General features: G+C 44.8%; 9 protein-coding genes across 16 annotated transcripts in view; 5 read left to right on the top strand and 4 right to left on the bottom strand.

Moving 5' to 3' along the window:
• Positions 1–236: 236 nt before the first annotated feature.
• Positions 237–159103, bottom strand: NEURL1 (neuralized E3 ubiquitin protein ligase 1). 2 transcript variants are annotated; one of them, XM_050899309.1, is made up of 7 exons: positions 113050–113074; positions 105603–105668; positions 64848–65089; positions 59858–60179; positions 17148–17828; positions 1822–1968; positions 237–478 (listed from the first exon to the last, which is right to left on the bottom strand). In XM_050899309.1, exons 1-7 carry the CDS (start codon positions 113072–113074, stop codon positions 237–239), a joined length of 1725 nt encoding a protein of 574 aa, XP_050755266.1. The 2 variants fall into 2 exon arrangements, with proteins under 2 accessions (XP_050755266.1, XP_050755265.1); XM_050899308.1 differs by lacking the exons at positions 105603–105668; positions 113050–113074 and adding an exon at positions 159019–159103.
• Positions 159104–179789: 20686 nt separating this feature from the next.
• CALHM3 (calcium homeostasis modulator 3) lies at positions 179790–182683 on the top strand. Its single transcript, XM_050899122.1, has 3 exons — positions 179790–180076; positions 180999–181254; positions 182228–182683. Exons 1-3 carry the CDS (start codon positions 179790–179792, stop codon positions 182681–182683), a joined length of 999 nt encoding a protein of 332 aa, XP_050755079.1.
• Positions 182684–188522: 5839 nt separating this feature from the next.
• CALHM1 (calcium homeostasis modulator 1) lies at positions 188523–190953 on the top strand. The gene is made up of 2 exons (XM_050899421.1): positions 188523–189071; positions 190486–190953. Exons 1-2 carry the CDS (start codon positions 188523–188525, stop codon positions 190951–190953), a joined length of 1017 nt encoding a protein of 338 aa, XP_050755378.1.
• A 5752-nt stretch (positions 190954–196705) lies between these two features.
• CALHM2 (calcium homeostasis modulator family member 2) lies at positions 196706–198045 on the top strand. Its single transcript, XM_050899320.1, has 2 exons — positions 196706–197248; positions 197332–198045. Exons 1-2 carry the CDS (start codon positions 196706–196708, stop codon positions 197746–197748), a joined length of 960 nt encoding a protein of 319 aa, XP_050755277.1. The 3' UTR covers positions 197749–198045.
• A 3898-nt stretch (positions 198046–201943) lies between these two features.
• PDCD11 (programmed cell death 11) lies at positions 201944–228764 on the bottom strand. The gene is made up of 36 exons (XM_050899032.1): positions 228709–228764; positions 227754–227865; positions 227049–227180; positions 226701–226868; positions 225629–225790; positions 224870–224993; positions 224320–224501; positions 223676–223783; positions 222994–223200; positions 222620–222744; positions 221919–221979; positions 221074–221220; positions 220699–220950; positions 219666–219809; positions 218764–218964; positions 218028–218198; positions 217406–217625; positions 214942–215094; positions 213771–213886; positions 213086–213606; positions 212532–212594; positions 211948–212056; positions 211343–211432; positions 210912–211014; positions 210207–210384; positions 209481–209537; positions 208553–208675; positions 208143–208265; positions 207751–207946; positions 207220–207339; positions 206744–206887; positions 205402–205652; positions 204617–204785; positions 204191–204344; positions 203452–203617; positions 201944–202761 (listed from the first exon to the last, which is right to left on the bottom strand). The coding sequence occupies exons 2-36, from the start codon at positions 227853–227855 to the stop codon at positions 202590–202592; spliced, it is 5514 nt and encodes a 1837-aa protein (XP_050754989.1). The 5' UTR covers positions 227856–227865; positions 228709–228764; the 3' UTR covers positions 201944–202589.
• Positions 228765–229017: 253 nt separating this feature from the next.
• ATP5MK (ATP synthase membrane subunit k) lies at positions 229018–233239 on the top strand. The gene is made up of 4 exons (XM_050898564.1): positions 229018–229061; positions 230966–231063; positions 231156–231251; positions 232132–233239. The coding sequence occupies exons 2-3, from the start codon at positions 230977–230979 to the stop codon at positions 231246–231248; spliced, it is 180 nt and encodes a 59-aa protein (XP_050754521.1). The 5' UTR covers positions 229018–229061; positions 230966–230976; the 3' UTR covers positions 231249–231251; positions 232132–233239.
• A 258-nt stretch (positions 233240–233497) lies between these two features.
• Positions 233498–245752, bottom strand: TAF5 (TATA-box binding protein associated factor 5). 5 transcript variants are annotated; one of them, XR_007766604.1, is made up of 12 exons: positions 245236–245752; positions 243708–243948; positions 242222–242537; positions 241358–241521; positions 240757–240892; positions 240121–240241; positions 238980–239109; positions 237726–237890; positions 237106–237283; positions 236774–236951; positions 235123–235423; positions 233498–235029 (listed from the first exon to the last, which is right to left on the bottom strand). XR_007766604.1 is itself a non-coding variant. In XM_050898559.1 (12 exons), the coding sequence occupies exons 1-12, from the start codon at positions 245750–245752 to the stop codon at positions 235025–235027; spliced, it is 2277 nt and encodes a 758-aa protein (XP_050754516.1). In that variant the 3' UTR covers positions 233498–235024. The 5 variants fall into 5 exon arrangements, 4 of the variants coding, with proteins under 4 accessions (XP_050754516.1, XP_050754515.1, XP_050754514.1 ...); XM_050898559.1 differs by having other exon boundaries at positions 235298–235423; XM_050898558.1 differs by having other exon boundaries at positions 233498–235423; positions 243708–243942.
• Positions 245753–246570: 818 nt separating this feature from the next.
• Positions 246571–273636, top strand: PCGF6 (polycomb group ring finger 6). 3 transcript variants are annotated; one of them, XR_007766605.1, is made up of 11 exons: positions 246571–246903; positions 248240–248339; positions 249787–249883; positions 250472–250527; positions 251311–251370; positions 251986–252094; positions 256012–256039; positions 259324–259422; positions 264941–265027; positions 271656–271865; positions 271986–272016. XR_007766605.1 is itself a non-coding variant. In XM_050898562.1 (10 exons), exons 1-10 carry the CDS (start codon positions 246625–246627, stop codon positions 272040–272042), a joined length of 972 nt encoding a protein of 323 aa, XP_050754519.1. In that variant the 5' UTR covers positions 246571–246624; the 3' UTR covers positions 272043–273636. The 3 variants fall into 3 exon arrangements, 2 of the variants coding, with proteins under 2 accessions (XP_050754519.1, XP_050754520.1); XM_050898562.1 differs by lacking the exon at positions 271656–271865 and having other exon boundaries at positions 271986–273636; XM_050898563.1 differs by lacking the exons at positions 264941–265027; positions 271656–271865 and having other exon boundaries at positions 271986–273636.
• Positions 273637–283182: 9546 nt separating this feature from the next.
• INA (internexin neuronal intermediate filament protein alpha) overlaps positions 283183–287166 on the bottom strand; it is a 5614-nt gene continuing 1630 nt past the window's right edge. The window contains exons 2-3 of the mRNA XM_050899287.1: positions 284046–284170; positions 283183–283456 (exon numbers count right to left, since the gene is read on the bottom strand). Coding sequence (XP_050755244.1) covers positions 283183–283456; positions 284046–284170 — 399 coding nt within the window. The remainder of the gene's footprint in view (positions 283457–284045; positions 284171–287166) is intronic.

Here is a 287166-nt window from a genome sequence, read left to right on the forward strand (position 1 = left end):
GAGTAGTCCATCGCAACTTCCCTGACACACTGGAGTTCAGCCCCAGGGCTTGCTTGGAGGGTAGAAGAAGAGCAGCGTCTAAGCTTGTCTCATCTGTTGTCCATGGAAGAGGGGATCAGGGTGGTGGTGGGTGATGGTTTTTGAATCTCCTGAATGATGAATAGAGACCAAGACCTGTGTTGTTTCACAGCCTCCTCCCCACCCGCCCAGTCCCCACCACAGCATCTGCTGCTGCTCTAAGTGCTGCGGTATGTTTTGATGATATCTTTGATGGCCCGTCTGCAAATGGGGCAGCAAGCGTTGGCCATCTTCTTGAGCTTCAGCCCACACGAATAGCAGAGACACATGTGTCCACAGGAGTAAATGACCGTGTCTACCATGTTCTCATAGCAGATGGTGCATTCATCTCCCCAGGGCCCTGAGACAGACGGGGAGATGGGTGACTCGGGCAAGCTGATTGGAGAGTTGGGAGCTGTGCCTGAAACACAAAGAACAAGGTCACTCATGCTGCTTAAAAGGCTTCCTGACATCCCAGGGTAATTTCTGCCCTGAAGCTAGCTACAGAGGGAGGAACCATGCCCTAGCAGAAATGGATGCTCCAGGACCAGGGGTCCTTCCTGTGACCTACTGTCCCACTCGCTGAGTCCTGGTTCACACGCAAAGGCTCAGGGCAGCAGAAAGGCAGCATCTGCTGGGATCTGCTGCCCATGTAGAGCAAACCAAGAGACAGCTGTTCCCACGCAGCAGGGGCAAAGAGCAGATTCACGTTTTCAAACCACTGTCCAAACATTAACAAAGGAGGAAAAATCAGGAAGGGCGGATCAAGCCATCTGCTTTGAAAAGGGAGAGGCCAGGTGGCACATGGTGGCAGCAGCTCCCAAGACAAGCAGTACTTCATCTCTAGGGCTGATCCAGGGATGTGGGACCACAATGCCTGGCTACAAATCACCCCGTATGGATCCTTCAGGACAGGGGTGGGGTGGTACCCGCATGGACAGCATCTAGCTCATAGTGGGTCATTGCTTTGAGAGCTATGAGGGACTGCAGTAATTATGCTTGTGGCACACCCGTAATGAGGCCTCACCAATGAAGCCAGATGAGGTAGCAAGATAATGAGAAAATTTCTATTTTTTTCCCCCAAAACCCATTAAAAATCTGAATGTTTGCTGTCACCAGTTATTAGACTTGAGACTGGTAGGTACCTTCAGTGAAAAACACTCCTGGTTTGGACAACAGTGACAACGATTTGGTAAGTTATATAACCCACCATCAATGCCTTGGGATCATGCAGGTGCCTGGGGTTTTAAAAATGCTGCACAACAGCCTATCATTTTCTACTGCATGTACATTTATCTAAACTCACTGGAATTCATCGGCATATTAGAAGTATCAATACTGCCTTTTTCTGAAGAGGGTACTGAAGGTGTGTGGAGAGGGAAAGGGGGGCTGTAGGCATACCCGTAGCTCCAGTCTAAGCTAGCGTGCAACACGTCGCTGCCACACAGCTCTCCAGAAGGAGCTGTGCGTCACAGGGCCACGCGGATAACAGAAACTCTGCTACCTCCCTTGGGACCTTTCATAATGAAAAGGGTTGGAGAAATATTGCTGTCTAGGCATCTAAGCGGCTTCCATGTAAAACAGACTGAAAATAGCCTTTGCAGAGGCTCTCCCTTCCTCCGTGAGGGAGCTGACAGGAGACTGTTGATCACTGTGGTTTTAGAGTCCTTCTGGGAGACAAGTGTGACACCGTGAAGGGAGGCAGTGCAGGAGCGGGCAAGGGGGAGGCAAAGGAAAGGCAGCAGGGGATCCCACCACACTTACCACTGATAGAACTGCAGAGGGGGCCAGAGCCACATGTAGACAATAAGGAGTCAGAGACGCCGCTGCAGAGGACGGTGGGGGAATTGGGTGTCGATGTGGGCGAGCTTGGTGTGGACAATCCCAGCCGCTCGGCTAATATGGTGGAACCTGCACCACGAGAAAAGAAACCTACAGTTACTTTTAAAATTGGGGCTGATGAGGCACTGGGGATATGTGGCAGGGTGTGCAGCTCTCAGTGCTTGTCAGGATTTGTGTCTCAGCAGCATGAAATCTAGGGAAGATCTAAAGGAAAAAAACCCTCATATGCCTTTTTAAATGCTAGCAGCTGGCCCTGAAGAGACATCGAGCTTCCACGGCCCCTGAAATTTGCGGGAGCTCCTTTAGCCATCATAACCCTTTGTTTCTGCCCTTAAATGTGTCTCAAGTCATTAAGTGCAGTTACTTTCCGTATGGTTTCATGCTCATATGCGCCCTCAGCACTATATCCAGCGATGGGCTTGTAGTCAGTAGAGGACACAGCCTGCAGTAGGGTGGGCTGGACTCCAGCACAAGAACATATCACCTTGTCAAAGCACTCTTCGCTAACCCAGTGCAAAACTGCATCATTCCAGGCTCCAACAAATTCATGCAAAGTCACTCAAGGACTTCCCAGAGACAAACATGAGGGATTGGCAATCGGGAAAACTTAACTCTGCTCACTGCTCTGCCTCTTTTGTATGGTGACTTCTGTCAGAGGCGGGGATAAGTCACCAAAATGCATTTGGCTCTGGGATGAACAAGGACACCTCTCCCCCCGTTCAGGAACATTTTCTCCACTCCCTGCATGTCTGGATGTGATGGCTCAAGAGTGCAGAGCCCCTTCAAGTCACTTCTAGGTGTTCCCAGCTCCATTACCTCCTGCTCTCGCTGCCCACCATCACCTCTGTGTTAGTGTGCTGTCTGCCTGGAAAAGCCAGCTCTGCGCCACAGCCTGCTGGGCACCCTCCCTCTGTCTCAGCCTCTTTCTTCTGCTGTTATAACAAGTATCTTAAAGCTCCTTCCAGAAGAGAAAAAAATGGGAATGCTTAAAACTCTAGCTGCTGCAAAGGTTTTGTAGGGGAATTTCATTGTTAACAATGCAGCTTGGTCTTCAGTAAGACAGTGGTGAGACAGCGGCATACACATGCATGAACCAAGGTATGGTTTCTTGGTGGTAAGAACTAGTTTGCCTACGGTTTTAACGTTTCTAGTTCCCCAGCTGAGAAGACAACCAGAGTAATTCCAAATCAGAACTAAAATGCTAAGACTTCTTCATGTTACCATATAAGGAGCCGAGAGACACAGAGGGTTTGGATCCGCAGTGTCCTCGATGAGTCGGAGGCTACTCTCCAGAGAAAAAGCAGCAGTAGGAGGCCAGGAAAACCCCATGGGCCAGAAAGGTCCTTCAGTTCCTATTTGCAGGGAGGCTACCGAGACAAGGAGGACCAAACCTGGGAAGCAGGGATTCCAAATGCCAGCTGTGGATTGTGCAAAAAAAACAAAAGCACAGCAGCAGCCAATGCCAGGTTCTTCTGCCCTTTTTAGCAGAACAAGACTGAGCAGTTTAAGTGTAGCACAGGGACTGAGGGGGGGTCATGTTTGGGTCGAAATCTGTTCTGAGGACTGCCTATGGGAGAAGAAGCAATTTAGCTTCAGCCTTCAGTCCCTCAGTTTTACCCCTCTTCAACTAAGGCGTGCTTTGCTCACAGGCACAATCTGAAGTTGAATTAGCCTCTGTAATGGGCTTTGGGGCTCTCACACTTGAGATGCTGTAGAGAGGCACCTCCTTTATCACATAGAGGGGAGCTGAGGCTGGAGTTTAACTCAGTAAATATGCAAAGAGAATGATGCAGCCTCTAATGACAGCCACTAGCAATAGCCCTTCCCTTCCAATCTGACAGATGACCGTAGCAGAAAACTTACCCTTTGGGTAACACACTGTAAACAGGCCCAGCAGGGGCACAGATTTCAGCTCGTTCACTGCACACAGAGCAAATATGAACACTGAGCAGCTGAACAAGTTTTTCAAGCCTTCCCTCTCCTCCCTGCAGCCTGGAGACATTTCTTCCATTCGGCTGACACACAGCACATTGCATTTCTAACACCAACCTGGTCATTTCATTAAATGCAAAATAAAGACCATTAGGAGCATTTTTCTTCCTGGACTAATAGGAGAATTTGGAGGTGCCCCAAGTGTTACAGAGTATGAGCTGATGAAGCATGCTGACAGCAGTGCAAATGGCCTTTCCACAGTGCAAGGAGAGCTCATCAGTGCAGGAACCGCAATCTTCTCTGGTTGTAGCTGGTCTGAGTCCCAAAACGGCCTTACCCAAGACCCAAGGGCCGGTACACACCTTTCCAATTCTTTCTCCTAACACAAGGCACAGCTCTTGACTTTTCTCCAGCATAAGTATAGAGCTTTGTTTAAAACAATCTGAGTTCCCTACCAGACAAGACACACTTCTCCCCTGGTGACAGAATAATCAACATAAGACACGTTACTCATGCTGTTAATATATTGCTGGATGGTGTGCAGATACCATGACAAGGAGCATAGAATGAGAACATGTGCAGGGTGGAATGAGTGTGGCCAGCCTGGCTTAACTAAAACCAGATACATGTGCTCAAGGCCAAACACGCTTATTGTGTGCACAGAGCTCCCACCAAGAGCTAGCTTTCAAACCATGATTTTAAAAAATTAAATAATTCTAAATACATCAATTTAAATGTTATTCCTCTCTCTAAAGCCCCCAGATAAATTGTCTCTGCTGCTAACTTGTCTCATGCTTGATCTCAAACATGCTGAACACACTGGAATCACCTTTAAATGGATTTTGAATCAATTCCATTTGCTGTTTTATCTTTGCAAGGTCCAATTATTAGCAAAATCCAATGCAGATTGACTTTTTCTCTGCACTTCTGTCATCACTCTGGGAGAGGTGCAAATAAATGAACCTATATGTCCACCCACAAAAGGAAAGAGAGTATTATATTTTCAGTAGAAGAGAGCATTACCATGGAATGTACAGACAACATCATGCCAGGAAAGGCTGCTAGTACGCTAAAGGTTTGTAATTCAAAATGGTCTTGCCAAACTGGAAATAGGATCAGAAATAAATGGGATGGTATTCAATACGATCAAATGCAAAATACAGCACTTCAGCAGAGATAATCAGCTACTCAAATACAGGACAGGGAATTAGTCCATTCAATTACAAATTCAGCTGTCCTACAGAAAAAGGCCTGAGGATTGCTGGAGGTCACCAGATGATCATAAATCAACAATGCCGTCCTGTTATGAAAAGGTTGTGCCAATCCAGGGTCATATGAGGCTGGTTAAGGACCGGAGCAGGAGCCTGGAGGCACTGTGGTATCTCTGTCCCTGGAAATACTCAAAACTCAACTGGACAATAACTTGGAAGTTAGCCCTGCTTTGAGCAGGAGGTTGGATTAGATAATTCCCAGGGGTCCCTTCTGACCTAAAATGTTGTATGATTCTATGATTTTTAGATGGCAACGTTTTTCACAGGCTGCTAAAAGGAGAGAAGAAACAATCTGTTCTTTGTGAAAGTTCTGGATAAGACAAGAAATCATGGGCTCAGACTCCTAAGGTATTCAGGTTAGACATTATGTAGATAGTGAAGCACTGCAAAGCAATCAGACTTCCTAGAGAGACTATGGCACCTCCATCATTAGAGCTCTTTAAGAACAAGAAGGTGAAGTACGTAGTCTCTTGGGATCCCATCCAGCAATTGTGATTTTTATGAGAGTCGTTATCTGTATCCATAATTGCCCTTTTATAGAACGTCCTAACTGTGACCAAAATACAGCAGCTGTGGCCGTCAGAGATGCTTTTGGCTCTCTGTGTCTATTGTGGTGAACAGGGTGGTTTCCCAGAACATTGCAATCCATTCTCAGAGGATATCTCCTGAGGCTGTCCCAACTTTTAAGCATCTCTCTTAATAGCAGTTGTCTGGGGAGAGCTGTACCGCTGAAGGATTTACGTTGGTAAGAAGGCCAGGTATAAAGTCAATACTTCCTAAAAATACAGCAAATTTTCAATTAATGCTCCCCCTTTATTAATTTACAAAAATATTATTTCTACATTTCTTTCTCATATCAAAATGTTTATGTTGACCTGCTTATTACTGCATAGGCCCCAGAGAGAGAATCAGAAAACAACCACAACAACAAAACCAGGTGGGAAGAGCAATGTGCTGTCTACATTCTCCTTCTGAATACGCTTAGGGGCATTTGCTATGATGCAAGTAAATCCCCAGGGCATCTCTGTGTCCTAGAGCAGGGAGTAACTGCCACGAATCTGTTCTGCAGCTATTCCCAACCTATTGCTAGCAAGCAGTATATTAATACTTCCAGATTCAAACTACAGCTGAGATGGAGAGAAAAGGAGAGTAATGCCAAAGGGCATGTTTCTTCCTTATTACTGTTGACTTTGGATCACTGAAGGTTGGGAAACTGCCAGTTTAAGGTGTTCATAACACATTTCTTAATCTGGTATCTATTCCTGAGAGAGGGGGTAGAGGGACAGGGCCATTCCTGGGACTCAAATAATGACAACAGGCTGAACTCCATCAGATTATGAAACACATCCATCAGCCAGTGAAAGGTACCCAGTAACTTCTTGGGATTTGACCAGGGCATTCCTCATACTGTCCCAGTGTGGGGAGGAGTGTTCATGTTCATAAGGAGACAAAAGCAAGACTCAACCCATTTTACTAAATCTCTGTCTCCCTCTCTTACCCCTTTCCTCCTCATAATAAAATTCAACATTATATAGTCCCATTGCATTTTTTCAGATCTTAACCAAAAAAGCTTGCAAGCACAATGTTTCTGTAAGAGCACTGGGACTGTGCTTGTGGAAGTCTTGCAGAAACCAGGCTCCACAGGCTGAAAATGTCTGCTGCTTTGAAGTGGAAATGCAGTATTGCATAGTCTGGAGACTTTGCTTTCAAGGTAGAAAAGAAACAAATGAGCAACACCCAGCATTTGCCGGCTGCAAAGAGGAATGAATATCATGATTTCTGCCCCCAGAATGCTTTCTGGCAATGCCAAACACCATCTCAGGTGTTTCACTCACCTTCTGCTATTTGCATTACCTGTCTAGGCTCTTAATGACTATTTAATAAGCATTATAAAAATAACGCATAACCACTCGGTCTGCACTCCAGAGCTATCCTTTTTTTCCCCTTTAAACCCATCCAACTTAAACTTCGTTTTTCCTGGCTTACAGGATGCTGTCAGTAAATGACCACTACTGTCCAGCTCGCAGTTCACATAGTTTGATCATCTTCACCTTTTTAAGGGGCTTTCCTTACCCATACCCATCTTAAGGACCATGCCAGGATCTTAACTAAACATTGTACCTAAAAGACAAAATATGGGAGCCTCCTGCCATAGTTTCTAAGGAAGATAAAGTCTTATGCAACATACTGACTTGCCTATATGCTGAGTATCATGTGGAGCACATTGACAGCCCCTTCTCTTTTTATAACACATTTGCTGCATAAATAGGACAGCTAATAAAGATCAGGTAATTACCGATAGTAATCACAGATTTTCAATGTTGTTCCATCCATCCACACATCCCAGAGCTTCCAGCACACAGTGGAAAAGATTAGAACAGCTGCTGAAATCTGGCTGCAGCGTTCAACTGGCATATTTAAGGGTGCTCAAGAGAGCTGTGCACTTCTCATACATTTTAGTCCAGTGAGCACTGGGCACCTGACAGCCATAGTCATTTAGATGCCTTTCAAAACTCTCAACTTGATTTCCCTTTCTTAGGAGCCAGATTTTTAAGCCTGTCAGCTAAAATAATTCCTCTATCTCAAAAACTGTTCAATATCCATTCTCGCATTTAACACTCTCAATGTATCAGGGCCATTGATTTTGTTATCTAAATAGGATCAAGGTTCTTTCAAAAATCGGGCACAATTGTGGGTACTGAGCTCATGTGAACATCTGCCTAAGGAGGTCTGTCCCATAACACGTGAACTCCTGAAGTGTGAGTGGGCCGTGATGTTACTGAGACTGGATACTAGAGCAACTTAACCCTCTAAGAGTCATATCTTTGCTTAATCTAATCTACTACAGATCTTTGGCTTTATAGTGACCACTAGTATGTGAACACCCTTGATAAATAACCATGTGCAAGACTGGTAGGACGGGGACCTCAATTTTGGTCCTTACTATTTTTTTACTGAAAATTTTTCTATATAAGTCAGTGGGGTTTTTTTCTGCTCATGGATGTAGCTTGTGTAGAACTTTCCCACTTTATTTTTTCCTCTATTCATCCACCAATTTCAGAAGAAGGTAGAGATATACTTTTAACTATTAGAGAATGTAGACTGGTGGAATTACACAGCTCTTTCGCAGATTACAAGAGCAAAAGCCCATATTGAAGATGCAGTGGGGAACCTGGAACAGTACACTAAATGTGTATTCTCTTGACCTTGCAATCTAGTGGCAAGACACAGTGTACTGAGATCTCCTGGGCTCTTTCCTCTGTCTTCTCCCAGAAAGATGAAGTTTCTGTCTTTGGATGTTCCCCAGGCAGATGTCAGGCTAAGACCTCTCCCTTGACACTGATACTAGAAACCTTGGTATTCCATCAGTGGCACATCCTCTAAAAGGTGGGTCTTATCAAGACAAGCTTTGCAAGAGCTAAATCCTTCCACATTTTATTTCAGTAACTGGTTTTCACTAATGCAAATGTTCCACCAGATGTAGAGAGAGCTGCAAATACCAAACATGGTTTCAGCAAGATAGTCACAATGCTAAAATGACAGCCCTCCCCACAGCATGCTCTCTGTTTCAAAGAACAGCCATATACATTTCTGCACATTACCACATTTTCTTGCCTCCAGCCAAGGCTGCAGGAGAGCTATTCTCTCCCCCAAGGCCACTCAGCTCTTGCCCAACAAGGACTTCTGAATCCATCGTGCTAAAACAAAGGAACAAAGCACCTGTTGCTGCCTAAGCACACGGTAGTTAAAGATCAACAATAATGTTAGGGAAGGATGTAAGCATATCCATCACTTCTGAATGCTATAAAATAGATGTATTTACACAGCCATTTGTTGTGTTCCCACGGTGATGGGAACAATACTGCATTGACCAGAAACCAGAGCTTCCTTCCCCCTGCGCTCAATGGGTTTTTGCCAACCATGCTCTCAGAGCCCAGCCTCTGTGCTGCAGCTCATCTCTGCCTCTCAGGTGACCAACATCAGTTGGTGATCCATGGGGTTTTTTGCATTCAAGTATTTCCTGGAGGATTTAAAAACTGTTCTGAATAGAACAATATTACATTTTGTTCTTTACAAGCCCATAAAAACATAAGGGATTTTGCCTTATGCTACAGAAATGTCCGGAAATAGGTCAAAAAGCAGCCTGGCAGATTTTGCATGTAAAACCATAAGGTCTGTGTTTGCAGATGGGTGTCAGACAACCACTGTTCGGGGAAGTAAAAGTTAGATCCAAACCACATGGAGAACAACAGTTCCGACTTTCATGTGGATCAGAAAAGGACTGTACTTTATGGCTTCACTGGAGCATTGCTGTCTGCTGTGTCCAGAAGGGCAGCAGGGCACCAGCACATCTATTACCCTTCGGCAGTCATATGCACAGTCCAGCTAAGCAGGAGAAGCATGAAAGCTCCAGACACCATGGAAGTTTTTGATTCAGCAACAATCACAGCCCAAGCCCCATGTGCTGTCTGAAAGCAAAGAGCACACAGCAAACTTACAGGGTATCTTTCCTGACCTGACAGGTGAAGTTCAGCGGTTACTCAGCACTTCATCCTGCAAAATCCTGAGGGCATGGACACCATGCAATGAACACCTAGCTGAACTGAAGTGAAAGAGCCTCTAATGGGGCTCCATCTCTCAATCTGAGAAATACTAGACCAACAAAGTACCCAAACAGATGCTTAGATCAAAAAGAGGTTAAAAAAGAAGCCTGGATTAAGTGGCTGAACCACATGAAAAATGAGAGTTGGAGCTTTCATCTTGTTTAAGAAAAACAAAACAAAAAGCCCTCTAAAAGATCACAAGTATTAATTACTCTGACCAAAAATGTTTCTGTTCATAAACAGCACCTTTTCCAGGTCCATCTCAAAAAGGCCATTTGGTTCAGAGTATTTAGGAGACCACAGCAAAAGTAGCTCTGTGAGCAAAAGGAAAATCGCTGCCTAACCCAGCACCTCCAAGCTCTGTGCTTCTCCAGGAGGGACATGTATAAATAGGGTGGTAGATGCATACAGGAAACAAAAAGTTTCACTTTTCTTGGCCAGCATTGCTCTGAGTTTCTATGGAACACTCTGCTGGATGAAAAGGCATCTGACAAAGAAGGAAAAGAAAGAGTTTAGTCTGCTGTGTCACTCTCACAGTAGCCAGAATAACTAACTCATGCCAGTGTTAGTTCAAAGAATAGGCAGATTTTATCTGTCCTGACAGACAAGTTGCAATTCAAAGAGGCTGGTATATGATCCCATATCCTGTATATTCACTGTAGGCAGGCAAAGGCGTTATGAGATAAGGGAGATCTATACATCACTTACTATGAACATCTCACTGCAGCCAGGGATAGTTTATTATCCTAGTGATGATAATCATTTCCGCTCTTGTGGAGGAAAGCGTGCAGAGGACGAGACATTTGCAAGCCCTGTGGCTGTCGCTTAGAGGAGGTCCACTTGCTTTACCCAGCCTTTACCCAGACGCTGGCTGACACCTCAGTACACAGGCTAATGCTCATTGACTTACCCGTGGCAAGTGTGGATTAATTATGTCACATGTGATGAGATCTTTAGTGAGATGGTACAGAGGTGCCATGAGCAGGTATTAACTCTGACATTGCTGACACTGACCACAAGGGACAAGCATTTGACTGCATCCAACTCTCTGTGACCATGCAGTTTTCCAAGGCACAAGTTATAAAGCAACTTGTCCTCTCTAACACAACAGCTTCTCTTTGTGCTAATTCTCCTTTAAAACAATGAATACAAAACAGGATGTGAATGGAGAGCCCTGTGCAGTGCTAGCATCAAGCCCAGAAGTTACAGACGCTGTAATGCTCTTGTGCAGCTCTTACAACTTAACATCAGTAATGTGTACTTCACTTGCAATGAAAGGTAAAACCATAAATGATAGGAGGGTTTATGAAGACGCATCAATTAATACAAGTGGATTTCTTTCCAAGAGGCACTGAATATTATCTCTTTTCCTCCCCGCCTAGTCTCTAACACCATAAAATACCATGTACCCTGCAGTGCATAGGAACTCCAGGCAGTTAAGTGCCACACAGCGCCGGCCTGTCAGATCCCAATCAGCTTAATGAGGCCATTTTCCATACAAGTGGGAAATGTTTCCAAAATAAATAAAAAAAACCATGGATGATAAAACTCTGGGGCACTTCTAATTGAACACGTGTTAAAGGAAGAGATTCATTATATGCATTACTGTGCAACAATGTTATGCATTTATCAGGCTTCACTTGTGCTGTGTTTAATTCAGCAATTTCCACATCACTGGAATGAACCAAGGTGGAGAAGGATCAAGTTCCCAAATGGGTAATGTACTGGCCACCTCTGAGATCAGAGATGACGGTGTGTAATTTACTACTGCAAAGAACTATCTTCTCTCAAACAGGAGAAACTTATAGATTCAGAGCTGGAGAACCAAGATCCCGGATTCTCCTTGCCTGTGTAAGATACTTTTCTACAAACTGTACCTACTGTCTGCACCATGGGCAGTGTGTATAACAACTGTACATACCAATTAGCATTTAAATATTTTGTATGCTTGCTGCAGTAATTGCATGTGCAAAGTAAGCATATAACTGCACCCAGAGTGGAGAAGTTTTTTGGAAGGGACAGATATTCTGCCATGGGATGCTGGAGTCCTGGGACAGTCAAGGAGCAACCACAGGCTAAGAAAATTGTTTACATAGGAATGGACAAAAGCCTTGGAAGAGAGGGGGTAAGATGGGATCAGCTCCCAAAAAGCCCTACAGATTCTTAGGAGGATCAGGCCAGACAAGTGCCGCAGCAGAGACCAGAGAAAAGAGGAGAAAGTCTCCCTTGGAGATAATCTGGAGACAGTAGTTGCAGGAACTGTATCAGCAAGGTAAGTGAGGAATCCTGGGATGCAGAGGAATAATCCTGGTTAGAAAGGAGAGGGCGGTCTTTAAGGCTTAGATATGGCCTGTGAATCACTAGTGGTCCGTGGAGAGCTGGTCACTCACCTGGGATAGAGCTAAAGTAAAAAAAAAACAAAGAGGGCAATGCGATGAATGTCACAGAAGGAAGCAATTTCCCCTGGTAAACCATTGCTCTGTGTCACCTAAGCAAGACACTACTCTGTTCACCCATGAAACCGCAACCCTTTCCAGTTGGTTCCTCAGGATAAGGGCTCTATTGCAACACGGACAGCATCACCAGGGCTGCTAAGCTTGGCCACCAGTAAGAGTCCTAATGGGCACAGCTTTGAGTAAGCCTGCCTGTAATGGGATTGACTGCAGTTTGCCTCTACACACTGGCACTGAGGCCACTTCAGATCAAATTTCACTGTTGACTTAAAGAGCCCTTTGCCAGCACCTTTTGTCCCATAGGATGCTGCTGAACTAACTCCCAGTTTGGTCCTTGGCCGACTGTTGTTGTCAGAAATCCCAAGGAACCAAGGATTCATAGTTGTTCTGTCTGCAAGTCCCTGGTCAGCTCTTTCTTCCTCGCCCCCCCAGTCTTGAGTCCATTGACCAATTTCAAGAAAGTCTGAAAGAAGGATGGAAACCTCAGCAACAACTGATTTCTAAATATTTTGCAATGGGCAGCTAAGTAGAAGCCCCAACTCGTGTCCATGGTAAAGGAGGCAGGAGAGCTTAGCCCGCACACTCTGCATTTATCCAGCATGGATGTGAATACAGACTTACCCACATCAAATGCTGGCTCTTGGGTTGTTTCTTTCAGGCCTAATGCTGGCTCTTGGCCAGCGTCAGGATACATCCAGAGAGCTGCAATATTGTGCAGCTGTTCTGGTGGGGCTGGAGTTATTGAAGTGCATGGACAGAAAGGACACAGATAAGTTGGCAACTCAGCTTCATTAGCATGACTGTTGATGGAACATGTTATTTCATTGCTCAAAAGAAAACTTCAATATTACTGGAAAGGATGAAATTCACAAGGGAAACCACACCAAAAAAAAACAAAATAAAGGAGACGAAGGAAGATGTTTTACATGATGGTGATTCACTCTGAGACAAAAGAAAATGAAAGAATATTCCCAACCATTTGGATCCCCAGATACTAAAAATATAAACTTATTGCTGTGATAGCTCCTCCAGACATGAGTCATACATTTTAAAACCTTATAGGGTCAATCAATTTCACTTCATAAATCAATTACACCACCAAAACCAGACCAAAACCAGACCAATGTATCGAGACTGGCTCATTTCAACCTTTCAGAGCTGTCGATAAAACTGCGTGTGAGCTGAAATGCTTACCAGCAAAAGCTGAAAGCAGTAAATCAAATTTAATAGGCTGGTTTTGTTGACTGTACAGGAATGATGCCTGAAAAAAAACCAACCCAAGCCTGAACTAATGGAATTCCTAAAGGATATGCAAAGACTGTTTCATTTCTACATGCCTAATGATCTGGGTTTCAGTTTGGTTGTCTTTATGTGTATAACCCACAGATTTTCTGAATTAAGACCAGCACTTTACATATAAAATATTTAGAAGGGCTTCCAGTCCTGACAAAAAGATCTATTGCCTCCCTCAATAGCTGGTTCCTGTAGTTAATTACCCTCACTTATGTTTAATTCAAATTTGTGTCCCTTCATTTTCCAGCAGCTTGATACTTTTTATGCCATTATCTGCTACATTAAAGTGCTCTCCTCTTTCATTTATCTTCCCTCCATGTTGGTCAAGTTGCCTTTTAACCTTTTCTTTGCAACAACTTGACATCCTTCCACCTCCCACTACAGATGACTGTGGCCTCTCACCGTGCTATAGTGGTGCTTGGGTTTAATTTATCTTCCCTTTGCTGGGGTGACATAAAGAAAAACAGTGTTTCCAACATTGTCTTTATTTTCTGCTTTTTTATTTCTCCTACAGCAAATATATTGCCAGTATATGATGTCAGATTGATAAGATGGAAACAGAAGTCAGAATTCTTTATGATCAAACCAACTCCACACTGCCCTCCTCGCTTACAGAGTTCTGTAAGACCATCAGCCTGGGTAGAGATGGTCTCCCCTGATATTTAGATTAGGAAATAAATGTTGTATCCCCAACACTGTGGAATAACTGCAGTCGGCAAATGTCAGCTTCTATGGTAAAGCCACAAGCCAGGAGAGATCTAAGCTTGGTCCTGCTCTGGGTCAGGACCAAATAACTAATCTCAAGGGGTGAAATGTAGTATCCAGTGATCAATATCCTGAGCCATCTTGGTCTCTGAGTCAAAAATAAACCTTCTCTATGTGCAAGAGTGGCATTGCTGCTCTCCACCTTCTCCATCCTCCAAATGAAACAGAAAAGCTGGAGAAGAAGCAAAACCAGCAACTTTAATTTCATTTTATAGTTGGCTGTAGTGCTGATGTTCCCTTAACACTGCATAACATTGCTTTGATTAACCTGATAATGGTATGCCCCCAGAAATAGAATGACATCTGCTATTTAAGATAGGTTTGGTACAATTACGCCTCTTGCAGTATTTGTGTCTCATTTCTTTCAGGGTTATGGAACTTCACTTTTCTATTAAAACTAGAAAAAGATGACTACAAACATGTCTTCTCCTGTGATATAAAGCTCAAACTACAAAAGACAGATCACACAAAATTACTCTTGTTTGCATTCTGAAGATGGAGCTTGTCATTAGAAAGATGAACACTTTATATTCTTCTTACATTTTCTAATATTATAATGACAGATATTATGGCAAGCACCATAATCTGTTCCACTGCAGTGCAAACAGTGCACATCACCTCCCTAATAACATTGCAAATGCTAGAGATGGGAGTTCATTATTTTCTTTGCCTTCTGTCGGGATATTACTGATCCATATAATTACTGCAGTTGGAGAGATATGCAGTGTTGGTACAGCGTCAGTGCTCTTCTCTGGGCAGTTGCACTGTACTGATATTGCACTGATACTGGGACTGTACTGCTCCCAGCATTGTTACACTGGAAACATGGGTCTGAAAAGCTCTATTTGTATTTTAGTACCTGTTAAAGATTATAGGCAAGCTCCAATTTCCTAGCTTTTAACTGGAAGATAGCAGCTTGCTGCCCAAGCTGACGTGGATAAAGCTGTACACTAAGCAGGGTCCTACCCTCTCCTTGAGAGAGGCAAGGTCAGCAAGTCCGGTTCTTTTCACTTCTATGTCACTTAAGAACATTAAGTGCCAGCCCATTTTTAGCTTCTCTTCCAGTGACCGAGGCCAGAAAAGTCTGTTATGTGGTCACAAATACAGGTAGTGAGGAGTTTTCCAACTCAGCAGATTTCATTTCATGGATCCAAACACAGATTTATCTAAAACATGCACTGGGAGTGTACTGGTTTGGGCTGAACTTGTGAGCAGGTAGGGAGGACATACAGAGGGTATGTGCAGCAGGAGGTTTGCCCAGGACGCAGGAGGCCTGCATTCAGGTCTGGGCTCCGTTGAATTCTGTATGAGGATGTGATTCTGTCCCTCTGGTGAGACACATCCTTGCTGCCCTGTTTCAGGACCCATTGCAAGCAGGCTATTCGCTCTGTGCAAAACTGCCAGAATTAGTGATCTCATATGAAAGGAAGCACTGGTCGATGACTTTTAGTTTTACCAGCAGCTCCATGACCAAAGGATGTTTTCCTTCTAACGTATACAGGAGCATTTAATCTCCTACTTTACTGGGATCTGTTTGACTTCACCTACCATTATCACAATGACGTGTTGGTGGAGAGCAGAGCTAGCCATGGATAATGTACAGTACCGACAACAAATGTAATCAGGCTGAATTATCAGGGATTGAGTCTTGGGCTCCTGGAAATAAATTGCAGTATTACATGTGTCATCTGGGAGCCTTTAACAGCCACAAAGCACTCACAACATAGGCCTATGGTCAACTTTAAGCAAATTATATAGGGCACTTCATACTGTGATTAAGGTGAACTGGACCCTGCAGACAGATGTGTGTGTTCACCACAATTTATCTTCAAAGACTGTCTATAAATCCTAAAAAAGGAGGTCTTGGTTGGCTTTTGGCTTTGGGTTTTTTTTCCTGTTGGGTAAGAAAGAGGGGCATTTTAATAGTGAGCATTTGAAGCAAAAAGGCATATAAGTCTATTTAAAGTTATATGAATATAACAGTATAAACAAGAAAGGAGCATTTTTAAATCATCTCCAGTTAGAGGAATACCAGGAATTACATCATGTTCTCAGAATCCGTCATTTACTTTCTGACACTGACACCAGCAGAACCATGATATGGTCCAAATTCATGGCCAAACACATCCTACACTTGCGTCCAATATACACATACACAAAAAAAAGTAAATTTGATCCTGAGCAAATGCTATTTCAAGGCTTTTCCCTCCACACCTTCAAAACATGACTTTCAGCATTTAAATGAAGTAATTCAGTTAACAGATCCTAAAAACAGAGCAAAAACATCAAGAGAAAGAGGCCAGCTCTTCAGAGGTCCATCAACCTGTATGAGCTACACTGCCTTAAACAGGGCTGGAGGACAAGGAAACCCCTCTCCTGTTGAGCTGGTCAGTGCCACACTCTGTGCACTGCCGGGATGGTGAGGCACAGGGCTCCCTCTCTGCTTGCTAGCCTGCTTCTCACATATGAGCCTGGGGAAAGCAAGGGGACCACTCTTTTTGGGAATCGGTCATGCCAGATAGCTAACACATAGAAAAAGGCATCAGATCTCATTTTTCCGGCTGGCTATGCCCTACATTAGCTCAGCCCAAAGCACCTCTCCTCCTCCTTCCTGGCTTCTCCTAGGTCAGTGGTGACTCATCTGTACTTTAATGGAGGTCTCTGAGGCTTCGTTCATTATCTGAAAAGAGCTTTGAGACCATCAAGTGAAGGATGCTAGAGAAGTGCGAAGAAGAGGTAAGTCTTGTAACTCATATCCATGTGCTACGATGTGCCTTTGTTTTTTTTTTTCTTTTCCTTTTATAAAAACAAAATTTGTACCTGGTCCTAGAGCAGGGAGGGAGCCATTCATTCCCTCCACCCTTCCCCCATGATGTATCCTCCCCTTGCTTTCTTGTGCGTGAGGTTTGGAAAAAGGAGGTCCAACATACCCAATAATCGAATTTGCATGACCGCGCCGTGTAAAACGAAGAACATCCAGAGGGGCTGGGAACAGTCCACGCAGACCTGCATGCCAGTGCTGGCACCGTTGTGACTCAAGTGCAGCTCACCATCTGAATTCACCATAAATCCCAGGATGTCTCCGCTCTGGAGGGGCACCACGACTCGGCAAATGGCCCAGAACTCCTTTCGGTCAACCAAGGACTCGGGGTTATAGGGGAGGTCGCTGGGGCGCAAGGTGCTGGGGTCGCAGGACGTCACCCCGTAGGACAGTGTCCCCGTGCGCACGGCATTGGACTTGTTGATTTTGACGAAAATGGTTTCGTTGATCCGAAGGGGTCTGCTGGTGAAAACCAAAGTCCTCTCCTCCCGGGCGTGCTCCAGACGGGCCACAGTTTGGTCGTCGAGGATTTTGATGTGGGGTCCCCGGAGGTGGTGGAAGCGGAGGTCGCTCTCCAGCTGGGAGGGGAGGAGGTGGGAGTGCTGGGAGTTGAGGGAGTTCTGCGGGATGGGACACGTGGTGGCCGTCACGTGGAAGGTCTCCTCCTGCAGGTTGAGGTCGCACAGGCTGACCGAGAGGCGCGTGTCCTCCGTCTCCCGCCGCAGCGAGGGCCGGCGGATGGCGGTGAAGGAGCGGGGCCGCAGGCAGTCGGGAGGAATGATTTCACTGTCTGTGGGGAGAGAGAAAACAAAAAAGGGGTCACTTCAGAGAAAATGAAAATGTCCAGGAGTTTGCAAATCGCTGCTGGTTTGATTGATATGTTTAAAAGGGAAAATCGGAGACCTGCTGCCATTAATAAATTTTCCCCTTTAAAATATGGAAGCAGAGTATCATAAAATGTATTCGCCATCGATTGCTGTTCTTGTACTTCCCCCACAAGCATCAACATTTTCAGCTTCTGAGCAGCCAGACTCAAAATCAATGGAAAGAATTGACCAGGGGAGGGTCTCCTTGGAGAGGGGAAGCAGAGGGTAAATATCTGAAATATACCCTGAACGTACCAATCAATATCTATACAGGCTCCAAGTTTTCATGCCCTCTTTATTGTCTACAGTAATTCTCATAGATCTAGGAAATAAATATCTAACTACACATTTTTTTATTTTAAAACAAATGCTATGTTCAGTTCTAATTCATTTATCATCATATGAAATGTAATTAATATTTCTGTATATAATTAATCATTAGTGTTCTGGTGCTCACTGCAAACCAGTACAGATACGGATTTCACAGTGCAGAACCTGGGAATATGCAGTTTTCTATAAATAACATACAATCATTTATTATCTCCAAGCCGAATAATTAAAAATAAAATCCACAGATATATAACAAAGAAAGATGATGCTTACACATTCAAATCCACCAGTGGAAACAGAATTGTACCTTATCTTCTTTGTTAGTCTCACCTGCTGTTTCAAGAGCTAATCATCAATTTATTTGATTCTTTTTCTAAGGAATATAATCACCTGCCTTTAATGCCTAAATTACTTTTATTTAAGATATCCTTAGCTACGTTGTTGCCATAGAAATTTTAAAGAGCAATATACTGAGAAAAAAAATATTATTTAAACAGATCATAAAAGTCAGCTGAGATAATGCAAAGATTTATACTTATGCCTGACTGTCTGAACTCTGAGAAGCCCGTAGCATCAAGAGACTATTCACTGTGAGAAAACTGAGCATGTGGGTAATTCTCTGCAAACGTTGTAATAAGCTATGACCCATACTGACTGTTCCTCTGCGGGAACTATGCCTGCAGACTGTTGTGGCTTCAAGCCCAGGTCCCATCGGTATGAGGTGGGACCACCCCATACCACACAATCTCCCGCAGGTGGCACGAAGCAACACCACCAGACCCCAGCCTCGGACCTGCCACAAACACAACACAAGGTGGAACGACAAGAAAAGGCAGAGGAGCGGAGACTCGTTCCTAACGCACCTGCTAGGCCCTTGCAGTGGGCACCTCTTCCAGCCACGTATCCTTGGGATTTTCTTTTACGACAACAAAAGAGCAGGCCCTCAGGTTATCTGAGGATTTTCCCAATGGGATGCACCCTCTCCCAGTACACCAGAGTAGTGGCTCTGTACTGGTATGCCAAGGAAAAACGCCAGCTACTGAATAACCAACATCTGCAATATCTGAGGTCTAACTAACAGCCTTTCCTGCCCTCCTCTTCTGGGAGCCCTGACAAGAGCACACCCACACACAGTTTGGCTTCAGTAGAGCTCTTTTGCTTTGCTTAAACTGGATTATTCCAGGCTCCTCTTTAAATAAACTGCTATTACAAGGGAAGCACAGTCTCAAAATAAAAATGGGCTTTGTTTCTCATATTTGATTTTCCCCATACTGATATTTCAGCTTCTCTTCCCAGAAATTAATTAAAGAAAAGGAGGAATAAATAAAATCAGAAATTACCCCAAGTAATCTAGAAGTGGGTCACATTAATGCTTTGTAATATATGGGCTAGCATTTGCATTGCAAGTGCTCCTGCCGGATAGCATTAGACTTCTTTTACCCTCCTTTGGCTGGAAACCTACATAGGAGAACAAATTAATACTGGCAGCTGACGAGGATCCTTCGGTGTAGGTGAATGGGTAGAGACCTTTCTGAACAGGAACAGAAGGTCCTCTCTATTTTATTCCCTGTAACTATGCATGTGCAGCCTGGCTGACAACTGTGATGTGTGGGTAGCTTGCAGCCAGGGTTTTGAAACAGCTTGTTTTCCACCAGGATGCTTGCATTTCCCTTTGGCTGCTGGACAAAATATCTTTTTCCATCTGAAAAGAGGTTAAGAGAGATGGAGTTCTTCTGCAGACAAGACACATGGCAGTGATAGCAAACCAGGGTTAGACATCCAACTGTTTTACTTAAATCCATCGGTAGCTCAGATGCCTAGCCGCTTAAGTGATAAGATGTCTCAAGCATATGGGGTTGACTGTGAGACCTAGTTCATTAATGTTTGCAAACACCCATGGAAGAAAGGATTGCAGTTTACTGGTATCTGAAGTAGGTTTGTGAAAATTTAGAGAGATGAATCTCTAACAGATGCTGGCCTGCTCCAGGGCTCTATGTTTTTACAAACCACAAAATATCCAGCCAAAGAAGAAAAAAAAATCCCATTGAATATAAAGTAAAACAGAAGTGGGATTCATCTTTTGGGGTGGTAGGTAAGTTAGAAGAGATGTGGAATGCCATTTACCCAGAATAACTGATAACAGCCAAGGGCTATGAAAGAACAATTCTGGTGAAATGTGAAACAAATGAGGTGACTTTGAGCAGTTTCTTTCACTAGAAGATGTCCAGGAATGAGTTGTTTTCTTCCACTAAAGTTTCAGGTGTCACTTTTTAAACACCGACCAACCTGTTCATGTTGGAGTGGCCTGTAACGCAGCCTTACTCCTGCAGAACATTTCCAACTGACCTTTAATGCCTACAAAGGAGGAACTCTCTGTGTAAGAGTGTTCAGGCACATTTATATTTGCAGAGACAAACCCGGAGCACACATCAAAAAGATGGAATGACTTTATGTGACAAGACTGTAAAACACAAAACTGGTCCAACAGCCCATTACTGAGGAGATCACCTGGCTTCAGCCTGAAGAATTTAGAAATCATCCCTTCTTATTAAGTATTCGAGGTTATAAAATTTCCTGTATAAGGCAGTTGGCAGTGTTTCTTTGGGAAAAGTCAACTGGTGAGATACCTCCTTGGATGAGAATAGATGGACTTGTGAGTGAGGACCACAGCAGAGCAAGCTTCAACCCAGCTGGCTGGGGTACCACCAGCAAGCTGGCCGTGACCACAGCAGCTTGATCCAGGCTGGCTGCCCAGGTAGCTTTCCAGAGAGGTTTTGCTGAGCTCTGTGTCAGTGCAGTTATGATGTTAATGCTGCATTTAGAGACTTAAAGTTTCTGGTAGCAATATAGACATAGCCAAAGCAGAAAGGATTTCTACTAAATACAAATTTTCTGCTCCTCAGCTGGAGAATCTGAGACACTGAATTTTTGTAAAGGATGTCTAACTTCACAAATCCCTCTGTATCTTTTTCTGGCTTTGTTTAAGAAAAAAAGTAAGCAGGAGTAATTCATGTAGCAAAGTAGAAATGAAGGGCACTTGAGCAGTTCAGCCATCTTCTGTTTTCTCCTCCTCTTTAGTGGGGTTTATCTGCAAAATTTAGATTCTCAGCAGCTGATTCCTTACACAGAAAATTAACTTGAAGTATATTCCTCTGACCAGAGGCTTCAAAGCTCTCCGTTTTCCTGCTCAGAGGGCATGGAAGAGCCTCCTGCTTCATGCAGGCTCAATGCGACTGCAGTAACACTTTAAAACAGCACTTACAAGGAGCTGGTGAGCAGCCAGATACAGCTGTAATCACTGCATCCAGATCAGAAGTATTTCACTACCACCGTTTTTTTGAATCACTGCCAAATGTTGTCTTCTTAAAATCATCTATTTCCGTAAACATGTATAATAGATATAATACATATTTATTATATACATCACATACATGCACATTTAATAGAGCTACATGCACATCCAAACACAAAGGCATTTCTAACCACCAGCATGCACAGATCATCTCAGCCCCACACAAACCCGAAGGGGATGTGTCGCTGTCAGACTGTCAAATCATCATTTCCTTCCTCTTTTTCTTTTTCAGTACTGTCTGTTACTGCCTGAAGGCTTGACTTTCCAAGGTCATGAGCAGCCAGTATTCACACACCTGTAAAGAATCTGAGAAAGCAGACCAAACTCAGCATGCGCACACTCATACTGGAAATTTTCAGAGTCCGGTATTTAACTGCAAGCTCTAGGGACACAGATCTCCTCCTCTTGATGAGTTTTCTGAGATGGGTGCAATCCTATGGCCTCACATGAACTGTATTTCTTCAGAGTATGAGGCCTGCAACCACTCTCCAGAATGAGCTATGGAAGACCTAGTATAAATAAACCAATCTTGAGACTTACTACTACAAAAAATAACTTAAAATTTGGGGAATCAGACTGATAACCTAAGAACCTATCCCATTCCTACTGATCCTCCCTCGCAGGAGAGAGAAATGCTGAGAAGTCAAGGAACAACGTAGTGATTCCTTGCATCTGGAGAACATTTCTGTCCTCAGCAACTAAGCAAAGAGTAAAAGATTGGTAAGGTCAGAACTTTGCTGGCATACTCCCTCCCTTGCTGTGCAAAGCCCCATGTTTTTCCTTCCTTCTGTTCTTTGCTTTACTTCCTCACAAGTGCATTTTTCTTCTCTTAATCCCACACTTCACTGGGTAATAGTACTTTTAGTGAGTACTGGTGCTTATTGTATAATTTCCGTGACCAAGGAACCTCAGAGGTGCTAAGCTACCAAAAGACATATTGAAGTCAGCGGCCCCTACAAGAATATTCTATGTAAACATACAACTGCAAAAGGATGTATACTTTATTATTCCCACCACACTAGAGGGGCTCCATTCCCACTCAGGAATGCAGATGAAGGCTCCTTTCCCCACTATCAGTGCTACCTGCCACAAGGGGTTCTGCAGGGAGGACAGCTGGCCTTCCAACACCTGGAATCTTGCACTATCTATCTCCTCCATGGTTTACAGCAGACTTATGCAGCTAACAGTCCATTTGGCAAGACTTTGACATTGCAGGGAGACATGTTTGAAATATGAGGCAGATGTACCACGCCGTAAAACAACATTGCACTCAAAGGCAATTGGGAAAAGCAACCAGTCATAAGACAAGAAATAAACCCGTGCTTCTGGAAACCTTCTGTCACTCACAGCCTCGTACTCCCCAGCATGGGAGTGCAAGTATTAATCCCAGCTCAGCTGCCTGCCTTGCGAACTCTGCCCATGTCATGCTGTGGCAATCTTTGCTCCCTTGCTGACTCAGTCCTAGAGAGCTGATGTATACTGCTGGGGAACTGCCACACTTCAGAGCAGACGTAGCCAGAACAATTTCTGTATGTTGTTTATAGCTCAATTGATTATGTACTTTAAGGTGACTGAGGACTGAAAATTCGGTAAAATGGAAACAACTTATATTCTCATTTATCCCTCCTAAAATAAGGATGAAGATCACTGTGACTAGGGGCAAGGAGCAATACCTGTTCCCAAACTCCTTTGGTTACCAGCTTCCCCAATATGTGTATGGCACCCAGTCCACAGCATCACCTCCACTGGAAAGAAGAAGAGCAGCTGTGACTGGGTCTGGGAAGAGAAGGACTACTATGTGGCCCGGGGTTCAAAAGCCGCCCAAATTACAGGGTGACTGGAAGCAGATCTTCATGCAGCCTGCTGTACTAATGGTGTTAAAGATGTCCTCACCACCGTGGGATGCTCTGCTCTAGGCTCTCTCGGTCTCTGCCACGTGTATCTTAACTGTTTTATTGTACCAGGAGGAGCTAAGCAAACAGGAGAGTGAAAATCGCCCTTACTTAAAATAAACACAGGAGAAAAATTGAGAAGTGAAGAAAGCCGAGGCCATGCTCACAGTCATTAAGAGGCAAAGCTCCACTCACAGAGCATATCCAAAGTGCTCTTGCCTGCTGGCAATGTGTCTGAGCAGACACTAGTAAAACTATTTGTTTTTCTGCAAACTTGTACTCTCCATGTGAGGTCTGGAGAGGAGGCTGGGCTCTGCTGCACTCAGCGTAACGCTACAGAGACCCACGCTCCCAGGCGGATGCTTCTGCACTGATGCTGCGCACAGGTTTCCCCCTCCCTGCTTGTTACTGTTAAATCTTGAATTTATATGATCCGAGACCACTCCATTGTGTTTATTTCTCATAAACCATCAGGCGCCAGAATGCAGCTTCTCGGATCATACAATGAAGCCACTTTCAGAGCGTTATTGGAGCATGTGGGAGGCAAATGTTTAAAATCCCTCAAAGGAATGATTCAGACTAAAAACGTCCTTTGCCATATACTTAGGAATTCACTTCTACAAAGTACATTCCCTTTATGAACAACTGAGAAATCAAACTGCCTGAGTTATTGCCTCAGATCAATCATTCCTTCTCCTTGAAAACACCCACATCAAATCAAGGACATCAGTTAAGTAAATACCTACTTATACAATACCTGCATATGTGCATGTCTCTATTTCATTGACAGTATAAATATCCCATTTCAAATAAAGCTGCTTCCTTCTGCTCTTGCTGCTCTGGCTCCCCTCTTTTTGCACACGCTTACAGGAATACGTGCAAAACTACAGCCAACAGACAATGTCACTTGTACGAGCTATATATGTAAGATGCCCAGGCTGCTCTTTAAGAGACAGTAAAATCTGCTCTGGGGCAAACGGCATCTGAGATCAGGACTCAGCTGCTGGGCTCTGCAGCAGAAGACACTCCTCACCACGTAAACAGAAAGGATATATAAATGGTGAGTGGGAGGCAGGAAGAATTAATGTTCTTATTTCATAGACTGGAAACCGTGGGATGGAGTAAGCTGTCCAAGGGGACAGGACTCCTCTGGCAGAGCTCTTAAGTGAAACCTCTTGGGGTTTAGCGCAGTGCACAACAAAACCACCCCGTTTTCCACGGTGCACCCTCTCATTTCCTAACTCTCCATTCAATGCCTTATTCTCTACCTGCTGCTCCTCTGCCTCCATGTGCAGATTGCTCCTCTCACCTCAAAACTCAACCTACTTGGGACTCCTCATCCATTATGGGATCCCAATGGCCAGTATGGAAAACACTGTTCAAGAATTCCTCCTTCACCAACACACCGGCTTGGTATCACCGCACGGTCAATGGAGGGCAAACATACGTTTTGTGTGCATTCACATGGTTAAAGCAGGAGTTAATGGCTACATGCAAATTTTGGCTTCCTGCTCATTGCAGTCTGGAAGGCAAGCTAACTGATATTTCATAACAGCCATTTTCATTGCAGGAATGGCAGATATTTAAATCAACTGAGTGCATTTGTTTGCCTGTGACCAACACAGTCCAAATTAGCTTTCTGACAAGATACTCAAGTGTTCTTCCAATATTGTTGAAAGCATTTGAGAGAATTTCTGCTATAACCAGGGGGCAGAAGTCAAAGTCCAAGCCAAGGGTTACAGAGAGCCCAAAGCTGGAGTTCGTCTGTGGGAGAAATCATTCACACTTACACTAAAAATTGTCACCAGATTTTAAAGCTGGGTTACAAAAGAAGGCAGACCATTGACTCTGTGGAACCAATTGCAAGGCTACAAACATCTGCCACTTTAACAGAAATGAGTGGAAATCAACAGTGCATAACGAGCATCTCACTGGACTCGTCTTTGCTTTGTGTTTGCATTTGCTTGGATAAAAATCAGCATTTCTTTCCAGGCATTTTGGGAGAGATTGAGCACTAAAGCTATTTGGTTTGCATGATTCAGTTTTGGAGAGGTGATAAAAAATGGGATGGAAGAGAATAAACTTAGCCTTTTAGTTGTTATCAACTGCTAGGTGTTTGATAAATTTATTGTGCAAATCTGGTGGCTTCCTGTGGCCACTTAGCACCAAATCCTGCTTTGAGGGAATGGTGCCTTTGTACCATTAGGCACAGAGCAGCTGGTGTCCTGCCAGGTGAACCTCAGGAAACCATTGGGATCTGTTCAGAATACTTTTCTAAGGACATAAATATCCTCCCTTGGCTTACTGGGATTATCACGGATTTTTTGTCATGGGTTGTCAATGCTGTACCAATAGTACAGATAAAATATCACAGCAAAACAAAACAGAAACAAACAAACAAACAAACTAAAAAAATCCAGATTCTAAAAGAATGTGAGCTCATGTACTGCCAGCCTCCAAGTTGAAATACTCAGAAAGAAAAAATACAAACCCCTGAGCTTTAGGGAATTGCAGCTGTTTTTAAGCCAGGGTGAACAATTGCGGTTTCCAGGCCATCTTAGTAATTGAATTGATCATCTGCATACTCTTCAATAAAATGTAAGGAATGAAAGCATACAGGCTCATACATGAGTAAGACTATAGTTGAAGGTACAAAGGTTGAGTATTGACTGATAAATTGTAACAGTTTTGGGACATGTGCTGTCTAATAAAGTGCTCTGAACCAGTCTGGTTCATAGCAAACGTTCATAGAATTCTGCCTAACATCTGTAAGCATGTCAAATTGATTTGCACATATGAAACAGCACAACGAGCATAACTAGCCTCATAAAATTGAAATAAATTACTGTTTTCCTTAGCAAATATGAATGTTCTGAAAGAGTCTGACAGTAGATTATGAAGAACAAACTTCCATATGCGTGTTACAGTTGTGGATTTGTTTTCTTTTCCACAAAAGCTGATGCTCAGAGAGAGTCTGCAGGGTGCTGGCAACATCTGTGTTACAAACAACACATTTTGGGTTTTGTTCAGGAAGGCTCTTCATTCCAGGTAAACTCATCCTCCCCAGCCAGCAGTCCTGAAGACTGACAAATGTCCTTCAGGTTGAAGATGTGCTTAACCACTGCCACCTCTGGATGTCGGCACCTCCTTGTCTGATTCCCTTTATTGTGTTCATGGGTTTTCCATTTGACGTTTTCTAGCTCCCCACGAAGTCAGAGAAATATGGTTTGAGCAGAAATCATGTGCCTTGGGTTTTGTGGAGATCACCTAATCCCTGTTATTCACTCCTTAATCTATCTCCCACTCACACACATGAAGTCTCTGAACTTTACTCCCACCCCGATGCAATGATTTCCAGCTCCAATGCCCCAGGCCTCCTAGACTCCATGATCAGCTGTTATTATCCCTCTTGAAAACCACAGCAAAACAATCATCACTTTTAGGACCATACCGACATTATTTTAATCTCAGTCCTGCCTCTCTCTGTAGAGTGCCTCACCTTTTCTTTCCATTTCCTCTTACTCTTTCTGCAGCTGGCAAGTCTTTTATTACTTGTTTTAATTACCTGTGCAAGACCTAATTCCCCCTGAAGACTGTCAGTTGTCACTTTATCTGATGCTTCCTGATCTTTAAGATGTAAATTTCTCTGAAGAAAAGTTCTTTTTTTTTTCTTCTTCATGGGAAATTAAGGCAATAATTGCAATTCCTGATTGTCTAATAGCTTTATAGAGCCCTCTTCTCATACCCAGTGACTCCATTGCTTACTCCTGGCACTATCATCCCTTTTATGCTCCTTTCCTCCTACAAATTTCAACCCTCTTATCTCACCTATTCAGGTAAAACAGTAGTTCACCATTGCATACAGTGCTAACCCCACAACTTTACCTTCATGTAATGTGTTGCAGATGATTGCTATGGGCCCTCCAACAACTCTATTTCCAATCCTCCTCACGTTACTGAGTGAATGTTTCCATAGCATCTTAGTGCTCACAGCCAATTCCCAAGCTACATCAGACACATCCCTTCATCCCCTGAATCATCTGACAGCAATTTTCTTCAAAACAAGTACTTTCTTCCTCCTTCCCATCCATCATCCTCCCTCCCATGGTATTTATGTATCCTGCATTTATCCTTTTTCACTCACTTTCATTTACCCCTGTGTCTTCATGCAGGGGTGGAGATGATGACTCCTTCTCCAACTTCTCCCCACATTTCCCAGTGAAAGGCTCCTGCCATCGCTGACAGTTTTACAGCCAGCTGCTCAGGGAGAATTCAACCCACCAACAACCACCTCGTCCCTGCCAAGGTCTCCCCAAGGTCCAGCATCTTACCCAGGACCATTGCTTATTGACCTGAATTAATGCCATTGGGTCTTCCCCCTTTTCTTTAGGAAACCCAGAAACGCTGCTGGCGATCACCTTCCTGGGCTCGCTGCAGTCCTGTTTGGTTTGGCAGAGCTGCCCAAAGGCACTGCTAAATAATAAATTGCCTGGACATCACAAGGATTTTGCTGCCCCACAGCTACCTCACTAACTAAAGCTAAGAGCACAACATTTTCTAGTGAAGACGCAACCTGTGAAGGGCAGTGATAATATGTAATATTTCAGTCAACTGCCTGAAGAAAAAATAAAATAAATTGGGAAGATACAGTATTTCAGGCTAACCTGAAACAAAGTGCTCAGTTTATCTTACTTCCTTTTATAAAAGCAAACGAATACTGGACCGAGAGCTTCTCCAGTTGATTTCTGGGGCTTGTTTATAAATCACTGTTGCCATTTTCAAGATTAAAATGTTATTTCAAGACTCAAAATTGAAATATACCATTTTGAAAACAGTGAAAGAAACCAGCTAGAGTTTGCCAAAAGTGTTTCAGTTTTTCAGCCATGACTAATTAAGTTTACAGATCATATCTCCTTCTCCAAGCTGGTTCCTCACCTAAAGATCCAACAACTATATTTCTGAAAGAATGCACATAATGCTATTTATCCAGAATATTGTCTTTGTTTTAATTCCTTTTATTATCTCTTTCTTGGAGAATTTCCACCCCAGAATCCAGCATGAAGAAGCTCTCAAAAAGATTCTGACTTATTTTCCACATGTACAAAATGATAGTGCAGCCATTACACCCCATCCACCCCACTCCTATTCCAGAGCTGGTGCGGTCTACAAGATGCGCTCTCCCAGTTATGCATGGAAATACTACGTCAAGGCTTTGTTTGATGAGCTTGTTTTAAAATAGCACAATTATTGCAATCTGCACCAATTCAGAAAAGTTCAGCATGTGTTTCGGTCTGTTCCATTTCATGACAGCACTTAAACATCCGCTTTATCTAAACAAGTATTTATATCCCACTGAAGGCAATGGGACGTACACACGAGCACATCAGTAGTCCCAAATCAGGGGCACAGGGTAAGGTTTAAAAACTACATTCCACGTCAAAAAACAAAAGTTCTTATGCTAAACTCCACTTTCCATTGCTGTCCCATTGCATTGTGCCAGTGGAGTGAACAGCAAAGGAGATTTCCTGAAATAGTAACTCTAAATCAGTCACTCTAGCTGTCACGGCTGGACAAAATTAGGGGAGAATCAAAGAGAGAGTCAATGCCCACTTCTGCCAAGGTATGTAATTGAAAAGTTCATCTCTTCAATAAATTCTTCATATATTCTGTCATGGCGAATGCCCATTAGGCTTGTGATTTCTTTATGAATTATTTTGATACCCTGAACTGAAGGAACTAAAGAGCTGAATCTTGTTACCAGAGCTTCAGCTAACTCCTTAACAAGCAAAAAGACAAATTCCGCTCTCACTTACCCCAAGGGAAAGCTTCAACACCTTGGCTACCAGTAAAGCTAATTTAAAGGCACAGATCATAGAATGTGGCCCCAAAGGGCCCCAAAGGTTTACACAGAAAGACAGGAGGCTTTTCTGAAGCTGCAAATGAAACTATAAACAAGAATCAGCCAGAGGGTCACAGTCTCGCTGCCAGTCAGGGCAGTGTAACCTTGCTGAAGCCACAGGATTCACATGGAGAACAAGGTCCAGCGTACGCTGCCAGATGCTAAATGCAGCTGCAGCCCCAGTAGCCGAACCTTCCTCAGCCCCCCAAGGAAGGGTTCCCAAAGGTTCCTGCTCTCCCCACATCTCATCTTCCCACAGGACTGCTTTTCTTCCTCTTCCTCCCCTTCTTTCTCCCTTCTCCACCTGACACTCGAAGCATGAACAAGCTTGGTCCTGCTGGGATCCTGGAGATGAGATGGAGAGTGGTCTTTCAGGGAAACTAGAACCTAAAACTGGGACACAGACCCTGTGGTGGACAAAGCTGGGCTGTCTGATGGGAGCCAGGCACTGACCTAGGCACTGCCCATCTCACAGCTTCCCCAGCAAAAACACTGCACCAGTGAAGCACCAGCTATAAGCATGGCACTGGAGAGAAGCCTGACTTTGCAACTGGTTTGTGTTATCACTGGTCCCTGAGACCTTTCAAGGAGGAGTCAGGATGTGGGTAAGACACAGGCACTTAAAAATGCAGTGAGTTTTTTGGCTCTCTTCACTTTATGCAGGGTGATTTTCCTTTTCTTCTTTGGCCTGTCGTTAAACTCCCATGACAGACGTCTGCCATTTCTCAGCAGCCTCCTTTTGCCACATGATGCCCTGTTGTACTGTCAATGCATTTTCACTGGGATTTAACATTTCAGCTTATGCTGAAGGTTGCTCTCTCTGACTGACACATGCTCTAAACCTCTTCCTCACCTGCTGGTAATGTCTTGGTTTTGCACCAATTTGGCTAGGAACAGGTACCAGTGTTCATTCATCCACTTGTCCAGTTTCAATCTGTTAAACTCCCATGCCTTTATTTTTACCCTCTATTTCCCTGAGCCCTTGATGCTATACTTCTCTGATTTGGGAAACAGCTAATTGACCCTCTACTCTTTGATTGTTTGTAAAAGGTAAAGTTTAGCTCCAGAATGTCATGAACAAGCTTAGTTTTGGAGATTAGACTGAACTGGGTACAATCAGCAACAAAAAGAGCCAATACAGCAACGTTATAGGCAAGAACCTTGCTGAGATCCATATGGGCTAGAAAGATGGTAACCAATATAGGGGTGACTCTCCCAAACTCAAGGATTTCTCATCCCATTAATAGACTCGTTCCTCTTCAGCTACTGCCTCCTTCAGCATCAAAGTTTAAAGCAATATTTGGTGAGAATGTTATTGTGAACCTTTCTGCACATACTCTGAACTGTTGTAGGGAACTATCAAACCCTTGCTACATAATAATAAAAATTGTTGGGCTTACATCAACTGAAATGTCATCACCAGCACCAGTGATGTCTTGCTCAGTCTAAGGAATCTGGGACCGATCCCAGGCCTGTCCGGGACCTGATTATCAGAGAAAAATGGTCCCTCTCTCCACTGTGCTCAGTATGGTCCCACTGTTCCTGGTACTATAACAGCTTTGACTTTAAAAATGTATACTTTATTTTTTCATTTACAACTGGGCAAATAATCTTTGTTTCCAAGCACAGATATAGTCCACTGATCAGAGCAAAAGCCTGGATAATTCACATCATTAGCATTCATTCTTGCCCACCACAGGATGGTACTGGGAAGGCGCATAGCTAAAAACCCATGCATTTCTGAAAGCTAGACGAGAATAAAAAGCAGATGATGTGCTCAAATTATCCTAATATCTAAAACAGAGAAGAAAGGGTTACTACTGGCTGCATTTCTGTTCTGTAACTCTTTTTCATATCAAAGTAAGCAAGGGAAAAAAAAAAAGAAAAAATTCCAAAGAGGAATGTAGATGACTTATGCTCAGGAGGAAGCCGGTGGATACGTGCAGAAAGGGCCCCACGAAGCTGTACACGCTCTGCTCGAGGCCAGGCTGAAGCCGTGTTACCAGCCCCTTTCACTCTGTGTCCATAGGAGACACAGAGCACCCGGACAGCTGTTGCCATAGCCACCCCTTTACGTCCCAGGGTCAAGTTTCCCTCTGCATAGAAATATTATTTGTAAGGTGGCTTACGTGTGCCTTGTGCCTGGCAGTTAAAAATGGCAAGTCCAATCCCAGGGGAGCTTAAGGCCCAAATTAGACATAACACAGCAAGAGGGTACGATAAACACAGGGAAGAGAGGGTCAGGGCGAGATGGTGAGATGCTGCATATACGCCCTGTCAGCTCTTTCATTCTTCCTAGTAAACACTGCAAGGGCTCTGCATCCCTGCGCATTTTTGCAAGAGTCCTGCTGCTCGGTGATGCTGCAGCCACTCGGTGCTGACAGCCTCGGCTGGGACGGGCTCCACGGCCTCTCCAGGCAAAGCCGAACCCTCAACACTGGAGCTAAACAGCCCTTGTGAGGAGCTGCCAGGCCCATGAAATCCCCCCTGGCCAAGCGTCGTTCCCTCCACTAGGTCGCAGTGGTGCACAGGCACCGGCCCGCTCCCGCGCTGCCATACTGCAGGCAGGGAAAATGGGCTGCTGTCGGCACACCTACCATTTCCAACAGGGCCTGGCATCTAGGGGGAAACGAGGGCAGCATTTAGTCCCTGAATTGGCATGGAGAAACCATGGGGCTCATAAGGACTGCTGGAGCAGGCAGGAACTTGTCCTGAGAGCAACAGGACTTAACGGCGAAGAGAAACCTGAGTTATGCAGACTCCAAGTTACTACAGCCTTCTCCCTGCTCCCAACACACCACACAAACTTTACTAGCAGGGGGGCCAGACTGACAGCACTGAGAACAGAAATTGTCTCCGTCTGCTGTCTTGTCAGCAGCCAGTGGGGCGCATCCCGAGCCCCTGCATCCCACCGGGGAGAGGTGAGGTTCACCCAACCTGCGCTGCTGGCTCTGCCCTGCCGGCTCTGCTGCGTCGGCTACCTCGCAGCTGGGAGAGCTGCCCGCAGCAGAAAAACTGCCCTGTCTGCAGAGAAATGAACAGAGATTGCCACTGTGGCACAAATCTGCAGGAATGGTGATAAATGACAACTTTGCTATCCACTGCATTTCACTGCTTCATCCTGCCAGAAGCGTTTCACTCAGGTCTGTTAAAGCCGCTGCAGTCACCCATGCTCTCCGAGGCTCAGGCGATGCAAATTCCTTCCCGACTGAGGTTTGCAGCACTTTGAAAATTCATATTTATGGGCAACATGAAGCAAACAATTTAATAAGGAAACAAGTAACAGGATGGCTGCTGGGTTCACTTTTACATCTACTACAGTCAAAACATCTATGGGGTTAGCAGGTTTTTTAACCATAGGTGAAGCTGCTGCAGAGCTGAGGGTGCCAGTTCATTGCTACACAGCGGCTTTGCCTGGGGCCCAGCCGGCTGCAGCACCTATGGGTGCAAGTCAGAAGGGACAGTGTGGGTCATGTGCCTGCTTCGTGCTGTCCACTGCTACATTAACACTGAGAGAAGCTCCCCAAAGGCTGCTGATTAGAAAGCATCATCCTCCAGCTCTGTCCCCAGGAGGACACAGTCACCTCTACACTCATGTCCTCCTGCCAATTGCTGCCCATGCCCCAGCGCCCCGTTTTGGGAGGTGAGTCCCAGCTCAGGGTGTCAGGGTGGCCCTTTCCAGAGGCACCAGTGCTATGACAGGGTTCATGGTCCGTTTGAAATTAGCCATCCCAAGTAACCTCCGGAGTCTACTTTCTCCATCTCTCAGCCCTCCGGGAAACCCTCTTCTCCCCAGAAATTTGACATTTCTTAATCTTGGCTTGTTTTACAGGTCAGCAGTCTTGTTCCACAGCACTCCCAGTCATTCAGTAAAGGCGTGTTGAATGCTGTCACTGTCTCCGTGCCTTTGCCATCCTGCCGAGCGTGCCTGCTCCACAGGCAGCTGGAGGCAGAGCCGCAGGAGCTGGCTCCTTCGACAGTGGCTATACCCTCACTCAGAGGATGCTCTGCCGCTGCAGTACCTGCCAAACCACCTCAAAGCCATCACCAGCACACATATCACTGGTCCCAGAAATTGGCAGGAGGGGAATGATTCAAGGGACAGACACAAGCAAGCCAGGCATGGCCAGGATTAGCCACTGAGCCCTGCAGGCTCCTTCCCTTTACCTCCCTGGCCATCTCAGTGCCATGCCTGTGGCCATGCATTGCCTGCCTGTCTGCGCTGCAGAGCCACCTCTGCTTCACTGGAGCTTGCAGCCCCTGCAGCTAAATTCAAGGCCGGGCAATCCAGCACCATCAAGGAAAAGGATCAGGATGGCACCGGACAACACTCGCTGCAAAAAATGACACTGCTGCAATGAGAGTACCCAAATCTCAGCCTGCCGGATCTGGGGCAGGGTCGCACCAGGATTACTGCTATCTCAAAACTGCAAAAAAAGTTATTTTGCTCTAAATTAATTGTAGTTAGCACTGGCACCATTAGCCTGGGCAAACCTTGTTGTGTCAATCCATCTAACTCCAGCCTGCTGTAGACCTGGGGCAGTCTCCTGCCCCCAAAACAAGGTGCTTCTTGCTGGACTTCTTGGGTAACAAAAAAAGGGTCACTTTTTCCCAAAAAAGAACAAGGCACCTGTGACTGCATGCATCTAAGCACCCCCCATCATCAAACTGCATTTCAACTCCAGACCGAAAGCTCAGCTTAGGCTGCAGTTTAAAGCAAGGACCATTTCTGCCTCGCAGCAGCTCAGCATCATTATCATTTTTCCCCCGTGCACATGAGAGTGTAAACGCTCATAACTATTCAGCTGGTTCTGTGGTTTTACATTGAAAATATGTTGCTATGGAGAGTGCAGCACGGGAACGTGCAGCCACCACAATGCACTACGGCAGAAGCAGACCACAGCTTCTGCTGATATTTGCAGGCCCTCCGCTGCCATCCACACAAAGGCTGAAAATAGACCTAAAGCTCAAATGAAGCATCTGTAATACTTCATTTCTGCCCGTCCCTCCCCAAGGCACTGAGACTTTTCACAAAAATCATACCAAGCATCCCACATATGCTCTGACGTCACCTCACCGATTTCTAATTCCTCGCGGCACACATGCCTTGAAAAGGAAATTCCTTCCAGCCCCATTTTCATTCTATGTCCTATTTTTGTCTGGGAAGCAGGTTTCCCTCCGGAGCCACCCTTCTGCTGGTACCCGCAGGTGCTGCTCCATTCTTATTACCTTTTAGCCACAACATAAAGCAAATCCCTTGTGCTGCTCCACCTTGCTGCCCTGCTGACTGTGAAGAATCTGATTTCTGTCATTTAAAGCTGACCTTGGCAAAGGTCATTCAGCAGCAGCAAAGTGATCTGCAAATACGTATTCAGTGCAGGGGAAACCTGTCTGTACCATTAAAGCCCCAGCCTTCACAGTCTCCAAAACGCATGGGCTGGGTCCTGAATGATGCTGAGCGTTTTCTGATCTCACTGACTTGATGAAACTTGGGAGAGCTGAGCCAAAGCAATGCAGGCTTGTGCCCAGAGCACCATGAATTGAACACCTTTGGGATTTTTCTTTCCTATGAATTTTAAAAATACCTGAAATACTGTTTGTTTTCTTTTTCATATTCTGAAGGAATTGATAAATCCTCAACTGCACCATAAATATGCAGCCATCAGCCCTTGATTTCTAAAAATGTATTTGTATTAAGCTATGAAATTATTTACAGTGGCCATAAAGATCCTCCCAGCATCTGGCAGCTGGGAGAGGGCCTTGAACTCACTAATTTACTTACATTGTAAATCACTTTCTAATAAATAAATAAGCTCTTAATATCTCACCCACAAAAAGAGGCACATTGTGTACAATACTATATTTAGGGGTCCTTTGGAGGTCAAGGATTCAGCAGCTGAATTTCTCTGAGGATCTTTCTTTGCTGAGTGTATGTTTATGCCCAAATGAATTGTCAGCTGAACGTCTTTATTTTGAAATCAGTTTAAAATTCTCTCATTGCTTTGGATGCTAAAGAAGTGGCTGCTTGTTTCTTGTTTTGCCTGAACCAGGGTCAAATTCTGATCTAAGGGGCAGAAAGGGGCACTTAAAAAGCCAAGTAAATGCTTGCTGATCCTTTAGTAGTGACCTTCCTGGGAGGGACTGCTGAGCCTCCGGGCCAGCTCCGGGGGTGGAGATGCTCTCCAGGCCAGGAGGATGCCCAGTGCCAGAGCCCATGAAGAAAGAAGGTCGTGCAGCATTGCAAAGAGGTGCAAAACGCCACGCTGCGCTAGTGCTGCCTTCGAGTTTTACTGCAGAGGGGCGGTCAGGACATCCTCCCTCCTGGCTCAGCATCCACAGCCCAGCCACTGCCTGCCAGGTGATACAGAGAGGGGAGAAGGGAAAACAAGTATCCCACGCGTGCCGTCGCCTGCTGTGCACGGGATGAGCTGTGTTAGGGTCCCTAATGGATGCTGAGAGTATTTAAACTGATGGAAACGCGACTTTCAACTTCTGTGAAATCCACCACGGTGCCCTTGAGGACAAAGGAGGATGAGTGGCTGGTTCAAAGCAATCCTGGATTGAAAACAATATTGTCAGATCAAACTTGGTCCAAAATTTGTGTTTTGTAAACAACAATAATAGCCTTTTACAAAACCTAAGGTAAGCAAGCACTGTTTTCACATACTGCTTCACTTACATAAAAATAAAAATCAAACTCTCCCCTAATTTCAACCAGTGCTGGTTAAATAAAAAGGTTAACTAGCAAACAGGAGAAAAAAAATATTTCATTCACTTCCCTGCCCCAGACATGGAAGAGAGGGAAGAATGAATCAATTATTAAAATCAGTTTTGTTTTAATCATGTGAGGTTATACTCACAGACAGCTAGAGATCTGAATGAAGAATTTTAAAATAGTCGCCCCAATGTAACCAGGTCCTACTATACCACCAGTACTCTGCGGATGAGCTCCGTGTGAGGGTCTATTTACCCCATTTATCTACAATTGCAAATGGCTTCAGAGATCTCTGACTAACTGCAGAGCAAAAAAGCTCCCTCTCCTCTCCCCTGCAGTCCCCATCTGCTCCATTGGGAAAGATGAAGCTGCACCAAGATGAACCTGGACCGTGCAGAGTTCCCCACCGGGCATGGCATGGGCGCTTGGCACCCTTCCTTTTTGGTGGCACAGCCAACTCCCCTGGGTGCCCTGAAGAAGCTGTCCCTGTAGCACAGCTGTGATGGTCTCTGATGTCTTCCCAGGCATCCAGGGGAGAAGGGAGTGGGTTGCGAGGATGCTGGTAGCAACCCCAGTTGGCCATAAAAACATAACCAGAGTGCAAAATAGCTTCTCCAGATGCCCCTTGGTTCCTGTGAGTTGTCTCCCCGACGTGTCCCCCTGTTCGGTCAGTGCAGAAGCTCTGCAGAAACCTTTCTCAAACACAGTGAACTATGTCTTCCTACATTTTTTTTTGTATAGCTAGTAATTTCCAGCCAGCAAGGGACTATTCCAGTAAAACTAGGCAGAATCTGCTGTTTTCTTAAGAAAGATAAACAAAAGGCAAATGCAATGGGATTGCTGCTGGCTTTCAACAGAAAACCATGTGATTTTGCATGTCGTTATTGCAATATTTGAAGCAGCGCAGACTGCTTGCTGTTGATCGGACAGATCTGGGGGGAGGTTGAATGAAAGAGCTGCTCTGTGCCTTCAGGAGCAATGGTCTAAGTTCACCCCTGTTGTAACACTGCTCCACTCACAGCAAACAGGAACTGAGCCCTACAGTTTTGAAACTATGCATGGACAGCATGAATAAATCTCATCAACGAGGGTTTCCTGCCATTCCTGCTGAACGTCCAGTCCTATTAGTCAATGTCAGGCCCTGGGCAACATGAAAAATTGCAGAAATCCATCCTGGCTGTCACTGGAAATCAAAGGTCAATCTCAAAAACTGAGAGACTCCTTCCAGCCTTGGAAGGCATTCACATTTCAAGACTACAAAGTGCAATTGTCAAAGCTCTGCACATTCATGTGAAACAGGAAGGAAAAATAAGACCCCGGACAATGGGACCCTGGAGGAGTGGTAGAGAAATTGGGCTTTTCCCGGGAAGCCGTTTGCCAAAATGTTAAAATAGAATCTATTTACACAATAGATTGAAAAATGTTAACAGCCAAAAACGTGTTAGACAACAGGATTTCAGATTATAAACACTGGGCGGGTTGTCCCGTGAGCGTGCTCTAAAATAATTTATGGATTCTCCAAACTGAGCAAAATGAGTATTTTCTGTAATGACCCTTTTGGTGCGGTTTCTACCTCTGCTTTCACCGTTAAGGTTCCCTCCTCTCCATACCCACAACCATCTGCCTCTGTCTAATCCCATTCTCCTGTCTCTCACTCCTCCTGATCCCACCCCTGCCCAAAGCTTCCCTCCCACTGCTCTCCCACCACATCTGTAGTCACCAACTGCACCATGTGAACAGGCTGTGCTTTCATTGTGCTTGAGAATAAGAGGTGGAAAGTCAGGCTCCCCGGTTTCTATTCCTGTCCCTTGTCCTCCCCGCAGAGCCTTCAGGAGGTCATTTCATCTCCGTGATCTGTGACTCGAGTTCTCCTCCTGCAAGCAGCTTGCGATGCTCTGAATGTCTCCCAGGTGTTGGAGGGGAGCAAGGTCCCAGAGCCCTCTGTGACAGATCCCACGCTCGCCTTGTTAAATGTTGAAACGTTTTAGGTGTTAAAAGGGAGAAAGGGCCCTTTTAAGCATTTCTCTGGGGAGCAGATGGCCAGCAGCTGAACTTCTCCTGGAAATCTGTGCAGTTTTAAGTGGGAAACACGGCCTATAAAACTTCAAATAAATCTATTGTAGACTGCATAGTAACCAGTGACAGTCGCTTACAATCCACCCCATCCTTGCTGTTTCAGCTGCCTTCTTGTGGCTGAGCATGAAGTGCTTTCAACATACCTGTGAGCCTTCCCAGGGCTGCAGGGGACTCTTACTCCCTACTTTTGGAGGAAATCCTGGGATCAACTCTCCCTCCCCAGCCAGCTCTCTGCTTTGAAGTTTCCACAATGGCCAAATTTGTCGTCACCATCCAGTATCTAAGTAAAATCATCAGAGACTTCATGTCTGATGACTCAAACGCTCAGACCTGAGTCTCTGCTTTTAGCAGGTACACGCAGAGGTATGTCCTGGCTCCCCAAAGAGAAACACAAAGCACTGGCTTAAATACATCGCTGCTCAGTTAAGATGATACTGACAGACAGAGAGGAGACACTTGGCATAGCTTTTAAGTGCTTCTTCATTGAGGGCATCTACTATCCCACACTGCAATGCTGCAAATATGCTTCCCAACATGAGGGTCTACCCTGGTCATACTAGAATGTTCTCCTCGTAGATCATTTTGCAATAGGTGATGGACTTTGTGCTGATAGGCAGAGTTATGGTGCTGAATCTTCTGCCCACATTAAAAACAAACAGTAGCTATGATCTACAAAACTCTAGGATGCCTAAAATTCAAATACAGCACATCCTGATTTTTACTCCCTGCATTGCATGTGTTCAACTGAAAAGGTTTCATCCCATGCCTGAAGGTGAGCAAGGTGAAGAGAGGACATAGTCTGTAAGAAGACGTTTGTCTTCACGCTGCTCCTGCTGTAAGAGCCACCCAGGTGGGAAAGCCTGAATATTTCTGCATGGCTCCAGCTCTGTCCAGGCTCTCCTGGCAGTGCTGGGTGTCTCCCTGCCGGGGGAGGCAGGGGAAGAGGATGGAAAGAACAACAAGAGCATGCTGCTGCTCATCCAACAGGAGGAATCAAGAGGCATTTAAGTGTTTAAGGGAATTGCCACGCTTCCCCCTACACAGAAGTTGCATCTTGTTCTTGTTGTGCAACTCAGGGAAGCACAGGGCCAGGAGAACAGTCCCATGACAACTGAAGCAACAACAAATTCACTCTTCTCCTTTTTTCAGATCCTTAAAGTATTGTGAATACATAACTTATAAGAGCTAAACTCCTTCCTTAGCAGTTTTACTTTACTTTCAACACGGGTAGTTCTCTATTTTTCAGAGAAGCAGAGACGAGGCCCATTCTCCTGCATCATTTGTATTTTCTGGATGTGCTGAAGGTCCCAGCTAAACTCCTCCTCCCTCCCATGGACGTGGTGCCAAGGATGGCACCGAGCGGTAGGGACAGCTGACAGCCACTTTCAGCTGCAGCACCTCTTCTGAGACGTAATGCCCAGGTGGACAGGGGACAGCTTGCTCTCATCATTCTCCGAAGCTTTTCAACAATTCCTCCTTGCTGTCTGCATGGGATCCACAGTCCTAAGTGAATTCCCTTTTCAGCTAGACACACTGTGTTACTTCAGTATAGCACTGTCTAGACATCTGAAAAAAGTGTGAACAATTTAATGTATTACTTTCCCCTTGCTTTTCATGAAAATGGTGAAAGTCTGGAAGGTTTCTTGTCTCTGTGCTGTGTTTGTTTGGGGGTTTTTTTGTTTGTTTTTATACATACATACATACATACATACAGAGAGAGAGAGCTGTAAATATTTATATAGAGAGCTTCAAAAAGCCATTATTATTTTCAGTTAGGGAGAGAACTTTGTCTCACCATCAAGATTTCTACAAGATTCAGTAATTTATCTTTATTCAGACCATTCTGTGAATAAAATGGTCGCTGTCCTACCAGATAGAAAGCAGATACTATTCTGCCTCCCCTTGTAAAGCAACCGACTTGCCTCAGAAACAAGCAGCAGCAGTTATTAAATGCAAGAGAGTCGTCCCTTTCACCCCGCTGAACTCCATCCAGCCTCAACGTTTCCTAAAACTGAAAAAAAAAGATGACACTGCAAAATGTCTTACATAAATTTTGCTGTCCCAGGAGCCTCCACAGCCAATCCAAAGGGTCAAAGTACTTAAAAAAACCAGATTCTTATGGGATTTCCAGCTCCCACTTCCAGATCTCAGCAATTACACAGAAGGCAGCCAGTATCACCCTTGACAAGTCCCCACCACTGCAGCAATTAAACGTCCAAATTTGTTTGGGTGCCTGAGCCTCCTGCAGGAATCCTCCAATGTTTTCCAGTGAAGTCTGGGTAGGGAAAAGGTAGCCAGCAGCAACAGCATGAAAACAACCATAATCTATTCAACTTCTATTAATTCCTTTTTTTTCTAAAAGAACATTTTCTAGCATTTTCCCACTAAATACTGGAGATTAAGTAAGCAAAACTTCTTGATGTCTGCATGAAGATATGTGGACAAGAGAGGAAACCCATGTGCATCCCCAAGTCTTGAAGCCACCAGCAAACCAGCGTCTTCAGCACCAACATTAAACCTTGCTCAGTACTGGCTGGCCGGGGACTTTCAGTTCAGCATGGGCCACTCCAAGAAACATATAAGGTGGAACAAGGAATTTTTCCCTCAACACTTGGCAGAGCAGTATACTAGCTATCTAAACTTAGACAACAAATACAGAACAAATTAACTTCTCCCACTCCCCTGGAATCCCAGAGGTGCTTTTGGGAGGCCGCTGTGCTCCATGCTGCAACGCCGGGGCACGCGGGGATGCACACAGTGAGCAATGGGCAGAGGTGCTGCTGCCATGGGAGGCAGCTGGGTAAGCGCTCAAGTATGCAGATGCTTTTCTCCTCTGCATCCACGTTGACTTGGGGGTGGAAGCTCCAAAAGTGCATGCTTCCTGCTGATATTTTTGCTTCTCCCTGTTTCCATCGGGGCCAGGAATAACAGGAGAGCGGGCTCTCCTCCAGCCCCTCCTCTCCTGGTACTGGACGTGGCCAGCGGCATGAAGAGCGAGAGCTGAAGAACGCGCTTGAGTTACTGAAGCAAATGGGTTTTGGTGCCTCTGGATGTTCCAAGTTAAGCTCAGACCATGCTGCACTTAGCTTGCATGTTATCCAAACTAGTCCAGCAGGGTCTAATCCTGATGAATAGCTGGGTAGCTATTAAAATTGTTTTCCTTGAACAGCTAAATGGAAATGTGAGGGCTTGACGCTTGAGCTAGCATTTAAAATGGGCTCAGGTAATCAAAACACCAGATCGGAGAGCGCTAGGGGTTTTGGAGGAGCTGAGATTCAATTCAGCTTTGAACCTTTAGTTTATTATAGCAAACAATTCCCACTCCCAAGAAATGAAACTAGCCCCGGCTCCTTACAGAGACTGGCTGGACCTGATCACACAGGTTCACACTAGCTGCTTATACCTTTTTGGCCAGCAGTGCTTCTTGTGCAACCTAACACCATCTGTCTGTCATTCTGTCATGTCACTTTGGGATGCCACTTGGGAAGAAACACGTCACTGGTCATCTCTCGCTGAAGACATCTGAGATGCCAGCATCCGGGATCGCAGCCTTCTCTCTGTCTAGGCAGCAAACACCCAGTACAAATTTAGAGCAACAAACAGCATGAAGACAACTCCAGTATCTGCACATTATTTTCCTGCATACATGGCCAAGCTGCAAACCATTATCAGAGAACGCCTGGTAAATATGATATTCTGTGTAAGTGATATAGGTAGCTTTTAACTGTCATGCACAAGCAGTGCAGATACACAGCAGAGCGATGGATAAACAGGTTAAATGTATGAAATTTTTCTGCTGTGCTAACTTGGTCCAGGCCCTCTGGCATGGGTGATGGTGGGAAAGTCAGTGAAGAGCTGCTGACGAGGTGACAAGATGCTGATAAAGTAACTGGTGTAAGAGTCAGCATGCAGAAGGAGCCAGCTTGAGGACGGAAAGCCCATGGGTCCTGCATGCTGCTCTCGTTCCCATCCCCAATCACTCTGATACTGGCATATGTGAGGACAGGCCCATAAAGACGGAGCCCCTGACCATATGAAGTGGGAGGATGAACGGAGGGAAGGTGGCCTCAGAGCAGCTCATTTCCTGAGCGTGGCAGAGCCGTGTGGCTCCCCAGGCAGAGCTGCTCCCTGAGCACCACCATGTTGGACCAGTAGGTGGGACAGGCAGCTCCAGCAAGCTGAGCGGGCAACAGAACCACATGCCTGTGCATGCTTCTGTCCAGAAACACCACCACCAGAAAAACCTGGCTTACTACATCCAAGCAGATGAATATTTCATGAAGAACAGAAACACAATTCGGGCATTTCAAGCAAGTAAACTGGACTGTATATTCATGTGCGCAGAGGCAGGCATGCTGCATGAAGAAAGCCATCAGATACTGAGCCTCACTGATCTGGTTTCCTGAGCAGGCTGAGAGCAAGCTATAAAGGACTCCTCTCCAAGCAACATCCCTACAAGGAAGCCTACATTAAAAACAGAAAAAGGGAGAAGAAACCATGTTCTGAACTCAGCCAATGCTACGCATACTTCGCTAATTGCAGCTATTCTGAAAAACACTATCGTGGGCTCAACCTGGCCGCAGAGGCAGCAGATCAGCAGTGTTCCTTTGTGGCAGCCCTGGGTGGCTGCGGAGGGGACACGCATGTTAAATGCTGTCCAAACTGAACAAGGGGGAAGGCTTGCTTCCATAACCATAGCCACATAAAACAATTTGGTACCAAGTCTGGCCCCTGCTAACAGTCTAACTTTCACGCTTCCTATAAAAACTAATAAAATAACAGCAATTTTCAATGCCCAGAACACATACATTTCAGACAACCTGCTGTTGTGTGATACGAGGAGAGCAGCAGCACTGCAGGGGCTGGACAACAGGTAATCCAGGAGTTAACTGAGAGCAAAGGGATAAGAGCCCAAGGAAGAATGTCGATAACATTTGCATAGATCTGATATACCGAATAAGAGCTGTGACTCAGACTTCACCTAGGGACCAGAGATGATGCAAAGATGCGTTAAATGCTTCTCATTTCTCCTTATTTATCCTTTGCTGGCTGCATCAGGACAGTGCACACCAGCTAAGAGTGTTCTGTGTGCCCTGGGGAAGCAAAGCCCAAGCATTGTGTGGGGCTCCCCGGGATGCATTAGCAAATTTGGAGGCTACGTAGCATAGCCCATTAGGTTGCAGAGCATTGTGCAGAGGCCTTTGGTACCCAATGCCAGCTATGGGGATGGAGCTCCTCTCTTTCCAGGTTTGGGTGGTATGAGACACTCCATGCCTTTGGGAGAGCTCCCAAAAGTCACAGGGCCTCCCCCACGATAAGCCACAGGTCAGCTGTAGCAAGGCGAGGAGGGTTTTTTCAGCTCTCCCTGCTCTGATTACTCATGGATGAGCTGCAGGGGCAGCCCCACACCACAGCCCATCACCCCTGCAGCCCCTTGAGGGACATGCTGAGTGTCTGCATCCAGCACAGCAGCTCCTCGGGGGGCCGCGGAGCCATCCAGCTGCGCGGCACACGGCTTCGGCATGCCGTAGCTGGGGGGAAGCATACGGCGCAAGCCAATTGCGGAGCCTGACATTCAATGAGACTTGACAGGTCCCCACTGACGTCTGCATGCTGAGAGAGAGCCCGGGGCCCCCAAGCCGGCGACAGCCCCTCAACTCTGCCCAGCCTCAGCGCACCCAGGGCATGTGGGATTCAGCATTTGGATTATCTCACAGCAGGCTGGCAGGGACCCAACGGCGCAAGCATCATCCCGTCTGCAAGAGCGCAGGGCTGGCTTGCAATGCACTTTTACCCTTGGCGTGGGGGCGGGAGGGGGCAGGGACATTCTTCACTTGTCACCCCGGGCTTAAGCTGTTTCTTTCTTTGCAATCACCTAAAGGTGAGGAGGAGTTGAAAAACATTACACTGACAGTGCTGTCGGAGCTGCGGATATAGGGCCTTCCGCTCCACGCCAAGCAAACCCTCTGGAATGATTTGGACACGATAGGTAAACAGTGTCGGGCTGCTTGCTCAGCGGGGAGACATTTGTATTTAGATGTTATAGATAAGTGGTGCATATTTGAGACATCTGAAAGTTATTATTCCAGGCAGTTTCTAAACAGAGAATCGCAGTTGCATAGTCCCTTAACTCCAAGCTGACAGGCAGGATAATGATTTAAATTATTGTTAAACATAGGCTCTGTTTTAAGTGGATGGAATTCAACATCATGGTAGGTTTGGGGGAATGGGGGTGTATTGCAAAACACATTTCCAATTGCTGGAGCTCTGATCCACGGGAGCTTCTCCGCCAACACCAAGCATCACTATTCACGCTATGAAAATGGCAGCTGTAGAGATCCTCAAAAGGCAACATCACTCAGCTATCTTCTGGATCATTACCACTCCCTCTAATTGCAACAACTTTGATTAAGAGAAATGCCTTTTTGAAAGCAAAACATAAAAAGTCTTCACAGACTGTAAAACAGAGTTCAGCAGTGAATCATAATTATTTTTTATAATGCTTTTGAATTACAAGTGATTTATGCTTCCTTGAGTTCAATAAGGTTATGTTTATTATGCTATCACTCTGTTTTTAACGAAGATTATACTGATTTGTTCTTCATTATAAGTCATTTGAAGCACAACTATTAGGTTGTATTAAATCAGAGTACTACATTTGCTTCATCTGTGAGGAGTTTGTTTTCCAATGTTTTAATGTACGGCTGGTACCCCTGCACTCGGCTCCCCCCAGGCCCCCTCCACACTGCAGGCACGCTCAGCAGATACCACCATCAGAGAAGGCTTTTTGCTCCCGCCATAAGCTGCTTTCTGACATGCCAAAGGTTAAGTGTGACAGCACACACTGGCTCCATACTGCAGCCTTTACGCAGGCTCCAGCAAAAATGAACCCGTCTCTTATGTGGAAAGGAGAAAGGGAAGGAAGAATTAATTTCTTGCTTATTCAGCATCTGATTGTCCCTCTGTGTCACGAGCGAGCTCCCAGGCAGTATCTCCAACACACAGCATCCTCATTTCCCAAATGGGTAATTCACAATAATGCAGGCGAGAGGATCTCATCTCTGCTCATAGCATGAAGATGCAATTGGGCCTAAAAAAAAAGCAATCGCACCTTGTCACTTAAGGGAAATTACATGGCTGATTAATAATGGATGAGCCTCACAAAGGCCACCCATTCTGCTCAGTGTACTAGCATCTTATCCTAATTATCCTTACCAATAATGCCTAGAATTCTTTGGAAATTTTAGGGGAAATTGAGTTCACTCACCTAAGCTTTAATAACGGTTGTGTCTAGCAGGGTAGGAGCACCACAGTGCAGCCTTTGGCATATGCAACACAATAGAAAATCGAATCATGAAACAGTAACTCATGTCTCTGCCAGAAACACACATGCAAGGCGCACAAATCAAACAAAGACAAGGCACTTCTGTTGGACTGGTAGCTTGGCTTGCCCACTTTAGCATATGAGGAGTCCAATAACTCAGAGGAGTTGAAACCCACAGTTCCCTGTCAGGAAGAAAAGCGGTATCTCCATCCTGCAGAAAGCAGGCACTTGTGTGATTTGTCTCAGGAAGATGAGAAATCTGAGCCTGAATCGGGAGCTGAATCCTTTACCACTAAAATTAAGGATGGCTTTTTGTCCCTTCCTCTTAACCATTACTTATTGATCTGATGTACTCACACCAGTGTGTAAAGGCTTTTCCCTGCAGGCAGTGCTTGGTTGCTTTTCCTGCACAATTAAATCCTAATAAATATTCTTCCCTCATAAAAATAATGGCCCAATCTCTGTCTAGGCATTTTTTTTCTCTTTTCATGTGAAAAAAAAATATTCCTAGAGCTTGGTAGGAAACAAACAAGCAAGCAAAAAACCCAACTGGGTATTAAAGCTACTACTGCCCTATTTGAAGAACCCAAGAGAACCACAAAAGGAAACTGCAGCAATCAATAGAAAACATGGAAACGGTTCCTTAGTCCTCAAGCTGGACATTGAATTTGTGCAGTGACAAACCCCCTGGGGCAGGCTCAGGGATCTCACCTGCCTCCTCTGACCTGCGAGCAGCAATGCCTGCTCCTTCCTGCAGCCCTTTCAGCTGCTGCTCAGCCGACAGCACATCCTTCAGAACAAGGAGAGGTACAATGGCGAGTGGAAGCAGGATTTCCTCCTGTATTTGCTTCCAGAGCCAGAGGCTCTGTGTAAGGAAAGGGAAGCCTCCTCATGCCTCCAAACCGCTCCTGGCCACAGCACAGCCGAATGCAGAAGAACAGACTGATGGCACTCCACTCTTTCAATGGGCAGCCAACATGGTTCTGGCCTCCAGACATAAAATTTGAGAGAGAAACATGCATTGGAGAGAATAAATGAATGATAAGGGCCCCAATGAGAGTATTTCCCACTTATTTTTCACTCTGGTCTACTTTTAGTAACTCCAGATAAGCTACTCATTTAACCAGTTGAACCCAAAAGGATTCAAAACCTATCTATCCGAAACATTTCAGGACAGCCCATTTTGGCAGAAGACCTCAGCACAATACAGCCAGTTTGAAAACCCGTTGTTACTGAATTCTTATGTCCTGGTACAAGCTGATAAAGCCACTGTGTTCCCTCCCCACCTGTGAACCAAGATTTCTTAGTTTCCAGAGAAATAAATCCTGCTAGTTTCTGTAGTCATCTTTATGCTGTAAAGCTAGTGTGGACTCAACTACCTGATGATGGGAAACTGCAACACTAGAACTGGTCTGGGATATTCTTTGGTACCACCTTTTCCACCTGTGGCATCAAATGCCAGAACAACAGACAGGTCTCCAGACAAAATCACTGCAGCCTCGACTGCTCGGCTCCACCGCAGTCAGAAAAAGGATATTAAATATGGAGACAGGGTTGCAATCAGCCTTTCTGAGGAAATAACAACCTGGGAAATTCTGACTCATGCTGATTTGTGATCAAGGACTGTGACTGATATACCAAAAAAAGGAATTGAATCAGTTTTTCATGGCTGTGTCAGAATGAATTAATTCTAATCATATAACTGGAAAAGATTTAACATCACAGAAGCATTTTTAGAATGACAGCAGGATATGGAGGCTGTGGTAAAGAAGAAAACATGATTATTGGGCTGGAGAGACTGACAGTGAGGAAAGATTAAAAAAACTAAATATACCATAAAATAATAGCTTGGTCAAATAGCTGCCAATAGGAACATCCTGAGGAGGGGACAGCAGTTGTAAGCATCTAGGATTGCTGGCTCCGAATATGCCCTGGACAACACTTATGCCAGAATAACCAACAGTGACACATCTCCAGGAGTCATGGTGAAGTTATCTTTAGGTCTATCCAGAACAGTTTGAGAAGCTCCTATCATTCACTGCTGGTTTTCACCCTTCTGCTAAAGCCAGGAAGAGATGGCTGCCTGGGTTTCTCCAGTGGCCGCCATTTACCCCTGTGCCTGTCTCAGAGAGAGGCTAAGATTTTTTTTCTCACTTTTGTGGTTGCCAGCAAAACTCTTAAAGTGAATCAAATGTCAGCTGAGCTCACTCTGAATCTAGCTAAACCAAAGTCAGTCTATTTCAATTCTAAATGCTTGCTCATAGAAATTATTCAGGCTAGCATAACTAGTCCTTTTTAAAAGCCATGTTTGCAATTAATTTGCATTATTTTTCTACATTGTCCATTGTAACTAAACCCTCTGCAGGAAAATACTGCACTCAGTACATATTCTAAAGAGTTCGGGTTTTTTTCTCAGCCAAATAAGCTAGAGATGCTACTAAGTGGAAGATTAGACTCTAAAGTGCAACTCAATAGACAGGAGTTTATCTGGCAGCAAATTCCACAGACACAGACTGAGGAGTGTGAAATCCCCACCACAAAGCACTGACAAACAAAAGAGTATCTCCTCTCTCCTCACACAGCCTGCTCACCTTCATCCAAAACACCTCTTTGATAGATCTGTCAATGTTTGTTATTAGCAGAAGACTTCTACAATAAATTAACTATATGATGAAAAGAGCCATTGCACAAAGAGGAACAGGTGTTATCAAGAGCAGAACAAAAAGCCACCAATCTAATTTGGGACATAAGAAACACATCTGACTCAGATGTGTCGTTTTTCTCCTGTATCTTCGTGATCCCTTTGATAGAGAGAGTGTCAGTAGTATGTACTTGACCTGATAAAAGAGCTCACTTATCTTCAAGGAACATGCCAGGCATCCACAGTGACCCATGCAAAACAGTTCACACACACCTAACACCCTGTGCTGTCCAGATAAAGGGGGAATAAAAAAAAAAGGAAACCAAAGCCTTTGGGTTATGAATTATCAACACAAAGTCAAAATGAGCCAGTGATTTACAAGTGCAAATTCACCCTTACGTGAATGAAGAAACCAGGCAAGAAAGGGATGGTATCTTGGTCGCTGGGTTGTTCTTGCCTTCCCCATCAATATAACCTGATCTCTCTTTGCCAAACCTGTCCTTCTTCCATTGCTTTCAGACAGCAGTTCACCCTGTTTCCATGCTTTCGTCTCCCTGCTCCCCTCACGCTTCTGGACCCCTTCTTAAAACTTCCTGCACAGAAACTAGCCATGTTTTCCAAGAAAAGCAAGCATTGCTGGGAGGCAACCTCTCTACCTCCCCTCCAACTTCAGCAGTGCATTCCAGCCTCCCCTGCTCATGCTCATCTCTCTCCTCCTCCTTCTCCTAAAAGAGTCTTTGCTTCTCAGAAAAACCATTAAGCACAGAGCCTAATCCCTGCATAACCATTGATTACTGAGTAACCACAGACCACTGGTTTTGACCCAGCAAGCCCTGCACAGAAGCCAGTTACAAGCAGATGGCAAAGAAAAAGATCCAGCTAAGCACTTAAGCACATGGCTATCTTTAGGAATGTGAATTAACATACTTACTCAAGCATATACCTGATTTCTCGCATACCACATACAACTACATATGCATAAGAGGTGGGTAAGTAGTTAACCATCCTGTTGAACTCAGGCCCTGCAGCCTATGCAGTCTTCTTTTCTGAGCAACTGAGAACGGATAATCTGTCCAGTTGGAAACTACACACCTTTAAAACAGTATTTTACTTCCCACTTGAATTTTTCCTCCACCAGCTTTCATCCCTTAGCCTGCCAATGTAGAGCACCCTCTGCCTCAGCATTAGATCGTTAGTTTGACTCTTTGGAGCTTATCTGTTTTTTATGGAGCATTGGTCTTTTAGGTCTCACATCCAAAACTGAAGCACTAGAAATTATCATACAAATAGTCATAACAGTGATTATGGCCTAAGACCAAATTATTTATGTATTTCTCTTGAGTGAGCCAATTAGGCTGAGTTGAAATTGCCAGTCCCTGCAGCTCCGCAGTGAAATTCTCCATCAGTTCAGTTTTCTTTCCAACTGTTTCTAGCACTGACCTTCAGCATGAGACCAATTTCCTTCCACCTGGGCAAGCAGCGTTACAGTCAAGATCTGCAGACTCTACCATGTGAGGAACGAAGCAATAAAAAAGTGTTTTGACAAATGCAGGCAACATCAAGGCTCACCTCAGACATGAGCATACTCCAGCGTATGGAGTCATTAAATCAGATCCAGCTAGAACGAACCAGGCCTAGAAACAGGGGCAGAAACCAACAGGACCGGTGTTTTTGTCAAAAAGATCCTTTCACACAAGCCATGCTGGGATAACAGAGCTGTCTGCTGATGCCTGTAAAAGTCTCAGGAGAGTGATCGCTGCTGCCTACAGACACCAAAGAGGGCAAAGAAAATCAACCAGGGAAACACCACTGCAGAATGAGGAGGAAATGCAAATGTCTATGGAAACACATTGAACAAATTGCCATCGATCTCCCTGTTCAAGTAAACACTTATATGGCTCTGAGGTGCTGGGGTCCTCCGGACTCAGGCGTGCAGAGAAAGAGGGAACACTCTGCATTAAAGATTTCGGAGGCTTCAGATCTTTCCGTGCAAGTGGTGCAGTATTTATTGGCATGGTACCAGCGCAGGAATAGGATTATTGGATTCTAAAGGCTTTTTCCCTGGAGTGGTCTTTATCCTCTTAAAAGAAGATAGAGCAATTAAACATTTTTTTTTTCCTGAAGAGAAGTAATTGTCCGTGAAGGGTCACACCGGTGGCCAGATGCAGCACAAGAGATTTTCATCTCCTTAAGCACACCAGCCATAGCCAGTGGCACAAGATTTGATTCAGTGGCCAGCAATCTGATGTATTAATCTTTTATCCCTAGCTACAGACTAAAAATTTACCCATCCTAAATAAGTTTAATTTCAAAATCTAATAGGAGCAGATGGAATGGAAATTTCTTTTAAAATATTTCTGTAAAGGCCTTTGACATCAAAATGATACTAAAGCATGAGAATCAAAACTTGTAAGTGGCTAGACATACTGTTCTAGCCTATATACATGGAAATGCTTTTTATAAATTTCGCAAAGTTCTGCCAACAGTAACCTGCTATAATTCCCATGTTAATAGGAAGAAGCACTTACCTAGTGCATGTCAGTACAAGGGACGATATGTTCACCAAATGCCACAACATAGGGGAAACATGTAATACTGTCAGAAGAACATATAAATGAAAATGTGATTAAGAGAGTGTGATAGAAGAATGCAAGATCCAGATTTTCCTAAATGCCTGAGCAGGAGAGAGGAGCCCAGTGTCTCACTGAGCACAGCACCTTGCAGGATCAGCTGCATCGTAAACAGAGCTGATGTAAAGTCTGCATCAAAATTGGGAGTTGATTCAACACAGATAGTATGTCTTGGAGAACAGAAGTAGTAGCTCAGCATAACTAAAGATGAAAGGCAGGAGAAAATAACACCTGCACTTGCAGAAAGTTTTTCCGAGGACCTAGAGATGTTGGTCGTTGTCAGAGATAAGACACTGGATTCAGTGGAGCTTCAGTGACCCAGTGTGCGTGTCCCAAGCTAAGGCCAGGACTAGGGACAAGACTGCAGCAAGCTGAGGACAAAAGAAGAGTGGTGCAAGACCAAGGGCCCACTCAGCCTCAGGCTCTGCCTCCAGCACGGGGTGAAGCAGATTTGCAGGGAAGAGCACACACACACGTGGGGCAGCACAGGGATCCCTCCTCCATGCACGCTCCCATTCTCCCCAAACCCTTCCCCAGAGCACCAGCGATGCCTTTGCATTTGCCTGCCCTGGAAGCACCACTGAAAATTTTACTTTTTAAGAAATTCTTTCATTTGATTCAATATATCCTCTATCTGGACAACCCCAAAGTTGCACTGTATTGTTTGTACAGACACACAGTCATATGAATTGCATTTCGTACACATCAGAAAAGTCACGTACAGCTGATGAGCAAAGAGGCTCTTTCTGCCTATGAAATCCCAACTAATTAATATCTTTGGCATAAATGAACCAATGGGTCATTCTAGCCCATGCATTAGCATCGTGATTTCGTGTGAAACTTGGTGTCTAAGGCCAGTTACTGGTAGCAGGTATCAGGCACACTTTTATGCATCACACATGGACAATAACTTTGTGATGCAAGAATGCACCATAATTTAGCAACAGTTATATTGATAGCACCGTTTGGTGAGAGTTTAACACTGTGGCAGGTGGCACTGCATACTTGACTGGGCTGGGCATTGCTGCACCAGTCCATCAGTGCTGGGAGAGCAGCTTTCAGTGAGTGCAGACCTGAGTCACTAATGAAAGATCATCTGAGTCTGCACAGGCAGATGATACCACCTGCATTTTTACCATCTTTCAGCCACTTGTGAATAGCTACAGTTACAAAGACCCCAAGAGGCTCATTTCTGCTGGCTTGGACAAGGGTACATGGAAGGAGAGGTCCTGGCTTGAATCAGCACAGGTTCCCTGAGGCAAAATGTTTCGTTTTCTTCAGGACAAGCCAGGCAAAGTCTGGAGGAGCTTCTGCTGCTCAGTGTTTGGCCAAAGAGAAGTGATAAATGAGAAAAAACCCGGGGCTAGATTCTGCTCACAGTGTAAAACCAGAGCGACTCCACAGGTGGCTGCAAATTTAGGCTGGTAAAACTGAGAGTAGAGTTGGGCTATAGGTAAGGATTTCCAGACTGAGCCCAAAAACAACAGTTCTGCTTATACACCTTGGAAAAAAAAATGGAGACTTTGGAGTACAAAGCAATCTCATTTTTAGCTCTGTTGCTGATACAGATGGAAAAGCCAATTTAATTTTATTAAAGGTGTCAAACTTTTTCAATAACCCAGACACCTACAGGGATAACAAAATCATATCCTCTGCACGGTAAATTGCATATTCAGCAGCTGTGATGCCAATTAGATGTTGAAATGACAAAGTGCTATCTCATGCCAGCAGAGACATACTGTACAGAGCTGGTGTTTAGTTTTATCATATAAGCAACGTTTAGCTGTCATCTGTCATACAGGCTTAGGGGAAAGAGCCTCCACAGCTGGAACAGCTGGAATCGCAAGATTAGGACAATAAATCGTTAAACTTTTATCAGATCATCTACTCAATTCACATCTAGAACTTACCTCCAGCTCCAACTGTCTTACACCAGAGTAAATGCACTCTTTCTGTCAAGCTATACCTTTATGAATGAAGAGGAATTAGCTTTCAGCATTACAGCCCAAGGTTTGTACAGTTTAAACTATTTTGCTGAATATTTTGGAGAAAGGTATTAAGAAAGCTGCAAAGATTAATTCTCTGTACCAACATATTCTCTCCACGTTTCTTTTTAAAGACACTTATTTCTTACAGAATTACAATAGGAACCACATTAGACAAACTAAAGAAAATACAATTATATGCAGCATTAACTATCAGTTAAGAGAATGTATTTTTTTAAAAAACAGCATAGATATCTTATCCTAATGGTTTAAATCAAAATGCCAAGATCTTTGCTAACATAAGGAACTCTCTGAAATGTTTCTCAAAAGAATACACTGCTCCATTAGTGGTGTGTATTATTCTTTAAGGCCCTGTCTATACTAGAAACTTCTGTAACTAACTATAGCTGTGTAATAAATTCAGTATATATTCAATTATTCCAGTAGTTTATACCTTTAGTAGAAGTAAAAGAAGGTCAAAGCCCTTTTAATTGGCATCACTGTTTCCAGACTACAGGTTCCACACTTCTGCTAAAAAATAACAACACTTAGCAAAGCAAAGGCAAGATAAACTTCTTAGCGTAAACCAGCAACATCTACCTCCTTAAAGCAACAGCCAAATCAATCATCACAACAGATATTTAATGCGAAGACATCACTTTTTTTAACACAGGGCCCTACCTTTGCAGTGTCAGCTTCTGAACTACAGTGTACACATACCCATAATGTAAACACCACTTAATATTGTCAGAGTTTTTGTATTTCCTTGGGCTTTTATGGGTAACATGGAAAATATTATTATACAGCCCTTCTTGCCTGTGTTAGGAACAATATTTCAGCTTACCAGAACTAAAGAAACTTTATAAATCACAGAATTTATTTTTCCACTGGTCATTCTGTCTTGTTACAGTCTTCATTTTTCTCAGTCTGGGCAATAATAGCCAGACTAATCCCTCTTAAATTTATTCCTACCTAGGTTCACTTGCAGGCTCTCCTGATGCCAATGTGGATATTTTGTGGATATAATGTGCCCAATAGCACATTATGTGCCAGATTTTGTCCTTTGTGTTCACCTGTAGCCATGCCTTAGCTCCACGAGCAGTCCTGCTAAGGCAAGAGTGGTTCAGGTGAAAGCAACAGGTACACCAACGAGCAACACTGATAAAATATATGTAATGCACACAGCCTCTGTGCAATTGCGTAATTCAACACCTCATCGAGACCCGGTGAAGCCTGAAATGCTGATACCTCAGAGACCTTATTTTACTTGGCATCTGGCTGTTCTGACTTACTTGGTATTTGCCATTCAACCGCACAGCCTGAACCCCGCAGCGCTGCCTGCGCAGGCAGCGGGAGGGCAGGGCAGGGCAGGGCAGGGTCGGGGAGATGCTGCCTTCCCCCGCGGGCCAGCCCAGGCTCATGGGCATAAATTCTCTGCTGTTTACAACCAAATGCAAAGAGAAGAAAAAAAAGCCACTGCGTTCACGTGGCCAAGATGAGCTCTGGCTTGCTTGAAAGTGCTGTGTCCGGCAGCCTTATCATCATAAGCAAGACAGACAGACAGACCTGCAGGACAGACAGACCTTCAAGCATAAGGAGCTGCCTTTGGGCTGTGGGCCAACTTTCGGGTACCCATTGCATCTGGAAAAATACGTCCCTCCAGAGGTGCTACAGCAAAGCAGGGATTAATTAAAATGGCAAGAGATGAGTTATTTATTAAACTGTTTTCACATTTTCAGCCGTGTTAGAGAGCTTCCTGCAGCTGCCATAGAGACAACAGCTACAGACAATAAAACCTTATGAGCAATTTAAATTCCCTCTCCCCTTAGGAGATGCGGAAAAACAATGACAACTGACTGTTTGCAGGTCGTGTATATCTTGCCTTCATTAAGTAGGACTCTGTTTAAACACATATTATTCTTTTCCATCAGATAGTCACAGACTTCCACAGAGAGGGTAAATAGTTTATAGCTTCCACTTTCAACAATACACTATAAAAATACACTGCAGTCATATTTGATTATCCAATTTTGTTTAGTGCAAAGCACTCTCGGCAGATCAGTCTGCGTATTTGCATGTGTCAGAATAGCAACAGAAATGGATTCCCGTGGGCAATGGAAAATAAGTTTTCCACTTGGAAAATAAAATAGTAATAACCACATGGTAAAACTGCAGATGCATGCGATAAATTAGATTTATCATCAGTCTTATACCATTCACACCTGAAATTTGCCCATAAATCCACCTCACTTGAGGCTTATTTAATGTTTCTTCTAAAGGTGCCCTGGAGCTAGAGATTCAATTTACCTAAGTACTGACAAGAGTGAAGAAAGAAAACCATGTTTCCTTCTTTCCCAACAAAATGTGCAACTTCCTTGTCAAATATACACTAGCTTGAGTCCCGAGATGGGTACATTTCCATCCATGATCAGTTCGCATTTTGACTTTTGATACTTTGCAAACATGAAGCAATAAGAAGCTAGGAAGGGAATCTGGAGAAAGAAAAGATTTCCCAAATATCTAATATAATATACAGCACTGCCAGTTAATTCTACTAGGATCTGTATACGTATTTATGACTGAAGTATATATACTGTTTCTACTTCAGGTAAATCTAATACATGCACATTTAATACATATGCATTTAAAATTTTCCCAGTTTGCAAGGTCTTACTATTTTTTCACATATTTTATATTTACAAGAGGTGGTGAAGCTTTGCTTTCAACAGGTGCCTCTCAGTGTGCCAATCTAAATAAAATTATCCTTGGTTTTCCAAGTCTGTGCTGGTAAAAGACCAAGACTACTTTGAAATACTGCACGAATGAAAACACAGATGGATGGGAGAAGAGGTGAACATAGTAATAAATAGTAAAGGGGTTTGGTTGCTGACCATACTAGTAATGAATAGGACTAAGGAAAATGAACATTACCCCACTGGAAATACAGGGTGGGTAGAGGGGTATGCTGAAATCATAATTTCTTTGCAGTCCCATTTTTCCATACTTTTAGAGCATGTGTTGTGCTTTGAAAGGAAAGACACTAGATGGTAGGACTAGATGATCTTCATAGGTCCTTTCCAATCTTAACCATTCTGCAATCTTGTGCTACAATGTCACTGCCAATAAAAATGGTGCAATTTTCAAAAAGGCACCATACAACAGGTGAACCTGGAATTCCCCACCAAAAGGTACAGGAAAATGCTGAAAACACACATTATGCTTTAACGTACACATCACTGAGGAAAGCTGTCACCCTTGCTGTCCTGCAGTGAGTCCATAGAAAGCGTACATGAACATTTCTTAGTCTATGCCAGGCTCAGTAGCCAAGTGCTTGAAAGAAGCAGGCTAATGTGAGACAACATCATTTCATTCCCATGAGCTGCCATCCTTCCTCCAGGGCTCTGAAGACCCCAGGATTTAAACAGCTGGTCCTTTCCTTTTCTTTTTTAATGCTTTATTATAGCAGCAAGGCAGCAGATTGCTTATATTCCATTTTTCTCGGACTCTTTTTAAAGTGTGAATGAGCATGTGTGTATGTTGAAGTGATAACATAAGGCTAAGCCACATTTCTAGTAAATATTGCTTTAAATTATCCTGGAATGTAAAAGTGCACTTGTGCAAACTAGCTGCCCAAAAAGGGAAGCAGAGCTGTAAACCATCCTGCCTGCAAGTTGAGCATGTTGGCAGGAGAGTCACTGTATAAGGGCATGTTTACAGGTCACATAAGCCTGCATCTACACTGAAACTCATGCCCTAAAACACAGAACATGCATGCACTTCATTGCAACAACCTCCCCTATGCGGGCCTTTACATTGTGGCAGGAAACCAGCTGAGACCTTGTGGTCAGAGGAGACCAGATTCCTGGGTGAATTTAAGCTTTTTCATCTCTATAATGTGGGTAGAGGCAAGGAGAGCAAGGAGGAGCCTCTCACCTGTGACCGAGCGTGTGAGCACTGTGAACCTCATCACTGAAGCCACCTTCAAGGTGGATTTAAGCCAGTCTCTCATTTTGACTCACTCCAGCAGTGAGTCAGGCTGGAGTCAGCAGTGACGGGCAAGACGTGGTCCAAACTCCATTCCTGACCTCCCCTCGGCTGAGATGCAGTGGACCATGCAAGCCTTTTTTACCTGTTTCAGAACAAAATCAAGCAGGCAAAGAAGCTGCTTAAAGGGCTCTGCTTCTGAACATACAGCAAGGGCAGTCGGACCCAGGAACATCTGCGACAGCCACATCAGCCTGTGCATTGACAGCAGTAATGACATGTGGGTAATTATCAGTAAGGCTGATGCTATAGGTAAAGCCATAAGCAGAAGGAAATGAAAAATTAAGGTACAAACCAGCTGTTTCTCTTTCATCCACAGGCGCAATTTAGTGATGCCAGAGTGTTGTGCAATGCCTGTGATGCTGATAGAGAGAGAGGCAGGACTGAGCTGGGCAACAAGGCTGATGGCACCCCTGAGTCGGGTGACATTGCTGTATAATCTCTGGCAAATGATTTAACTCTCCCAGGGTTTGGGCCTCCTTTTGTTCAAGTCTCTCTTTATTAAATCTGTAAGACAGGAACAGTGTCACTAGACTTGGTCATTGCCCTGCTTTACTGGGTCCCTTATTTTGGCTGGAACTACTACTGTAATGCAGATAACTGAAACAAAAATGTAAAGTTTTGGAAGCTGTGACTTTTGGGGACATAAATGCACACTGTGCATTCCCCTGCAGAGCTGGGATCTTGCAGTGACACAAGACTTACTGCTGCACGTCTTTCCTTCAGGCAAGTCTGATTTTGGAAGTGAAGTTACATTATTGGGAGTGGGGAGGGAATAATTCCGTGATAAACAGAAAGACAGCCACCAGAAATGGTAAAGCTTTTGGTCAGATTCTTGGGTGAAATACACATAAAAGCATATGGAGGCAGAGCAGAGGTGCAGTATGACCCTGCAACGCTACAGTCATTGGGAAAATAGTGAGGCTCAAGAACAAGGAACATGTTTAGAGTTGGAGGGGGAATAAATCACTGAACTGGAATCTGAAATGCTAGGCTCTTCTGTTCAACATACCACTCCAGCATCCCCAGTCTCCATCAGATGCCCTGCATGCCATACCACGCTGAATTCGACCATATGTTTGTAGCTAAGCTATGAAATTCATTTGTCAAGTCCCAGGAGTTTTTGGCAAGTTGTCCTGTACTATATGTGTGGTCTGCTACACTAAAACAGGCGTGCAGAGCATTGCAGTGGGTATGTCTATAGGATCCAGAGGCAACACAGCCGACGATTTCCCTGCTCTGACTTTTAGTCCTGTGTAATAATGAATCGAGATAGGACTCAAGTCGAAGACGTTTCGGCACAGTTGCTAGGCTTAAAGCCTGCTGAAGGCTGCTGGAATGAGCTATAAATACATATCTGAGCTCCACGCCAACTGTGTAAACTCAGAAGCTGCCTGCTTCATTCAGGGACTTTATACCCACCAGAGAGTCCGGAGCCTGTTAGACTAGAGGCAAGTTAGTGGCTGGCAAGAGTCACATTTTCCTTGTGAAAGGGGATGTGGAAGATGCTAGGACAACGCAGGGGCGGATGACGGATAGGAAATTATTTCTCAGGTGTTTTGAAAGGAAACACATAATCCAGAGTTATGGGCCCTTATTAATCAGGTGGAGGAGTCCTGAGGTGCCAAATCTCGCAAGAACAGCCAGAGGACTTGGAGTCATTCAAAAGCTCTTTCTAACTGAATCCTTGGCGTGACATTTGCCCAAATTCTAGATCCCAGTTCAAATATCACCACCTTGGCCTAAATATCACCACCTTGGCCTATGAACAGTGAAGCTGATTCACAACAAAAGATAAATCTTTCTGCTCCTAAAAGAAAGCAAAAAGCTACCGAGAAATTCTTTGATTCCTCTGCCTTGTGCAATCTTGGGCTGGCAGTTTTTGCAGCAAGAAGAGGTCAGTCCCATTTCTTCACCTCCTGAACCCACATCCCTCTTCCCTGACATCTAGGTTGCTATGGGCATATTTTTTGGGCATCCTGCCACCATATTTTTTAATACAGCAAGCAGTGCAGAAAGGAGGCAGAACCATCAGAAAGAAGCTTCATTAAAGTTTTTGACATATAGCATGAAAATGTCATTTTGACAGAGATTATCAGGCTGCACAACAGGAAAAAGCCAGGATGTCTCTCAGCCTAGCAAGATTATCTCATCTTCAGAAGGAACTTCAGCTCATGAAGGTCAGCAGGTACCATCTAACCTTTTCCATGGTGAAAACAAGACCCATGAAATTACTGTTACATGGAGAAGTGCTGTGATTTGCCCCCCAGTGACAATGCAAAGCCAACTCTAAGGCTGCACGCAGACACCTCTGGTCCCCCAGCAACCTAGCTGCCCCTTAAGTTGGGTCCTTGGAGACTCTTTTCAGTTCTTCTAAGATGTATAAACTCAAATAGCCCAAACCTTGACAGCCTGCACATTTGGGGCTAGATGGAGTCCTCATGAATGCCAAACTATCTCCATTTCAGCTGAGGATGGCAGAAGACATCCTCGTCCTCCAACCCCAACTGTATATCCAACCTTCAGGCTCCAGAGGACGAATCAAACTCCTCTGTGAAAGCAACATCCTGGCAAAACCAGCCACAGCTTCTCACGGGTAATTTGGAAAATATCCATGTTTCAAATCCGCCCATTAAACCAGCCAGAAAATCATAATAGTGCCATCGAGGAAGGATTTATCCATAACATGTAAAATGCATTTCCCCACTTCGGCATGGGGAAAGCAACAGATGAGACAAAAAGAAAGTTTTACAAGGTATATGCCACACTCCAGACTATGCTCTGATAGAGCCACACCTCTGAGCAGAAATCCACTTACTTACAGACGGCTTCTAGTGCTATACTGTAACAGTTGTTTCCCACCTCCCACTCATGTTATATTTAGGTGCTAAGTTTCAAACACCCACTGATCCAGGCTGAGGATGTGAGATGCTCTGGGGAGGAAGGAACAACAGCTGTTTCCCTGCGCCTGTCCCAGCACAGCGAGGGAGACAGGCAGCGTCAGGCTGGCCCTTCGCCAGGGACAGCTCAGCATCATCCCTGCGCGTTTGGACCCAGGTACTCACCCAAGAGCTGCACTCCGCGGGTGAGTCCGTAGACGTCGATCAAAGCCCAGAGGGGCTCTGCCGTCCTCACTCCGCTGAAGAAGAGCATCGCAGCAGAGTCGTTCACCCGATAGAAAACCCGTCCCTTCTTGTCCACCCAGAAGGCTATGATGTTTCCCTCGTTCGCAAACTCTTCTGGCAGAGCCTTGGCCCAAAAACCGCTTTGGGAAACCAAGTCAGGGCACGCGTACTTCGGCAGAGTGTCAGGGTTAATCCTCGATGGATCCTTGGAAGTAAACCCAAGTCGAAGAGCCCCACTCCAGCAACACTGCTTTTTAGTGATCTGCAAAGATAACAGCAGCAATAACAGTGTTTGGCACTTGAACATCTACTTACACACTACAGGCTCTATGCCATCGAGCACTGATGGCCACCGCACAGATGAGCCTACTAGATTTAGGAAACATTTTACCCACCAAACACTGCTGTAGCTTTTTTAGCTGCAAGCAGCAATGCTGCACACTTAGGATACAATGCACATATTAAAAAAAAAAAAAAAATCAAATTAAATCTATGCGGAGAGGTGAAATGTAATTACAGCTGCATGATGACTCACTTCTATTTCTAGGGTAACTCCTTTTGGCCTAAGAATCATCCTCTTTCAAAATGTGCCAAAAATGGCCATAAGAGCTTTTATCTCAGCACCTGCAGCAGCAGAGCGCTTCCCCCGTGATGCTCAGATGATGGGGTCTCTCATGACCTGAGGGAAAAGCACTGGCTCCAGAATCACAGTCACCACCACAGGGTTTTCTGGGTTTCCCAGCCAAGTAAAAGACAGTCTTACCCCTGTTTAGCTTGTCAGATTGGACGAAATCACAGCCTTGCAGCAGAGAACTTGTGTGTGGGAAAGCACAATTTGAAGTATTTAACTACATTAAATACGCAATTAGCAGGCAATGACAGATGTTGTCTTATGATTGGGGAAAACCTATTTATTTCAGCTGTGAGTGGTGTTTTTCAAGATATGTTGTGCACATCTACACCCCACCTGTCAGTATGCGGTTATTCAGTGTGTCGGGGGTCAGGAACATCTGCTATAGTTTCTGGGATGGTGCATGTGTCATATCCACCCTTCTGCATCTGAGACACAGCAGGACAAAGGATCACAGATGCCTCCAGAGTCTTTGGTGGCTTCTCACACGAACTGAGCCCTGGACTGAAGGGGATCTGAGGGGAGCAGGCAGCAGGTCCTGAACACATGCAGCACATACAAAACACCACCCAGTTACAAGGTCTCTTTCTTCCCATGGAAGCAGGGAGTCTTCCAGGGTTAGTATGGTCCCCACATGGAGATGAAGCCTTTGGAGAATTTTTTCTCTCATTTTGTTGTTTGAGTGTGAACCTGCTGGGAATTGTTCCTCTCAAAGGGATTCAGCCTGTCAGCATCCAGACTATGAAATGAAAGACCTAAGGATGCTGGATCCAAGCCTGATGTGAGGCCAGGACAGTTTCTGCATGCCAGTTGACACATAATTGGCGTTTCTGTTCATGCACTGAACCTGCAGCAAACATGAGAGCACTTGAGACAGCCCTCTTCCATCAAAGCCTTGGCAGCCTCAAGCAATTTCACTCTTGGCTGCAGGACAAGAGCAGAAACATGGACAGGTACCACCTACCAGATGTCACACAAAACTTGCTGCCGTACTGTAATTTCTTGCTCTGCCAAAGTGCTGATGGCTCAGATGAGTGGCAGTGCCAGAGACCGAACTGTCCAGGACTGCAGGACTTTGTCCTCAAAAGCCTGGCAGCAGCCCCTTGTGTCCCAGCTTGGAAGCACAGGATTTTCACCAAGGGATTCTCCAAGACATTTTCTTTGGACTTCTGAATTCTCTTCTAAACACATTTGTAAATATTGCATTTTTCTTTCACATGTTCCTCTCCAAGGCAAATCTGGAACGTGTGCCCTTGAGCGCACAAGAATCTCACAACAAAGACATTGTTCAAAGCGTAGAGATTTCTGCTTTATAATTAAAGTATCAGAGAAAATAACTCAGAGCTTCAGAAAAAAGTTATCAACAGACAGGTCCTCAGTTAAGCGAGTGCTGCTTTGTATCCCTACTCAGTCCAGCCAAGCACCTAAACTGTTTACATGAAACACTTGAGCACTGACCTCAGTCCCAGGAACCATGGGAAGCTCCTGCTTGCGAGATGGACACGGGGGTGGCACTAAAAAGGACTGAAGCAGAATTGCTATTTTATACGCCTGGCCAGGATGGGATGGGATCATGCATGTCCCCAGTGGAAGGGGGGTCGATGGGGCGTGCACGTGACAAAACAGGGAATATACGCACACTTCAAGAAGAAGCCTGGATTATTTATTGCAGCAAATTTACTGCAAGCCCTAAAAGCTTTTTGGTCTGAGATAAATACGGCCTCATTGTTATTTGTACAATTTACTCTTTCACAGTCTCTTGTCAATACATCACAGCAATCACAGGCCACATGAAGCAAATATTCATATGGTAATCGAGGCTGCACATGTTCCATGTATTAATCAGCACCTATAAACAGTTCTCAATACAGTCTGACCACAGGCAAACTAATATCCAAATTACAATCTAGTATAAAGCCTGCCAAGAATTAGACACAGCTGGACAAAGAGTACACAGTTTTGCTAAAAAAGGCAATGGTTAATGATGGACCAAATTCTCTCTTCAGCAGCCACTGCTAGCAGAAAAGCTTGGGAGGTCCACTGGGAAAAGATACAATCTGCATCCCAACTGCTAAGCCATGGCTGCTTCCACAGATTCAGGCTCCTGCTCTGTACTGCCTTGTGCCTTGTGTCACCTTTGACAACCTCACTCCACTCCCTGAATTACATGGAAGAAACCATCTTCGGAGGCAAAGAAAGAGGAAATCTGGCTGCCTGATGGCATTCCCAAACCTGCAAAGAAAACTCAGCATAAAACCCGAGATACAATACCTAATAAACAGAATGAAATCTCCTGACTTCTTTCCTCTAGTTTTCCAAAGGGAGTTTAGACTTTATAGGACCTGAATGATTGGGTTCATGGTAGTCTTTAGCTGGTAAGAAGGTTTAAGATGCCATTTTCCACAGCACACACAATAACAAGGCAATTGCAGGATTGACTTATCAGAAAAGCAAAGATCTTTTCACATTTCCATCCATCCCTAGAGTACAAGTTCTGCTGAAGCCTGTTGATTACTCCCATGAGACCTTCCCATTGGACTCAGCAGGAGCTCTGCTCGTAAATCCCTTGTGCAGATCTGCATGTGTATTCTCCACATATGTTATACAAGCTAAAATCCTAAAATATACAGTGATAAACAAGTGTGAATTTCCAGAGATAGCTACATTGTTTCAGAATGAGGAAGAAATAACCCAGGACCTTTGCCTAAACCACTAAACCCACTCAAATCTGTGATGGTGTTTTCAAAAACGAAATGCTGCTTTCATCTCCTCCCAAATAATTTTTCACAGTTGTTTGTCCAGACTGCTGGCCAACATGGAAAAAAATCCCATTAGGCAACTTGAGTGAGTCCTGCTGGGTTTCTAGCCTGAATGGAAGCAGTAAGAGCTCCACAGGAAACACAGCAAACCTGTAGGAGGGATTTTCTACCTGTGGGCCTGAGCCTGAAATCACTGAAATCTCTCTGTATTTTCAAAAGGAGGCATCCTCCTCATTTCTTGCTCCTTTGCTGGCTGTAAGGGAGAAGGGAGGGAAGGCTGATATGCTGCTGTAGGTCCCAGCACTCTGGGACCTCTAGCAATGGGCAACAGCAGGATCATTCAGACTTAGTAGCTATATGCAGATAAACCTCCTGGAAAACTCCTTGTGCGTAAATGAAGGATTTGCAGGCAGATCTTTCATGTGTGCCGTGAACTGAAGTTGCCAAAGAAGATGACCTACTTTGTGCCAATGAAAGGTATGAAAACAGATAAGAACGGAAAAATGCAGTCCGACAAACTAGAGGACATAAAGACTGGAAAATATCTGTGGATGAAGTTTAAAGGGCCCCGAGCTCCTTCAAGGTGCTGAGAGCCTAAAAAGTGCTTCAGTTCCTAAGGGGACTGATGAATTTCTTCATCGGGAAGCAGCTCCTGGTGCACATGGAGGCATACTGTCTTAGAGGAGCTGAACTTCCCACGCCAGCTGCAGCACAAGGGGTACCAACTCCATCCTCCTGGCTACCACAGACACAAAGGAAGTGAAATCAGCCTCTGCCAGCGAGAAAAATGTGATGCCTGCAATGTTCTCTCCTCTGACCTTAATGCTATCGGGTGACTGATTCAACAAAGCAGTCAGCAGACCCCCAGAAAGATCCTTTTCTTAGACGGCAACTGTGACCGCACTGACCACTCCTTTCATCCTTTCCGCCAAACCCTTTTATCTTCCCTGCCAAGCACACAAGCAAGCACCTTCACTTCCAGGTCCTTTTCACCTCTTACCTGTTGTCTGTGGAGAGGCTGACTTCGACCTCCATGAGACCAGCCCTCATTGCTGCCTTGTTCACAGGAAGGAAAGTGCTCATTGTGGAACTGAATGTGTTAACTACCTCCTCACCCTCCCTCAGCCCACCTAGTAAAACTCCTTTGCAGGATGCATGCAAAGCCTACAGGACACGTTGGCAAGAGAGATACTGAAGCTGCTGCCTTTTGGACTGACCAATACAGCCCTTTTTTCTTGCTGTTTTCCCAGCAATCTCAACTTAATCTGTTGTTCCTTGTCTAACATCAAGATAAGCTCTTTCAGAGCGTGGATTTCCCTTTTGTTCCCATTTTCTACAGAGGTCTGTACCAATGGCTCCAAGAACTACAGTGACAAAAGCAGAAGTACCAACAAAGATCACAGATCTTTAAGGCCAAGATCTGACTACCGTGCTTTTCAAGGAAGGGCTAAAGATCTGGTGCAAGCACCAAAGCCTGGTACACCCCAACATTCATTCACAGCAGCTCCCATGGCAATAAGGGAAGGTATCATTTACTCACCTTAAGCCTGACTTGTTCATAAATAACGATGGGCCTGTTGCTGAAGGTAATGGCATTGCAGAAGCTAGCCTGGCGCTTCACCGCCTTCTGCGTCGTGTCCATGATGATCTGGGATCCCTTTGTGTGAGGATGGAAAAGCAGAGGGCTGATGGACAGAGCTCCACACTGTGGGATGGGGAGACAGTGCTTCTGCTTGTGGTGGCATCGGTGGGAGGAAGCCGAAAATGACCCACCTATGGAATCTGAAAGCAGAACGGGGAAAAAAGGGTTTCAAATCTGCTGTGAGTAATAAGTAAAAAACTTTCAATGCAAAAAAAAGCAGAGATACTTCAGAGGGGAACTATAGATCAAAATAAAAGTTAGTCAAATCCCCACTCTGTAAATCACTAAGGGTTTCTAGAGCATCTTTAACAATAAAAGGCTACAAGGATACTGAAGGCTCCCGTCTGGACAGTCTGGTAGCACAGAGCACGACATGGAGATTGCAGCTTAGCACTGAAATCACGGGCCATCTTGAGGCCACACATCAGAAGAGAAGGCAAGAATTGGTTCCAAAACTGGAGCAAAGCACATGTGAAGTTGCTGTATCAAAGCTGTCACACTTCAGGAAAAATCTTCCACTTCCAGAGGACTCCCACACAACTTGATCGTTTCTCTAACTCCTCCTTTGCAACAGCAACTCCATCGATCCTTGCCTCCATGTGTCTTTGGATGCTGTCCTATCCACCCGTGCTAAGTGCCAGCTCAGACACATACATTGCTATTTTATAATCAAGCACCACTCAGCAATAACCCACGTGGATTCCTCCACCAACCACCATCCACTCTCCTCTCACCTCCACTGATGGGAACCTCAGCTGAGATCCAACTTGTCGTGAAGGCATTGATCAACATGCTATGATTACGGTGAGGAAAGCGAAGAGGGAGAAAGGCTATGAAGCAGGGAGGAGATTACATCTTTCTCTAACCAAGGCCCTACACAAAGAGTCAATGCATGATCAACACAGTCATGACAGCAGCTTTGTTCATGAATGAATGGATGCATGAGTTTCTTTTCAACAGGGAGCCTGCAGCAGTTCAAGCACAAAACAATCATTATACTGAACACAAGTCATCTGCTTCCTTTTCCTTGTGTGCACATACACACTACATTATGCACATATGTTTGGGAGGAGACACTCATAGATTCGGAAACAGAGTATCAACAGAATAAAGGATTATTCCGTGATAGACTCAGGGATGCAACAAAAGCAAATATGACCTTAACAATGTGCCAGTTTGCACTGTAAAGATGCATGACTAAACAGTATGGTTAAAAACTTTATTCCTCAAACATGCAAACTATAGAAACTAATTATATACATTCTTCAGGCAGATTAATTGTTGACAGATATGTCTTTATATAGCTACTATAAAATAATGCTTACACCTCTAATGTAACTCCTGGCTTTGTAATAAAAAGCCTGGACCTTATTCCTCCCAGTCTTTGGGGTAGTTTTAGCTTGTAGCTACATGAAGTTGTAACAGCACATCATCAGGGTGAGCTTGAATAACTACCAACAGAACTTAAAATCCTGGTTTCTGATGAGAATATTTTAATTCAACTTCAGCATCAATCACTCTGGCCTTCTCCTCCCATCTCCTAGCTGGTTTTTTCTCCCATTTTCAGCAACAGTGCTATCCCTTCAGAACAGAGCAGGGAGGCTAGACAAACAGGACTGCTACCTTTAAACACTTTCATTAACGCTTTAAGGGAGAGATGAACCAACTGGGAGTTATTTGATGCTAAAAATTATGTGGAATGTAAGTCATCTTCCTTCTCCTGTCCCTCACATATGAAGGAGGAGAAATAAGGTGCAGAGTACCAAGAAAAAGTAGAGGTTCACCTGGCAGGTGAGAGGGAAACCTCTCAGAGGGAAACAGAGGCAGGTCAGAGAGGGAAACCTTCAGGAGGAACAGACTGCATGGAAGGAGGAGCTTGACACAGCGAAGGTCAGGATGCAGCGGCTCACATGAGCCTGACCTTTTCCCTTTGGGCACACTACTGGCCCGGGGCGGTGCACCCTGCCTCTCCCCACAGCCCAGACTGGGTGGTCAGAAGACAACACAAGCTGCAGCAGCCCTGCAGAGAGAACCTTGAGGTTAACTCCTAAGATCTGTTTAATTAGAGGCTGTCTTATGCCCCAAAGAACAGGAGGTTCAATCCCTTCCAGTATCACTAGCTTTTTTCCAAACCAGGTATGTTCTTTACTACCACCCCTCTGGAACACTGTTAAGCCCTCAGCTTTAGTGATACCTTGCTGATGAGTTCCTCAGGCTTAATGGTATTTTGCAAAGAAGTATTTCCTTTATCACTGCAAACATGATGCTGTTCACCATCACAAATGGTTATGAGCCAGAGACAGCAAAAGTGGCCGACTTAACCTTGCTCCACTCCACCTCCCCAGGTCTGTAGGGACAAGACTGTTGACACATGGTCAAAGCAAACCATCCCAGCCTCTCTTTTGGCAGAAAATTTTCAGGCCGCTGGACCTCCTCACTGCTCATCTCTTAGCTGCCTCTCTGTTTCTGCTATATCCTTTTTTTTATAGGTAGACTAATTAAAAATAAACATCTAGTGTAAAAATTTCCATTCCTAAATTTTTCAGCTTCTCTAAAATATATATGAAGTCACAGTCATTTCTGAAACAAGACACATATTGAGGGATATAATCAATTGTTTGATTTAAAGTCAAGGGATCCATAGAAAAATATGAAAAACTCTTTTTCTGGTCATTTCCAGTCTTATTTTTTTCAACACCTCTTTGAAAGTTTCTAGGGGTGCATATATGTGAAAGCGAATAAGCTACCAGTGAATATATATTCAATTCATGTCATCTTTGCATCCAGATCTGAATTTTGTAGCTCAAACTTTTTGCTAGCAGTCACTCACCAAAACAAACTTGTGCAGCACAAAGGCACACACATTTTAACATGCTTGCATATCTCAGTGCTCTAATTTGACCAGGTAACTTGGCTGTGATAATAGCTGCCACACCTCGCCATAGGACATCGTGCCCTTTTAAAATGCAGTAACGGAGTCACCAAAACTGCCCACAGCTTTCAAAACAGGCTCTGATAACATCTGTCCAGAGCATCTGCTGAAGCAGCATTACAGAGCCATAGGGTCCTGCCTGACCCCATGGGAAGGATGTTAGAGGAATGCTTATTTGCTGTGACGATCCGGCACCGCTACGTGAGAATGGGTCAAACCCATGTCAGGCCAACGCCTGCAGGGTGAGTGCCGCCCATGCAGACAGCTGAAATGCAGGGCAACCATGCCCTATGGGAATGGAAAAAATCACCCCAGGATCAACTTCCACAGGCAGGTAATGCAAATGGGGAGGAGACCTCATTCTTTCTCCCAAATGCTCTTACACAGCAATGACTCCTGCATGATGAACACACTCGGTTAAGGACCAGAAAAGGTCTTAATTTTTAAAAAGTGCAACTATTTAATAACGGGGGTTTGCACCTTACAAATACTTGGAGAAGTTACAAAGCAATGGGTCAAATACAAAGGCCTTTGCTCAACTTCTTCAGGGCAGCATGTCCACTCCAAAAGGAGGAGACAGCACGCAACTTCAGATGGCAACACAAACACCTAAGACTGCTGTATTGGGTTTGCGTGGCAAGGTTTTGGTAGCGGGGGGGCTACAGGGGTGGCTTCTGTGAGAAGCTGCTAGAAGCTTCCCCCATGTCCAATAAAGCCAATGCCAGCCTGCTCCAAGATGGACCTGTTGCTGGCCAAGGCCAAGCCCATCAGCAACGGTGGTAGTGCCTCTCTGATAACATATTTAAGAAGGAGGAAAAAGTTGCTGTGCAACGGCAATTACAGCCAGAGAGAGGAGTGAGAATATGTGAGAGAAACAACTCCGCAGACACCAAGGTCAGTGAAGAAGGAGGGGGAGGAGGTGCTCCAGGCGCCGGAGCAGAGATTCCCCTGCAGCCTGTGGTGAAGACCATGGTGAGGCAGGCTGTCCCCCTGCAGCCCATGGAGGTCCACGGTGGAGCAGATATCCACCTGCAGCCTGTGGAGGACCCCATGCCGGAGCAGGTGGATGCCCAAAGGAGGCTGTGGCCCCATGGGAAGCCCACGCTGGAGCAGGCTCCTGGCAGGACCTGCGGACCCGTGGAGAGAGGAGCCCAGGCTGGAGCAGGTTTGCTGGCAGGGCTTGTGACCTCATGGGGGACCCACGCTGGAGCAGTCTGTTCCTGAAGGACTGCACCCCATGGAAAGGACCCATGCTGGAGCAGTTCGTGAAGAACTGCAGCCCGTGGGAAGGACTCGCGTTGGAGAAGTTCATGAAGGACTGTCTCCCATGGGAGGGACCCCACACTGGAGCAGGGGAAGAGTGTGAGGAGTCCTCCCCCTGAGGAGGAAGGAGCGGCAGAAACAACGTGTGATGAACTGACCCAAACCCCCATTCCCCATCCCCCTGCGCTGCTCAGGGGAAAGAGGTAGAGAAAATCGGGAGTGAAGTTGAGCCCAGGAAGAAGGGAGGGGTGGGGGGAAAGTGTTTTAAGATTTAGTTTTTATTTCTCATTATCCTACTCTGATTTGATTGGTAATAAATTAAATTAATTTTCCCCAAGTCGAGTTTGTTTTGCCTGTGACAGTAATTGGTGAGTGATCTCCCTGTCCTTATCTCGACCCATAAGCCTGTCATTGTATTTCCTCTCCCCTGTCCGGCTGAGGAGGGGAGTGATAGAGCGGCTTTGGTGGGCACCTGGCATCCAGCCAGGGTCAACCCACCACAACTGAACTTAGACAAGGAAAGGGACACTTTAGCAACACAAGCTGGTGAGATACATTGCTGTCCTTACTTGGCCAGCTAAAATAAATCATCTGCTTAAAGTTTTTGTTCTCACTGGGCTGGACCTGGACTCCAGCCTTCTCCCATCCCCTTGTTTAAACTACTACAGATTTTGACATCCTCAGCCTTTGCTACCTGCAATACTGGTACAATACAGCTGGGGCCCTTGCAGTAGGTTTCAAATTTTTTTTCTTTATGTAAAAGAATTGAGTGAAACTCACAAACCCAGAGTTTCAGCTGGCAAAACAGGCAAAAGTCTTCCTGATTTCACAGCAACCATGCAAGACTCCATTAACTGAGAGTCTGTCCCAGACTCCTCCTCTGCCACAACCTGACTTATCAGTCACCTAACAAAGGCGAAGTGAAGTAATTGCTTGAAATAAAAATTGCAAACAAATAAGTATTTGAAAGAAGGCTGAAATACGAGACCATGTTCAAGGGCACCGCAAGTTTCCCATTCCACAACACAACACAACTTCCCCCTGACAAACAGGAGTTGTAACAACATGCCAGGACTATGCAAACTAGTATCTTGTGACAAAAGTCACAAGAACAAAATCATGCCTGTCTGAAAACAGCCTCTGTGTCAAAGGGCCACAAATCTAGAGACACACCATGGACCCCTGTACAGCTTTCCAGGTTTCACATTGGGGGTCACAAAGAACAGCATCTGCTCACTTTTACGGTTTTAAAGATTGGATAGACTTCAGTTTTCAATTCATGCCCAATAATAGATGCTGTTTGAACCACTTCATTCAGTACTGGGTTTGAACCCTGAACACAACCTGCCCCTAATACCATGAGCCCCGCCAAGAGAGCAGCAAAAGTGGTAACGTACCACTTGCTCCCCTGAGCCACAAGCACGTGGGCTGGATCTTCTGAAACCTTTAGTAAGCCAAGGTGAAGGAGACGTTAACATGAACCGCAATGTGATGCAGTCTGAACTGCTCTGCCTTCAGTATCCCACCCCTAAGAGCATCATTTTTGGAGCCCTGTTTGAGAAAGCAGAATATTGCCCCAAAGGTGACACGCTTCTCCCTCCATGTGCATTAGATGTCCCTGGTCTCCTGGATCTCAAGGCCTGAGCAACATCCCCACGCTATATAAAAGGCAGCACTGGATGTTCTTGGCTTAGCAAAATGTATCCCAAAGCCTGTTAGGAGTTTTCACCAGCAGCGTTCATGCTCTGCAAACATTAGGCATAATCTTAAAGGCTTGGGATTTCTTAAATGCTGCAAGAAACGACTGGATTTAATTTTTTTTAAATACATTTTTTCCAGTTGAAAAAATCTCGATAGGCACCTATCAGAATACTGTCAAAACTCATTTCAGACTGAAAACCAACTGCAAGGTATTTAAGATAAACTTCTTAGAGTATGTGAAATAAGTGGCATTCAGAATTGAAAGAAACAGAAAAGAAGACTTCAAAACAGAGCCCAAGGACTGACATGCAGTAGCAAGTGGGAATGACAAATCCCTGTCCACCTGGGGAGGAGGAGAGGAGAGGTCTGGGGGTGGTGACAGAGGTACCTGTCCTGCAGGCTAGTGACAGTGAAAAGAGTGGACAGGGCAAAACGCCACACTATGAAAGGAGAAAAGGGTTTCAAAATTATTACATTATCGAAAGAGGCTGACAGACAGTGCTTTATCTGGCAGGTGGCTTTACTGTATAAGCATTTAAAAGGAAAGACTGTTGAGAAGGAAGAAAAGGAAACCATGTGCAGGTGTGGGGAATGCAAGGGAAGCCCTGCCCCAGGGACGCACACACGGTGCAGCAGAAAAGCCCTAGCCCTGAAAGAGTACCTGCACAGCCTTTCCAAAGCTGGATGGTTACTAGCAGTACAGGGAGAAAAAAATCAGCTATAAGATGAATGCTTCTAAGCCTTACCGCTTTCTGAGGTGGTCCCATACTTTCAAGAATTAGTGAATTTCAAGAATCAGTGAAATACAGTGTAACTAGTTACACTGATCCTTTACATTTGTTAATAGAGTTCAAAAGGAGAAAACCATAATGAACTTGTTGTGCTAGGCTTTGCAAACGGATTCTTAAAAGCACACTTTGAGACACAGTTTACTAAAAATAAATATTAGCTTAACACCAGTGGAAACTGAAAAGGGGTGGCAAACCTTATTTTCTCACATGCAGCCTGACCCAGCATGTGTGCACAGAAGAGAACCATAAATTAATACAAATTAAAAACAAGGGTTTCTTCATTGCCTTTAAAAACATGTTTCCTGTTCTTGAAGGAATAAGTAATCATGTATCTCCAGCCTATATCCAACTCTCCCTGTGCTTGTTACAATGATAATGACCCTATCAGTTTGCTATCACCACGGTCAACTACTCATTTTGGCATTACAAGATGACCAGGAAGCAAAAGCAAAGATTTGCTCTTCCACAAAGACAGACTATAGCTTTGCAGGTGTTGGGGCATTCAATGACAGAAATGCACAGGGTTAATTCTGGAGCACTAAATCCAGAACACCTGAAATTATGGAGCATCTTGAGTTAAACTTTAGTGAATTAGGGACATATCTACAAGGTGGATCTCAGCCAGCAGGTCAGATCTAGCACTCCCATCCAAGACTCCAAAACAAGTCAAAGCCAAAATGTAACTTACTTTCATCTGTGCTATTTTAGCAGTGACAACATGTATCAAGAGAGTAGGTTCGCACATAGTGTAAGATTTTCCATTTAAATTGCAAACTACAAGACAAGAGGCAGGTGCAGACAGACCACATGCACATGAAAGGAGATAATACCAGTCAGGGTGGGGCTTGGAGTTGTGTGGTTTTTGTTTTTTTTTTTTAGACCAAAAAGCAAAGCTGTGTTTAAAGTAACAGATCTGAAAGATCTGTAACAAGGGTGGTTTTACAGACATCTATGAGAAGTCCCCCCCAGTATAAAAAGTGGGCAATAGAAGCTGGTGTTGATTGCAGGATGATCCACAATGGATCCATCTTTCAAATCTGACTGATGGGTGGTAGGGAGTGGTTAGTTTGTGAGGAGCCTTCAAAGTGAAGAAGCTGATTTTTGATTTCATAGAGAAAAATAAAATTAGTGAAAGAGACACAAAAAGTGACAGTAAGGACAGAAGGCAGGAAAACCGGTACAACAGCAGAAATTTGGAATACATACAAGTGTGGCAAGACTTTGTTTGTCAATGGCAGAAGAGAGAAGACTTTGAGGGTTGCAGAAAGGAAAGGAAAGGGGAAAGGCTGTGACCTGAACATGGGACAGATGCAGGCGGAATCTGCAAGACTCAGGACACTGATGTGTTTGAGCGGATTTAGGAGGATGGGCTGAAACAGAGACTGCCATTTCCTCTGCCTCTCTGCTCAGCTGCGATGTGCATTTGCCCTCCCTCATGTGCAGTGCAGTAGCTGAGGAGCAGAGATGTGTCCTGTTCAACAGTCACTCCTCATGCAGAGACAATAACCTCTGCAGGAGTGCCAGGCAATTACATGGGCACCGGGCTTCTTTAGCAACATCAGCTGAACCCATCGACTTACAAGTCCCTGGTTACAACTCGGATGTGAGGCTTTATGAAGGCTTGCTTGAAGACAATGCTGAGGATATGAGTATTAGTAAGAGTCAGGAGGGTGGCAATTTTTATAAGTCTTGAAAAAAGAGGGTAAAAGAGCTGAGGAGTGACAGGAGAATAAGAGCTCTGCTTCAGTTATATTTAGCCTGAGTTGTTTGTAATATTTTATTAAAAAAGAAAAAAAACCTAGAGCAAAAATTTAGGTTGGCCAAAGGAGATTTAAGTGCTACAGAGGAGAGGTGAATCTGTTAATTGAGTGTAAAAGAAGGATACGGCTGAACTAATGTTTGTGGTTGAAATTACCCAGAGAGAGATGAGAAGATGCCACTGGGCAGAGCCTAGAGGAGACTTTGCCAGATGTGGGAAGGAAGGTGAGGAAGACCCTCGAAATGCAGGAGAGGACAGCAAGGCAGGACTGAGCTGGGGAGGCAAACCCTCACACACACCATGTCCAGGAGGAGCAATCCAGCTGACAGCACCGCAAGCACTTAAAAATACCAAGCACCACGAAGGTGGCTGATCATGCCCTTTTTTTTGTGAAGAAAAGATGGTATCAGAAGAGAGGTTTGTGAATATATAAGTATTCCTACATGCACACAAGGCTGTCGAGAAGAAACTCCTTCCCCTTATAAATTAATTTTTAAACTTCGCATCTTCAGTAATGATGCCATGTAATCATTAACCATCTCCTGGTCCCTAATTAGGCAATGTTTACTCAGCATCTCAGTCATTCGCAGCGAGGCACTGAGGTGGCACACGATGGAGGACGGCCGTGAGACCTCCAGCACCGCTCTGCTTCCCATGGGTGCAGCCCACCCTTTGCAGGCTCCCTCCTCGCCCTCTCCCCATGCAAATCCCCCTCAGCCCCTGCAGACCATAAGTCCGCTAAGCACATAAGAACAGCAAGAGCATAAGTAAGCAGCCATATGCTCCCGTCTGCCAGTTAAGGAAAGAAGGGGTGAACAGCCCACCAGAAAGATGCTGGGCAGCAGCAGGATGAATTGCCTTGGAAGCCGCATCCCCCGGGGTCCAGCCAGGTCCGTGGAAAGGAGACTGAGACCCCTCCATTAGCAGCAGCCACTTCTCCCCACACTATCTTCTAGCAGCTCCTCTGATCCACAGGCAGGAGCAACTTGCATGTGCCATATAATTATTTAGTTTTGAGAGCAGCAAGGCACTTCTGACCTTTTTCTCTTTGCATCTTGGTGATTTTGCATCTCTAATATTATTACTAAGGCATCGTAAGTTAGATGTTGTGAGTAGGAAATGAGAAGATCAAAGTAAAAAATGGTGCTCTAGAAGCATCCAAGATTTCTTTCTTGATTTAGAGCATTTTTGCTCTGCTGTGATCAGGTCGGGTCTGTCAGCAGTCTAACGAGAAACGTAAAAACATATTTATGTCTTCTAACAAAAGAAAGCAAGATTAAGTCCAGTTCAGTTTAAGATTTAGGGATGTTTTAAAAATTCTGTTTATCCTTCTCTTGTGAATGTGCAGTTTGGGAATCATCCCCTTTGCTAATATCTGAAGCTTCAGGAGGAAGAGGAACAGCTTGCCCAGGGTGATGGCTTATCTGTCCATGCTGCAGATGGTGGGACTGAAGGAAGAAAAAAAGCCCAAAACTTTCTGTGCTACCTCCTCTTGATAATCCTTATCTTCTCAAAGAGAAGCAGACACACTGTTGGCCATAAAATTATGTATACTTTATAAAATAAGTTATGTTTGCTTCTCTGACCCACTGTGTTAATGAACCAGTTCCCTGCCATAGCTCCTTTTCCAGAAACTGTCCACTTGGGACAAGCCAGTGAACTCTCCCACCTACCGTAATTCCAGTTACTCATTTTTCTTAGTATAGATCAGAACTATGCACAGAACATTTTACACCTGTATTAACATTACAGAGTTCCTCCTAATTTATAATAATGTAAACTAAGCCTAACTAGTTATTGTAGACATTTAACTAAGAGCAGTGCTGCTGACATTAGGGCCGACAGCACCTCCGCCCCTCTAATCCCATACGAGTACACAGAGAGGGCAAGTTCAGTTCAGCTTCTGCTCTCCCCATGTCCTCCTGCAGGTCTGCCAGGAAGCCAAGCAGCAGCTCCGCATGTGCTCTCCCCAAAGAGCACATCCCCTCGCCCCTGCCAGAGGCAGGCACCTGGGCTAGACAGGTCCCAGGGTACAGTACAAGTACAAACCTTGCATCGGTTTTGATCCAAAGCCTCATCCTCACAAGTCTGGTGTTTCCACTGTAGTGCTAACCGCCCGCTGCTTTTTCCCTTCCCCTCCTGCAACACCGGGCACAAGCTGTGATGACCAGCTAGACTGCTGCCCCAGAGGTAGCCGTGTTTCACTGCCCAGCCCACAGTCAGCAGAGCAGCCACTCTCAGAGGGTTCATGACAGTTCACACTGCAAAAAAGTAGCTACATAAAAGCAGAGCCTGACTGCAAATATTTTATGGCCACGTAGTATTTCCATGCACTACAAATCAATATAAAAGATGTTTTCTTCAAGGGGCCTCATATAGACTGTGTTTTTAAAATGCATTCCCTCTGCTAAATATAAATCAGTAAGAGTTTTTGTTCTTCCAAAAGATTAACTAGCCTCAGTATTTTGGGATCTAATTCTGGAATACTTGTAGAGGTGCCAGCATTCTCTTCCAATTTAAATACAGTTTAATGGAAAGTCTATCCTGGGCACATTTTCCATGTACAGTGTAATAGCTTGGAAGTCCGAATATTGAGAGTTCACCAGAAACAGAAGTAACCTGTCAAGGTTAAACTTTAGATATTTGTCAGGACGAGAAGGAAGGTGGGAGCAATGGAGAGTAGGAAAAAAGCAAACGTAAGAGTGGTAGAGACAAGCAAAAGGACCTGTAGAACCAAAATTCAAGAGATGGTAGAAAACAGTGTAGCCATGCAAAGAAAATGCAAGTTAGAGAAGCTGTGGTTCTGAACTCAAGCCCTTGAGTATTTACAATATAACAAGCTAAATTAGGATGCTGTTCTTCATACTCCCTCTATCACCAGTGGAAAGAGATAGGCTCTTAAGAGGGTAATGATGAGCATCTCTGAATTATGCTTCTCATCTGGATCATCAACTGGAGGACGCTCTCCCACTGCTCTACCATTCATCCCAGTGCATGAGACTATGCATTAGGGATGTAGAACACAGTGGTCAAAAATCTCCTGTTGTTTCTGACCTCCCATATCCTAAGTATCTTGTTAGCACAGCTCCCTAATCAGAGACCACCTTTCATCAAGAAAGACAAAAGTCCCTGGCTGGAGACACCATCCTACCTTGCTCTCTCCAAATATTTTGGCTCTGCCAAGTGTCCTTGGAATAAGGCAAGTGAACAGTAAGACCTTGGAATAGCGCAGGCTCCCCAACATAGAACAGAAAGCAGGAACATCTCTGCAGAGACAGCATTTGCAAGAAGATGGTATGGGTGCTGGGCTCATATTCATAGCCCTGGGGCAGAGAACAAAGACTGCTGGAGGGATGCCTCTAGAAAGAGCCTGGAAAACACTCCAAGACAGGGACAGCACCATTCATCTCACAGCAAACTCTACAGTTGCACTAACTGAAACATCCCTGAGATTATAGCGATTTAACTCTCAAATACCATCAGTTCCTCAAAGCCACGAAAGGTTTAGAGTCCAACATGCTAGGTGAGCTTAGATCGCAGCAAACAGCAAAGAGCTCCATCCTCAAGAGCTCATGGGTTCAGCCACGCTGGAGATTTAGCATCCGCACATGCTTTGTGCCTTCCCAAATACCTATCTCTGTGCACAGCACAGGTACGCCCAGCACAGCCCTGATGTGCTCCCACCTTACAGCAGAGCATGTTAGTAAGGCATAAATATTCCTTTCAGTTCAGAAACATTGTTGACAACTTTGGACTGCAGTTGTAAAATCTCCAGTGGCTTCGTTGCCTCTTCTGCATTTTGCTGCTTGAATTTACTGCGAATGTCATGTGTATAAGCCCTCACTTTAATTTAGCATCTGGATGGGTCAGGGTATACATCCCAGAGCCTGTTGTTCTACTTCTCCTCTTACCCAGCTGGACAGTGTAGATTATGTTTATCAATCAGTACCACATACCATGAAGTTCTATGCCATAATGCCATTTCTAAATAATCTCAGGAAGCATTTTTTCTTCTATCATACATGACATTTACACTTGGAGTGTGCCTTTTTTCCTAATATAAACCATCCATTTAGAGTCACTTTGAGTTACTGTAAAGTTGGGTCATTTTGTGTGTAGTCTGGTTTAAAAATGCAGTGCTCAAGTCATACTTGTTTCACACTCTTCCTCCTGAAGTCCCCTGCTATTGCTCCTTGCAGGGTCTCTTGAGAGCGTGCCTGCCAGAAGCGGCTCCTTACCCCATCCGTATTTAAAACTTAACGAGCACTTCTGAGATGTAGTGATTATTTTTCTGGAGCCCAGGCGGTGCTTTGCCCAAAGGCTCCCATTCCCTCCTTTCAGTGGTTTAAACGCGCCTCCTCCGCTGACATCTGCCCGCAAGCGCATGTGAAACAGCTTGCCTCCAAACCCTAGAGCCAGCGCTCCCCTTCCCGCGGAGCTGCCAGGGGACACCCCCAGGCGATGGCATGGCCAAAGGACAATGTCCAGCTACAGATGCTCCTGTGATGGAGATCTTCCACCCCTCAACGGAGACACCAAGAATTTCCAGACCACCGTGGTGTCCGTTCTGCAGCTGCATTGCTCTCGTCAATCAGGGCTGAGGGTTAGCCCATGTTACCCCAGGAGCCGGCTGAGCGAGCACTTAGTCCTGTCTCTCTAAGAACAACGTTGCTGAGCTGTGTGAGCAGGCCTCTGAATCCTTTGCAAAAACCTTTTGGTGTTGATGTCCTCATACTCAGGTCACTGCTTTTTCCTTTCTGCAGATTGGTGGCTGTAGATATACTGTCACCTAGTACGTCTTCTCTATGTCTTTTTTTGTCAGTTTTCATTCCTTTCTGATCAACTGAAAATTCCCTTTTTCACCATGAGAAAATTGCGCTGCTCGCTTTGTTGTTAGTCGGTACTGTCTCCAAACTATTTCCATCCATACCAGTTACCCAAATGTCAAAGATTTCCATTCAATATGAAGTCCAAAAGCAATCCTAAAGGGAAGCCCTTTAAACATACATCTGCTGAGGATCTCCTGGCTCCAGGGTTTATGCCATTGTGAAATGGAATATGAAATTTCTTTGCTCACAAAGGAAAATGTACCTGAAATTCTAGTCTTGCTACACACTGACTAGACCCAAAAGATATTGATTCCAGTGGCTTTTTTCCTGACTATGTTTGACAGCAAGTAAGTCCTTATAGTATGGGGTTATTAGAGCTAGCAACTTATCAGGCAGGTGAAAATTTACTATTGCCTTTACTACTTGGCCATATTTAACATCCTCTTAAATGTTTCAGGATTATAGGAGCCATGTACTTCCTTGAATTCCTCCTCCACCATTTCTCTATGCAAATCCTCCTTTCCTCTCTCTCATCTCTCCCTCTGCCTATTTCTCCTTGAAGAAAACTCACAGAATACACGACCTTCCCCTCTGCTTGCTTTGTGATCCCTTCCTCTCCAAAACATCTTCCTCCTCCTCCTCCCTTGTCACAAGTATTGAAGTTTCTCAGCCACTTCCCTCTTTCAAGTCTTCCACTTCCTTCACTGGCCTCACCTTATCCAGCACATCTCTCTCTCACTTAGGTTTACTCCTTTTTTTTTTTTTAAATCTCTTGCACTCTCCTGATTTGTTCTCCTCAAGACAGACATGCTTTTTATCTTCTCATTTAAAAAAAAAACCAAACCACCACCCCTCTCCTGAAACATAACAAGTCCTAGTGATTAACCGAGGCTCCCCAATCTTACAAAGTTATAATCAGATGGGCTTATTTTGGTAGCACCCCCTAGTTAATCTGTAATGTATTCCTGCAGAGTAACATGCACTGGGTACTAAGTGAGGTTACAGAGTTTGTCATCAAAATGGCATTATTTCAGGTGCATTGCTGGGATTAAAGCACTGGAGCTCCACGCCTGACTCCCACCATCGAGCTGTTAAACTTCCAGCCTACCTGGCAGAGCTGGCACCAGGGCACAGAAGTAAAGCTGCCAACCCAGCACAGGACACCAGCCCTGCTCTCCAGCAACTTCTCGCTGCACAAATAGAAATTATAACAAAGAACTTTTGCCCAGACCAGAGAGGTCTCCAGTAGCACTAGAAGTGTTAAGCACTACATGATTAAAATATTATTATTTTTTTCCAGGCAAATAATTTAAGTACTGCTGAGGCAAAACCAGGAGAAAGGGCAACATTTCTCCCTTTACACAAGAATTCGGCCATCCACGCGCGCATTCCTTCATTACTCTGCACTTTCTGTACCACAGTCATAAGTGGAATCTAAATTACTGACTTTCCCGCTCTCGTCTGGCTCTGCAGCACACTGCTTGCACCAGTTTAAACACCCTCTACCAGTAATTAACCCTGTTTCTTTAGCAGACCAGCATCTGAACCTGGACCATTGAATTAAAACATGAAACTTCAACAGCCAGTCAGGGCATAAAGTTACAGTTTGTTTTAACAAAGATAAACAGCATCCCTGGCGCTTATTCCAAAGAAAAAGCATGAATACTATTCCATCATCCTTCCTAACAATTCCCATGCCAGACCCATGAAGTTATTACTTAACGTTTTGCTATAAATAGCTGCTGGAGTAGTCCATACAGGAACTTGTTTTCCTTAGCATCTGCTGCAACAGGTCAGCCAGTACAAGACCAAGGGTGTTGAATCCTTATTGCTGAATGGCTTTAGCACTTTCAAATCTATTTGTAGAACATTTGAAGGATATTTCTCTGCATTTTATCCTTTCTACCATGGGAACAGATAGCCTGAGTGTTTCATCCTTTGTATGATAAATGCCATTGCACATCTGCCTAGGAAGGATACAGGGAGCTGTAATCACTGCATCTCCATTTCAGGAATTAATTTCTAACATGATGCAAGGTCTTCTACTGCATCCCAAAGACAGCCTTGCCTGCTTTCCCACTAGAAGCCATGCACAGAATAGCATAGGCCAAGGAGAGTAAGATCATTTTACAGTCAGTAATCATCCAAAATCCAAGGAATGAGATACAGAGACATGATATCTAGATATTGAATCACCCACCCTTGCTCAAGCAATAGAGCCTTGGGCTGGACAGAAAGGAGACAAGTTGTCCAGGAACCTTGTCACAGGCATGCCACTTGATCAAGGTCTCTTCAGCCAATTTTGCAAAGCCACTGACGGACAGAGTGATTAGAGTAGAAGGACAGCAACTCCTACCGTGCTACCATGCTGCAGCTCCAGCTGCATGTGAGGTGGACCACCACCCATCAGGACTCCCAAACTTGCATTCCTTCTAAATACATAGCTTCGCTCAGAGTCAGAAGACAAGAAGGCAGGACAAATGATGGTCTCTTTCCCTTTGGAGATGAAATATCAGATGCTGGCACTGAACTAGTTTAGGATAACCAAAAAATTGAGCAATTTTCCTTTTCCAAGTTGCATGAAATTCACAGCATCAATAATGCCTTTGTAAAAGGAATTAGATCCTTAAGGCTCTATTTTATATTTGATAATCTGATTCTATTTGGTGTGCAAATACAGAAGTCATTTTGATCTGGGATGCTTCAGCACATTATAGGCACCCATATATTTCTATCTTCCAGAGAGACTTTTTTCTTTAAACTTTTTTTTTAATCTCAGTCTCTTTGTAAGCTGCTATTTTTTAACCTTTGAAAAATACTAATTCTTAACAATCCTTACGTCTCCAGTCAGTCTCCCAACAGCCCTACAGAAAAGTAAAGGTTTTATTTAAAGTACTTTTAGTTGAGTCAGTGAATATTAGACAGATCAGAGCTGAAGTTGTAGCTTCCAAAACTCTCCCCCCAAAAGCCCTTTCCCTTCTTTCTCCTCCTCCCAAAAGCTAAAGCCAATGAAACATTTCTGTCTGTCTGTCTGCTGACTGAAAGCCTGATCTGTGCAACAAAAAACTAAAATCCAGGATTTATTTCATTCCAAAACCGTATCCCCAACGCCCTTGCCACCAAGTTGCCATTTGTCCAGTTTTCTAACATGTAGCTTTTCCAAGCAAGAAAAAGTAAAATCATGGAGACATTTTCCTTAAGCAAAAGATGTTTACCAGAAATCTTCTTTACTTTAAAGCACCAACCAACCCACAGCGCATATCGCATTTACGCCAGAGCTGTGACGAATGCCTGTTGAGCTGCAGCACTTAAACCACTTGCATTTTAAACAGCAGTTTGTCAAGTGATGTTAATTATTTGGGAGGTCTCTGCTCCTAGAAACATAAACATTTCTTTTTATACTGATCACATTTTCTTTTCCATGTGGTGCTTCCAGCAGAGACTGAAATTAAAATGGCTTCTGTGTGCCATGGTGTGGTTTATGGCTCAATTTCCCCTCTATGCTTGCAAGCAGGGGGTAGCATCACACCGGGGCTCTGCACAGCACCTTCCCCATCCTTGCTTTGCAGGTGGAAATCTCCTCTCCGCAGGTGGGAGAGCTCTCCCAGGCTCAAACCCATCTACCCTCCTTGAGGCTGCACAGCCTACCTCTGGCTGATAACACAGGTCTGGGACTTGCAGTAGCCTGAGGATCACTTGAACTTTGTAAAGCAAGCAAAGGGCTCGGTTGCTAGGAAGCACCGCAGGGAACAGAAGAAGAATAGGCTCTTGCAGGAGTCCGAGTCAAAAAAAAAAATCCGACCTCCAGACCTGCCAAGGTGCAACTCAAACACAGGCACACGCTTCCTTCAAACCGCCTCCCGGTTCAATGGGCACTGCTTTTGAGGTTGCAGACTTGATGCCTGAGCTCTGCTTAAGCCAGGCCACAAGCCTCACAGTTCCTTGAAAAACACATTTTCAGTCCCGCCATGGTATCTCACAGCAGATCCTGCTTTCGCTGACAAGTCTATTGGCCAAAAACTTCCAACGTTGTATCCACGTGGTGCCACGTGGCTGCACAGCAAGGTCTATCACAGACAAAATATGGCAGCGTCAGCCAGAGAAAGTTTCATGAAATCGCAGCAAGCAACCCAAAGACGTTAGCTGCAGCGAGACTAAAACAGCTTTTTCAGAGCCACACCGAGCCATCTCCAAGTCAGTTGTGGGCACTTTCTCATTAGGGCTCTGTGTGCTTCAATGCATAAGGATTTCTCTCCAAAAGTAGTCAAAGACGGGAACAGCCTCTGCTATCCAGGCAAATTTTACAGAGAGGTCACTGCACATCCATCTTGCTTGGGACAAGTGTTGGGTCCTTTTCTGTTCTCCAGACTTCATCGACAAAGCCTGCTGTGAGCAACTTCTTGAGCCCCGGGGGCTAAACCAGCACGTCTGGGTACGTCACCTCGCGTGGACCGGCCTCACACAGCCCCTGTGCAGAACTGCCGTATGAGGTACAATGTGACGGAGCAAATTCAGACCATGGGTACTTAGTGTTACTTGACCCCCATGCGTCCCCTCTGTATTAGGATGTGTTTACTAGTATAGGCAGAAAAGGATGTAAACTGAACCACAAAAAGGAGACGACTTTCATAGCAAGGGGCCTTAGTTTATCGCAAAGGCTTCTCATAAAAAAAGTGATTTTAACATGATGGAGAGGGCGAGAACTCCAGATTTCTGCTGACGCTGGCTGTTGGCGGGGAGGCAACCAGAAGCACACAGTTTACATTCTGTATCATGTTCATTAATGTACATGGCTTTTATTATATCCCCTTTTTACTATTTTCCCTTTTTCTTTAAAACAGAAGTGCTATCAACGTTTCTAATGGGAAAAATATGTTCATGCATTCAATCAATTATCACAGCTCTCTCTGAGCCCACCCTCTTTGCTGTGCTGTCAGACCCATGGTAAATCTCAGATAAACCAAAGGACTCCTCTCCCCAGCCCCATCAACTGCAGTCATATTGAATGTTATTTTTAATGCCAATGAATTACAGTGTCCCCTCAAGAGACAATCAAGGACAGAGTCAAGGAACAGAAACACCAGTGAGACTAACTCGACAAGAGCTACAGAGAAGGTGGCTCTGACTCATTTTGGACCAGCTTCACTCAGATAAATACGTTTTCAAAACAAAACACTGATTTCGAGGGGGATAGATGGGGAGAAAAATGAACAGACAACAACGCTAATAGGGATCAACCCTAGAGCAAAGCACAGCAATACGCAGGGCTGCAGCCTATGCTCTGACCACAGGCACTCGTACGATGCGGCTTGCAGCAGGCAGCCATGCTCTTATTTAGCCTGTGGGAGGCAAGATCTCTCCTGACCTCCAGCTCGGTACCCTGCTGTGCCATCAGTAATCCCTGCCGATTCCCAAGGGCAATCGATTGGGATCAATTCTTTGCTTTGCTTTCACTTTCCAAGAAACTCCCTTTCCTTTAGGATTAATCCTTTTTTAGATCGATCTCAATGCAACCCTCTGCATGTATGGATATCATTAATGTAAAATTCTTTAATAAAAAGAAAGCAGCCCTATCAGTTTTGAGTTTATATGGTTAGAGGCTGCCTCTTCTTAATTCCTGCTCGATGTCAGCAATGGTAATTGTATTTGTTTAGCAAATTTATTTTACACTATTAACAATACGCATCTTCTGGCTGTGGGAGTACTTGTTTTGATTAAGCATGCAAATGATTCCCTAGGACATGTCAGGGGATCCTACAAACCTTCCTGAAGAGACACCTGCTACCTCTAAATTAATTGAATGATAGCTAAACATATCACCCATAATTCTTAAGAAAACAGGAGTTAGGTAAGGAAGAGGTGAAGAAGGATCAGAGGTAAGAATGCTTCCACGTCAAGGAAGGAGAGGATCAGTCGAAGAGGAGATAAATATGACAACAAAATCCGACAAACAACATTCAGTCCCTGGGTCCCACCAGAACAGAGCATAAAGTTGACACAGAAAAGTTAACAGGAAAATGCCATGAAAGCAAAGGACAAAATGAGAACGGGGATGCTCTTTGCTCTCACTACTTGTAGCAAGACCCCTACAGTCAAATACTGCCACGACTAATGAAAAACTCACTTGCATTTCACAATAAATAGAACAGTTTTCAAGTATAAACATGGTTACCCATAAAATCTCTATATACAGAGGTACTACACACTTCATTTTCAGAAGTGTTGTCAGCAGTCAATACGCTTTACTATCAGCCACCTTCGGACACTGGCAAGTGACCCACAGGTCAGAGGCATGAACCGAAATAATCTCTGGGAGACCCACTTCTAGCAAATGCCAACACTGCTTTGGCACCCTGCCCAGGGTCTTCTGCACCAGTTAATCCAACCCTGAGCAGGATTAATTTCTCATACACATACACACACTCATTTGCTTTCAGGGCTATATACCAATTGTGCTGAAAGCAGAGTGAGTTTAGAAAGAGCCTTTTCTCCCCAGTCCCATATTAGTTCCCAACAAGCAACTGTCTGCAGAATATGGGAGATGTTAACCCCCTACTGAGGCTGATCCCATCACCAGTCACTCCATCAAATGAAGTTACCCCAAAATCTAGGCAATAACTTAGAGATGATAAGAATACAAAGTAATACTAATTTGCAAAGAAGTCTCCCTAACGATTGTTGTTTCTTATTTCTTCTGGGATATTTGCAGTTTTAATTAGGTATAAGAAGATGGAAATTATTAAATTCAAAGGTGTGTACAGCAGTGTGCACTGGAGTACAATGCTGTTTAGTGATACTAACTGCAAGGGTGAAACGTGGTATTTGGAATGGTTATTGCAGTACAGGCAATGAATATACAGAGTGAGAAACAAAGTGTGGGGCTGATTTCAGCACTTGCATATAGATATACCATTCACTACGCTACAAGGAATTAAGAGAAAGCTAAAAATAGAGCTCTATTGTGCAAAGTAAGAATAAACAAAGTTGCATACAGTAGCTATTTTACACTAGGGAAACGGCCTCCACCCTCCGCTGTTCCCCAAAGCCCTACAGCAGCAGCTCAGCAGCTCTCGCTAGGGCTGAGGGCTTCCACACAGCACTCGAATATCCTGTACCTCCCGCCAACACGTGTGAGCAAGACCCAGAAATTGTTCTCCGGGAGAACAAAACATGGAGGAAGGACAATGCCAGTGCTTCACACCTCTTTTGCACAGGAATAAATGACCAGCCAGGTGGAGGAAAGTCTATGGAAAATAAGATCCCGATGACATGGGAAATTAATCCAGACAGCCACCCGAAAGCCTATTGCTGTGCAGCGTGGATGGAGTCCTGCTACATAATAACTCCTGCTTCCTTCTCCCTTTTTGCAGCACAAACACACAACCATGGCTGCATTGCTCACCAGGCATATATACATGTGGTAAGGGGAAAATCTGGCCATGCGTAATACTTACATGGGCCTCTACACACACCACACAAAGACACACGAGCTGTTATTTATATTGTATCCACAACTTAAGGAGCAGCATCCGCAAGCAGCTTAAAAACTCAGTCGTTCAAACTGAAAATCACATCTGTCAATCAGTACCGCTTCCCAGGCTAAAAAGCCAACGCACTCTCACTAGGGACTTCATTGCAATTATATCGATGCCATACAATTACAGTTTGGAAAATGTGGCACAAGATAGCTTTTTCCCTGCTCCTTGTAAAAATTATTCCACCACAAAACACTGATGAATGCCTGTGACATGTGAGTAATTAAAGCAAAAATAAAACAAAGCCCTGCAATGAGGGACTTATTAGTGATTATGACTTGTAGGAGGGAAGGTTATTGAGCAAATGTGCAGGTACGCACAGACTCACATATCCTCTGCACATGAATTAATCCACTGTGTACACTCTAGCTAGTCAAAAGCCCTCTGAAGAGATGTGTACATGTTAATCACTAACCTCTGCACGTCTACATACACTGAATCCCTCTCCCAGCACAGTGCAGCAGCTAAACCATCACTTCGTGTTAGTTTGGTTCTGAGTGAGAGAGAAATAAAGAATACTCAGGTGGGTTTTTTTCTCAGACAGAAACTGCTGGATTTGGCCCCCTAAAATTAAGAATAGGATCTTCCGCAAATAGCACCTCACTCATAGCCATAAGAAGGAATTAAAAACTACTGCAGCAGGTGACAGTTGAATGAAACGCATAACAAGAACATACGTATTATGACATATGCATCTATTAGAGATATGTTTCAAGCATGATTAGCTAGCAAGTAGTTCAATATAAATATTTAATAAACTCTGCCTATGTTATAGGAATACCATAGTATACAGTCATTCTTGAAGAAACCAGCCTCAGATGAACCACAAGCAACCATATTAACGTTTCCTGTTTAAAATATTGTTCAATTAAGCACCGCATGTATAGATACTTTTTAAATAGCAAGTAAACGTCCTGTCCATCAAGGTTGTGTTACCTTTCAACTTCCTATTTCAACTTTTCTTCTCTTTGCATAGAGCACTCTGGAAAGCACCCCAAGGACTTCTGTGGATGGCAGTGGGAAAGGGAGAGGGAATGGGGAAGAGGAGCAGAGATCGTCATGGTGCCAAGTGCAGGGACATAGATGGAGACCGCATGAGTGCACTTCAGCACTGCACATCATTTCAGAGAGAAGAGTGACCAGCTCTCATGTCCCAACATGTCAAGCCATCAGATGTCTCCTTTCAAAAACAAAGGTGCTGCCTTTCATGGCACAAGCCCATTGGGGTTTGTTTGCTAGCGAGGAATGAAGTTCGGAGGTGGGTCTCTCCTGGGAAGCTCAGGCAACTGATGCTTCAGTGACCCTAGTTCAAAGCTTATTTTTCCTCCCAGTCCCATTGGGTGGGAAACTTTCCTTCAGATGACTCAGGGCCCATTCAGCACCCACCAACTTCATCATTAGGACAGACTAGCATGGCTCTCCTGCACTGCCACCGTATCAATGGGAAAGCAGCATTTTCACTCAAGGAGATGCCTGCCCATGTGAGCGTGCATGTACCTCACCGTATGGCTCAAAGAGGTTCGGCACAGCACCAGCTTGCAGGGCTTCACACAGTAGACCCGAGCAGCAGTGCAGGTCCAGGGACATCCAGCGTCACCACCACCAACCACGCATCCCCAAGCATGACGCGTCACCCACCCATGGCTTTCCTTGTGCCAAAGGATGCTGAGACTCCTCTGCCCAGCAGGAATGCTGTGTGGCTTCACTTTGCTGCTTGAAAGCAGATTTGTGGGTGAAAGAGGGTAAAATGATGCCAAGTGTTCCTCATCATGACAGTCTGTGTATGGTTGCACTTGACTACTATAAACCTCTGTCCTTACGTCAGGGCACCCACAGCTTTTAAAAATCACCACCCTGGTTTTATGCTTTTTTGAAAGGGTGCCTCCCTCGTGATCCACTTCAGGAGCTTTTATCTCAATTTACTTTTCCAACCCCGCCAAGATCAGGGTGGGCCCTGGAGGAGGCAGGGACCCGGTGCACCACTCTGGGCACACATCTCAGGGAAACTGGCTGCCTCCCCAGGACCAGCTCAGCAGAGCCACAAGCAGCCAGCCTGTGCAATATCTCCCCATCTGAGCCAATTTTCAGCGAGGTTAAATTACTTAGGTGCTTGTGAAAATCCCAGCCCATCCTTGCAACACAGAGAGGTCACCAGAAATGTCTGGAGGACATGAATTTACGCTTTACCTGTGCTTTCTAAAAGCAAAGAATGTCAGTCCCCAGGGCTGTCAATACAACTCCTTTCAGTATCATTACACTCATTTTCAACTATCCTTCAGAGAAATGGATAAGGTTTCTGTTCTCTTTCCCCAGCTATTTTGAGACACATCTGAAACAGAAAGAACTGGAGGAACAGTAGCCACAGACAAACCACAAATGCAGATGCAGTCTATTTTTATTAAGTGTGTTTTGTTGCATGACTTCTTATTATTTCTTTTTTTTAAATATAATGCATGTCCATTTTTTTTTTTAAAGCGTTGCTGGGCTAAACACAGCAGTGCATCACCTCTGAATATAACACAGCCTGTAGCCCCTCTGTACAAAGAGGGAAATTTGAGTTAATTACCCGCATCTCCTCATTAGCCTCCCTCTCCCAACAAAATAAAAATTAAAGAGAAGCACGCTCGCTGGAGTAGAATCGCTGAAAGGCAGAAGTTGCAGGATTACCAGCTGCAGGCAGGAGAAAGCCCCAGCAGGAATGCCAAGTCCCTGGCACACACAGGAAACATATATAGCTATTATTCTTTCCCAGCCAGTTTTTTTCAAATTCATTCAAATAATGCTTCAAATGGGAAAAGCCACTTACAATCACAAGACAACAGCCAGAGCTCTTTTTTTATGTTGACCCGACAGTACTGTTATTCTGCATATTGCATGTATATCACGAGATCAGAGAAGAAATAAGGTCAGGCCACAGAAACTTCAGAACACAAATGACGAACAAATAAAAATCTCTATTGAGACATGCTTGCTAAATATCTTTAGGGAGAAAGTAATCTACTTCCTAACCATGTCCATTTGTTCCTTAAACTATAAGGTTTGGACTTGGTGGAAAATATGAGAAGAATCAGGACTGTAGCGTGAATATTCACAGCCTAAGCGTATATACCTCCTGCATCTCTATTCAAAGAAAGGATATGAGATATTCCAAGTCCACGCAAGGCTTTACCTGCATCTTTCATACCCATATTTACTATTGTAACAAGGAAGTGTCTCTGAAAATACATTCATACCGCACCGAACATGCAGCACATTTACTACGTCCAAAGTTAAACAGAACATTTTAGAGCAATAGGCAAGTTTAATATTAAGGAGAGCAATATTCTCACAGAAGTATTTATGGAATGAGATTTGTGCAGACAAGGACATGGCTAGTACCTCATGTTGTCTATAGATTCAAATTCTGGTTTAACGTTGGCCTGTGCAGGATATTCCAGTCCCTTTTCAGCTCCCCCCTCTCCCCGGCTTTACATTACCCAGCAAACGCAGACAGCATGCTGCACTTAACAGCTTTAGCTTCGTCTAAAATCAGTCAATTCAAACCAACGTTCATTCCAAACTATATCAATTTAAAACGAAATAAACCAGAATTTATGTTAAGAAGAAACTGCTGGTGGAAAGGAAAAATAAAGTGACTGTTTTGAGAGCCTGCTAAGCTGCCTTGCAGTAACCGTTACCATGGCTTAGCTGATTTTTCCCTGGTGGGAGCTGTCAGACAGCGCACACACGGGCACAGTTACTTTCTTTTCGCCCCTGACACCTCTCAGCACGCCCGTCAGCGCTGCACGGGCAGATATTTGTCCCTTATCCCCAGCAATACAGCGAGACGAGCACACCCCCAGCCCGGCCTTCCTCTTCGGCCAGCCCCTCTCCGGCAGCGGGATGCTCCGGGAGGCCAAGCCGGGCAGAGCCCGCATCCATCCCCCCGCTGCACCCGCCTCACCTTTCCCGGCCGCCTCCCGCTCCCCCCCCCCGGCAGCGGAGGGGTGGCAGCGGGTCGGTCCTTACCGTAGAGCAGGCTCCTCGTCACCTGCCCCCCCATGGCCGCGCAGCCCGGCGGGGGCACGGCCGGCTCCCGCTCCGCGCCAGCAGCCCCCGGCCCACGCGGGAGCCGGCTGCCCCGCGCCGGCAGCCTCCACCTACTCCCGCGCCTCCTGCCGCGGCACCGGCGCTAGGAGCTGTCATGTTTATTTACATAAGAAGGAGGAGACTTCGCGGCTTCCTGAAATAGCTGCTGGCGTTTCATCGATGCAGCGTGTCCCTCCGTCCCCGTCCCCGTCCCCCCCCCCCCACGCACACACACGCATACAGTCCCACAGTGCAGGACGCAGCGGGCAAAGGCATCCACGCGCGATGCTACCGTCGCTGTGTGCTGCTGGAGGGGGCTGCCGGCCGGGCTGAAAACCCGGCGGTAACCGGCTCCCCGGCAACGCTAAGAACAAAGCAGGAGGCACTGCCAACTCCGCTGAAAAAATTTAAGAACTCATGTATAAAATCAAAAGACTTTGGCCATTTGAAACTTTCACTACCCAGCGGTTTGGTATCCAAGCGCAAAACCCTGGAATAAATTAGAATGGCAAAAAAAAAAAGAGTTAAAAATTATTACCAGACATCACCGCACCAGAGTCTTCAAACGGCCTCTGCTGGTTAATTATTAATTATTTAATAGCAAAGAAGTGCTTGAAATGCAGAATGGTTCGCCACAGACTGTAATAATAAAAACATTACCCCCCATAAACTCTTTTGTGCGAGGCGTGCATGCTCAGCCCAGATACAATGCTTCCTGCTCTCCAGCTCATTACCTCTGCTGATGGATAATGGCCAGCGTTATTAAAAGCAGGGGGATGCCGAGGGTGGTGCAGGGAGGTGCGCAGGGTACCGCAGCCAGGGTTGGTCCCTCGGTTGCTCTCTGCACCCCGCGGTTCATGCAGGAGCTTGCTCGTTCCCTCCTCTCCATCTCCAGCAATGCATGCCCACACGCAAGTCTCCCTGCATCTCTCCTGTCCACTGCTCTAGGGGTAAATTAACACAGCAGGCACCGAGCTGCCGCAGCCGGCCATGGTATATCCCAGTTGGCTCATTTAAAACTAGCTCATGCATCTTTATGTTACGCCATAGTTGCCCTTCACTCTGTAAAGGAGCGGGAGTCAAACTTATCAGCCGTGAGTGCAGCTCTGCCTCCCAACTCTTACCATGGTGCTGGGCAAATCCTGCCATCCCACTGCCTCGACTCTGCCACTGGAAAAATGGGAAATAAGATTTTCTCTTGCCTGTGTTGTAAGGATTATTGCTTAGGATGGCTGGGTGCTGAGGTCTCAGCACTTCTGGAAAAAAAAAGCAGTGCAAAAAAAGCTCAAGCCAAAAAACACAGTCAGGGTGTTTGCACTAACGTGCGTGAGGAAAGCCGTGCCCAGTATTTCCAACCTGCGAGAGGAGACTCTCCCAAGCCCCCCAGCAGCAGCCAGGCACCACCGCCGGCTTACCCACTGGCTCCCGCCTGCCCAGCCGAGGAGACTCGCGCCCGGACCCCACAGCCAAGCAGCAGCTCTTCCCTAGCTGAGTAGCACGCAGGCAGCGCTCCACTCCTCCCTGCCCAAAGTCACACTCTGCAGAGCTTACGGCAGCTTCTTGGCAGAAGACTCTTCCTTTTTTTTTTTTCCCTTCTATTTTTTTTTTCCCCTCCCCTCCCAGACGATGCTGCATTTACAGCAGCAGTGGTGTGGGGTGAGGACGTGTCCCCAGGAGCACCGCAGCACGGCCCCCGCACCCCGACAGGTGCAGGACATCTCTTGGGTCACACCAAGCCATCACAGCACCCCACTCTGCTCCCACGCCGCTGGGGACCCACGGATGCCACAAGGACATTGCTGGTTTCGTCTCCTGGTGGGCAGCCCACCCGCTCGGGCTGACGGCAAAGGGTCCGGGCGCTTACGCCATCAACTACCATGTTTCACTCAGAGGAATGAAGATTGACTTGGACATTCAACCCCAAATTTTCTCTTTCAGTTTCTCATTTCAGCTCTGCTTTCCATCCTTACCTTAATCTTGCTACAGCTCTGTGAATAATTGACTTCTTGGTTCACTGCCTCAACCAAGAGATCACTAGGAAAAAAAAAAATCATTTCATGTTGGCCCAAAACCGAATGCTTTGTGCGTCTCGCTGAACAAAATGTTTCTTTAACTCAAAATGAAGCATTTTATTTTTGTAGTTATTTTTACCTCATTTTTTCAAGTTATGGTCATTGAATCCAGCTCTGAAACGATGTCTTAAAAAAACCCATTAAGCCCTTTGTTTTGAATATACCAAAAGGAAAATTTTGAATTGTTATCTTTTCAGATTATTTTTTGCAACTTATTGGCTTTGTTTGTTTGTTTGAGGGGGAGGGTGGAGAGGGCAGACTGCCAGAATGAGTCATCCCATTTGGCAGAAAATGATAAACAATTTCAATTGATTTAAAAATTGCATTTTTTCAGAAAAAATCCACCACCACCCCTCCTGAACTTCCCCCACTGCTGTGGAGCAGCTCCTAGGGACACAGCCCCACAGAGCCATCCATGGCAGTCAAACGGCCTGTCTGTCCTGTTCCATGATAATTCCTCGAGGATTATTTGCCATATGGCAAATCTTTCCTTCACAGCCATGTCACGCTGGAACTTATACCTGATTTGTTTTTGTCACCTCCAAGTCCATTTCAGACCTTGCCCTTTTCCAAATTCCTCTTCAGTCTTTCGTGTTTCTGATTTTTCTCTAGACATAGAGAAAACTTATCTACAACCCTGTTCCTATTTTACAATTCTCTCTGCCAATACCCTCTAGGTCCCCTTGGGGTATTTCTTTGCCCTTGCCAATATGGGCAAGGCCGCCCATTTTGGCATCAAGTATAAAAATCAATACCATCACCGTTTGTGCTCCCTTCTAAATCACTGACAAAGGTATTAGGGCTGGACTCAACAGAAACCCAGCCCCTAAATCCATTCCCATTTGTGAACAGCGTTCAGCAAACTCCAGCCAAGAAGCAGTGCTGCTGTCCAAGCCGGGAGGAATCTGCTGCAGGAGTATTTTGAGGCAGTGTCTGATCTTGCTAAATATACTTATTAACCACAAGAGTAGGATGCTGAGGCTGCAGAGGACTTCTGTAGATTCACAGTCATCAGGCTGTGTATTAGACTAAAACCTTGGACCTTTCCAAGTGGCCTTGAGCAGACAACAGGGCACCTCTCCTGCCCCTCCTGGGATAAAACCCCAGCCCTGGGCATTGGGCAGCAGGTTTGGGTATGAAGTTGAGGGGTCATGAGCATCTGCATTGCTTCCCTGGTGTCCTGGTCAGAAGGCTAGCAGTCAGCAAGGAGGAAGCCAGAGACCCACCATGGTCTGGGAAAAGACATCCCAACATGGCCAAACAGCCCATTCCACCCCAACTGATGGAAAGCAGCAGAGAGACCTGCAGGGAACCACGGCGGGGAAAGCCAGCTCTGCAGAGACCTGCCTTGCACAGGAGGAGACACAGAAAAAGGTACAAAGAGACAGGGAAGAAGGAGAGGATGAAAAATCCATGTCATGGATAAGATTATACATATGCACAGCCCAGGACAGGAAAATGAAATTCTGGTTCATGCGAGCCTCATGCAGCTAAAACTCTTTTGGGACTGGATTTGGCTCTATGGAGAACTGGAGTTTACTCTTCATAAGCAAGACAAAACAAGCAATAAAACCCCTCTTTATAGGGGTTTCACCCACTTCAACGGTGCTGCAAGTAGAGACATCCTGCCAAGAAACAGTCCAAAAAGTTTCCTTGAATATCAGTATGGAAGAAAGGAGGGAACTGTGGAAATCCATCTGATATTTGCCAGGGACAGGGAATCCTCTCTTAATGATTTTTATGTTTAAAAAGGTGCCATCAATTTCTCTATTACCACTTGCACTTGACTTTATGGTAACAAACAGATTGACTAGAAATTGTCCTTTTTCACGCAATACAGTAGCTCTCAGCAAACAGCTGGAGATCATCTAGGAAGATGGGAGAATTTAGGGGAACACATTTTCAGGTCTTTTTTCAGCACAAGTCTCTGACTGCTATTAGGGGGAAAACTTCACCTGTACAGAAAACAGATTTCCTCCAGGAACCTCTGCCACTGTAACTCCAGAGGAAAAACAATGTTCTCAACAGGAAAGCATCCAAGAGAAAACATCTCACCAGTGTGTGCTAGTGCACAAGAAACAGGGACCAGAGCTAAGAAATCTTGCATTCTGTGCATCCTTTTAACATTAATTTATTGCCATTAATGGAGGGGGCTTAGACAAAAGACGTGTCTCTGCTTTCAACTCTTTATCTGTAATGCAAAGATACAGATACTGCCCTAGCAAAAGGTATGCTGATTAGTTGACATTTATGCAGCCATTTGAGAACACAATGAGTTATGTCATTATTAACCATTATTAGAAAGCTGCAGCTCTGGATGAAAGACAAATCTCAATGTGTAAGTCAAAGGAAATTCAAAATTCTGGCTGAAATTCTTAAAATCAAAATCACCACTCATACCTACAAACTACAGCACCATGACTGCTAACCCAGGTGCTCAATTATCCCGGTACAATTCGCTGCAGGCCCAGCAGGAAAGGGAATTTAAGGACAGGGAAAATCTTTAGGCTGAATATCCACCTCACATTTGCACTCAGCGTAAATGAGACATCAGTTGTGTTTGCTTTGGTGACAGGAGCTGCAGCAGCGCAGTGGTAGAGGCTGCCTCTCGGTAGGGCAATGAAGACATCAGCAAGGTGTTGTAATGGATGTCCAGGATGTGAATTGATTCGGTGAAGGTGACACGGCAGCGATTGGAGAGCCCGAGGTCTCACGTCACTGCTCGGGGGCTGTGACCCCTGCCCACGCAAAGCCAAAGCTGCCACAGATATCCCAGGCTTAACTGTGACCCTGCCAGTGCTCGGTGTTTTATCATAACCTCTCTGTGCGACCGTCTGCAGGAGTGGAAGAGGGCAACAGCAGTGCTGGAGAGGGGCAGGAGGCTGAGCAATGAGAAGGATTTCCAAGGCAAGGAACTGAACTGACTTCAGGCCAAGTTGCATAACGTTTTTCCATCGGCATGCAAACACTCGCAAGCCCCCACTTGATGCTTGGTTTATCTTCAAAGACAGTGACTCAGTGCATGAAGGTGTCAGGAAAGAAATTAATGCCCCAAAAGCCAAGAGTGCCCCCTCCTCCTTCAATACTTTTGGAATAATATATTGAGAAAACCCTGTGGGACAGTACAAGGTAGCAGAGACTGGAAATGACAGAATTCAACTGAGATGTGCCTTGCAATAAAGCATTGCATTGGGCTAACCAGTGTTTCTGAAAAGCAGCTTTTAGATGATACAGAAAACCTGTGCCTGCTTTGGGGCAATATCCCCTGGAATCTGCCAAAAGCCCATTCCCTAGGGAAAGCATCACGCTGTGCATGACACTGACTAGGCCTTCGAATGCCTCCAGTCCCCACCTTCATTTATATGCTAAATTAACATTAATGGCTTAGCCTCTCACTGCCATTTCAGACTAACTCTTCAAGCACACCAAGATTCAAAAGAATCTTAGTCCTATCCAAATGTAATGGAAAATGAAGATAAAAGCATCTCACTAGAAGAAACATTGTAATTTAAAAAAAAAAAAAGAAATGTTGATTTATAACACTCACCTAATGAAGCTGACTTTCGCTTTCAGAACAAGCATAAGAACCAGAAATAAACCTAAAGTTTCTATTTTCAAACAAAGGTTTTCTTTAGTCTCATGTGAATATCTTTATTTTCACTCTGACTGGAGGCACATCATGACGACAGCATGGCAGGACCAAGAAATCTGTTATTTCAAGCCCAGTTCTGTGGCTATTAAATGATAAGGCACCACGACAGCCTTTAGTGACAAAAACACAGTATTTTTCCACACAGAGCTACAGGGAATACTGGTACAATATATATACTCTCTTTATAATATAGGTAGCTCGTTCACACTTTATCATAGGCAACATCCAAACTCTGCACTGAAAAATGAAATTACCAGCTGGAATCATCAGCATTTTTATGGCATTTTCCCTTCAACATGTGACTGTTGAGCAAACACCACATTTGCTTTCACAATATTCCTGTAGGAAGAGGTGATGCCTCTCTGCCTGAGCTGGAGAAACATATTTTGAGTTTTTGCAAAAAGTTAAACTAGGATCTTATGAGCAACAGATTAATTTGCTCTAACAATCTTCATTCAATGCCCTCTGGAAAGAGCACAGGCAGGAGCTCTGTGAAACCAGAGAGGTAAATAAGGTAATCAGAGAGCACCGGCACCAGGGTACAAATGAAGGTTAGATAGACAACTTCCACTCCAGCATGTGCGAGCTTTTGAGAGCTTGACTTTGTAATCTTAATAATGTTCCCTTGGCATAGATATGTAATTTCTAAACATTTTTCTTAGCAAATACAGTGACAGGAGAGAATAACCTCTGTGTTTCCTGTCCCACCCTTTCTGAGAAAAGCCTCTCACTTGCATGCACTGACGTTTGTAACCAAGCAAAGGCACCATATGTTTGTGATGTAAATATTAGCTGAGCAGAGAAACACCTTTTTATTACCCTGTTGAAAGTCCTTCAGAGAGGGCGGCAAAGGGCAGTGGGATCCAAAAGAAACCTTCTGGGCTGGCAAGATGGGCAGGCAGGACCACGCCACACATCCACGAGACAACATCCCCCACCACGTGTGCCCGCACAAAGTTTCAGCCTGGGCTTGGAAAGGTTCCTGGGGTCACAGAGGAAAGTCCCTGATCCTCTCCCAGGATTGGCTCCCGGAGCACCCCTTCTCACCCCAAAACTTCCCTGCCTCCTGCTACAGCGCCATCCTATAGGAAATGAGACTTATTTACAAAACTTGCCCTTACAGGGCTGCTTTTGCAAGCTCTTTTACATTAGACTTCAAGGAACCAAAGGAGCTGGAGGTCAAATATTGCAAGGGCAAAGTGCACAGCGAGGGTGAATTTTCCAGCCCAGGCGAGATGAATCTTGCAGGTGTAAATACAAAACAAATCATGTAATGCCTGTTACATGCGTTGCCCTTTCCCACTCCCTCTGTTCATCTGTTGCTCACCCTTCTCTGGTCTCCTGCTCCCCCTCACCAGATACTGCTGTCTTGTACCTCCCCATCCTAGACTCTTTGTGGCTTTTCAAGTTTTATCTGAAATTTACCCTTCCTCCTTTGTTCTATCTTTTAACTCCTTTCTTCTATCACTCAAATTAAAAGCCATTTTGCATGTAACTCAGTCTCACAAATGTATCATGAAAGATCACGAGCCAGATGCAGTAGACTGGGGGCAGCTCTTATTGGAATGAGAAATGAGTTTTGGTTCTTCAGCTCAGGAAAACAGGATTTAATCAGTACAAAAATCAGAGCTTTACCTTCACAAAATGCCACTTGTTTTGGACCTACTTTATCAAAGCACAAAGCAGATGAACATAAAATGCAAATACCGTACTGAGTAGAGCAATGGTCATGTTCCCCCCCATCCACCCCTCCGTCTGACATCCCCATTTTCAGGAGGAGGGATCAGAGATCAGTAGGACATGAGCTTCATAAAATTACCAAACGCAGAAAAATGTCTGTACGCCTAGGATCTGAACCATGCTAATATATTCATCACTACAGCATCTAGACTGAGTGTCTCTGACCTACCACAGCTTCTTCTGATCCGCTGCAAACTTTCGCAAACCAAAACAACGCTGCCTCTGCCGTTGAGTTCTCTTCCTCCCATACACCATGCCTCCAATCCAAAGGTCTTTTTCACTTCTCTTTCCTCCCCCCCAATTCTTTGTCTCAGCATCCTCTTCTGTGCCGCCCACACACTTGGAGAGCAGAGAGCAGACCAATCTGGCAGGCTCAAATAACAACAAAAAAAGGAAAGAAAAAAGAAGTTGTTTTCTGGCCTAGAAGACTCCTCTGTATTTTTATCTGGAGGGAGCAATCAAATCTCTTTCCTTTCACCAGGAACCAAAGGGAATGGTGATGGCTCCCAAGGTCTCACATTCTCACAAATCAGCCCCAACAAAAACAAGGGGGAAAGGCTGGCATTTCTTCCTGACACACAGGCACCTTTGAACAGGAACATTAAGCTTATTTTTAACCGTGCCTTCATCCAGCACCAACCACCAGTTAAAAATATCCATTTTTACAAGGTGGGGTTTGATTAGCCAGTTTTCTTGTTTGCTTTTCTTAAAAAGGGCTGAGGACAAACTCTGCTGCCTGGAGGCTAGTTAACCAGCCAGGCGGTTATCGGCACTTGAGGGACTGCTGGGCTGGCTGGGCGTGCGCCCACACAAGCAGCAGAAGAAGGGGGTTTGGAAGGGTGCAGACCTCTACGTGCAGCATGCACCCCCATGGTGCCAACACGGCCCTGGCAGCGTTTACCCATCAAGGTCCCAATCCTGCAATCTCATCAGCATATGCAAAAAATCCACTCTGGCATAAAGCATCTAATGACATTAATGGCACACAGCACAGCGATACAGTCCAGGCATGTGGAAATAATCACAGGCCCAGAACCCAGGATGACTGATTTTTTTCCTATTCAACATATGTTTTACTTAGATGTCTGCATCTTCCCACCCTTCTTTCTCTCGGCCTCCCAAGCTACTATTTGGTTTTGGCGGAACACAGGAAAACGTCTTTAATACAGGAACATTATAGGTTAAATCACACCTATCTGAGAAACAAAAAAATGGTTAACTTAGATATAAACAAGAGATTTTATTAAATTCACATATTCCTAATAATAGGCAGAATCTGACCCCAGCACAACTGGCCACTGAGCAGATAAAATACATCTGAACTCTGTTCAGCACGAGGGTCTAAAAATAATGCTTGTAATTCCTACACAGAATTAGAACCAAAGAAGTTGAGTTTCAATGAGGTATAAACACTGTTTATTAGGATCAAAGTGTATGTTCCACAGGATGACTCAAAAACTCTAAGCTATTCTGTGCAGCTATTTGCTTTCTTAAGATGACCTGTGAGCCATACCCCAGGCTGGTAAAAATCAGCAATGACATCATTTACAACATCAGCCCGAACAGAGTGTCCCTCCCTCCCTATCAGGTCATCTTAACTCAGCTATTCGTATGTCCTGAAGATGTTTTATCTGCACAAAAGCATTTTTACCTGTGCAGCTATGTGTCAACTACGATGACTTTTGTCATTTTAGCTTTTTGTAGCCACATAAACAAAATGCCCATCTTCAACAGCTTTATCAACAGAGTTGTAGCGATAGAGACTTTATAATGCAGATACAGTCTTTAACCAGGCTTACACCAAGTATCCAGCTAGACTGCTCTGTTGAAAGCAAATTTTCATGTGTCTCTCTGGAAGTCGATCAGCCACCACACTCTTTGCCAATGTTTCTGACCTGTCAGGGCAGAAGTGGACATTTTCACACATCTCCTCCTGCCTTGTAACTTCAGGAGCCAATATCAAAGCTTCGCCCATTAGAGACGGTTGCTCTTCCCAGCGGAATCCCCACTTGACTCTCACCCAGCCTTCACCTCCAAGGAGAAAACACAGACAGTTGATGCTCAGTGCTCCCCAACTTCAACCAGATCTTCATCAAATTCTACTGTGACTCACTACTAATTCACATACAGTGTACTCAGTTCACTGACATTTCCAAGACTTCACTCAAGGTCTGATTGTGGTCTCACTCCCACTTCAGAGACTATTTCCCCTGCAGCTGCAGAGTGTGTTTGGAAGACAGGAGAGAAGAATGTTTTTCATTAATATAGAGTAGCTTAGAAGTATAAATCTCTTTCCGTCTGTTTAGGTTAAGATAGGAACATTAGACATGGGCATGAAAAAATTAATACCTCTGCATGCTCAGTGTTAGCAGGACAGGTCTGTAAGTTACATGGACGTGATGTTATTTCAGATGACGGTCCTTTTAACAATTAGAAGTCTATTCAAGATCCATGTCTTAGGAGTTTGTGATCTTCCCAGACATAAGTTTTTGCTTCAAGACAAACCTGGTACCACCTGTCAAGGCAGAGGTTTATTTAAGAGAATACGTATGAGATGTGGGCAACCCATACCATAGTGACCCTAGCAACTATGCTACGCATCAGCTGCTCTTGTTGAGGAGGGCAGGGAGCTGTCTGTCCCTGGGTGCTCAGAGACCAGCGTTTCCTTGCTGGTCATTCCTTCTGGATATTGTTCAGGCAAACCTAAAGATCAGTAGCTTGTATTTCTTTCCCCACAACTGTATATTGCTGATACCATTTAGCTATCCGCTGCTTTGCAAGTCTGTGAAACTCCTAACAGTCTGACCTCAAAACTCAGGCGACACAGAAAAGCATCTTTATTGAATACCTTACTTCACCTTCTAGCAAACAGAAGCAGTGTCTATCACACAGCTGGGATGGACAGTTAGCTGGGTAAGACCACAGTCTGAGCCAATACTTGTCAGAATTTAGACAACTTGAGCTGAGGAAGGAGACTTGGAAGACGTTGAAATTTGAGTGGGAGAGTAGTGTAAAGACGCACAGAAATATTTAAAGGAGACGGACACAATAAAGAGGAAAGACATTTTTGCTGGCTCATGAAAATGAGACATATGCAGGGCTTAATCTGCCACCACTGAAATCAATAAAAATTTTGCCAGTGAAGCAAAACAAAAGCACAAATGGAAACAACATCTGACACTTGCTATGTTAGACTCATACAAATTGCTGTAGTTAATAGCCTATGAGATGGATAAATAATATACCATAGGGCAGTGGATGATTTTAAACTTCAATTTTCACAGTATGAGGGTGTCATAATCTGGAGAGTTTTGAAGCTTGTAAAGGCTGCTTATGCTGAGTCACATTTAGAAAGAGATTTTCCATTTGGATAGTCATGCTAAATCTATAAAGACACCAAACAAAAGAACATGTGAGAGGAAAAAAGATAAAAATACAACACAGAGATTAAGATGTATGCTCAAGAATAGAAAAGAATTCAGATAAAATGTTGTAAATAATTTATTGTTGAAGTAGCCCTCATAAACTTAAGTTTTTGGAATCTAAAAGGCAAAATATTTCTGTAAATTATTAATGTTTGGGAACTGATCATATAAGCCTCAGAGGCCAACTCCTTATCAAGTTTAAATGAAAGCATCTGGCCTTGTATCTTTAAGATCATAATGAGATGGCTGCTGAGCAGTCACTATGGAAAGCATGGTATTCAGAAATTAATATCTCTCTAGGCACAGAACATATAATGAAGATAACAAGGCAGAACAGAGAAACAGGACTTGGACTGTCAAATCAAAACCCAGGGATACTCAGTGGATGAGTCATGCAGGCAGCAGACCCGCACTGGGAGACAGCAGAGGAACAGCGTGAGGAACTCAAGAGCAACCTACACAGCAGCCCAAAAGCAAGAAGAGGAACGAGAAATAAAAGAAATAAAGGGGGTGGGAGGGATGCCACGTTTCAGAAAGCTCTCAGCTCCCATCAAGTTGGCAAACAAGGGGGTCAGATTTTATAAAGAGCTCAGCAAGAAGGGCACCAATCTTTTTCCCAGCCAGACTTGCAAATATTAAACCCTTGATAGCATGGCAGATGCTTGGAAACATGGCCCTCCATGTCCCACTCCCACCACTTTAAAAAGCAAAGATTTTGCTCAATGTATTTTAGGCACACAGAATCCTACTGAGCAAAGCTTTGCACATTTTTATGGTGAAACCACCTGAGTGTGAGCTAGTCTGTACCTCATGTGGGTTTTTCCAGCCTTTCACATCTCATGGCTGGCAGCCATGGTGGTCTGTCTGGCACATGCACAGACCAAGTGCCAGGACACAGAAAGCATCAGATGCATCACTCCAAGGGCTGCAGTTTTGCAGATGCATTGGAAACACCTAATGACTGCAGAAGGAAAGCACCTGTAGAAATCCACATCTCTCTCACCATCAGGTATTTTAGCAGCCCCCAGAGACAGAGACAAGAAGATACTCAGCAGTGTGCTAGTCATTAAACATACCTATATTTTCAGTATTCATAGTTTGATTTAGAAGCATTTCAAAACTGAGAATGGCAAGGCCGTACATTGGTTGACATCCTTAAAAATTATCTGCTATATCTTTGCTGATATTTCACTTACCAGGGGGTTTAGCTGAAGCTAGAGGCCAGACAGGCACCACTTGCACTTAGCATGGAGGCTGACCCAAACATTACCATGTAGTGGTAACCTCATGGCAAAAGGCCACACTGCTGAGATGTGAAGAAATCATCCTGTGCCTAGCACAAACTCAGCATATCACCATCAGTAATGAACATTGGTAAATGAAGCTCCAGTCTCAGCCAGGAGCACAGAGTCTGCCCTGCGGCTCCTCTCAGCCACCCCAGTTGCCCAGTGTGCTGGGCATCTGCAGGAGGGAGGCAGCTGCCGACCGGTCTCTGCTGATAGCAGGGACAACCAATCCACCAGCCAAGAGGAGGAAGACAAGCTTCAAAACAAACAAAATATTTTCCAAGATTCCCATAGTAAAGACAAACATTGACAGATCAGGATAGTAGGAAAGATGTGTCACCTTTCCCCCCAAAAGTCACTTGTTCAGATGCTGCCAGTAAAATGCCACCGAAGGGCCTTTATCCACATGGCGGTTACACCATCACAGCTCCATCACAGCAGAGTCCCTACAGAGTCATCAAGATTGAATGGACCACGAAAACCAAATTACATAATTACACTGCTAATTTGTCCGCAACTGAACAATTAAAATTCCTGTTTGACAGACCCATACTGCTACTCACACACTGTCCTTGTAGGTGCCCCTAACGTATAGATTGGCCAAGGTCTTCAAGGCTGCAAGTTCTTCAGCTGGATCATCTCCCACTAACTGCAAACAATTAACCTTTAGGTAAGCAGCAGAGCATTATCAAGCCACCACAACTAGATCCAGGTCTAGCATTTCAGGGCAGTCAAATCTGGAGTTAGGTCCCATTCTGGGAACTGTGTTTGTTAAGAGACATTTCCACAATTTACAGCCCTCGGAATGCAACAGGCTCCGATATCATAATTTTCTAAATACTATCTGCATAGCAGATGTTTTGCATGTGTGCACTATCCCTCAAGCTTCTGCCATCTGTTTTTTACCTAATAAGTCAGGTGTTCATGTTTTTTAGTCAAAAGAAGAAAATATGGGGGTTCTTCAGTTATTCTCTACACTCTTGCAAACCCTGTCAGAAATTTCTGAAAAATATTTTGGAGCAGTAAGTGGAATGATTCCCCTTTAGTCACATACGAAAGGTTACAGAGTAGGGCTGTAAGAGGGTGAATTGGCAGCATGCACAATGGAGTCTGACACCACCTGGCTTTCTTCCCCCTTTTTAAATAAGCAAAGAGTAATACAAAGAGGCACCGTGGAGACAGAGAGCTCTGACACCAGGCAAGGTGTGAAGGAGGAAGAGTAATGCTGGATGAATGCTGACATCTAAACATGGCCATCAAGAGCCAAGGATGTCACAGATCCTTGGGTCAGATCCTGAGTCCTTTGAGGACCTCAGACTGCCATCCCTGACCAACAGTGGGTCAGACCCTAGATGAGATGGGAGAGGCAACCAGCGCCAGATGCACAGAACCGGGACCACAGTGCTCAAGAGCTGCCCACTCCTCTGCCCCTCTTCCCGCAAGGGACGCAAGCCAAGCAGCAAACAACATTTTAATGGATCATTGCTGGTGCTGGACCAGCTGTGACACTTGGCAAGTTCCTCATTACCAGCCCCAGAGAAATGGCAATCATTCCAAATCTCATGTGGTTTAAGTTCAGCATCTTTTCTGATTACTGTTTGTGTACAGGAAGCTTCCCTGCTGGAGCAAGTTCTTTTGCTATTTCTTCATATTCAAATAGTATTTATAGCATTAAATTTTAAAAAAATTGGTTTAAACCTACTTTAAAGTTAAAAGATGTAAACATCAAACAGTATGAATGCCTCTTCTCGTTGCCCAAGCCTTACAACATGGCCATGGTATCACAGTTCTCCCTCAACCGGACCTTATACATTTGCAATGCTCTGAAACACTAATGGCAAATATAAACCCACCATAAATGGAAATAAGTTGTATTCGCCACTGCTAAATGCACAGACAAGCAAAACTGTGCTAATAGGAACGTTTGGAGAAAGTATATTTCCCATCCCAAACCAGACAGCTACAATCACCCAACCAATAAGTAGAGGTACTATCATGAAGAGATCTGTCACATGCCAGGGAGGTGAGCAGTGAATGAGAACTCATTATTAACAAGTCAGAAGCAATTAATTGTTCAACCAGGAGCAGACAAACTTTAGACAACAAACACACACATAAACATCCCATATTTACCAAAGGCAATTAAAGAACAGGGAATGGGACAACTCAAACTGTTCACTGTACACAGTGCACCCAGTCTGAGGTGCCATTGCAGCCCACAGGGACCCTTCCTGCAGTTCCCAGGCCACCTTCTATGGGTAACCTTCCGTGCAGCCACCACCATCCCAGGCTTCTCTGCTCATGCTCTCAGCAAAGTGGCAATTTCAAGGGTGATTTTTCTCGCCTGTGATGTGAAAATGGAACTGGATCAAAAGCAAAACCTCTTTCCCCAGAGGTCACCCACACCACAACTTTAGTCAGCACATGCTATCTTCAGCATCCGGAGGGACTCTGGAGGATGACTGACTGTCAACAGCAATGAAATCTTGAAAAAAAACACAGCTGTAACCCTTGGTAAGAGTTACAGGGTTTGCTCCATGCCCAGTCCGCAGAGGATAACATGTCCACAGCACCCTCTTAAACTGCAGCTCACTCATTTCACTGTGTTCACACCATCAGCTGTTGGCAAAACATGACTAATGCACTTTCTTGCTTTGAGGCTTAAGAACAAAATGTCTTTTACAGGACAGAGCCTGCTCTGGTGGTTGCCAGCCAGACCAAGGCTGTGGATGGAGACCAGCATCTCACCAGTCATTCATCGTTCCTCTCTCCATGTGGAGCAGAGGCCCCTCACATGCCCACCTTCCTCCCGTTCCCAAACCAGCCTTTGCTCACCCCTCTGTGGCTCTGAGGGTGGGACAGGGATGAACAAGGTCATCCCTACCACTGCTCTATCCAAATGGGAGCCAAGGCAGAGCCATGGAGGGAAGGGCTTTCTCCTCCAGACATGAGGATGGGTGGCAGTGGGACAGCAACCGCCACCACAGCACTTGCTGCTCCTTCTTCTCTCTGAGTCGACTACCTTTTCCCATTTGTGGAGCAGAGCACTGTTTGCTGAGTCATACAAAAAAAGAGACAAGGAAACTAAACGCACCTCTAACTTATTGTATCATCCAGGGTGGGTGTGAGTTGCATTACTCAATGCCACAGTCCGCTCTGTGCCCGTAGGCAGCACGCTGCCACAGCTCGATAAATAAGTAATAGCAAAACAGATCCCTCTTTCAGCTGCCCATCAATAGAGGGAGATTGCTGTAAACTGCACCAGAGCATCTCCCAAGGGCCCATGCCTGTCAGAGACGCTTGGAAGGACAAAGATAAAACATAGATAAAAGTTTTCCTGCCTCAAAATGGTGAGAAGAGCAAGTTATTCTGCTCAGATCACAAGCAATCGCTTTGCTCTCTTTGAGCACAACAACTTTGCAAAACCCCACTGGATCCCTTGCAAAATGCAAGGAAGTCTTCCAGGCACCACAAGGCCGAAAGCTATCAATTTGGGAGGGGATCATTAGGGAAAAGAAAAAAATCAGAAGGAAAAAAAAGGGGCAACACAGACGTTTGCATCCAACTTGCAGATGCTACAGCTGGTGCTTCTGTAATTACATGCAGATGAAATGAACAGGTAGTGGTGGCCAAGACAACTCTTCATCTCACTTCTGTCCCCCATCCCTAGAAAGTTTATAGGAAAATCACAAGTTACATGACTTCTCCCACAGAGAGAGAAAAAGGGCCACCTGTGCGAAATGGCACATGGGATACGCAGAGCCCTGAGCAAGGAGAGGAAGGGAAATGTTGTTCAGAAGTCCCCATAATCATTATGTTAAGGCAGGGATGCAGGGAGCTTCCAAAATACAGGATGAAAGGGTGGGATCTTTATGGGAAGAATATAGAGACATAAATTACTGCTGTATATGCAATGCAATTGGTCTACAGAGGCAAAATGTGCAACTCTGGTATGTAAGCATAAAGATCGAGTAGGTATTAGCATGATTAACACCCTTCCTTTCACTGTTAGTATTGCTGCAATCTGACACCTCAGACATTTGGAAGGAGCCGAGCGACAGCAAGCTTTCACCCTGCAGCCTGCCAAGCGGAGGGGAGCGTTTGCAAGCGAAGACCACAGGAAATAGCCAGTTGCCTAAGTGGAGGATGCAGGAAGTCCAGCACGATGATGTCTCCCTACCCTCAGCGCTGCCCAGCCCAGCGATATTCTATATCTAGCTTGAACATCTCTCACATGGTCTAGTTCAGGTTTCCTAAATATACACTAGCATAAAACCACGAGTAATTCTTGTTTTGAACAGCCCCTGGATGACACTGTAAGACAGCAACACACCACTCTGAGCCTGCTTCCAGACACACACCCCAGGCTTGGGTCCTTTCTCCCTGCAAACAGGGTAGGGAGTTTAGTGATCTTATTCACAGACAGATCTGCCCAGAGGTGATAAAAATACATACGCTGGGCCTAACCTTTCCTTCCTTCTATTGCCTGTAAGAGGTGGTCATGCTGTCAGCATGTCACCACTAAGTGACTGCAGAAATAGCATGGGAAGACTTGGGATTGAGGGGAGGCTGTAGGCTGATACCCTGGTGTGTCCAGGAGACCAGCCTCTCCTTGTGCATCAAATCCTGTGGGTGCCGAATCCTACCAGCAGTGCATTTTGATGAGAGGTTTAAAAGCTCATTGCGGGGGGGGGGGGGGGACGACGGACGGACGACCCACAAACACAAAGACCATTTTTACTTTACTTTTAAGGTGAGTGAGTTTAGTGGCTGATCTCAAGGATGTTACTCCCTATACCTCTGCAGTGGGTACCTCCATCACAGATAGCCCCAGAGCCTCTAGTCCAGGAGGTTCTTTGGGGAAATGAGTAGTGAGAAGTTAGAGGGGCAGAACAGAGAGATACGGCACCGATGGAAAACACCTGCCCTATTTCTACAACTGGAATAGACCTAGGCCATCCTCTGAACCATGAGCTATTTCTCACACTTTCATACAACTCAGAAGAACATGTGCCAGAGAGAAAAACAGCCATGTGTTTTGTTAAATCCCACAGGTGCTAAATGTTTTACAGCTTAAGAGACCAAGGTACTCAGTACCTTACAAATATATACATGCTTCCGCAACTGGAAGTAATTAAGACAAAAATCTACAGTTATGGCACCAAACATACAGCTTCGGTTTAGCTTTGTCCTAAATTTGTTCACTATTGCTTACAGCATCTACCTCGAGACAAGCAGGGCTGCAGAAGAAAAACTAGATATAAATATACAAGAGACTATCTGATCCAGCCCAAGCAGAATGTGATTTTTCCTATGTTATATCCGTCCTTCAAAGCCTTCAAGATACCTGCACATCTATCAGGTGAGCTGAGACCCTGAGCAGGACATGAGCAATAAACTTCTTCAAAGAGATTCTACTGATAAGTTGTAAAACACTTACTAAAGGTGGGACCATGAACAGCATCGGTTCTTGATCATCCTAAAGGCTTTCAACAGTCTGGACTATACAGAATGGCTTGCTTTGGTTTCCAGCTTGGTTTTGAGCTTTAAGATAGGAGTATGAAATCTGGCCATTGCTGGTTGTGCTGCTGGAATGACCCCGACAATCACCAGGCCTGTTCATAAAGAGGATAATCAAAGGGAATTCAAGAAGTGTTTAACCTCTAGGTCAGGAATCTAAACTGCCCATCGGATTTTGGACTTAAGTGGGTATTAATTGAAGAAAGTTTCAAAGCATTCTACCTAAAATTCCTGTATTCCATCACATCAAGATTTCATTTTTACTATTACTGTGTCCTGTATCAGTACCTTTCCTGAGCAGGCAAAACTGAAAGAAAAGGGGGGAAAAAAACCCCAAACTTAAAAAAAAAAACAATAGAACCTGAAAGAAAGACTTTTAGGTTACGTGCCATAAAACAGAAAAGGCAACACAATAGGATGGCCAGCCCTTCTGCAAGCTATCTGACACAGCAAGTCTGCTGGGACACCTTGCAGCAAAGCACAGCAGACACCTTCACTTTGCTTTAGACTAACAGACCTTTCAGGAATTTTTATCACCTCATTTCAGCAGCAGCTTGCACAAATGGTCTTCAGCATTCAATTAGCTCCCATTTCAGAATCAGAAAAATATATTCCCAGCGCTGTCACAGAGAAAAAGCAAGAGGTAGGCTCTCAGACTCCTGGCCGCTCTTAGAGTGGCTGGATGCACCAGTCCCCTGATATATCTTCAAGCCAAGGATTTTTAAAGTTGCCTATTATGTCAATGTGACACAGGAGCATTTTGTTGTATTATTCCATAAAAACAAAACCCACCATCTCCAATCAGATCAAGGCGCCCTCCATTTCAGAGACGACTTGCCCATTTTAACAAAGGGATCCCATTAAGTCGCTGTCCCCAAGCCCACCAGACTACACGCTGGGGTGAACGTGGAGGTGGAGGCAGTGAGTACTACTTCTTTGTGCCGTTATACAAATGTCTGGTAACAACAATGGCTAAAAAGGCTGAGAATTTAAATGACTTAGCATCTAAGTGAATTCACTGGAAATACTTTCAATTTTTTTTCCTAGTAGATAGCCTGAAGATATGCAGAGACTGGAAAGTGCATTCAAGATGCTGAATCTGATGTTGCTGTCTATTTACGTCAGTACAATTTCCAAATCAAAATACTGAAGCAAATGTTCTTCCCCAGGGAGCAGATGTTTGAACGCAGTGATGGGGACCAATTTAAGAACATAGATACAACTGAAATGTTTTCATTATGTTGAGGCTCCAGCCATCTCTAGCAGAGATGAGTTGTGATTCACAGAAAGGAGATGACTCCACCAGAGACAAGGATGAAAAATTAATTCCCTTTTCTCCAATAGTGGACTGGTGGAATTTAGGAGAGTGTCTTTCCCAGGGAGATGCTGCCTTGCATAGCAAGCCAGCACCTGATCTTTTTAAAAGTAGCAGTAATGTTCTCCAAGTCAGTTGCATACAGAAGACAAAGTCTCTGCAGCTCTTCTGCACAAAGAACTATTTTCCCCTTATACTTGGTTCCAAATTAGGTTGGCAAGTGCTTCCCTACTTCCTAACAGTGAGTGAAACAGTATGTGTGAATGACTTGGGGAAGCAAGAAAACATAGCAGGTTCACTGGATGCTGCAATACATTAGGATTTTCCTTTTGCTTCTTACAAGTTCACTGCCTTTGCATCTGAAAATATATTATTATACTATTTACATTTCAGCAACATCTTGGATCAAAGCAGGATGAAGGCATCATTTTGCCAGGCTCTGTACACAGTCACAGGTAGACAATCCCCATTCCTTTGGATCGAGCTCTATAGCTGAAGCTGCATTACAGGACAATGCTGGCCCACACGACGTGACCCTTCCCAGAGTGTGCACGGGCACTCCTAAGCTATGCAATGGTTTACTGCCGCTGCACATAAAGCAATGTTTTGGGTTATGCGGTGCAAACAGCTTTATATTGTTATCTTGCATGGGTAAATAAGAGACCATGGCAGCCTAGCAACTTAACTGCAACAGAAGATAGGTTCAGAAGTAAATAATTGTGGGTTTAAGAACCGTTTTCCTTTCTCCACTTGTGATCTAGATTTTAGCAAGATCAGAAACCATGACTCAAAAGAGCTGGGTTCTATTTCCAGTGCTGGCAATGGTTTTCTGACCTTGAGTGTCTGTCTGTTTCTAGTTTCTAAATTTACAAAATGAGATGATAAATTTCCTCCACTTTGGACAGATTTGGAGATCTTCAAATGACAAGTGCTATATAAAAGAGTATAAGTTTCTGCCAGCGTACTACTTAATAGATGTCCTCTTAGACAGCAAAGCAGCAGGCAGAGTAAGCAATGCCTAAGCAAGTCATACACCCTCTTTAACCAAGAACAAAGGAGAACTTATCTTTTAGATGAAGTCAAAGAGCCCTGGGCAAGAGGGAAAGGACTTCTTTATCTATTCCAGCCTTTTTTACTCCAAAGTTTTGACAAGTGGGGATCCATCAGTAAATATTTTGTTGAGAGGTATTGATTGCTACTGTGTTATCACTGATGCTCTGGCTCAGCACAGCCCTCGTATTTTCTCTGCTGTCATTCTGAAATTAAGACAGTGACCAGTTTGCCAGTAAATTGTTTCTGCAACCAAGTCGTCACCACTTTTTGACAACACTGATTTAACTGCTCTATCTACAGCAGAACGAAGTCTGTGCTTGTGTCATAAATGAAAGGGGGCTGTAAACTGAAACTGGACACAAGGCTTTAAATTACATGTAAATTCTCACCAAGGTTATAAAAGGGCCACTTGAATATGAAACAGAGATAGTGAACAAATCCTGGAATAAGCTTTTAAAGAGAGAGGAATCCAGGCCAAATGGAAACACACTAAGTATAATTTATAATGAGCAATGTGTAAAAAGCTATCCAAATCATGGAGCTCAAAATGAGAATAAACAGCGATCTTCCAATAGGGACAAGTACAGATAAGCTAAGTATCTGCTAAAAGGCTGAACTCTGAGTAACCCTTGTTGAATCAGCTGGTAACACCCAAAGTCATCACTACGTTTCACTAATGGCCAAAAAGGACTGTAGCAAAAATAGTGCATACTTCAATAAGGCTAACCTGGAATTCAGTACCTGTCATCATGTACAACAGAAAACGACTGTTGCTGTGCATTAAATTATGTAAAAAACAGACATGCAATCCACTTCTGCCTACAATGAGCACAGCTGATCCCGCAAGATAACCGATTTGCCTGACAAGATGGAACACTGCCTGCAGCCACCGAACCACTGCAATAAAGAACAAATGAACAAAAAAAGCTGAGCCTCACTCTGAACACACATCATGTATTCATCCCCATCTTGATCTGCACAGGCATCAGCGGAGGTCAGCATGATCACTTTGAAAAGTGAAATGCATCGGGTGTAAACACCTGGAACAGTGCTGCCCACAACAGAAAACAACAGAGAATGCCTCTTTAAAGTATTTTTTTACACTTCAAAGTGTTTTTACAGTTGTTAAGGCTCTTTGACAGACCACTTCACCACTAACTGGTGGAAATAAAAATCAAGCACAGAGAAGCTATTCAGGTGTCACAAGGCAGAGTTCAAGGAGGCTCTCAGAGCACTGTTAGACAGCAATGGAGAGAGCAGCCTGGGTGGTTGGAGAAATGCAGTCCCCAGGTGGAGTTGGGAGCCACCAGGTAGGGGGTAAATTGTTTGACTATCATGTTTATTTTCAGAATGATGACTGCCTTTCAGTAGTCATTTGGTTTTAGAGGACACAGGTCCTGTGTCCTTAGCCTAGGACAGGTTTACTTCTTAACTAGGTAGACCCTTAAAATATAGTCTTAAAGTGGCAACTTTCATATGGCAACCTTTCCCCCTGCCCCAGTCTTCTCCAGACCTCTGGGAACAGGAACCATCATCCAGCACGTTATACCTTTCCTGAGGTGAGTCAAATATTCACTAAGTGTTGATGACAACATCTGACCAGCGAGCAGTCATTATCCCCACCACAGGAATGAGGAAATGTGCAAACACACTAGAAATATGACCATGTGTCATGCTGGCATCAATCACCTCTCACAAAAGAGAGCAGTCAGCACTGCAGAGAATGAACCATCCAGGGCAACAGGGCTCTTGCTGTGGTCTGTAACTCCACGTTGCTTTTTCCCAAGCCTTCTAGCAGAAAAAAGGTGAACCCTAGACAGTTGAAGACACATGAGGTCACACAACTGCCCATTGCAATCACTAAGCATAGCAGCAGAACTTGGCCAGCTCAACAAGTATCTCGGGCGTCTCTTGCCAGGTACTTGAGTTTCCAGCAGAGATGCTGCAGTTTCTTCCAAAAATGTTGCTTTCTTAAACAAACTGGACAGATTGTTGTGGAGATGCTAAGAGAATGTCAATCTGCTAAATGTCAGAAAGATTTTGACTAAACTAGGAAGAAAAATAGTCAGGAATTGCAGCTACATAATTAGTAACAAATCTTTAATTCTACATGTTTGGATAGCGAGGCTGATTTAGAATCAATTGCTGAAGTGGAGCAGCCAAGAGGACAGATTCAGGTCTTCTTTACATCAGTGGAAATGCGGAGTAGCTCCACTGAAACCAAGAAAGTATGTAATGCAGCAACAGTCCCATGCCTTACACCTTAAAAGCTAATTTGATGCAAACACTGCCTTAATTTTTTTCTTAATAATCTTTTTACCTATTAATGAAATGCACCCAAGCCTAGGAAGACTGAAGCTCCTCAAAGGCAGGGGCTGAGCCAGGAACAGGTCCTGGGGTGACCAAACTTCAAGTCAACTGCTTGTTTCAACATCTGAAAGCTCAGACCCCAGACTCCTTTCCTTCATGTAGTCTCTTTTTGTGAACAGTAGTTTCATTGAGGAAAGATACTGAACAGAGAAAAATACCTTCAGAGGGCAGTTTGTTCCTGCTTGAATGATTGAACCATGGAGCTGGACTTCTGTGGCAGACACTGGGCTTCCAGCAGGCTGTTAGGACACAGTTAAGAAGGAAGCTCTTTTGAAATGCTTAAGTTTCTTTAAACTCACAAAAGAGCAAGCAAATCACAATCTGTACCTGAAAGTTGTTTTGTGAACTGACACATCTTACGTTTTACACATTATTCATATATAATCTGTAGAAGAGAGTCAGTGGTTGACCGACACCAAGATGTCGAACATCTTCAAGCCTAGAAATGCTTTCAATGTCCCAGCTGCTTTATCAAGTGAATCTTGAGTCACAAGGACTAAGTGAGGGTAGTGCATGTCACCACAGAAAAGCTGCTGTGTTTAATTGGACTAAAATGTTATCTTCTCCCCCTTGAAGTTGTTACTACCAGCAACCCTAGTCCCTGCCATCACCATCTCTTAGAAAGGAAGCAAGGCCGGAAATTTTTGCCTCCTTTCTCATGTCAGGAAGGGTCTTTTTACAACAGATGAGCAAGAGTGGTGAAGGAATTAAAAAATAAACCAGAAAACGTGGAAATAAAGCTAATACCAGTTGCTCTGGACACACAAAAAATATATTACAGAAACATACCGCATACAGTCTCAGACCCTTTCATAATCTCCTCTTGATGACTTTAACATGGTAGTCTTGGATGAGCCAGCGGGAGATTTGCCCAAGTAAAAACCTCAGGATTGCACCCTCCAAAATTATCTTCACCAAAATTCAGAGAACTTAACAGCCTTGATGTGCTCCCACAATGCATTTTGTGTCATTCCAAAGATTAATTTTGGCTTACCAAAATTCTTTGGCTAGTTAAAGCAAGGACAAAAATAGTGGTGTCTACCAAACTGAAAGGAAAACAACAATCTCAAAGCCATTTGTCTTTACAGTAGTTATGCTAAAACAGTCTTTTCAGTGTTATGCTACAAATATGAAGGTGGCATATGGCATTCATACAGGGTCTTCATCGCTCCTCATAGCACTGAATAAGAGGGAGGAATGTTCAAGATGCAGATTTTGGTGGTTGAGTATGGTGCAAGGAGATGGGGGAGGGAAGAGGGTACTGAAGGGCACTGAAGAAGGAAAGCAATGGGATGGAGCTTGGGTTTTGACTTCTGATGAGGGTGTGTTTTATTAAGCATGAAATAATGGACAATAATACTTTCTAAAGGGTCACTACTGGCTTGTACAAGGAATATCAACTAAGGCAAGTGGGAGAAATGTCCCAGTTTCCAAGTCCTTGTTTCACACTGTTTACAGAGTTGGGGTCCCTTCCATGTTCCAGGACAAAATATTTTGTCCAAGGTCACACAGAAAGTCTAGGACATAGCAGGGAAATGATGGCAGGTGTCAGACCACCATCCCACCTCCTGATTACTCTCCTTCACCACACTATTCACAATCCAACCACATGAAAAAACCTTCCTCTGCAACTGCACAGGCCAGACGCATCAGTGAAAGGAGTGGTTTTCCCTGGAGAAAGGCAGAGGGAGCTGCAAGATATTCCTTGTGCCAGCTTAGCTCACACCATTAAGCTTTTCCCATACTATCTCATTCGTCCCTCACCTCACACTGACATCCCTTTTTATTTTTGTCCAATATTTTACTACCTTCTTACATACGTAACTGCTAGGAAGGGCCCTCAGCATTTCTGTAACACCCACAGACTCTGAGGACCTAAAAACACACAGGACCACTTAGCTGTACTCAGCAAAAAGTCTTGCTGTACCACGATGCTGGCTGTTACCCAGGGCTCTTCCCGCACACCTGGCAGCTCGGCTGTTTTTACGGTGGCTTTTCAGCAGCAGCACGGAGAGTCTCCTCAGAGCAAAGCAGCTCATGAAGTCAGTGACAGAAGCTGAGGCCACCTGGCCCAGAGCTGCGCCTAATGTCACAAAGGGGATTTTACCCAGGCTGTCCTTAAGAGGATTAGGGAATCATCTACTTGTAGAAAACAACAGTCACATCTGCTGCTCCAGCACAAGTCGCTCTTATCTGCTCTCACAAAGCTCATTTCTGCTCAGTCCAGACGACTTCTCATATTACAGGATCCTGCCACATAACGCAGATGCTCGCAAAGAACAGGGGGTTGGATACAGGTGGAGGGTGGGCACCAGATCAGGTGTATTCCGAGCGCTCGGCAATTAGCTTCATCCATCACACAATACTTTAAGCAGCACCACTCAGAGCAAATAAACAAAAAGGCCTGATTTTCAGAGGCTGGATATTCACAGCAGGCTGGGTATCACTGAGCAGTCAAACTCCTGAGGCTTCAGCGGGGATTTAAGAGGACTGTAGTGTGTTCAAAATTTGTGAAAATTTGACCAATTATTTAGCGGTTTAAATGAGTTAAACCTTAAAGCTCAGCTCTCAAGAGATATTCCCAATATACTTCCTATATCAGAGACAGAAAAATCTTCATTGTGTCAGACATACAGAGGTATAAAATGGTACCAAACTGGTACATGTAAAAGGAAGAGGAAAGGAAAGCAAATTCACTAAGGCAAGACCTCAAGGAGCCTACTTTTCTTAGCTCCTTGAACACTAAGATACATGCAGCCCAGCCACCTTGATTTTTCCTCCTTTCCATTGGCAAGAGGTACGATCAGCAAGGTGTCTATATATTGCTTTTATGGATTTTACAAACAGGGGCTTTTTCACTTTTTAGATTTTATAACTGGAGTTGCAATTTAGATTTCGGCTATGGCTTCGTAAAAGAAATCCAGGATTGCCCATTTGACCCCTAAGCAAATCAATCCTAATCCTATAATATAATACTCTTCCACAGGATTGAGCACCCTTTCACCCCCAAGGTGGTCCCACCAGGTCAGGATTAAACCACTGTACTCTTGCTCATCCCTCTGGTGCCACTGCAGTATACCTGTGCATGGATTAGCGATGACTTTCTCTGCCAGGACTCAGCCTGTGATCGTCAGTAGGACCGGCCTGGATCTACAGTGCATGCAGGGATGGATGCGAGGAAGCGGGGACAGAGTGAGCTGCGGCATGCAGAGGGCACAAGGCACGGCGAGGAGCTGGACCTGGTTGATGTTGTCTGACATCACCAAAACCTCCCGTGAAACAGGTTTCTCCTGCAGTAACCAGTCCTAGTGCTTATCTACCCTTATCTCTAGAAGTTTTTTCCCAAATATTTGAATAAAATATTCCACCGAAGCTGGTTGCCCCTTCCCTGCTGCTGAAGGACAGGGGATTGCTCTGCGCTTTCTCACAGCCTTCTCCAAGGAAGACTTCACCTCCCTTCACCTCCTCAAAGGAAATTAATCCACTTCTTTCTACAGTTTTCTCATTGGAAACAGCTCCCTCTGCCTCATTGTTCTTGTTCATCTCCTCTGGGCTCTGTTAAGTGTTTCCACATCTTTCTCAAAGCGTGCTGGCCAAAACTGGGCATGTTATCCCAGCTCAGCCCCCGTCACTGAAGGGAACGACTGCCCCAGCCCAGCGCTGGGGCTTCTGCCAATTCCCCTGAGAACAAAATTTCATTCTTTTGCCGCAGAATTATACCACTTCTCACTGAGTTTCTTCTCACTAGATCCCTGTTGCACTAATATTTATCTGCACCCATGAATTCTTCTGTCCAAGAACAGCATTGTGCTGTTTTCTGTATTGAGTCGCATCTGCCAATTCTGCCAATTCCAAATTACTTCTCAAACTTTATCATCAAGATCATTTTGAGTTTCGAGTAAAGCGCTTCCAGGTCTGGTCCACTGGTATAACAGATACTGCACCTACCTTTCTGCAGATTTCACTCAAATGAAATGATTCCCTTCAAACAACTGTATGAACTTAAGCCTTCCTCAGACATTAAGCCACTAAAAAACCCACATAGGCAGGCATTTTTCAGATAATATTCTTTCCAAATATAGCTATTGATACAGTTGTTAATGATCAGTTTTTAAGGTCACTTAAAATCAGTTTCCCAAAAAAATCATCTCATTGAAATCCCCAGCAGTCCATACCTCATATCTTTGTTTTAGAGCTTAGCTATTCAGGGCAAGACCAATATCATAGGCAGATGGGTGCTGCAGGCACTTGATCGATTGAGAGATTTTTCTCAGGCCAATTCATTGCTTTTAAAGTGATTTATTGCACCTCAAATAAGAACAAATATTCCTTTAATGTCACTCTTGACACCAATTCTAAAGGCTGCTCTTAGCTGCTTTCCTAGATAACCACTAATGAAAAAGCAGCAGCCTCTCAGACTGGAGGGAGTCCAGGATCTCAGCAAAGTTTCATAAAGGAGTTAGGAATTGCTGGGCTAGGTTAAGTCATTGATCCAGTTAAAGGATTGAAGACATGGGCACATAACCAGTTACTTAACTAATTACCCCCCAGCAAGTGAGCCACACTAATTGGTGATGTCCAAGCTCTGAGCCTGCTGAAATGTGCAGTAAAATGCTATAGCTTCCCTCATCATGGAGGTGACTCTATTCCTGAGGGAAGGTTTGTTAGCAATATTCATCTCAGAAGCATCACGGCATCAAGAGCCTGCCCTAAGTGGCATCTTAATTATCACACAAAGGATAATCAATACAGAGAGATTGTGACAAGCAGGCTACTTCACCAAATAACTTGAATATTTTAAGACTCTCCAGGAGAAGAGGCAAAACATAAAGGAGCTTACTGGCTACTTCTTCTTACCAGCTATTTCAGAGCTACCCTGATGCTGTCAGACGCAGCACTGTTTTTTGCACTCCTGGTGCAGCAGTGAGGAAAGCACAAGCCGAGTGCTTGGCTCCTCAAACCCACAGTGAGGATCTCGGATGCTGTCAGCTTGGGAAGTCATTTGGGGAGAAGACAGAGCAAATACTTTTGCAGGAGAGGTTTCAGTAAGGACAGTGGGGAGGGTCCCACTGGGGATGGGTGCCTGGCTGGCAGCTGCTTTGGGAACGCAGAGCCATAGCAGCGAGCGCCTGACCCAGCAATGCCATCAGCAATGAGCTCCTACCCGCGTCTCTTAAGACCTCAGTGTTTAATTGAAGCTAAGCTGTAATTTGAACGTTCACCTTCCAAGATCTCCAGCAAGGGGAGAAATGCCACATCAGATCTCATCTTCACACAGAAAGAAGAGTTAAAGAACAAAAATAGTAGCAGCCAGGTGCTCCAGTTCCTCAACTTGATTGCATTTGGCATGTGAAATATAGTAAGTTCAAAACAGTAATTACAGAATAATGCATATGATAAAAAGACCCAACTCATGAAAATGAAAGCAATTACAAGCAAAATTAGCTGGGAAAGAGAATTAATGGAAAAATATGACTGATGATGGAGATATTTTACCAGATGTCAGAAAACTGACAATTATAGAAAAAAAGTCTGCTCAGAAAAAAAAGAGACTTGTTTCATAAAATAAATCAGCTTAAAATCCAAAATTATATGAAAAAGTGGGTGAAAGGAATTTGATAGAATTATTAAATAATTTAATAGTCAGGAATTGTTTTAAAAGCTGATTGAGAATAGTGCACATTCCATCAGTCAAGTCCATTAATAGATGTAAGCAGCTCAGCTGACAGGAAGAAACCAGCAGCCGCAAGGATATTCACGATGTTTTCCAGTAATTACACTCTACGGAACAGATGCCTCTGTGTTTAGGAGGAAGTTAGCCGAGGTATCCATATGATCACTTGATGGACAGATGCACGTCCAGTCACATCACCCAAAGAGGGCCACAGAGCATTAAGTGAAATGAGAGAACACACTAATTAGGAAATGTAATCACTAGGAAGAATTAATAAATAAGCGAGAGGTGCTGGGAAGGCTGGCAGAAAACAGCAGAGGGAGAGCAGACTCCAAGGATACAAACTTGGTACACCCTGAAGAAAATAGCCCCTAATAAATAAATTCCATGGGGAAGGGAAACCTGCCCATTTGAAGAATATTAACAAGCACTAAAGAAAAGTAAATTTGATATAGGTGTGAAAGAGGCCAGCATGAAAAACTGAGTCATTGCAGAGGACTGGGATGATTATATGATTATTTGGATGATTACAGTCTCTATGATCACGTATGATATATGATGATTACACCTGAAATACTGTATGCTTAATACAGCAATTTCCAGTCCAGTCCATTCTGAATGAGTGGAAGATCTGCAAGAACATTTATTTAATAAGTAGAATTATTTCTGAAGTCAATTAAGGCAGGCTAAATCTATATCATCCAGCTAACGATCTCCCACCCAACATAAAGTCCTGTTGGGTCACGCATCATATTTCAGATTCCACAGTCCCAGGATTAAAGACAGATATTTTCCAATATGGTGAATATTTTAGCTTTTCACTGGGCTTTGCTCTTGAAAATTACAGAAACACTTGTTAGAAAACATCATTGCTACAATTTGAATTCACAAGCCATTAAGCTGAAGCACTGTTCTCTGGCTGCACTCTAATTGCCATGCAGAAAACATTTCAGGGTGCAGATTTAAATATTAACAGCCTTTTAAAGTGTATTCAAACAGTAAAATATTTACAAGCAAGCAATGATTTTAAAGTGTATTACACAACATTAAAAGACAAAATTCAGAGCCCTGTTAGAGAGAGGTGCCTGCCGCAGGGGGAAACTCAGCTTCTGCTAGTAAGCAGTAACTTCGCTTTATCTCCTTTTTAAGGTTTAATGTAATGAACACAGTGCCAACCAAATGTGCCATGTTAACTGAGCAACACCAACTATTCACAGATCGGCTTAAAACACCTTTACCTTGAATGCAGATATACTGAGATAGATACCCAAAAGAAGCTCTTCTCCTCAATGTCTGTACAAACTTCCCACTATTCACCCATCCTGTATAACCCACCCTTGATCAAAAGAGAAGAGCTCTGGGATGAAATGTAACAGATCACTTCTCTGCCTTTTAAATGAACACCTGCTATCCTGAACCTACAACACAACTTGAGGCCACCTGTGTAAGCTCCAGAGACACATCCACTAGGAAGCTGTTGGGAACACAAACTCCTTTCACAGACTATGAGCGTTCTCCACTTGGTCACGATGGAGTTCAGTGTTAAGCACTGACTATATCTCAGCATCTGCCATTACTCTGAAGAATAGGCAGCAAATGAGAACAAGTGACAATGGCTACTTGTATGCTTAATTTTCAGTGAAAATGACAGCAATTGCTGTGCGTTAGCTCAAAAGGATAAAAATACGTACAAGAATGGGAACCAACTGCAGATAGTCAGACCACTGCCTGCTGCAGCCATCAGATAATCATAGAAGTAGGAAACAAGAGAGGAAAAAAAAGCCTATAGCAAAGCCATACCAGTCACTGAAGAGAGAAAAGTGCTGCAAAGTATCTGTATTACATAAGAATCAACAGAAGTAAATCCTGTATCAGAAAGGCTCCTCCTGTATCAGAAAGGCATCCTATTTCTGTAGGGAAGCAAACACACTGGGCTTAAATTAGCAATACATGAAGTTTAGGAGAAAGTTTCTTCCCCACTAATTTTTGGTTGGGAAAGATGTCCAGTGGAGCTTATGGCCCAGACGTCCAATAATTACACAGACAAAAAACAAAACCAGGCAGCACACACCCACATTACCCACAAGGATCTAGAATTAATTAGGACAGCACACATTTTCCTTATATTTAGTGGAATGTGGAAATGAAACATTTTGATCTGATTACAAAAATTAGTGATGTCTACCTAGCAAATCCCTTCTTCCCTGCAAAGAAAGAACTTTACAGCTGAGCCCTGTCCTGGCTGAATGCAGTGACAAGATTTCCACTGATTTGTACGAGACCAGGAGTGGATCTTCCCACGCTGTGGGTCTGGAGCGGAGAAGCCCAAGCAGAGCATGGACTGCTCTTTCAACATAGCATGAGCAACACAACTTTAGCAAAAACTCCCCAGTATATCTACAGCATTGGCATGAACCATGTTTCTAGAGGGACCTTGGACTTGTGTATCTCTCAAGCAATGCAACAGCTGTTAGATTTGGCACTGCTGAGTTTTACTACTATGTGGCAGCAGTGCTGTGTGCTGAACTTGGGTGAACAAGAAGAGGTCATGAGAGCTTGCACAGGTTGGGAAAAGAGAGAAACCTGCAAGTGTGGTCAGCAGGGACTGGGGAAGGAGAACATCCCACAGGAACAGGGATGATTGATGGGTTACAAGGGCAGCTGAACACGGCAGCCAGCAAGACCTGGGGATGGCAGACAGCCAGCATCCAGCCATCCTTCCCTGCAGCACTCCACATTTATTTTCTTTAGAGATTCCCCGCGCAGCTTTCGAGGCTTTTAAGATTCATTAGCCTATCCAGAACTGGCACCGAATTTCCTGGGCTTTCTGCAAACCTGTTGCAGCTGGTCAGGAGTCTGTGATAACCCCTGCACCGAGACTGCCTGTGGATGCAGCACGTACCCAGGGGAAAGAGGGTATCCCTGCAGTTGCAATTTACACTTATACACTGGATGCCCTGTGCCCACAGCACAATGCTTTCTGCACATCAATGGAGCAATTATCCAGGTGTCCAAAAAACGTATGTTCTTGTCTTCTTTTACCTTCTGCCCTTTCCTTCCCTTGCCTTCAGCCTGGTTGTCTCATGGTTAAATGTGAGCATTGAAGAAGACCTTAACAACACACACCTGTATATCAGCACCACCACGGAGCCCACAGAGTCCATCCTGCATCTCACTGTGCGCTCCTCTCCTGCCACTCAATGAGCGCAATAGGTAAACGTAAAACAGGAGTACACATAATAATTTTTCTTCTGCTTTATGAACTCTAACCAGTTTAAATACAATTGCAGTGTCTTGGATTATTCTTCTGTTTATACTGTGCTGGCGTGTCCCAGCATAGAAATTAAACAATTAATGATAAAACAAATGAAGCCAGTCCTAGCCAGGGAATAAACACCTTCTGGGTGCTGGTCAAAAACACAGTATTTGTGCACCTAAAACACATGTCCCTGACTGTTAGATGTGCTGTGATTGTGCAGCTCCCATTATCTTTCAGCAGAGGACCAAGAGCTCAGAGCCCTTGATAGTCGGGTCTCCAGTCACCCCCTTGGCTGTCCAACTTATGTACCTACAACATTTAAGTTTTCTGGATAGAGTGAACAATGTATTCACTTGCTCAAAATCTGTGTGCTGCAGCCTAATTTCAACCTTGTTTATGCAAAACCAAATCAGGATTACTCCAGAGAATTCAATGGCATTTTAGGCAGGCATCAGAGTCAGGCACCCACTGAGCAAGGAGGTTTCACGAAATGGAGACAGCTCAGGAGGATGTCACTGCCCCGCTGCTTGGCTTAGACAAGGCAGCATCACGCAAGTGATGCTACAGGTCACAGCAAGAGAGGAAAAGCAGGCAGCATGATGGGCCGTATGCAAGCAAGGTGCAGAGCAGCTCCCAAGTGATATCTATTTCAGTGAGCAGCAGCAGCAAGAAACATCACTCCCCCCGCAGCGGGCAGCACTGCATCGGGCTGATGCCCGGTGCTTTGGGGCCAATCTGCTCCAGCTCTGTTCTGACCTCCGCAACCTCCTCATCAGCCCCATCTGCTCCAAAGAGTTGACAAGATCCCTTACAGTAGCACAGCACAAAATTCGTCACCTCCAAGTCTTCAGCTGTTGGAGTTTGCATAAAGAAAATGCCGAGATGCCCAGCTCTGCACTGGAAGTGGGATTTGCATGCCTATGAGGATCTCATCAACAGATAGTGATATATCTGAGCACAGTTTTGTGGAGATGTACCAAGCATTTCTACAACTGAGGAAGCACTTGAGAGGACAAGCAGTGGAGCACACAAACATCCATTTTGTGAATGCAGATACATCTTTTTTTATGTATGTGCAATTTGCTTTCCTGCATATACTAACAGAGAGAACAAGGACAGAGAGCCCAGCAGGCATGAGGGATCCTGAAACCCTAGCAAGTGGGCAGCGTCAAATATTTAGGAGGGTACCTTCTGGACTGAGAGGCAAGAAGTCTGCCTGCAACCTTGACCTGCATGAGATGCTGATATACTGACTGTGTCTTCTAGTAAATAACAGGAAGCCAGGTACATGGGTATCTGCAGGATGTTCAAAGTCCTAACAGTAGACTAGGACCTTTATATACTGAAAAGCCTTTGTTTGTTGAAGGTGGGAAGGAATTGGTTCTTTTTGTGAGGCTTCACCAGTCTCATGATAGTGTCATAGTGTTTCCAAAAAATCTTCTTTCTTTTGGCAGGGGAGATATAAACCCAAAGATACTTGAGCAGGATAGGTCCTTCAGCTTTCTTGTAGGAGAGATGATGACAGCCTGGGAACCTGCACAGCCTGACTCTGTCTGTGCGCCATTCACCTGGGGGATGCTGCATACCCCTACCCGCGGTGCTGCTGCTGTGCACCACTCCAGAAGCAGTGCTACATTGGGAGGAATACAAAGTGAAATATTTTTGCAAATATGTGAAATCTACCGAGGCTTCTAATGAAGGAAGATTTGGAAATCTGTTAAACACTGATAAAAATGATGAAATAGTTCATAATACTTTATTATCTCCTGCAAAAAAAAAAAGGCTTGTTACTCTACTGAAAAAAAAAGGAGAAAAGCTTGTATTAGCACTCCAATAGGCAGTGTTAGAGAACACCACAGCACTCAAGAAAAGTCACCCAATTGCAGGCTTTACAATGAAAACTTGCCCTGAAGAATAACAGTAATTGTGCTTGCTAGAATCATAAAATCTGTCAGGTAAAGCCATCATATGATAAACTAGACATAAAAGCATTATTCAGGCAAAGCTGGGTTCATTTACTGTTATATGCAATATAGCTTCCCATTTGCACTGAGCTACTTTAGAAGCGGCTGTCCAGCCATAGCTCTACAGTTTACACGACAGCTACGCTGACTCCTTCCCATTCACTTAGGGCTGGGTTGCAAAACCTTTGGTCATGATGTTTACATGACTCGGCCCATTAACGTGATGGGGGCAGCTTGCTGCACAGATACGTAATACGCCATCTAATGAGCTGTACAGAATCTGGCCCTCACGGTTATATGCTCAGTTCTTGATAACAACACAGCTCTCCGAATACTCTGGAAAGCAACACCACAACGCACCCTCCCCTGTAGATGCAGTAGTATCTTGGAAGACCAGGAGTCTTGAGAGGACTCTGATGGAAGGAGGCTGGAAATTATATTAAAAGCATTTAACCCTTCCCACCACATATTGAACACCCATGCCACAGAAACTGTTCTATGACTGGGGAATGCTTATGCTCTTCACACCCCAGCAATGCCACTTTTAATAGATCCAACATCCTCAAAGGGTGTTTATTATCTATCCAGTCACTAACCATACTGCTTCTTCATGGGGAGAGCAAAACATCATGGCCAGAAATACATTGTACTCTCCTGGACCCGAACGGGGCACTTGCTCCTGGGTACCTGGAACCAGCAGAGCAGGGAACATGCAACACAGCTCCATCAAACACGAGACCAGCCTTTTCCAACTGAGATCTTGCACACCAAACAAGATGGAGCTTACAGACAGTAACGTGCAAAGCTGCATGCTAACCCGAGCAGCTGCGAAACACTCTCTATCTGATTCAGTTCAGATTCACCTCCTGAAGGCCCCAGGGCTCCTAGGAGATAACACGTCTCATGGAAGGGTAACACTAGAGAGCTGAGCTCAGCTCTGCACGTCGATGCATTGCTAAATCCCTGAGCACTATATATATGGTAGATATCACACTCAATATCATGCTCCGAGAATGTATCCTCACTGCAGCACTGGCTGTTTTCTAGTCAGAGTTGCTTTTCTGAAGTCACTTTTACATACCAAAAACATTTTTTGTGTATGATTCAGAAACATGCTATAGTAATAGAGGGGAGACAGGGAGTCTGCCCAGCTCTGTTCAGTTTTATCTCTACCAGCTGCTGTACAAAGCACAAGCAATTCAGGAATCATGGCAAAAACATTTTTCTAAATGGTCCTATGGTCTATTGAGAGGGACGGAAGTTTATTACCATTAATGACTCACTCCCCGCTGAAGCTTTTTCCTGGACGAACTGTGTTCTGCGCTATTATGTTCCAGTAACAATGAATTAATAATAGGCGAGGGAATTCATAGTTCGCCTCACAAAAATGTAACCATAGCAAGAAAAATATGGAATATGCTATAGAGATTAAGTGAAATATTTCATTCCTCTCCCTCCGATGTGCAAGAATTATAGCCCTTCATAACAAATTTCAGTCTTTCTTTATCACAAGACATGCACGAACACGAAGTATTGAAAAGGAATTGTGTTTATACCAAATGTAACTTAAAAAACCATTTCTTCTTCTGTCAGTTCCTGTAGTAAGTGCAGAAAATTTGCTTCCCCCAACACAGCCAAAAAGTCAGAAGAGATCTTAAGATACCTGCAATCAATTCCTGACCCTACTAACCTTCTTCTATGATCCCTGACAAATCATTTCACCTCCCTCTGCCTCTTCCCCAACCTGTAAGTTAGGAACAACGCTTTCACCTCAGCAGAAAGCTGTGAAAATAGCCTCTGTTAATGATTTTTAGGGCCACATTTAGCTATAGGGAGGCAGGAAATGCCATCTTAAACCCAACAGCACCAATTAATTAGCCAGATTGCTCTGCGGAGTAAGAAGTTGACTTCACCTTTGCATTAAAAACCAGGTTCATTCTCCTGGTTCCTATGCCATTGGCTGTCTTTGAATTTCATGCTATACATATTGGATTTCCACACCATCATGCTAGAAGCTTTTGGTTTTTTTCAACTATACAGCAATGTGGGGAGCTCTGCAGAGTATTTCCCAATTTGTAAAAATAGAACCTACTTTAACACCTGGCTCATACTGGAAAATACATAGTTTCATACTACACTAGCAAGGAACTTCTGTTCACAGAAGAAAAAAAAAAAAGACAGACAGACTTTTAAATCTGGAAAAGATACTTTGAGCTTCATGCCCATCCACATCTAAGTCTATCAAAACAAGGCTTCCCCCAAAACTGACTCAATCCTAAGCTCTAACAGCATTTTGTCTCTTCTATCTATATTGTTCATCCCTCTTATGATCCATTCCTACCAGCATCCTAACACCAATGTAGTCATGAGCGTATGTACGCCCTCCCACTCTTGTGGAAACAGTCCCTATTTCACAGATTCAGCCCTGGGGGCATCAGTCCTCCAGCCTGTGGCCACCATCAGGTTGCCTGGAAGAGTATCTCCCATTCAGTCTGTGCAGGAAGAGGTACATCTATTTACTGCCATTGAGGTATGACACACGCTCAGCCTACTTACAGGAACAATCAAGACTCAATAAAGTAACTTCAAAATATGCCAGATGTCAGGCTCTGTGTTTACAGAGAGAGCAAAGCAATCTGAAGGCACCTGTAATTATTGCTCGCTCTGGGAGTTTTAAAGAGAAAGGTGGTTGGAAAGGGGGAATAAACTCTTGTGGTTCTGACTGTCAATTAAGAGCAAGTGTTAGTAATGGAAAGATTAAAAAAGGAGCAAATTTACAAAAGCTCATCCCACCCGTCTGAGTAAGCAGGCAAAAGTAAAGAGCTTGGCTGCTCCAAAATGGTGTGGGACCATGCAGTCTGAACAGGACCAGGGAGCTCCTAGAAACGCCCTGCTGCCCCCATCCCCAGAGCCAGGACAGCTCCCGCGTTGCTCCATCCTCCAAGCACAGAACATGAGCTAATTGCAGCAATTCTGACAAAACTCACTGATTTAACAAGTGCTGAACAGATGGAATGTCTCAGATGAGCTCTGGCTTCCCCCATCCCATCTTAATTCATGCAAGAAGAAATCTTGGAGCGGCAATGTGGCTGAAACCCTGGACAGGCAGCTGCAGCACTCAGAGTAATGCCTTGCGATCCCCTAGTTAGTTCAAGGGCCGGGAGTAGGTTCTTCTGAGTCTTCTCCTGTTCCTAACATGTGAACTTGGACTTGTTCTCTTGTAGCAGGCATAATTCAAATATGCACTTAAATGCTTCATTAAATAGGGACAGATTGCTGAACTAGATCCAGAATTTATAAAGCACCTTGAGAAGGAATACAAGTTATTATAGTGACTCAAAAAAAAAAAAAAAAAAGCTATGTGAAAAGGAAACATTTCTTCATGGCAATGCAGATTTCCATTGTCTTAGAATCATCATTAGGACATGAAAACGGTCTGTGAAACATTTGAGATGGCATGGAAATAATTTAGACAGTGCTTAAAACTCCATTTATGGAAATTTGGTTAGAAGACTATGAAATTATAAATATCTACCTATGGAAGCAAATTTACCTTCCAAATTTATGAACAAATTTAATAAAGACAGCTGCATTAAAACCAAGTTTATTCATACTGCAAAAACTCTCAGGAGGACACAGAATTTGTCTGGGATCTGAACTTTTCATTAGTGGTTTATGGAACACATAAAAAAAATAGGCTCTTTCAGTGATGAATGCATATCCAAGTATCATCATATTCTAAGTGTGTTTAGCATCTGCCATACAATATTAGTGTGCAATGCAGTTCCAACAAAGAGAACAAATAAAGGTATTTTGACAGTGGAAGACATGGAAGAAAGTAAGAGCACTCTCACCACCAGCAGCTGAGCAAAAGGCGGCTCTTGTACCACGAGTGAAGGGAGAAAGATAGCATTAGAGGAGAGTGTAAATAAATAGTTCAGCATAAGGGACAATAACTTAAAAGCCATATATAGAAATTAAATGCACATGTTTAATTTTTCTGCTTTTGTCAAAGGTAAATAGTAACCAGACCTCAACATAGAGAACATGCCACAGTTTGAGCGGAGCCCAGCTCACTAAACCCTAATTCCCAGCACACCTTCAGCAGGAGCTCAGAGAACTCATGCCCCCTTTTGCCAAGGATGAAGGGATGTCATTTCAGACCACAGAAAGTTGTAAATTTGAAAGGCTTAGAAGTTTGCACCATTGGCAAGTTACTGAAAATCTGATGCTTGTAGAGAAAAAGAGAGCACATCAAGGACAACATAAGGTGCAAAAGGGCCATTCTGTACTCCTTTCTGCACGATCAAAATCACCGTGAGCAGTGGGGTGAGGACGGCTATAGAGAGGAGGAGGAAGGAGGGCAGCAATAGGGAGGTGCTGGGCAGGTCCACAGCCTTCCAGCCACTGCACCAGCCTGTTCATGGCCATGACACAAAGATCCTGCAAAGGTGGCACCTGCCCACAAGTACCTGACTGGCAAGGGACAGCAGCTCTTCCTGGAAGAGCTTGTAGGATGGCGTTACACCCTACAGAAGGAAAGCAGAAAACCACAGCAGAAAACCATGGAATTTACATGAAAAGGTTTGGCTCCACACAAATTTTACTTTCTTTTGCATTTCATCTTTCCAGGCCCCATTCACGTCACAACCTGCTCCTACGAACTGGGTGCAACCAACAGGCAGAGCTCAGGACAGAATCTGGCCCGCCGTGCTTCCTCAGACGTGTCCGTCACCGCCGTGGTTCCCCCGACACAGCCCTGCGATGAATCGCAAGACCAGCCCGACCCCCCAAGCCCCACCGGGGTGGGAGAGTCCCACGGCTGCCACATTACAACAGTGACTGTTATTCCAAATAAGGGAACTTGTTGCAAACTCCCCTCAAGCTGCCTTGTTCTGGCTGGTTTATGTTAGGGAGACAAGACTAAACAGACCTTCATATTTTCAGAATTAACCACTAAAAATGAAAAATTGGTTGTTTGTTTCCAGAGTGCAGATGAAGGAGAGTCCTGCAGCCAGCAGCCTCTTTTGGAAACCGCGCCACAGTGAACCCAGCACCGGGTTATCTCCTTTTTCTTAAGAGTCTTTGGGACTGATTCAGTGAGGAGTAAACACGTGCGAGCCCCGAGTCACACTTTGGTGCAACCACACCATCTCCCTCCAGTTTCTCCCAATGTGGACCAGGCTTAACGTGTGGCCCCACAGCAGTTTTTCTATTGTATTTATTTCCCCATTATTTTTGCCAGTGTAGAAGTTAGATTTTTTTTTTTTTTTTTTTTTAAGCTTATCTGTTAAATGTCAGATCAGGGGAAGTTTCACTGCTTTGCAGCAAACTTATACCACATAGCCTGTGTCTTTTAACTGCTGTCAAGAATGTAAATAGGAGCAGGTCACTTCATTTCCCTCCTGTTATTTAAACTGTTTCAGTTGTCTTTCTAACTATCAGGACTGCGATTTAGTGCAGCAAGGCTTGAATTAGGTATTTTTAGGCTGCACTCCTTGAACAGATGCAGCCTTACTCTATCTGTCCCCTAAGCCACGTGGAAGCTGTATGACCACTTTGTGCAGTGCTGAGCTCAACCTAATATTACCACCTCTCAGCAGAGCTTATTTACTCAGGTTCAGCCTAAGCAAACTGAATTCGCCTCTGCCTGACACATCGACATATGCTCACATCCCAGCTGGCAGCATCTGGGTATCACCTGGTTAACCCTTCCTTTGCTTTTCCCCATCTCCGCACAACCACAGGCTGTTTACTCAAACCTGATAAACAAGATAAGCCTCAACGTGGCAACAAAATACGGAAAACAAAGACAAATACTGCCCGGTATGTGACATTCATTCAGCAACAGAATTCCAATACAGTGCTTGTGGTTGAAGAGGGGGAGAGAGAAGAGAGATTTTAGGGTAGGCAGAGAGAGAAGAGAGAGGAGAGAGAGATTTTCTCTTGTGGTTGCACCAAGAGGGAGAGAGACAGAAGAGAAACAAGGGAAGGTCCTATGAGTCAACAAGGGCACAAACCCCATCATTCACCAACACTTAGAGGAAAACAGTCCCCAGCTCCTCTTGCATAAATCATCCCATCAATCCCATGAATATGTTATTGCCCCATAATCAAGCTATTGAGAAGCCTTGTTCTTCCCAAAACCCAGTGCAGTGGGCTGCCAGCTCCCATGGGAAACCTGGGAGCTGCAGCAGGCAGAGGACTGTTGTAGCCAGAAAAGCAAGGAGGCATCCCAGCTAAGGACCAACTCCACTCTTACTGCAGTGCAGGGAGCACGACCACTAGCCTGTGTTACTGCCGGCTTCCTGGAGATCCAGACAGAAGTCACCACATCAGTAGAAAACAATTTAAAATAGTCTGGAGGAGCGCTGAGCAGCAGCACTCGGCTGCAGGCAGGGGCGGCAGCAAGAGAGCTCGGAAAGGACCAAGCTCCTTATCAGCCTCCTTCCACATCCCCAAGTCCAGCGATGTTTTCAATGCACACACCAGGATGCCTCATTTCTGGTTGTGTTTATTTGAACCGCACATGTAAATACCTTATTAGAGAAACAAATGGCCTTTGTGATCATAACTCGCCTCTCCTGCATTCCCAAGCCTGTGGCACAGACACACAACAACGTGGATGGCGCAGGCACAGCTGCAAGCACAGCTACTCACCTGGCTGCAAACCAGACCTCTGCACTGCCAAATTAAAAGCAGAGATGCAGATGGGAAAGATGCCTTTTCCCCCCAGCCGCACAGCCACCTAGGACAGAAGGGGTCCGACTGACGCAGCAGCACAGATGCAAAAGAAGAAACCCATTTTAAACTCAACCGAGCTCTTCCCAGGAGACTCCCCACGCAGCTCTGGCTGTGCATGGCCACATGTTCCCACAAATTCTTCCCCTTTGTAGTCAGCACTTCTAATCTGGTCAGGAATTAAGAAAACTATTGAAAAACATCAATTTGCTGTTCTTAACGCTTAGCTTCAAGAGAGACAACCAACAAGAAAACACAGGTTTGAAAGGAGACAACAGCAAGTGCGTGAGCACAAGGCAGGGGCTGGGATTATCCGTCTCTGCCAGGAGCTCAATGTCTCCTCTGAATTATGTTTGTATGAGGCAGGATCTAATCTAAATGGAGAAATTTGCATAGATTGGTGCTTGCTTTTACCAGAATTAAATTTTAAAGGTCAGATGCTGCGCTTTGCTGCAAGTCTAAAGCAGCACCGCTGAGAGATGGCATGACTTCTAGTTTACATCTGTATCTCACAGCAGAATCTGGTTCAATAAGTATTGGGACCTCAAATCCAAAACAAGGCTACATGTAAAACATGATGTGGTGGGTTTTTTTGCTGCTGCATAATCTCCACAAAGTACCTCAATAGTCAATTCAAGTAACACTATGCTGACCCAGTCCTCTCAAGTATCAAGTTCTGGGATATCTGAACTCAAGCAAAACTTGATTACAATATAGGTATATGGTCTCTTAAACCATAGGGTGAATGTCAGGCTAATTTCAGACGACTCTTGTCTTAGGTTGATGAGTACCAATTGAATTTTGCGTTTGTCAGCTCAGATGGTAAAAGTGCAATACCTTGAAGAGATGCTAATTGCTTCTGCAAGTAGTTTTAGAGTAGCCGTCAGCAAGCACACACAGGAACGCCTCCATCTCTGAGCAGTTTCACATTGGGGAGGCAAAACTCCATCTCCTTCACTTTACAAGCACAAGTAGTTCTCATTAATTCAACTAAACCAGGGAAATTCACACAGAATACAAGGTGGAAGAAGTTGAGTGCTTATGCACACAAAGATAGGTATGTGGATATCCATGTGTGTGTGTGTGTATGCATGCTGCCAAAGCCTGCCAGATCCTGCTGTGACCCCTACTTCTAATTTACTATTCCTTTTTCCCCTCAGTTTTACAAACAATTGTTTAATTGGAGAAGCAGTTTGAGGGAGTATTAGTTCTGTAACAACCCCTCAAAAAACCCACAAATCTCTAAAACGGTTACACCCAAAAGGAGGGAAATGTGTATGCACTAAAATGATCTCTGGAGCTCTTACAGAGCCTTTTAATAGGCAATAAAGTTGTGGCTTCAGGAATAGGTTGTTAAGATGAGGCTAAATACTCTCACTTACACTGCGGGTGAGCCAAACATCCAGTCTTTTGAGGCAGCAAACATCATCTTATGCATTTCATGGTGTCTATCCCGAGGGGCCCGGGTCCCGCCTGGAGGGGTGTCAGTGTTGACAGGCTCAGCTGTAAATCACAGCCAGACAAAATGCACCGGCTGCCCCGGGTGTGTGCAGCAACAGTGACAGCTGGCGGACACGGGGGGAAAGCCCCACACATCCTCCTCCTCGGCTCAGTCTGAATCAAAACCCACAAGCCTTGGAGAGAGGAGCCACAGACCATACACTGCGTGCACAGGGTCCTGCTCCCTTTGAGCAGAAAGCGCCCAGGACCGAGCCCTCCCGGCCTGCTGGTGCAGGCAGCCCTCTCGCCCTGGTGCTTTTATTGCCAGGGCTGTACACCCTCCCTCTGATGAGATTTTGGGTGGTTGCACTCTTACGCAGCACCAACCAGGCATTTGAAAGAGTTATTAGCATAGCCAGGGCATGATTTACTGCCTCGCAGTTTGCTTGCCACCCCCTCCCGCTGCCTGCATCACTCACTTGCATTTACACGTCTTCTTTCTGTGTGGAAGAAAATGGGCTGCTGAAGGCACAAAGTCTGGCTCTTCATAAATTTTAAGTTACTGGCAATGGCCTCGTATGATAGAGGAGAAAGTGAGGGACAAGTGGTGGGGAGGCATGCCCGAGGTCACACCAAGAAAGCCACCAGCAGTGTGGGACAGAAGTCCTGAGGTTTGGAAAAACCCACAAGGCAACAAGCACCTTTGGGTGCAGTTGGCCCAGGGACCAGCAGGACCACAGTGCCAGGAGGGGTGGCAGCCATTCACCCTGAGATGCTGAAGAGTCTAAAACCTGATTCTTATTCTTCTTCTGGGGAGAAAATAGCTTTTTGAAATTGTCCATTATTTTCTCTCTCACACCAAGCAGGGAACAGACTGTACTTTTTGCTTCTGATTCACAAATATTAAATCCCCTCTTCCCACTATTGGTGACTCATGAAAGTGACTCATTCACCTCCAGATAGTTTTATTTCCCCTACATTTGAAATTTAAAAAAAAAAATGCCCCACATTGGCCTCTTGGAAAAAAAAAATAGCCTTTTCTTCTACTCATCAGCCTTTGCTTACAACACAGATTAAAAGAGAGTTCATCTCAGACTCCAGACACTAACTCACTCCTCTGGCTGGTCTACAAAGTCAGCAGAGTTACACTACAGGAGGAATCCTGCCCTGGCTTTAACCGTATTACTCTCCCCACCAGAGGCTGCTGAAGCAAAAGCAACGTGACAGCTCTGCTCCATGCAGGGTGGCCCTGGGCTTCCCAACTCACCTGCAAGCAAAGCCAGAGCCCTAGAAATAAAATTAGAAAAATGGTGGAAAAGAAAGATTATTTTGCAGGTTGGTTTTGTGTTTGGTGGGTTTTTTTTTTAATTATGAGAGGCTCTGCAGTGAGTCACGGATTCACAGGGGCTGTAGCCCAACCAGGCAGTTGGGTGACAGAGGGTGGGAAAAGAGGGCACTGACACCCTTGTACCCATACAGCTGTGTGGAAGGAGAAGGGGAAAAGATGACAGTGCCATCCCTCAGGAGATTAGGATGTTTTCTGCTGCACAAAGCACTTTCGTTGCCCCATTGACACAAAGGGCAGAGAAAGGGGTTCAAGCTGAAAGCATTGAAAGCAAAGCAAGATGGCTGGGCAAGAGCTCAGGGAAAAGGAGAGCAACATTAAACCCTTGTGAAGATGCCAAGAGGATCAACATCTGAAGACCAAGTTTTCCCAGCTGTCTATCTGTTGAGGCTGGGAATGCACAAGAGCATGAGAGGAGGTGCCACACCACCTTCCACACCAACAACAGCCAAGAAAGCTGTTTGTAACAGAGTAACAGGGGGCATGGTAAAGGTAGGGCAGCACACACTAACCTCCTTGGATAATTATACAGTGCTTTTCTGCCACAGATCTCAGACCTTTTCACCCCATTATCCAGGAAAACCCAACTCCTTGCAAGGCTAGCATTGGTCCCCTGGCTGCGCACCATCACTGAGCACTCAGGGTGGAGAAGACCTGCTGTAGCAGGAACCAGATCAGAATCTGATCAGGATCAGAATCACTCCTACAGGCCAAAATCTATTAATTTTCTCTACTAGAGAAGGATTGTTCCTGGACTGAATTTATTACCCAAGAGCTGAATCAGTAAGTCTGATGTTACAAGGCCTGTGGCTTCTATAGCACAGTGATGTCTCAAAGTTTACCTGCTAATCACATCAAGTCTTCCCCTCTCGTTTCATCCTTGCTGTATCCAGTGAGCACTTTAAATGAGTCTTCCTCATGTTTGTACCCATCAAGTACAGTAAAAACACATCTACTTATTTAGTCTTTACTTGGCAAAGCTACTTGTATTCAGCTCTTTTAATCTTTGCTCTTAAAATCAATCTTTTCAGTCCAATTGATAACCATATACTTATTTTTTTCTGAATTTGTTAGTCTTTCCAGTAACCAGGTGCCCAGAATTGATGTAGGAGACTAAATGCAGCCAATTGCAAAAGAGCATCAAATCATTGTGATAGAAATAAAGGATGTCCTGAGGACCCAAGCCATGTGCCATAGAGATGAAACAGTTGTGGGATAATGAACATGAGAAAGCAGAGTGCATGTCACTAAACCACTGCATGCACGACCTTGTCAAGCCAGCCTTTGTGCCTTCATCCTCCTCTCTAGAGTCACACATCCAGCTCTCCTTAACATAAAACATTTGTGCAAAGTGAAAAAAGGATCTATTTTTTTGAGGTACAGCATGCCTTCAAGGGATGCTTCTGTTGAACATTTATCATCGTTAGATAACAAAGAGTTAAAAAAAAAGAGAAATTACCCTGCCTGCAGCAAAGAGGTAAAGAAACCAATTCTTATACTTAGGGGAATCAGAGATATACCTTGCAGCTAAAGACAGCTGTAAAATCACCACCTCTCAGTGTCCTTCGCAAAGCAATTCTTCAGGTCACACATTACACTGAAGACAAACAGGAGCCACAACCCCAGACACAAAGCTCCAGCACAATTATACAGTTCTCATTAGGATCTCAACTTCATTGCTAAGTGAAAAACCCAACACCTTCAGGGCTAACATCAACCATTGTTATTTCCCAAGAATAGGTTACACTTGGGGTTTTATTATTCCAAACCTCTTTTAAGTTGTAGATCTTCCCTCTAGCCAAGCATTGGAATGGCAAATATCAAGAAGCTTATGTTTACTAATACACTTCCACTGTGATAAGTGTTGAATGGATAAGTCTTTATGCAATACGGGAGAGAGACATACAAAAAAATAAAGATTATTTTTCCAGCAACACACATCTCTGATTAGTAACAACCTGGGGGGGTGGGGAACAACAACCTATTTCCCCACTGAATAACAACTACCACTTTCTTTGGTATCCTAGATTTAGAAACTTATTTTTGTCACCCAAGACAGTGTGATTTATTAGCAGATTTGGTACAGTTGGTACCCAACACTTGGCCAGTTGGCACTCCAAGAAAACTCAAGAGCTAGGTCCAAACGCAGAGGCTGAGCCTCGTCTCTGCTTACAAACTTGGATGAAGTCCCAGCTGAAGAGACAATATAGCAGCAGGCATCAGCAGAGAAGCTCCAAGCAAACTTACACACAGGAATTGGCCATCAGAGAGACTTAGTGAGGTTCATCCTGTGTTATTGTATGAAAGCACAAACCTCATCGCAGGGCTTGGGGAAAGAGGAAGAACAATGTAATGCTAAAATCTCATTAAAATTAAGTGTGACCAGCTGCTTTCCTCCCCATGAGTTTGAGTAGTAAGTCTGAGATATTCATGATTTTTGATTTAATGAAGATATAAGAAGTCCGTGATACAGAGTTGGTTACTACCTTTTAGCTTCCAGGCTCCGAAAGAGTTGCCAGAGAGCATTATTTTTAATGTACTCTCACACAGGGATAGAGTTTCCAAGGAAGCTGCCAAATCTAGCAAAGGTTTGCACTTTCCCTTTCCAACACTTTCTTAGAAAGCTGGAAATAACATTACCTTACTTAAGTGGCCATTTTAATTAATTCAGTTACGCTTTAAAAACAACAACCAAAAAGAAAGAAGAATGAAGCTGAACTTCTGGGCACTTAAAACTGTTTCTTTCGACACAGAGCTAACTAAAGCTTCACAGGCAAGTCATACAGATCTATAGGACACCATTTTAAGAAGGGTGCACGTTCTTCGAGGCAGAGCCTGCATATTTCTTACTGCACCAGAGCACGTGGACCATAATCTTAGATGGGGCTTCTGGCTTACTGTAAGATAAACTCCAGCAACACTGGTTATTACCACTTTGAAGGCCAGAGCCTGTTCCCATACAAGTAAATGAGAGCAGGGTCAGCCTCTGTGTTCTATTCTTTGTCCCAAAAAGCATTATTTAAATGAAAATGCAGCTGCCAATTCATTGCACACTTGCAGTTAAAAGCAGAGCTCCCAACATCTCCTTGTTGCTCAATGCAAACCTCTCCTGAGCTAGTCACACAAGAACATCGGTGTCTATTTGGGAAAGAAAGATGTAGGGTACCTTGGCTGCAACCAGAAGAGGCAAATGCAGACTACAGAAGTCAAGTTGTACCCAGGGGTCTCACCCTGCAGGCTTGAGGGGCTGCTGGCTCTCACAGCACTGCTCTCCTGAACCAGCTCCCATCCTTTTAAACCAACTTATTTTTTGAACCTAAATAATTCAATGCAGAACATAAGTTTAAAAATAAATGCTTATTTTTTCCAGCAGCCATTTTATTTCCTACAATAGCTGACACACACTAGTCCTTTGAGCTGACTCAATGAAGAAAGCACTCACGTTTTCTTTGCAGAATACTAATATGGTCTTTGGAAGCAGGTTCCTTGATTGAAGCTTACAGAGGCGGCACAATCAGGCCTCTGTGGTGAGATGATGAAGAGGCAAAGTACTGTGTCTTGCAAGAGGCCCGCTCTTCCACAAACTGAGCGGTCTTGCTTGGCCTCTGTGCAAGACAGGAGGTCGGTTCCTGTGGTGTAGATACATTGATGGAAGCAGTACGACAAGGCTGCCTTGTTGACTTCATCTGCTGAATTCGTGATGCACAATTGGACTCAGTTCACAAAAACATGAAAATCACAGCCCTGGGAAACTGGCCTTCAGGAGGCTGCAAGGGACAGCCTTGCAAATCGATGCACATACAGTCATCTCCAGGAAGGTCCTGTTTGCACAGGGCTGTCACACAGAGTAGAAGAGATGTCAGCAGGAGGAGAATCTCCCCTAAATTGCACAAATGTTCATCAAATCAAGCCAACAAGCTGGTCAAATGACAGCCCACACCCTGAGTTCAAACATGCTTTCAGTCTTCAGTACAACCTCTCCAATTAAGTTTAATTTTCAGCAAAGCCATGAGACGATCCTTCCACAGGGATGACTTGGCTTCTCCCCCTGGCCAGGCCAGCCTGCCCCATCCCTCGCCTCAGGACACATCGCATGGCACAGCAAGCCCATACGGAGAGCTGACCCAGCTGAGAACTAACCATTCAAAATGAGAAGTGTGGAGAAGAGGAATTCCTTTTTGGCCAAAAGAGATGGATTCTCTCATGTGGCCACCAGTGGTGGGGGAGGAAATGGGGGCCTGCAGCAGACCCAACATTGATCAGCTCCAACCTCCTTTGAACTCACACTGAGTCAGTAATTTGGGTCTAAATGACGACAGCAGGAACCAAGAACTGCCGGCTCTTTCCTGCCGCTCAGTTCTAGTTAGAATTAGACCATAACAACAATAATGCAACTCTACAGCTATCCTTCCTTTATCCCTACGCATAGGCACTGTGAGGCGCAGAGAGGTGAAATGCCTTGGTATCTGCGTGGGAGAGCCGGGAACATCAGGTAGAGGGATTTATCTTCACTAAGCCCTGCTGTGACTAGTAGACCATGCTGTCTTACATTAACAAGCAGATTTCTGCAGTGTTCAGATTCTGTTCTCCTGCAGAGATTGCTGCAAAGGAGACGATGGGGACAGAAAGTGCCTCGCACTCTTTAGGACTGCCCCACCACCACGCACACGTCCAAATCAAGAGTAAGAAACAGTGAGACGGTTCCTGCCCCCCTGCACTTCACCTGACTGCAGTGGCCCTGGCTCCCTCAGGAAATCAGATAAAAGCAGCAAGAAAACTGCCCAGGACACCACTTTACTGGCAGTAGAGGCATAGCCATTAGCCAAAAGGACTGCTTAATTTAATATATGTTTCCAGCTACTAGGAATTTCCTGAGGTTAGATGCTGGTTAATCAAGCCATAGAGCAGTCATTCAGCACCCGCCCCACAAAGTTGAAAAGCCATCTTAAAAAAAAAATAGGGACTTGTACTAAAGCAATACTGCAAATTATGCTTCCAACACAATTTCCCGTGCTTCTCTTTTCTTCTCCCTTTCTGGCACATCACCACCCACATGAAAGCCAAAAAGAGACCGTAGTACCTGGTTACACAAGGGTAGCCCATCACAGTAGCAATTCAAAAGCTTATTCCATAATCCAGTAAATTTTTTTAATCCAGAAGTCTCATTATAGATTGATTGACACATCTACCCATCCCAAAAGCCCTCCATCCACTACAGCAGCAACTTCATCAAGTGCATTGAGAAGAACTTTGCTGTTGCATGTCCCTGGTGCCTTAGCTGGAGTTATTACATCCAGCTGCACAGCGTAAAGCTACAGGAAACAATTTCATTAGGGTCCCATTAGGCTTAGACAGGTTGGTCTTTTTACATGCAAGAGTATAGTGGGGAATAGCTTTGGGCAATAATTTGAATGCATTGCTAAAACCATTATCTAAACTACAGATTCATATTTACAGACACAGGCTTCCACCCACCTTGCAGCAGCCCGCACCGGAGGCTTGGGCTCTGGTATTTAAAGCGTGGTGGTACTGGCTGCAACGTTCCTCCAGGTTCCTACAGGAGCTTTAGGCACCACGGGGACACGAGGGTCGTTCCCACTAGTTCACTACTTTCCGGATAATCCCTGGAAGCTGCCACTAGGCTGGGGAAGCACTCAAAGAGACAACATCTGCTGCTGGAAAATCAGCCCTGCTTTGCTTGGTGCTTTGCAATTTGCCTCCCGTGTAACTACTGGCCCACCCTGACTCAGCAAGAAAGCTTAAAGGCCACCGCGCAAGATCCTTATTATGTTGATTTAGGGTAACCCTGTACAGAATATGGCACAAGTCTAATGATCCAACCACAAGAGATTTTGATTTTTTAAAAGGATAATTCAGTGTATCTGTTCAGCTAAACAGAAAGCTCTGTGTCATAATAAAGCTGTCATGATGTTCTGGAAATATGGTCTCACTGGAGGAACACATTGTAATTTTATATCCAGCTATTTAAGAAGATGAGGCCAATCCCTGAGTGACAGACACTTTTATGAAACAACACATGAATTAAACAGAATTATACTAGAAAAACAGTAAAACAGAACTAATCATCGAGGCCCCCATGTTGTACCGCGAGCAGTGACATTTGCATTGGCACAGGTCATTCCCATCCAGAGAGCTCCAAATCCTCCATGAATATCAGTAATTAAATAGTCTGCCGCACAGCCGGAGGGAAGCAAGTTTTGCTGCCCCCAGTTTTGCAGAAAGCGAGGTCGACATCCTGCTACGACCCACGGCAGCCCCGGCTGCCTGCGCGGGCAGGGGGCTTCTCCACCTCCCCTTTGCTCTTTGAAATGGCCACTGTGCCCTTCGCTTTATTAGGCTTTTCCCACTGGAAAAGATGCTGCACGCTCCAGCTAGATTCCTCCCAAAATTCAGACCTAGGATCTGCAGTCGTAGTCTCACTAAGAAAGACTCAATGCATTTCCCGTCATAAAATTATGATGTAATTTTTCACGGGCCTGCCTGCTATAAGCCTGTCTCCATATGCAATGTTCTCCATATCCATATTTAATCTAGAAAAGAGAATATAACTGGGTTCAGGAAATCTGCTTTTTTCTAGGTTTCCATGCAAGCTGGATCTCAAAACCCTTCTTTATGTCAACAGCAGACAACTGTTTCATAGACTTCATCTAGCAGGGTTGGTAACTAACCTAAAAATGGCAGATGGAAGCATTAAATATTTATTGTACCAGAGTGCACTGATTTCGGAAATTAACACTTTGCAAATTACTTCTGTGTGAACAGTAGTTAAATAGACAGGCACAGTCCAGTCCAGGTTCTGAGTAAGCTGCAACTCTTTCTGTAAAACATATGTATACATAAAAAATACTAAAGCGCGATGAACTAACATTTCTCTACTGATTTCCATCTGCACACATCTAATTGCTCTGTGATCATGAATTAAAATTAATTAAAACTTTGGAATGGTTTTCCACATGAAGTTGGAATGGTGAGAGCTCTCGTGGCGGGCACTCAGGCATCACGCTAGTTAAGCTTGCAGGGAGCAGGAGTAGATGATGCATTGCTTTAAAATACCAAGGACTCCGTGACCTCGTGTTCCCAGTGCTACTAATGCTGGGATTGAACTGGTGCTTGTAACAGGGGGAAACCATGAGAAAAGTGCAACTGATATAGCCAGGTCCCTTGCAGGCTCTACATGTGTTCCACAAGTGCAATCATAAATAGCATAAAACTGCTATTTGCTTTTGAGCTCTCTTGTTCATGTGGGAATAGAGTTGCTCAAGGGATATTGCAGTTTTATTCCCTTAAGCAGAATATTAATCTCCCACTTGTGCCATTGCACTAGCAGTAATGAGACTCACGTGGTCTTTTGTTTAATAGACCCTTTTTAAAAGAAAATATGTTTTAACTCTGCTTTAAAAGTAGCTTCCTTTTCCAGAACTACAGGTCTTCTTTTCAAACACTGTCCAATATCCTTTCCAGGACTCTTTTCCCATTCGCCGTACCTGCACGCTTAGGATCTCATGAAGGTAAGCGTGTCCTATTCATTAGGGCAATAGCTGAAGCCTCATTAAAATTAATGGTTGCTTGTAAATTAGTGAATTGGAAGCTCTGGGTACCATTCTGCAACCTTTCCTTCTTCAGCACAGACTGCTATATACTGTATTTTGTTACCGTAGCTGGATCTTTTCCATGCTCTGACTACATCACTGCTTTTTTACTTTCTCCCTTCCCCCAAAACATATGTACTTAAAAACTCACCAGAAATGAACAAACCCACCTACACGAGGACAGTGAGTGTGTAAATCGGACTCTGAGCTCTTCTTGCGGCTGAGGTGATGAAAGGGCAGAGACTCCCCACAGACTGTGCTCGGGAAAAAGCAGCTTATTCTCATTTTACAGGCAATGCTGGGCTTTGCTGGGGTGGTCAGGGGGGCATGGAGGGGATATTCTCCCCCCCCAGCCGGGGAGCGATCCTGACCCCACCACACAGCCCATCCACAGGTACCACCCACCTACAGCAGTGTGCAGGAGGGGGAAACGCGGAGCTGGCTCCACAGCAGCACCAGCACCCAGAGCACGAACCCCGACCGAGACACTGGGCAAAAGAGGAGAAATCGGGGGGCTCCTCTGGCTTAGCCTGGCCAGGTGAGGACAGGGTGCTGCTGAGAGCATAGGAGAGGGGTCTTAGGTGCAAGGGAGCAGTGGTACTCTGTGCAGACGCAATTAGGAGCTCGGATGGGATGCGGATGTGCTGACAGGGCTACGCTGATTTTATTGTGTGCACATGCATGCAGGCTTCTTCTGCTTGCTTTCTCCCTTTCTCTCCCATTCCAAGGTGCAGATTGGGTTCATGTCCCCAGGAGCTCCTAGAAGCTCGTGAGCGAGTTTGCAGAAGAAGATGAAGAGAACAAGGCTGCCAGGGGACTTTAATGTGAGCTACTTCTATTCTCATGGTGCAGTTAAGAGAAACAGAGGCTGGTTTGTTTGTTTTTTAATGAGCTCTATTTATATTTGACTTTAACTATCCTCATTCATTTTCTCTGAATCAAACTTCTACTGCTGAAATCTTGTGCATCAGAGTTAATAAAGGGCAGCTATAATCTGATTTACTGCATAGTTCCAAACACGAACATACTCGCAGGAGGGGCTGATAGTTTACAGCAGAAATGTTTAAGTGGAAGAATTGACAGCAAAATTGAACATAACTTCTCAGCTGCCTCGCAGAAAGCTGAAGTAATCCCACAGACTTGTCTGCAGGCATTTTTCTTCCATGTTGTTGTAACACCGAGAGGTTAAGGCTGCTGTTAAAGCTAGTTTTATGGTTCGCAAACTGGAAGCTGGTGAAAAGCAGGTGCCTTATCCGACAGATTTCGTCTGGCTGTTACGGATGCCTGAGTTTCAAGATGTCAGAGAGAGAGGAAAACCAGAGGAATCGCATGTGAACCAACCCAAGGAATGCAAGATCCTCAAGCTTTTTACTTTCAATAATGCAGGAAAAAAAAAAAACCAAAATAAATCAAGGGGCTTTGTGGCTCACTCCCTATGTAGAGGATTAAAACAAAAATCAGCACTACCATTCCCTTGACTTCTTCCCCTCCTTAAAATAGAGAAGCCACTGTTTACAACATAGCTAGAAATCTGAAATGGAGGTTTTCTCCTTGGAGGAAGAAATTTTGCCCCTATCTGCATATTTAAGCTTTTAAACAAACACAGCCTCATTCTAGAGGAGCAGCTGTGTAATTAAGCCAATTTTGGGATGAACAGTGTGATTCAAGAGCCAAATACTGTCTTAATTATATACATTAATATTCTGCTAAGAAGGTGCTTATCAAAAAAAAGATAATTCATGTTATTGCACAAGGAAGGCCACTAAAAATATAAAAATAACAGAGAGGGGTGCCAGTCCGAGACACGGCGGATGACTGCACGGATGTGAAAGCAGCTCCCAGCTGCAGAGGAAGCGCCCAGCGAGTGATAGATAACACCCACATCTGAGCAAGAAGAGAGTGGCCAAAAGTCATCTGCTGTCAGAGGTGAATACTGAATGAGGGACTTCTGTGTCAAAGGGAGAGTTGCCCCGCGGTTGCCCCAGCTGCTTGGGAAGGATTTTTGGCTGTGATCTCTTCTATTTTGCTGTGAAGAAATGCAAAAAGGAGCATATTCACAGAAACAGGCAGCAAAGGGAGAACCGGCAGTCAGGACGGGGGGTTAGAGAGAGGAGTCTCATTTGCTGGATTGGGCACTGGGATGCCCTCCTATTGCAGGGACACACTTCAGTCTCCATCTACAGACCACCCCGATTGCCAGACAGTGGTGGGTGAGGGGCAGCATCTGGCCCTGGGTGGCTGGCAGGGGAGCCTGGCTGGCAGATATGGAGCAGCCAGTGCACAGGGGACGGGAGCTGTGCGGGTTAGGAGCTGGGGAGCGACGGCTGTCACTGCCCCAGACAGGATGGAGCATCCCTCGTCAGAGCCGTGGTGCGATCCGGCACTGCTCTCCTGCCTCTAACTGAGGCTGTATTGCAAAACCGCAGCATCAACTGATCAAGAGAGAAAAGAAGGGATTTTTTTGTGGGTTAGGAAGCCACAATGGGGTGTGAAACTCCTAATTCCCACTATGGACAAAAAAAAATAACACAAGGTCTCAGAAAAGCCAGAGCTGCCTTGCTTGTATTGAAACACTGATTTAAAGGGAGTTTGCAATTGCACAACAGCAACAGCCCTCTGGTCTCAGGTGCGCGAGGTAAGGTTGGGGGCTTTCTGGCTCACAGCCTCACCGCGGGGCCCTGCGCTCCCATCAGCCCCAAGAAGCGGGGCTGGCTCCATGTGTGAACAGGAGATCTCCAAGGACAACCCAGGTGCTGCAGGAAGCAGGGCTGGGAATACAAAAGCATTGCTCTTTCTGCTGAACGGGCAATGAACCGGCGTCGTGCAGAGGTGCTATTCGGGATAAGACTGCCGTGCAAGTGCAGAAACGCCTGAGTTGGCTCAGGTCAAGGCTGCAGCGCGGCTGCATCAACCACCCCAGGGGGTGGGCAGGGCCAGTGTAACCCCACAGGTGAAAAAAGGACTGCACGCATTCGGATGAGCTGGCGTGGTCCCATCTGTCATGGAAACTGAGTCTCAGGCTGAACTCCACCCTGCCCTGTGACCAACGAGAAAGTCTGCTAATGTCACATATGACGGTGCTTTGCATTTTATGGTGTTTGTGGGAACAAAATGCCAGCCAGCTCTTCAGCTAGACCAAGTCAGAATCAGGCCTAAATCATCCTGGATAGTTTCACGTTTGGTTTTGCAAAATCAGAGCTCAGTGAAGAGTCACAGAGAAATGTGTGTTAAGCAATGACAAGGAGAGGATTTAGGTCTGTTCTTGCCCCCTATACATTTTTACTTGGAGACCCCAAAGCGCCATGAGAGGGCATACAGAAAAACCTCACTTACCTCTCCTGCCCTTTGATTCTCCCCAGGAAGCACGAGCCTCACCCCATCTCTCTGCAGCAGAAACATGCCAGGAATATCGAGGAGAAAGATCATTTTCCTATCCCAAGCTGGTTTAAAAAATGATGCCTACAAATGTTTAAGAACTCAGTATCCAAATGACATGTGGCAGAAACACAGCAAGTTGGCTGTCCTGGAGAGAAACACTCCATTCTGCATACAGCAGAGGGGAGGGCAGGTTGAGGGCTGAGGTCCCATTTAGCAGAGTCTTTTGTCCAAATTCCCATGTCCTACTAAGCCACGGGCCATGGTGGTGAGGAACAGCTGCTCAGCCCCTCTACTGCAGAACAATTTGGATGCAGAGAAAAACTTCGCCTTCAAATCAATCCCAAGACCCACTGCATGAAGGCCGTTATGCTGCACAGGGAAAGCAGCAACATTTTGCCTTAGGGCTGGAATGGCATCCCGTGGTCCAGTGACCCCAATGGCTCTTTCACAAAGCAGAAGACTCAGCAGTGCCTTCCAGTGGGCCCCCAGGAGTCCAGCACAGGAATGGGATGGGATGGGATGGGATGGGATGGGATGGGATGGGATGGGATGGGATGGGGGCAATTCAGTAAGGGGACCCCAGACTTTCCATTTTAATGTCTAAAAGTTTTAGGAAAAACTTCTCTCACCAAGCTCAGGAGAGCTTCACCTGCATGCTTTTGACACTACAGAGGTAGAGTGGTGTTTCGGACTTTGCCTCTTGAAGCTTGTCACGCACAAGGCTAACAGCCCCAGTGCCTTCCCCTGGGAAGGGGAGATGTAAGGGCACCTATCTCACAAACAAACGTTGAATTGTTACTCATCTTAACTACACGAAGGGCCAAGGTCTCATTAATTAGCAATGACATTTACAACGGAGGCCATGAGATATGAGTGATATGAAGATGGATGAATTCCAAGAGGATTTGAGAGCAAAAAAGGGCTGTGGGGGATGGCTGGTTTTTTTTATTATTCTGAGTTTTCCTTGTAAAGAGAGATTATTGACATTTGAATTCCCTTTTGCATTAGAATAGGAAAAATCACAGTCAGTCTTTTGCCATGTATCTAAATTGCAAGGTGCTGCACACTGCTAAAATGAAAAAGGGACCCTTGGACTGGCCAGTCTCCAGTCACTGGACTTGTATGTGGACCTGAAGGTCACAGATCAGGAGGTGTTTTGCTGAAAGGGTCTGGCTTAGCTTTAGTTCAGAGGATTTCCAAAAAAATGCAAAAGTCCACCAATTGTCTGCCTCTACTGAAGCAGGGTCAAGCTCATAATAAAATAAAACCATCTGCTCTTTCAGACTTTCATCCCAAACCAGAATAAACCTATTTTGATGCTCTTGTGGACTTGGCTCCTTCCACTGTCTTTCATGTGCTCCAGTTGACATTATCAGGCATTCAGATTCCTTGGATGAGATCCTCAGGCATCGATCAGCGGGATTAAAATAAAGATCAGTTGAAAACAATAGCATTGGTGGTTCTTTTGTACGCTTTCTGATTTTTGAGCCATTAGGCCATATTCCTTTTATACCTTGCAGCTTTTCTCTGTTAACAGAGAAGTATATAAAATTGAGGGGGGTTTAAACAAATGCTAGGATTTTCATGTAATCCCTTCAGTCCAGCAGCTGAGGCTTTAGGAAAAAATCAGTTATCATGAGAGCTAGAAAAGCTGCCTCAATTCATGACTCTTTTCTATATGACAATGCCAACAGCAGAAACAACTGCCCTGTTTCTAAGCACTAAGTAACCCCCTTTCTCACCTTCCTCCCTACTGTGTTGCTGATCCCTAGGAAAGGGTCTTCAGAATTCAACAGGGAAACTCAAATCTGGTTCTGGAGAGGTAATACACTGGCAGTGATACCGGGGCAGGGGAAGCTCAGCAGAAGGGGAGCAGATGCTGTACTTGATCCCAGCCCAAAAGCAGATCCTCCACCACCACCTCAACCTCCACATCCTCTCCAGGGTGAAGATGGGAGGGTCACACTCATGCTGAGCTCTGGGGGTCTCCTTTTCTCTCCCCTTCCTAACCTGTAGATTCAAAACTCACTGAGACATGAGTATGCCATTAGGGTAGAGGGCAGAAGGGTTAACATCTGCAATCTGCATCCCCTGGAGAGGCAGGAGGACACTTAGTGTATGTCTCTGACAAATGCCATCAGCGGGCAGGGACAACACTCTCCCTTTCTTTAAAACCTTATTTAAACCAAGTCAGAAAACCCCATCACCACTGGTGTGATTTTCCAAAGCACAATATATAAAACGCTAACAAGCACTACAATCCTCAGAACAGCTTTCCTCTCTCCTTTTGCCATCCTCCTAATCATGATGTCTGCGGCTATAAAAAGGCACAGCACAAGAGCATGTCTCATTCTGATCTGCTTCCGTGTTTATAACCATCGCTTATCTAATGACACTTAGGAAGTGTTACCAAGGAGACTATTTGCATCCTGCACAATGTTGCTAAAGCAACACCGCTAAATTAGATGCAGCGCTCTTAGCCTTCACCTACTGTATTTGCATTGATATTAAAATGAAATAGTCACAGGCTTAAACTATATTTGGGTCATTCACTCATCCAAACACCTGAAAATAGTCCAATGGTAGCAGCTATGGAGTTCCCCCTTAAATCTAGCACATCTAGGTCTCCATCTCTTACGTGTATTTCTAGCTTGCCTGTCAATGTGACCTGCAGACAAAGCAAGCCATCTTTTCTTTCATACTATAACCTTCCTCCACAGGACGTGTTTTCCCTATATGTTTGGCTTTTATTTGAATACATCAGGAGATTTTAACTGTCATAAATAATTACAGCATCTTAGTATTTGGTGGAGCATGGCAGAAGGCAATTTGTACGTAGCATTAATTTTTGAGGCACAGGATGGCTCAGAGGCACTGGAAATGCGACAACTTGCCTGAAGTTTATGGGTCAGCTGTTCATCCTTACCCTGAGTCTTGGTTCAGCTGTAAAGAGTCACCATTCAAGGGCTTCAAGATGGCCCATGGAAAGACTAAAAGGCTAAATAATGACTAATACAGTAAAATATTTATTAAGGCGGTGATAATAAAATCAAAATAATTTAAAACTATTAAGAACTATAAACAAGCTATAAACAAAAATAAAGGCCAGAGGCTATTTTAGGTGAAGTTACAGAATAAATTAAACAAAGAAGCACAAAAGACTACTGGTAGGAGGAAGAGTGAGGAAAAGGAACCAAGAAGTGTGTTTGCAATGGTTTCCAAGGCAAGTAACAGCTTCTCTAGAGTCTGGACATTTGTCAATATGCTAAAAAACATACTTAAAATTAAAATACACCCCCCCATGTTAATGTAGAAATACGATCAACTGTCAGGAACTTTACAGCAAATATTACAATTGCATAACAATATATTATATGCAGCTGTACATATACAATAAATGTAATTTAATTGTATTCTTCATGATACCAAGCAATGTCACAAGCAAAGACACCGAGCTTTCTGAACTCAAGTATTCTGGTGCAAATCTAGAGCAATCTATTATCCCCACAGCTTTCTATTCTGACGGTCTGAACAGTACACTGTGGACAACCACACATAACAATAAAATACCATCCTACCAATACCTAGCTGGAACTCCCCATCACTATTTAATATGTTTATTCCAAAAATAACTCCTGCTTTTAACACTTCCAAATTTAACAGATAAACTCGGGCAAGGACATAAATACCTGGCATCTGTCACTGAATTCAATCAGCTCCCTGAATCAGAGCAAAAGCACCCTGTTCCAGCTCTGCTTCAGTGCATAATATGGTTTAGGTGCCTCTTATTAATAAATCTTTGCTTTAGCCCAGAAGCGCTACTAAAAAGCACACCTGGGAGCATTTTACTATATATAAAACCTCTGTTTCAACAGCAAATTTGATCTGCCTGCAGAATCTAATCACTCTCCTTCCTGCTGAATAGGCTACAGCACAAGAAAGCCCATGTCCAGAAAGCATTTCACCTGCCAGTGCTTGTAATTGCGTATGCCTGGGAATTTAAGCTGAAATACCAGAATCTGGGCTGGTAAAGAATTAGCTAGCAGTATTGGTCCCCAGTTCAGCCAGGCAGGTATGTCCTTTGGCTCTTGTGCTTTTAATAATATTTAAGGATGCTTTTCCGAGGGCTGCAAGAGACAGAAGTGCCCAACTGAGTGAGTCAGTAGTAGCTGAATGCCATCGCCTCTTCTCAGAAGGATGCTGCCAATGCTTTGCTGAGCAGGGAGGGGATGACATGGGCAGATGGAGGTGAATGCCTGCTCAGCTGTGTCGATGGACTGGGAATACAGGGGGAAGCCCTCAAGTCCCAGCATTCCCCTAGGAGGCAAAACTGGATCCCAAGTCTGGATCACATGAACTCTATGGGAATTGATGGGTGTATGACTACTGTATTCAACAGATGAATTGAGTCTTCCTCTTGCTGAATTGTTGTGCAAAATATAAATAAATCATTTTACCTCCCTAGACATCAGCCTATTTTAGGATAAGGGGATGGCACAAGCTCTTTCCTGCCTCCCTGCAACAGCTGCAGTGAGGCTCAATTCCTCAAGTTTTGTCATTGTTTTAGCTCCTCCACGAGAAGGTGTGATAAAGGCACAGAAGAGGATTTCTGTAGTTGACCATGGCTTGAGAACATGTGTGTGCCCACCACCACGCTCCGCTGAGTTGCCTGGACATGTGCCGACATGGTGCTGGTGGAGAGCCTCCTCCAAGCCACGTGGTGGGGAAGCCGCCCTGCAGCAGGTGAGCAGTGCTGGGGTTTGAACAAACACTCAAAGTCTTCCGAACTCCCCTCATATAGGAAAACGAGAATGGTTCAAGTCTCGTGGGACTCCAGATCTACAACAGCCGTACTCCCTCACGCCTCCTCCCATGGCCGCCACAAGAAACTTCATGAAAGTTTAGAAAGCCATCTGCAGTCCTCTGTGGGAAAGGGTTATTCGTGTCCACGCACAAAGGCTGCAGAAAGTTTTTTTTAGCTGCCTCTGCTCAAGGGGAGCTTTCCCAGGACTCAGCCCTCCTCGCTGACTTCAGGTGCCCCATGTGAAACGGGCCGGGGACGGCTCCAAGGAAGGGTCAGAAACGAGGATTTGCATCACCAGCAAGGCAGAGAGAGGGGAGGAGAGGAGGTATCATCCTTGCCACCAGTCAACTCCTCCTTCTCCCATGGGAAATAAGATCAAAAGGAAAAAGAGGTTTTCTCTGTGCTAGCTATGCCTCTGTGAAATTTTCTAAGGACTTTCTGTTGGTTTTGGATCAGGTCCTAGACCTGTGTGGACAGAGCCCATACTGTATGATGTGTCTGGATTATTTATTAGCAAAAGGGCTCCCTCTGCAATCAAGCATGTAGAGCACCTTATTAAAACATGCCCCGCTCTGTATCTGACCCAATGGAGTTGGCATGAAGAAGTTCTCACTGCACCCTAAGAAACGCCACTGGACTGTGAATTATCATTACTTCCCTCGTCTCAGTTCCTACATGGCCTTATCTAAACTATGTCATAAATCTTCTGGGTTTTATCTGAACTCTCCTCCTCCTAGTGACATTCTGTACTTCTGAATAATGTTGTCTCCATATGAATTACAAGGGGCACAGCAATAATGCTCCAGCAGAAGCAAGGGAAGCAGTGGGAAAAGAGCTAAAAAGCTACACTGAACTGTTTTCCTACTTGTAATGTTCTGTCATATTCCGAGTTGCAAGATTAGATAACAAGACTATTTATAGTGGCATTGCTGGGTGTGTATCACAAAACCTTTATTGTAAGACCACGGCAAGCATGAAATTTTAATTTTGCCTGCCACTTCCCTGTGTCACAGCTTCATTTGCAGCAAAGCATTTTTTCTTTCGCAGTGGGGTTATTAATAATGGATGTAGCATTAACATTTCCAAATTGGGAGTTTACCCTCAGTCTCTCTTCCCACCCACCGCTTGGTAATTTTTCCTCCTGGGCCTCATGTTGGACTGACAACCGGAGACTGACAATATCTGCTCAGCCACCAAACACACGTTGCGTCGGCAAGAGCAACCAGAGCTCACTCCATTCACTGCTACAGGTCACCTGCAGGACTTCTCTGGTTGAAACCTCAAGCTGCTTTTTAATCTCTCTGCTAAGTCCTCCAGTGCATGCCAACAGGGTCAGAGAACAACTGTCCAAAGGAACTGCACTGAACACCAGATGATCTCCACAGGCCATGAGGCATCCAGCAGATGGTGAGAACTTTCTGCCCCAACTAACGCAGGGCAGATTTCAAGTGGAAGAGCAAAGCTCTCAGCTGTCAGTACTTATCACTTGGCATTGCAACTCTAAACCTTTTAAAACAAAAGGTATTCGTGGATTTAAATAGGGAGAACTTTTTGCACCTTTATTTTATTTTATGCCTGTTAAGGGATGTAATTGTTGAAGGGTTGTACAGTTAAAACAGGTACACTAAATGATATACAGAGATGGGAGTGGGAATGTTGAAATCCAGTACTAACATCAGAGGTTACCCAGGTCCCTTATAATGTGTTCACTGCATTTTTTAATAACGAAAGTAAATTATTTCAACTACTTCTCCTCTTTCTGTATTTTACTGAAATGCTGCAACATAATCAGTGAGGCACATTTTCTCTTTTCCATTTTCTATCAATCATCACATCTATTCAAGTGACTCACGTAATACACATATTCTGTTTGCAACATTTACAGTTATTTGTATCCTGTCTTCTACAGTGACTCAATATTTCTATGGGAAACCATCTCTTCCCTTCCTACCTAGTAAATAATTGTTAAGTACAAAAAACAGGCATTCATCATGGACAGAAATGATCCTGCAAGATAGCTACATAGATAGATATTTAAAAACGCAATGGCACCAGTCGCTCAAATCAAAGAAATCCTGAGTAATACCAACACAATTAAATGCTATATTAAACAGGTATCCCTTAAGGAGGAGATTTGAACTAACCTGATGAAGAGTTGGAATCTAGATGGTAAATAAGCTCTGGATCTACGGCTGCTTGGCTTATCTGGCAAAAGCCTGTCCAGTAGCAAGTTAAGACTCTAACAGTAAGCTTTACATTAGATGGTGTTGACGAGCAGCAGAGCACAAAACACAGTCACGTCTCCATCCAAGTAGCAGTTAAAGGGAAATCAAGCAGAGCTTATGCCTAACAGAGGATAAAAGATGATCAGTGGGGTTTTTAAATCGCATGTTGACATATGGGAAGTCAATGTAAATTAGAATGAATCAAACATAACATGATTATGTTTCTTCTGACTGGGTCAGGGTGTGAGCTACAGCTTTCAAGTAGGGTGAAGCCAGAGGGATGTCCAGACAGGGGCTGCTCGCAAAGACTTTCATGCTCCCATTCAGCTCCCCAAGTAAGAAACCAATACCCCAAAAGTGCCGCTGATTAATTCCACTGGGACAAAGGATCCCAGATTTCCAGCTCTGCTCAGCATCCCATGGTCCCTTGTCTCTTCAGAAGCCAGGCTCCTTCTTTGCTGCCCCACTGGCTACTTACTGACACGGGCACTGGCTAGTTACAGAGCTCCCCAGCCATTGCTTTGCTGAATCAATCTTCTCAAGTCCTGGTGCTACACATAGGATGTGTTCTGGCCATATTATAAAAATCATGAGATCAACAGTCAATAGGGAATCCCTGCATATGCCCGTGCACATGTGTGTAAGCCCACACATGCAGGAATATCTGGAAGTGTCAGTGTTACCAGTGTGAAACCCAAATACTGAATACAAAGGAACAAAGAGAAGAAGGAGACTCTGCAAGCAATGCCAATACTTTAGAATTTATTTTGTCTAAAATTTTATTACTGGTTTTTCAAAAAAAAGTTTAAGTGTTTTTTTTTAAAACTAAAAAACCTGCATGGTATTTTATCTCTATTAACATTTACTTTTCAGAGTTTTGCATAAAATAGCCCTGAGGTTTAACCTGACAGTTTTCTGAGAGCTGAGAATCCTTCCCTATGCTTCAGCAAAGAGTTGAACCAAGGTGGACTAATGGAGAATTGTATAAACATAATACCACCATGGCATCCTCCACCCTATAATTTTAAAACACAACCCTATTTTAATCCTGTAACTGGAAGACCAAATAACCAGTAGTGTAAACATGAACTAGAATCTTATATACAACATGCTTTTATCAGCTAGAGATCCCCAAGAATGAATGGAGATGAAAATCTATCCCACCTCAATTTTAAGCATGTCATAGTTGCATCAACCCACACCTTAGTACAGGTAAGTATCCAAGTGCCTGTCCTCCCCTCCAGCTACACAGCTAGCAATACCCTAGTTAGCTAGGTTAAAAGGTAGCTCAGGCTCATGTATACGTCGCAGTCACAGCAGAAACTTTAACCATTGCCAGACCCTAAGTTTCAGTTAAAATTCAGCTCTTGTGCCCAATACTTTGGGATTTGTCAATTTGTGGCACAGAACGGAGCACCTGCACAGTGCTGTGATTACAGTAAGAAACTACTTTGGGATTTGGCAGTTCGCAGCACAGCGCTGAGCACCTGCACAGTGCTGTGATTAAGGTTAATCTTAGATCAACCATTTCTGGATAGAGACAATATGGAAACACAGGCGTTGCAGACCCCACTCCTCGGGACAGTTCAGAATTGGATTGCTCAGATGTCCTAAAATTTCAAGGCAGACCAAGTCAGAGCACACGTGGATCCCCAGCTTGAAATAAGTAGCCACCATGAAGGTATGCACTGTAAGTAAAACAACATGTACTTATGTACTTGCCACGGGCAACAATTTCAGCGATGCAGAAGTAGCTGGTTCCTGCAATTATCCTAGCAGCAGTAGGTAAGAACAGCTGCCAAATCTGCAATCTTCCAAGCCTCTGTATTAGAAATCTTCCCAGATACGGGGATATCCACAAAAGCTGTTAGTTCAAAAGTCTAGGAAACAAAATGGAGTGGGGGCTACTTAGGCCTCTGTCATTTGGGAGGTCAAAGTAAGCGAAGAGAACCTGCTTTCTCTTACTCCAAAAGAGCCCACAAATGCAAAAGCAGCTTTATTTGTCAAAATCACAGAGTGCAGGAGACACAGCCTCATCCAAGAAAGCTTGCACAGGGACCTCGTCACAATCTCTACTGTCTCCCAGATAAAGCCTGGACATTCTGTGCGTGACTTCAAGGCTGCCATGGCAATGAACCACTCTGTAAACACCCAGGCAGGGATGTTCATGAAAAAGAGTATGGATCCAGCTAGAGACCAGCCAACACCAGAGCAGGCTCTACCCCTCCATCTGTCACTGCAATGTCTGAACAACCCAGCTCCAGCTTTCACTGGTGTGGAGAATTTTTAAGTTCTCATTTCAGCATTACCCTTATCAGCTAAACACAGGCAGCCTTAGGAAGACGCACTTAGGAAGTCCATATGAGCAGGGCAAGTGTGTTGTCTTTGTGTGTAGCAAACTTCAAAGGATTCCTCTTTCATGACCTCCTCCAATCTCCCGTAAAATTGGACCCATTTTAGCATCCATAACATCCACTATTAATGAGCTCTACAGAGCCACTAGCCACTGCAGATGGCTATAGCCTCCTTTTGTTCAAAAGGAGCTGGAATCTACCAACTTCATTTGATGTCCTCCTAATTCTTGTACTGGAAGAGACAGTGAGGAGTGGAGCTCTGCCCCTTCTCTACATGCCAGTCATTTCCCACCCTAGTTGTCCCTTTTTTCAGAGGCAAGAGTCCTAGTTTATTCAATCATTCCGTATATAAAATTAATCCAGACTTCTGACTGTCCCTGTTGCCCTCCTCTGAACCTTTTCCAGTTCTCCTGTATCTTTTTTAAGATGGTGGAAGGGGAAGAACCAGAACTACACACAATATTCACATTTATACAACAATCTAGTCATGGCTTCTATTTTCTTCTGTTTGGCTTTCCTTATAATTTCTAGTTTTTAATTTGCTTTTCTTAACTGCTACTGAGCCTTGCACTAACATTTTCAGCTCAATCATCCCACTGATGCTTTGGTTCCTACCAGTTTTCAAAAGTAGTCTTTCTTGCCCTTGAGAAATACCAAGCATCACCTGTGGGCAAAGCACCACATGATTTCCTGGGAAATTTCTGACAAGCTGCAGCATCATCAGCTCCACCAACAGGCTGCAGCACCTTATGAAAAGGATGATGGGAAAGGAAAAATAAGATCGATAAATTGCCGTGTTTGGAGCACTGAGCAATTTTAGGCAGTTTAAATGCAATAAATCAAAGTTCAGTAGCTTGGGAAAAAAATCTAGTGCTTGGGAAAAGGTCATATAAACCTGAGAACCTCAGGCAGGAAAAACTTTATACCTACAACCCAGACACACTGACACATCAGAGGGAAACAAGCACGACCCAGGACAGAAAGAAAGAATAAGGGCAGGAAGCAGGAGGCATCCTTCAAAGCCTTGAATGATGAAACTTCTGACTCTCTAAGGCTGGAAGAAAATGAAATAGTACTTCAAAGAAGAACCAATTATGACAGCAATGGGAGCTGAGGTTATCTCACAGCATCACTATTGGCATCCCTCCCGGTGCACTGCTTGCACCCCAACTTCTAATCCCCATTATCATCAGCTGCTGACATCCCTTTACTCCCAACTTAGTTTTATCTAGCGAGTGCACAAAATGGAGCTGGCAGCAGGATAGTCTTTCCTATCAACAACATACAATTATTGAAATGCCTACACCAGCCAGATTACTATCTTCTGCATGTATTTCAGAAGCTCATAAAATACCAGTGAAAGGAGAAAAAAGTCCGACATATTTATGTGTCAGTAAGATATAAAGTTTGGAACAGCAACTGCAAAAATGCAGGCAAAGACTGTATAATCATGACCGGTATCCCCTGTGGGCCAGGAAAAGCAGCAAAGCCCCTGCCTCCTTGGTAAAGTACTGCACAACAGGCTGTGTTTCTGGGCGCTTGCAGCCAGAAAGGCAGAGTCACACCCTTCAGCAAACTGCTGCTGACTCTGACTTCAGGTTTCCTAGCAAAAGAAGGGACTAAGAAGAACTGTCCTGCCAAGGTGCCAGCCTGCTTGATGTGATACTCTGGAGACAAAAACCCCAAATCATCCCACAGAGATCACCCAGACACGTGAGTAAGAGCTGTCTCTATGAATGAGCAGTAAGTACAGGGGACCATGGAAGCACCCAGCACAACATGACTCAGATCTCGACGGGAGCCTCCAGATGCCACTGTGATGCAAATAATAAAGAATAACCCATGAGTAATCAGCCACTGCTGAAAAGAGGATCTCTGACTAGCTCAGGCTGTCTCTGTAATATAGTGCATGCATTCTTTTGCATAAATATCATAGGTGCATTAACCCATGAGAAAACCGACAGGAAGAAATCCTGCTCGCTGTCACTCGCCATGGAAAGCTACCTTCCAAGGCAAGCGGGGGCTCAGGAAAGAGCAGCAAACCTGAGTAGGAGGCTGGAGGAAAGGATTTAGGAGAGGAGACAGTAATACTTCTTAGCTTTTACAATGTAATATTGATCTGCTATCCACAGAAATGGCTAAGCCTTCTTGAAGCTGAGGACATGGAGACAAGTGAGGATAAAGAGCCGCTTGCCCATGGGGCATGGGAGATGGCATTCAGGTCCCGTGCCTCACTCTGGCCCAAGGGCTAGCAAAACCTGCATTTCTAGCATCCTGGACCAGCAAATCTGTGAACCACACAACAGCCCTAACAGGGTACACAGCCCACACATCACAGTAGGAAGAGTTAAACACATCCAGCAAGGCTGAGCAGTAGCTAAGGAAGGAATGCAACAGCCACAGAAATTTGGAAGATGTAACACTAGGCAAGGAGGGTAATTTACCGAGCTACACCAGGATTAAAAAGGAGAACTAAGAGAGGAGATTCAATAGACTATCTTGGAAGAACCCTGGGGCAGGGAGATGGGTTGAACTGGGGATGTATGTCTTGAGAAATACTAGAAATCTCCTTGGTTGGAACAGTTCAAGCCAGACTGCCCTGGCACGAGTAAATAAATGGTACACAGAGCCACTGATGCAAAGGCTGATCTTTTTCATCTCAGAATCCAGGAGATTAGACACGGCTGGAGTTTTCCCACTCGGTTCCACTCCAAACAGCCATACACACCTTGTTTGATAGTTATCGCAAACCATATTTCAGAGAGCGTGGACAGCAAAAATTTCCTGAAGTTTATCTGGCTGCATCATTAAGGAGATTGTTACCAGCTAATCATGATCTTTTGCTCAGCATTAGGAAAGTACACAATAGATCACCTTCCATCACCCCAGAGAAACAGCCACGTCTGGGTTACGGGAAGGGAAATACCCACAGGAGTGCTGAAAATAATCTCACCTCAACCTCCCCATCATGATATCACCAAGTGACAACCTCCTTCCAGCCACTGGCCATGACTTTAAGATTAACAGCCACATCAGGACCATGGCATCTGATCAGCTGTGGTCCTGAAGGACTTCTTCCACTGACTTCAGTTTTCATTGTCTCCAAACTGGCCAAAGCCTGCAGGCACAACTGTGACACCAAAATCTGGATTAACAATCCAGTCATGGCATACTGCTTTGGAATAGGTAATTCCAAAGTGCTTGCATCTAGCGGTTTCTAGTGAACAGCAATGTGAAGTCCTTGTATAAAGGGCTGGACATAGCAGATTTTAACGTACTGTCCTACTCTGAAAGCAACTCTAAAATCATCAGCTCAGGGTTCCAGGTTTACTGTTGCAGGCACCTTCAGTAACAACCTGCCTATTTTAGCTACCTGGTTTTAAAACTGCAGTTTTAAAGTCTGAGAATCAAGTTGGGTGCTTTCCTTCTTATGTACAATGACCAAAAGCAAAGCAAGTATTCTGCCAGCCATGTCAGTGTTCAATGATATTTCTGTGTTATGCCTTCAATACCACCAAAAGTATCACATGGTCTTCAGAAGATTTACTTAACTAAAGCTGACCATTTTTAGCAGGACTAACAGAAAGGTATAAAAATTTTCAGTACACGTGGGCAACAGCTCTATTATGTATGGAGGTCTTATTTCTTATACAGCAGAAATGAACTTGTAAGGTTCAGGGACTGACTTCAGAGTCCCCAGACCACCTTGGGAAATGTAATGCAATCATAGCTGCTTCTTTAGCAAGAATGAGCCTAAATCACACCAGGTTAGGAAGAGGTCATCGCAGAAGGAAAGTACTAGATGGTGGCCAGATTATCAAAGTTCAGTATCCCTGACACTGAGCCAGACACTGAGGGAAGAACAACTGGGGACCTTCAATTAAAATACACTTTACAAAATGTTAAATGGCAGATATGTAACAAAACTGTGTGACATTCATACTTTCGCTGCTATGCCCCCAGACCATTTTACAGGAACCTGTCAGATGCAATCAGACTTGTTTATTCTGCATTTAAATGTAGGACCTGAGGCAGTCTGGTTTCAAAAAAGACAGAAAAGGCACATATTGTCCCTGGCAGTTGCTTGGTTTTTACAACAAAGGCAATGCCTTGTTAACTCTTTACTCCAGATCAAAATTATTTCAGTGCTCTGCTACATTACAGTCTTGAGAACATTTCTGCTTGCTGCCTCAGCATAGGTAGACATTTAATTAAAATGGAAGTTAAAGGAAGAAAGAAAGAAACAAAGTGCCATTAACACACACCCCACACACCCCCAAAATCAAGTGATTCATACAGAGCATCTTCTAAATCTCACGTAAGCCACATGGATTAAGTGGCAGTGTCCCTTCTGGCTCCAGTGTATAAATTCTTATCTGCTTCAGGTTGCTCCAGAAAGATTTCCAGCTGAGAGCATGATTCTTAAGAGACAAATCCTCCCTGGCAGTTTACAATTGCATACCAACTACCACAGCACTGCGTGTGCCTTCATGTTTGCATTGATAGAGGATGATGGTTCACCATTTAGGGTTCAACATTGCCCTCCTTGCAAGTCTGATTTTTAGCACAGCCATTGTCTGGGCTGAGTTTCTGACTGACTTTGTCCATGACAGAGCAGTAAGTATTTGTAACATCTCCTTGCATGGCCATTAAAAAAGCCACGATATAATCATCCTCAGTTCACACAACTGTTCAGAATCATCCAAGTACAGAGGAAGGGAGCAGAGAGGTGTAATGGAAGAATAATGCAAGTATCAGAAAATCCTTCAGTATAACCACCAGCTGCCCAGCTCGTCATTAACCATTTCCACTCCGCTAGACCACACCAAAAAAGTCTCTGAAAGCTCAGTAAAAATGAGGGTGAACAGCAACATCCCTATTTTCCACACTGGTGGCTGCAAATTCTGCAACACATTGGGGAAGCTGCAACAAGTTTTGATCATCTGAAATGGCTGTGGGAGCAGCACCTTCCCTCATTCCCTGCTTACAGGGAGATGTCTGACATCCTCTACCCCCATCATTCAGTGCCTTTGGCTGTGAAAATGTGCTTAGTGAAGGGGTACCCAGGTAGCATTGAACACATACGGCGTATACTGCTGCCCAAGGAAATCCCTTTCAAGAATGACGGGTTATTTTCTGCTGCCACCCTCCCACCTTACAGCAAAAGGGGTCAAAAAAAGGGCAGGGACAGAGAAGACCTTGGGCAGTCACTCCGGCTCACCTTACAGAAGTCATACCCATCCAATTTGGTCCTGACAGTGCCCCAGGATTTCAGAAAAGGGATTTCATCCTTATGAGGAACACAATAACCATGCAAGCTGGACAAGGAGCCCCAAATACCCCCTGGCCTCCTCCAAACAGGACTGACAGTCCCACGCCACAGGCACATTCCTGGAGCACCCAGAAAAGACGCCAAAGCAAAGCTTTCATTCACTGAGAAACACATGGGGACTCTTTGGTGGTCCAACTCCTCCGACATGTTGTCCCTTGCTTTCCTGGGGTGCCACTGCCTGGGGAGGCCTGTGCACCAACCAGCCACCCATGGGGCACTGCCGGGGAAGCGGTGGCAGGGCTGGAAGCAGGGCAGGGGGGTCCACACCGCCAGAGGGCATGGGGTGCCAGGCATGGAGCCATCCCACCCCGGGGTGCCCAGGGAGCCCAGACTGTCCCGAGGTGCCCGGGGTTGCCTGTCCGGCATGGGGTGCTCTGAGTGCCTAGGGATCTCATCCCAATTTGGGGTCCCTGGGGTGCCCAGGGTTTGTGTCCTGCCTGGGTGCCCATCCCACCTCGGGGTGCCCAGAGCACCCATCCCGCTCTGGGCTGCATGGGTGCTTCGGATGCCCTGCTGTACCACGGGTGCTCGTCCTGCCGGGGCTGCCCGTCCTGCCGGGGATGCTCGGGGTGCCGGGGGTGCTCGGGGTGCCGGGGGTGCCCGTCCTGATGGGGGTGCCGGCCGAGCCGTACCTTTGAGGTGGTGGTGGCGGGCGCGGTGCAGGCGGCCCTGGCCGCCGCGGGGCAGCGCCGGGATGCTGGAGAAGCGGCTCCCCATGGCGGCATCCGAGCCCGGCCGGGCCGGGCGGCACCGCGCAAGGTCTCTCCCCGGGGGCTGTGGCGGTGGCGGTGGCGGTGGCGGCGGCCGCGGCGGGGGGGGCGGGGGGCGGGCAGCCCTCCGCCGGCGTCTCCCGCGCTCACTCCGACGCCGAGAGCCCCGCTCCTGCCCGCCGCCCGCCGGGCTCCATGCCCCGCGGTGCCGCCGCCCTCCGCGGGGCCGCGCCGGCTCCGCTCGGCTCCGCCGCGGCTCGGTACGGCGGGGCGGGGCGGCGGCACCGCCGCCCCCCCGCCCCCCGCCGCGCCCCGTCGCCATGGAGACAGTTGTTCCGCCCGGGAGGGGGGGGGGGGGAGCGCCGCCGCGCGCCGCCCAGATGTGCCACCGCTGGCGCGACAGGTGGGGGCACGCGGGGCCCTCTCCCGACCCCCCCCCCCCCCCAGCTCGGTCCCGGGCACACGGACGGGGGCCCCGCGGGGAGGGCGGCGGCACCGCCCCGTCCCGGCTCCCCGGCATCACGGCGGCAAACACGGCCGGCCTTGCTCCCGGAGCACCGTGCAGCTCAGGCTTCCCCTTAGATCACAAGGATGCCCAGGACGACTCACCCCGAGGGGCAGCCGCGGGGTCGGGGACATTACTGCCCTCCCCAGCCCACGAGGAAAGCACCTCGTGGAGTGGCGCACCTCCACCTCCCTGGGATGGTGCTAGGCTGGACCTCCCTCACGCCTGCTGGCCCTAAATCCGCTTGCCCAGGGCCAGCCCAGAGCCCTCCCAGCGAGGAAATTTGTGGCTGACCCCAGAATCCAGGCCCCTCAAAGAAAGTGCATCTTGCATGAACATCCACCCAAGCAGATGTGCTGTGCTGGGATGCAACCGTCCTAAAGCAATTAGGATTCTCACGGATGCAAATACGTCAGAGCAGCATTCAGGGGGAGGCAAAGCAGATGGGCAAGCAGCTCCTTCTCCAGCCCTGGGGCAGGTGGACAAGAAGGCAGATAGTCAGAGGGGCAAGTAGGTCCCTTACTGGTCCCCAGCCTACCCAGCAAGGTGGGTGGATGCCTGTGCCCACCGCTTTACTTGCCCCGGTGGCTCTAAGCAGAGAGGAGCTCCAGCCAAGCTTGGGCAAGTGGGGTAGGGTAGAAACGGGGTGAAGGGAAACACTTCACTGGCAGGTCTCCTATGAAGGGTCAGGAGATTGTACTGGTGAAGTGGTAGCATGGGGCACTGCCTGCATATGTGGGCTCTGAAAGCTGCTGCAATATAAACACGTCCCGCATGAACTGGGACTGCCCTGTGTGGCTGGAGCCCTCTGTGCAGAGGTGAGCCTCTCTGCACAGCTGCACATTCATGAGCATCCATGCTGCGGACACAAACTCACTCATAGCCGCACAAGCCATGCCCAACAGCATGAGAAGATCCTGTGTTAATACCATACCTATCCACCACCAGACGTGGGGCTCCTCTCCGCCTTGCCCACTCTGGAGCCACCCAGGCCAGTGAGTTGCTCCACGAAAGCAGCCAGGACCATACAGGGTGGTGAGGTTCCCCTTGTCCTCACCCCAGCAGCACCTCGGCCATACGGGGATTTCTGCTGTGATGAGCACAGCCCAGGACCTGGAGGAGTTTGGTTGGTAGCACATTAAAATAAATCCACAGCTGATGCTGGTCTGTTGCATATTTGCATTACCTTTTTCTTTAAAGAGGACGGTAGGTTCTGGAGACACACACATTTGCGAGCTTCATCTGGAGTTTCAGCGAACACTGAAGACTGAGGGCAGCTTCAGTTCAGCTATGTCAGGGCTGTAAAAGGTCTTTTTCCTTCCTTCTGTTGAACAGAAATTTAATGTTCAGCTTCCTTCCAGAAGGTGATTTTGTCCATCTATCCATCCACCTCTCCTCCTAGTAAATGTAAGAAAAGCCCTTCCTGGTCAGGGACCACACATGAACATTTTCACTTTGAAAACATTTACTGCCACGATTTCCCCACCCAAAGAGCCAAAAGACCCACTGTTCTCTGAAACCACTCAAGTACGTAACTTTCAGAGGAGAAGGGGAAGTTTTCTGAGGTTAAATAATAAGACGTGATAAGAAACATTGAAAATCTCAACCAAAATCTGATGCTGAAATCAGGATGAGGATTTCTTTTGGTGCATGTGATGCAGGAGGCCAGGCTGAGGAATCATTACCATCCTGCCCAGCCTTAGACTGCAGTATGGGTGAGATGTGCATCATGTTTTTGCATCCTTTCTCATTCTCTCAGAAGTGGAAAGGGATGACCATGCCAGTCAGAGTGCTGCCACGGTAGTGCGGAGCTTGAATTCCTGCTCAAACACAAGCCTCTCAATGTTCGGTGCTGCCAGTATATCGGGTCCTGCTCTGTCCCCATGACAAGTTCACCAGCTGCCTCCGCAGCCAGGAAGCTCGAGAGCAGAGGTGGGACAGAGAATAAGTGAGACTGAGTCACATCTTTATTACATCCTTTGTGAACATCGTATTTCCAGCCAGCTCATTACAGTGAGCCCACGAAGAAACATGGGACTCGAATGGCCCTTAGGTGGGCAACTCTTGCTCCTCATCATACAATACCTTCCATCCTGCTGAACCTAATTGTCTGCAACCAACAAAAAAAATCCCTGTTCTTTCTCAATTCCTTTTCTCTAATCTCTCTCCGTGCCTGTCCTTGAATTATAAGAGGTCTTGAGTAAGGTCTGTCACTTTTCTGGGAAGCTTCATGTTTTATGTGGCAGAAAGAGGTGTCAGCATAAGGCAAATTATAATGGAAAGAGGCATCTTTCCTTTGTATAAAAGAGATCTTGAAAAAGGAAAGGTACCAGAGTTTTGGACTGGAGGCATAGGGGACATCCATATAATAGCACAGGGAACATTTCTGTGCAGTCATCCATTAAATTACAGGCACTCACACGTGCATCATGCTCGCTGTTAACTGTGCCTCGTGTGATAGCTTACTGTGTGGTAGACCTGCTCCCAGAAGGACCAAGTGCTTTCTGCTTCCACCAAATCCACTCTGAATTTTAGACACCAGGCACCAATTTAATCTTGGTACCGTAGTGTGAATATTAAACTATGCCCCACGTGGCTGATAGATTATGTGCTCAGCCAGCTACCTTTTCACCTTGGAGAACCGAGGTAAAGCATAGTTACATCAGTGAAAGGAGGAAGCCGTATAGATCTGCCTCAGCAACATGTTCAGCTTCTGTGAGGGATGGGCTTCGCTTTGCCTGACACCGCAGCCTACAGTTAACACTGTGGGGAGGAATGCAAAACAGCACCAGGGTTTTGCTGTGATCGTATCTTGGTTCATTTTATCAGAGTCTTTGAATTTGCTCCTGACACTGGTTGGAGAAGGAGTGAGAAGGAAGGGCTGCTTGCTGTCCTTGCCAACTTGTGTCAGCTCTTCCCACAGAAAATGTTGAGCAGGGTGAGAAATATGCTCTGTGATCACAGGGGCCCTTGATAGACAAAATAGGATCACACTGATTCTGGGTTTTTGCCTTTTTCGTGTGCTGTAGCAACAGGGAGCATTGAAACAGCTTGCCAAAACTGCAGGGCTTTCATGCCAGTAAGTCAGGACATTCTTTCTTTCTTATTATTAGTGATATCAATTGAATTGGCTAATTAGGGACATGCAATTTCTTGGTATCGATCCTGTCAGGTAGTGGGGGTCTGGTGGAGAGAGCATGCTGTGTGATAGAACAGGGTGAGTTTGCACTGAATTATAATTTCTCTCCACCTTCTGTATTTATGCATGGGCAGCTTACCACCAATTTGTAACTTGTGCTTAGAAGTCGATGGAGACAATGCAGTCAGTCCATGAACTTCATCTGAAATGAGCATCAGCTCCGGGAAAGGTGCTAACATCACGATTATCATTATGAACAAACACAAGGAGAAAGGCACTGCACAGTCACATCTGCTCATGGAACAACGTCTACTGCCTTAAGTCACGGCACCATCCATGAATTCTCTACCCGAAAGCCAGGTGCAAGGATGAGCTCCAGCTGTTCAGCTCAGGCATATGTGAAAGAGGAGAGAGACGGGATGTGGAGGAGGATTTGTGAGATGGCTGGAGGGTAGCATCTACATGCAAAAAGAGCTCGCTGGAGAAGGATGGCCGGACAGACTGCTAGATTTGGTACACAGGGATGCTTTCAGACTGTGAAGGGGGCAAGATCAGATGAGCGCATTTGCATCTAAGGACTCTGGGTATTTTGCAAAGATTTCTAACTCTGAAGCGCTATGCAGCAATGAAGCAAATGTAGTTAAAAATTCCCTTTGCAAAGCCTGCGTTTGTGCCTTCTAGGCATGTCATCCCTCAAGGGGTTACACAAGAAACCAGGCAGCCGCAAACAAGTTATAATTATGAAGAATCATGAGAACAGGAGTACACACGAAGCCTGAGCCACCATTGCCAGAGACTTGGGCAAACACATTTCAGAATTTACACCCTGAGAGGATGCTCAGAGTAGGAGGCATGACCCAGGGAATCAGTGTCACAGAATAAAACACAGGGCAGTAAGTGGACACTGCTCAGGTCCTTTTGGCTTTGAAATTCATGGGTTCCAGCAGCCTGGATCACTCACTGGCAAGCATGTGAGTGGGGATGCTAAGAAATTGGACATACGATGGCTTGACCACCTTTTACACACATTGGAAACATTAATCTCAACAATAATCCAAAGGAGTGAATGCTTTCCTCATTCTTCCTGTTTTCCTCCATCTCCAGATGGAGAAACTGAGGCAACAAGCTGATTTGGCATATGTGGCACTTAAAGCAGCAAAGGGGCTGAGGATGGGGATATGCCATACGTCCCTTCCAGAGCAAGGTTTGATCCACTGAGCCCTGCTGATTTCACACACCCATTGTTAATCTAATTCTTTGTCTTATATATTGAAGAAGGATCTGCAAAAGAAAGCAGCTGTTGCTTGATTTGCTGTAACTAAATGCCTAGCATCAGAACTTCAACAGATGTGGAAGAAAAAGCCACACCTATCCATTAAATGTACAGATCTGCATGCTGCAGGGAGAAAAGATCATTTGGGAGATATTCGCTGCATCTAATTGTTGGGCTAATCTCCTAATTTATGTATTTTTAATTGCCTGAATAACAGTTGGCCAATGACATCCTTGATGTGGCATGCATCACCCCAAAACGAAATGCCCTGCAGCTGCTACATCAGGAAGGTTTGCCCCCATTGCTGTCACCTCTGAAACCGTTGCGGAGCTGGCTGTAAGACTCAGGTGGGACAGAAGCAAATTCAGCATTATGAATTAAAACAGGACAGGATGACAAGAGTCTGCTCTCAGTCACGGGTGAACAACTTCTTGCCTGTGGGTTTCTGTGTCTAACAGGACAACAGATTTCACAGCAGCAGCCAGCACAGTCTGCGAAGATACTTCTAGAAATATTAGCTTAAAGTGAAGAGGGGGAACAGATCTATAGATGTAAAGCCCCATCAACGTTTATAAAATGCTTAGTCTCAGCAGTCAACAAAAAGTCATCATGACAGGTGATCATCCAATTTGGTGTTCCTTCCCTGAGAAAGCTAAATCCTAGGTCACCTCTTCTGTAAGAAATGTAGATACTTGTTTTCTACAAGTGGGATAGGAAAGAAATGTCCATCTTTCATGACACACTGGCTCTACAGTGTGCAGACTGGGAAAACATGTTTCGTACAGCCAGCTTGATGCTTCAGATTAATTGTGTTTATTTTCTGACCTTTACATTAGCACTACTCCCATTCATCAGCACAAGATCTGCACGAGAGCAGAAGCTGCTGCCTGACCTTCAAGGCAGAACCACAGTAGCACTTACATGGCACTTTGGTGCCTCATATATACACAGACATCCATCCTGGAGGCTGCTGGAAAAATTGTTCTCCTGGATTGATGCTTATGCAGCCCAGCAGGTTCCTCTTCCTGATGGCATCAAGCTACTAGACTTGCTTTTCTAAGCTTTTCAGAGCCCCAGCTCCATCCTGCAGCACAACAGCATCGACTCCTGTCTTTAGTTAACCCTGACTGTCAGCATCCATCAGCCTGTCATTGTGTCCCCTTCTCCTTTTCTGCAGAAATTAGCCCGTGCTTACGTACATACTCCATCCGGCCCGCTCATATACCCTGAACCTCAGGCCTATTTCCAACCCTGCACCCCACACTATGCAATTCATACTCTTTCTTGCCCCACAAGCTCTGGCAAAGCCTGTCCTAGCCCTGCTTAGCTCTCATCCCCATCAGTTGTTCAAAGTCAACACTTTATTTCACATTTGCCAGAAAGGGAAAACTTTCAGAAGAGGGAGAAAGGTGCAGAGAGACTGCATGGACTTTTCTTAGGGTTTCTTATTCCTCCAGTCCTCCTACATTCCTCCCTCTCATGCTCTGCAGCTGCTAGGTTCAGATCTCTCACCCTGTATCAACCACTCATTAAATTTTCCATCAAGCAGCTTCATGGAGGGCAGCTCTTCCATGCTGCCATTCCTGTTTAGAAGACACTTTCCATAAAAGCAAGCAAAGCCATTTCATTTATCTGCCTTAAAAATTAACAAACTCCTCTGCTGCAGTGCCCTGCAAGCCTTCCCCAGCAGTCAGTGTGGCTGTGCAGAGACCACCACTGACCACGATATCCAACATCCGAACAGCATCTCCCTCTGGTGCAACAGGGGGCACAAAATTCCACCCCACGATTCCTGCCACCGCAGGAACAATTTGGGGCTCATCCACAGCAGCATTTTCAGGAAGATGTGCACCCCGACTTGAAAGCACTGTGCAATAGCAGAGATCTCATACTCAAGAGAACTTAATGCAACAGAAATTGACCTCACAGTTAAAAATGTGTGCATACTGTCCCACTGTAAGTTTGCTAACTTGAACTTCCAGCCTTGCATCAGGTAGTGTGTTCACCTGACAGATGAAGGAGCCTTGTCTTCTCACAGGTTTTCCAGAACCAGATCTAGCTGTAGACATGCCTTTATATTATCACCTTTTGACTTTCCATTCCTTTCACTTGGTTGCTACATTCTCTCAGAAGCTGCTTGTGTGAAATACACACAAATCCAATGACTGCACTATATGAAAGGGCAAGAAAAAGAGCAAAAGTAAGAGAATCACTTCCTTTGGATAATCGATTCCTTTGGGAAGTTCCATTTTAATTAACAAAGTCAGCCTGTTTCTGCAACAGAGGTCATAGTAAGGATCTGACCCCTGTACTGATAAGCAGAACCTGGAGAGCTTTTACATTTTTTAGCAGCCATTTTGCAAAGTGCTACTTACGTATTTGTTATGAACTATGCTCAAAGTCAATAATGTGAAGACAGTTATTAACAGGGGAGAATAAGTAGGGTGGTTAGAAAGTATGAATTTCTTCCACACATACTGGTCACATTTGTTGAGCTCTGGCATGCAAATATCAGTTATACTCTTGCAATACTTAGGTGAGGAGGATTTAAGTCCCTTTTAATTCAAGCTTATTGTGCTCCCCACACTGGGGAACTCAGTGGGGCCTGCTGAGCCCCAAGTGTATGTTAGAGCAACCCCAAGGCTGCTTCCTTCCACAGCAGAAAGCTTCAAGGGGCACATTTGTGCCATATCCCAGAGGCCCAGATCTCACCACTAAGCTGGGGCTTACATGAAAGGCCGGTAGTGAGCAGAGGATATTTCCAGGGGAATCAGCTCCTCCCTATTTAAAGAGTCCTTTGATCTACAAGAGAAATCTAACAGGAATTTAGCACAGCTAGTAGTCAAGCCTTTGATCTTCCCTTTGGAGTTTCACTGTCTGCCAGCCAGCCTGAACCCCTACTTCCAGCAGTACAAGCCAGAGATTCCTCCCTAGCACATTACAGTGAATTTACCAGCTCCGTAGATTGACCATTGTAGCAGGGTTTTTTGCTCCCATTCACTTTACTTTTGGGTAATTTCTCCCTTGAAACGTTTTCTTGGACAGTGGACCTTCCCTTCAGTCTCACTTTCACATCTCTGTCAAGATGGTGGATATTTCTACTGAGGTGGCAGGCAGACCATTGTGGCAGAACATAGAGTCTGAGGGATATTTGCCGCCTAAAGAAGATCCTACATTCTTTGCAGATCTAAATGGGTTTCTGTTAAAGCAGGGACAAATCAAGACTTTGACGACAGATGCCAGTGCCAACCTCATATCCTATTTCTGCATCCAAATATTTGCTTTTAATTAAATTTACTGCCCAAATTAACAGTGGAAGTGCCCAGATTTCTAACTGGGTCATCACAAGCCAACTTTACAGCATGCTGAAAAGTCAGCATCCTCAAGGAATATTGGGAAAAAACAAACTTTTACTAAATGTGGTCAGTTAGAGAAAGGGAAATTGTGTTAAGGGCTGTTAGTCTGTACCTTTAAATGTGTTTGACATCCTCAATACCCAAAATGGTGGTTTAGATTGTCAAAGGGAAGGTACCTGACAGCTTTGGTATACTAGTCAGTAGTCAACTGTCAAGGTATTAAGCATGTCTTGACCCTACATGTTGTTTTACCTACAGGTGGAGTTATTTTTCAGTAGTGTTTCCCAACCATATTGCACGTGAGGACTGGTGATGTTTTAACACCTTTTTGGTCCAGCTCCTTTTCCCCCTCAACACATTCCTTGCTGGAAGGGCTGCTGACAACCCCTGGCCCCACTGCTAGCATGGTGATGGACCAACCTAATCCTATTCCTATCCAGACCCCTCAACCTTTCCCCATCTGGTTCCAGGACAGCAGTGCAGCTTCACAGTCTCCAAGGTCTACAAACACCAAATAAACTTAAAGCAATAAGAAAAGTCTGGTTTTTTATTTCCCAGTCTTCCACAGTCTGCAGAGCCCCTAGACAGCAAACAGCCCCCCAACACCATCATGTAGAATGACAAAAGCAGTACCAAACAGCCAGCCAACCAAGATAGTCCTCCCACATCAGACTCAACATTAGGCTGGTCATAGAAACAGGACACATGCAGTACTTGTCCTCCTGACAAGCTCCCATCCAAGTTGGCCAACCCCTGTGTAGTTCCTGAAGTTGAACACCACCTTCAGAGGTTCCCAGACAGGCTGACCAGGCTGCTCATTAATTCCCTTCTGGCCCCTGTGAGGAGTCCCAAGCAGATTGCACTGAAGTTGGCTGAATCTCAAAAAGATGACCTGGAAACAGCAGCAATAACCTTCTCTTCCCAGTCTGCAGAGCCCTGCTGGTGGCACTGGATGTGCAGCCTGCTGGTAGCATCTGAAGTCACCATTTCTCTTCTTTGCTCTTTGACTCAAATGGTGGGAGCCAGCCAGAAACTCAGAAATGTCAAGTTTAGTATCATAAAGCCCCATTGATTTTCAAAGACAATTTGTAATGTATTCATGATGGGAAGCACTTCTCACCAGGAAAATATCAGGGACTGCTGAATTCAGAAAAACAGGTGCAACTATTTCTTTCTCCAAGGGTACAGTCCTGTCCCAGCAGTGAGGACTAACCCCACAGGCAAATATGAGCCTTAATTTTGGCTTAACAGCCAGGATCAGCTAGCATGCATTTCAAAACCGTACTCTTGAAATGCACAACTAAACTAGGGAGGAACAGAGGGGAGCACAAGTCCCCAACAGGGCCTATTTGAATAATCTTGCTGACAGATCTGTTCTTTTCTCAAAATTTCCAGTCTGCATAACAGATCCCAACATGAAATCAGATACTGACACTGGGCTCTGATAAATGTGAACATAAGGACTAAACACTCCCTTCCCGTATGAATAAATACTCCAATTTGAACTGCACCACTCGTATTGTTCATGCTGTCACTAAAATCCTGCAGGCGGCATTAGAGCCTAGTAACTGAGCATCACCCATCATTACTCACTTCACGAACAGATATAGACTTTCAGCTCTCATTTACCAACGAACATATTCCTGACATTATTATCTCTTCTAAGAGCTTCTGCATGAGTTATACCTACTGGATTCAAAAGGAAATTTTGCTTCTCTGCCTATACATTAATGATGAGATTTTCAGTGTCTCTGAGACATTTAGAAAACAAATTCCCCTTTAATTTTAAAATTGCAAGCAAAGGAGAGGCTACTACACTATTAGGTTAATTTCTGCAGTGTTTAAATGACTGTCTGTTAAAAACTTGCAACTCCCTTCCAGTCTGAATTTGCTGAGTTGCAAGTTCCATGTCAGTGGAGCTCGTTAGATGTTTTTCTGTTTGATTCAACAGGCAAAGTAGATACTTACGAATTGTGGTTCCATCATGCAAACAGGCAAAGTAGATACTTATGAATTGTGGTTCCGTCATTCAACCTTCTTTTCCACAAATTGAACAGGTCAAGGCCCTAGTTACAGCCTTACTAATAGTTAAGGCCAATTGCCAAGGCAAGGTTTTTGCTTTTATATAATTCTTACAGTTCTTATCTTCACCCTCTCCATCTTTGCAGTAGTCAAAACCCTTTAGGGTAGAATCTTGCCTCATTTTGGGAAGGAATTCGATAGCAAGAGCTGGGTTTGCAATGCTTCGGTCCACTTCCAGAGCGCGCTTCTAGCTAAAAGAGGACACAGGCAATAAAACAGTGATTATGCCAGATGCAGAGATTGAGAATTTGATAATCTGAAATAACCCAAAATACAATCCCTGCTTTGCACTTATATGGCTTAATCGTTCTGCTCCACTGTTCAGGTCGGAAAGCTGTGGCTGGAAGCCAGCAAACATCCAAGTGAAGTCAGCTCCGGGCGCTGCTTGTAACCAGCAGCAGCGAAGCTGGTTTGTGGTTGTTTTGTGGCCACTGTGTGCTGGCTTGGTTCCCCCCAAAATCAGCTTCAATCACACAGAGATGATTTACTCCTAACAAGCAAGGATGGTTCTTGGCAATGAATCTGGGGAGGCCAGATGAAAAGAAGAGCGCTGGGAAAGTGGAATTGAATACCAGAAATGGTGCAGAGGCACCGAGCTGAGCTGAAGGTGCTGCTTCATGGCTGGGAAATTAGCCGCAAGAAACCTGCTCAGCCATTAACTGCTGAGGACCCTGGCTGAGACCAAGCTGAGGAGGGATCAGTTCTCCTGACCCTCCTCACTCACCTATGCTGTCACTCCATCATTGTTTCTGACGTGGACCTCAAATATTTTCTGTAGTGCCCCTCAGAGTCACTACAGCATGTTATTTTGCAGAGATGGACTGCCGTCAGCTAAAGAAAAGGGAAAATTTAATGAGGTTTAAAGACAAGAAACGGCTCAAAGGGACATGTTCCCATTGTAGAGAAGGGAGGGGAAGAGGCGGGGGGGGACATGGGGGTCTGCTTATGAAAGGTCTTGATGAAGGGACAGGGATTAATTTACAACAGCACGTTTAATGCTGCATGTGGTGCCAAAGTCAAGACACTGAGTTTCCCAGGAGGTTTAACACAGAACAGTTCAGGGGCATTCAGAGCTGTTGGAAAAGGCCCATACCCAAAGCCCTGTTACTGCAGACAAAAACTAAGGAGCAGAGGAGTGGCTATTACAATGCCACAGGATCCTATCATCCCACACGATGTGGTTCTAGCTATTTGCTTCAGAAAGGCAGGAGTGGTTCGACAGAGATGGGATGTTACCAAAGGCAGAGTGAGAAGATGATTATCCTCTGCAGGACACAAGGCACAGCAGGTAATTACTGCCTGTGGGACCACAAGGATTTAGCTTGGGACAGAGTACAGAAAATTGCAATGTGCCTTAAAAGACCATTTCTGCTGAGTCCATAATTGTTAGTATTAAGTAAAGTTATAAATTGCAGTCTGTGATCTTGTCTTCCAAAGGTATTTTATGCTCTGCGCTGAGGACCAGGACTGAGAGCGCAGAGTCTGTTTTGTGAAGAACCATGTGTCCCTGATGATGGCATGGTTTTGTCCTTAACAGTCTACAAGAGCTTGGGGAGGCGCGCTGGTTGGTTGTGCCATACAGTTTCTATAAGATTCCCTTCTGCTTTGGATGAAGTTTATTGCTTTCCTGGGATTGCGTCTTCTAAAAACACTCGTGAATTACGCCTCGTAATTATGTACCTGGGGACAGTGAGCAGGAACATGCCAGAGACCAGCAATGCAGCAGTAAACCCGCAGCAACCTGCAGCCACCTCTTCCTCCCATCTTCCCTCTGATAAGGTGTTAGACCTCAAGCTCTGAAGCTTTTAAGCTCAGAGACAAACTCCAAAGTCAGAACATGTCAGAGAGAAGAAATAAGAGTCGGGCTGAGAAAGGAAAACTGTACCTTCGAGTCTGAATGTCCTGAGATTCCTAGGATTTGCTGGTTTCCCATGGCCAAGCATAGACAAAATCTGCCACAGGGATCATTCACAAGTCACTTGTCATCACAGAGAATATCTGCTGCTGGTAAAAACAAGAGACGCCCCTGAGAAGGTTAAGGCAGGCTGGTATTTTCCTGGGAGAAAGACAGAATTGCCACGATTGGATAACTACATTTGTGTTCACAGCATTTTGGAGACAGCCAACACCATATAAATATCATAAATATACACAGAGAAGAAGATTAACAATGTGAGCAGGTGGGTTATACACACAGATAAAGTCAAGAGATAGATGACAAGGCAACCTTGTGAAACAGGACTAATTTTGCTGGAAGATGAATTGCAGCTACTGTGAAGCACCAAGTTTTAAATGCTTCAGGGATGTATGTTTTAGGTCAGGTGACGCTAGCATCAGTAGGAGAATGAAATGGCATTTTCATATCAGAACACGGATTTTACTTAGGATCAGAGGTCACCTATTACTCTGCAGAGGAACTGATGACTAGACAGCAATGTGTGTGTATACACATAGGCTGGATAACAAGCTCTCACAACTTGCATAATATTTAAGCTGTTACTTGAGCCCCAGATACTTGCAAAAGCTCCTTCTTTGCAGCAGATAAGGAGAAGAGCTAGGAGAGAAAATTTTTATATTTGCCTGGATGATTAAGATGTCCTCTTCACAGTTTCCAAACAATCCTGTCATCACTACTCTTGAACAAACCGCCTAAAAAGATAGCCGTTCTCCAGCTGAGCTACTCTGAACCACAGGACTCCGTAAAACAAGACAGATTTTTATCTGGAAGAAAAGGCTTTTAGAAAAGCAGCAGCAGCTAGGGGTAGAGAGATGTCAGAGCCGCTCAGCCCTTCCCACGCAGGCTCCATCCCGGGTGACAGTGGCTGTGGCAGCTGCAGCTGCCGCCTGTGCGCGGCCGTGTCTGCTCGGATGAGGAGCGGCTGAGGCTTCATCCCTGTGACTGCGTCGCCGAAGGCCAGGGTGTTTGGCAAAGGGGGCTGTTAAAGGATGTGACTAAAGGTTTCTGATGAGAAAGAGCCGCTGTTTGTTGTTTGGTTTTTTTTTTTCTCTGCAGAGAAATGCCACAATGACCTGTTTTCTGTCTGTGACTCACTCTGAGGCAAGTTTGGAGTCAGCACTGGTGCCTGAAGGAAACGTGAGACAAATCCAAACCCAAACCCTGACCGGATTAGATACTGCTGTATATGATGGTTTACACCTTTGCAAAGCAGACATCGTGCCTCGCTGCATGCACATCCTCATCTCACCCAGGCAGGGTTTTTTCACCATCACTGTATATGAGAATAAATAACTACACAAGGCACTGGAAGAGTAAATCTCCCACCTCACAGCACCAAGGAACGTGGAGACAAGAAGAATTTTAACCCCTGTGGAGAGAGACTGGGGTTTTTTGTAACAAGAAAACATCTGTAGTGTTTTGGTTATGATGTCTTGATGCATACCTCACTTTTCTTGGGAAACTCTGCTTCATGGTTTACAGCACAGAGGAGTGGACCCTTACCACCACCCATCCCTGCCAGCGGGATTGCTTCGCTCTCAGTTACCAGTACAACCTCTGCAGTTTATTTGAAATGCATAAGGAAAGGTCAACATTGCTCTACCACACTTTTAGCCCAGAAAATGCCTGATGTCTCTTAAAACTTAATAAAGATTCGTAGTTGAGATACATACATGAGATGAGCCCAAGTGTCCTGAATGACAACCGCGCTTGTGCTTCAATCTCCAGCATTACATCGATGCTGCAGGAGTTCTGACAACTGTATCACTGAGCAACACCGCAGCAGGGCTGGCAGTGCTGATCTGCTCGGCAGCACTTCCAGGGATGCTCAGCACTGCTGAAAAATCTCCCTCTTGCCTCTGAGTATGATCGGACAGCCCGACGGACGGACAGCCCCTCCAGTGCAGGGAGAAGCGGCTGCGAGCAGGCAGGAGCGCAGGAGCCGCAGCACCGCTCCGTGGTGACGGGTCCCTCTGCAAGTCAAGCACAAGGACGCAAGCTTGCTCTTTTTAAATGCACTATTTAAGACTGGTGCATCATTTTGTGTTGCACCAAGAAAAGGTGTTTCCACACCGTTTAGAGGCTTTGCTCTGCTCCCTTCCCTCCCCCCAGCTCTAGTCCCTCTGGGTGCAAACAGCCCTAGCTCCCCATTTTTAAAGCCCCTGCTCTACTGCACCAGAGTGTACAGCAGTGATACTGGGATGCTTCTTCACAACTCTATGCCTGACTCGAAAACAGTCAGTTTTGCTTAAGGCCTCGAGTAAAAAAAAATTTCTTGGGGAAAAAAATTGTGAAATTTCCTAATAAATTTCTTTCCATCTTCACAAACTTCTTCCATTCCTGACATGAAAATTAGAAAAATATAGGATCACTCCTTACGAAAGATCTGTGACATTAATCAGTTTGTCTCTAGGGAACTCATACGTCATTGTTTGTGCATCCCAGAAGTGCTTCAATTCAACCACAGTCACAGTTAGTGCAGGTAGATTCATGTTATAACAACATATCATCTGTAGTCACAGGAGTGTTTTAAGAAATCTGTGCTATGGATTACATCTTGAAAATTCAAGAGTCCTTATCTAGTACCCCAAATGGTTACTGCCTGAATGACTGGTAAGAGTCAACAGAAAGTTGACTTCGTATATGACGTGTTCTTGACTGCCAATGTGGAACAACTTGTAATGAGATATGGAAACATAATCAGGAGGTTATTTTATGAAGCCATATTCCCTATGGTTATATCAAACAAGAGTGTATTATCTTACGGTCGTTTCAACATAACAGGCAGGAGGAGAGTGACAGTAAACCAACCTGCGCATGGGATTTGAGCACTGGCAGCCAACGTCTGCAAGTCGAGCGCTCGTGCACCTGCTAATCAAGAGCATCTCTGGACAATGGCAAAAAATAGGTGCCAGAATCAGCTTTTACCTGTAACTTACCTGAGGGTCTTTGGTGAATTAACGACATAGTACAGACAGAAATTTTGGCTTAAAAGCCATGAATCCAGCTATCGAAGGACTTGGTCTGCTTCCTGGAGTAGTCACACCGGACGAGGACTGTGTCAGCCCTGAACCCCAATGGCTGCAGAGGCCCAGGGTCACGGCACTGAGATGTGTTTCATCACCCAACCTCCATTTCCTTTCAAACACCTAAATAGTTTCTATGACATCTCTGCAAACCGAAGACAAACTGATCTCAGAAGAAAAGTTTGTTATCAGTGGTTTTCAGCCTGTAAACTGTGGACTCCTCAGGGCTGGAGCTTAATTTTAAGAGTCTGAGCAAAAAAACCGAGAAAAGCTAGTTAAATGTCAGCAGCCTTAAATCTGCTATCTGGGACCTGCACCACTGTTGGAAGATATGCAAGCGTTAGCAAATCAGAAAAAGTCTGAAAATCACTGAGCCAGGATATTAAGAGATCAGCCTGATTCCCTAATTCTCCACCTTATTCCCTCTCAAGATGAGAAGAGACTACATCTCAAATGATCTGGCTGCAGCATCAGCTCCAAGCCAAGCAGATAAATGGCATTGCAAAAAGCTCTCTCAGTCAGAAATGGTGTGAATTAGGTCAAGGTTGGGATAATGCAGAGATCAGGAAACAGGGCTTCCACATAAGCCGAAAAGCTAAGTGCTAATGGCCAGGAGAGCAATATATAAAGAGCTCTTAAGAAGAACAACACATAACTAAGCCATATATTTCCTCACTGGCAGTCAGCTGTACGTTGGTGCTTTAATGAAGTTACAAGGCAGAAGACAGGGGTATCTAATCTCCAGAGAACATTATTAGCGAAGACAAACTACATTTCACAATGCTGCCATTATTTTTGCTAGCATCTCATTAATCATTTAATGGTCATTACTCATTATTGGCTTAGCCTGGGCAGTGTTCTCAGCTGTGCAAAAATACTCAGATTCAGGTGGTCTCTGCCCCACGGAGCCAACCGTGCTTTAATTTGTCTCTGCTGCCAATGACCATCAGGAGTTTGCATAGTGTTTGGAGGGAGCAAATACTGCCTATGTCCTTCTTCATGGGCAGTTGAAATGGAAGGTGACTTCTGCTGTGATAAATTGAAGATGCTGAAAGATTTCCAGGCAGTGGGGGGTAAAATCCTCTGCCAGCTTTGCAGAGAAAGAAGGCAATGAAGTTGCTCTGCTGTCCTCAGATACCAGTGGGAGACTGGTCCCCAAACTGTCTGAAAAAGGCAATAGAAAATAAAGCTCAGTTGCAACCTGCTGGTCAAGTATAGACAGGCTCTCAGGGGTGTCTACCTGTGTGCCCAAGGGTTAGCAACAGGCCCACCTGAGCTACAGAGGAACAAGAAATTGGTCTGCAGGCACTGTTGCTGGTAAAGGTGATTTATGGTATTAATGGCCTTCACTTAAACACAAGATGACATATTTCCTCTAAGCCTTGGAAAAGCATTAACTCTTGTCCTCTGAATAAACACGACCAGGTGGAAGGGGTTTTCCAATCCACCCGCTGAGAGGTGCCAAAAACAAAGACCAGACTACAGTCCTCCTGTGGTGACCTGGGAGAATGTAGCTGCTCTCAAGCCACAGGGACGCAGTGTTACACCAGTGACTTATCCTCCCAGCACCCAGTGTGAGGGTCCGTGTGGATCCACACTTAACCCTGTAAAGGGAAACTGAGGTGAGGAATATGCATTGCTCAGTACCTGCTCCTTGTGGCCACACAGTGCTCATTTTAACCAAACACCACTTGGAGGTGGCATCCCCGTGTGGCAACTAGTGAGCCAAGAAATTAGGAAGGAAGAGACATTCAGAGCTAAGTTAATTTCATAGCTGTCTCCTGCAGTCCGGGAATGTGCTGGGCCAGTTCTGCATCCCAGTTTGTCCCAGGGTAACTCCATGGCCAGCAACACAGGCACAAAAAGGAGCGGCACAATAACTCAGCCTCCTGCGGTGCTGGTGGGGGGACCCCAACAGCAGCATCTACTCGGAGCGGGACAGTCACCACTGTATCCTTGAGGTGGGTGTCAGAGTTGCTGTGCCTTTGCAGATCAATTGCACAACTCCCCGTTTTTAACAGGGGAAAAGAATTCCTTTTTTTTTGTGCCCTTACATCATCTCAGGAGCAGCTGACCAACCCATGTAACAGTTTTCTAAAAATATTTTGCCTGAGGCAGATGTTCAGGACAGAAAAAATTCAGTCCAGGTAATTAAATAATTTGTCAAAGTTATAAACAGCTGCAAATGGCTCATAATGAGGTAACCCATCATCTCCCACGCCACGGGCCAGGAGCGCTCCTGCCAGAGCCCTGCGGGCCCTTCCCTGCTGCCAGAAGAAGTGCTCATGGCAATCGCCTGTTTCCAGCAGAGCAAGCTTCAGGACAGGTGAAATGTCTGCTCCTGGACACCAGCTTTCCTGGGGGAGAGAAAGTCCAGTCCCAGCACAGAAAAGGGAGACCAAAGCGTGACAAAGCAACTCACATCCCCAGCAGCTCACTCATTGCTGGGGTTTGGGGGAGGCCAGGGAGCAAGCAGGGCTACTGGTACAGCCACAGTGCTCCTGCCTCCGTCCTTCAGGGACCGACACAATGGTGAGCACAGAGCTGGTGGCACGGACCGAGGGCACAGCCCCCAGACACACTGGACCTGCGCTGCTGGCTCTCTGCTTCCCACCTAAATATATGTATAAGGGCTTCCTCTGGATATGCACACACCCTGAAGGCATGCATGCTGCGTGCACAGCATCAGTGCTGCTCCAGTCTCACAGGCTCATGCACAAAACTGACCATACTGTTCTGCTGAATTTGTCCTATTTTAAATGACCAACTCAAATTTTAGTGATGAAATCATCCTTTTCCCCAAAGCAAGAGGGACTGGTTGCTGTGCTGCACCAAAAGGGCTCTCATCTATAGGGTGAGGGTTTCCTGCGCCTGTACCCACCACCCCCTCCATCATCCGAGGCAAAAAGCCTACGGCTGGTATTTTACTCCCATAAAGGAGTGGGGAAGGGCGTCCCCCTCCCTGTCCCTCTGTTCTGCGGTGCTGAGGCAAAAGCAAAGGGTTGTCCAATGTGGACGTCCAAAAAATGCACTGAGGAACAACAGCTTTCAGCGCGGTTTTGGAGATTTGCTGCCAAGGAGCAGCTGCCTTCCTCTGAGGACGGTGCCCCTGTCCAACAGCCCTGGAGAGCCACAGGCAGCCTCACAGCAGGCTCAGAAGGGTGACTACACCGCTGGGGACATGGGGCAGGTCCCCTTGCTGGAGGAGAGGAGATAGATGATTTTAGTCCTTGTTTCCTCTTTGTTTCACCCTAAGAACTGAGTAATTAAATGTGCGTAGTTTTGAGAATCATCTTGAACATTTGCCCATGTCTAGCAGTTTACTTACCTCAAGGGTCCTTTCCCTCTCTCCCCAGGAAGCTCCCGATGTCTTTTGCTGCAAATTAAGGAATATTCCCTTTCTTCTATGATTCAACAACTCCGTGTCTCAGCTCTGAGTTACTGGTGAGATCCCAGATCACAACAGAGCGCAGTAATTACCCTGAGGCATCCTTTACAGACCTCTAACATCCAGGCCACGTGATTGCATTTGGGAGAAGTAAAATTCCCTTGTAGCTTGTGCTGTCCAGAGGATGCTTCCTACTCTTTTTACATCTTATTTTCCTGAGCTGTGAGGAACTATTTAGCCTTTACTATGTTTTTGCCCAGGAGAGCTGGAAAGGCAAAATGATTTCTCTAAAGTAATTGTTCTACAGAGAGTGCACAACACTTTCTGAACCCGAGTCAACACATAAATGCAAGCCGTTAAATGAGAAACACAACGAGCATTAAAGCAGTTAGGAACTGAGACAGGCTGCACCGTGGCGAAAAGTCTCCTGTGGAGTTCAGCCAGGGGTCCTGATGCCCTGTAACAGCAAAATGGAGGGGTCCTGATGTCCTATAATGGCAAAATGGAAACATCAGCTGGTTGGCCACGGGTTTTTATTGCTGATGGATGAACATTAACAGTCATTTCCACTCACAGGTAAAGGAGAACACAAATATTATGGGTGGTGCAATTGTATTTCGGTAAAGAAATTGTGCGAGTTGCTGTTTAGATCGGAGGAGATGACATTGTGGCCCTGTGAGTCAGTGTGTGTTGCAGACCCGCTGTATGTGCCTGCGAGCAACTGTAGGTACCCCTCCCCGCTGCTCCCTTTCGGTGCGATCCCATCAAGGCAACCAGCCCTGCAATGGGAGCCAGCGTGGGCAGAAACCTCAGTGCTGGCAGCACGTGTACTTTGGTGGAGATGGTTCCTCTTTTTTTAACAAAACAGGTAAACGTAACACCCTTTTTTTTTGCTTTCCTGAATGCGTGTAGAAATCTCAGCTGCGAAGAAATCTGAAAATGTTTTCAGATGAAAGCTGGGGAGAGGAAAATGATGTTGAATATGTCAGAAAAAAAATGAGCTTCCTTGTGTGGCAATGAGCTGTATTTATCCATAAAATACTTTTGAGAGGAAAAGAGGAATTGCCTCTGGGACATTTAAAATGGACAGAAGATGATAATCCAGTCCCATGGGACAAATGAGCCAGCTGCTTTGATTGCACCATGCCCTCTGACGGGGAGCAAGAAGGAGGCCCAGTGCAAGGACCTTGGACATGGCTGTAGGTATGGTACAAATGTCACAGTAGGTGTATTATGTGTAGCCAAGAGCAGCCTTTGCTCCGAAGTGCCATTCCAGGCTTTGAAAGCTATCAATTCTCACAGCCTCCTGACTGAAGGGTTGGTCCTTTCAGCCTATTTTCATAGGGAAATCTGAGCTCACGGTGATGTGGTGTGCTTGGAGCCAGGCGTATGGCTCCCTGCCTCCCCCCTGCTCAGGGCTGGAGACCTGCTTCACCGAAAAGAAACGGGGCGGCAGCAGTAGCAGAGATGAGCTCATTTGACTTGCCTGGTTTCTTCCAGCCGATGAATCACTCAACAGCCCTCAATCAGCGGAGAGGGCAGCTCACAGGCATCCACCGACGGCTCTCCATTGAGTTAGCATCTCCAGGAGGGAGGGTCCCAGCACTACAGGAGGCTGTCGCTGCTTGGCACATGGGACAGACCTGAAAATGAAAAACAGGGCGGAAAAAACAGCTGCCGGAGGCTGTATCCATCTGCTTACCTAGAAAAGCTACCAACTGCCCTGGAAGATAAGCATTGGGTGAGAGACAGATCTGTGAAAGCCGTGTGCCAGTGGGGAAGCCCCAGCACAGGGTTTTTCCCCTGCCACAGCAGCTCTCTTCCATCTCCATTCTCCTGCCCGGACCGACTGTGGGCTGAGCTGTGTTCCCCTGCCCTGCGGCAGCAGAAGGGGGGCAAAGGGAGACAGGCTGTGCTGGGCAGCCCAGGGATTTCCCAGGAGGAGCACCCCTGGCCAAAAGAACACGATGGACCGTTTCCGGATGATCTTCCAGTACTTCCAGTCCAACTCGGAGTCTGTAATGAATGGGATCTGTGGTCTGTTAGCCCTGGCTAGCGTAAAGATGTATACCTGCTTTGACTTCAGCTGCCCCTGTCTGCCCCGGTACAACATGGCATACGGCTTGGGGATCATGTTCATACCCCCCATTGCCCTCTTCCTCTGCGGTCTCATCCTCAACAGACAGTCCCTGGTGATGCTGGAGGAGTGGAGGCGACCGCAGGGGCACAGAAAAAAGGACCTAGCTGTCATCAGGTGGGGTTTGCACCGGGAATGGCATCCCTCCTTTCACCTCCCGCTTAGCTGTATTGCCTCCATAGCTTTGATGCTCCTGGTAATTAATTTTCTTCTAAGCTCAGCTCCCAAGACCTTTCCCATGAGCCTGGAGGAGCAGGGGCATGGTAAATGCATTTACAACAGCAAAAACAAAGGCAGAGCCTCATCCCATCCCAGCAAAGGAGGGCAGGAGCACCTCGACACCAACGGCTGGATTTATGCTGACACCCTGGGAAACTGTGTTGCTGCCTACCCTGTTGTGCACACGCAGGGTTTCTCCTGGGGCTTACATGTGCAAAAAGATGAGGCATTTCCACTTAAATGTGCAGAAAGAATGGCATTTCCATCATGGTCATTCTTTATAGATAGCCTTGTGGTTTCCCTCCCTTCAGTTGAGTTTTTACTGACTTACACTGGTGGAAGGGAGAGGAGAATCACATTCAATCTGTAACATACAAAGTTTTACGCAGTGCACAGGTTGGCACAGAGTGGGGCAGGAAAGGCTGCAGAGAAAAGTGATTTTCCAGGTAGAAACTGAGCTGATGAGAAAAGAAAGAGTGAATGTAGAAGACAAGGGAGAGCTGACAAGAATTTGTGCACGGGAGACATAAGTATACAGTCGAGGCAAGCACGTAATGAGAGAACCGTGCACTGCATTGAATGCAGGCAGCACGCAGAGCACTGCCGCACACTGGCACAGATTTCACTGGGAGACAGCACCAACAGATTGATCCCAGAGCAGAAGAGGCATTAGCTGGAGCAACGCTGGGGACAGTCCTGGGAGTCAGCTCCCTGGCTCTGGGAGGGCTGCTTGGCATAGGGCAGCCTGCATCCTGCAAGGCTGTGGATGAGGAGAAAGGTTCCAGCATTTACCCACTCACTTCTCTCTCTCCTGCCCCAGGTACATGTGTTCCTCCATCATGCAGCGAGCCATGGTTGCCCCTGTCGTCTGGATCGTAGTCACCCTCCTGGATGGCAAATGCCTGATCTGCGCTTTCAGCGGCTCCGTGGATCCCGAGAATTTTGTGGGCTTTGCCAATGCCAGCCCAGTGCAGGTGCAGCAGCTGCTGGCCAAGGTGCCCTGCAAGGACGATGAGCTCATGAGGAACAACACATCCCGCAAGGCAGTGTCCAGGTACCTGCGTTGCTGCTCCCAGGTAGGTCACTGCCGGCAGAGCCCCCCATGTCAGTGAGGTGCCCGGGGCATGCGTCATCTGCTCCTGCTCTTCCTTGATTTGTCATAGCTTCATCACAGTCAGGCAGGGAGCAAGACCGCTTTTTGCTTCTTTATGCCCCCAAATGTTGCCACCCTCAGTGATAATCTCCAGAGTCACTCAGGCAGGGAAAAGGAAGGAGATAAAGGATGGTTTAATTAAAAGAACTTTGTTTCTAGAAGAACAAGCAAATTCTAAACCCAGATAATAAAAAGCAGGTTGCAAGGAATATAGGTGTCTCCTAAGGCCCTGTCCAGTGTCAAAGACCTTTCTAACTGCTAACCTTGCAGAGAGGACCTGCTGTTTTAAGGACACTGCAGGCTGAGACAGATGGAAGCAGCTTGCTCAGGAACAATAGGAGAACAGGACATGATGGGGAGTGGAGCCCTGGCCAGCTCCTGCTCTTGGTACAGGAGTGCCAGGTCAGGGATGAGGTGTGGGCAGGGCATTGAAAACAGGCCCTTCCTTCTTAGCAAAGGGAGCTGCATGCAGTCTGAGCTGTCTTCACCCTGCTGCCGGGACTCCTGGGCCCTGGAGCCAGTGTAGGTGGCAGATGAAGATCTCACTGGAGACAAGTGAGCGCCAAAGGAGAGCACTGAAGTCCCCTTCCCCTGGGGTGCTCCCGTGCTCAAAACAAATGCCTGGCTGCTCCAGGCTAACTTTGCAAACAGTTATCCTACTGAACTGTTGATGCACAGATAAATGTCCTCTATTCACTGGGAGGAGATTACACAGACCCTCTGGGTGCAGTTTGGGGATGCTGGACTTCAGGGACAGATCAAGGATGGGAGTCCAGATACGCCACATCTCCCCTCCAGCCACACAAATTCCCTGTCTTGGTGATACAGGCAAACAGCTCGTGCCTGTCCTTGTGCCTGTCTTGCTCCTGTTCCACTGCTTATTTCTTATCACCCAGGCACTCGGCTGGAGCATTTTGTTGATCCTTATCGTAGCAGCTTTCCTCGCCCTCTGGCTCAGACCTTGCTTCAACCAGGCCACCCTCCTGCAGGCACGTCACTGGAGCAACTACATTGACATCGAGCAAAAGATTTTTGAGGAAACCTGCTGTGAGCACAGCCGGCTCTTTGCTCACAAATGCATCCTCCACTTCTTTGAAAGCATGCGGCAAGAGATCAAACTGCACAGCTTCAGCTTGCCTAGGGAGGGAGAGGGGGCTGAAGGAGGGGAAGATCTTCTCCGGGGCATCGCAGATCAAGACCAGGTGAATAAACTTCTGAAAATGTGGTACTATGAGAAACCTCCCCTGGATGTCAGCCAGGCAACCCCAGAGGCATCCCCTGGGGCCAGAGAGATCCCCTCTGCCCTGGGCAGACAGTCCCAGTACCCGGTCCAAATTCCTCCAGCACACTGATGTGTAAAGGGGGCTTTGTCCATCAGACACTGAAGGGGCACTGCCATACCTCTGCACAAAGAAAGGACCAGCGGGTAGATGACAGTGGTGTTCACATCTTCCTCCAAAACCCCAACCCCAAAGGCTCTGCTCCAGGGTGTGCCTAGAAAACCTCCAAAATAAACCAGCTCTGAAGATCCAAAGGTCCCAGACTCAGCCACTGTTAATGACATTTCTCAACCAAGGGCTCTGCATAGCACTTTTGTCTTATTAAAGAGTTTGCAACTCCTTACAGCTGTGATAAAACCCTTCTGACTCAAGGAAGGACTTAACCAAGGCAGCAATGTCTGGCTGCGTATGCAAACTGACTGGAGCGGCAACTTCACAGAGGTGTGAGGAGCTCCTGCCCGTTTCAGTGAAACCTGGTTCAGAGAGTTAGCAGTGGTGACGCTGAAATTATTTAATTGGCAACTCTTTTAGTACCGCACCAACATGTTTACTCAAAAAGGCAAAACCACCTCCTACATCCTCCCATCTGCTGAGAGCTCTGGCTGCCCCCAGCCCAGCTGCCAAACTGTTCAGCCTCCCTCTAACAACCCATCAATACTTCCATGCATTTTCAAAACAAAATATGGCAACATACTGAAACTCATGGAGCAGCACAAACTTAATTGAAGATACCTCTGGATAAGTGTCCCTGGATTGGGTTGGATTTGCAGAAGGAAAAGGAGGTAGAGGCTTTGCATAACATATCCAGAGCCACAGGACTGTGCTGGGGTTCAGGTGGCTGCTCTAAGCACGGGCACTGGGCCATGGAAAGGACACACTGACTCTGCCTGAGAAGTCTGAACACAAATTTTAAACACTCCCCTGCTAGATTTTAGTAAAAAACAATGTATCCAGAGGATCATCCTTGCATCACCTACTTGGGCATTTCCATCCTTAGTTTCAAAACTGTTTGAATGTAACCTTATCTCTGAACCTCTAATGCTAATTACTTTCTTACCTGCCTTTTTCCAGCCCCTGTTGTAGACGGTGCCAACCATGGTGCCAGATTGACTGATATTTCTGTCCAGCACTGCTGCTTGGATGCATTAAACTCTTTACTGCAAACTAACCCAGTACAGACACATATATTCCTCCAGGCTGAGGCTCACACTGATGCTCACTTTGTCCCTGGGAGTGAGGGGTGCAAGGTGGAGGGGCTGTGAGGAGGGAGGGTGAAGAAGAAATGTCTCCTTGGCCGTGCATGGATAGATGGGGCAAGCAGGGCCTCCAGGAGGAAAGAAGAGGGTGGGAAAGGGGGAAAGAAACTTGCCACCACCTTGTGACTAAATCCAAAACGAGGGGTTGAATTGAAAACACATATTAATCCCCCAAATTAACTTGTCGAGCTGCTGGGAGGTGGGTCACCTCCTCCCCAGGATGTTTGTGTGCATGGGGTCAGGGAGGGAGGAGATGCTTGGCAAAACACAGGGAGGCCAAATAACTCCATGGTCCACCCGTGGGCAGCTGCACCTCTCTGCCAGCTGAGGCCCAGCCAGGAGCTGCAGGGATGGGCTGCAGAGCTTTTCTTATTTGCGTAGCAAAATCAGCTCTGCCTGAATCCCTGAGCTCCCCTGGATGTGCTCAGAGAGGGCACAAAGCCAGCTGTGGCCCGTGCTGGTTGGGAATAACACAGCGGTCTTCCCACCAGGAGCTCTTTAGGTCCAGGGAGCTTCTGAGCTCTCTTTTGAAATCAGCATTGCACTTCGAGTTTCATCTCTGGTTTACTTTTATCAGACACAATATCACAAATCTCAGGCTGAGACTCAGTTCGGACTCACCACTCCACACTAGTCAAATCAGCTATTTTCCTAACCAGCTCAGAGCAGAAGTGTGCAGCTCCCCTTTGCATGCTGCTTTCCATGTTCTCAGGTTTTAAGTCATCCCAGAACGGCCACAAAATATGACATGCAAAAAAGGGGAGGAGGAACAGCTTTGTTATCTGTATCGGGAGGGAGAAAACCGGAGGATTTAAGGGCGCTGCCATAGACTTTTGCAAGTCTACAAAGGCTCACACACTGCTGGGAGGGTCAGTCTGGTCATGGAGTAGCTCCAGTTGGACAGGGCTGTGGGTGTTCATCCCTCCCAGCCTCCCCAAGTCCCGTACTGTGTTCCCCTTTGAAACCAGAGAATTATTCTCCATTGTGGAAAATGGTATCTGGCACCCCATGACAGGACAAGAGGCAACAGGCACAAACCCAAAATGCAGAAAATTCCATCTAAACAGAAGAAAACACTTGTTTACTTTGAGGGTGATGGAACAGGCTACCCAGAAAGATTGTGGCACCTCCCTCCATGGAGATATTCACAACCCTATTAGATGTGTCCCTGAGCATGCTTTGAGCAGGGGGCATGGACCAAAAAATCTCCAGAGGTCCCTTCCCACCAGCTCTGCTAGGAGTGTGTACCCTCCTGTGGAAGTGGGAGCAGAGAGGGTCGTTCACAAACTTTAGCAGCTCTGTCTCTCAGGGCTGGTCTGATGCCTGACCTACAGACATGTCTGACATGCTCAGGGATCCTCACCTGCCAAGAGCCCGTGAAACAGCAGGGCTGACTGCAAAGACAACTTCCTCAATCTCTTTCCAAACTCTCCTGATGGGAATTGTGACCATTTTAATGTCTTTCCTCTCTATATCCTACATTGGCTGGGACATGCAAAGCCCTCCCCGACTCCCTGGCTTGGTATCTGTCTTGGTGTCCAGGTGCAGGACCCCCAGCTGGGAGGGACTTGGGCATGTACCATCTCTCCCAGGACCTGGTTTCCAAAGCACGAGCAGGTTGGGATTGTGGGAGGAAGCACTAGCTCTGCCTTCTCTTGCAAATCAGTTGGAGTGAACTTTCTGTTGGCAAGCTCATGAAAATAAGGTCCTCCCTAACAAGGCAACATGGAAAGAAAGACCCAGGCATTGGCTTTTATGGGCACTGTTTTGAATCCCACTGACTTATTGTTGGCTTCAGTGAGAAGTGCCAGTGGTGTACACCAAGTAGGCTCAGACCCCCATTCATGTTTAATGAAAGACAGAGTTTTCCTGGAGATCAAAAAGCTCTCTGCTTTTTATGAGGTTGATTCATGCAGGCTTTGATGTGAACTGCCCTTCAAAAAGCCACTTGCCAGGTGAACAGGGAAGCCAGCCTGAGCTCTTAGCTAGCAATACAATAAGCCTCATCTATATTCATGCAGCTAAATCTCTTCCCATTTGATGAGATCATGCAATTAACCTCTCCACAGCAGGCAGAGCTAAGACTGCCCAGGTATTACCCACGTGCTTTGTGCTCACCTCTGTGGTGGCATCTCAGGGTGAACTTGGCATTATCAACTGAGCCCCAGGGCTGGTGGGGGGGAGACGTCAGAGTCTGCAGCCCTGACTAATGGTCGAAACACCTGGTTTGGCTTCCTACCTCTGTACTGACACACTGCAAAACCTTGGGGAAAAGCATCTCCCGCACGCCACCAACCTATGTACAGCTTGCCTTGGTGATGTGTCTCACAGCCACCAATGCAGCCACGCTGGTGCCCAGACAGTCAGGTGTATCTTGATACTCATGTCAACAGCACAGGCAGTGCCTGGACCGGAGGGACCTTGCAGGTAGTCAATACTGCAACCATCTGTTTTATGGCCACTTGTAGTCCCAATATCCCCCCATCTTTTGGCCAGCTTGAGGGAGCAACCTAGTGCGTCAAAGCTGCTTTGTGAACTGGGAATAGAGATGCAGGAGAGCACCAACAACACAATCCACGTCTTTTAGGTTTGTGCTGTAGGAGCTAAGCCTGGCCCGACCGTAGCTATCATATCTCATTAGTGTTTGTCTCAGTTCTGGCAAGCTGGGGAGGAGTCTGTCTGGTTGGCTCTGTGCTGGCACATGCGCACAGGATCTCTGCACCAGAAAGCCCCCAGGTCTGCAGAGCTGACAGCAACGAACTGAACTGAGCCATGCCCTTGTGAAAGGGGAGAGGGATGGAAGTGATGGGGAAGCTTTGCACCCCAGTATCAACACATAGGACATGTCCACCACAGACCTGAGCTGGCTCTGCCTGGATTGCTCCTGCTGCGCAAACAGCAGGGAGGGCAATGCAGGTATTCAGGTCCACTTGGGTCCAGATCACCTGGTGTTGCTACTGAATTAATAAGTCCAGGTAAAGTGGCATGGGTAAACTGTCAGCAATCCCGTGCTGTACGGACCAGCCAGCCCAGCACCCGGCTAGCTCAGTCCTCCCTGCACCATGCACTGTTTGCGTGGGAAACGTGCCCTTAGGTACCTTAGCATCCGGTCAAGGCATATGGCCAAATCCCAGCCCCAGACCCTCCTGCTAAATGGATGCACATTGCTGGCTCAGGTAGTCCTTGTTCTGCCCTTCCTGGCAGGATTCGAGTGATCTTCAGAGGAGCGGCAGCTCCACTGCACCCTCAGCCCCCGGGGCTGCTGGTACACGCTGGCCTGATGGGCAGGAAGGGTTCTGCACAGTCCATGCCTGCGGGCGATATGGTACCACTGGGAAACACGGTCCCTCGGGGGATAGTGGCTGCCCTTGGGCCAGGATGGTCACTGGCAGGATTTACACATCCTCCTTGTATTCCCAATTCCTGCACATCCCAAATTTATCAAGGGGCTGGGATTATACCCACAAGCGGCGGCTGCAAGAAAATCATTCAGCCTCCATCACTGCCATTCAGAGCAAAGTGCACTCAAGCCCTTCAGAAATGCTCATTGGAAGTGGATGAAAAGAAGAAATCTCAGGGAAAAACCTGAATCTCAAGAGCTCTGCTGGGCAGGGAGCATCTCCTGAGAAAGCTGAGGTACCAAGGGCTCAGATGCTCTCAGCAGGACCCACCTGCGGAGCAGGGTGCGTCCTCTGTGCCCCTGTCCCTGCAGCCCTCCCTCCTTTCTATGGCTATTTTTCTCCAGCCCCAAAGCCAGGAAAAGCACTATGGGCCTCTGGATGTTGCCAGACTATGCGAGCCAGGGTCTGAAGGATATTTTAGCAAGCCCTGAGAGCACAGGCCTGTGAAAACCAAGGAGCTACAAGTGTCATCTTGTAAGTCTGGCTGAAATGTGGATATTTGCAGGACAGAGGGGAGCCACTAACAGACCTCGGCAATACAGATGCAACATTCCAGAGCACCGAGAGCTTTATCCCTCCTTCCTCTGCCTTTCCTTTTCTCTTGCCTTCCCTCTGCAGAATAAAACAGAAAAGGCATTTCCCAGTGAAGCAGGTACAGAGGAGGGGGCTGGCAGACCTGCAAGGTGCTTGCATTAGATGCTGCTGGGGCAATGCAGACATGGAGGGAGGGGGGAAGCTCTGGCATCCCACTTTTCCATGTGTGCCGGCACTGCAGAGGTGGGGCATCCTGTTCAGTCCTGGGAGGAGCACCCACCTCCTGCATTTGCAAACAGGTTCACAGAGGCCGACCAGCCAACTCCTCTTTCTGCCCAGGGCACAGGTTGCTCTAGGGAGGGCACAGCCATGGTAACACCTGCACCCTCCAGCCAAGGGGACAGGTGGCTGGGAGACTGCAGAAATGGGGACATGGAGAAGAAAAAAGCCAGGTTCAGCAAACCAGAAACAACCCAGGTCCCAGAGACCCAAAGAAGAGCAGGAGGAAGCAAACTCTGAACTTTTGCAAGCAGCAAAATCAGCAGAAAAAAATGTTTTCATTTTCTGCTTTAAATATTGGGGCTGTAAGAGTGCATGAATGAATCAGTGAACTACACAGAGACTTGTTGATGCCTGTCTTTGAAGAGGGGGGCTGAAAGAATGAAGTAAACCAAGGCCACAGCTTGGACCCCAGTGGGGGAGGAATCGCATCAAGGGAAGATGGACAAGTTTCGGATGATCTTCCAGTTCCTCCAGTCCAACCAGGAGTCTTTCATGAACGGCATCTGTGGGATCATGGCCCTTGCCAGTGCCCAGATGTACTCAGCCTTTGATTTCAACTGCCCCTGCCTTCCGCGCTACAACCTGGCCTACGGGCTGGGCATCCTCCTGGTGCCCGCCTTCATCTTGTTCCTGCTGGGCTTCGTGCTGAACAACAACGTCTCCATGCTGGCGGAGGAGTGGAGGCGGCCCCGGGGCCAGCGAGGGAAGGACCCAGCTGTCCTGCGCTACATGTTCTGCTCCATGGCGCAGCGGGCCATGATCGCCCCAGTGGTCTGGATCTCGGTGACGCTGCTGGATGGCAAGTGCATCACCTGCGCCTTCTGCACCTCCGTGCCTGTGGAGACCCTGGGGAACGCCAGCCACTCCGACCTCTCCCAAGGGGAGATGAAGCGGGTCCTCGCCCGCATCCCCTGTAAGGATATCTACGATGGACAGGAGCTCATCGCCAACGAAGTGGCCATCAGGTACCTGCGCTGCATCTCGCAGGTAAGAGGCAACATGGCTGTGCCCTCGCTGGTGGTTTAGGGTTAGGCACTGCTAGCCTTAGCTCTTCCATTGAGGGAATCTCCTTGTTGAAATCAAGCTGCAGGAGGAGAGACTGGTGATTTCGCAGGGGTACAAGGTGTTCAGGCTCAGCTCTGGGGAGTTATGCCTCCAGTGTGGTGCAGAGACTGAAGCTGTAGGTCGTCCCGATAATTCGGTCCCCCCTCCTGCCTGGGGCTGCAGGGCAGCGATACACGGCCAAGCTGTATGCAGAGATTTATTTAAAGCAAGTTCAGAAGGGGCTGACATGGATGTTACTCAGTGGCTGTCACCCCCTCCCATAACCCACCGGTTGCCCACGGTTGCTCTTGCTGCTTATTATAACCTATGCAAGCGATGGGCTGATAACCATCTATGCCACTTGCCTCTGCCGCTTGCATGGAAACAGCCAGCGTGTGTTTATTAACCATCCCAGGGAACCACAAATGTAGAAGTGCCACTAACCGCTTGTCCTGTGCTTAATTCCTCTGAAGCCCTCTCCTTCTGGCCACGTTGGAGACAGGATGGTCTGACCCACTCTGGTCACTCATGTACTCCTGTTTAAAAGCAGCTGCTCTCCCTGATTTCCTTAGGGCAGACAGGAATTATTATCCCCAGTTTAAGAGAAATGGAGGTACAGGGACTTCTCCAAAGACACAAAGCAGATTTTCCTGGGCAGACCCCAATTACCAGCTGCACTGGGAGCTTCAAAACAAGAGGTGCCACCTAGATGTCCCCCTCCCAGGTGCTCTTTTAGGGGGATGCATTTACAGAGGGGTTCACCCTCGTGAGCTCTGCCTGCACAGCCCGGCAGCAGCCTGAGCTGAGACCAGTGGTGAACAAGACAGACCAGTCCTGGCTCTGCCCTCATCTCACCCTTCCTGTCAGACCCCATTAACAGGGGAGCCTGTCACTGCTCCTCACCCACGATAGATGTTACTGAGTCCAACAGCTCGGGAAAAGGGTTAGACAGCCACATAAAACCGGGGAGTATCTGGAACAACAGCTGCAAGTCAGAGGACGCAGACTGTCCTAGACTCAGGTGAGGCGTGGTCGTATCAGAGGCAGGACCCAGGGCTGGGTGCAGGATTCAGTCTGGTGTTATTTATAGTCACTGCCTGCTGATGCTATACAAGGCAAGAAGTGGAGAGGTGCTGCCTATGTGGGTGCATCGAACAAAATTTCAGCGCAGATGCACTGACATGGTACGTAGGGTCTCCTCGTCCAGCTTTGCAATGTAAACGCAGCCAAATGTTAAACAGCTCAAAGTGGAGCCAGGCTCGTTCGCAGCCTGGGGGGCTCCTGCCAGCTGGTGGGAAGTGCCGGGCACGTGCTCTGCCTGCCTGTGACTGGTCCGGTTCCCCCCTCATCCCTGCAGGCTCTGGGCTGGTGCTTTGTGCTGCTGATGACCACGCTGGCTTTCTTGGTCAGATCCCTCCGGCCCTGCTTCACCCAAGCTGCCTTCCTGAAGAGCAGGTACTGGTCCCACTACATCGACATCGAGCGCAAGCTGTTCGACGAGACGTGTGCAGAGCACGCCAGGAGCTTTGCCAAGGTCTGCATCCAGCAGTTCTTTGAGGGCATGAGCACGGACCTGGCGGCCGCTCACTGCCACCCACCCAGGAAAGCCCCTGCAGATGCAGGGGAAGCCGCCGAGAAGCTCCTGGGCATCACCGACCAGGGCACCATGAACACGGCCCTGAAGAACTGGCACAGATGCAAGCCGCCACTGCACCTCCACCCGCCTGCCCTCCCCAGCGGCAACGGCTGGGCAGGGGAAGAGCAGCCCCCCACGCACCCCCCTGTGCCCCGAAGGGAGATGGCTGCCTACTACAGCCGGGTGTGAGAGAGTGCAGGCTATGCAGAAGCAGAGCCGTGCTTTTGGGAGGGGGGCTGCAGAGAGGGCGGACAGGCGGGCATCTGAGCTGGGCAGAGGCGAGGGCCAGCACCATGGGGGCTGCAGGGGGACGGGCACCCAAAGGGCCGGTGTGATCCCATCTGCTCTCACATCCAATCCAATAGCATCCGTAATTCAAGCAACGAGTTTTGTGCTGAGAGGAACGGCTACTCAAGGTCGTGATGGATGAGCCCTAGGGATGCTGAAGGGCACGATGTGGCAGCCAGATAGACATGCTGTGTGTCCCGCACCACCAAGCACCAGGTTTGTATCGTGGCAGCTGCCACGGCAGACACTACCAGATGTGCAAAACTTCCTTTCTTTTACCATGTACTCAGCACTGGGCAGCACATGTGGGTTTAGGCAGTATTAAAAATCCCCTGGTGCAAACAAGCTGGGAGTGCCCCTTTCTCACACCAAGCTGTGAAACCCCAAAAGTCTCCCCACTACCCCTCCACACACTACATCCTCACAAACACACACAGCTTCCAGGCCAAGAAAAGCTTTAAAATAAATTTGACCCAAGCAACGAGCTAGTGAAGGGACATCCTGTATTGCATTATACGTGACAGGAATGGTGTCAACGAGGAGCCCACAGAGATGCTCCTTGAAGGGAGTGTCTAGACAAGGAGAGCAGCTATCTTTCAGTAGCATGGAGGGTGGGGGCCAGGCCAACCCCCTGCCACAAATTTGCTGCAGGACAGTTTGTTCTTGCAATTTTACCTGGATTCCTCCCTGACACAAAGTCTGATGTTAGAAACCCGCCTGGGTGTTTGTTTAAGGACCCAAATAAATAATTCAGGCTTACTGTTCAAGCTCTGTGCTCAGGCACAAGGATTTATAAAAGCTATTTACAAAAGCTGTTGGTGTTTATTTATTTGAATGCAATGAAAAGTATTGGGGGGGCCCCCGGGCGAAGCCCAGGGTGCTGAGGCCATGCGAGTCAGGGCATTTTGCTGGTGCACGGTGGCCAGTGGTGAGCCAGCCCTAGCCCTCAGAGGAGAAGCCGGGGAGGCACCACCAACCCTATGCAATACCAGGTGGCCGCCCATTTCCATAGAAACTGAGGATGACGGGATGCAGGACGTGACTACGGAAATCGCAGCCCGGAAGAGCGTTTCCTGGTGGCCCTGATTTTATTACCAATACACAGAAGGAAAACCCCTTTTGAGAGACGAGTTCTATCCCTGCCGCATCCCTTTCGAAATGCTCATCCCTTTGAAATTTCTGCTGCTGTGTTCTTGTTCAAACCAACTTATTACTGCTGGCTGGTAACTGAGGTGACTGTCGTTTGCATAAACCTTAATTATCGGTGTGTAACTCCACAGAGGCTGTGGGGAGAGGAGAACAAAGGACCAAAATGATGAGGAAATTCTCCGAGCTGCTGTGAGAGAGCCTTAGCAAGCCGGTAGTCAAGGGCAGGTTGAATCTGGCTGACTCCCAGGAGAAAGGAGCGTGACACAGATTTATCATTAATCTTCACACCCCAAACTTTAATTAAGGCATCTGCCCAGAAATTAATAGGCACAAAACCTGATTTACAAAGCAAAGGAGATTAAAAGATAAAGGCCGTTTGCACTCCTATTATTTGCAGTTCAGCGCTGTTAATGGCTCACCAACAAAGGTGCACTCAGAGCCCCCACAACGGCGAGCAGCATGCAGGGCTGGCAGGCTCCACAGCAGAGCCATTAAGATATCGAAAAAAATAGCATGCGTTTGCAAAGAGAAGCTTTTGGACTTTTAATTTAGATTTTTAGGATCAGAGCTGTGCCCCCACGCAGCAATCTCAGCAGTCACAGAGAGTCCTCACAGAGCAGGCAGGTTGTCCTCTCTGTGCTGGATTTTGGGGACATCGTTCATCACCTTCAGGAGGAGACCCTTCACTAGGGAACCTGACGTGGCCCCTGAGATTTCAGCCTGGCTGCGGTCCCGGTGCCGAGCCCGGCTAGCAGCAGTGCCCCAAGCGCAGAGCGAGCCCTGGGGCCCCCAGCCGAACCAGCAGGCACCAGGCAGGAGGGGAGCCAGCCCCGGCAGGCATGGAGGTGTGGGAGTGCCAAGGGGTGCACCGCACCCAAGCACCTGGGAGCTGCAAAAACCCGCCCGGGGACCCCAGATCTGGGGGTAAGAAGGAGGACTTGGTTCAAAAATCCCAGCTGAACTGCAGACGCTGGGCTGAGCCTAGCTTTGCTAGGGGCAGAGGGGAATGTGGGTGTTGCTGAAGATTTGCCTGTGCTGAAGACATCCTCTGGGGAAGGCTGAGTTTAACCCCGGGGACACGGCGACAAGGAGGCTGGGGAAGGAGGATGGGGGCCTCCAGCCTCTGCAACAGGCTGAGCGGGAGCTGAAGCTGAGGGACAGACAGCAGAGAGGAGGGAGTGACACAAGGAGAAAGTGAGGCAACCTCGGCTGCCTCGCAGGCATCGCTCCGCAGAGGAAGCAGCGAGCGGAAAAGCCGAGCTGGGCAGGAATGCACCACGCTCGCCAAACCCCGGGCTGTATCCAGCCCCGCACACATGGCTCCCCCGGCCCTGCACAGCCCCTACCGCCCCCCGCAGCAGCCTCGCTGCTCGGTCCCGGGCGGTGGGAAGCGAAACCTGGCTGTCCCGCAGAGCTTGTGACGGCGAGTTCCTGCTTCTCCCAAAAACCCAGCCAGGCTAGAGTCTTCCCCGCTGGCTCAGCTGGCTCCCATGCACAAAAGCAGCAGTTTCTGCCCCTTCACATGGGACCAAGGGCTTCTCCCACGCTGCCCCCGCCTGCTTAGGGTGGCTCCAGGCTCCTGCGCAGCTCGGGTACTACCCTCGGTTGAGCTGGGTCCCACCAGCATGACTGCATTCCCTGGGGACCATGGAGGCTGCATCCACCCCCCAGGCTGGGGGGCTCCAGCATTTCCCCTTTGCACCCCAGCAAGGCGCCCCATCGCTCCCGTCCTTCAGGCAAACCCTGGGGCCGTCCTGGCCAGCCTTTGCACAGCTGCATCTCGGGTCTGAAAAATGACAATGTGCTTTTTCCAGTGACTCATTATCAGCCTTTCCTTTCCTTTTTTTTTTTTTTTAAAGGCACAACCTCAGCATTGCACCCAGCAGAAGCCAAGCGCCTGCTCTTCGCCCCACCCAAGCACAGGGCCCAAGAACAACCTCCTCCCTCCTCCCAAAAGCCGACAGCTGAGGGCACATTGCAGACTGAAAAAGGAAGCTACCAAACTCTTAAGGCTGTTTTTATCAGCTTTCGCTTCGCCCATCAGGCCAGCCTCAGCCACATCCCCACTTCTGCGCAGCCCTGCGCACTGCCAGGAACCCCCCACAGCCAGAGCCCGAGCAAAAACCACACGAGGAGCTGAGAAGGCTCCAGAACTAGTTTCAACAACTTTTCAAGTAAGTGACTTCATTTTTTCTTGCTTTCATGCATGTTTCGGGGAAAGACTTTAACAGAGGCTGCTAAAAAATGATCCGCAAACAACTTCTCCCCTCCCCTCCGACCCACTCCTCTCTCTCCCAGACAGGCACCATAACCACCAAGCAGAGGAAGGGTAACCCCCCACACACAAAATGGCATACTCCCCTTTGCCAGCTCCTCTTATTTTTGCTTCACTGGTTGCCAGGCGCTGTCAGGAAGGTCGCAGCACCTTGTTTATCAGGGCTATTTGCTGGTAACTCTAATAACAGAGTTTTGAACCCCATGCACTAGAACAAGTTTGCAGGTTTAGCGTCTGGCTGCAAACGCGGTGTACCACAAAGTGCGGCAGCCAGAGATGGAGGCCTGGCTCCCCGCCACGTGGCTGCAGTTTTCAGCTGGTCTGTCTCCTTTGCCGAGGGAGTTTTGCACATGGAAAACTGGGAAGCTACAGGAAGACATTAAGGGCTGCTCAGCGATATCACAGCATGACTTTAAAGGGATTGCCATGGGTTAGACACAGTAGGGAACCGAGGCCAAATTCTGCTGCCCCATGGAGGAAGGGGGTAAAACAGGATTTGGTGGGGCAGCAGATGAACTGAAGCACAGTAGTGATTTAAAGCACAGTGCATGAGCAAGCCTTGTACAAGAGACCATAAGGATTAAGCTGCCTTTGTCTCCTCTGCACGCATGTCCCCGCAGCCTTTTCCCCACAGCTGGGGCTGTCCCAGGGAAGCCTTGTTCCATGCATGCCGGCTGGGAGATGCCAGCATTGGGGCAGATTTCACGGCAGCCCTGCTGTGGGTCAGGGCTCCCTGGGAGCCCCAGATGTGCGCCGATGCTGCCGGCATTATGCAGTTAGTTGCGTGCCCGCGTCCTTCCTGTCTCCAGCAAACCCCAGTGACAGCAGTTCCCCTGAGGCCAGTGGGTTTCATCACGTGGGTGAGGGTTCCCAGAGGTATCAAGGTGCTTGGGGCTTCCCGAGATGAAATCTTGTGGGGATGCAGCGCAGATGGAAAATCAACTAAGAAATTAATTAAATGCAGCTTGCAAGTGGCATGGGGGAATGGGCATCACTGCAGAGGGCATGGATACACTCCCCAATTATTTCCCTGTCCTTCAAAAAAATCAGGGCACATGCTTTCCCCTGCTTGGTCCTGAGTGCCTGCAGTCCACACAGCCCAGCCCTGTCGGTGGGGTGGGTATCCCAGTATAACCAGTGTTGTACTGGGAGAAGGGGCTGGGGGAAGCCACACAGGCGAAGGGCAGTGAAGTGCATCTCTGGCACTGAGGTATGCGGGTCGAGGCGCTCAATTTCAGGCTAACAGTTACAGCCTGAGCCAGGACTGCAGGCCAGGACAGGGAGTACGGTTATGTCAACCAACTGTGGGAGAGAAGGAGATCATCCTGCCACACCTAATCCTAGCAAAAACTCCTACGTAATTGCTTACCCAGCTCTATCAGCATTTGGTGTTTGTATCCTGGGTCATCAAGATAAGCTCTGCTTTCCCAGAAAGTAACTTCTCTTGCTGGTAGCAACAGCCCCTGAGCATCCCCTCACCCCTGTTGGCAGAGGCTGCTCCTGCCTGCTCCTCCCATGCTGCATCTCTGCCCCCAAACCTGCTGGGCCATCTTGCAGCACCTCTTGCTGCCTCCCTGACATACCTTTGCCTATTACTAAATATTAACTCACCAGGTCTAAAGAGGGAGGGAAAAGCCACACACAGCACCTTCAAGGCAGCGCGGCACCAGCATGCACGTGCTGCGTGCACCTGGGCTAGCATGAGTCAGTGGCAGGGCTGGGGACGCATCCTTGTGCCAGTGCTCTGGTCCAGTTTTCCCAGTAACACAGCGTCCTCCTTCGTTGTAGGCTTGGGAGATCAAGCGTCTGACAGCGATGCTGACAGTAATCGCCTCTGCAGGAGGCAACTAAAACCAAAGACAAGGAAAGACGACGAACGTGCAAATGACAGGGGCAGAAACAGCTGTCCCGTTGGTAATCTTCGCTGTAGAAACGTTTTTGGAGAGCTTAGTGGGAAACTGAAATGACTGAGGTTTCACATATTGCTTAGGCTGAATCCCTCTTTGGCCCTTTTTGAAGTATCCCTGGTACCAGCAACCAGCTCCAGAGGCTGGGACACCAGGCAGGAGGAAGGGACAGCAGTGAAGGTGGTGTACTCCTGGAGCAGCCCCTTGCACATCAGCTGGCCTAAGGCCATTACACCCTCCATTGGTGTGTCCCTTGGTGCTGGGAGGTGGGCCAGCACGGCCCCCTGCTGCAGTACGTGCCTCCTCTCACCTCAAGGACAAGATGGCCGCCCTCATCGCTGAGAACTTCCGCTTCCTCTCCTTGTTCTTCAAGAGCAAAGATGTGATGATCTTCAATGGTTTGGTGGCCCTGGGCACGGTAGGGAGCGAGGAGCTCTTCTCAGTCGTTGCCTTCAACTGCCCCTGCTCCCCTGCCCGCAACTACATCTACGGGCTGGCCGCCATCGGCGTCCCAGCCCTGGCCCTCTTCCTCATCGGCGTCATCTGGAACAACCACACCTGGAACCTGGTGGCCGAGTGCCACAAGCGTGGCACCAAGAACTTCTCTGCTGCCGCCACCTTCCTCCTCTTCGGCTCCATCATGGGCCGGGCGGCCGTGGCGCCCGTCACCTGGTCAGTCATCTCGCTGCTGCGTGGGGAGGCTTACATCTGCGCCCTCAGCGAGTTTGTCAGGCCATCCTCCCTGGACAAGTTCCCAGCCGAGTATGGGGCTGAAGTGTTGGCCAGGTTTCCCTGTAAAGACGTGCCGGCGAACCTCACGAAGTTCAGGGATGACGTGACACGGAGGCTGAGATACGAGTCCCAGGTAGGCACACCGGGGAGAAAGCCACACAGAGTGGGTAAGACCACCTTGCCATGTCCTAACACAACCTCTCTCTTCTCTCTCAGCTCTTCGGCTGGCTGCTTATCGGCATCGTCGCGGTCCTGGTTTTCCTCACCAAGTGCCTGAAGCACTGCTGCTCGCCGCTGAGCTACCGGCAGGAGGCTTACTGGGCCCAGTACCGCTCCAACGAGGACAAGCTCTTCCGACGCACGGCAGAAGTCCACTCCAGGATCCTGGCAGCTAAGAACGTGAAGCACTTCTTTGGCTTCGTGGCACTAGACAAGGAGGAGAAGGAGCTCGTGCAGGAGTTCCCGGTGGAGGGCGTCCAGCCGAGCCCCCAGTGGAATGCCATCACGGGCGTCTACATCTACCGGGAGAACAAGGGCTTCCCCCTCTACAGCCGGCTCCACAAATGGGCCAAAGGGGTGGAAGGGAACGGACCAAGCCCAGAAGGCCACGAAATGCTCTTTTTGGCTTCCTAAGACACATGGGCGCTGGCAGCGGTTCCCCAGACCGCCTGGCAGGCCTACAGTATCAGTACGTGGCTGAGGGATTCACTGGGAATATTCCTCCCAGCAGGATTACTTCTCTCAGCAGGTAAATAGGGATCAACAGCCTCAAGGTAGAGACTGATAAGCAATACACTGAGCTGGGGAACACCTCCCTCGGAGACAACAGTCTCGTTGCTGCTCCCAGAGACACAAGGGGAGCAAAGAGCAGATGCACACCTTACCTCCAGGCTGTCAGTGAACCCTGCCATCTAATGCACCAGCAGAAGCCTTGGGGAGCAAGAGGCGGGCACAACGTTTCTAACTGTGACTCCTGCAGTCCCACTTGGCAGGGTTAGCCCCAGCCATCCCACACACCTACTTGTTTTATTGACATTGGTATCTTCTTACGCAGTTGTGCGGTGCCTGTTACGCAGGCAGGTCCCGGAGCACTTTACAAACTTCGCAGCGCAGGGAAAAGAGGGAAGGAGTGGGTAAATTCCTGTGGCAAGGGGGATGCAATAGCATCTGGGAAGGAATGGGTCAGTAATACAGCAGCACACTGAATAACTGAGAGACTAAGGCAGGAGGAATCACCAATATTCCCGGTATTCAGAAAGACACTCTGTAATTACCAAGTTGGAATTTGGGTAGGACACCAAACTTCCTTTGTTCTTACTGACGTGCCTGGCCATCTCTAATAAGCCCAAATGGTCGCAACCATGAGTTTATAAACCCAGAAGATGGCACCATCAGCAGAATAGCTTTTGGGCGAGGTGGCAAGGTGGAGTCTGAGAGGAAGCAGTCCTGTGTCTGCAGCTCATTGCATTTCTCATCCAACCATCAGATGAGAGTCCTGCTTGTTTGGGTCGCGAGTTGCAGCAAGACCTCAACCAGAATTAGTTTTACATATATGTATATATACACACATATATATAGTGTATATACTATGTAATTGTAGTTAGTTAGCTGTATTAATGGAGCATCTTTCTTTGAGGGAAAGGGGACGAGAAAGTTGCCAGCCAAAAGACCACATTACATGCACCCATCTGCTGCACTGGGACTGCAGTCCTGGAGTGAGGAGGGACAGTAGGAACGGGATGGGGGGAGCAGCCCTCTCCCTATCCTTCTACCACTGAATTTTCTTAAATTCTTTCCACTGCCTTAAATGGCCCCTGCAGCAGAAGGTCTCTTTCATGGACTTGGCCATACTCTGAGAAAGCAAAGCCAGAAAGGTGTAAAATTATTGCCCTCACCATGACATTATGCTGACTATGGCTTCAAGGCTGCTCTTCTGGCACTACACAGTCCCTTTTCTCCCAAGGGTCAGACCTACATACCCAACACTGTTTCAAGAGTTGGCAGGACAATGAAGTTTATCTTTCCTACTTGTACTGTTTCTTTATAGGTACATCTTCCTTTTACACTGTGCTGTTTACCGAAAAGCCTTAAGTTGTTCAAAAAAATGACTCAAACCCACAGAACTCAGAGGGGCTTACACACAAGGAGATTTGAAATAAATTATTAAATGAGAGTTATTTTTCATTGCCTTCTGAGGTTTTTTTCAGGGGGGCACAAAAGGCATAATTTAACATTCTCTTTGAACTCAAGGACTGGGAACTTATTTTTTCTTTCTATTAAACATTCAGATCCTCTCCTACCCACATGACCCCAGAATGTGACCTTTTAAAGTATTACCACATATTGCAAGTTAGTAACACTGCTTTTTAGCTATTCTTGCAGTGAGTAGCAGAAATCTTGTACATCAGGATACACAATTGCAGCAAAGGATAGAAAACGTATTTAGAAACCTTTTTACAAATATGTCCCCTTGCAATAAAGAGCTGGAGGGTATTCCCTCGCTTAAAGAGGCTGGAACACCACTTAATGGGCAAGGCATCCCAGGATCCCTGTTCAGCTTCTCTACAGATTTGCCTTGCGTTTGTGGGAAGGCTTGGCTCCCTGCCTCACCAACAACTAATCTGCAGGAACGATCAGATGCAAGTTAAATGAAATTGCATTAACTTGAGATGAAAGAGAGTTCATTTGCATTTCTTCTCATTGGCCCTCGAGTGTGAACATGCAGACACGCATGCCACCCCCGCACACAGGTCAGCAGATGCAAGGTAACTTGCTGAAACAAAGCAGTATTCCTCTTACTTCCCTTGCCTTCCTCCTTGATAGTCCTAGTTGTTCCTTTGAACCACCTCCACTCCAGTTCCTTCTCCTCCCCTCCCTCCTTTGAAGGAAAGGGGCAAGACACATAATGCTTGGCAATGGACTTGTTTATCCTAAGATAAACCATGAGCACAAACCAGCTTTTGCTGTTTACCTCCCTTGTCTTCTCCATTAACTCCAGCCACTTTCCATGTGCTGGGATGGGCTGGGGGCTTGTCCAGCTTGTCCGTTTCCCCTCCCTCTTGTCAGAGAGGCATGTTTGAGTGGACAGCTGACAGTGAGGACTGGAGCAAGCCACCACACTCAGAAATACTTGTTTGCAATTGTAGGGATTTTTTTTTTCTTCCTCTCCTCTGCCGCCCTGAGCATGGTCCCCGCTGAGACAGCCCTAGGCTTCTGGCCCTCGTAGCCCATCAACACCCTCACGAATATCCCTGCTGTCCCCGTCGCTCATCCTCCCCCAGTGACAATGCTAAGGTGAGGGACATTAACCCATGTGGCTTCACACACCAGCACAAGCAACCAGGCTAGGCTTCTCACCGAAATGCCAAGAGGGAAATCGAGCTGCCTGTGTTCCTGGCATGCCGGATCACGCAGGCTACAAGCTCACTCTCTCTGCTTTTCCTCCAGAGGCTGAAAACAACCCCATCACAGAGCAGCCTACAGGCTGCCAGTCAGGGCACACTTCCCAGCAGCAAGATGGATTCAAACCAGGCTCCTCCAGTATGGAGGATTACACACAGGTCTTTCATTTTCCTTGCTGACTACTGTAGAGACTATAATAGCCCCGGCAGTCAAGAAGAAACAATAACTCAAAGGGATCTTGGTTTCTATTGCAACGCTTATTTACGTATTGTATTATGTAACTAATTAACCCAACAGAAAAAGCCACCATCGTTGCAGCTGCGTTCTTAAAAAAAGCAGCAGCTGCTACTGGATGTTGCAAGCAGTGTCCTCCTCTAGAAGAGCATTCAGCAAAATCTGAGCACAGTACCCCGCTCTCCCTGGGGGCAAGAAGTGAAATGACTTGTTTCTGGATCCCAACGGACTTGGGAATTAATTACCTGCTGAATCATTCAGCCTTGCCAACACTGGGCATTCAGAGGCAGAAGAGCTGGGTCCCGCAGAGCTCTGGTTTTGAGTTCAGAGTACCTACAATGACTAAGACTCTTCAAGTTTGGTACTTCAAAGCTGGGCACCCACTTGCTAGTGTCTACATTGGATAATCACAGCTGTTTGCATACCCTGCTTTTCCCCTTGCCTTCAGTTCTTCATCTGTAAAACATGTGGATGATCACATCCACATCTTACTGGAGAGTTACAAGAATATGGATCTGACACCAGTGATAGAGCCTACGTACGTACCAGATACCTGGCTTTTTCCAAGCAGAAGGTTAGATTGGGATTACTTTTTTTCAGCACAGAAAAAACAATTTTTTCTTTGACTTCACTGATTTCTCTTAAGAGACAACAGCTACTGAAAATCACTATTTTTGCTGTCATCAATCCCTGGCAACTTGTTACAACAGATGGTTGCAATCAGGGGATCCATCGCAACTGGATGCTGTGGGCTTTAAAGGCATATGCCCTTTCAGCTGAAGAGGACAAAAGCATCCTGGGCTGCATTAGGAAGAGCATTACCAGCAGGTTGAGGGAGGTCATCCTTCCCCTCTGCTCTGCAGTGGTGAGACATTGGGGGTGATGTGTCAAGTACTGGGCTCCCCAGTACAGGAGAGATATGGGCTTACTGGGGAGAGTCCAGCAGAGGGACAGGAAAATGATTATGGGACTGGAATATCCGTCATAGAAGGGGAGGCTGAGAGAGCTGCAGCTGCTCAGCCTGAGGAGAAAGCTCAAGGTGGAGCATATCCACATGTATAAATATCTGACACAAGGATGTAAAAGAAGTGGCACCAGACTATTCTCAGTGGTGCTCAGTGACAGGACAAGAGGAAATGGGTACAAATTGAAATACAAGAAATTGAATTTAAATGTAAGAAAACACTTTCTTTACTGTGAACGTGGTCAAACATTGGAATAGGTTGCTCAGAGAGGTTGTGGAATTTCCATCCTTGGAGAAATCAAAACCAAACTGGACATGGTCCTGAGCAACCTAGTCTAGCTGACCCCTTCTTTGAGCAGGGGTTTGAACCAGATGATCTCCAGAGGTCCCTTCCAACCTCAACTATGCCACAATTCTGTGTTGCTCTGCCAATTTCTAGGAGCACAAAGGTGCTTGAGATACATCTTTCGAAGTGTTAATTCAGCCGAAAGGCAGGAATCTTCTCTGCCATCTTGACAGAGAGAGAAATAAATTTATAAGACATCGCTGTACTTAAAAATAGTGGGTCATAACTGCATCGTTTCCCCAGGAAAGTAGAACAGGTATGGCTGATGTTTGTATTAATTATAGAACAGTCTATATTTAAAAATGTGTCTTCAAAGTCATCAACAGACTAGGATTATTTGTAACATCTGGACAAAGCTGCAAACATTTATCAAATCTTTTCCTTTGGTTGTTTGTTCTTTCCAGTTTGGTCATAAACCAATACTCTCCAGAAACTCACTGTCCATGGACACTCATGGCAGAGCACCACACCTCTCAGTTCCCACACTGCGTGGAGAGTGGAGTCTCTCTGCTTTTACTTGCGCCGTACTCAGGTGTCAGCAAGGGAACTCTTGGTCTCCACATACTCAAGTGCTGCTCTTTTAACAGCCAGGACACTTCCTGTTGTACCAAATTTCTTCTCATAATCCAGGTAGCGTTTAAAGAAGAATTTCATCTTCTTTGGTGCTAAGCTCAGGTGTATGACCCTCTCAAAGATGTCCCTGCAAGAAACCAAAGTGATTCAGATCGCTGTGTTGGTGACAGCACTCAATACAAGCCCTGTATCCTGCCTTTGAACAAAGACCAGAGAGTCAGGGGAGACATTCAACCTGCTGCAAAGTGCTTGAAGAAAGAGATTCCTGACAACTGGCCAAAACCTCAAAGTAGAAGGCTTCTATTTGCTTGCAGAACTGTAAGGCTGCTGGTCAACTTAAGCTAAGATCCAGCCACTGTATTTGACGCTGCGTTCATTAAGTGGATGTGGCTGGATCCACAGTGGGGGAAGCTGGACTTCCTTTTGTCAACTCTCAGAAAACGGAAAAAAAAAAAAAAGTTTCTCTATTTTTATGTTACAAGATACACAAGGACTTGATCTCACCCTTCAGATACAAGACAAACCTTCCAGAGGGACAGGTCAACCTCAGTGCAAGTCCTCTAGTTTCTGTCATGCAGGCCACTACTTACAAATCAGTCCCCCTCTGCCCTATGGATCTCCTTGGAGTCTCCTCAGTCCTGGCAAGGATAAGCACTTCCACACACCCCAGTTTTCTTTCTCTAGGTGATAAAAATTCTCTTTTGCTCTGTTCTGGAAGCCCTATACAACCTCATGCTGCAGGGTACCTCTGCTCTTTTCAGGTGTTGCTCCAAGCACCGTACTCTGCTCCTTCCCAGCCTGCTGTAGTGCAACTCACCGTACTTCCTTCTGGCTGCCATGTTTGATCATGATGTCCATGTAGATGGACCAGATGTCTGTCCGCTTGGGATAGCTGCTGAGAGTGCTCTCGAAGAGGGCCTTGGCATGTTCCGGGTCACCAAAACGGAACTCCAGCTGTGCAAACCTTGAAATGACATCCACATCTGGAACAAGTAATGACATGTTAGGGTATCACAGGAGTTCTCTTCCCTATGAACAACCACGAGTGATAATTACACAGAACAGAGGCAGGCACCGAGACAGCACCATCTCTACCCAGAGATAAAAGGCACTGTTGTAAAGTGGTTCTGGACCAAGGTGGGATCAGAGTGGGAGAGAGAAGGGTCACAGTTCACTTCCCATTTCAGCTCTCTGCAGGAGACTGAAGTTTATTCTCACATTCAAAATGCATCTTGCAGCATCCACAGGCAGCCCCACAAACCTGGGACTAGACCAACTGAACTTTTCTAGAGGGCTGTAAGACTCAAAGTCGTCTTTGCTTTGGGTGCTTTGCTTCTGCCCATCACAGCAAATTCTATTGCAGAAGGATTTAGCACTGATACCCAGGCTGAAACTTCCCCTCCCTTGAGAGTCAAGGGCAGCACGTTCAGCACCAACTGGTTGCACTTTTCACTTATCACAAACGTTGTCACAGGCAGAGATGTCAGAGAGCAGTCCATCTACTGGAGACCCATCAACACATGGTCCACATTAAGGATGGGGAAGAGAGTGCTTACGTTCTTTGGTGGGCAAAGCCTTGAGAGCACGCTCCAAAAGCCTGTGTGTAGCCTCAGTCTGGCCTTGCTTCAGGAGGAAAGAGGCGTATTTCAGCCACACAGATTTCTCCTGACGGAAACGCTTCAGCATTGTGTGGTACAATTCTTCTGCTTGCTGGAAGGGCAGAGTTGGATTAGATCACACAGATTCATAATAAAGCCTTGTAGCTTTAAAACTCTTTCTCTTGGCCAAGGTATCTCCAAACACTCAGGACAGAAAAGCAAGTATCAATAGTTCCTTGTCTGCTGTCAATCATAACTACTAATCCCAATTAAGAATAGGGTAGGCCTAACATCTGACAGCCGGAAGCTTATACAGCCAGCATCGGTAGTTTACTGGCATGACTGCATGTGATACGTGCCTGGGACCTGCTTGCACTATCTTACCTTGTACTTCTCAGAATTGGCATAGATGTCACACAGATGCTGGAAGACTTTCAGAGGTTCATTGTATTGAACAGCTCTCTCAAAGACCTTCATCAGTGTCTCCTCAGTACCATACATGTTCTCCAAGTTCAGCAGAGCTACCCAGACATTCAGTTTCTCCTGTTCTTCCCTTAAAGCAGATGTGAACAAGAATATTTAGCCTTTTTCCAGTCTTCATCAGCTTTTTGCAAACCACCCTACAAAGACTCACTGACTTGTAGCCTGCCGCCAGGACAAAGGAAGGGGGCATACTGCTCACTGAAACACCACTTTTGGAATAGAGCACAGCAGTTGTTTCACACTACAACTTTTGATCACTGTTGTTTGTAATTAAAAACCACAAGGATGATTCAAGAAAGTACAATATACCTAATCATGCTGTAGAGATTATTTAATAAACAAGGGCATGTTTTGATTTAAGGACAACATCATTGACAGCATTATGGTCTTCCAAACCCTTCTGGCTGCTCAGAAGTATGTCCATGCACTCAGTGATACCTTGGGGAGTTACTGCGCTCATGAGCTGCAGCAACTCAGCTGCAGGCCAACTGTGGTGACTCAGGCCAGACCTTCAAAGGGCCAGCTGACAATTGTTACCATTTAATCCTTTTGAGCTCACTGAAACAGACTCTGCCACTCCACACACATGCACGCACACTAATGATGCTACCAATGCTCTTCTCCCACCACAACTACCCCACCATGGTTTATTCTTTGGGGCAAAGAAAGCGGAGCCCTGTTATTACCTGAAGCAGATTGTTTTAAGCGCTCGCTCTGCCACAGCTCTGGCCTTCTCAATCTCGGTAGCCTGGAGGTGGAAAGCCATGTACTGTAGCCAGAGGATGGAGCTGTTTGGACTGCTCAGCACCAGGCGGTCAAAGTCATCTGCTGACTGGGGCTGTCGACTAGGGTCCATCAGAGCTGCCTCTAATTTGCAGAGCTCCTTCTCCTTCTTCTGCTTCTCAAGCTCCTTCTCCTTCTTTGTTTGTTTCTTCAGCTGAAAGAGCAAAAACGGAGGACTGCGGAAAAGCAGGCACTTCATGTGGGAATAGGCAGGCCCAGTTAAAGCACAGCCAGACCTCAGTATTTCCAAGGCTAGGCAGTTTTCACAGGAAGAGATGAGGCCAATTGTTTAAGAGGGGGGGAAAACAGTACACACACCCCCACCCCTTCACACACAGTTCACACCTCCAAGAAGAGCAGCAGTACATGAAATCTCATTTCTTTTAATGAAATACATTGAGGGACCAAATACTTTGCTAGTAGGATTCACACTGTAGGATTCACTTCACAACTGTAGGATTCACACTTCACCCCTCCCCCTCATTCTTCCATCTTTACCCTCTGGGCCAGTGCTCATCCCCACCCTCCATGCTGTAAAATTCCAAGATACATGGGGAGAAATTGTGCAAGACTGGGGTATGTTGCTGGATCACTAAGGTGACTCAGGTCTAAACTGGGAACTGACAGTGCCATAGTTCTCTGCGCAAGGCAGTTATACCTTGGGCAACAAAGCATCGGCCATGCATGGCCTTTGCAGAGGTGAGTTGTGAGGGACAGGGGAAATCCTGAAGAGCAAACATGAAAGCAATTCATGAGCTTGTTTCTGATTTTGCTGAATTGCTCACGCTGGAAAACTCTTCTAAAAAATTACACCATAAAAGAAGAATTTTTTGGTGTTTTTCTAAGTAAGAGGACTATAATTTGAAAAGGTTTTTCATTTCCAGGTTTTCCTAGAAATTTACAGCACTCAGAAAAGTAAAACACAGAGCTGACATAAAATACAAAAATTTTACTTCCATGAAAATGTTTGTTTGACCCTAAATAATTATTTTTTTAGCATGTCAACATGAGAAGCCCTATTTTCATGCAGCCATGCTAAAATAGGGCATTTCCTCCTCTGTTTCAGAGATATCTGCTGCTAAGCGTAGTGCTCAGAGTAGTTAAGGAAGTACTGTATTAGCTGTCAGAGATGTTCCCTTGGGTTAAAAGGCTTCACTACAGGGCAGACAGACATGCAAATATCAAGACATCACATTACAGCCACCATGTGGTGTCTCCCATGCAGACAACACTAGTATACAGTACCTTCAACTGCAGATCCTCCTCCTCCTCACTCTCTGAGCTCTCTTCCTTCTGATTCAGCACAGGTACATCCATTGCATTCACGTCCTCATCCCAGGTGAAACCAATAGAAACCTGCAGCCTGGGAGCTTCACCAGGTTTCCTTATCTGTTTGGAGGAAGACAGGGAATGTCCTGAGTTTTAATTTGAAGTTTTTACACTGAGATCAGACAACTGCTGTTTGCTTGTGGCTTCTCTCTGGCCAGTACTATTGACTTCTCAGACTTGCAAACAGCCCACCAGCAAAAGCATTAAACTCTGGTCACCTCCGCTGTAATTTAAACTCAATCCATCTCAAGCCATTTTCAGACGATACAAACACCAGTCTGTGTCACTCCTATCTGCAGCAATGATACTTATTGTCATCCAAATCAAAACTGACACATCTCAATAGGGCTGGAAAGTCATTTCAGGCTCAGGTTCTCCTCCAAACTTCTCACCTTAGATTTCTTTTTAGCTGCCTCTTCCTCCGGGTCATCATCCTCCTCCCGGTAATACACCTCAATTCCACTGTCATTTTCATCTGCTGGGCAGATCTTCCTTTTTTTTGGCTTCGCCTCCTGCAACAAGGGGAAATGAGCGGATGGTGGAGGGCAACAACTGGGATGAATCTTAAAGGCAATTCTGATCACAAAGTAAAGAGCCTGACAGCACAGAGAGGGTGGTGCCCTGCCACAGCATCCCCCACTATCCTCTCACATAACAGAGACAACAGAGAATAAACTCATACTCATCTACATATGGTGCCAAGACCAACAGGATGGGCCACAGAGGCAACATAATTGGGCTGCTAATTCAGTTAACTCCTACCCAAACGGAATAGTTTCTGATTTTTGCTAATCTCCAATGCAATTTAATCTTTTTTCCTACTCTGTATAATTCCTCAGCCTGATCCCAGTGGATCTTCCTAGTCCCTTCAGTATTTGGGCCAACAAAGTCCTTTAGCATGTCTTGTGCAATCACATCCATACCTGCTCACTTTCAGAGTTTCCTCTTCTCCGTTTTGTCTTCAGCTTAAGCTCTTCTCTCTTTTCCCTGTCATCTGCCTCTCTTTTCTCTTCCTCTGCATCATATCGTGGTAGGTCTAAGGATTCAGGCAAGATGCTTGGCATCCCAGTGTCCTCAGGCAGGAGAGAGAGCTCGATATGTTTTTCTTTTCCATTTACACTGTGGTGGGTTGCCAGGAGTAGCAGAACAGAAGGGGGGGGGGGGGGGGGTGGAAATCAGAGCATTTACAATGACTGCAAGGACATGAACTTCTTTCAAATCTTCCCAGCTTTCATCCTCCCTCTTTCCATCCACTCCTCCTCCACCATCTCCTTTTTACTAATACATGGTCTCTTTTAAAGAACGTTGGACCTACCCAAGCACCTTGGCAGTGAGCAGCTTTCCTTCAGGCAGGTACTTTTCATATAAGGAGTGTTTCTGTACAAAGTAAGGGGAAACATTCTGGAACAGGATTCGGCCCAGAAGAGAAGTGGACAAGCTGAGAAGAGGAGGAAAAAGTAAATATTCCAGTGGGGGAAAAGAAAAATCAAAAGGTGCAGTGACTATATCTGTGGCACCACCAGTTCTATATAGCGTCACACAAACTTTCTCTAATTTCATAGGCTCAAGAAAGCAGCAATGACATCTTGATTCCCAGGAGGAAATTCATTTTGCGACATCGCATTACGCCAGAGACTGCTCGCAAACAAGATTCCAGAATCGTACATTCAAAATAAGTTCTCCAAGACCCCTCATTTCCCACAATAATTTTCTTATGCTACTCACCCAAAGAATACACCTGATGGAGTGATTGATTTGACATAGCCTCTCACTAGCTGGCCTTTTTTAACATCCTTAATACATGTTATTTCAACATCCTCCACTTTGCTGTTGCTCTTCGGGTTTAGCCTAAAAGACAAGAGAGGTTAGAAGTTAAAGCACTCGTCTGAATAATCCACATTCTGCTCTGGATACCAAAAAAAAGAAATCAGTATTAACAACAGCTAGTGCTTTCTGGAAAACGTACTGGATCAGAGAGATCCTTCAGTTTATTCAAATGTACTAATGGACTATCTGCATCTCTGCCAAGCTATACATAGCATTAGGGGATATACATGCTGCTGTAAACAAAGCCAAACAAAACAGATCAGCCTGGCTTCCTCTGACACTAAGAAAATGAGGAGAGTAAAATGCTGTCTGAAATTCTGTACAGCATTGGCTTGGGTTTTTTTCCCCACTTATTTCTAAGATACTTCATTCCACATGGTTTATGCATTTTTGTTCCACAGAGAAGACAAAGCAAGAGGCTCAGTTTTAAGAGACATTTAGGGCTAAGTCTGCTATTTAATCAAAACATTTACAATGCAGCTGAACATTGAAAAATAACGTGTTTGTATTGCAAATTCAATGGTGGAACTTTCCCTTTCTTCCCAAATAAACTAACAAAAAAGTTAAGTCAAGTCTAGAAGCTATGATAAACAGAAATTAAATCTGAATCCACTTGATCAGCTCCACATTAAGTGTCAGACACCTCCACGTTTGCTGATACACAGGAAAATCTTTCTGAAGTAGGAACAAGCCTCATCCCTTAAAAAAAATATAGTCCTTGTCCTTTTAACACTTCACACTGATCCGCCCAAACCAATAGTTACTGTATTTCACTATCCTTTTCTTCACTAGTAGGAGATCAACAGACTGGAGGGATGATACATACCGGGATTGCCGGAGAGATAACTGGATTTTGCCGTTCTCATTGGAGAGGATGTAACACCTGCATGGCAGAGTAAGGGGAGAAAACAGAAAGCTTTTTTACCCGTTAAAAAAAGCCACAGGTAGAAAATAGGTGTTTTCACTAGCAGAATGAAGCTCTAGAGGAAACAAACCATGCTGCCCCTTGGAGCACTTGCTGTCTAACACAAACCAACATGACGTAACAGTTCATGAAACCAGCTAAAGGGCTTTTTGAAACATATCTACTTGCTTTACCCAGTCTCTATTGCTAGTACAAAAGACTTAAAGATTGTCACAGCTGAATCACTTGGCCTGTTGCACTCTCCAGCATTCCCAATAAGTCTGTGAAGCAGGGAAATGCAATTACTTGTGCATTACAAATGTGAAGACAACTGACTTGCCAAACAGCCCAGAGAACCACAGCAGAGCTGGGATAACTGGCTTCCCTCACTCCCATCAGCACCTTAGCTAAGAGACTAGCTACTCTCAAAACACAGCCCAAAACAGCAGCTGAAAAGAGGCTGCTTCATACACAGAAAAAACAAGACTTTCACCCAAATGCATATAAGGTCATAAGTCAGCATTACTTCTTAGCTACAGACTGAACCTTACAGGTCTGGCATCATCTTATGGCAGTGAAAAGCCTGTCACCAAAGGGGGATATTTCTAAGCCCTGCAGCTTGAGGGAACAAGAAAGAGAATTACTGACCTGACAATCTTGCCAACTTTGAAGTCACCCAGAGGATTCTCCATGTAAGTATCATTCAGGTGAAAGATGCTGACTTTGCCAGTCTTCCCACCTGGCAGCGCAATGGTCAAACCAATGTGTGGAGTCACCTTTGTTACCATACCTACAGTGATGGTGTCCTGCTCCAGTGACTGAATTCCTGGAAAAAGTGAAGGAGGGAGAGGGATTCATAATACTCCAAAAGTATGCAACCAAAGCAACAGGGGTAATGAGTCAGTGAAGCTGATTTTAGTTGCCTAGTCACATGTCAAACCCACCAACTTTTGGTAAGGTGCAGTCTATGCACCCTCTCACTTCACAGCAACGTTTGCCTTGGTAGCCCAGACAAGGTCCCCTAGTTGCACAGTTCCAGGATCCAGAAGAACTGACAAACGTTGACAAATGTACCATCTCACATTTGAGATCAGAAGGGAATACGTTCATAAGGGCTAAGAGAAGGGCTTCAGTCTGAGACAGCAGGAAAGTGATTCTTTAGTCTAAAGGTCTGACCTCTCTTGCCTTGCATGCTGCTACATCTGGGTCAGGGTCCCAGGGGTTAGTTCTGTCCTACAGGGAGGTACAGCTTGGCTCTGGAGTGTAACACCTTCACCTGAGGGGTCAGTGCAGGCCCACCTCTGAGTAAAACAGCATATGCGGTGGGGTCCTGCTGTTAAGGCTCCACTATACCTGTGAGTGACAAGCAGAGGTTTGTTTTGGTGACATCTGTTCCAGTCACTGTAGCTGATATTGCCTGGCCATTTTTGAAGCTCTTTTCCGGATGTTTTAAGACCTGAAAGAAAAGAAAGACAGATTTCCACTTATTACCAGAAAAGGAGCTTTGCACAACTCTGACTGGCGTTTCTCCTATGAAGCTTTACACTTTCTATACACATCTTTGATATGTACACTTGACCAATAGCTCAGCATTGCTTCAATGCCTCTGCTATCCTGAGCCAAAGTAGATACAGACATAGTACTTGCTTGTCAGTGAGGGTAGTGATGCCTAAAGGGCAGAGCACTGGATTACGAATTCAAATGTCAGAAGTGTCTGCAGTCATTACTTGCAGCCATGTGCATGGAAAAAAAATTTGTGTAGCTTATCTGTAATGGCCTCTTACCTTGGTGTTCAGAGACAGCAGCAGATGAGGAACTCTTCCTCGAATGTCAGGGGCTACTTCTACCTCCAGCCAATTTTTGAGGATGTTATACTGAGAAGAGACCAAATAACCAGAGAAGACAGCATGAGACCTTGGGAAAAAAAAACCCTTCCCTGGTGGATTTGCTAATTTTTAAGGCTAGAAAGAACTACTCCAGCCTTGGCTCTTGCACCAAACAAAAATGGTGATTTGGCTTCTACTCTTGCAAGTGTAACGCTGCTGTGGTTCACAGGCAAGTGCACACAGGGAATCAGCAGTGAGCATACTTTGTGCTGGTGGCATACACAATTTCTCAAAGGCCATTTTGCTAGAGTGCAGGGTGGGAAGCATCTGCTGGCAACGAACAGGCATGTCAAAGAGGATGAGTCAGCTCGACTCCATCAAGTATACAAAATGTGACTTCCTTCTCCTACTCTCCCCACAAGACGCTGCACTTTGCATGGGCCACTCTTCACAGTTAATGAAGACCATAGTAGTGTTAGTGTTTAGGTCTGAACTAAGGCCCCTGAGGTCACCCCCACCTGCTGCCTCCCCCAGCACACTTCTTAGGAAGACTCTGACCTCACCTTTTTCACAAAACAGGTGACTGTCTGTCCAACATTGTAGAGTCCGAGTTTCTTGAGGGCATTGTCTTCTTGAAGGTTCAGCACTGCTGTGACTTTCCCCTCTATTTCGCTGTTTGCAAACAAAGAAAGAGGACATTAGTAAGACAGCTTTCGTCCTAATGATGAAGATAGGAGTTAGAAACCCAGGGGATTACAGTGAGCCAGTACTACTGTGACAATGCCTTTGTGACATTCATCCCCATCCCCTCCCCAGCTGCATCCTTCTGCAGGGAATTAATTCTTCCCTGGGCTTAAGAGGGAATCCCTCTGACATGAACGGACATGCCAGAGTCCAGACTGGCAGAACCTGAAGCCAAAAGGACATTCAAAGGAAATCATGTACTAGGAGAGCCCTGTGAGGTTTAACACAGTCCCCAGACCCAAGTTAGTGTGAAAGAGAGAGTAAGAGGCCTTGCCGCACTGCATACATGTGGAGGTCCTTGCTCATGACCAGCTCCTTCACAACTGGGAGGAACAAGGGAGGGAACCTACAAGGACACAAGGTCTGTGAAGAATCTGCAGACAGCACAGAGGCCAACACTTACCTTGGTCGAATGCTGAGCTCTGGAATGGACTGTGTAAAGTGTGGATGGGTGATGGGCAGGTACCTAAAGAACAGGAAAAGGATCAAAGTTTCTCATGATCTCCCCAGGCCCCAGTCACCCACCTGTAATCCCTCTACACTGGCAAAAAAAAACAGATGTAAGCCCTCTAAAGCTACCAAAGCCTTCCAGTTCCAGTTCTTCCTAGTACTATTTCAGTGGCAATTTAGATACCCGTAATACTCTGGCAAATTTAGTCCCTGGGGCCAAATCCTTCTTGTATTTAAGGCTTCCACTGGACGTTAAGAGTTTAGACATCTTTTTTTCTTGCAATCTATACTCCAGATAAATACAATGACATAGGTAGAGAGCCAATTCATCGAAACCTGGTTCTGGGATAGAATATAATAGCAGATTTCCTCAGGCCTCAACTACTCCAGCAAGGGTAGCTGTAACAGCATCTTTTGACAGAGGGAACAGCCTAGATCATCTGAACTGAGTAACTGTTTCACCCCTTGCATTCCCCAAGAAGTAATATTATGTGCATGTTTTCCCACCTGTGAGTATTCACATCTCTGCCTCCAATGACTCGAGCAGTCACCTTCTGTCCAGCTTTCAGAGTATATGTTGGAAAAGAGCCTATGGGCACTTCATCCAGAATCCGGGATGCATGGATTGAACCTGTCAGCTTGTCATCAATAGCAACTGTGACATGGGTTGGTTTGACGGATTTAACAGTACCAGTAACAATATCCCCCAGGGAAAGCGAGTGTTTCACAGCAGCAAGCATCTCTTCTAATGCTGTCTCAGATTCATTCCGGACCCTTACAAAAACATTCTTCTTTGCTGGGCCTTGTACTGCTAACAAGACTCCATGGTCATTCACCTTCGCTACTTTTAAGGTTGCAGAGATTGTTTGTCCCACCTTCAGTTTTTCTGAGTCAAAGCGGAAGGTGTCGTTGAAGTGAGACGCTATGGGGATAGCTGCCAGCTGGCCTGTTTCCAACAAAGACACGATGGCAAACTCTTCTGCTATGTGCTGCACGATGGCAGAGTGCTGGGAGTTCTCTGTGAGCCGCTAAAGAGAAATGGAGATAGTGACTTCTCCTGCTGAGATTTTGATTCCCTCCACTCTACCTCCCACAGTTCTAAAAGACGAAACAGCCCCCTCTCAAAATTCATTAATTGTCTAGAGTTTGCTAGACGAACAGAAACACACAAATCCAAAAACTGAATACATACTTGCTTGGCTCTTTGTTTTAACAGTTCTTCCCGAAGAGAAACATACACCTTGGATGTGAGGGCATCCACATGAAGAACCAATGCCTTGGTTTTCTCACCAGGAACAATATTTTTGTCTACAAATGAGAATAAGGAGATTATCTCCTGATGACAGTGAAGAATTTTGAGCAACTGAGCTAGTGGCACATGACAGACAGGAAGGGTTGCATGTGGTTCAGTTTTATTCCTGAAGACCATAATGATAAAAAGACTGCTTAATTACTAATTGTAACTAAGTTACTGTAACAAAGTCAACTTAGTACCAAATGTATAATAAGTCTCTTTAAGAAAAGAACAGATTCCTCCAACATCAATGGCAAGGAGGAAAGAAAAAGGGGGCTTTTTTATTTGGAAAAAAAGTCCGATGCTTTCATGGAAGAACTAAATTGATTTTATGAAGATGCAAATCTTAAATAACGCAGGCAAGGCTGACTAAACACAAATTCAAGGTGATACAGGTTTTGAAAAAGATTATGCTAACATTTGCACAAAACCATCATCAGTCTATCTGTTGCTGAGGAAACAAAGAAACTCTACTGAACACAGAAGTGCTGGGATATTACTCCTGCTGAAGTTAGCAGTTTATATTGGTTTCATTGGTTTATTCGTTATCTCAGCAGGTACTTGTTTGGTTCTGCATAATACGGCACTTTTCTGCTTTAATTTTTGAATTGCAAAGTACCAAAATTGCAGTCCTGTTTTAAAGTCATATTGGTTTAAAAGAAAAATTAAAAGCAATTTCAGGTAGAGCATACTCCAAGGAACATATTTCTAAAGTAAGAAGAAAAAAAATGAGAAAGCTGGAGCTTGTATTAATACTTTGTCTATATACAGTATGCTTCAACTAAGGATCTCAGAGCACAAACTAGACCTTACAAGGTGCCCAAGATATGAGGCAGGATTAGGTCTGGTTTACAGATGGGGTAACAGAGGCACAGGTAGGTTTAAATGATATGTTCCAAATCACGCAAATGGGTCACCAACAGATTAGGAAACTAAACTACTCTTCAAGCCCATCCCTACTCTGATCAGACTCCTCCCATGTTAGTTCCTCATCAGTAGAATTCACTTCAGGGCAGAGGTTTCAAAGTACAAGAGTGAAAACCAAAGCAAGCAAAGACAAGACCCTCACCTCCCAAATGGTAGCGAGTGGCTGTTACAGTCAAGCCTGTGACACAGCTGCCACTGAACAGTGCTGAGCCATCCTCCTTCACATCCTGCACGACCAGCTGCAGCTCCTTCCCAAGCACCAACTCACAAAGGCCTCGGGCCATGCTGGGCTCTCCTAAACAAAGGGAAGAAAAAGTGGGAAGTCAGTTTTACCTATGCTGTTTCTTTGCAAAACAAAGAGAGCCTTCACATTTGCTCAAGAGTGCATGAACAAGCATTTATATCCACCTTCATAACAGAAAACAAAGTTCAGGCTCCTAAATCTGTAGAAATAGTACATTCTAAGAGTTAATCAAAGTAGAAACACTTTTGTGACATTAAGGATCTGGTAACGTTGGAGAGAACATTTTCCAATCTTACAGAAACACTGGCACACAGCATTGCATATAGAAAAAGGTGAAAGCAAAATAGATTAATACTAAAAACACAAAACAGACCTGTCACTTCACAGTTATAGGAAACAAAATATTAAACACTACTGGATATAAAAAGAACCTAAAAAGGCAAAGTCAGAATTTGATAAAAATCAACTGCAATACATCCAGTATTCCTAACACTAGAAAAACAGCATGTGAGAAAACCTTTGCTGGAGGACTCATTCAGCAAACCTGTAACACAAGCAGGCAAATCTATTTGTACAGACTCATCCTCATGTGAGTACTAGGTTTGGGTTATCACAAGCACTTGAGCGCCAGCATAATTATCCTTGTACTTTCTAGTTAAGCAGATCCTGCACAAGGCTCAGGGCGGTTGAAAAATCCCTCTGTGAAAATCAAGCATCTCATGCACAAATATCAACAACAAAAAAAACCTCGATGATCACAGCATGCACAAATGCAGATTTCTGCACTGTAAGAATAGTAGGAGCAGTTCTTGACTGCCAGTAAAAAAGAATGCTAGTGTCCTTCACTGTCATAGTTAAAAAAAGCACTGTTAGATGAAGGTAGAAATTTCTCATCAGTTATGAGTTACCAGCAAATACAATATGCATACAAATAATACATCATTACTCTTGTCAATGATTCCTCTTTATTTTGATGGACAAAGCTAGTCCTATTTGCTTAAACACAATAAGAGCGCCTGCTGCCTGCAGTGTATAATAGGCAAGTAAGGAAATTCTTCTTAAATCAAAGCCTTCTCCTTTATTATTTTAACCCTCCAAAAGCATCATTCACTTCAAACAGATGTACTATTCTTCAGAAAGCACCAGGGGAAAAAAGATCATAGCTTTACCATTGGACAGCTAACTCACTCAGCCTTTCTAATGTCACAGCAAGTGACATTGATGCACTGACTCAGGCCACTTCCAGTTATCTTCTGTCCTTCACTTTTGAGTACAGAAAATTGATATGATGTCCATTCTGATTCTTACGTGCCTATCACCCTAGTATCCAGGCATCAGTGCTGTTTCTCCTAAACTAAGTAATTAGCAGGGGTAGGTCTTAAGTGCCTATTTCTAATACATGAGTTTGCACACAACAAGAGCCTCCCATACTGCTTATCACCATTCTCTTTTCAGGCATTTGGGTAAATTCAGGTTTGAGCATTGGGCATCCTGTTTTGCTTCACTGGTGCTTTGTGGCAATTCACTCAGGCACACAGAAATAAACTCCTTCTGGACTTCCACGAGTCTTTCTTCCACTTAAAAAAAAACCAACAGAAAAACCATATGCCTACACCTCTGTTGGCACATTAGATAGATTTCACAGCTTGGCCCAGTATCTCTTATATCTGTAAACTCTTTGGAGTTTAACAACTGTTTACTGACCAGAGAAATCGGGTCTGCAGACTAAGGCTCTTAAAATACAAGAGCATAGAGTACCAAAAATTAACCATTGCCAGATTCAAAATAAACAAATAGAGACAATACTTCATGTGACGCATAATTAAACAGTGAAACTACTGCCACATGTCTCAATTGACTAACTTTTAGATTGGTTCATAAAGCAATTACAAATATTCACACCAAAAAAGTGTCTCCAAGGCTGGAGAAAGGCTTTGATCCACAGAACATCCAGTCTCACTCTGGCCTTTCTTATTTTCACCTTCACAGGCCCTTCAAGGAACCCATCCTTTTGTACCATTGTGTCTGCCTTCCTCTTCTGGTATATGGACCTCACAGTTCATCTATTTATCCCCTTATTTTTAATTCTCTAAGCTTCAACCCAAAATCAATGTAAGAGGCCTAGCAGACTTCAGTGAAAAGAGCAGCTTCTTTGGCTTATTCCAGCTGTAGTTCCAAACAGCATTCTTGTCAATGGCAGACACTGCACACACATCCTTCTAAGAAGCTCCTCTTGGAAGCGAAGTCTTTGCTTGAACTGACCTTTCTTTCACTAAAAAGAAAACGGTTTTCCCTTTTTGTTCCTCTGGAGCCCCTTTTTTGTGATATGATCCCCTTTAGCAAAACATGTGCAATCTTTTACCTCTTCGTCTCAACAAGTTCCTGATTTCTTTCATCTCCTTGAAATATTGATTCAGCAGGGCAAAGCTCTCTGCAGCAGAATCGCCTGAGCTGCACTCTGACACCTTCAGATTGAGGAGCACACGTTGCTTCTCCTCATCAATGCTCATCACCTTCGCAATCACAGTCTGTCCCACCACAAAGTGGTCCTTGGTGTCCGTCACAAACTTGTCACTCATGCTCTGTGCAAAGGAAACAAAGGGGCAAGGGTTACTGAGCACAGCTGCTAACTATCAACCACCCGCAGGGCTGTTCAGAAGAAGGGTTTGAGTTCAGACTTCATAAAAATCCGTAAGAGAAATTAACAAAGACTAATGAAAAGCCATCAATTAAAATGAATTACTGAAGTCACATGAAATCCTTGTTGAAGATTAAGCTCACTTGAATAAAGTTCTTTGTTTCATTTTGGAAGTGAATTAAAACACAAACCTAAAAGCAGCTTTTACCCTACTGGAGGAAGCTGTGCAAATGCAGGATCCACAGTCCTATTGTTCCCTCCTTGTTATTGTACCTTTGCTAAAAGCCACATTTCAAGCATGCCTGATTGCACACATGCTGTTTACTGAAGTGAATGCATTGCTTACCACTTTGGGTGCCAGTCCTGTCACACCAAAAGGGAACTCCACAAACACTCCAAAGGGCATCACATTCCTCACGTAACCAGTCAACAGCATCCCAGGCTGGATTTCAGAGAAACTTCTCACAACTTGCTCCTCCTGTACAGCAGAAATCACTGCAGACTTTCTGCTCAAGATCTGAACCACGAGTCAGGAAAAATGGGAAAAGATGAATGAAAGGAGCCCAATGCCAAGCAAATCTCTTGGTGCTGCTAACCATTGGGCTAGAGCACTTTTTGCAGGTTATACAGTACAGGAGCTCAAAATCCTGCAATTCCAATTTCTGTCTTGATCTCTCTACACTAAAATTTAGCAACAAATGTCTCTTAAGCTGCTCAGCATTAAAGATGCGTGCTTCACACTAGCAGAAATGTCAACTTCCTAATATTTCAGTTCTTATTTTTGGTATAAAAACAGCAAAATTTTTGCTAAGGTTGTGATATGATTAACAGCCCAGAAGTTGGTTGGGAAGATCAGTCAATTCACAACCAAGTCCTGGTTCTGATGGGATTCTAGCAGCAGCTGAGCCTCACTTTTAACACAAGCAAGTTATAACAACTCTGTGAAGCATCGCTAGATTGACAGGCACTTCCACTTCAACACACTAACTAGTATATCTTCTGTTTGTTGCAGATACTCTGGATTCCTGACAGATATTTCCTTCCCCCCGCTTTGTTTGACTGGTTGAGGTGGCAAAGGATACAATATGCTCTCCCTTGTCACTCAGGCACATAACTCTGGGCAGGACATCTCCCTCTTGAAGACAATGCCACAGGAGCTTGCAGGTAGCAACAAAGTCAGAGAGGTGCACTGTGGGAATTGAGGCTATCACATTGCCTTCATCTTCTAAGATAGAAACCTCTAGCCCATTATCTTTCTTCTTCAAGATTTTCACATCAACCATCTGAAAAGAGAACAAATACAGTGATATAAAATTCCAAGTGTCTTTGAAGCCATCCCTTTTGATGCACAGGGTACCAATGTTGTGCTGCAGGGGCTCTGATATTGCCTCCTAGCTATATATGAGAAAATCTCACATTAACAGGGCTGAGCCTAGAAAGCATGCCAACATTGATAGTAAAATAACAAGTAATTCTCAGCTCCCAGAGAAATCAAGAGCTAGAAACATTCTCTTGGTTGTGACTTTTTATGTGAAGGACAAAGGGAATAATTCAAACAAGATTAGAACTGTCCTGTTCCTGCATTAGCAATATCTGCAGAGTGTTGATCTGTGTTCATTCCAAAGACAACGGGGAAGCATTTCAAAACATTTCTCTGAAGTTGTCTTTTTCCAGGGAGCAAAAGCAGCTGCTTTTGGAGTGAGAACATCAGCAGCATCCAGAAGAAAGAGGACTCCACCTAGGAGTAGGAGCACTAACTGGTACCTCCAGAAGGACTCTCCTGGGACTCCTTTATCCTGACCTCTCACAACAGAGATCCTGTTTTTGATCCAGGAGGCCAACCACACAATGAGAAATGCACATTTAATGCTAGTTCCTGACTACCAACAGCTTTTCTTGAAGCAAAGTTGTTCAAAGTGATACCAAATCATTTGGAAAACAAGTAGGAAAAGGCAAAAAAGGGAGCAGTCATTGAATTCAATACCTCTCCTATTTGATATTTCACTTCCTGTTTCTTCTTTGGAGTACATTCCTTTTTGTCCTCCAGGGCAGGCTTGCTTGATAACCTGAAGGACAACAAGAGTCTTTCCTGCTGGGGCTCACATTTTAAGACCATTACTTTAACAACCTGCAGCAAAAAAAAGACAAAACAAAAGTTTAATTCAGCTGACCCTCCTCCTCAGTGTGCTACCACCCACAAAATGAGACAGGGAAATGCATACACAGTACACTTTTCTCTCACACCTAAGGATAGCAAGCCAGTGACTATACCTTAATACGTTCAACCAGAGACAAATGTCCTTCTGATCACACAGATGGAAAATGGAAGTATGTAATCATTAAATGACTTGCTAAAAGTGTGTAGCAGGTCTCTAGCAGAGTTGAGAATAAAATTCAGATCTCCAGATTTGCAGTCAGAAATCTTGACTAGAAAATTACCCTTCTCCTCAGCCAGCCAACAAACAGTAGGATTAAAGACTAACAAAAGCACCAGAAAAAATAATGAAGAGGGCTGAGATCTCTATAAGCCCGCCCACAACAAAGACCAGAACTTGGTGAACAGTATGGTTCCCAGAGTGCCCAGTTTAAGATGTGCAGGATTTGAAACAAACAGGAAAACCAGAATAATGCAGAGGCAGAAAACCTCATCCTTCTGATTCTGTACGTACGAGTTTTAATTTTCTTAGAAGAAACTGCAGCCTAGAACCCCAAACTTCTACTAAGATCTCAGTAACTCAACCAAGTGTAGTCCCTATATCACATACCATGGTGCTTCCTGCACACCAGAACAGAAAGAGCCTAGAAACAAAGACAGGTCTGTGAAATACTCAAAGAAGAGCTGCCCTTTCACAGCCTAATCTGTTCAAATGGAGCACAACTATTACTTAAAGTGAAAGGACATAAACATCTCTTGGTGTAGCTGGTTCCTCCAGGGGAAAACCCATGTTGCAGCCAACTCAACTGCAGATTTCTCTTTTGCATTCAAACACAAGGCATGGCATAGGTACACTAATTACCTGGCCTTCATGGAAGACTTTATCTGGACAAGATATGGGTTCTGAGCTCAGCTCATTCTTGGGTACCAGACCTTTGACATCATTGTAGAACTTCACAATGCAGCCAAACTCCCTTGCACACACCACAAAGCCATGTGTGATCAGACCTGGTTTTGCATCTTCATAAGTGGAGAGGACTGGAAGCTTTGATTGGACGAGACTTTTCTTCAGAGTAAGGATCAGCTTCCTTCCTGCAGGATCGCACTCTAGCACCTACAAGAATGAAGTACAAGAAGGTTCAAAAAGTATGTCTGCCATCGCCTGACCAATCCAGCTGCTAAATACTCAGAACAAAAGAGTGCAAAGCAGCTGAAGACCCTGTCTGGCAGCTCTCACCCGACACCTGACTTCATCTCCTATGTTGTACTTCTTCTCAGGCTGTTTCAGGATCACATCAGCAAGATGCATGGATGGCACGAGCCCTTTAATCCCATCAGTCACTTTCACCTGCATCCCAATGGGTTTCAGAGCAAACACTTTGCCCTAGAACCCAAAATAGGGAAAAGGATCAGTAAATTCAGCATGAAAAGGAGACCATGCACAGGTAGGAAACAGCCAAGACACTGAATCACCTATTATCACCAAATCTAATCACCCTCCAAAAAATAAAATCTTCGTCCAACCTACACTCCACCCAACCAATCTGACCCATTAACTTTCATACATTCCATAAGGTTGTTTTACAGCCTCTTTTCCTTAAGCACAGGCTACTTCTGCAAAATCCCTATTGACTCTGGCAAACTAGAATTGTTTCCAGAGGCATAATCCAATACAGTCATGACTCAGACATAAGAATGATCATAACTGAGTAACTTTCTGCCTGTCAGCTGATTGCGATGGTCCATACATGAACTTGCACTTTGAGCGCAAGGCGAGTTTTAGTTTCTTTCACTCAAGTCTTTCTAAAAACGTATTCATGGCCATAAATAAATGACTGACCATGGCTAAAATTTGATTGCCTTGGCAGCATCATGAATGAAAACCTGAACAAAACGGGGAAAGAAAAGTAGCGCATTCCATTAATCAAGTCCTGCAGGGAGAGGTTTTTCTCCTCACTTTAATCTCACTAGTCTGGATCAGAAGTTGAACATACATATTAGGCAGAGGAAATGCACACTAGCTAGATCATTGTTCTAAGTATAACGGCCACACAGTACTGTGTAAGTCCTTCAGAAGCTCACCTGCACCACGTCCCCTGTGTGGATATCTTGGTATTGCAGAAACCGCGCTTCAATAATCTGACTAGGAAAGAGACACAGCAAGAGATGACCAATCAGTCAACTTGAAGGAAATCCAGGATAAGAGGGGACAGTCCCCTCTTTGCCTTGTCCCAAATACCCATTATCCCATACATCCCCCCAGTGCTCTACAACTTCGGAGTTCTGTGTTTTACTCCAACTGATCCACCTCCCAAAACAGCTCCCTGGACATAAAGTTCAGGGAGGTGCACCAGGCTCCATTCCAGGTGACAGCCACACAGTTATGGCCACCAGCCATGGCTCCATGAAAGGGGAACCCATCATCTGCATTGCTTAAAGCCACACAGATGGAAATACTAAGAGGGAGGAGCAAAATGGGCTGGGACTTGGAAGATCAAGGTTCAACTTCCTGGTCAGCCACAGTCTTCTGACATGATCTCGGCAGAAGTAATTTAGCCTCCCTGTGCCTCAGCTCATCAGCTATATAGACGGTGTCCCAATTCCCTATACTATGGGGAGGATATGCAAGATGCCCAGACAACGTGATGTGAGATAACAGAGATACAAGCCAAAAACCACAAATGGTAAGTTCCAGTCCAGCAAAGCAATGTAGTATATTCCACTCTCAACCACACCCTTCTAAATCCTTCAACCAATTTTCTGGAAGAGTCTATGAAACTTACTACTTCAGAGATACAATACACATCTCATCCATCAGGCTGTAGTCAACAATCCGACATTTATGTTTGCATCCTGTCTTAAATGCCCCAGGTTTGAAGGATTTTCTGGTTTTTGAAAGATGTTTCAACTAGAAAAAAACAAATTGCAATTTAGTGTTTGGAAAATAGAAGCACCGATGTAGACCTTAGGTTGAAGTGGTAGCACTTGACAAAATTGTTCTTCTAACATACTCTCTCTGTGCAGCAGGTTTCACCTTAATTTTGTTGTATTTGTCTCACAAAGAGCATAAAGGTAGAAAATAAAACCTCCTCCTAGCCTCCTTCCCCAGGAGGCTAAGATAGCTATGGAGGACTTGCCTCACCACCCTGGTACTTACCCGTGCAAATGCAAGAGTGCCATCATCAAGCTCAAAGACGGCGCCAAACTGCTTGTAGAAGGCTTTCACTGTCGACTCCTCCACCACTGCCCCCATGCGATCACTGGAGAGCTGGTTGGGGGATCCCCCAGGGTGGAGGAAGGCCTGCCGTAGAGTAAGCCGCACCACCTTGGAGGTGGGGTGGATAGAGAGGATGCAAGCTTTCATCTAGGAGAAGACAGTATGTTCGTTAAACACTAGGTTGTAAACAAAAGAGAAAGGCACATTGCTCATGTTTTTAGACATTATGCTTGGTACCTGAGCTCTTTGTCCATGTACAAGCACCTTCCAATATTACTACTAAGACATCACTTCAGTTCTAACAGCTTTGCAGATGAGGGATTTTTGCTTTTGTCTGTTGTTTACAGACTAGTCTGGTACCAATGCAGTGAGAGGAACATGACCGCACAAGTCATTTTTCTATCACTTGCAAGTCTCTCATGCTTCTCAAATAAGTCTTCCATTACCCCAGGAATGGCTTTACTCTTTACAGCTCTAAAGCAGCCAGGACAATAATTCAAATAAAAGATGAGAAAGACGGCTATCATCAGTAAGATTTCAGAGATTATTCCACGGAAATGTTGGAGAAGATAAAAGATGTTGTACGCAACACACCACTCCAGCCATCCTTCAATCTCCTTACCACTTGATCTGGAGAATAGTTCATGGATTTCTCTGGGTCCACGTGCATGAAATCCACAATGCCAGTGAAGGAAGACAGAAAGCTCAGTTTGAGCCCAAGTGGGGCCACCTAGGAAGGGGAAGGAGAAGATGCCAAAAAAAATTTGCACTCAGTTTTCACGCAGCTCAAACAGAGAGCAATTCACACATTTCACAAAAAGGTACTGTCAGTGCTAATCAACAAGCACATCGCAAGAGACAGGAAAACCGCTAACAATTCTGCTTTCTACATTGTTTTGCAAAACAATCCTTTAGTTTTTTGATAATGCTGTGTGTACTCTGAAGACTACTGCTAACCTGTTGAATACTTTACCTAGGTAAAGGCCAGGGAAGCACAAAATGGATCCTGTTCTGCTTCAAGCTTCATCACCAACTTCAGACTGAAGCCTTTATACTCGTGGCATCAACCAGGACAGAGATCAGACCTTAGGTGAATGAGGTGGAGGGAGCGTCTAGCAGATAATAGTATTTGCTCAATTGTAAAGTAATTGAGCCCAAGCACAAAATTTTCCAGGGCATAAACTTTCATCTCTACTTCACCTGTCTCCCTGCCTTCAGCAAGGCTCAAAAAAACCAACAACAAAACAAACTCAAACCAGAGCTTACCTTCTGCACTCGAGCTTTCACCACCAGCCCTGGCAATAAATTAGAGAGCGTCCAGTTCTGTCGCTCTGTTGCAAGGGATGCAGCAACCTCTGATCGATCAACGGACAAACGGACCACTCTTCCCCCGTTCTTTACTTCCACAATGACACAGTTCAGGTTCTGGCCTATTTTTAAGTCAAGCCCTACAAAGACAAGTCACGGCATAAAACCTCCACCAGGAACACTCAGGGATTCCCTTCCACTCTTCCCAAAGCTTTTTCAGAGTTCCCTCTATTTTAAGAAGTTATACCTCCTCTCAATCTAAGCGAAGTTTACTGCCAGCAGGGATGGATGGGCTTGGAACAGTAACATAGTCTGTCGGAAAACAGGCTGAAACTCAACGGCTAGTTGCAGACCAGCCACAAAACTGCTGTTTTCAGCAACTCACAAAGACTCCGCCTTGACCCAATCTCATTGAGGTGCACTAACACCACAGATACAACAAGCTTTAATCCCTGTCATTCTCCACCTCCATTTTAACCCCAGCAGCTCCTCCTGCACTACTTCTTACCTCTCTTGACTGCTTTGATGTAATTTTGGGCTTTCTGATGAGGCAGGAAAGCATGAGTCCCACTGACTCCAATATCAATGAGGTAGCCATGGTCTTCCACACTAGACACAAAGCCAGAGAGCAGCTGTTGGGAGGGAAGCACTGCAATTCAGTAACACAATGAAACAGCTGGGTCTTCAAAGAATGCACATCTGGTAAGAGATTCCCCACCCAAGTACTCACTTGTTTCATAAGGACAGAGAACTGAGTTTTCCAGAGCAGAAGAAAGAACACTACATTCTTTCTTATTACACAACTCATCTGGCAGTGAGGTCTCAACTCTACCCTTATCCAACTATGCATGTATGGAGTTCACAAACCAGTATGGAAGAAAATTGGGATGCTCAAAAATAGCAGGTGCTCTAATTGCAGGCACATGCCTACAATCTTACAGCTGGAAACACAAAAACTAAACAACTAAGCACCTCTGCAAGGCATGTTAAATATTATTCTCTTCATAAATAACAAAGAAACCTACCCAGAAAGAAATCATTAAATAACTTGTCTGCAGTGAAACAGAATCAGATGAATGGATTTCATGAGCGACAACCTGGAGCCAAGACCCAATACTGCCCTCTCCTCCCAGGTCTCTTCCATGCTGGGAGCAGCTCCACATTCTGCTCTCACCCCATGCAAGGACAAACTGAAGTGTTCCCCCATGCACTGTGCAAGAGGCACCTCCAAAGCCTAGAGAGGCTGTGACAGACCCAGAACACATACCATGCCCGATGTTAGTGCTGAAGCATTCAGACCCTTATTGACCTTCTTGGGGTCGATCGATAATTTGATACTCCGGCGTCCGTCAGCACTTTTCTCAACACTGGTCACAATACATCTGACCAGTGTCCCTGGAGAATACAGGTCCACCAGCGAATTCAAGTCCTGCCCAGTAAGATGATCAAGAGAGAAACATACAGATTTTACAATATTAAACAATATAAGAAGGCCAGAATTTGTTATTGAAGTAGCTTTTGAAATCAAAATCCCATAGGAAAGTCCTGTTTCTCTGTCAACACTACAATAAAAGGCAGGAAATGCCACAAACACCAGGATCTCAATATAGAGGCAGGGATGACACTATGTGATGTTAGCAAGACTGGTAGGCTTTGCTTAAGAAGGAATACTATGTGGGCCGGAGTCAGGAGGTTGCAGCTGAGGAAACATCTACAGAGCCAAAAGTGACCCTAACCTCACCTCCCTCTTTAGCAGAGAAAAACACCAGCACCAAAAGGCTAGTGTACCTGGCAGATCCTACATTCCGCAACACCTTGGGAAAACTCATGGAGTGCTGACACCAGCCAGATGGGGTAACAGATTACTCCATCCTCTTTCTTTCTAGCAATGAGCATTATCAGGAAATTGCAAAATTTGCTTGGAAAAGCCAGTTCCAAGCCAAGGTCTACGTTAGCACTACGCAGCAGCACATAGCATGTGTCAACACACAATTAAACTGCAAGGACTGTGCTACTCCCCATGCCCCTGAGAAACGCTTGCACCCTCACATCATTTTCCAAACATTTCCCTAACTTCTTCCCATCACTGCCTACAGCCAGGGATCAGTATTTAGCTTCAGCAGCAGATAGGCAATGCAAATCTCTTCACATTCAACAGGCTGTCTATGAAATTCAAGGATTATTTAGCCAAGGCTAAGGCATTGCAGGTGATCAAATTCAAGTCAGCTGCAAGACACCAGAAACCAGGCTCCTAAGCAAGACCGCAGCGTTGGTTCTGAGGTATTATTAACACTCCCTAGCTCCCAGGCACAAATCACAGTCCCAGTCCAAGGTCTCACCTCCAGGAGTTCTCCTTGGGCCACCTGTTTGCTCAGCATTTTGCTGTAGGCATCGCTGATCTGCGTGACCGGCACAAATCCTGAAAGTCCATTGGGCAAGCTGATGACTAGCTCATAGACACTGACCTCTTTTATACAACCAAGGAGCAGCATCCCCTCACAGAGCGCCTGGGAAAGCAGGAAGAATAGCATACTGTGGATATCTTGGCAAGTCAGTGATAACAGGGTGGTAAACACACTTTTGTCCCAAATCACTGGTATATTTTACACGTTTAGTGAGGAAGAACACGCCATTTTTATCTAGCCCAGAAGAGAGATGCACAAAAAATCAAACATTTATCCACAAACCTCAATTGTGAGTGGTTCAATATTCACAACACTGTCTTTAGCAGTGGCTATTTTGTCTGCCTTGAACTTTTTCTGCTTTCCTTGTTCCCTTTGGCTCCTTTTTCTTTTCTGGGATTTTTCTTCATTCTGAACCTAAAGCAGATTATAAGCAGAGAGGGGAAAAAATAAAAGTGGATAAAGAGATGAACTTTGCACTAAGGCAGAACTCTGCTGCCAGGAATCAAATCAGAAGAAAATACTAGGATTGGAGGAAAAAAGAGAACAACTTTGCTAACTGCTATATGTCTACATGCACATCTTCCAAAACATCTCCTTTGGGCTGAGGCTGATCATTTATAAAACTGTTAATCTTGGGAATGGAAAAGAGTAGCACAAGTGATCTGCACCACACTCTACTAAGAGAAAAAGAAAGACCAAACCAGCCTCACTATACAAGCACCTCGGGATAAGATGCTTGTGGAAAGCTTAAAAGCTAAAGCCTGATCGATAATTTTGATTGAACGTTTTCTGTCACCACATTCAACATGCATCAGACATCAGGGATCTTTAAGAGATCAGGAGAAAGGTGGATGTCAGCAGTCATCTCTTTCTGGAAGTCCCTCCTATAGTTTACTATAGAAGTAACAGATAGAAAGGATTGCAGGTCATATTCTGACAGTGGAAGAGCTCTGAGAAGAGTTAATCAAGAACACGCAAACAACATACATCGAACAAATTGTCCCGCTCAAACTTTGGGTTGGGTGTTTTTCCCTCTGTGGGTTTTTTCTGGATGCCCCCTCGAGGAAAGTTTTCTTCCATGGATGCCATGCTTGCACTTCTTTAGGACAAATAACAAAACAGAGATTAAATGTGCAGTTGTTAGACTTGTTCCTCACAAACACTGAAGAGACATAAGAGTGAACTACCCCCAAACTAAGAAAGAATTCAGATGGCTACTTTACAGTTAGTCAGTGGCAAAACAGAAACTCATGTCCAAATGTATTTAACATTTGACTACACTGAAGTGTTGCAATAGTCCATCTAAATATGCGCATCCCTAACACTTTTTACTATTACCCAATTCTACTAGACTAAAGTATTAATTTTTTAAGGCATTTAGATACACCGCACAGATATTCATAAAACTGCTTTAACCATAAGTTTCCTGAACAGATATTTATTATATTCAGTGGACAAGGTGAAATTACCAGCTTCAGTCATCAAGGAGAAAGTTGTGAGTGAAAAGCTAAGTAAGCTTGGTCTGCATTTTTACTTTCTGGCTACCACCCTTAAAGGTTAATATAATTTGATACATCTTTGTGTAAACTATAAGTATATACATTTAATAGATATGTTTAACCTTACTACGTTTCAATCAGTACACAACACCTTATTTATTAGGTCACGATTCACATTCTATTTATTACTTTGGTCAACAGTACATCTACAGAAATTAGCACTGAAACACTATTTCGTCGAATTTAAAGTAGTCTGTTAGACATATAAAACTACTTTAGACGTGAAAGCACATAATAAAGTTAAAGTTCATCAAGGCCCGCTTCATCAAAGGGCTCGCCAAGCAACAGAGACACCTTCCACGGCCGGTAACTGAGCCGGCTGCACCCGTCACGCCACGCAGCTGGACCAGACAGGGCTGAAGCTCTGCCCGCAGGGGCCTTACCTCACCGGCCGCTGCCGCTCTGGCCCCCGCAGCCCCTCACTCGCTGCCGCCGGGCCCCGGGCCGCTGCCGGGGGGAGCCCGGGAAGAGGGAACGGGACTGGGAGCGGCACGCGGCGATCACTGCGAGCGAACCGGAAGCAGTACGTGGGGCAAGGGGGAAAGGTCAAGCGGAAGCGGCGAGACTGCTGCTCAGCCAACCAGAAGGAAGGGGGCGGAGAGAGCCCGCTCCCTGGGGGGGTGCAGCCAATCCGCGCGGCCCGCGGTGGCTGCGCGCGGCGCTCAGCGGCAGCCATTTTGTGGGAGGGCGCTGGCGAAGGGCAGAGCGCGGCGGCGGGACGGGAGCGGCGGCTGAGGTATCCCTGGGCGCCGCGGGGGAGGGTGTCCGCCCCGGCCGCAGGCTTGTGCCCGCGCCTCCTCCCGTAGGGCTCCGCCGCCGGGCGGGAGAGTGGCTCTCTGCGGTGCCGAGCCTCGTCTGTCCCCTGGGGCGCCCGCGACCTTCAGCCGCGGCGTCGCTCCCCTCCGAGTACCAGGCGGCGCCGCGTCCCTTCTCCCGGCCCGACGGGAGCTCGGGCGAGGGAGCGCCGGGGTCGTGACTGTGCGGCACCGAGATGGGCCTGGCTTCTGTGCGGGGCTGGGGCGAGCGCGGCAGCCGGTGGCGCCCGGTGTCAGGGCGGGCGGCGGGGCGGGCCGCGCCTGGCAAGGGCACCGGGGCTCATCCGAAAAAGAAAACTTGTGTTGTGATGTCTGGGCTCTGAGCCGTCCTCGGAAGGACGCAGTGACTCTTCTCCCGGCTTTTGCACCGGTCAGGCATAAGAAAAGATGACTTTGGCTTTCCAAGTCATGTACAGGAAATGTTTAGGGGGTTTGTTTCGTTAAGATTTTTAGCTATTACATAGTCAATCCAGTTACAGGCATGCTTACCTGATTATACACCAGAGATACATTACTGGATTGGTTTTGCGTAAGAGCTGTGTTAATGAACATAGGACCTGCTGTAGCAGTTTCTTGTATCCCTCTTCTGGGGTACTAGCGGCTACAGCATCTGCCTGGTTTGGTAGGTAACTGTATGGCATGTGTACTTCTTTTGGGGTGAGTTACAAAATAAAACAACAAATGTTTGTCCTAAACATAAAACCCTCTTAAACATAAGAAAAATATATCTTTAAACATTAAAAAGAAAACCCCTTTTATTGTAAGGGTGATCAAACACTAGAACAGGTTCCCCAGAGCAGTTGTGGAGTGTCCATCTCTGAAGATATTAAAAACCTGACTGGATGTGTTCCTGAGTGACCTGCTGTAGCTGCCCCTGCTTTGAGCAGGTTGGGGTTGGACTGTGTGATCTCCAGAGGTGCCAACCTGAACCGTTCAGTGAATCTGCAAGTATGCTACTGTAGCCATGCCAGGCTTTTGTGTTAATAAACTTCTTACAGTAGATCTGAAACTTTGGTCCAGGCACAGACAAAATACAAACGTGTGCCCTCATGTACTTAGTGTTTTTGTTGTTCCTGTGATAGCACTTCTGAGGCTTTGTAGCTGGCTCAAGTAACTTGCTGATCTAGCCAAAAAATAACTGGGGGGGGAAAAAAAAGTGTATTTTTATGTAGACCTGTGATTACTAGGGTGGGCAAGTAAGATGCAATAGAATTGTGCAACTGAGAGCAGGGCAGTTCTTATTAACAACACTTGCACTCTGTAATGCGTAAAAGTTGTAAAGTGGTGTTTTGAATCATGAAACAGAGTAGTCGTCTAGTCTGAATCTTGTCACCAAGTTTTTGAGTATGTAATTGAAGCTGTTTCTTAGCTGAACTAGTGAAGGTTTATCTTAATTAGGTATTGCAGATTCCTGAACAATTGGTAGAATTTTGCCTGTGTTGAATGGTTGCGAGGGCAGGACTGGCAGGTCTCTTCTTCGTAAGTGCTTTGAGGAATTTTCCCTTTTATCATCATCATCCTGACTTTTTTTTTTTTTTCCTAATTACGTTTAAACTCGGTTGAATGAATTCTGAAAATCATAAATGTTCTTCCCTTCAGAACTCCTCATTTGCTTGTCTGCTCTTGTGTCACCTGTTTTGTACTTTAAGATACAGTGCTGTGAATGTGCCTGCTCCATATGTATATCCGCTGTCTGTTGAATGTGCTGAAAGCAGATTTAATAGCTGACAATGGAATTAAGTTCAGGGCAGAGATTAGTTTGATTTTTCTATTGATCCTGTCCAGCTGACTTTAAATTCGTTAACTGTCCTGTATTGCTTGGTAGGACAAGCAGCCATGGCTGGCCATGACTCGGGATCTCAACACCAGTTCACTGGATTTCAGAAGTACTTCAATTCCTATACCATCACAGGCAGGAGGAACGTATGTATTATGTATACTAACTTTTGTAGTCTCGTATAATGGTGTTTTCTGGGTTTTAGACTGAAACTGAACTTAACTTTTATGTTTTCCAGTATGTAATAGCAACATACACAGGTGTTGCAATGCTCATCTTGTATTTCAAGCTTAGACCTAAAAAGAAAACTCCTGCTGTGGCAGATAAGTAAATGGTAAGTGGCTAGCGTTCTTCCAGGACCAAAATGCTTCAATGCCGGCCCAGGAAGAAAGAGTGACAAAGGACAAGTTGCTAATAATACAATGTAATTAGAGAGAGAAACACAGGCATGTGAACTTTGTATTTATCATTTTAAAGCTCAGCTAAACCATAGCATCAGCTTATTTGGGGGCATTCTGAATGAAGTAGGTTGTTAAAGGGGGATGCAGAAAGTATGGGATACCAGTATTCTTTTTGTTCTTCTGACATGGTAAATGGGACTAGGGACAGCACGCAGCAAGGAAGGAGGAATGGAAGGATGTTGCAGCTAGGTACATCGAGCTTTGCCTACAGCTATTAGGTGCCTCTGGTCTGCCCTTTTGCTGTAAAATAGGGACAACTGTTGCTTTGTAGGTTATTGAAGTAGTAAAGTAGTACTTGAGGACTTATTTCCTAGTTGTATTAGAGAATTCCAAGCAGAGATTAATGCAGTCTGTTAAAACCTTCCTTTTAACAGAGTAAAGGAGCACCATACATGGAACTGTATATATTGCATGCCTGATTATGCAAAGCCCATATAGAAGTGATTGGACTTGTTCTTGTATAGCAACAACCAAGTGTTACAAAATTCTAGAGTCACTTTCAAATACAAAATTTCCACTGAAATGGCATTTTGAAAAAAAACTATGGGCTGTCCTCATAGTCTGCAAAAAGGGGTAGAAAACAATAAGCTTGAGCATCATTGTTGTTTGTTAAAGGGACATCAGTCATTTCTTCCTGGGTGTGCTGAAATTTGCCTGCTCGTAACTAAAATTGTTTGGGCTTGGGGAAGGGGGATGCTCAATTACTAGTACGACTGTGCAAGACTTGCTATGTTTGATCTCTTCTCTCGGCAGGTTGCTGGCATGTCTGAACCTCCAATCTATGTCAGTGTAATGCAAGCTGATGACCTCTTGTGGCTAATAAAATATAAATAATTACTTGTTTTATTGGAAATATGAAGTCGTGCAAAAAAGCATAAATGTGACACTTTGCTTTTTTTTCCCTCTGTCAAAAAATAGTTATTTGTAATGGAGATGGAGTAGCTGATTCCTGTCATTACTATCTTAACTAAACTCTTCGGCTGTTATAACACATCCTAAAGTGTTCTAAGCACCTGGTAGTAACCTAGGAAAGACAGCAGCAGCATAATACCAGCACAGAGCTTAGAGCTGATCAAAGCATCTCCACACTTCCATGTCACAGTGGATAACAGTAAGCTTACGTGGTTTGCAGTTACCTGGTTGCTCCCATTTTTTACATTCCAAGCTAGTAGCTTACATGGAAACAGTGACTTCTTTGCTATTATTAATACAATGCAGATTACAACTTCTGCCTCAGTTGTCCATATTTTGCATAGAATCTGTTTGGTTTTGATGGAAAACCTCCCAAAATAGACTGATCAAATTATAGTATTTGAGCTTTTTCTGTTACTGGCCTCTCTTGCAGAGGTAACTGCCAGAAAGAAAATGGCTTACTTTGCTGATGTTAAGCTCTGGTAACTCTGCATGTTCATGAACAGTGACATAAGTAGTTCAGTGCTTATTTTTCCTGGACATAGCCTCTTAATAAATGAGGTGTTCCTACCACAATTAGATATATGCAGCCCCCTCCCTGCCCAACACTAGAACTCATCTATCATGTCCACCACAGTGTCTTTCTATATCTCAATTAACACTCAGTACCTTCCTTAAATGTCACATTAGTGCTGGTGTGTGAATGTGATTATACAGCACTGTGCTTCTTGGAAGGGTGCCACAGCAGGGGTTGAACCTGGGACTTCTGATGCTAAAGCACACAAATACACTTCCCAAACTGAGGGCAGCAGGAGGTAGGCAGGGTTGCTGGAAAAAAAGGAGAGAGAAATTACAGGGTCTTTGTGCTCTCTCACTCTAGTTCATGTATTCTTAAAGCCATTTGTACATGCTGGGCCTTCTGAATAAATCTAGTCGTCTTCCTCTCCTATGAGTTTGTTTGCATAAATGGCCTCTGCTGTATACAACTTTCCAGATGAATAATTGTTGTTGTAACAGTGTAATAGATCTAATTAGCTAGAACCCATCACCTACCCTTAGAACAAGATTTACATAGTCATCAACTTAACCGTTTCTGGATGAATTTGTTTCTCTTAGCAGAGTGCTCACAGTTACAAGCACTGCTCTTGCTTCCATTGCAGCCATCAACGGAAGAAAATACCTTCTTGTAACATATAGACACAAACTATGTGATTTTAGTATTTATTATAATATCAAAAGTATAAAACTGTACAAAATACAAAGGCAGAATGTGGCAGTGTTTTCTTTGAGCTGTCAAAACTGTACATGCTTTGTTTTAGGTAACTTGTTTGATTCACCATCCAACTGATCATATTGAGAGCTAGGAAATTTTGTTGAGGTACCATTACACAAAAAAAATCCATAATTTAGTTTTAACCTTTTTTCTTTAAAGAAAATTTCCAGGTGAACTTCCTAATGAATTTTCCACCCTTTATTTTGATGTATAATGCCTGTAATATACCTTTACTCCAAGAGTTAGAGTCAGAGAAGGGATGAGAGGGGAGGTAGTTCTCCATTTACTTTACCTTAGAAATGTCAAGTCTTGTTTTTATTTTCACTAGAGAGCCAGCAGATTGTTCAAGTGTCCAAGCCCTCACTGGAAAGTAATGAGGAACACAAAACACATTTCCCTGTATACAGCTTGTAAGAGATTTAAAAGAAAAAAAAAAAAGCCAACCCTGACCAAAAAAAACAAAAACAAAAACACACACGAAACTGGGCCTGTCCTTTGGTAGTGGTGTTTTCTGTTCAAAGACCCAAAAAGAAGTTATACTTCCCAGTGTTTTGCATGTTTTCCTCAGAAATAAAGCACTGAGCTTTATTGGTTGTCCAGGAGGACCTACTGGGGTACAATGTTTTTGTGGGTGGAAATTGTCACTTCAGCAGACAAGGTGGCCTTGCAAAAGCAAACTGAATACACTTGGGACTGATTAATCCTTTTACTCTGCAATAATGTTTCAATTTCTTGGCTAGTTTTACATTTTGATATATTAAACCTTATGCAGAAAGGATGCAGGTTTTTCAAGTTCTTTTAGATCTAATACAACATAAAAGGGTTTGAGTCTACTTTTTTTAACAATGGGCATTTCAGTTGTGCCTCAGTGTCCCCCCCCTCTTTTTTTTCATACAATAAAGTATGCAAGTAAATAAAGTTCACGTTGCACTTCTGGTTGCTTATCACCCTTACAGCATTGGCTACCTGTGAAAACAGAATAACAAGATCTGCATTTCCAATACCTCAAGACAGCACAGGAATTTGAAATCTTTTCAGGACTGAGTACTTGGATGCATAAAACCCACACATAACTGTAACTTCGCGGCAGTTCCCCACAAGCCTCTGCCTGTTGGCCCTACTCTTTCAATGCCCTGTTTGTTGCTGTGATACTGTCACCATACCTGTCGCCCAGCCCAGGCTATGGTGAATTAAACTACATTCTTCTTTTCTGAAACTCAACAGTTTTTGCTTGTGTTTGAGATTGATTAAACATTTGCTAACCATAAATTAAGTGCTTTAAAAAAAATCATTTGAGAACACATACCAAGACTGTTAATTTTCCACAAGTTTCAGCAGAGCTCAATACCATCTCTGAGAGGAGACAGCCATTTTCATATACATATTTTTTTTTTTTTATCAAAAGCACCATGAACAATTCCTTTGTTTACAGCCACGATGTCTTGTCAATCTCCAGCATTTTCAAACTGTGGATAAATATGAGATAGCAGAACTGAGAAATGCTGCTTGCATTAGTTTACATAGTTTCGTTTTTCCTGCAACAGACTAGTGGGATCCACCTGTACAAGACATTCCTCCTCGTCTCACATCCTGAGGTCACTACTGCAATGACTTGGCACAGTCAGTCTTACACCTTCCCGATTTACTGTGAACTGTAGGCTCCCGCAGCCAGCAGCAAGTTTCTGCGTGTAAAATGGAGGTGTACAACCGGGGTTGATTTGGTCATGTATGTACCTAGTAACAAGTCCTGTGAGTTTTCAGGCAAGTTTATATGTCCAGTGGCTGTAGTAAAGTCATCGGTTTCTAAATCTTCAAATGCCTTCACAGCATCCCACAGACGAACTGTGTTATCCATTGAACCTAAAAAGAAAAAAGAACAACAGTTTAAAGTCTTCTATTAATAAGAAAGGTATGTAAAAAAGTTACTGGGGAGTAAGTTAACAGAAATTAAAGCTCAAAAAGCAGGTTTGCTCATAACTGTAGACTTATGCCCTCATCCTGCAAGGAAACAGACTTTAACAAGCCTCTAACATACTGAATGCGCACATAGAAGGTACCAGATTTTAGCTTTCCTGTAATCTAACCTGAATGCCCTGTGGATAAAGCACAAAGAACTACTCTCTCAAAACACTTGGGTTTGGATTATATCACCTAGCACTGAAAAAGCAGGACCATCCTGTGGGCTAGATGCCAATTTCAGGAAATGTTTATGATTTTAAGTCACACAATAACAGTTTCTTTGTCTGATACAGGGAAGACAGCAGAATTTTGCAGGCCCAGTGGCCTGTGCTTTCACTGGAGCATTGGTAGATAAATTGAAGTAACCACCAAGCAGGCTGGATCAAACCTGTATGCTGCCTGTTAGCTTTCACTCCTGCAGTAGTGGCTCACTGAGGATTCTCACTGCACTGCATTTAGGAACATACTGCTAAATAAATCTAGAATATTCCTAGCCTGGTTTCATGAGGAAATTACCCTGATGTAATTACAGTGTCTGTCCATCGTTTCTTCTGTCAGTAACTTGAAATTGTTGGCTAATTTCAACCAGTTGACAGAACAGAACCAGTTTCAAATTCATTAAATTCCTATACATTTTAAGAAAACAGTTCACTAAACATGGAGAGACAAAATTTTGTGCCTCCATGAAGGGAAAACTGGCAAAGGAGCTCTGCTATAGTAGACACCAGAGAACCCATGTGGACAGGCAGGAAAAACAAGCAGGCTTCACAAGTTCTGCTGCTCATAGACCTGATTGTTAATATTACACGCACATTTCTATATCAAAAATCTACCATGAAGAAATAGTAAGGGTGTGGATAACTCATCTTCCTTTCTATCCCTTCCTCTCTCTTCTTTTTAGTCCAGCTGCATGTCGCGCTCCCTTTCCAGTATCCTGCGCCTCTCTAGGCCAGCCACTTCTTGTCTGCCCTAGAGTTATTTCTAACTTCAGATTCCACCCCCAACACTGCACACAGATCCCAACCTTCACTATCGTCTAACTGCATAACACCTTTCCTGGTTCCTGGAAGAGTGAGGGGTCATACTTCACAGTCCAGTGAAGCACTCACCTTGTACCAGCAGTTTTAAGTTGCTGCTTTTGCTAAGCAAGTGATTCTACTTTGTCTTCCTCAATTTAAGGAACCATTTATATCATTCCTCTTCAGTCTTAGGGAACACAACGGAAACTTCACTGTTTCCAGTGAATTTTACCTGATGCTAAAATCTCCCCATCTCTACTGAATCTGAGCGCGTAGATAGTGTCAGTGTGCCCTTTCAATTCTCCAACCATCAAGCCATGTCCAATATCCCACAGCAGAACTCTTCCATCTGTTGCTCCAGTAGCCAGGAATCGTCCATTAGGAGAAAATGCCAATGAATGAATTGGTCCCTAAAACAGACATGGGGACACACACACACCCACACCAAACAAGTTAATTAAGTCTATTCACAGACAGTCTAGCCATATTCATTCTGAACACTACTCTTCAGAATCTCATCACAGAAATAAAATCACTTTCACACTGTGAGTGATATGCCTTTACCTTATGTCCAGTGAATATTCTCACACAATTTCCATTCAAAACATCCCAGAGCCGTATAGTCCTGTCTGCCGAGCCCGTGGCAATATAGTTGGAGTTTGGATGAAATCGGGTACACGTCACATCAGCAAGATGGCCAGCAAATATCCGTAAAGGCTGGTAGTGATCCGTTGCCCACAGACTGAAGAGAAAAGCTTTATTAATAAAAAGAACCCTAATGAAGTTCAGTATCTGTTGCACAATGAGGAATAAAAGGAAGTAATTATGCAGTGGTTTCTTACTGGTCAGTTTATTGAATTAGCAGGATCTGTTTTGGAAAAGTATACTTTTCAGAAGGGAGTAATAAAGAATATTCTGTCAAGTTGTTAAACAACTGGAAGAGAATACTTCTAATCAGATGGTCATATAAGAGGACACCATCTCTTTAGTCGTCAGATAATCTGATGTGTGTTAGAAAGAAAGAAAAAAAAACTACATTAAAACATTTGTTCAGTATTTTAATTGACATAAAATAAAATTTATTTCCAGTAATAGGGTAGGCTAGAGTATATCAACTAATCACTTTCAGGGTTAATCCACCACAAACTGACTCAGACAAGTAAAAAACCCATCCAGTTCCTTACCGAGCCACTCTGTCGTGTCCCCCTGACACAAAGTAATAACCATAAGGAGAGAATTGTGTATCCCATACTGGATAGTTGTGTCCTTTATATCCCACCAAACACGTGAATGTTTGGAGACTCCACAATCTGACAGTGCCATCCTCAGAACAGGACAACAGATAGTTCCTGTCACAGGAGAAAGTATAGCATATTACATATCAAACTTACACACGGACTGTATAACCATTGCATAAACACTGTGAGATGTCTATGGTAAGAAAAGCTGTCCACTGAACAGCATCTGCTTAGCATGTCACTTATAAATCGGCATTTTGGTGGCATACACAACAATAACCAATTCAAGCAGAATCCAGTCCTGGGCCCTTATGCAAAAAAGAGAGACGATTGGATGTTGATGACTAATTCTGATGACACAGCAATACTGAGGGGAGAAAAATAAATAAATAAATAAATAAATAACCCCCACAGAGCTGATCTTTACTCAGGAATTCCAGTTACATGAAAAAAAATTACTAGTAAACTGCTATGCTATGTTACTTCAAAAAAAAAAAAAAATCTTTTAATGTAACTCTACACAAAATTTCAGGATTCCCTGAAAGGGAATTCATATCATGTTCACATTCTCAATTCATAATTATAGACTTTACATTCAAGTTCCACACAAAGTTTACTTCTCAGCTGTGTTTCTGTGATGGTTGCTTCCTGACTAGACACATGCAAAAGCAAAACTTTAGACATTTAAACCTCCTTTCTACTGTCCAGACTCTCATAATTACATAATGGTTTTAAATCTCTTATTTTAAAGATACTGTTCCATACATTTTGAAAATAAAGTCTCAATAGAATATGAGAAACTTGAAGAAGTGCAACGATACGCTACTCAGTCCGGGTTTATGTTTTGCAATACTGTAAGTGAAATCAATGCTGCAGTATTTTTCCTCTCTACAATTCAGTTAGTTAAAACCCAGCTTACGCTACAGTTTGCAAAAAAGATGGTCTATTTTGCCATCTAAGTCCTGAACCTCGAAAAAGGTGCTGGCATCCTCAGCTCCAGTTGATTTCAGTAATAGCTGACAGTGCCCAACACCCTGAGCATAACGAGCACTTATGCTCGCCCACAGTTTCTTATAAGCTGCATAAACAAGAATTGCTTTAACCTTCTGGAAAAAGCTGCATTAAGAACATGTTTGCACTCAGTAGCATACAATTAAAACTCAAGACAAGCAAACTAGTTAGCTTGTAAACTTATTTTACCTATCAGGACTGAAGCTGGTGCCATAGACAGGTCCACTGTGACCATATAAAATCTTCAACTCACTTGCTGTTTTCTCATCCATGATCCTCTCCAAGACATCGTCTGATTCTTTGTCGATGAGACTGAGGTCTGCAATATGTCAAAGTTCATGTATCATAATAAATGTCAAGTTCAAAGATAAATGCCATGAACACGAAAACAAATAATATTCTCTCTAAAAGAGGCAAGTATGATGTGAACATGACAAAGTACCTGGGAATTGGTAAGTTTGACATATACAATGGCATTTAAAATATTTTTTACCGTTGTAAAAGGTGAAAATAATGGTTTACATAAATAATCACTCTTTCTTAAGTCTTCACTGAGCTAAAATAAATTAATCCTGACGTGTGTTATTTTTCATAGATAACAGCCTCCAAATAGATAGTTCAGCCTCCAAACACAACAACATCTTCTTGATAGAGATGCCAAATTTTCACGCCTTTTCCCAGGAAGTTAATATGCCACAAACACACTTTACAGACATGTTTTGACAGCTGCACACTACACACTACTTGAAATAACTTTTAGTCTGTAGGCTACTGTTTGCTGAACATCATGACCACATCTCAGTTAAATATCAAGATTAAGGAACGTTTGTGTGGTATCTAGCTTCAACCGCAACATATCGTTACATAAACAGCAGAATTAAAGAAGCCTGGTTTCCACGAATTTGCGTAGGTGTTGAGCTACAGGACATTCTCCTCTATCCTTCTCAGAGTTCCCTCTTATAATTTCCCCCAGGGTACCTCTAGTCTCTCCCCTAGATCACCTAAACCCAACTGTCTACTACACCCTGTAAATACCATCCAGTTAAGAAGCAAGATGGCTAGTTCCATGCTAGTTATGGCTAGTTCCAAGCTCCATGCACTGACCACCTCACAGCAGGTGTACACAACCAGATTTCTCATTCCTTTAGAAATGTTTCTAATGGTAGTATATAAGATGCGATCATACATCTGTGCACATGTTGTTTCTTCAAAGTGAAAGCATCTAACTGCTGAAGACAACTCTCCTGCCACAGACATCTTTCTCTGTTCATGCAAAACACAGCTGTCACAAGCAATGCATGCTCATATTCAGTGTTACTGTCTTAATTACCTGCTGCTGTTTTCACACTACGTAGCTTTTTCGGAGTCACGGACCACACTCTGACAGTAGAGTCAGCAAAGCCTCCTACAATCATGCTAGAGTCATCTGTAATATCCACTGCAGTCAGACCCTATACACAAAACAGTCATTTATATCATTTGTATCTTTCATGATGCATTTCAAGTATTACAAATTCCTAAGTACTAATAAGAAAATTAATTCAACTTATTTACAAAAATAAGAGGGAATTATTCTAGGATAGACATAAACACACATAAATTCTTGCACTATTAAAAATAAAACTATATGAATGAAAGCACAGTCAATAGTGACAAAACAGTACCATTTTCCAGTATTTTGGTGCAAAACATCTACTGCATTCTGTAGAATATACTTGGGGCCCCACAGGCAAAGCGAAAGAAGGAATTACGGCAAAATCAGAGCAAACCAAGGAACATGGAAACTATATAGTTTAAGGAGTCTTTAAAGAGAATTTTGAACATTTTGGAACATAAACTTTGCAGCGCTTATTCCAAATACTCCAATAACCCTTGCCAATGCTGTTAAGTCTTCTTTCTTTATTAAGAATGACGTTTATAATTTTGATTCCCTTTTCCATATTACCCAAACTTTTCTTTTACCAACCTGGTAAGCATTAAGGAATGTGTAGAAACAGATGGAGGGCAGGCACTCTGGGCCAAGACGCACACGCCTTGCAGCTTCCTTCATATTCATTACTTTATCCAGCTTGTCAGAGTCTTTCAGTTCAGGCAGAGGAATTCTACAAGAAGCACACATTTTTATGAACTAAAAGCACCTTCCATATTGTTAATCTAAACAAAGAAAGCGAAACCTTCGCATGCAACCCTATACCTCAATATTCAAATATGAAACAAGAATTAGAAAAAATGAAAGACTATGTAGAAGATTAACTGATGAGAAAAAGAGCGAGTAGCTTTAAGAATTTCAGACAGGCAGTGGAACGAGATAAATAAAAGAGTACGACCTGAAAAGATTAGTGGGTGACTGAGTAAAATTTTATCAAAGCAAATTTAGATTGACTTGAAGGGCAAAGACAGAGGGTTATATGCTAGGCTTTCCATTACCTCCCTTGGAAGTCTTACGGCTAAAGCTGTGTACAGCTGAAATGGCCAAAAAGCTAAATATGTCATGTGAACAGCGATGCAGATTTGGCATGACAAGACTGGATTTAACAAGACTTCTCTACACATCGTTCTCTTGGTACCTGTTTTGGGGAGGAGCATTAGGGTCTTGTTTTTTACTTTTTGACCCTACACTATCTTTTTTAGGTTTTTTCTTCTTTGGCTTTCCTTCCTCATTTTCTCCTTCTTCATCTTCATCATCCAAAGGCACATCAAACTCTGGTTCTTTCAATAAGCCAAAGAAAACCTGCAAGTCAATAAAACACATGAGACAAAACAGTAATTGCTGTTCTTACTGAAAACTAATTTTTTTAATGGAAACTGTTCAACATAATAGTCCAAGCAATAGAGCTGCCCCTCTTTAAAACTGCTATGTTTAATATTACTGCATACATTACTGGTTAGCCCATAACAAATGTAGTACATGTTCTGCTGTTTTACCCAGCAACTGATCTGGACAACTGTAAGTTCTCCCACCATCTCTTAGCACTTCCTTAAAGCAGATTCCTACACCTTATATGATTTATCTGTATAGTGCTGTGGTACTACACTGTCAAGATCTACACAAACAGCCCTTGCAGTGACAACTGGCAGTAAGAAATAATTACATCTGTTGTACAAAAGAGGAAGCCAAACAGTCAGGTGTCCATTTTAAAACCACAGAGTAATTCATGAGTTAGTTTAACTTTAGTTCAGTGGGCTGAATACAAGGTTGTCTCTCAAAGGGATTCAACAGTTTCTTCTACCAGACAGTGACACATCTTGCTCTCCCTACTCCTGATCTCTCTACTCCTGCCAACAACTATTTGTACAGTTCTCTTCCTTTGTTTTGTTCATGCTGTCTTTTAAGATCACAAGTGACAATTGTCAGTCTATACTAAGGTATCTCCCTGAAAAACTAGGGAGAATTGTTCAATTATAAAAGTGCAACAATCTTTGCCTCCTACCTTTGCTTTATTAGCCTCTCGTTTTGCCTCCCCAGCCAAGCTTCCAACCATAGCATCGATCTGTTGTTTACTGCGAGGCATTCCATCAAAGATATCAATGTAAAGATGTTCCTGAACAATGTTCCAGATCTGATTGTTCTGCTTTTCCTGAAGATGCCTCTTCAAGAGTTGGTAAGAGTCACGGGAAATACGCAGGACAAACTTGCTTGTTCGGAAATCCAGCATGGTCTCGTTACCTTTCATATGTTCTTTTTTGGTTAAGCTAGATAATACACGCAGGTCATCCTGGTAATAGCACTCCTGATCCCCATGAAATCTATTGAAACAATTTAAGATATGATAAAAGATTTATTACAAAAACATTATCTCCTAAGCGCACACTTACTTACATTACTTTAACATCAAAACAAATATGTAAGGACCTTTTGGAAGCTACTGACTACATATGGGATTATTTTTCTGCTGAAATAAATTTCATCCTGGGGAAGATACACCGGTGACTTACTGTATACAGTAAGAGCATTCAACAGTTAAAAAACAAGATGAAGAGAACACACAAATGGAACCTCACAGAATTTCACACACCCAAAGGGTTCTCGCCTGAAGTAAATAGTTACACTAACATGTTTATTTACAGAAATGAAACCCTAGTTTGTGGTATCATAAAGTACAGGGCATTTTTTACTACGCAAGACTACTTGGATGTATTTATATCTGATTCATTATATGAATATGCACATTTCACAGTGTATATGTTTCTCACTCTCCACTTGCATTATCTAATAGCTAATATATGTCTAGAGTTTTCCATTTTTACTCAAACCATGTTATAAAATAGTTGTGGCAGTGAACGTTTTAACTATTTACAGAACCATTTTTGCTGACCATATTGGAGGGAGACAAAGTTATCCTTTTGGATTGAAATCATTTCATAATTGGTCTGAATCCAGAAAACAAATTAAATTTAATTTTCTTCTCAAGTGATAAAGAAGTGAAATATGTAAGACCACAGAAAATTATAGATAAGCCATAAATTAATTCCTTTAATCTCATTTGAAGAATTTCAATATACATGCTATGACATTAGCAAATACTTATAGCGTACATTACTTTGGCATCTCAGTGCAATTTTCCAGTGCTAAAAAATGACCCCACAATCTTTCCCTAAAGAAGCAGCATCTCTTCATTGATACTTTTGCAGCAAGGAGCCCATCAGCTCACCATAAAGATGGTTCAAAATCTGCCCATGGACAGTTCAAAAGCATGTAGTTTGCACATCTTTCTAATATAGGAGATTGGAAAAGGATTTAAGAACAGTTACTGTAATCCATGGCACCATTACTTCAGATTCCAAATCTCTTCAATATTAGAGAAGAAAAATAATATGTACATATATATATATATAAACCTATGCTACTATAGCTTACAGATTTAATCAAAGTAGCAAACACAAAGTAATGCAAATGCACAAATGAAAATAAATTACCTTTCAAAAAAAGACTTTGCTTCACTCTCATGTTGATTGTAGACCAATTCCAAGTACATGTGCACAAAAAGAGGATAAAACAGCTGAGACAATTCCGCTCGATGACAGTCCAGGGAACACTCAATGAAGTGTTTTAATCCACTGTAGTACTCCTCATACAGCGTCGGGTCCCCCTGTTGATTGTAGGCAGACAATACTGCACTGACATCTGGCTGATCTTCCACAACAACGCCGCCTCCAGCTGCAAAAGCATCAGCATATAACAAGAGCTTGTAAGACAGCCTGAAAGAGCTAGCAAATATACAGTGGCTAACAACTCCACTGGTAAGGTGAGGCACTCTGAGCAAAACATGACACTAAGTCTTGTGCTTGTTCAGCACTAAGTTTAAACGATATAAGTGAGAGGATGGTAGCACATTACAGTCCAGCAGCCAATTCTCCTAGCACCTTCGGCCATTTTTTGTGCTTTCCCTGCCAACAGTTGCCTATAAGGTATTTAACATAGTGCCTCATTCAGCTAGGATTATAAGTGTAAAAGAAGAAGCCACTAACATCATCAAAAGAAGTCATCTTTACTGCTAAGGCTAGAAACTCTCAAATGAGGTGCGGAATCTTTCTAAGCCTGTAAGATATACCCACTATAATTATTTTGCTTCCAGTAAACAAGCAAATTAAGTTCATCAAGTGAACAATTCACCAAAACCACTACACAACCATTACAGGGCAGTGACTTTTTGTCACTTGCTAACGCTCCAGGAGCTCTGTTCTACATAGCAGTCATTAAACATTTTCATTGTTTTGTCTTCTATATAAAAACAATCGTATCAGGTGATAGCAGGAACAAGCTGACTTTATACTATACATTCACTGGAACTCAGACATATCAGTTCCTGAAATTTCATGATACTATTCTGTAAAGTCACCCCACAGAACACTTTGATTAAAAATACTTAGACTCAAATTATCCAAAGGACATCTCAAGTACCCAGCAACTCGATCCAGAAATGTATAAAGCCTCCTCTACAATTATCCAATGGCTCTTTCTTCAAAATGCAGCCTGTACATCAGGCCTCCGTTCTCATCCCTGCGGCCACATCTTGGACCATTACCTCCAACTACAAAGGAAACCTTCAGCCTCCTGCTACACTGTTAGTCGAGATGGGACACAAAGACAAGGGGAAGCACCTCTGACTTTGACAGTGCGCCCTGCAAATACGACAGATACCCTACCCTTGGTCCCTTGCTCCACGGGGGGCACCCCCAGGAGATCCCAATCTCTTCCTGGGTTGTATGGGGGAATGACACACCCAAGGGTCCCCCCAGAAGGCCGGGGTAGACTCTTGCCTCCTGCCCTAAGGAGGGCCACCCCAAGGGAGGTACGACTGACAGCGACCCTTGTGCCCCAGCATCACGGAGAGCCCTCAAGGCTGCGAGAGGCACAAGGGCCCCTCAGTCCCCACGGGTCCCGCCGGGAGAGGGCGGCCTCCCGCCCAGGGCAGCGACCCCGCAGTCCCCGCGCGGGACCCACCTTTCCCCGGCGGCACGGCAGCGACCGCCGCCGCTCCAGGGCTGGAAGAGGCGACAGTGGCGACGCTGCCTCCTATCGCGATGGCGGCAGCGGCGGTGACCCGGCTGAGCAGCGCCTCGCCGCCGGTGGAGTCCGCATCGCCGCCCGGGGCTCCCAGAAGCCCGGCGCCGGCGGGGCTGAGAGCAGCGGCACCGAGGTCATCGCCGAGCAGGCGGGCTTCGCGGCGCAGGATCTCCTCGGACTCGCGGAGGTTGCTGCGCCGCAGGAACTGCAGCACGGCCACGAGCGTCTGCCGGTCCAGCGCCGCCGGGGAGGCGGCCGGGCCCGGTGCCGCAGGCTTAGGGGGCGCCGCCTCCCCACCGCTCCCCACCGCCTCCGCCTCCGCCGCCGCGGCCGGGGGAGCAGCGGGAGCGGCGGCGGCGGCTGGAGGAGCGGCAGGGGGCTGCGGCGGCGTCCCCGCCTCAGGGTCCGGCTTTACCGCCGCCACCTCCGCCGGCTCCTCAGGTAGTGCCGCCATCTTGCATCGCCCTCCATTCGCCGGCAGCGGGCGGCCGCCGCCAGGCGCGGACGCTCTTGCGACAGTCAGGGCAAAGGACGAGTACTGCTGCTGCTGCCTACCTAGGCACTCGCGGCTTCGTTTTGCGACGCTGCCAGAAACGCTTTATGGCAGCGGGGTGGCACGAGTCTGGAGGAACGGTTGTGAGGCGGTTGCTGCGCTGTGGGTGTCCTGGCACTAAATAAGTGTAATTTGGGGCAGTGGCTGTGCGGATATGAATCACGGAGCTCAGCAGTGCTTGCAGTGTGCGTATGCGAGAAACCTCGTTCAGAAATGGACTGGTTTGGTGTTAATAGGCCGCTACTGGTGCTCTCCTTGGAGTAGACCAAGGATGGCCTTGGGACTGTGTGCCCTTACGGGCCTTGCTCCGAATTAAATTAATTACGGCTGGGTCGCTTGGTTTTCCAGGTGTTTCTAATATTGCTTTTTTAATTTGTGTTTGGTAAATACAGATTCGTTGATATCACAGAATTAAAACCTTTTTTTGAATGAAACCGGTATCGTATGATTGACGCACTTTCGTGACAAATTAAACGTTTGCCTGTGCTTCATTAGCGAGTCACTTAATTCTTAGCTGGAGGAGCGACGACTATAAAAAGCTGTAGGAAAAGAATGCTGCAGGCTATAGAGATTACTAGCCGGTTGGGTCTCAGTGCATGGGCAGTGGTGCGGTCCCGTGTCCGCTAAAACTACAATTCCCAGCATGCCCCGCGCCGCTACAGCGCATGCGCCCTAGCAGGGCTGTACTGGCGGACTACGGCTCCTGCCGTCCCCCGCGGGCGGCCAGCACACGGTCCCGCGTTTGCCCCGGTCCCCGCCCCCCACCCCGAGCCATGGACATGGAGGTGGACGTTGGCTCTGTGGTCTCGGGGCTGTTGGGCGGGGATGGAGCAGGCGCGGGCCCGGCCGATGAGGACCAGGAGATGGAGGGGGCTCCCAGCTGTTCGGGGTCGCGCTCTCTCCCCTTCGAGTTCGAGCGGAGCCGCTCGGAGTCCAGCGGCGATGAGGACGACGACGAGGAAGAGGAGATGGAGGAAGAGGAGCTCGAGGGGGACCCCGGGGCTCGGTTCGGGACGGACGACGGGGAGCTCGACTCGGACGACGACCGGGAGGTGAGGGCGGGGGGGGGCGGGGAACGTCCTCCGAGGCGAGGGCACGCACCGGCCGCCACCGGCGCAACGGCTCCGTCGCGCGCCAGGCCGCGCTCCCGGCGTGCCCGGCGCCGCCGGGGGGGCGCGTGCGGCTCGAGGTGCGGGCGCGCGCTCCTTGCCGCCGCAATGGCGGGGCGGCCGAGGCCTGTGGCGGGGCCGGGATGGCGGGGGCGGCCCCGACCGGAGCGGCCCGCGGGCTCCGGCGCGGAGCAGGGTACCGGAGGGGCAGCTGTGAGATGAGGGCGGGAGTGTGAGCGTGAGGAGGGCACGAGGTGGCGGGGCGGGCAGCCTGCCCTGCTGTGGGGAGGCTGCTGGGTGTGAAACGCAACGTCTTCGGGTGAGGCCTGGCGTCTGCAGAAGTCCGCGGTTTTCAGGCAGGTCCTGTAAGCAGTGGACGTGAACTTACCTGCTTTTGGGGACTTCTGAAAACTTCCAGGTGTGAATCTGGACCCCTGCTTAGGCAACGTAAGCCATATGGTAATAGGCTTTTTATTATTACCCAAGGTCATTTTACTGTCTCATCTAAATGAAGCCCTTACAAACTCTTGGCATAGCTGAGAGGGTGGTAAATGGTGGCATGTGGGCAAAGTGAATGGTGTCATTGAGAGAAAGCAAGCCCCTTAGTCTGGATTTGAGACTAGAGGAAACGGAACGTAAAAATCTAATGTGTTACCTTTTTCAGACAGATCTCAGGTCATTGCTATAGAAGATATTTGTTCTTTTTTGAAATAGTAGACTTCTGACAGGAAAATTGTTGTGAAACTACTTGTATGTGTTCCTGATAAATGTACTTCATAACCAGAATTCAGAGCAGTGAAATTTCAGTCTTTGCTTCAATATGTATTTGTATAATCCCTAACTGTATATAGAAACAAGAGACAGCACTAGTTATATATCTTGATTGGGGCGCCCAACATGCTTGCTGAGCGTTTTCAAATAATTATATTATTTGCTACCAGTATCCACTTCAAGCTTGCTGATTATTTGATATCTGTTAAAGAGTTTATCCAAAAGAACTTTTCCCAAAAGGATTGTTTATAGTTTGCTTTTCAGATATGATTCATGAAACAAATTGGATTGCCATTCACAAAACGGTCAATTCGGAAGACTAGATGGAAGTTTTTAGAAAAGAGCTGTATATGAGGAATGATTGACCTCTTAGGAAAACCCATTTCTGTAGCATGTTGATCCAGATTTTTTCCGTGGTTTAAGGCTGTGATATTTTGGAAGCTGCAATCAGGAAATTTCATGGCTTAGTCTGCGTATTCAAACTCTTACAAACTGTCTTTGTTTGTAGCGTATGATAAACCTCGCAGAGTTGACCCCTTACATCCTGTGTTCCATCTGCAAAGGTTACTTTATTGATGCTACAACTATTACAGAATGTCTGCACACCTGTAAGTATCAGTATTGTCATTCTAAAAGTTTAGTTCCAAATTTGAACAAAAATCAGCTGTTGAGATGTTCTAGCTTCATAAAGATAATTCTCTGTTTGAAGTGAATGTGTGTTGTGTTTATTTTGTTCCTTAAGGAAAATATATTTGTGGATATTTTAAGCATCAGAAAATCATGAAATCAGTCAATCATGAAGTCAGCTTAGTTTCCCAGGTTAAGATGGAAGAAGATGTAGGGAAAGATAAAGCCCAAGTAAAACAAAAATAGAGCTACCACATACTTTTTTTAATTTTTTTTTTTTTAAAGTAGGCTCTAGGAATTTGAGTATATAACTGAGAAAAGAAAGTTGAGTGGCTCTGCTCATAATGGACTAGAGAGTTTCCTAAACTGTCACTGATATGAGCTTGTAAATTCGCAAAACTCAGTAAGTGGCTGTCTGGAAGTACCAGTTCAAATACAGAAATGGTTATATGTACCCATGGAACAGTTAGTCTATAGTCTGATTAATAGAAATAGAGGGATAATAAAAAACTGATTTCAATGCTCGTCTTGTTATTTTTCCCCTCAATCCTTGTGCTGTGTTAACAGTTTTTCCATCGCTAACAGAACTATGTTCTCCCAAAGCTAATAAAACCCTTTCTGTGAAGCTGACTCTTTCAGCCACCCCCATATTCCTACCTGAATCCAAGAATCTCGGCTTCCTAGTCCTTCCAGCTGCTAACACTACATAGAGGGAAAACTCTTTTTCTTTTTTTTTCCCCTCTCTCTTTTTTGTTTTTTCCTTTTACGGGGCACTGCTTACTAGTTTGATATATACCATGTAATATTCAGTGCAGTCTGTAATTTTGGAAAATGCACATCTGTTAGTAAGGTCATCATAATGTTGCAAGTGCAACTGTGGTGGTCTCTTAGAAGTTTCCTGGTAAATGTTGTGGAAAAGTTTGATGTGTCTGGGCTGATATGGAGCTGATTCGATAGTTAGAGGGCTATTTATTCTAGATATTTCCACTCATTAGCTTTCCTTCCAAATTTTTGAAGTACATGTAAAATACAATGAAAATGGCAGAATTATAATTTCTTGCCTTGGTTCTTCTACTGAAACCGTTTGTAGGGTGCTTTTCAGCAAATCTTTTGTCTGCAGCTGTCAATATTCTGTTGTTCTAGCTCTACTCTTGTTCTGGGTGACACAGTTACAACATTAAACACCTGCCTTTGCATCAGTTGGATTAGGACTATTTGTAGGAATAATCCTAATTGAATATTCAGGAGTGTTGTATCCTGTACAGGCAGAGAGCTGGTGTTTACTTGAGTTTGAAAGTTGAACGACTTGCTTCATTTTGTCTCTGATAAATTTTATTTGAGAGGTCTGGGTGTAATTGTTCCTCTTACTTAAACAGATGGTATTGTATAATGGACATGTGACACTTAAGGGGTTTCTTGTCTTTACAGTTTGTAAAAGCTGCATAGTGAGACACTTCTACTATAGCAACAGATGTCCAAAATGCAATATCGTTGTACATCAGACACAACCCCTTTATAATATCAGGTAATGAGTTCATGCCATTTTTATAGGTGTAATTTTTAGTCAAGTTTTGCTGCTTGCTTTTCAATGTTTTGTTTTACAGACTTGTAATGCTTTCCTATTTCAAATGAAGGAACAGTTACAAGAAATGCATTGTGTTCTTTGTTTATATAAGTTTCATCTCAATAGTGAAGATAAAAATACTCGATTTCTTGTTTTATCAAGTTTGTATTCCTTTCTAGGGTTTGTTACCCCCCACCCTGGGTATTTTTATGCATTTGCTCAGTGTTACAGGTAATACGAGATCTTAACTATTTGCTTTGGTTTCCTTTTAGACAAAGCTTTGTTGGCATGGTATACTTATTAACTCTGAAAATTGAGTTTTAGTTTCTCAAACTGTTCATGAATTCTTGAAGGGTGGTGCTTTTAACTTTACAGGGCTTCTTTTGGAGCTCTGCTGTCAGGACATGAATTTAGACAGATATGGATTTGCTGCTCTGTCACTTCTCTTTATGTACATCACATTTCAACAGTGTATTTGGCATCTCTTACAATTTAATGAAAACAATTCTGTATTGCACCAAAGACGCTTTTTTTTTTTCTCTTTAATAGACTGGACCGGCAACTGCAAGACATAGTCTATAAATTAGTTGTCAATTTGGAGGAAAGTAAGTCCCTTCCTTTATTACCATCTAGAGACTGAAAAGACTGAATAGAAAACAATGTAATTCAAAGCCCCATTTCTACTCTGGACTCTTTAAAATAGTTTTTAATGTTTGGTTATAAATCTTACTGAATTAGCTGTGACAACTGGCATCTTTCTGCTGCTAAATGGTATTATGGATAGCAGTATGTACCCTATCTCATGAAACACAGGTGTCACTGTATCCAGATAAACATCCAGATATTTCATAGTCATGTCTCATATTTTTGTATAAGTACAGAAAATATCATTCTATCTAATAAGTTCACTTGGCTCAGTTGAAAAAAAGCTGCTAAGACTCTCAAATGCTTTTATTTTTTTCCTCACTGCCACATTTATTTTTCTGATTTTAGATGTGTTCACTGTCTCATGTTATTTACCTTGAACTTTGGGAGTCAATGAATCTGCACAGTCCACCTGGCTGGACTGAGTGAAATACACACATCTAGTGGATATATATGGACTATAAATGGTATAAAAATAGAGTCATGACAGCCAGAAGGGTACTAGTTTTTGCAGCTATTTCAGTATGATTTATGGCCAGTTTCTCTGATTTCTTCCCAGTTTTTACTAACAAACTCTTAGTCTGGGTATCTTAAGTGTCCCAGCCTCGTATGGAATACTAGTGATGGTGAAGGTCTGTAGGAACTTGGAAAGTTTTTACTGGTCTGACCATTGGAAACTATATGGATATTCTCAGCATCTGAAATACCATTCCAATCTGTTCTGTATTGTGATTTTTTTTCAGGAGAGAAAAAACAAATGCATGACTTCTATAAAGAAAGAGGATTAGAAGTGCCCAAACCAGGTGAGCTGTAATCACTTTAGAGGACACTGTTAAGGAAATATTTACTATACTGTTTATTCTTAAGGGCTTTCCTTGAAATACTAGCTCACAACTGAAGAAGATATGTAGTATTGGAAATATGGGATTCTTGGTTGTCTGATTACTGTAACTTGTCACAGTTCTCAGATTACAAAATAGATGGAACTGGCAGCACTTAAACCCAGATCATGGTTGGATTTTTTTTTAAACGTTGTATTTTGCCTCCAACCAGGAAATATATATAAAATGTGTGTTAATTTTATTTTCTGGCCCTTAATAAATAATAGATGTTACAAAGGAGTAAAAATAAGAACTTCAAAGTCTGTTGACAGATGAGGGATTATTCTAATTATTTTTTGTCTTACTATCAAATAAACAGCTCTTTAGAGGAGTGCCATGCTGAAAGCTAATAAAATGCTGGTTCAGATACATGGCATGAAATGTATAAGGAGCTGATTTAGTAATAAAAAAAAGATAGGATGAATTGCATGGGCTCTTTTTCCTTATGAGCTCATCTGTTTTGCTTGGCCCGTGTTAGCATCTTATGCTGCTTTTATTTCAAGTTGTGTTTGCATTTTGGCTATTTGAATATTTTAGCTGTCCCACAGCCAGTTCCAGTGAGCAGAGGAAGACCTCGAAAAGTTGTGGGCTCTGTGTTCCGGATCCCACCAGAACTTGACATTTCCATACTTCTGGAGTTCATTGGGTGAGTTGTGGGCAAATGTAGGCGCAAGTGGCTGACGTGAGGGTGCTGCTTGTGTGTGCTGGACCATTAACTGGCTCTTAGTTTTCATTGAATGTGTATTTCCTCCGTCTCGAATAGCAATGGGGAGCTGGTTTTAACTTACAGTGCAATAGTGACAGCCAACTATGCATAGCTAGATGATGCGGATAATTAAATATGTAAGGTGTCTTCCTATGAAGATAGCTTCCTAAAAAGTGTAGGTTTAAAACTTACATGTGTTTATTTTTAACAAAGTAGTGTAGTCTCAGTAAACTGAATGATGAAATACCTCTCACACTTCCTTAATCCCTGTAGGTGGCAGTACCATTAATGATGGCTATGCTAGGACTTGCTCATGTAACTTGGGGACTGCAACTACAACCTGGGCAGCAAGAGTAGTGTTCCTTTAAATGTTATAGGTGGGGGTAATAATGTGGTCTGCTATTAAGTTTGCCTGACAGTTTCCCAGACTTTAATGAATTATGCTGAAGCTTTTGTATGAGGAGTCACCTTTAGCCATGGATTGTGGGAGGGAAATCCAGCCCAAACACGAGTTGTTTTCAGGAACACAAGAAGGAGAAATTGTATTGCTTTGGCCATATACAGATTTATATGTTAGTTTTTGAGAGAGAGTAACTGAGAAAGGATTGAAAGCTGTAACTACTCTGCTAGCACTACGCAGTGCAGAACTTCAATTGTGGGGCGGAAGCGGCTTGACTCTTGTGCAACTCTTACCCCTCTACCTAGATTGTGCCTGCTTTTGGCCTGACTTTGAACAAAATGTTCAGTGAACTCCAATACGTAATCATAGCAAACTAATACACACATGATGTAAAATCAAGCCCTCAGAAATTGGGAAATTCTAGCAGCAAAGCATACCATCTTGATTCAACCTCAGTCTTTGTAGACATCATATCCTAGTCTTTCTATATGTTATGTCCAGTGTCTCCACTGTGTCTCACTGTATTCAGAGTACAGAACAAACTTCCTCCATAGGTAAATTTTGGTCAGGTAGGTGGTGGTGTGTGGTTTTTTGTTTTATTGGCTTTATTTTTGTGTGGCCCATCACATGGCTTCTTTATTTCTTTAAATGGATGAGGAGTGCGACTGCAGGAAGAAAAGAGAAGGTCTTAAGAGCTAAACCTCTAGGGAACAGTGCCTGACTGTGCTATAGAATGTCCTTGTGAATCCACATACCTGACTTAATTTCAGTGTTCATTTTCTTTATGCCTAACTTGCAGAAGTGCTGAATGCTCACAAGCACAGCTGAAAGCAGTGGGAGTCATGACTAAAACTGTAATATCAAGTGTTCTGCAGACAAATCCAGTGTGGATGTCCCAAATTGGGCACTTGCAGTTCCTGGATACCTTTCAACACAGTCTGTCTCAGGTTCCTCTTTTTAAACACAGTATTATACTGCCATTCTACTGAGTAGGGTGGTATGGAAATACATTCATAAGTTGAGGAAATGAACCGAGGAAATTAACGCTTTTGCATTAAGAGCAGGATTGTCATAAGTAAAGCCAAGAGCCGTGTGTTGAACAGGGGAGGAAAGCAAAGACATATAGCTGTTCAGCGTGTAACTATTGTGTATTGTACACTCGAAACTTAATTTAAATATAGTTTTTAATTGTACTGATAAAGGCTTTTTCCCTTTAATGAATATGGTATAAAACACATGATGTAATTAGTACAGGGTCCCAGTGACCTGGTGCTCAGACGGGCTTTGTACCCCACTGGGTAAGATGTGATTAAATGGATATGTACAGACAAAAGGTAAAATGCTTTAACTAAAATGTCAGTAGAAAAGAGTAAATCTAATGCTATTTACCCTACATTTATGTTGAGTTAGGAATGTATATGCTGTTATTTTATTGCCTTGGCTGTGACTGTATCTCATGAAGTTACCACCTAGATACGAGTTTGAAGGATGCCCAGATGGGTACCAGCCGCTGCTGTGCTGGCCCAGCAGGTGGCAGAGAGAGCATATGGAGTGAAGGGGCATAGGAGCATGCTTTTATACCAACAGCCCTGCATCTTTCTCAATGATAATTTCACTGTAAAATGACTTTAAAAAACGGGAATTAGATGTTAGTTCCAAGGATGTCCCTTTCAGGTTGGAACGCTTGCAGACTCTGTAGGAAAGCTTCCTTAGGTTGTCTTGACTGCAGGATTAGATACAGTTTGAACTCGCTGTAGTGAAAGTACTGTGGTTTAGATCTCCACTGTGAAAGTCTCCTGGGTACTTCCCCCCTCCTGTGATTCTCAGCAGGTATGTTTTTGTTTTTTCAAAGCAAGAGGAAGATGTCAGGCAACTGAGACCTCAAAACTAGTAAATGTGTATCTGCCTGTCTGTGAAATGAGATGACTTTTGAATCTGTGTTGCTGTATTTGTTTTTCTGGTAGTTTTATTTTAAGCTTCCATTCCAGTGTTGGCAACAAAGCAGGTAATATTGTGCAAATACCATCTATACTATGTGAAACTGTCCGCTGTGTTTTTGTTACTTATATGGAGGGAAGCACAGAATGTTTCTAACAAAAAAAGGATGATGGCTTAGCAGCATCTACTTCGCGTTTTATTTTAGTGACTTTTTTAACCTTTGATCTTCCTTTATACTTTATATGTTTAAAGGTTAATATGTTTTCCTCTCTAACGGTCAAAATCAAAGAGTTTGTCTTGGCGATGAGAGATTAAGAAAGCATTTTGGATAAAGAAAACTTGGAATAGATTGGACCAGCCAGCAGAAATTGTTACTTTGAAAGTCTGACTGTCTATATTGTGTCTCTAGAGTATTTCATTTAGTTACCTGTGACTGTGGAGCTGTATCAACGAAAATGACAGCTGTAGTGGAAAAGCTTTTCTATGTTTGTTTCTTAGTAACTTTAAATTTCATTTCAGTGGCAGAATTTGATGATAGTTTTACTTAACTCTGTCTGATAGCTGGTACATACTTAGAGGTGGAGATACTCAATTACAGTAACTTGAAGTGCCATGCTAATGTGTGGTCTGCACAAACATTACAAATGCATTTGTTTGCTATATCAAATGGTCAGTAGAAGTATAGTCGATTTATAGTGATGTTTGATTTTTACCCTCTCCAGTGCAATGAAATACTGCATTTTTTTCCTCTCTTGTATGTACATACTTGCTAATGCAATGCAAGAATAGTGAAATGTCATGAATTGGGCTTAATTAATTGAGAAATTTATACATTGCACTACAAGATGGAGGTGTGGAGTATAGATGATCAGTAGTAGATCTCATGCTCAGACTGTGCAAATCAATGAACCTCTGTTGAAGCCAGCTGGGAATTTGGTCATTTGCCACCTTTGTGTGTATTTCACCTTCCAGAGAAACACCTGCTGCTGTCCTGAGTTCCTAGATAGCGTTAGCATTAGTCCTGTGATATAAATAGTCTGGAAGGCCAACAGCTGGCCCAGAAAGCCTCTTTGGTGGTTGGGCATGTTCTGTCAGCAACTTCTTAGGTACTGTCTGTTAAAGTTCCAAATATCAAGGATGATGAAGTATGGATGTTCAAGCAGCATTAATATTACAACCTACTCCTATGAAAATGAATTTTATGTTGTGTTCAAAAATGGCTTTAGGCTGTGTTGGGTTTTTTTCTGTTTCATGTCGACAAACCTTAAAGTCATGAATAGCTGAATTCACAAGAAAAATGGAGTACCAAATAAAGGATAGGAGAAAAAGATATATAAATTCAGTCTAATATTATTTCATGTACTAGAGTTTAATGAAAGGAAAAGCCTGATTCGGAAAATAAGCTTGATATGCCAGACTACTAAATCAATAAGTCACTATTATAATAAAGAGTTTGAGGGTGTTAATAACTGTTAACTTCAGCAATATTGACTGCGTTTACTCTTCTCTTGTTTTTCAGAGCTAACGAAGGCACAGGGAATTTTAAGGTACAGATGTGATTTGAATTTTTCTCTTATGATTTACTTCAGAAATATGTATAACCTGAATGTACTTAATTTAGTTTGTTTTTCTTACACTGTGTGTAGCCTGAACTTCCATCAGCATAGTAATAACCAACCTTGGATCACAGTGTACTTTCAAACCTGTTATTGCATAGCATCACAGAATAGGAAAAGAAAGCTTCTGAGCCTACATAATTGAAGTTTTGGTGGGAGAATGGGAATGATATTGATGAAATTTCACCTACGTGATTCTAGCTTATTATTCTTGCATCTTTCTGCAAAAGATGTACTACTGTGGCTTTTATTGGAATCCTAAACAAAGGTGGAGACGTTGTCTAAAATTTTTTGAAGAAGATTCTCTAATTGTAGTGGAAAGCTTGCATAGGTTATTCAGAGGAAGCGTAGCCTGAGGTATAACAATAGTATAATAAATTGCTATGTGCTTAAATACATAACAAAACAAATATACAAATTGTCTAGACGGCACAATACACTTCCTTAGCCAGCAGAAAGCTCATTCTTTTCTCCATCCCTTCACTAACGTTTGTTGTCTGAACCGTGGCTGTTCTGCTAAACAAGAAATAGCGTTCCCGATCCTTGCTAAAGACTATGGCTCTTCTTCCGATACAGATCTACTTACTGAGCTGCTTCGGTACAAATTCATAGAGGAAGTGCACATTGTTTGCTGCCTTCACGATTTCGTATGCTGTAGTTAGAGATGGTTAGAGTGTGTCATTCCGCTATTTTGGCTAAACATTTAGAAAACAAGACTCTATTCAAGGGCAAGAAGGAGATGTAATTTAAAATTACTCAGTATATGTTGCATTTAATCTTTCATTGTATTGGAACTGTAGGACTCAAAAGATGGAATGGCACAGAATAATAGAACATGAGACACCTAACTGCTACAGTTAGCAGGAAAATTTTACTGTTGAAGAATTTGAAGAAAAAAGCATGTTAGTAACTTAAATATGAATTGTCCTGATTGTACCATTTTACTAACTTCCTTCATGTTTTCAGCTGAGTTGATCTCTAATCAAGATATTTTCAGGCACAAATCTGAACTGTTAGATTTGATTGCAGTTACTCATACTATTTTTAATAGTAATTACATTTGTTATGGCAGAGATTAGGAGGCAATTCCAAACTTTAAAATACAGAAATAAGAATTTTCACAAAGAGTTGAAATGTGAGTATAGTTTCCTAAAACAAAATTAATCTGTAGAAGGGGTCAATGTTCCTGAAAATGTCTGCAGTCAATTTTCTTCATCTGTTACACCCCCACACCTACCCAGCATTTTGTCTTCTTTTTACCCTTATATTTCACACGACTTTTTTAATCTTATTGTCCTTGTATCACCTCCCATCCTTCCTCTCTCATATTTGCCCTTCTTTCTGCTTTGTTTTTATCCTGTTCATTTTGGGCCACACAAGAATGACTGTAGGGCAGTTCATTTTATTAACTTACATGTTGTAATATTAAAATTTGTGTCAGACACTTATTTCCTCTTAAACATGCCATTCCAATGCGAGTAGTTTTGCCTTTTAAAAAAGATACTTGGCTCAAACATCATTAAGGAGTGTTTGTGATTCAGGAAAGGGATTTTTTTGTGTGTTTTTTGGTTGGGTGTTTTTTCCCTTTTAAGCAATAAATATTCCTGCTCACTTTAACTCTAGTGTTCTGAGGATGTTGAAGATTAAAGGCTGCCCACCATTACTCACAGTGAATAGTTCTGTGCTGCAAATAATCCTACTATCCATAGACTAAAGTGCTACTCAGCTTATGTGCATATGTAGACTTCTGTATCATCTATGTGAGTTTTAAGAAATACCACATCTTTTAACTGGTATTTTTCTACAGCATTTTCAAATTCCTTGCTGTATGTTAACCCCTCACTTCACTCTCTCTCTTCTTCCTTTCTATCCTTATTTTCTTCACTACACTTTATATCTTCATGCTTTTTTTATTCCACTTCATGACCAAGAGGTTTATTCATCAACCTTCCAAATCCTCTTTCATATCCACTTCTCACAAAACATAGCCTGATCCATTTTTAGCATTGCTCTGTCCTCAGTTACTTGTTTATCTGTCTTATTTTTCTGAACTAGATGTTGAACTTCATATATGAAGGGTTTTCAACCTTTTTCGTTTTTTTAAGTGAGGATGGGGGAGGAAGAACAGGTTACAAGGTCCATGGCCATAAACTGTGATTTATACAGGCAGCAAGCATAAATTCAGCATCATCAAGCTTGCAGCAGCATGGTTCCCTAGATCAGGTCTGACTGTCATTTCTAGCTCTTGTACATGAATAAATCAAACTGTTGTTGCATAACCACAGTTATCATGGATACATATTTAAATTCATGATTGAATTCAAGGGTAGTCCATGACCCTTTGAGTCTTCTTTCAAATTGAAAGAATATGGTGAACCTGGATAGTAAATCACAGCTGTTCAGAAGTAAACATAAAAATCCAATTAATCGACACAAAAGGTAATCCATTTATCACACTGAATGCAGTCATCGGCTCTGCCTTTGTGCCTCTTCGCTTAGCCGCCCATATCACCAGTCAGCTGTTTAAAATTTTATCCATAGAAGAGAAACCCATTAAAATTTTTGAGACTGGCATAACAAATGTCTTGTCTTTGCAGTCCTTGCTGTGAAAGTATTTAGAAATGATACAAAAAGATTTCAGACCAGTCTTGCCCATGTGTTCTGCATAGTAGTATATTTTAATTGATTCTGGAATTTCACGGACTCTTAAGTTGATTCCAGCCCAAGCCATAATACTTCTAGAGTGCTAAAGGACTTAAGCTCCTTGCATTATAAAATGACATGGTTTGATTATCTGCATCATGTTTCGTACACAGGCCTGATTTGGGGAAAATAAGAAACTTCAGGAAATAGTTCATGTGATTCTGATGCGTAAATGCTTGTGAGAAGAGAAGTTCTTAAAATGCTGTGTAATACTAATTTCTATGCGGAATTAATAGCAAATATCATTTTCTGGTACTTCAGTAGTGAAATAGGACTGAAGTCAGTAGCTGGTTGTTTTTAAATGTTGCTTTAAACAGCAGGAAGTTTGAACCTGGATTCTTAATACATATTTAGTCCTTTCCCTATGAGGTAATCTGGAAGTAGATCAGAGAAGGGTCCAAAAATTTAAGATGTCTCCCTTTGTTATTGGGCTTTCACTTGGGTTTAGGGTTTACAAGGGATGATGGCTGAAAATGTACATTGTCTTAAAATCTTACATTTATTCTTTGCAGCCTTTGGAAAAGAAGTTTGTGCGTGTTTCAGGGGAGGCAACAATTGGACATGTGGAGAAATTCCTCAGAAGAAAAATGGATCTGGACCCTACTTGCCAGGTACGAGTTCTCTGTGATCAATGTAATGCCTGCGCTTCAGACAGAACATTTCCATTGTTCATTAGAGTCTAGAAGTAATGTTAGGTTTTTTTAATGCAGTAAGGATTAAAAAATGAAACATTTGAAATGTTGTGATCTGCAAGGAACAACTCTCCCAACTCATTGGCAACATGTTTAAATTTTCATTATAATACTTTATTATTTGTATAGAGTTTCTAAAGTGCCATGTAAGATTTCAGCAGATGAAATTCAAAACCAAAAGATACTGCTGTTTCAAAGATAAAACTGAGTATATAGACAGGAAAGTGTGTGAGTGTGGGAGGATATGAAGGCAGAGACAGGTAGGAGCTGAATAACAGTAAAATTTAACTGAATGTTGAAGAAGCAAACAAGGGCTAAGAAAGAATGATACGGTGGATGCATGTGTTGAAATGAAAAATATGAATGCAAATGTAGGCACATGCCTCCAAATAAGAATTCAAAGGAGCAGAATATGGTATAAAAGAATGTAACTCCTATTTCTCAACCATTTTGATAGGAATTGCATGTCAAAACCAGTTTTCAATTCTTCAATATATTTCAGCAACCATTCAGTTGAGAAGCTGCAGGAGTTTTGTAATGTGTAAATGATTCTTAAAGCTGTCAATTATTGGTAAATCAAGCTGATACTGATGTGAATAGGCAAATGGTGGAAGTTAAGTGCTGGCTTTGGAGTTAAGGCTGTGTTTTCCTACAGCAGTAACTGTCTGAGACAATACAGCATGACTGTGTGCCTCGGTAATGAGTATTTATTTGTGCCACTTACCTTTTCAGTGGTGATAAAGCAAATCACATAAATTGTTCATCGTTCTGAGGAAGTAATATATTCTCATTTGCTGGTTTCCCTTCTCAGTGAGAGTCTCTGTAGCTTTCAGGTGGTGGTGACTTGATAGTCTGAACAAATAAAAGTATCCTCAAAATGAGGCTAGAGAAACTTCTTGCATTAATTGAGTTTTGTTTATTTGAGGGGAAGGAATTGTTTTGTTTGTTTGGGTTTTCTTTAGTAGTACATCAGAATCTCAATTTTCAGGAACACTGAGCATCCATAATGGAAACTGCAGTTACCCATCTTTCAAAATCAAGCTAGGCCTGTGTGTTGGATGTCTTTCAGATTTTGCAATCTTGAGATCATTGAATAGAGATAACTTGAGAATTTTTTCCCCCATGAGTTACTTTCTGCTTGGACTTCACCAGACAGGATATGATCCACTGTTAGTGGGTAAATGTTACTGTGTCTCAAAAGCTGGTGATTTCATAGACTTCCTCTCTCAAGATGTTGCTTGTTGCTGACCCAGTCGCTTTTATCTCTGCTAGTATCCAGTTTGCCATTCTGGAGTAAGGCACAATCGTTGGCTAGTTCTGATCTCTTAGTCTCTTCTGTGCAAGCCCTGCCTGTCTGGAGGAAATGTTAAATCTGCTTTCTTCTACAGTCAGATCCTTTGGTTGCTTTTTTTCCCGCCTCTTAACTGATCCGCTCCCATTTTTTTTCAGCGAGTATTTTTTGGTCACTGGAAACCTATAGTCCATTTTTACGCCACAAATCATGACTGATTTCTTGAAGATATTCAGGCTTATTTTTAAAAGATTAGGGAATTAGGGAAATTAAGCAGGAAGTATTTTTCCTATCCTGATTGATCATTTCTTTGTCATATGGGGACTTAAGATTAAAGGAGTGTATGTACTGAGCTGTCACCTTCTCATTGTAGTATGCAGAACTGAAGCTGATGGTTTGTTGGTAAACATGCAGAAAGCAAAAGAGATGTCAGATGTGTCATTGAAGATTAATAAGCCTTATGAATCGTGTCTTACTCCAACTTCCCAGGATGGCTAATAAAACAGAAACTGTAAAACAAAATTAGGGAGAATCTGAATGTAAATTAGCACAGGCAGAAGAATTTAGGGAAATAGGTTGTAAAGCATGTGTGCAAAGGATATAAATGTAGAGGGTGCTTGGCTGCTTTTTTAGTTTGCTGTAGAAATTTGGAAGAGAGTTGAGGACTGCAGTGGTTCATTTCCTGTAGGCTTCCCCAAAGTATGTTAAAGAAGAAATAGATACTAACTTAGGACAACAAGCTTTTCTTTTTAATATTACTTCTTTAGTCTTGATTTCTAACTCTCTCCAGTTCTTCATTACCTAAAATAATCAATTTTTATATAAAATGTCATGAGTTTGGTGCGCTCAACTTGGGACTAGAGTCCAAGAACTAGAATCCCTTGGGAAGCTAGGAAATTTCTTTCAGAAACATGTTTCAGGCACTACTGAGCTGAAATGCACTGCATTTGCAGTATCTTTTCCACATTTATCTACAGAAATCTTACTGCCACAGTGTTTAATTGTGCCTTACCTGGGACTTGAAAAGATTTGACTGTAAGGAAGGCACAGAGTCTTTCCTCCTTTCTCTCCTCAGTATATCAATCGCATTCTTGGTTTCATTGTTAAAACTTCTAGTAAGGATGCTAGGTGTGGCTATTTTGTGAATGTAATCAGCTCCTACTAAGTATCAGCTTAGTTTGACAGTCTGCAAAAGTATTATTTGAGAATGTTTTACTTGTTCCCTGTTAGAGCTGATTCAGTGACCAAGTGATAGAAAGTATGTTACCCATTCTCCTGAACTACTGACTGTACTTGGACCTCTGACTTAATTTGTTCGTGTGGAATATTAGCCAATATTTGCCCTTCTTCATTGACCTGCACAAGTGGATTGGATTGAAGTTAATGAAAATGTGAAATAAGCCATCTGACTCGTGTGACAGTATATATAAAAGTATAAAAAGCAGTTTTGAAGCCACTACCTTTGTTCTTTTTCCTAGTCTGAGGCCTCAAATTATTTTCAGACTTCTGTATTTGAGTTTGCAGATGGATTATGATTCAAATTTCCTAGTTTATCTTAAAGGTTAAGGCTTCATTTATTTTTATCTACCACTTGAGCTGACAGACTGTAGTTTACTCTTTCTGGTGCTTTGTTTTGATCTCTATGCTTCGGGCAACAATTAATTTTCTGTATGTGTTTATATATATTTCTAATTACAAGGTCTCTCTTGAATATTCTTGCTGGAATTTGTTGGGGGGGTTGTGAGAGTAATTTTTGAGCAACTGGAATTGCTAGTAATAGCTAAGTAGGTAACATTTAATTTGAGCTAAATACAGGCTATGGTGTTTGCAATCCATTAGGTACTTGGCTTTGACATCTGATGCACATCTGTATAGTTTGTGTTCAGCTGAAGAGTGGGGAGAAAATGAGACGTTTTCTTTAAAGTGTTATTTCCTTTGAGATCATCCCGCAGCGTATTAATTTAATGCTGAATACTTCACCTATCCCTTCTTGCCATTAATTCTGTAAGGACGAGAGAGACTGCTGAAAGACTTCCGGCTTGGCTGTCTGAATACATTAATGTAGCTTATGGAATAGAAATGTTCCATAATGAGATGTGCGTTCCTGAAAGTGTATGTGTGTAGACTGCAGCCTGGGGAAAGACTGCAAGAAAGTCTGTGCCCATACAGTGTAGTTGTTGATGCAGTTTCTTTATGCCAGTCTTAGACCCTGGAATAGAAGTATCTGGTACCTTTGAAAAGTAAATAGCAGCTAGAGGGAATGGAAAACTGTGCCAGCTTTTTGAATAACTAGCCCAAATACTCATGTCAATCTCTAAAACTTTGTGTTTTCCTTGTCCTTCCCTGGATAGTATGGGTTGGCATAGAAACTACTGATTGAGGTCTACTGCTTTGTGGGCCAAATTCCCCCTTGGGATGAATCCTATGCGGGATGTCCCTTACATGAAAGTTTTCCATTTTTATCTCTGTCTTACTTGGTGAGTATTAATTTATAATTGTCTGTTGTCGTGGCTTTTAGAGAAATAGCTCTAATAGCAAACATGCCACAGACAATGTCTGTCTTCCTGCAGTAATAACTGTAGAGGCTAGAATGCATGGGAAACAGCAGAAATAACTGTAACCAGCTTTCAAAAAGAAAAAGAAATATATTTCTTTCAGGTTCTGTGTTAAATACATCAAAAGTTGATGTTAAATATGTACATGTGAGTGTATATATGGATCAATATCTAATCAATATTTAATGTTACATCCAGATTAAAAGCTAAAAGCAGAAGTAATACTAAGCAGTTTACATCTTCTGCGCATTAAGATTCAACCTAACGTGAACGGAGTATTCTGCATCGTTCTCATACAGATGGTGAAATGAAGTAAATTAGCCCTTTTTGAGCCTCTAAGGAGTAGAATTCCTGTGTTCCTGATTCTCAGAACAACATGGTCTGCCAGCATGAGGCATAAATCTTCCTAAATCTTTTCATGAAGAATAAGAGAGAGATAGTGAGTCAGCATGCAGAAGAATATAAATCCAGGGGAACTGAATAGCTGAAGCACACAGTGCATCCGATAGTGGAAAGTGGCCATATAAGAGAATACGTAATGATATTGCAGTATGCTCCCTGGCTACTGCAGTGGCAGAACTTAGACGCTTTCCTTGCAGAAAGCTGTGGGACAGCTCATTGTCAATGCTCTTAACTTTAATTTTGAGATTTCATCGTTGTAATTCACAGATGAGAGCCCTCTCATTTCCATGTCTAGAAGTTGATCGTAAGGAAAATGTAACCAAGCTGCAGTTGAGAGAGAAAGTGCTGTGTTAGCTGCTCTAATTTGGAATGTTAGAGACTGGATTTACATTATGCATAGTAAATTCATAGTAACTTTATAAAGAAGCTTATTTTTCATAATTGTCAAGGCAAGGAATTCAGAATACCTCATTATGATTTCTTTTTTTTCCCAAAATTACTGTTTTTGTGGGCAGTTACTTAACAAAATTGCCGCCTCTGGAATTGCAGGCATCATTGACATGATTTAGCTGCAATAGAGGACATTGCTTAGAATTGCTGAGTATGCCCTTCATTTGTATCACTGAAGCATTGATTGCTTTTTGAAGGAGGACTGTGTGATGTAATTGCTGACAGTGGCACACAGTGAGCTGTTCTTTTCTATTAAAACACTTCTTCCAAACAGTCATATTAAGCAGACTTATTCACGTGTTTTCTCACTCAAGATAAGAATGAGAGTAGCAATGGCTCATTTTCTGTCAGTGGCACAAACAACTTGCCCTCTTTTGCAACTGATGAATGACTCTGGATGTTTGTGGGATCGTTTTCATAAATGATTTAAATTCCCATTAAATTCATTACAGCTATTACTAAACAGCTTTTTTCAATGGATGCACCAAACTGGGAGTGAAACGATAAACTGTCCTCTCTGTTCCAGAAGTGTGCCCCCGGTCAGGGGCATGGGGTGGGAGGCATTAGGGCAGTGCAATAGTGCTGTGCATGCTAAATACATTTGGACAACAAAGATAAAGATGGCTTTAGTGTCTAACATGGTAGATTTGAACTCTTCTAATCAAATCTAAAGGGCTTAGATACTGGTTTGCTAGTCCAAAGGTAGGTTGAACCTGACCATGTTTGTGTGCTTTCACAGGTGGACATAATATGTGGTGATCACCTGCTAGAACACTACCAGACACTGAGGGAAATTCGTCAAGCCATAGGAGAGAGTGCAGTACAGGTATGTGTGGCAGCTGGGGCTGTGTTCCAGGTTTTCTATTTTAAAATAGAAGACTTATTTCTTAAGCTGTCACGTAGCACCAACTTGTCTGAAGAAGTCACTTAGAAAATCTCTCCAGCTTATGCAAAATGTTTTTTATATTGTAAACAGAGTTGAGAAGTATACCATGTGCTAAGAGTGTTCTTGATGGTTTGATGATGTTCTGGATATGAGGTTTTTCTGGTTTTTTTTTTCTATTCCGAAACAAGTTGCTATCTTACCAGTGATAAATTATACCAGCCTTTCTTTCGATTAACTTTCCTTGTTTTCCTCCCTGGCAATTGCATGTCTGCAAGGAATCAAAGCACTGAAGCATCCCAAATAAGGCTAGCCTTGTGACTGGGTCAGGGGAATAACCTTGCTCATAAAAACACAAACCAAAGATATGGAGTAATGAATGCCATTAATATGCTTGATGGATATTATACTGGTCCTGGTCACAGCATGAGTGTATAGCCAACTATTTCTTGTTGATAACTTACTATCTTAGGTGCTGCTGGCTCTGCAAATAAGAAAGCATTTTTTTATTTCCTTGGGAATCTTTTCAAGTGTCTTTATAATGGGAAGGGTCACACCATTTTAGAAGTGCAGCAAAAACAATGAAGTAGTCTGCCCAGTGCATAGTAAGATATAGATGTAAAATCATGACGTATGGTAACATGTATATTAATCTGAACTTGGAAGTCTGAAGAGTTAATATTTAATCTAATACAGTGGGAAGAAATAGGATTTAGATTGGTATTTTGTTTGGAAAGCAATCTAAGCAGATGACAGAAGAGCTAAAATAGTAGCAAATTGAGTTCTCTTGACTTGTTTGTGCACACACATGCACAATCTTTTACATTTAAATTTCCCCCTTTCATGCTACAAGAGGGCTTCTGTGTCGGGGCAAGAAGTGGAAAGCTGATTTCGAGGTATCTTGGACGTTGCGTCACCTGTACCCGATTTGTGTAACTAGGAGGGATCCCACAGTCAGGGCTGACGTGTGTGGCTCATGCTAGTGTTGGCAGACATTAAAAGCCTTTGAGGCTTGTGGTGTGTACCTCAGTTTCTGCAGTCAAAGGGAATAAATGCCATACTTGATGTCTTATATAATAAGCTGTTTATATAATAATATGAAGGGAAAACGTAAAAACCTGCTATGGGGAGCAGGGGATAGAAACCGGGAGGAAGCCAGCACTGGTAAGAAACTTGCTTCTAACGTAATGAGTTCGTTGTAAGTAAATACAGCAATCAACACACAGTGATGGAAATGCCCTCTACTAAAAGCTTCAGTAAGGGAGGATGATTTGTTTCTCAGTCCAGGGGTATAGTCAAATGTACATGCTTTTAGACTTCATCTTAGCACAAAAGCTTTTCATGTATGAAAAATGCTCTTGGGGAAGCACTTTAAGGAAAACTGCATCAGTTTCATTTCTTGTCAGAAATGGATCTGCCTAGTTGAAGTTTAGTGTCTTTCATTTCTTGTCAGAATTGGGTCTGCCTGATTGATGTTTAGTGGCTAAGTACAAGTCAGTGGCTCCACAAAGAGAACAGTTGTCTTGGGGTACGTTCTCCAGTGATGTTTCAAGTCTCATTATTACAAAAGCTAGTGACAAATTCTCGCAAGCCTGCTCTGTTGGGCAAACAAACAGAAAAAGATCTTTGCTTTTTGTGAACTCTTGTGCTTTCATAGTCAGTTTTGCCAGGAAATTTGAAAGATCAGGTTCATCCTTAATTTTTTTTCATTTTGTTACAAAACCTCTTAGGATGACAAATAGTTACAGTAGGAATGTTGCAAATAAACCACAGTTGCTTCTTTTCTGATATTGAAATAATTGTGACATTTTCATGTTTTATAGTCTCACATTATTTTTCAGAAATCGAGAGGATGCCTTTCTAGGATTAAAAAACCTTGGAAATTGTTTTTAGATAATTATCCAGGAAAAAAAAAATGGATAGGTCAAGTCTAAAAATGGTAAGGGTTGTTTCTTTTTCACCAAGACCTGAAATTCAATGAGGGGCATGATTGTCCTGGCCCAGTGAGACTACAACTACAGAGGAACATTTGATGGATTTTACATTAAGCTCCAAGGGCATCTTGTGCCATCATAACCTTCCAGACTTTCCAAAGCAGTGTTGGAGCTTGGAATGCCCCTAACAGCTCTCACTGGGATGCTGAAACACTCTTCAAAACTGCTGTTGTCATTTACCAGTTTCTGAGGTTCATTGTAGGTGCTTCATGCTGAGAAATTAGCTTCAGTAGCGACTTATGCAATACAAAGTCATTTATAAGAATAAACATTGGGGTTTTTTATTTAGATGAGTACCGTCACTGTTAGAGGAGAAAAATAACTGCTCTTCTGAATCGCATTTTTCACTTCCAAGTTCATTCATGTCAGCAGTTATTCTTTTTGCTGAGAAAAGTGATTTTAAAAATTCAGACAAGTTTCTCTTTGCCAAAGGCACTAATTTTAACATGCATTCTTTGGCAGCATTTACACTGGAAGTTTCTTCCAATGCAATGCAGCAAAACATATGTTGTGTATGATTTATTTTTCTGGACCGTAATCACTGAGATTTTTAGGGGCTTTTACTCCTCCTGAATGGTTCTTAAATGCTCAAGATTGTTTTGTGGAGATTTTGGGTGTTAGGGTCTTTTTTCCTACTGAGTAACAATGTGTAGTGATGCCTTAGAGCCTCAGTAAATTAAAGTCTCCTATAGGCACAAGCTAGCAGGATTTTAGCTGTTCTAAATAAGTATATGCCTTTCCAACAAGTGTGGGAAGATCAAGTGTGATCTGATGGTAAAATAAATATTCCTGATACTGGCCCCATAGTAACCTGTTTGGGTTGTTTTAATTGGAGTAAATAGGCAACTAATTTTAGTGGTTGCATGTAAACAAATAAGATGTTAGTTTCTGAGTAGTTGATAGAAGGCTAAAAAAAAAAAGGAATAAATCTTGTTTAATCTTGTAGATCTCAAGATATTTTAACATTTCTGAAATTGGGTGGTTGATTGAATCTTTCTAATTAGCTGGAAGTAGGATTTCTAGCTCTGTTTAGGGCAAAAACATAAAAAATTTGCTGCACAGAATTTATATAAAAAGAAGCAACTTTGCTTAATTTTTAAAACAGTGTAAAACTTGTGGAATTTACTGCAAGGAGAGATCAAAGACACTGACAGAAATTTTTAAAAGGCTCAATTTTGTTACCAAGCATTGAGATCTGCCTGTAATTAAGAGTTTGATCAAGTAGCTGAGGAAGGAAGCTTGTTATTAACTATATGGGAATATAATTTCTTCCCTATGTTACCTTCCTGTCCTCTGCTACACAAATGCAACATGATCCAAGCTGCTAGTTATTTTCACTTGTCTGAAACTGGCCTTCTCAGAGCTCTGCATCACTGATGGATATAATGAGCTCACACATGGGAAAAGCTAAAAAGAGTAGCTTCCTTTATGTCCTTGGCCCTTGGCACAGAGGTCTTGCAGATTATAATGGTCTCTTTGTAACGCGCACCTTTTTGTAACCCAATGCTATTGTATTTTTTTGGTCTCCTGAGCTAGGCAGTAAGAGCTGTGATCTAATTTAATTACTGTGATCCTCTAGCACACATCTGCTATGGAAGTGTTTTACTCTTTGCTGTGGGGATATTGAATTTGGCAAGTGGGGCACTTTTTGTTGCTGCTGCTCTTATAACATCAAAAGGTGTATATACTATGATGTTTTGGTCTGTCAGTTCCACTCTAAAGTTTATAGTTGGGTGTAACAGGTGGGATCCTTTCCATTTTTTTAGGTCAGGTTCACAAATGTGTGGCAAAGAACACTGGAGAGTTTTGCTTTTCTTTTGGGCATGTCTGAGTTAGCCTGATTTGAGATTTGTAATAAGCAGTGAGAGCTCATTCTCTGTTTAGATTTCCTTTTAAGAACAATATCTAGAGAAAGCAGCTGAACATATATAGAAATGTATAATACTTAAAAAGTGAATAATTACAGAGTAAGCAGTGCCAGTACTGGGTTAACTCGCAGCTTCTCTTTGTACAGAAGGAATTGCAGTGGGTTTGGCCTTTGGTTTAATAAGGATATTTCCTGTGTAGATGGATAATTTCTTTAAATGTCCTACTGCCAAATGTACCATTTGAAAACTCATTCATCAAAGAATACATTGTAGCATTTTCTTCTTGTATAAATATTTCTTTCCTTTAAGAAACTCTGCCATAGAGGAAAAACTGGTTTTGACCACAGTTCTCCAAAAAAGGAAGCTTGAATGTGTCTTATTTTCTCAATTGAAGTAACTAACAGGCACAAGGAATAAGTATACATTTGTGAACGTATAACAACGTACTATGTGCCAAGAGGTTCATAAATAACTTCATAGTATCTGTTCTACCTAACAAGAAGTGAGGACCATCCGGATCCTATCTTCATATTGCAATGCAGTCATCCCACTTTACGCTGGGCACCGAGTAAGTGAATTAAAGCTACTCTCTCCTCCTGTATCCTTTTAGGAGTCAGCAATGGATTTCTGGTTATCCACAGGATGAGAAGATGAAGGAAAGTTAGTGACCTGGCACTAATAATACAGGAATAAAATAGGGTTTTTTATTCCTGTCCATTGAAGTTAAGGTTGATTGACATCTACCCTGCACTATGCCCTCATTTATCATTGTAGGCATCCTTTAAACAAAAGTGAAGCTGCATGAGACTGGCGGTGCACATTTGCTGTTGCTCTGAAGCTGTTTGTATCACCTGTAGCTGTAGATTTACGGAACATGTATATTTGCTGTAGCCTGAACCTAGTCTCTTCTGTAGGTCCTGTCCTTCTTTTCCAACATGACGCTTCTGGTTGGTTTTGATGGTTCTTATAAAAGAATACTTTGTTCCACTTTTCTCAGTGCCTGTATTTTAATCCCTTTTTCCAGATCTTCAGTCTTGATCTTATGACTGACATCACCATGTCTAGTGATGCAAAGCATTTGGATTTGATTTCCCTTAGATTTGACTTGTGGATGCCAGAAGTTTGTATATTCAAAAGCAACAGACCAAGTTCATAGAAGAAAAGTCATCAGAAGACACTTGATACGAAGCTACTTTGACTTAGGCCTCAGGAACTTCCTGAGAAAGGCTTTTGAAATTGGAAAATTCTATAGGGAGGTAGTATACTTGCCCTTTCCATGTATTTTTATCTAGGCTTTTACCATGGGGCTAGGTAGCCTTTTGGTCTGCCCTGGTATGGCCATTCTTAGGACCTTAGATTTTTAATTTTTTTTTTTTTAATTGGCTCCTTTTTTGGTGCCTTCTTTTCCTGACTTAGAGTATTAATCTCCTCTTTAAGTAAATGAAAAAATCTCTAGCCAGAAGCAGAGTTTCAGGTCTTACCAAATGAGCATGTTAGCTAAGTTGATCAAAGTATTGCTGTTGCAGATCTGTTCTCCTTTGTTATGAATCTCTTTTCTTTCACCATCTTGAAAACTCCAATAGCTCTTCCACTTTCTTTTTCCCTTGAAAATAACATACTGCATTTCCCCGCCCCCGCCCCTGAACAGTAGCTTTGTTTCCAGTGGCACCATTTAGCTGCCAAGCAAAGTTAAAGAAACTAATGGTGGAAGAGAGAGTAAAATAATTATACACAGCAGCAATTAGAGTGGTTTTCTGCTGAAAGTGTTTTGTGGCACTAGAGGCAAAATGACTATTTTTCTAACAAGAGGTCGTCTTCCAGACAGAACATAGAGGTGTTGATAGGCACTGTCTGAAAAGAATTCCCAAGGGAAGAAAAAGAGCTTGTCATGGAGGTGTGGAAAAGCACTTTCTGTCCTCTTGAGCCTTTTTGAGATCAGTTTCTTAATTTCCTCCAATGCAAAATGGCTCAGATATTTTTATGAGTAGTTGAGGCTACACCAACCAGTCTAAAGCATTTTTACATAGTTAACATTGTTGTTTAAAAAATATATCTATTCTTCCAAAACACTGTGTTTAGACCAATATAGTACTTTCTACTGTTACTGTATTATAATACAGAACCTGTAAAGTGGCAACAGTCTTGTGACTATTTTTTTTAATTAACTTTTTAATTAATTTTTTTTTTTTAATGTGCTGGTGTACCCCCTCGCACAGAACTGTGTAACTTCTTTGGAACATACATTATCTTACATCCTGTATATTAATAGACAAAAACATCAGAAGCAAAATATGGTAGAAGTTCTAGCATGTCAGTTGTGATTAATGTAGTTCTCTCTTCAAAAGAAAACTTTTATTAAAGCCTGTCCATATAAATAGGTCTAATGCAACAAGTTGGATTCCCAGTGGATCAATGGTGGAAGCAGACTAAGTGCTAGACCTTTCACCAGCTGTCTGTAAATTAAGTGACATAAGTAAGACTAATGAGTCAGGAAGTGTCCTGTTTCACAGGTGAAAGGTTTTTTTATTATGTGGAGCAGTCTCAGAAGAGGAGAAACATGACTTAAACTAATAGTTTTTTGGGTTTTTTTTTAAATCCCTTGTATTCATTACTCAATAAATGTGTAGTAGTAGTCTGGGCTCTTCCAGTACAGCTTTTGGCAGCACCTTCTAGAACTTAATTGATTACTTTTTTTTTTCTGCCCCACAGTATCATGTGGAAAGCAGCACGAGTTGTAAATGAGAGCCTATTATATGAAGATGAGATCGTTCCATTATAACTTTAAAATAACAGCAAAGTACCAGATTTTACATTTTTTTAACACCCTTCTCCATCTCAAAGAGGAGAGGAGAATATAATTATTTGCCTTGATATTTCAAAACTTGCATTCACCATACGGAGGGGACATGGTATAAAATGGTGAGTGAGATTGAAGCTGAGGTTCTACCATGCAGTGACTGTCATACCAGACGGTGACAGAAATGCCTCATGAAGAATGTGAAGTGGTATGACGATACAGTTTCTTTCTCTTCTCTCTAGGATGGTTTACTTGTACTGCACTATGGCCTAGTAGTATCTCCACTAACTATAACTTAAAGATTGCTAGAATATCAGGCAGAAGAATCCGAAGTCATCAAGCTTCTTCACTGCTGTTTTTCACCAAAGAAGGCCATCGTATTTCCTGTGACAGGAAGCAAGTAAAAGGAACCACCACTAACTGCTGTATGCTTGTAATTTAACGTCTGACTTTACCACTGTAAAAAATTACGGCTTCTGTAAGTACAGCTGTAGATGTTGCTATGCTTTGTGTTACAAATTACTGTCTTCAAGTTTCACTCAGCTCAGGGAATTTAAATGCTCGGAGTAGCTGCATTTTTTTACTTTCTAAAACCACAAGATCTCACGGGGTGAACACCCTTTTTTTCCTCTAAGCTATGAGATATTGCTTGCTTTCTAAGTGTCTAGCTAGAACAGTGCTCTCAGGGATGATCTTCAGTGGGCAGTATAATTTATTCTGGGGAGGAGACAGTCATTTGCCTAAAAAAAAAAACTGTACTGTGATCATCTGTCTTCGGATGTGATTTGGGGAGAGGAAGGGAACTTTAGAAATGCAGACCAAAATAGGTAGAAAATGACGCATCGTAAGCATTGTTTCTTGAGAAGTAGCATTAAATTTAGTTGTTTTTCTTGAAGAAAGACACTTTTGTTTGCACTGGAAATAATTTGCTGGTAGTTTGGCTTATACCAAATGGTGGATCATGCATCTCTAGTCTTAATGGAGATGAGCTGGCTATAAGCTGGTTAAACTATGCATGGAAAAAAAACCACAGTAGCACCTCTTTCTACCTGCTTGCTGTATGTAAAATAATCACTGTCAGCCTGATTCTGCTGTCATGTAAAATCTGTCAACGGACTTGACTGGCAGGAGCATATAATCCTTTCACTTTAGTACATACCTTTTTAGCAGCTGTGAAAATGGTAGCTTTTTCCACTCTTTCTAATGTGTATTAGTGCATTGTAGTGGAGACCAGGATTGAGTAATGTAATACTTGCCTGTTACTACCAGATTCACAGAGGACATTAGTAACTTTCATTTTAACATATTAAAATACTAGTTTTGTGACAACTGTAATACTTCAAATTTTGTTCTGTTTTAGATTTCCATGGTTTCTTGCGCAGCACTGAGGACCAGAACTTCGTGTGTTATGGTCTTGCTGCATAGTAGGTCATCAGTGTGGGGATTCATGAAAGCTACCATTACACACCAGGCTCCCTCCCTTCCTTATAGTCAGTGTAGGGAATGGGAGGAGATTCCTTTGGAAGGCATTTCAGAGCACCTAAGTTAGCTTAAATGCACTTGCTCACTGTCAGCCTAAGAGGACTGTCATCCTTTGTCTAAAGAAAGCGTTCATGAATCCTTCCTCAGGTCTTTACAATAAACGTTCAGTTTTGTCTGTGAAGATGACACCATAAGAAAAAAAAAAAGTCTTGTTTGAAGTAATTCTTGTGATGCTTTTAAAAACTGTAACAAAACCATTTCTAGCTACAAATTCCTATTTTACCTTTAAAGTTTGTATAAAAGTAGTGTTTAAATGCAGCAGAAAATGAGATTATTTTGTAAACACTTTGTGAGTTGTGTTGATAAGAGATTATATATTGTAACAGTAAAATAAACTTTATTTTAGCCAATTTAAAATTGAGCTCTCATGTTTCCATGCCATGCTCCCTATGTCAGCCTCAAAATTATAGCAGTTGATATTGAAACTGCTGGATGTGCTCTGGGGTTATTAGAATGACAGATTTCAATTAGGAGATTGAATGGTGGAGGGTAGTTTGATACCAGAATCTCCACTGGAGCTAACTGCAGTATCGTTAGCTGGAGTAACATGGAATTTCTAAGACTCCTTTTAATGACGATTTCAGTGAGAAATAGCTCAGTAAAGATGTCAAGATGATTTTTCAACACAGATACAGGAGAAATAATCCTATGTAGTTACAAGACCTCTTTTTTCATCAATACGTACATCTTTTTGTCAGAGCCACCTTTAGGTTATTTTCATTCATGTTTATGGCTGTTGTTATCAAGTCCCCTGTGAACCGGATCTTTCTCTGCCGCTCTGATCGTCCTGGCTTTATGCAAGGCATCTGGCTCGTATACTTCATACTGCCACTTCCTGTTTCATTATCACTCATGGTTTTGTTTTCTATGTATAGCTCTATACTTAAAAAAAAGTTAGCAGTATCATCACGTTTTACATTGCAAATTCTCCCCTAATCCAGGCTTGAACTTCATGTCTACAGAAGGACTTATTTGCAAAGTTTAACAGCTATATAAAAGCTGATAGTTAATTCAAATTAATGTCATTCTAGGATACTGCTGACTTGCATAGCCTCAAGATGACTATGCTGCCACTGGCTCTGATGTCAGTGTCAGTTTCTGGTTTGTTTGGTTTTTTTTTTTTTTTTTAAAAAGAGCTTCTGCATACCTTTAAAAAGAGGTTTTCTGTAGGGTAAATCACATGCCAACTAAAATGCAGAAGGCCAAGACTTCCTACTTCATTCTTTCAGTTGCTTAATGAGGAGGATTGAAGATTTGTTGCCTGTGGTATTTTGGTATGAATGCTTAGTGACCTCTTACTTCCCATTTGTCCGCTTTTCTCTTTATTTCTTCCTCACCTGGCCTTCAGAAAGCATATTCTTAGCTTAGTTTTCCTGGCTCAACATTCTGCTTTCTTTCACCTTAAAGCATACCCTGAAGGCACTGATGTTTCATCTGCTCTCCAGTGCCTGCAGTACCTCCTGGGGCACATCAGCATGCAGCAGGGGTGACCTTTGGCTATTGCCAAGGCTGATCTGTGGGCTGTGTGGTTTCCTGCATAAAGATAATCAGTCTGCTTACTTTAAAACGTGCCAATCTTCTGTCAGTTCTCCTGCTGCTGTTTTATTTCTCTTGGTCTCCTTTTAACCTTGGCTTGCCTCCAGTCACTTTTGGTCCTGATGATAGAAGAGCTTCTGTAACAACAGGCCGTCTATGGGATGGCATCTCTGCCCTCATGGGAGATGAGCCAGCTTCGTGCTCTGGAAGTGAGGGAAGGTGTGCTTGGACTCGTTCATTATTTTACAGACGCTATTGTTTCTTCACTTGATGAAATAATTGTGGTTTTATTTTCTGGTTACCTACTTAGCAATGTCATGGCTAACACAGATCCTAATTAAATACTACTTGCACTGCAGCATAATTCTGAGTTGCTTTACAGATCTGCTAATTCCCAGCAAGAGGAGAAGGTGAGCCCTAGTGTAAGGAGTTTTTATAAATGCAGAATCAAGCTACGATCAAGTCATGAACAGTGAGTCATGTTGGTTACGTTCTGCCTGTTTTCTTTGTGTTTAATACAGATTTAGTGTAATAAGAAGATAAGGTTCAAGAGACCAGTGAAATGTGCAGCTGAGCCCTCTAAATGGAGGGGCACTGCGATGGCAATGTGTAACTATCGTTTATGTTCTGAACACCAATATTGCACCCAGCCTTGATCTGCATTGCCACCAGACTGTGGCACACATGAGCCGAGAGAACCCTTCACACCTATTTCCATAGATGTGAAACAACCAATGAGTTTTACTGAAAAATCATTCAAGCTTGTCTAATAGTAGTCTGTGTTGAATTTCTTTTCAGGGAATCATCAGGCGTTATGTGCAATGATTTATGTTAATACATGTTAACAGTCACTAACAAATTAAAATTACATGCCTAGCATTTCTGTTTTCTCTTTTCTGCAGTGTGGGGTATCATTATTATGAAATTGGTGCTCCATACAAATGGCAGGGGAGAGGATTCACTCCAGCAGTTGAGAGCAAGCCTATTAACAGAGTCATAGGAGTTTTTATGTATTACATCTCTTTCTTTTAAAGGGAGATGGTCAAGTTGTCCACATGAATCTTCTAATACACTGCACGCTCAATAGAGTGCACCAGGTGCCATCCTGAATGTTTAGGTACTTTAAAATACAGTTGTTCTGCTGTGATAGATACTTGCTGAGAGATGGAGAGAATGTTGCAAATGGCGCGTTCTCATCACTTTTGCTTTTTGTTTGTTTTTTCTACCTCTTTTTTCTCTGTAACCCTAACTAGTTCAGCACAAAGAAAAGAAGCAAGGTGATCATAAGTTGAATTTTACTCGTGTCATCTTTAAGAGACCCTTGCTGAATGAGCCAACGGATATTTACATGTGCTGAAGTTTCAGAATGTTGCCATAGATACAGGTTTCATCAGTGATCAGGTCAAAGTTAATTGTTTTTGAGAGATAAATGGTAATCCCATCTGAGATGAAATGCAATATTGATTGGCTGCCCTGCAGCTGCAAAATTCTTGCTGGAGCTGTATCACCATCTTTACTAGGTTTTGATTTAGTATAACAACAATATATTTGTGTCAAAGCAGCAGTGATCTGCAAAAGAAAGATTTCCCAAAGAGGAAAAGAGAGCTTGTATTTTCTAATTGCATGGTAAAATTAGCCTATTTGGAAATGAAAACTTAAAATGTCTGTTTTCTTCCAAGGGAAACATTAACAGTAGAAAAGTGGGTGGTGGGGACTTGGCAAAGACTGAGAAAACTAGTGTGTTCCTGGGAGAGCTGCTTTGGAGCCCTTTTCCTGTGGTGCTGGGAGGCAACCAGTCGTTTCAAGATACCACAGTGTGCTCAGAGCACACTGCTTGCAGCGTGCTTTTCTGTAGCTTGTGGTGACAGAAGTGATTATGTTAAATGATGGACCAGTGTGTCCTTTCTTGCATATACCTGGGACTGAAAGGTAAGAACTTGTCAGGTGAGAAGCCCAACGCTCTTCGCAAGAACCTGCAATCTCCTTTTTCTTCCTCACGGGACATGGGAGAACATTTCACCTATTAGCGGCAATAAAACAGCAGATTATTTGTGTGCCACAACATACAGAACAGGAGTGGTGGTGGTCTTCCTCTGCGTGAGCGGGTAAGCTGAACGCAGGGGCGCCTGCATTCTCTTTTCAGCTCTGTCCTTGCCTTGCTGCATGACCTTGAGCCGAGTTCTTTGCTTCTCAGCTCTGTCCATCTAGAGCAATGATTTCTATAACGTGCTGTGTGTGTAAACTCCATGCTACTGCTGGGTATGTGAGGGCAGGCAATTAACAGACTACTATTGAGATCCCCTTCGTGAATGCAGGTATGACAGGACTGGTTAACAGTACCTGTTACCAAAGCAACCAAGTGTGTTTCTTTTGACGACTTTACTTTTACTTGTTTAAAATTTTGCCAAGTGATAAACATCTGGGCTGAACTTGTTGTGTTGCAGGTTGTTCCAGCTGCAAGTGGATTCATTTTGTTATCCATGGAGAAGTTCAACCAAAAGGATTCAGCTGGTTTTAAGAAACAAGTAGTTGGTGAACAGTTAAAAAACAAACAAACAAACAAAAAAACCAAAAAAAACCCCACCTTGTTTCATTCTGGGGTGTTGGGGTTTTTTTTTTGCTTTTACAGTGTTGTCTTTTGGTTGCAAATGAGCTCACAGTGAAGCTTGCCTTGGTGTTGAGGCATTCATAACCTCTGCCCTCTGAATGGGTTTTCTGCTGTCTAGTAAGGGAAGCTCAACTTTTCAGTCAATGAGTGTATTTCACCTGTGCACATGCTTGTATGAAACTTGGAGGAGTTTGGTATCTTTGAGACCTTCAGCTCTCTCAAATGTGGCTGAAGTTAAGCTGATGAGCATAAAAAATGACTGGGGAAGGGTTTAGGGGGTAAAGGGAACATTCAGTCACGGTATGATCCTATAATCCTTGCTTCCTTAAGAATCTAGCCTGAATATTTTGGCTTGCTGAAACATTTTGGCTTGCTTCAAGCATTGCCAGGCATTCTTATTCATATAGCTCTCAGGCCTCTGTGCTAGACTAGGAATTTGCTAATGAGGTACCTTGTGTCTGGGGCTTGGGGGATTTTTGCATTTCCATTGAAAATTTGCTTAAACTTAATGATGTTCTAAGACTCAGTGCAAACTGCGTTTTTCAGTCTGACCTCAGCTTTTCTGAATGACATCTCCAAACAGCTTGTTCTTACAGACCACACTCGGGTCTGTGCACGTACAGCCATCTCAGAGAATGACTACATGTGTGTCAGAGCACTTGCAAGGCTGCTCTGGGCATAGGGGAGCCAGGAGCTCATGTCTCCTGTGCTCTCTGGGATGCAGGCAGCCAGCAGCTGCCTCGCTATTCGGAGGCAAAGGAGCTGAGCTGACCCTGCTGCAATAGGAACAGACTCTGGTGCCTCTGCTGTTTCAGAACTGATACTCATGGCACCACAAGAGCTTTGCTCCCATCTATGAGCAGCAAGTGGATGTGTGCCTGGGGCTCTGGAACTGCACTCTGAAATTTTCTGGGTATTTCCCTTCCATCTAAGCAGCTATGTCTGTGTTTAGTGTGAACACTGCTCCTTCTTTGCGTTATGGTGGACACAACCAAGCTCCAACAGAGCGGTCGGTTCTGGGCAGCAGAGTGTCTTTGCGGTACATCCTGCTCTAACAAGGATATAATCATTCGTCGCAGAGTTGCAGGTTCCTCTCTGGTTTAGCTGGGTTTTGGATGAAGACGTGTGCACAAGCTGTAGGAGTGCATCCCCCCGTCCCCATAATTGCAGACCCCAGCTCTGCAGCCCTCCTGGTTCAGCTGGAATCTGCTGGGACAGAACAGGATCGATAAACATTCTCTCACCCCACCCCAAGCAGCGCCCTGTTTGCATGTTATGCTGCATTTGCCAAGTGATCCTTACTCCCATATGCCTGCAAAGACTTGCATGAATGAGCTGGCATTGCTTATGCTATTTTGATATAAATTTTGCTTTAAAGTGTCAGACGCCACTGGTGTGGACATTTGATCATTCAGATGCATCTGTTCGGCTGCTGGCATTAGAGCTCTGCGTGGATCGCTCACTGGGGGAAGAAGCTCCTCTCCTTGAGGAGGTCTCTGTGCTAAGAGCTGGCAAGGAGAGAGCTGGATGGATCCAGCCAAAGGTGCTGGAAGAGACTTTGCTCTGAATTGCCTATTGATTCCTTCTTGCTGAATGACAGGATTCTTCCCCAGTCTGGAAAAGGAGATGTTTGCATTCCTGCCAAAGGAAAATGTTTGGGTTTTTTTCTTTGGCTGCTTTTTCTTTGGCTTACTCTTTAATGAATTCCAGCATCTGGACAAGTGTCATTAGCAAAACTTCTCGTGTGCAGCGACTCTCTTTTTAAGGAGCTGTACATTTCAGCACAGACAGTTGTTGCAGGAACCTCCAGCAGAGCTGAAGGACCCTTGGTTCCAGGATCACGATGGGAACAAGCCTCTTCGATCACTGGAGCAGCAGGAGCGTGACCTAGGCCTGCCCCAGCCAACATCCCAGCCTGCACAGACTGTCCCATCTCACCTACGTGACAACAAAATGAGCAGAGCCAGGCAGCCCCAAAGCACAGCTGCACGGTGCATGGGCCAGCGTCTCCATCCAGGGGAAAAAAAACAACTGGCAAGCCCTGTGGTGGGAGTTTGCACCCCTCTGTGGAGGCTGGAGTTCTCCCCAGCATAAAGATGAAGGCAACGCAGCATCATGGAGAAATGGCTGCCTGATGGTGCAGTCTGTGTCCGCAGCTGCCTTTTATCTGAGAGGTCGAGGTTCTGCAGAGGTATAAATCTTTAAGCATCTGCAGCGTGACTCACTCCTTTCCTCTGGCAGCCTTGGTGTTTAACCCAGATGGGTCCACAAAGGAGGATTTATTGCCCTGTTCCAGCTTAGTGCTCCACTGTAGAAGCTGCCTGGTGCATATAAGCAGGCAGGTGAAAGGAGTCACCCTGAAGAAGATAGTGATAGAAAAGGAGGCCTGGATGGAGATAGCCGGAGGTCAGTATTGGTAACGTGCTGAGCCAGGCCTAGCCCTCTCTGCTGTCATTGTTCTTCTAAAGATGAGGAGAGTGTGGGCATGGGCCTCCCTTAGGATAAGAAGGGGCCACATGTTACCGTGCATTCAATGAGCTCAGGCTTCTCGCCCAACGGCAGCAGCCACCTGGGGCCCGCAGGAGTTGGGCAGATGGGGCTCAGCGTGCCTGAGTTGAGCATTAAGCAGTCCCTTCTCTGATCCTGCAGCCAAAATGGGCTGAGCCCGGGAAATGCCCAGAGCAAGCTTTCCCCAGGGGCTGCATCTGCACTGGGATGCTGGGGTCCCACAGCACAGGCATTGCGGGCAGAGGCTGGACACAGGTAGCTGGGAGGCTGCTGCAGAGCTGAGGGCAGCCCTGGCCCCCCTTGGGAGCTCCTCCCTTGCTGCACAGCACTTGTGGTTGGGCTCTCTCTTTCAGGAAAGCGATGCGTCTCCCTCCTGCAAGGGCTCTCGCTCGCCCTCAGTCCTGGGAGAGTGTTTGTGAGGTTGGTCAGTCGCTTGCTGCTATCAGGGTAATTAAAGCTTGGCACCTCACATCCTGTAAGATCACAGGGACAGTGCCCAGCAGAGGGGCTGTCAAAACCATAAGGTAATCTAAAATCCAGCCTGGTCCTTTCTGGTGTATCCTAAATGCCCAAGTCCTTTCCCTCTCTGCTGCCCCTCTACCTCATCTGGAGCTTAACACCATGAGACAGCACCAAAACGCTGCAAAGCTCCAGAAATGCAGGAAATCTCTGGAGCCGGCCCGTGCAAAGCAGCCGTTTTCCAAAACAGTGCCTCGTCCCCCTCCTGGCTCCTTTGTCCCCTCCATGACTGCAGCCCCTCCACATTGGTATCACCAACATAAAATTCCCAGCTTTGTTGCTAGCATCCAGCCAGCTGAGCAAGCAGGAATCCTGACGGAGGCTTGTGCTGGGAATAAAGAACAGGTCAGGCTGCTTATACTCAAGGGACAGAAAGAAAGGAGCGCTGGAGGGTATTTGAGGTTCAGAATATATTACATTAGCTGCACAGTCACATCTGCCTTTTATTCCCCTATGGTTTGGGAGAAACGCTGTGTGTTTGCATTTCCTAACTGGCTGCTGAGCCGGGAGATATTTGGAGGTTGGATGACCCTTGCTTTATGTGCCAGTGCTCTGGACTTAACTCTGCAGGTGCTGGCCCCCCCAAGCTCTGCCTGGGGGTCCTGATTTGCTCTGCACTGTTTTGCTGGGGGCTGCTGATGGGATGCACTGCCCCAGCCATGCCCTGAGTCCCCTCCCCTGCCTCCACAAGGTGCCCCTTGCTTTGCCTGCCCGTAGGGCTGCATCACCGCACGGTGAGCAGCCTCACCAGGGCATCGTGCCCGAGGTTATCAGTGTGGCAGGGTCAAGTGAAGTGGCTGCGCTCCTCCTGGCCTGCAGCGCTAGCGCAGAAGCCTGTGACTGTCACACCGAGTCCCTGGGGCTCTGGGGCAGAATGCCATGACGTGGCATGACAAGGCAGGAACGGGAAGGCAATAGGACAGTGTGCTGCAGGCAGGGCCACCCAGCAGGGAGCCTGCCCGTGCTCTTTCCGCGCCCCGCTGCCCTCCCGTGTGCCCCTCTATAGGCACATCTCAGGCAGAGCGTGGGCATCTTCTGAATACAAGCCAGCGCTGGTCATGCCAGCTCTACGGGCACCTTTGACTGCTGGGTTTACTTGGGAGGTGGGTGTACCCTCACTTCTTCCATCTGCCATTGTGTAAATCGCTTTATCTTCACTTGTGAAGGCAAACAAAGAGGCTATTTTTAACCCCTGAGCATGCAGGCAGGGTGGAGGAGAAATGGCAGGTATCTTGGGACCAAATTGTCAGGGGTGTGATGCAAATCGAAGTCCATTTTCTGAGCAAATGAGGGTGTGCTCGGCCATGGGAGACCTTGTTCCCTCGGCCAGCTGGCCATGAACTCTTCTACAAAGCAGGGCCACCACAACAGGCACCTGGAGGTGAGACCCAGACATGCCCCACTGCCATCGGTGGGACCAGCCTTGCCTTGCAGCCCCAGCAGCAGAGCTTGGCAGCCACACCCCAACACCAAGCTCTTTGCAGGGGACCAGAGGGACTGCTGGGGACCGAACCGGCTGCGGGCCAGACACTGAGGTGCGTTCCTGAGGCGAAGCAGCAGCAAAGAAGACAAAACAGCTCGGTTTGATCCACATAACTATTTCTTTCTTTTTAATTATTAACTTGTGCCTTACAATAGAAGAGGAAAGAGTGAGAGCAAACGGTTTGCTGGTTCCAGGAACTACTCTGGCACCACCGCAAGGGCAGTAAGGTCTCATGATGATAACCTTGCCAGGGCACTGACACGCAACACACGCACACGCAGAGTCTCCGGCTCTTGCAAAAGCGATTGCTGGCAATTTTAAGGCATTGAAGGAAACCTATGGTTGTAAATCCTATATTGAATTTGGCACACGTTGGAACAGTTAGAGCGGAGACAAGGATGCTTTGCGGGCTGGTGTTCGGGAGTCCTGCAGCTTCCCAGCTCCGGCTGGGGCACGATGCTAATGTGAATGCAGGGTTTTCATGTGACAATGGTGCAGCCAAAACAAGGGGCCCTGCAGACCCTGACATTTCGGCGCCAGCAACACCAGATGAGGTGCTGCGGCCCGCGCCATGGTGGTGCCTTCACCTCCAATGCACTGGTTCCCTGCCCTGTGCCTCCTGCTAGCAAACTCCGTGCGCCTGGCTGGACTAATGCTGCTGAAAACCAGAGTTGTCAGGACAAAAAAAATGAACATTCCTTATAGTTTAAAATGTAAGTGGCTCATAGACCAGATGTCAGGTGTGGTTACAGTCCAGTATGGCTATTTCTGTGCTTCTGTGATTAAAAGTGGACAGCTACGGCTTGAGGAGTGGGGAAGAGTTTAGCTATATGTGGATTTGGGTAGTAGATGAAGGTCTGTAGCCTTGAAACTAGCTATAGTAAACATGTTGAGCCGCTGAGGAGCAGTCCCAGCTGGCTCCCTCTTACCTGCCATGGAGGGAAGGAGGGAGGGAGGGATGGTGGGTGCTACAAGTCCACTGTGCCACCACAACAACGACCAACATGCATCTAGCTACCTGCCTGTGCTTCCGCCCCATTTAAAAGGGAGCAATTTGCCAAGCTCGGCCTCCGCATGGCAGGACCCGCGAGGAAGCTGGCCCCAGGTGGGTGTCCCTGGGGGGTTACATGTTTCTAAGGGGGGCTTCCTGCAAGCCCAGCGTGGCTTCGTGCCCGGAGGGGCAATTTAAAGGCCGAGTGGAGACTGTTCCCCCTCAAATGCAAAACGGATGGGGTCCTGGCGTTTACATTTTTGCATTCGCAACAATTCCTTCATGCAGGTTTAATCTCCCTCTTTTCTTGGCAGAGGTTACGGTCCCCTCAATCATCTCAGCCCTGCTGGTTGATATTTTAGAGGTCACTTTAATAACCTCTCCTTGCTCCTCCTCCTTGAAGGACAGAGTAGAGGAACTAAAGCCTCTTGGCTGGAAGGAGTAAGTGGGGTTGGGGAGGGGATTGAGTGCTGAAAGGCCGACGCTTCCCATGCTGAAGAGGGTCTCCTCTCCCTCCAGCAGCTTCCTGCAAGCACATCACAAGGGAAGAGGTTAGTCTGGGGACATCTCACATGAAACATCTGCAAAGCTTGAGGGCATGCTGTGACCTGCAAGTAAGTCCAAGCGCTCCAGGCCATCACCCCAGCCTGCGGTGGACACTGGCTCAGGTCACACTGCACCATGAAACTGGTTCAAAATCATATGCTTTGGTCAATCATTTTTGGAGCACTTGCGATATGGGGTACATGAGACCAGCTCCCTCCTCTCCCTCCAGAAACACCAGAAAAATAAAACCCCAAACCAGAGGGACTCTGCCTTTTGCATCTACTTTGACTTTGCAAGAGAGACAAGTTTCCAATCCCAACTGCCCCCATTAAAAACCACTGCTTCTGGGATGGCTGGGGGACACGGTTCACGGCTGCTAGATTGAGGCATGACATGGAGCCATGGCTACTCCCCAAGCAGGAGCATGGCAGGTCCAGGCAGGGGAGATGAGCAACACGATGGTGTTGTTCTTGGAGTGTGTACCCAGATATTTTGCAGGCCCTTGAAAATATCCCAGCCTGGTGGGGTCAGGGAGGTGGCCAGGCAGAGCAGGGTGGGAGCAGCCTTACCTGTAGGCAGCTATCTCGATATCAAGGGCCATCTTGACATTAAGCAGGTCTTGGTACTCCCTCAAGTGCTGAGCCATCTCGTTTTTGGTGTTTCGCAGGTCGTCCTCCAGCTGCCCAATGGTGTCCTGCAAAGGCAAGGGTGCACAGGGCCATGTTTTGGAGCAGGGACCTCTCCCACAGGTTTTCTGCTCTGCCCATCATGGAGACAGGGAAGCTGCAATGGGCAGTTGGTCCACAATGGCACGTCCCACCAGGAGCTTGGGACCATGAAATCTCACGCTAACAGGGATGAAGAAGCAGGCAGAGCACTGGGCATGGCTCGTGAGTGTGCGTGGTGGGGGGAGGCTTTAAACATTGATGGATTTATATAGTTTCCCATCTGCAGCAGGGTCTGTGAGACAGGGGGGGCAAATAGTGCAGTGGTGGAGCCCCCAGTCCTGCAGGGGATGAGCCAGACTGCTACAGAGGGAAGGGAAGAGCTGCTGGGGAAGGACGGGAAGTTTGGGGCTTAAACATCGTCAAAGCAGGGACGGGACAAGCGAGAGCACTCAGCACTGCAGCAGCCCACGGCTGAAGCGGGTGCCTGGAGAAGGGCTGCAGTCTGCATCTGGGGGGCTTAAGAAGGCTTGGGACATGTGTCCGGGTGGTGGAAGGAGAGGTGGTGCTGCCAGGGCAGGAGGGAAGAACTGGCTCCAGGAGGGGAAGTCTGATGCCTTCCCCGGAAAATGCCTCAGAGCCCCAGGGTGGGGGGCTCTGAATGCAGGGATTTGGGGGTGGTTACAGAGTTAGGGGCCTGCCCTGCAAGAGCTAGGGTGCTCAGCTGGACAATGATGTCCTTCTAGCATCCTTTCCATCAGCTTTGCCCTGCCATGGCTGCTACATCCAGTTCTACCTGCAATGTGGAGGAGTCCGAGGCCAGATCACCTGCTAACAAAAGGGACTAATCTTTTTTCTCTTTTTTCTTTGTCAGAAAACAAGCAGCCTGGTTTTCTCCCACATGCATCTAGGTATCTAAGCAGCAGCCTGAACACAGTGAAACTCGCTCCTATAGGGATCTTCCCAATCAGATAGTTTTCTGCTGCTGGCCGCCCTGCTCTGCCACCGGAGGAGCGTGATTTGGAGCAGGCATGAGTAAGCAGTTTGCATTTAAGTGATGGTGTAGCCCTGCCTGCAAAGCCCTGCAATGGCCACTGCCAACGTCTGCTCTCCCACACCCCCTCCCACAGCCGGGCCTTTGCGATTGTTTCCAGCTCCTCTGTTCCAGCGAACGAGCTTTGTCCTGCCACATCATCCCCATCCTGTCCCTGTCCTCATCCCTGTCCTCATCCCCATCCTGTCCCCTCCTTTGTGTCCTGCATAACCTTCCTTGTGCACAGAGACAGCCACGAGATGTGGAGCTGCCCAAGGAGCAGGGAGCTGCGCTGAGCCTGACGCAGTGAGCCCAGTCGGAGCAGAGACCCTCGGAGAAGCAGTGCCAACTCATCCTGAATGCGGCACAGGGCATCTCACAGTCAAGTTAGCTGGACGCATCCTGTGTTGTGGGGCATTTACGGGCCATCCTTGGGGTCTCTGCCTTGACCTGTGCTGCCCTGACCATCTCCCGCAGCAAGAGAGCTGCATGGAGCTGTGCCTCGGAGGTGAGAGTGGGCAATGGGAAAGGGTTCAAGGAGACCATTGGAGCATCAACTGAAATGCCCCAGGATGTGCATGGACGTGCAGTACAGATTAAAATCTCAGCTCCGACGCAGCCAGACTGCTGCTGCGCTGAGCCATGACAGGAGGGAGGGACTCAGGGTGACCCTGCCCTGGGACAGCCCCACTCTTGCTGCTCTGACCCTCCATGCCTTCAGCCCCCTTCCCTCTGCCTGCAGTTTGCACGAACAAAATGCTCTTTAAAAATGGGTTGTCCTTGTTACCCTGTCTGTACCTCTCTTCCACACCCCAGCTCCGCCAGCTGGTTGAATAAAACCCCCTCCCCACACCATTGCAAACCTGTCCCCTCATGGAAAGCTCTCACACATTGGTTCAGATTTGACTGGATAGCCTACAAATATAAAGAGGTGCCCCTGCTTTAGCAGTCTATAGGAACATTTTAAAAGCCCGAACAATAGGAATATTCTCTTTTAAGACAGATTTCCATCCTTTTCCACTGGCTGCAGCTAGGGAAATTATTTAGCTGCTACACATGCACATTGCTCAAAAGACTCCTAAGTATTACCACACTTAAAGCAGATCCTGAGGGCCATGTAGGAAAATGCTGCTGTGCTGTTGCTAAAGCAATTTCAATTACGGTGCTGTTTAATCCAGTTGCATTTTTTTTTTTCCCAATTGATAGGTTGTTCCCAGAATCCCTCTTTTCACATGGCATCAAGACTATTTAAGAAGATTACCGTGTGTAATCCTTTCACCCACTACAGGAAATATTGTATATTGCCTATTTCCACAATATTTGTTGAGGAAGACCTCAACTATTCAGGAAGATTGCAAGCAGCTTGGAGCTACAGTCATGAATTCTAGAGAGCCTGGCAAAATTTGGCCTTGAAAACGACAAGGCATTACTCGGGTGTGAAATAACAGTGTCCTTCAGGTATGACGTAAGGCAGTTGTTTCAGTATTTAGAAGGAAACGGCTTGATTTAGAAACCACAGATCATTTAATAGCCATGTAATAGAACAATCTCAGGGTTTATTTTATTATAATCATGAATGTTTCCCTGTAGCAAGAATGTGGTAATACTGCGGTAATGGAATAAGAGATATGGAGCTCTCAGTGTCTGCCCCACATGACTCTTTCCACAGACATAAAAGATGCTGGGATCTGGCTGCACATTCAGCCTTAATGTTTGCAGAGCTCCGATTTCTGCAGTGCAGGTGCCAAGAGCCAGGCCGCAGGGCAAGGGGCCAAGCCTGGGCAGACAGCTTCGAGGAATTACCCACAACAACGGGGAATGTGCGGGCAATTTTGGAGCTGAGCCTTAAGGGACAGGGCAGGGATGGGGCGATGCCCCAAACAGTGCTGCCATGTGCAGGGATGTCTCCTGCGGGACGGGGGTGTTGGAGGCAGTGCCCTGGCCCTGCCTGTCCCCCCGAAACCTGCCCTCTGGGGTTCTGCCTATGGATAA

This window comes from Gymnogyps californianus, chromosome 6 (genome assembly GCF_018139145.2).
Source record: "Gymnogyps californianus isolate 813 chromosome 6, ASM1813914v2, whole genome shotgun sequence".
NCBI classification, from domain to species: Eukaryota; Metazoa; Chordata; class Aves; order Accipitriformes; family Cathartidae; genus Gymnogyps; species Gymnogyps californianus.

Excerpts from the sequence above, each read along its gene's own strand:
- NEURL1 (XM_050899309.1), bottom strand. The coding sequence starts at position 113,074 with ATGAAAGGGTCTGAGACTGTATGCG. Across the intron at positions 105,669-113,049 it reads AGGGTCTGAGACTGTATGCG|GGATGGGGGACAGAAGTGAG; the intron begins GTATGTTTCTGT and ends TAAACTTTCTAG. Across the intron at positions 65,090-105,602 it reads CCTGTTCATTTCATCTGCAT|ATTCCATAGGTGGGTCATTT; the intron begins GTAATTACAGAA and ends TTCTGCTTTCAG.
- CALHM3 (XM_050899122.1), top strand. The coding sequence starts at position 179,790 with ATGGACCGTTTCCGGATGATCTTCCAGTACTTCCAGTCCAACTCGGAG. Across the intron at positions 180,077-180,998 it reads AAGGACCTAGCTGTCATCAG|GTACATGTGTTCCTCCATCA; the intron begins GTGGGGTTTGCA and ends CTCCTGCCCCAG. Across the intron at positions 181,255-182,227 it reads ACCTGCGTTGCTGCTCCCAG|GCACTCGGCTGGAGCATTTT; the intron begins GTAGGTCACTGC and ends CTTATCACCCAG.
- CALHM1 (XM_050899421.1), top strand. The coding sequence starts at position 188,523 with ATGGACAAGTTTCGGATGATCTTCCAGTTCCTCCAGTCCAACCAGGAG. Across the intron at positions 189,072-190,485 it reads ACCTGCGCTGCATCTCGCAG|GCTCTGGGCTGGTGCTTTGT; the intron begins GTAAGAGGCAAC and ends TCATCCCTGCAG.
- CALHM2 (XM_050899320.1), top strand. The coding sequence starts at position 196,706 with ATGGCCGCCCTCATCGCTGAGAACTTCCGCTTCCTCTCCTTGTTCTTC. Across the intron at positions 197,249-197,331 it reads GGCTGAGATACGAGTCCCAG|CTCTTCGGCTGGCTGCTTAT; the intron begins GTAGGCACACCG and ends CTTCTCTCTCAG.
- PDCD11 (XM_050899032.1), bottom strand. The coding sequence starts at position 227,855 with ATGGCATCCATGGAAGAAAACTTTCCTCGAGGGGGCATCCAGAAAAAA. Across the intron at positions 218,965-219,665 it reads TGAAATATCAAATAGGAGAG|ATGGTTGATGTGAAAATCTT; the intron begins GTATTGAATTCA and ends TTCTCTTTTCAG. Across the intron at positions 211,433-211,947 it reads TCACCTGTTTTGTGAAAAAG|TATAACATCCTCAAAAATTG; the intron begins GTGAGGTCAGAG and ends GTCTCTTCTCAG.
- ATP5MK (XM_050898564.1), top strand. The coding sequence starts at position 230,977 with ATGGCTGGCCATGACTCGGGATCTCAACACCAGTTCACTGGATTTCAG. Across the intron at positions 231,064-231,155 it reads CCATCACAGGCAGGAGGAAC|TATGTAATAGCAACATACAC; the intron begins GTATGTATTATG and ends TATGTTTTCCAG.
- TAF5 (XM_050898557.1), bottom strand. The coding sequence starts at position 245,752 with ATGGCGGCACTACCTGAGGAGCCGGCGGAGGTGGCGGCGGTAAAGCCG. Across the intron at positions 243,949-245,235 it reads TGCCGTGCCGCCGGGGAAAG|CTGGAGGCGGCGTTGTTGTG; the intron begins GTGGGTCCCGCG and ends ATGCTTTTGCAG. Across the intron at positions 236,952-237,105 it reads GAATATTCACTGGACATAAG|GGACCAATTCATTCATTGGC; the intron begins GTAAAGGCATAT and ends TGTCTGTTTTAG.
- PCGF6 (XM_050898562.1), top strand. The coding sequence starts at position 246,625 with ATGGACATGGAGGTGGACGTTGGCTCTGTGGTCTCGGGGCTGTTGGGC. Across the intron at positions 246,904-248,239 it reads ACTCGGACGACGACCGGGAG|CGTATGATAAACCTCGCAGA; the intron begins GTGAGGGCGGGG and ends CTTTGTTTGTAG. Across the intron at positions 251,371-251,985 it reads ATTAGAAGTGCCCAAACCAG|CTGTCCCACAGCCAGTTCCA; the intron begins GTGAGCTGTAAT and ends TGAATATTTTAG.